Source organism: Semicossyphus pulcher, unplaced genomic scaffold (genome assembly GCF_022749685.1).
Source record: "Semicossyphus pulcher isolate SPU_LCO1_2020_fin unplaced genomic scaffold, fSemPul1.0.p SCAF_23, whole genome shotgun sequence".
Taxonomy (NCBI): domain Eukaryota; kingdom Metazoa; phylum Chordata; class Actinopteri; order Labriformes; family Labridae; genus Semicossyphus; species Semicossyphus pulcher.
Window position 1 is genome coordinate 12,646,778 of NW_027211697.1, and position 262,350 is coordinate 12,909,127.

A 262,350-nucleotide genomic window follows, 5' to 3' on the forward strand; every position below is an offset into this window, starting at 1 on the left:
AAAGAACAACATCATGATGCAGATTAGTAACAACATGAAGCTTTGTCAGGTCTGTCCTCAAGAGGAGAAGAAAACTACTTTAAGATGAGACGTTTGTTGAACAGAGGGCGGAGCCATCATTTCTGGTGCGTTAGAGGAAGTCAGGAAATCTAAACGCTGAACGGCTTTGGTGACACAGCGTCATGGGAATTTATGTCAAGTTGAATTTTTGATGTAGAACAGATTGTTAGCTGTTAGCATGCAGATGTCTGTTTATAGAGATTAATAAGAAGCTAAATCGTTGTCAGATGGTGCTGATGGGAGCTGGGATGTCGTTACGGTGGATTACGTTTCGCCTGCTTTTGCTCTCCACACGGACTGTTTTTCCTGCATACTCTGCAGCCTGCTGATACGTGATTGGTCGGTATTACTCGGACTACAAGCGTACTACAAACAGAAACCAGAACACTTCCTGTACTAAAAATCCACGTTGCCTACAGAGTCTACATTTCTAGAATCTGTAAATGGAGATTCGTTTCTTGACCTGTCCTCTACACCTGACTTGCGACATCCACTGACTGATACGCCAAGGAATGCATTAAAGTAAAAGTACTGAGCCTGTTTTAAGAATGAAAGTATATTAAGTACAGATATTTGTGTTTAAATGTAGGGGTAAAGTCAATACTGTACCTAAAATCGACCTTAAAATAAGAGTTTTCTGACAAACAATCTCATCCTGCTTTATTTTGAAAGTCTAACGTGCAAATCACCGTGAACCTCTGCGGTGGAAAACGTAAACAAAGGCTGTTTCGTGCTGTTAATCTCCTCGTCTGACACCGACCAGGTGGCAGCTGTAACAGGCATTAAAAATAACCACAGAGAAGATGTCGATCTTGTTGCTGATGGTCTTGTTTGTGTTTGTGTGTCACATAGAGGCGTCAGCGTTAACATCAGTGTAAGTCATAACCAGCTGAAAACTCCTCGCACAACTTAAAGTAGAGTTTGTGTGTTTGTGCTTCACCACCTCTGCTGTTGTCTGCTTCTCTTGCTCTCTTGATTGCAGAGTTAAGCCGGAGTTCAGCATCCTTACAAACACCCACACACGCGCACACACACACACACACACGTCTGTGAGGAGCACAGGTGTGCTCAGTGTGTGTCTCTCCCTCCCCGTGGAGTTAATGTTTGATCAGGGAGAGAATGAGCGAGCGAGCGATGAAGTCGTGATGACTTTCTGTCTGCAGGCGGAGCTCAGAACAAACCACAGCTCCTCTCTCAGGTTTCAGAGACTGCTCGGTGTTTTCCACACATTTCACAACTCACGGGGGAAATCGTCATCCCACACACTGACATTTCACCAAACTAACACAATCAACCATCAAACATCCGCTACCTGTCAGACACGGTGCTAAATGTGGGTTACTGGGGAAGCTGCTCTAGTTAGCATGCAGCCTGTGTCGAGCTGCAGAATGAAAAGGCAATTAACTGGCTGCCCACCCGGCCTCAGTACATCAGGGGTTAGACGGAGCACAGAGGATCATGGCAGCACTGATTGGAGGCTGAGTGGTGCAGCATACGCTCGGTAAATAGGTTTTGTTGATGGTGGCAGATATGAGGGAGGCTCATCGTGGGCAAGTCCTCAAATCCCTCTAACGATATGTCCCGCCTGCACGTCCTGTTTCACTCGGAAGTACGTCACGATAGGGAAGCTAGATACTCTCGAAATGCTGTTTCAGCTCGACTTCAATATCTCACAAAACAGCTGTGTGAGTGCGCTAAATGCTAACCTTAACATGCTAACCAGGGCTTAATAAAACATGCTGCTGTTAGGCAAGTAATTCACACCATGTTTACCTTAAGTTAGCGTGTTAGCATGCTAACATTTGGCAATTAAAGGAGCAGTTCGCCACTCAGTCAAAGCTGGTGTTCTCTGTAATCGATAGAAGCAATAATATTTGAACATGGTGGCATAGCTGTCGAGGAAGTTGTACAAACAACTTGTGGTTTCGCCCATTCTACATTCCTACAACACCCAGCATGCATTGCGCCCCTCCCTCTGACAGGAACAGCCCAGCGAGGGACGCTGGAGTGAAATACTACCGTTTTCTCTGCAGGGCTCAGAGCGGTACAGAATCTGAACTACGACGAGAATATACCGGTGGATCGTCTAAAAACTCTTCAGATCTGCAGTCGACATTTCAAACTTGATGATTCTGAACGAGACATGACATCAGAGGCGGGCGTCCTTGATTGAGGAAGTGTAGTTTAGCGAGCTCCCTGACCTCCGCCAGATGATGTGTTTTACATGGTCTGGCGGAGGTTTTCCAGGGCCCATTAGAGAAGTGTCCTCCAAAGGCACAGAGCGAAATTGCATTTTTTCCTACCATAATGGCTTTAGCTCCCCATGATAGCGGCAAACTGGCCCTTTAATGCTTGACATAAAACTCACCCGAGGCTGATGGTATTTCCTTTCAATTGGAAAACATCGACATTAACAAAAGTTTTGCTAATCAGATTGTTACCTCGTGTTTTGGAGATTTCAGCCTCTCAAATGTGTGCACAGAATAGCCTGACCTTCCATCGAATCCATCCGTCTAATGCTAGCATGGCTAAATAAATATGTAAATCAATCTGCAGCATATTAAAAAGCAATTAGCTCACAGTTACCAGCTTCCACCACGCTCACATACTTTTTATTTTAAGGACTAGCGAGCGCAGAGAGAATGCGACGAGAAGACGGATTCAGGGAGGGTTTTTGATGTAGAGGAAAAGTGAGAGGAAGAAACAGGAGTGGGGATGTTCTGTGTTGAAGACAGGCGGTGTGTTTCTCTCCCGCGAGAAGAGGTGAGATATAGATCTAAATCTCTCAGAAGAACTTATTCAATCACCTGAGAGAGCTGATTTAATAGAAAGACCTCAGCCTTCGATTCATCAACAGAATGAAGCGCTGTGCAGAGATGAAAATTAACACAAGCGCAGCGTGTGTGTGTGTGTGTGTGTGTGTGTGTGTGTGTGTGTGTTTCTGCATCCCCCTCGCACCCCGTAACACACAGACACACATGTACCCCCGCTGCAACGAGATTAAAACTGTAATGGTTATTGATCTGTGGTTTATAAATACCACCGCTGTTCATCATCCTCTTCTCACCGGCTCCACTTCTTCAGTCTGTAAAAATTAAAGCACTCTCTATAACTGCACACACACACAACGTACTGCAAAGTGTGTGTTTAAAAGCCACAAGAAGGTTTCACTCTTTAAGGGACGATTTGGCTTCACCGTGAGAATCGTGCAAAGATTCTACATTCCTACAACACCCAGCGTGCATTGCGCCACTCCCTCTGAAAGGAACGGCCCAGCGGCCAGCTCCGCTAAATGTGACCAACACTCGCGCAACACTAGGACAACTCCACGTCTGCACTGCTCATTTTTCTGACGAGGATTATGCAAAACCAACGCCGAATGATCGAGCTGGACTCTCGCTAAAGAGCGCTCCTGCACCCAACCATCAGGGAAGCTAGCGCTAAACGAATAAATGAATGAAACGACTCAAACAGCCAGAGAAGTCTCCCCCTCTCTCTCTGTCCCCCACAGCAAGCGAGAGAGGTTTACTTTACACCTCATTCCCATCCAAACACTGATGGCACAGGCTGCTGTGCTCGATGCCAGCCTGCCCATCGGGATCTAATCCAGCTCATTCACACACACACACACACACACACACACACACAACAGGGGGAGGTGCTCAAAGGTTGGCTGGCAGCCATTTTGGCTATCGATCAGCTGTTGTGAAGGTTATAAAGTCAGGGGTCGTGTCTGGGCTGCTCTGTCTGAGGCCCTCACCTCTGACCTCTGCAGCGACTCCCAGGGGAGTCTAGGATTGACGGAGAAGTGCCTCGTATTGACTCATCTACCCTCTGTTTAAATTTACTCTCTTAAAAGAAAAGTCAGACATGATGGAAAGCATGCTAACTCGCTAGCCTGCCAATAATTAGATGAGGAAAATGTATGGGAGTCTCATATCCATTTAATAATCATAAAGCTACAGCCAGCGGCATTTATTACTGCAGCTCCCTCCTGGCAGGCCTTCCTGCATGCACATTCAAACCTCTGCAGATGATCCAGAACGCAGCAGCTCGACTGGTCCTCAATCAACCCAAATCAGAATCAGAATCGGGGTTTATTGCCAAGTAGGTTTGCACATACAAGGAATTTTTCTTGGTGATTTTGGTGCCGAACAATTAACACAGAACTAGAATAAAAATAAGAAAATAGAACAAACCGGCTGACAGCAGAGGGGAAGAAACTGTTCTTGTGTCGGGAGGGTTTGGTCCTGATGGAGCGCAGCCTCTTGCCAGAGGGGAGGGTCTCAAAGAGACTGTGTCCAGGGTGAAAGGGGTCGGCCTCAATCTTACCTGCACGTGACAGGGTCCTGGAGGTGTACAGTTCCTAGAGAGAGCCAATCACCCTCTCTGCAGAGCGGATGATACGCTGCAGCCCGCGCTTGGCCTTGGCAGTAGCAGCAGCGTACCAGACGGTGACGTAGCAGGTCAAAACAGCACACGTGACTCCACTGTTCATGTCCCTCCACTGGCTCCCAGCTGGCTCGCATCAAATTCGAAACAGCAACAAAAACATCTCCTGCCTACCTGAACGCCCTCATCCAGGTCTACACTCCGTCCCGCCCCCTACGCTCTGCCAATGAAAGGCGCCTGGTGCTCCCATCACAACAGGGCCCTAAGTCTCTAACTAGACTCTTCTCCTCGGTCGTCCCCCGGTGGTGGAATGAGCGATCAAACTCCATTCTGTCCGCAGAGTCCCTTTCACCTTCAAGAAGAAGCTAAAGACCCTGCTCTTTATGAGCACCCGATATGCCCTGTGCATTGCCAGTGTGCGATCGCACCTGAAGCTGTTTGGCTCTTACTGACTTTGTTCCCTCCTGTCTCGGTCGCTAACTCTCAGATGTGCGTTGCTTTGGACAAAAGCGTTAAATGAAACATTGCACCAACCGTGCAAACATTAACAGTAAGCTAGCTTGCGACACGTGTGTGGTGCTGTAGCTGTCTTAATGTTTAGCTCAGTTTCTGACTGAACTCAGCATGAACTCTTTCTTTTATTTCCCCCCAGTCTCTTTCCAGTTGCTTCTCCACTCACAGACTAATAAAGCCTCAGAATAAAGGCGAGTTTTTTGCTTAAGTTGAAACATTTTCAGCCCTCACAGACTCGTCTTCAAGTTATTCCCTGCAGCCGCTTAACTCCCACTCACGTCTCGTCTTTGACTGTGTACGAAGATGCGCTTTGTGTGAAGAAAAAGTCATATTTACAAGACAGATTAGAACGAAATCTTCTCATCTTATTCTCCGTTACAAAAGGAGATAAACATTTCCCAAGAAGTGAAGGTATGCCTTCAAAATTGAGTCATGTGGATTTTATTGTCCTCCTGTGAGAGATTTAGCTGCAGCCCATTTGTTGGGTTTAAATACAGCGATTTGTGATGCAGCATATTTATTTCTTTGGCACATTTAAACTCCCCCACACACACCTTTATGTGTCCCTCCCACTGCAGGAGCGAGAGCGTCCTGGTAGAAGATGAAACACAAATCACCGAGCTGCTGGAACCTGGTGCTCATTGTCAATTCATGCTCCTACAACTTAAAGGTCACGTCATCAAATAAAGCTCCCTGAAGCAGATAACAGTGAAATAAGTAACGGCGGAGGAACAAAGAGCAGACCCGTCTCCCCCTCGCTCCTCTCTTTCTTCTCCTCCTCTGTCTCCTCCGCTCTTTATCTGTTAATGAAGCGCAATCCTCTCAAGAGCAGCAGCGCTGGGATTTGTCAAGTTATCACAGGCTTTGGTTCGTCTGCCCGGCTCAACACTGCTGCTCTTTAATAAGACAGCTTCTGTGTCTCGGTCTGTTGGAATATTCAGTCCTATTTTTATTCGTTTGTATATTTTTCTCTTCTTTAAAATACTTCTTGGTCTGTCTTTTGGTTCCAGCCTTCATGAACACTTCCTCTCCCTCCCTCTGTGTCCTCTTCCTCTCTTTCTGCTGCAGTTGCTCCTGCTGAGGATCAGAGTGGACGGACAGGAGGCCGCCATCAGGTCAAATTTCACTCTCTGTTTACGAGCTTCAGTCTTGTGCATTTTGTTTCCTCAGAACGCACAGAAAAACTGCACCGATCAGCCATAACATTATGACCACCTGCCTAATATTGTGTAGTTCCTTTTTGCCGCCAAATCAGCCCTGACCTGTCGAGGTGTGGACTCCACTCGACCTCGGAAGGTGTGCTGACGTTACAAGACGTGAGCAGCAGATCCTTTATGTCCTGTAAGTTGCGAGGTGGTGCTTCCATGGATCGGACTTGTTTGTCCAGCACATCCCACAGACGCTCGATCGGATTGAGATCTGGGGAATTTGGAGGCAAACACCTTGAACACGTTCCTCAAACCATTCCTGAACCATGTTCGCAGTGTGGCAGGGTGCATCGTCCTGCTGATGATGGCTGCTACCATTAGGGAATACTGTTTCCATGAAGGGGTGGACTTGGTCTAAGTAACATCCACATGAATGGCAGGACCCAAGAACATTGTCCAAAGCGTCACACGGCCTCCACCGGCTCGCCTTCTTCCCAGAGTGCATCCTGGTGCCATGTCTTCCCCAGGTAAGCGTCGCACACCCACCCGGCCATCCACCTGATGTAGAAGAAAACGTGATTCATCAAACCAGGCCGCCTTCTTCCATCGCTCCGTGGCTAACACCTTTCTATCAGAACCAGCTTTAACTTTTTCAGCAGTTTGAGCTTCAGTAGCTCTTCTGTTGGACCGGACCACACGTTCCAGCCTTTGCTGAGCCTTGGCCGCCCATGACCCTGTTGCTGGTTCACCAGTTTTCCTTCCTTGGACCACTCTTGGTAGGTCCTGACCCCTGCAGACCGGGAACACCCCGGAAGAGCTGCAGTTTTTTGAGATGCTCTGACCCAGTTGTGTAGCCGTCACATTTTGGCCCTTGTCAAAGTCGCTCACATCCTTACGCTTCCAACACATCAACTTCAAGGACAAGATGTTCACCTGCTGCCTAACATATCCCGCCCACGATGTTATTCACTCGACCTGTCAGTGGTCATAATGTTCTGGCCGATCGGCGTGTCCGCAGAAAAACACACAATGTGGGATTCCACATACAAGCGATGCATAATATTTGCTGCTTATTGTATTAACTCTGGCCTGGGAGATGTCTAATCACTGAAATGTGATTTTCATGGCCTCATTTCCATAAAAATAAAACCCTCTGCCACCGCACCTCATGAACGTGATTGAAGCTGGAGCCGTGTAATTTCCAACAGATATTAAAAGATGCAAAATTGCGTAATTGTGTTGCCCCGTGTTACAATAGTTTCGGCCAAGGATGACAATATTACGAGCGTCACAATGCACCTCGGGTCCCCCCCCACACCCGCTGCAATACAGTATGCTAATGATGCTACGCTAACAGCCACAATAAAAAGTAATGATGATTACCGAGGCGGTGGGGGTGGTAACAATAACAAACGCTGTGACGTACAGTGAATTATAAACATCCTCCCCGCTGTCAGCTCACAGTTAATTCATAGTTTCAGTCAGGGCGGAGAAAATTGGCTCTCTGTGGATCGTGTGTGTGTGTGTGTGTGTGTGTGTGTGTGGCTGAAATGAGCCTAATCAATATTGAGATGTTATTTTTTTATATTACAGCATGCATGACTTCATCTGTTAATTTATGTGTGCAAAGAACATGATCCCTTCTTTCCTTCTTCTGCTTGTTCGGTTTATAACCAACTCTCTCGACTGTTCCTGGGATGTTGTTTTGGTGCAAAAACTAGAGTGGGATATAAAATATATTTGTGTTCAATGAGCGACTTTCAGCCCAATCAGGGCCTCATATCCATTGTAAAAAATATCATCTTTAGAGATCATTTAAAACACTTAACGCTTTTTATGCAACACGCAGCGGGGGGGGCAGAGGGCGGAGGTCAAGGCCGGGGCCACTGTAGCCTCTACACATGGGACGCTGAGCTAAACCGGCACACGCACTGTTGATGCAAACATACAGAGCTGAAGTCTATTCATTCATCAGCACATGAGTACGCATTTTATGAGTAGGCTTTCTCGTCCATCCAGTAAGTATGTCTGCTCTTAAAGCTGCTGTGAGGCTCTTTTATTTTGCATGGTCTGTTTTACCTCACGGCTTTATATAAAGATGGACGACACGTCTCCATCTGCTCTCATTGTACATAACTGATGCCAAAATAGCCCCTGTGATAGGCGCTGCCATCTTGCGATGGTGACGTCATTTGGAGCCAGAGTCTGCGCAGTAGAGATCGGCGCATAGAGCGGTCGCAGCCACTTCCGCTAACCGAAACACACACTTAACTTACCGAGAAAACAGCAAGGATCTCTTTCACCGGCGTGTGTAGCGGCAGAACAGCTTCTCTGTGTCGGTCTGAGGTTAACATTTACAGGTATGGAAACTTCAATGACTGTAGTGATTGTTTTAGTTACGTCTCCTCCGATCCTTCTCTAATCAGCTAATCCAGAACAGATCGGCTGCAGAAGCCGGATTTGACAGCATCAAATAATTAATTAAAAGTAAACTTCAGACAGATAAAAACGTCGTAAAAACGTAAACGTCAGATAAATGAACACTTGGACGTAAGTCAGCATGATAAGAACTAACTATAATGACAGAAACCATGTTTGAGAAAAATGTATTTGACGTGTATTTAGATTTTATAGTTTGACTCATGTCCCATCTGTTAACATGGAGGAGGCGGGCTTTATGAGCTTTACTGCAGCCAGTCAGAAGGGGGCAATAGAGAGGGTTTGGCTTCACTGTTGGGGGCTGTCATGTTGTCCATCTTTTTATACAGCCTATGGTTTTACCTTATTGCTGATCCTGTCTAGTAGTTGCATGTTGCACCAAATATCTCCTCCTGCCTTGTTTTACCGTGAATGCACTCATGATTACATTCTGCCGGTGGCAGCAGTAACTGGAATTAAAAATAACATGTATAGATGAAGTCACTCTTCTCGCTGATATTAAATATAGAGGCTTTAGTATTTTTTCTGTTTCAATACTAGTAAGTAACTCTTCACAGTACATTTTCACTTTTTTTCAGGATGTTTAAGCAGAGGAGATTATGAAGAGTCAAACTGAAAAACAACATTTTCTTTATTAAAGTTGTAATCTCGAAGATCTCAGTTTCGTTCTCTTTGGCGCCACCTGTGGTGATAAACGGTAATTGCTGGAGCACACTCCCCAGATATCCAGACAGTGCTGCATGTGTGACGTCCACGGTTGGCTCCGGTTGTAACTCTTGATTTTCCTGGCTGACGGTCGCTTTCCTTTTCAGACTGTTTGCTTCATCTGAGCGTCGAGTTTGTTTCTTTTTCTTTGGATTTTCACTTCTTGTTGAAGTTGTATCTGTAGTCATCCATCTTTTCTTTGTTTGTTCAGCCATAGTAGATTACTGTTTACTCGCAACACTTGCAGAGAGCGGAAAAGCAGCCACTTAGCTCCGCCTACCCTCTCTGGCAGACCAACCACTGCTGGGTTAATGAAAAACACGTCACTAACTGGGCCAACGCCCAGTCTGTAATACTGCAAATGCAAAGGCTTTCACCAGTGGGCCATAGGCTCAATCAGCATTGTGTTACATCATGCAGCAATTGAGACTTAACAGACATTTATTTACATGAAAATCTTCAAGATTATCACTTCAAAAAAGCTGCTACCTCTCCTTTTAAAGTTAAAAAAGTGCATTATAACACAATTTAGATTCTTAATGTTACAGGTTAGACATTAGAAGTGTAAAATTTTGCCTCTTTGCGCTTTTACCAATCTGACCTTTAAAACACGTCATGAATATGCCTGTTATAGACCTCGTTACTCAATGTATGACTCACCTGTGGGAGGCAGTGTGCCTCACTGTGTTTGTATGTGTGTTTGTGTGTGTGACACTTTAAGTGTAAATGCATCTGTGATTCTGCTCTTAAGTATTCATGCACGGTGACACACACTGTGCGTGTGTGTTGGCAGGAGCCATGAAAGCGTATGCTGCAGTGGTACGTCTCTGTGTTTGGGTCCCCAGCGGCTGTCTGATCGTTTATGCAGCACACTGACTGTTTGTCATGTTGAGTGTCCAGACGCTCCCGAGAGGGAAGCTCGCATGACAGCCACCGAGGACTGTCCAGTCGACTGACACACACTCGCCTCGCACTGATGCTTCTGACACACAGGGAGATGTATGTGAACATGCACACGCATCTCGCCTGCAGGCCCGTCACGGCTCCCCAGAGAGGCTGCTGCTGGCTTTGGTGTTATTGCGTGTATTGATCGCGGCTCGGGCAAATACAGGGATCAATATGTGGATTATAGGGGGGAGTTAACTCCTCAGTGCTGCTTGAGGAACCCCCAAGTCTCCTCAGCAGCTGATCGCCCCTGTGTGACAGAAAAAGGACACATAATTCACTGACTGACTGTGTGTGTGTGTGTGTGTGTGTGTGTGTGTGTGTCCATGACAGAGGACAGAGATGAGGCAGAACTGTATTTAAATGAAGTGACACCAGCCTGTCCTCTCCCTGCCAGACCCCCACCCGGATACCCCCCACCCCCGCCCTGTTTCTACATCTCTACTGTAATAGACATTTTCCATTTGACAGCGTCTGTAACTCTTGTGCGCCAGCGGTGGGCGTCTTAGAGTGAGTAAGCTGCTCCCCTCGGGCAGAGGCGTCTGCTGCTCCTGAAAGAGAGCACAGGGTTTTTTTCTTACTGCCTGTTTAATCAGGTGAATAGTCAGACACTTTAACTTCACCCAAGTGCAATTAGAATCTGAGTTATGAGTCAGTAAATGTGGAATAAAATGCAGCTTTTAGCAACATTTGGTAATTTATTTGGGCTTTATTTTATTCTGACGGATTTTCCTACAAACCCTCCTCTCCTCTCCTCCTCTCCTCCTCTCCTGAACACAGTGAGAACAGGGTGAGGGTTCAGAGGGGCCGCTCCGGCAGCTCCGCTTGTAGTGCAGCAATTAGCAACTGGAGAGCTTGTCAAGATAACAGTGGAGCGAACGCACACACACATACACACACACATACACTCAGGGCCCTCAGACAAGACATTAAAGGCATTTGCGTGCGAGAGAGGGGAGGACAGGGGAGGACGGGGTGAGGTCTTGGTGAGTGGATGCATTAACAGAAAAACACTCTGGGTCCTTGAGAAGCTTTTGTATGTCGCAGAGGTGTGTGTGTGTGTGTGTGTGTGTGTGTGTGTGTGTCTCAGACACTGTCAGAGTGGATTCCACTTTTCCGTCACTGAAACACGCCACTGTCTCCCTCTGTGTGTTTAGCTTGTGAAGTTGTTTAATCAGAGTAAACGTGCTGTACGGCTCTTCACGTGCGACGAGGGCACGACAGAAGTGACCGTAAATACGGCTGAGTGATTGCTGGTCATCGTGCACACTCATGTCATCACACAATCTCATATGCATGCCGGGCCCTTTCTGTAGCAGTGACGGACTGGGCTCAAAACAGCTCCAACCCTGCACAAGTGTTAAAAAGGACAGAATGCAGGAATTATCAACACAGAGCAAACGCGATTCAGGGCCTGTGTCCACTAACGCCCTTTAGGCAGCGCCCACAACCTCAATTTCAGAGCGCTTCCTTACTGTTGCTAGGATACAAAAGTTGTCTGGCAGCACTTCCACTTCCCTCGGTAGTGACCGTTACATCTGTTTTAACTCGCTCTGTCTGCTTAATATTTGCTTTTATTCACGGAAATTTTACAAAGAAAACATAAAAGCAGTGTAAAGGAATCGTGTCCTGGCGTTAGCAGCAAATGATACTTAAAGCATTCTTGATTTTGATTGGTCGGTGAGGGAGAAGTGACATTCACGAGCGCTGCGGTGTTCCAAAAGTTGAACTGTTTTGAACTGAGAGCGCAGCAAGTGCAGTGACAACAAACAGCTGACGCAGAGGGCGTTTTTCTGCTAAGGACAAAAAGCGTCGTTAGTGGACACAGGCCCTCAACATATGCCGACGACAATTTAACACAATCTGACAGCGGCGGAGCGGTACGTCGTACAAAAGCTTGACCAAAACACGAACAGAGCTCAGCGCAGTCTATGTGCATATTACAATAACTTTACCAGTATAAAAATAAAACTTCATGAAGCCATTATGTTCATAATAATAAATAAATGTATCTTACCGTCATGTATTTACCAAGCTGCAGTTAGGGATAACATTAGCGGTACTAGCTGAAACAGCACTGTTGTTGATGCTAGAAGCTACACCTTCAGCGGTGGCATGTCACGGGATGTTATGTCTTATTTCAGAAGTGTTCTGGCTTCCTTTGCTTCCTTGATTTCTTGAGGCCCCAGATAATTATTTCTGCCGTGCTATGCTACCAGCTGGATTTCCTTCACCTCTTCACTTGCTCACGGTTCTACAATTGTTTTTTTTTAAGGTATGTCGAGATGTTTTTGTCTACATACCTGAAAATAAAAGAACTTTTTTAATCCAAACAATCAAAGACAACATTTTATTATGACTTCTAAAATCTATTTTAATCAATACAACAACGACATCTTTGAGCAGCAGCAGGCCCAGAGTCAGGGTCTTACATTTTCCTAGTTTCCAGATGGGCGATGCGTCACTGTACACATGAACGAGCGTGCTCACTGCGGCCTGCAAGGACAGAAAGACAAACAACTTGTTGCTTATTCTTTGTAACTCTTTGGTACTTTCCAGCGCTCATCCGTCTCCCCGTACCTGTCACACAGGCTGCTGGATTTTCCTCCTGATACAATGGCATGTTTCCACCAAAAGTACCTGGAACTTCTTCTCCCAGGAGTTCTTTTAGTACTCTTTATTTTGTGATCAATAAAAATGCTCACAGCTGCATGAATCTGTCGTAACTTACCACATTAGGCCTTTTCTTGATGTAACTTGTGCACTCTTCCTTGTTATATTCGTGAAATTGGCAACTAATACTTCCTCAGAGCGCTGTCAGTACTAAAGTCTGCAGCAGCATTATGCGTCTTTTAGTAGACGTGTGGGACGATTGTTTATTTATCTGCAAAAATCTCTACTTGTTTTATGCCACTGTGCCAGAGAGGGACGGCTTGTGACCCAGCAACACATCCAGGCGGTCACACCACTTCCTGCTCAGCCAGTCCTCAAAATGCTCAAAGAAGTTGACCAATCAGAAATGCTCCTCACTGCAAGACCTGCCCACAAAGTCCCTGTACTTTCCGAAAGTAGAACCACCAGAGCAGGAACTTTTTGGGGCTTCATTTAGAACCTGGTCCCTTGAAACGCTTCGAGTTCCTGCAGTGGGAAAGCATCGATTGCCTCCTTTTTAACACGCCTGCACATTCATGCAACAAATGCAGCACAGCCGTAATTCAGGCCGATATCTTTAGAGGACATTAAGAGATATATGATCTGCACGGCTGATGCCAGAACGGCTCTTAAAGGGTTCTTTTAATTTTGCCAATTTGGAGCTTTTGTGCTTCCTGAAATGGATCATCATCACAACCAAAGAGTATGCAGCTTTTCACTGCAACCAAACACTGCAGCAGCCGATTTCACTGATTAAATCCCCCCATGGGAAACGAGCAGGGGTGTTTGTAATGAATGTGCCAGCCACACAGACCGTTTTATTTTACAGATTTTAAAGGTAAGTAAGAGAAAGAGAGGAAAGGTGGAGAGTCTGTCTCTCAGCTCTGCCTGCTGATGAAATCACAGACACGAGGACGGATTAGCTCTCAAAAGAGAAATCGAGACCCCTCCCCTTTGACCGTGTGTTTGCTGCTGTGACTGAGTCTTTGTGTGCTGGTTCGATCCCCCCGCTGCTGCACATGCGGTGCTCTCAGGGGAAGATAAGTGTATTACAAGCTGTTTGATTTAGACGCCTGCTGACCACACGAATAGATATCCTTAAGCTGCGCTGAGCAGATGCTGCTGTACACACAGATGCTGCTGCACACAGGGCTGTCGGGTGCCTCAGAGGATTTGTCTATTCTTGTCATGTTTCCTTTTATTAATATGTATTATGTAGGCTTTTAAGAAATCGTTACACTCTAATATTTCATGCCGTTTATTTATTCATTAAGTAATTCAGTAGGTTTCAAAAGCATGATGTGTTTGGCCAATTTAATTTGGCAGTTGAAATTCACCATAAACAGTTTAATCTTTGGTTTTCTACAACAGTGACAACAAAGACGTCCATGGAAAGATTGCAGAGCAGCCCAAATAAAAAAGATGATATGAAAATGAAAATTAGGTAATAATGATAAAGGGTGAGGGCTGGTGGTGCAGTGGTGCAGTGGTTAGTGATGTCGCTAGAAGGTTCCTGGTTCAAATCCTGGTTTGGACGTAGTGGGTCTGTGTGCAGTCTGCATGTTCTCTGCGTGCATGCGTGGGTTCCATCCGGGTTCTTCCTCCCACAGTCCAAACACATGCTCGTTAGGTTCAATGGTGACTCTAAATTGCCTGTAGGTGAGTGTGATTGACAGGAGATCAGTCCAGGTGTAACCTGCCTCTCCCCCAATGACAGCTGGGATAGCCCCTCGCGACCCTGAACAGGATAAGCGAAATAAATAATGATAAAAGTTATAATCTCAAAGATCTCAGTGTTGTTCTCTTTGGCGGCACCTGTGGCGATAAACGGTAATTCCTGGAGCACACTTCCCAGATATCCAGACAGTGCTGCATGTGTGACGTCCACGGTCGGCTCCGGTTGTAACTCTTGATTTTCCTGGCTGACGGTCGCTTTCCTTTTCAGACTGTTTGCTTCATCTGAGCGTCGAGTTTGTTTCTTCTTCTTTGGATTTTCACTTATTTTTGAAGTTGTATCTGTAGTCATCCATCTTTTCTTTGTTTGTTCAGCCATAGTAGATTACTGTTTACTCGCAACACTTGCAGAGAGCGGAAAAGCAGCCACTTAGCTCCGCCTACCCTCTCTGGCAGACCAACCACTGCTGGCTGATGGAAAACGCGTCACTAACTGGGCGCCGCTTGGGATTTTTTTGCTCACCGGACCCCCAGTCTGTAATACTGCAAATGCAAAGGCTTTCATCAGTGGGCCATAGGCTCAATCACCATTGTGTTACCTCATTCGGCGATAGATAGAGACTTAACAGACATTTATTTAAATGAAAATCTTCGAGCAGCTTCCCCATAACATGTTTTATATCTATGTAATCCACTGCGCACTGAGATGTCTTGGATCTCCAGCCTCTGAATTACCCTTCTCCTCTCTCTCCTGTCTCTCTCTCTCGTCTCTCTCTGTCTCTGTCTCTCTCTCTCTCTCTCTCGTCTCTCTCTGTCTCTCTCTCTGGGGAGCGGGCTGAGGGCATTATGTGCTGCTATGAATGATTCATCGCCCTCTGTGGCGTTTATGTGCTCGGACTAGAAAACAAGGAGGGAAAAAGAGGGAGAGGGTGGATGGCTGGAGCGAGGGGAGATGAGGTGACGGGGGAGAGGAGATAGTCAGAGGTGGAGGAGCAATGAAAGACACGAAGACGGAGAAATAACGACTTTTAATTTGAAGTAATTTAGATTTAATTTGTATTATTGTGAGAGTAACCTACCTACGTGTGTGCTAAAGCGTACATGCATCTGTTGTGTTATGTCATTAACGTTGTGTTTATCTTGTGTTTGCCTTCAGGACAGTTTTTCCTCCATTGACAGAACATTTCTGAAATTAATGCTCTCATTACCACTGAGGAGTGCGCCGTCCTCAGGGTGCTAATTGTAATTCATCATCCTTGTAGAATCGCACCTCATTGTCCCATTAATCTAAACACTTCTCAGGGTTGTTTAGTTCTTTGTCTCATCCACTTTATCCCTCCTTTTAAACCTTTTTTTTTTTAAACTAATAATGGAAATAATCCTCCCAAAACACCTCTTACAGATTCATCAGAGAGAACGGACACTCGCTTTACGTCTTCGGGAAACAACGTTATCCTTCCTTATCTAATTTCCCACGACCTGGAATAGATTATCCGCCGCATGATTAAGACCTGCTGAATAATTAAGTGGACAATAATGCTAATTCATGAATAATATATGTGTTTATGATGGCGAGGCGGAGATAGTGCTGACAGGAAGATTGATGCTGTGGCCCGGATCAGATCTCTCCTGTGAGGGGAAGCTGCAGACACCTCGCTGCCCGTACTCATTAGGCCTCTGTGATTGGCTGCTGAGCGTAATGACATACTTATGTATAATTTACAGGCTCATCCCGAGGCAGAGGTGGCGAACGTGATGGAACTGATCAAATGGGATTTATGGCACGAGGCATATGGAGTTGTGCTTTTTAATCGTACAGTTTGTCCCGGAGGTTGTGACGGATCGATTCCTCACTTTATTGCATTTTTATTGTAATCTCTTCGTCTCTCTGAAGACTTACTGAGTTAATGTGTTCATCTTTGCATGTACATCGTTGGAGAGGAGTAGTTTAACTTCACTTTGCAGCTTTCTGGTAGTTTACCTACATACATATGAATGCTTCAAGAAGATGCATTTATGAGCAGTTAACTGCTGACACCACGAACGACAGCGTCATCATGGATACAACTAAGCAGGTGCTAGCTAAATACTTATTCTTTGCAGGTTTATTTTAACAGATAACACAAACTCCAGATTGGTTTACATAAAATATATTTCACTTCTTGCAGTTTTGTCCTTCTTAAAGTCCAGCAGCGATTGTTTTGTACACGGCAGGTTGAAGTTTCAGGTGTATTTGAGGAAGCTGGATCGTCGGCTCAAAATATATTTGCTGCAAGTTTGAAAATTCAAAATGCATGTGAAAGAATTGACCATTTCTATTCATTAACATTTGCTCAGAGAAGTTGTTACAAGCTGTTTTTGGAGTCATCTGGTGAACTGAATAAGGGACTCCCTTAAAACACGGTATTTCACCTGGCTGGACGAGGCCCTGCAGGACGTGACAGCGCACGCGTTGGCGAGAGCCGTGACCGTCAGCTGTCTCAGTGCTATAAAGAATGAAGTTAGCCGAGTCTGTTGTTAACGTGGGTTAAATGCTATGACGTGTATTTAGATTTTATAGTTTGACTCATGTCCCATCTGTTAACATGGAGGAGGCGGGCTTTATGAGCTATACTGCAGCCAGCCAGCAGGGGGCGACAGAGAGGGTTTGGCTTCACTTTTAGGGAGCTGTCAGGTCGTCCATCTTTTTATTCAGTCTATGGTGTCAACAGACAGGCAGAAGTCAGGTTGAAGGGAAGTCTAGTCACGGTTGTAGCTGTGCCAGCAGCACAATGAGCTGAATCTTAGTGTATCTTTGTAAATCAGTGATCACAAAGAAATAAAAAATCATCTGTTTGAAGTTACAATCAGGCGTGAGGTCTCCTGTAGGTTTAATCTTGGAGTTCAGGCAGAGATTTGGATAATAAACAACTTTTTAGGTTACGGTTTTGCAAGCGAGCCGACGAGAACACGCAACAGCCCACCTGTTTCCTTCTTTCTGGATGGCAGGTGTGTGACTGATGCACTCTACATATAAAACCAAAGCTGATTTCTCAGCACTTTTTGTCATGAAAAGTTGGGAATTTTATTCTGTTCTGTAAACATGTGGGTACTTAATTTAGGAGTGTTTGTTTTGTTGGATTGAGCCCGTCTTTTACACCTTATAGTTTCAACTTGTATTCCTCAGGTTCTTTAGGTAAACAAGCTTTCTTTAAAAGTATTTTTTTGTCCTCTTTGTGTTATTTGATAGGACAGTGGAGAGAGTCGGAAAGAGAGAGTGGGGACTCCTAAAACTTTCAGTGGCTGCAACCTTCGGTCACATGGACACGTCATGTTAGTCGTCCCTTGAACTCGATCTGTCTTTGGTACAAGTGCTTTTAACGTTTTTGCAACTTCATCTTGGTCTGAGCTGCTGGGTCACCTGCGATTTATTAGCTTTGAAGACTAGAAAAACAGAATTAAGTATCATTTGGTTCGTGAATGCGCCTGTGTTATTGCTGATTTTTCTGCTTGTTTGTTGTGACACTTTTGACGCTGCTGTCTTGGATAGGACTCCATGGTAAAAGAGGTGTTGTATCTCGACAATTAAACAAACAATTAAACAAATCCTCCTCTCAGCTCACTCCAGCCTGTCCTCGTCCGGCCGAGCGCTGCAGACCGTCCAGCCAGTTTCATTACATCTGTGATTAGAGCCACGGTGAAACACCTCCGAGCCGCTACCTCGCTGTAGCTGCCAGGGAAATGAGGCGGCTCGGCTGCATTTGCCCCACTGCAGCTGACCTCGGAGGTCACTCACAGGAAGGAGACATTCATCACTCTGACACGTGGACGCTGTGGGGAGAAGGAGATGGTGTGTGTGTGTGTGTATATCAGCTATAACAGTATTATTCCCCTTATAATACTGTGCTCCTGCTTGTGTTGAAGCCTAGCTGAAGATATGCAGTGAATACGTCCTCGCAGAGCTTAAAGATGCTGATGTGAAATTAGTTTATGATTCCTACATGTTCTTTGTCTGGGATGAAAGTCTCTCTCTCTCTCTCTCTCTCTCTCTCTCTCTCTCTGTGCATATAATCATGAGTGGCAGGCAAATATCGACCACAGCCATTGTTGGCCCAAGTGTCTATCTGCTCTCTAGAAAAGACTCATTATGTTACAGCAGATTGATATCTCTGCCCCCGAGGACTTTCATCTCATCTCAAATGAAAATAGAAACAATCATAGCTGTTGTTGGAGAGGGGGTGGAGGAGGAAGAGGGGGGCACTTTTGGCCAGGCAGCTCATTCGCCACTCTTCTACCCCCCCTCCACCCCAACCCCAAACACACAGTGACCTTGGCAGGTGCTGTCAGTTATGGGCTGTGCTGACTTTTAAAGATGACAAACACACACGCTTTCATAGCACATCACTCTGTCATCTCTTCTTCCTGATGTCCTCTCCCTGATGGATGTGCTTCTTATCTGTGTGTGTGTGTGTGTGTGTACAGAAGATGTGATGTTGGTCATGAGAAGAAAGAAACAGAATTAGAAAGAGTGAGGAGAGGTGTTGGTTTAGCTCAGCGGTTAAGTCCCGTGTTTTGAGGCTACAGTCCTCAGTGTGGCGGCCCTGAGCTCAGCCCTTTGCCGCGTGTCATCCCCTCTCTCTCCTCCAGTGTTTCTGACTCTGTCCTCTCTCTCTGAATAAAGGCCACAAAAAGAAAGTAAATGTATAAAGAGTGAAGACGAGAGCTTGAAAATATTTGCTGTAGCTTACTTGCTCAATTGAATCTATAAAGTAACACAACTGCAATGCAATTATGTTTATTCTTGTCATAAATCTCATTAGCGCTGAGTGCTAATGCTACACAGTCTGTCTGGGGGGTTAATGCCCACCCACACAGCTCACATCTGATTAGCTGCAAAGCACCATCACTTAGTGAGCGCTCTTTTTATTAGTGCACAATCTCTGAAGATGTATCATTCAAACTAATCGACAGTGTTTTCCTTTTTAGTGGCAACAGAAGCATTCGAATGGACGCAGTTACAGCAACACTTTCAGTTTATTAAAATGTGTTGTGTTTCTCTGGATGTGGTTTGGTGGAGGCCGTTCTGATGATGCTTGTTTGTTTGTGTTTTAATAATAAATAAATTACTTTAATATTTAAGAGAGCAAAGTTAAAACAGAGTCAAATTCCTTGTATGTGTACATACCCGGCCAATGAAGCTGATTCTGAAATTAATGATTCTGTGGAGTGCAATGCAATGCCCACTAGCTTGGTACGCCTGCTCAGCCACCACATCTCTGGAAGGGATTTATCCAGTGATCCTCACAGTGATTTATAAAATTCTTCCTTTTTTAAAACTATTTTCCTTTTCTCAGCACCCGACTCGTGTTTACGAAATCTGTTGCGCTCTCGTGCGGCCGACACTGTTTCCCCTTCTCCTTCGTCCTTGCAGTGAGCAGCGAGATGGAGCGCGCACTACTACAATATCGAAAATGAAAAACTGAAGAATTTGTTAGGTTAGATTTTTGAGCATGCATAATGGAATTGACAAAGAGGATTTCATTCCAGAAATGAAAATATTATATATAGTTTTAAAAAGAAATCCAGGATGCGAAGCCAGGGCTGCCAGGGCTGCGGACCCTGTGCGAGGCCCTTTAGAGGCGTGACGCCCTGTGCGGTTGCACACTTCGCACAGCCCATGCGGCGGTTCTGGCTGGCAGTGTTTCAGCAGTTTTTTGGGACATGCATAAAAACTGTCTGATGCTGCGTACGGGATAATGAGACACGACCCCTCCGCTTCATGTCAGGGTTCCATTCCGCGATAACAACCTGCTCACTGTACATGATATTTACTTCATGTGCCGTCTTCAGTTTTGTAGCTCTCTCTGTCGTAGCTTCAGTTTCTTCTTCGTTTAACCTTTATCGCTTTCTCTCCTCTGTTTTGTCTCTTTCTTCTTTCTTTCTCGACTTCTTTCAGCGGATTGATATGTTAGTCTTCCGGATTGTGAGATAAGAGCCGCATCCCTAGCAACGGTCTGTTCGTCATAGCAACAGTCTGCTATCCAGAAATAGCAGACCTCGGAATGCTGTAATTAACCAATCAGAATCAAATATTTAACACAGCCGTGTGATAGAAATAGATGATACTCAGTTACGTTGTTTAATCATGAATGTGTAAGCAGCATTGTACTGTTATATCTGTAACAGTGCTTTGTATTTCACAGACTAAAGTTATGTAATCATAATCGGTAAAGTAATACTGATACACCGGTACAAGTAATTATAGTTTTCTAATAAATGTCCAGGTGTAAAAGATGCAATAAAACCTTTAAATAGTAGATTAGTAAAAGTTTATAGTAGCATGAAAAGGACGTTCAGTAGAAATACCAGTTAATAATCAGTTCCCTGCGTATGATATTTGAGCATAGATAGTTCATTGTCCCCCCTTGCTTTTCCCACAGGGGCAGGTTGATGTTGTAACGATCTGACCTTTGAACTCTCACCTCTGCCAGACAGGTCAGCCGGCCGGGCCATGATTGAATTTCTCTGATTCACACTGAATGGCTGTGCGCCGATCAATGCTGCAAACGTTCACAGTGTAGAGAGCAAGGTCGGGTTTTCATGTCTGGAACAACCAGCCCAACAAACAGGAAGCTACCTCCACGTCTCAAAAGGTGCATCGCTTGTCACTTTTAAAAGTTATTAAATAGACCTGCTGCACCGAAAAAAACCCATAAATGCAACATATATTATATATTAAAACACACACGAAGCTGAATTTACAGTGAGGCAAATATCTAATTACAGATCAGCCTTTAAATGAATCTCACAGGAAGTCATTCTGGATAACAACCTCCGCTAAAATTACACATTTAAGATCAGAACCTTGCTGAATAAATCTTTAAATTGTTACCATGAACCAGAATTTTCTCAGGATTAAACTGTGGGAATATCACATGTAGACAACACACAACATTTGAAAAGGACTCAGGCGATAGATTATCTATATCTCCACCCTGACGCTGGAGATTCATCACCATGGTGCCTGATTAGTGCCTCCCCTCCTCTCCTCTCCTCTCCTCTCTCCTCTTGCACTCCGTCATCTCGTGGACTGAATAATTGTGTTTTGCCAGCGTCACCTTGATGCATATCTCTGCCGTTATCCATATGCTGGTGACACTATAATCCATATGCCTGCGACACCTCGAGTACAGATGGTTGTGTAATTGCGAGCACACGGCGCTGATCGTCCTGCTTTGTGACCAGATTCATGGTCGTCTTTTGTGTTTGTTCAGCAGTTGATGTTTCCTGGTTCATTTCCACATCAAATGCCACTGCAGCATCAGTTCGAGTGGACTTCAATGTGTGCTAATGAGATGCCGACCGGGGGATTTATCCAGCTCCAGATCTGGCTCATTGAGTGGTGACATATTGTCCTGGCAGGCTCTTCAGTCGTATTCGTTTCTCCTCAGTTTGATGGTGGAGATCAGGTGTCCGCTGAGAGATTTCTCACTCTGAAGTGAGAGAAATATTGACATGTGGAAGTTTCACCACCAGTGTATCAAAAAGAAACATCACAGGGGAGCCCCATGCAAAGGGGAACAGTCCTCGATGCAGTGGCGCCAGGTTGGACTCCGACACTCGGCAACAGTAGTTTGAAACTGCTGCATGACTACCGGTATTTGATGCATCTGTCCGTGCAAAAGCCTCCCAGTGGTTGCTTGAAATGCACCCATTATCTATATCTCTTATTCTGTTCAGGGCCGCGGGGGGCTGGAGCCTATCCCAGCTGTCGTTGGGCGAGAGGCGGGGTACACCCTGGACTGATCGCCAGTCAATCACAGGGCTGACACACAGAGACAGACAACCTTTCATGCTCACCCTCTTACGTACTTTATGCTACAAGCCCACACAGAACTAAACAAACAAATAATTGGGGCTGAGCTGAGCAGTCTCTCAGCCTGAGGAAAGAAGCTGCTCTGTAGTCTGGTGGCTCTACAGAGGATACTTCTGTATGGTTTGCCAGACAGCAGCAGGTTGAACAGACTGTAGCTGGGTGGGTATTGTCTTTTAGGCTCTGCAGGCACCTCCCCTACATCACTGATGTTCAGTAGGTTAATACAAACAAATATTAAACTTAAAATAATGTTCAAATCAGTTGGATGGGGAGGTCTGGCTGCTTTAAATCTTCTCTGATGTTGTCAGCAACATTGTAGCTCAGTAAATGTAGGCTACTTGGTCAAATTCCACCTCTTACAAAGTCAGAAAATAAATAAAAATGGCAACATAAACAGAACAGTGTGCAGTAAACAGAGTTGTGTTTAGTAGAAATAGTGCCCTCTGTTGGTCTAAAGATATAGCACCGGATCCATGTTGCACAAACTGCAGGCTGAAATACTCTTCATATTCATCCCCACAGGAGAACTCGCTTTTCACACGTAGTTTGTTGACTTGTGAACGTGCTCACTTTCTTCTTTTGCTTTGCATCGTAAGGACGGGGCAGGCGCGAGGCCACGCAGCTGCACGCTCGAGCGCAGCAGCAGCAGCAGCAGCAGCAGCGAGTTTTAAGGGAGAGGGGAGTGATGGAGGGTGAGGGTGCTGCAGTTGTCATGGAAACGCCTGAAGAGGAGGAGGAAGGGCATTGGGAAGTGGGACCAGTTTGTTTTGTTATTGAAGGTCACGTGGCAAGGTGAAGCTCCTCCCCCCTCCCCCCGTTGCCACCGATTCAACCGTCTCGAGCTGCTGCTCCGGTCAGTTACTACAAAATGGCTGCAGAGGCTCCGCCGCCAACGAGAACCTCCTGAACGCTTCACGGTAGGCTTTATTAATCCCTTTGGGCGCTTAGCACGACAGATTTGCACCTTGTCGCTTCCCGCTGTCGGAAATATTGCGGTATTTTGAAGTAAAATATGGCAGCTGTAACGGGAATGTACATATTTTCAGCTCAGCCCACTTTGACATCAATGTTTTCCTCGCTGCGAGTGCTTTTTTATGGCACTAAGCGTCCCTATTTTTACTCTGTGCGTTGGCTGCTAACGTTAGCACGGATTTTATGGGTTCTATTTGTGCTAACTTGGAGTAGTTAGCCTAACAAGCCTTACAGTGGCTTCACAGCTCTTATAATTCAAGGGCACCCTGTGTTGTTGCTAGTTGTCGTATTTCTAGTAGCCTAGCAGGCATTGGTTTGCAGTTGCATCGGTGTGTAGGAGAGTTGACATGGATATTTCTGCAGCTCAGTCCCACCAAACATGCTCCGAGCTGCAGACAGAGCTGCCTGGCTCCAACATGCATCACCTGATTGCTAAACGCATTAGCGAGCACAGTTTAATTACTGTTTTCCTGTCCAATCACACAGTTGTTTCCACTGCTTCATTTATTAAGTCTATTTGTTGCCTGTGCATAATTATCCTTCAGCTACTTATCGAACAGCCTGTAGTTTGGTAACTTATGGCCTTAACTTTAAAAGGAATGTCTGCTCCTTTTATACAGCAAATTAGGGATGCACGATATTGGATTTTTTGCAGATATTTTCCAACCCCTTTTTTTATTTCAACACCGATATATTACATGTTTTTTCCCACTTTATTGCAGAGAACATCAAGTCTCCCCTGCCTACTCTTATTGTAGTGGCCCACTGGCAGATGTGGAAATAACATAGTACAGTGCTTTTTAAAATGTACACATTCACTGGGCAATATAAGAAAACTACTTAAACTTAAGTTGTGTACAAAATGCATGTTCTTTCGTATTCAACAAGCTTTGTTTGGGAATTTCTTGTTGTTTTATCGGTGGAAAATATCATCAGAAAAATGACATCATTCACCAATAACGTGCCGTTAAAATCGTGCATCCCTTTTAAGACTATTCGTTGCCTGTGTATAATTTTCCTTCACCTACTTATTGAATAGCCTGAACTTATGGCCTTCACTTTAAAAGACATGTTTGCTCCTTTTTATACAGCAAATACAGATGCTAGAGGAGAGACCTGACGTACTCCTGGGAAATTTAAGCAGGACATCTTCATATTACTAGGCTACATTTGTTAAATGTCAAGCTTGTACACCTGGTTTGAGCAGGAGAGAGTTATGTAAACCTTGAGATAAGAGAGCAATGATTGCTTCCTGTATTTCCCTCACCATGGAGACAGCCATCGTTGCTCTCGGCTCCTGCTGCAGCTTGATACCCTGCAGTGACACACACTTGAAGGAGCAGGCAGTGTGTACAGACTGGGTAAGCATGTAGAGGGCAGGCTGACGTCAGCTTTGAGGCCCGCTGGTTTTACTAATGTGTAAATAGAGTCCCTAATTTGGGCCTGGGACTGGCAAGGGATGAAGAGATGGTGGCGGTGAAGGGAAGGGAAGAGGGGGGTCTTTTCTGTCCCTGCCGGGTCAGGGGCCCCAGTCAGCACCCAAGCCTCTGAAAGAGGCAGTGTGTGTTCACAGAGAGGCGCCAAAGGGGGCTTGATAACAAAAACAGGCCACTAAATACAGTGATTACTATAAGGCTTAGGTCATAGCCTCACGTTCAGTTTAAAACTCTTGGTGGCTCTCTGCTCAGCGCTGCACATGAGGGCCGGGGGGGGGCATTCTGCCAGATAGTGGCATTTGGTTTGGTGTCAGCGATCGGATGCTCAGCCGGAGTTCTCTGTTAAAATGATGAGCTTGTGTTCTGTAAACGGCGGTTTATTGCTGTCAAAGAAATACGTTTAGAAGCTGATTTATTCTTCTTGTTGCATTCATCGTGTGCTGGTCTTTGAGTGCTGGATACATTCAACAGATGAGCAGTGCAGATAACATTTTCAGTATTAAACAAATTCTAATTCTCTGTAACGAGCTGTCAGACCTCCACCATATTAAAGATGAATGCTACTTTAATCTATTTATCTTCCGCAGAAATAAAAATCACAGACGCACTATTTTAAATGTTGCTCAGTTAAGTGAAGTCAAGTTCAGGCCAGAACGTCACAAAGACGCTTAATTTCTTTGGATTTATGAAGACAAATGTGGAAACTGTGAGAGAGCTGCAGGACTGGAGTTTAATAAGACATTTCTCAGGGATGTTCTTTGATCTATTGCCCCAATAAATAGCCAACCTGGCTCGTGAAAAGTGTTCCCTACTTTTGGAGCAGAAAACTGACATTGGGACCGGAGGCAGTGCTTTCTGGAGCGTGTCCATGCAAGTTATTTTAGGGCCAGTTCAGAGTGCCAGGAGTGCAGCAGCATAAGTTTCTCTTTTCCTTGTCGTCAGGCCGGGTCAGAAAGCATTAACATGACCACACTGAGAATAGCCTCAAGTACTTTAGAGAGTGCAATCCTCTTTGCAGAGCACAAGGACTTTGTTAGTGCTTACCCAGCAGTTTTTAAACCCTCACACAATCGGAAAGGTAGCACTGACCAACTCGGTTCTTTTGTTTTTGCATTTGGAAACCTGCTGAACAATGTGGCATCTCCGATTTTTTTCTGTGTTGGCCTAAAGTGCGTCTGCGCAGGAGAGCAGAGGGGGGCTGCACACTCGGCCGTAGCTGTGGCGGCTGCTGCTGTGGTTGCTAGCGAGCGCTCTCCCAAGGGCTCGCCGTGCTCTTGTTTGGCTTGCAGCGATGGCATTCCTGGCTCTGTGCCCAGCGACTGCCGTCTAGCACCCCTTCCCCCATCTCTCGCACACACACACACACACAAGCCAGCCCCATCCATCGTAGCCCCCTCATCTTCACTGCTTCAATGTGGGGCAGCTCAGCATTTACATATCCACAGTTCACCTTGCACACTTTGACTCTCCTTCCTCTCATCGCCTCTCGATTTTCTACACATTTTACACCTGCTTTTATTAGCAGGTCCTTGGTCTCTTTCCAGTCCGGCTGTGTATTTTCTTTTATCCTTTTTTCTTCCTTTGTCGGCCGAGTGAGTGTCTGGTTTAAAGAGGGACACCGAGCTCTAATCCTGTTGTTCTGACAGGAGGGTGTAATTCCACAACAGAGCTGAGCTTATTGACCTACGTCCTTCATATCGACACAAGATGTGCTTCCCTGCTACACACGGCTGCTCGTGGTGGAGCGCCACGACTATGAATAAACAAACCTCAAATTAAAAATAGCAGTTTTGTAGCCTTGTTTTTTATCTTTGTGGTCGGCCTCTTGGAATTGGTTTTATTTTGAAGTATGTTTTTCTTTAAGGATTACAAGATGAGAATGATGTCTTATGCCTTTTCAAATAGAGCGATTATATTTGGTGCCACACCATCCAAACGGGTAAGGGGCACCATCACTCCTCCTCTCTCCATCAGTCAGCACTTTTGAGTCCAAGGGAAGCACATCTGTCCGAGCCAGGCAGATGTTTGGAAATGAACCGGCAGCCCTCATTGAGAGAGACTCTTTCTGTCCTGCTCGGGGACCGAATGTTTCTTAAACTGAAATCATTTTGACACTTTGCTCGCCCGCTCGCTCCCGTCATCCGCGTTGGAGGCCGACAGCAGCTCACATTAACTGGAGCATCTCTCTTATCCTCTGATCCTACATGACACAAGCCCCACTGATGCCTTTTGAAAGAGCAGCACCAGCTATATTTAGCATGGCAGCTGCACCGGCAGGTTTCCTTTCCAGCCTCTTGGAGGTGAAAATAAGTTAATGATGTGGATTCCGTAGCCATGAATATGGAGGCTGTGTGTTCTTGTGTTGAAGTGATTTCCTGCAGCCTAATCTCAGGCACGTAATCTGGACTAAGATCCGGTTGTAAAGACGCTCTGTTTATCGATGCAGCTCCCTCTCAACCACCAGGCCTGTCGGGCTGCAGGAATGGGGGGTTTCAGTCTTCAGCTCCTGCAAACATCGAAGGCTTTTAGGTCCAGTGTGCAAGTGTGCATACTTAATGAATGGGGATGCATAAGTCAGGTTTTTGGGTTGATTTAAGTTGCACTTTTATTGTCTTGTAAAGGCAGCCTCTCTGCTAACAGTGTAGCAAGCGCATGACAGTGCCCTGATTTAAAACCTAACTTACTAACTGAGGTATTTTTGTAATCATTTCTCTGCATGTGTAAGCAGTGAGGATAGAGAAGGCAGATATTGTGGCGTCTGATCTTTACAGTGAATGGGAGTCTTCCCCCCTGGTGACCCGTTAACACCTGTCTGCTAGCCGCTCAGTCTGAGAGCAGAGGTGGCCGTGGCCTCTGGGAGACGGGGGCAGCAGCTGCTGTCATCAAGTTCACAAAGCATCGCTGCACACTGTGAGATCAGACTGTAGAAAATCGTCTGCAGAGTCCACGGTGCAGGGGTGCTTGTGGTGCAGGCTGGCATCTTGTTTTTGGGGATGCACGATCATAATGCACCGCACTGATTCATGTTGACGACTTAAATATGGAACCTCTTCTCAGGTAGCCTATAAGACACAGTAGTGTATCTCACTGTGAAACTCAGATGGCAGTTTGTTTCAGCTGCTCAAAAGAATCAACTTTTCAGCGTTATCAGGATGTGATGATTAGCATTTAAACATTGCAAAAGACTGGGGCTTTTATCATCTTAATCAGGACCAGTAATGTCTTGTTGGTATCTCTCAGCCAACACAGCTAAAAAGTTGACCTGTGCTGCAGACAGGACTGACTTCTTGTTAACAACTTTAGAGGAAATAAGATATTTAAGACCCAACCAGGGTTGACGTTATCGTCTGTATCATGTGAAGTTGTCTGGCAGATAAAGATATCAAAGGCCAAAATGTCTGGAGGGGAAGTATGCGAAAGAAATAAACAGTGAGAAAATTAAAAATGGCGTATAGAGTAGGCTGTTGCCAAGAGAACTTAAATATAAACGTATGCAGCCTTTGCCTCCATTGTTAAAACATCGAGAGATGGACAGGCGGAGACGGACAACGCCGCAGTACGACCCATCTTTTGCATCTCGGTACTCGGCGAGATGCAGTGCCGATGATGACAGCGCTGTGTGGCTAAGGCGAGTAAAACTTCCACACAGCCTCTGAAACTATCATCGGGGATTTCGGGGAAATCAACTCCGACTGGGCAAAGCTGGCAAAGATTGTACTTCCCGTGTTGAGTTTGGACTGACGAGGCAATTTTTTTGTTCTTATTTTAGACCTATGTTGGCTTCTTCATGTAGCTTATTGTTAAGTTATTTTGTTCAACGTAAATGTAATGCTAAGACACACATTGAATATGATGTCTAACAATTAATTCATGTCAAAATGATGAATTAATTATGCATATTTGGCTGTTCAGAGCAAATGTCCACTAATTTTTCTATACGGCCGGAATATTAACAGCCTAGCGTAAACTCTGTTCCCGGCATATGTCCAGTAAAGTCCAAACAAAGCTTCTTCTTCTCGTCACTGAATTGAGATGATCAGTTTGAAGGTGTTTAGGTGGCAGCTTGTTGATTTCATTCAGCATCGAGTTCAAAAAGAACCCTCTGTGAACCCTCGCTCTCATGACGTGCTCCAAGCCCTCCAAGACTCAACTGATTAATTATTCACTCTCACTCGCGCCTGAGTTTTTGATGCTTGTCAAAGCTCCGTTTCTTCTTGTTTTCCGATGCTATTATTGAACCTCCACCGCCGAACTGATTTGAGCGCAGTGCTTTAGGGCGATGTCTGTCTCCACCTGACTGCTTACCAGGGCCTCGGGGAGAGCTTGTTGCCAGGCAATGGCACACACTGCTGTCGCCTGCAGCAGCACAGACATGGCATGGGAAAAGATGGTTTATGTGCAATTTCACACTTAAGGTTCAAGACACTTTATTCCAATTTCTGTATGTTTCCAGGCTACTTCCTCTTCCCTCGGTGCTTAAAAGCACCAGTCTGGCTTTAATGGTTTTGTTTTTCTGCGTGGACGATTGGGAAAGATGCAGAGTAGCGCTCAGCTGGATGCACTTGCACGTGAAACAATGGGGCATTGTCAGGTGGTTTTCAGCCAGAGTGTGTCTGCTGTGAATATTTTCCTCTCCAGACTGGTTAGAAAAGGTGCATAAAGTCATCTACAACCCAGAGCACTGGTTTCACTGGTTTTTCTGTGGTCCTCCTTCAAATTAGTTGCGTCGGGGTCTGTTTCCCTGGCTCGGTGAGTCGACTAAAGAGCGGGGGCCTCGTCACTAAATGACAGCAGCAAGGCCTCCTTAATAGCTTCCAGAGCCGACCCCAAAGACCACCAACCAAAAACACACTCGTGCACGGTTCACTCTGAAGCTGCACATGTCCCGATGATCTGTGATGTTTCGAAGTGCAAAAAAACCTGTCTGGTGGTTGTATTACTACTGCACATGTGCTGTTGTGTGTTACCACAGCCGCCATAGACTGATTTCACCTTGGACAGAAACAATTGAACACTACAGCCTCGTGAATGAAAAGAAATCACTTTTCTTTTGTATGGTTACCTGTTCAGGCACTTCAGCTTTCTCCTCATGGTTATATCTTTTCTGTCTCTTTTCTTTTTCTTTAAGCTGTAAGAAGAAGCAAAAAACACGAGAAGAGAACCATTTGATGGAAGATAAGAAAAAGAAAAAGCAAGACGAGAAGAAAAAGAAAGAAGCTGCTCAGAAAAAGGTGAGCTTCTGACGCACGCATACACTCATGTTTTAGCTTTCAACGCCTCTGGCTACCATTAAACTTTACCATGGTAAGCTCCTGTAAGCCCCAGTTCAAATGCGCTTCACGTGTGACCAACAAACCCCAGCACTGAAGAGAAATGACTCCTCCACTTCCTTTTCCCTCAGCCAATCTTAAGCTGTTTCCCACTGGTCAAAAAACCTGCTAACACCTGGCTTTTTTGCTTAGTGGGAAAGTCACAATCGACTCTGCAGTAGACCTGGGTAATTATCTCCTCGGCTCCGATCGGCGTTGATGGGAACACCAAACCCGGGTCGACACGCTAATCTCCGCCGCAATGCTATGCTCCGTTGGTAACTTCTCCGACTCCTCGTCATCTCAGCTACAAATTCAACCCGTCTCCGTCCGAGCAGCGCTCGAACACCGATCCAAATTTGTCGCCGCCGAGTTTGATAAACGGACTGAATGAGTAATAGATACAATAAAGACCTAACCACCGTAACATCTTCACTGTTTTCTAACCCTGTCTCCGGCGCGTTTGTGATGTTGTGACGCAACAGAAAAAGAGACTGACAGGAGGATGCTTCACTGGCAATGGGAAAAGAGACAATCGGCATCTATCAGCAGGTCTCCCCGGGTCTAAAAAACCCACTAAATTTAGGTGGGAGCCTTAAACATTTACCATGGTAAGCTCCTGTGAGCCCCAGTTCAGACCTGGTTCATGTGTGACCAACTAACCCCAGCAGTGAAGAGAACTGACGCTGAGTGCTACTGTAACTCCATCTGTACTATTTATAAAGTTAGGTGCTCTGCTCAGGTGTTTTATCTGCATCACATCAATCACATGCATGATGAGCACATGCAGTATGTCATGTGCATCCTGAGGAAGCATGAACAAGAACTTTATGTAGTTAAACATCCCCCTCCCCCCTACCTCTACTCCTCATTCTCACTGTTCCCTTCAGTTTGTCAGCTGTTGTCAGTGTTAACAGGTTAACCTGCTGCTGTCACTAACACACACGTATCCTTGACCCTCCTTTCCACTGCTGGTGAGAGTATTCTTCATGCCTGCGAGGAGCATTTGTTTTATCTATTTTCACCTCCAGCTACAGCCCAGTGAACCCTCTCACCCCGACGTGCAGTAGGAATGAACATGAACCTCTTAGCATTTCAATAGATGAGCAAAACCAGCCTCTGAACATTTTGTTCTGACTGCCCTGGCTAGTTGCTCCAGCACTGTTGTGCAGCTGGCGAGACAGCCAATGCGACTCAGATGTTGATAGAGCCTTAACATGTAGACGCACAGTTTAAACTTATATGTGGGAAAATGTTTATTACTTTATAAGTTTGTCTAAATCTTCTGCCTGTTGCTGACGTGTACTTGTCTCCCCTTTTTCAGGCCACAGAACAGATAACCAAAGGTGAGTTATTATTGTCTTAAACTTCTTTATTCTGTGTTTTCTGACACCAGTTTTAAATTTAATTTCTTTATTTAGTCGGTTTCTCTTTTCCTGCAAAAGTAAATCTTCCTCTGCCTTTTGTGAGAGCTTTGTTTCTTAGTTCAGGCAAACGTATCTGCTGTGAACCTCGCTATGAGTTAGTGATTTGAGGTTCTTAAACATTAGGGAGACTTATGCCTCACAGATTCGTGTGTAACTCATGTGTACGATTGCTTGTTTGCCTCCGAGCCTCAATTTGCCCTCTGTTCACCGCTGTGCAATTTGGATAGGAGGCATCAGCTTTTACTGTAGCGCAATGTCTTTTTCGCGGACGATATAAGCAGCAGCCAGGTGGTCCAATTTACCTGAGCCACAATGGAGGCCATATTGCTCATACAAGACTAATAAGGAGGATGGGGATGGTGCAGCTGCTCCTGAGGCCTCCCCACGGGCTCCTCGGGCTTACCTGGGAGGGTAGAGGTGAGGAGAAATCTCAGAAGAGAAGAACACAAAACAAACGTTACAGAAAGGCGACTCCTGTCCGAAAGATTGTGCTTGACTTGCAAGTTTTCAACTCACTCGCTGTGCCTCTTGAAGCCGGAGCTCTTAATGACGAGCGGGGAGGCAGTGTCAGACGGACAGTCAGCTCAGGAGCAGATTTCCCCCGGCCGAGATGAGCAGGCAGATGGGAGAGGGACTTAATGTCTCACACGGGATGGGCAGGGGCGAAATCTGATTAGAACTTCTGCTCGACTTTGGCAGCGAGAGTATACACACCTAATTACAGCGCCAGTGTCTTTGTGTTTTACCGCCCAAAGCTGAGTACAAACAAATGTGTCTGTGCGAGTTTGGCGGCTAATTTTTGTTTGGATCAGAGAAGTAAGCTGACGTGTGTTCTCCTCTTACTGTTGTGAGCGCTCGTATCATCGAGGGTCAGCGCCTTGACCTCCCACTCTCTCCCTGAAGGATGAGTTAATGAGACTGTAATGTCACAGAGGTGCCCCCTCCTGCTCCTTGCTCCTCTTGTCTGAGTCACCCTCAGCGCCTCGCAGTTTGCTGCACTAATGAATGTGATCTGGGTTAGCTGTGTTAGTATTCTCTTTGTCTCTTATCTCCTGCCTTGTGTTGTTTGCCAGCATCCACAAATTGACCTATATACTGTGGAACTGTTTTCTCCCTAACTTCAGGCTGTGGTCACACAGTGTGCACGAGTGTTTTCTTTGCTGCTGCTCATAACAGCAGTGTGGCATGACCCAATTTAGCTGTGATCTTCAACCTCTTAAATGTCACATTTGACTCTGTAGCAGAGCAAACTTACTTGGATGTCAACTCCTGTTTTTCTGTTCAACTTTTCAATCGGTACTTCTTTTTTAATGCTCGGATTTATTTGATTTAAAGGGCCAGTTCACCGATTTTCAACCTCATTCCTATCATGCTAATAAGGGGAGCTAACGCCGCTATGGTGGGAAAAAAATGCAACTTCGCTCTGTGCCTTTGGAGGACGCTATCCGCTTCTCCAATGGGCCCTGGAAAACCTCCGCCAGACTAAAACGCGTCATCTGGCGGAGGCCAGGGAGCTCGCTAAACTACACTTCCTCAATCGAGGACGCCCGCCTTCGATGTCATGTCTCGTTCAAAATCGTCAGGTGTGAAATGTAGACTGCAGACCCGAAGATGTTTTAGACGATCCACCGGTATATTCTCGTGGTATTTCAGATTCTGTTCCGCTCTGCAGAGAAACGGTAGTATTTCACTCCAGCGTCTCTCGATGGGCCGTTCCTTTCAGAGGGAGGGGCGCAGTGCATGCTGGGTGTTGTAGGAATATAGAATGGGCGAAACCATGAGCTGTTTGTACAACTTTCTCCACAGCTATGGCGCCAATTTAAAATATTATTGCTTCTATCGATTACAGCTTTGACTGACAGCGGCTTTTTGAACCGCTCCTTTAATTAAATAAATCTTGACTGTTTCATCGTAGCTACATTTCAGTCAGAGATGCAGATGAATGTCTTAAAATCTCATCACGTCAAGAAGATTTATAAATATTATTATGACGCTTGATATAAAGATTATTCTGTTTGTGTAGCGGCAGATTATTGGCTCATTCACCACAAAAAGATTAGAAAAACTCTTAATTGACAATTGACTAATCAAGACAGAGAAGCAGATTGTCCCTGATAATAATGCCGGGTACTTTGGGAACTAATTAGGAGAGCATGGCTAGCGCGGAGGCTGATAAAACACAGGAGATCTCCAGGAAGACCCCGAGCACCATAGTAACACTACACCACCTCCTGTCTGGTCTAGCAGAGAGGCCCACCCAGGGACCAGCAGGAGGGAAAAGGAAGGCTGTGAGGGAAGAGATGCAGTGAATTGTTTTGGTAACATTTGTGCAAAGTGCAGGGAGGCTGCTGCTAGAAAAGGTGCCTTTGGTTGTTCGAGAGGTTCAGAAAGAAACAGCATGAAAGCCGAGAGCAGAAGAAACAGACGGAGCCATGTGAAACTGTGAGAATGCACGGCAGTTTCCTGTTTGCCGGCACAGCTGAGGGGGCCCTTTGCAGGATAGTTCTCCTGGCTCGCTTCTCAGACACACACACACACACACACACACACTCACTCTAACAGTCCCCTTATGTGACATGCAAACACCAGCAGCATATGTACATTGTGTGCTTTGGCAAACGCACACATGGTTTTACTCATAGCTTTACGCTGCTACTCAAAAGTACTACACAGACCTCTCTGCCCCTCTCACAATGCTTTAAACGAGCAGATGTAGCACGTTCACAAGCGAGATAAGGGTGCGTTCTCACCAAACGTGTTATTCGGTTTAAACAATCACTGCTCTGCAAAACGATAACGAGGCTGAGCTTCCAAGCTAAGGCTGGTGCGTTTTGCTTTGTGGTTAGGAAGCAATATCAACCACAGGATTGCATGGATTTAGACTTGTGTTTTAGCTTGAATTTAAAAGCTAAACTAGCATTAATTCAATCTGATGATCGTCTACACTTCAGGACAAGAACTGAGTTATTATGTGTATCTTGATGCTATCATTTGGCAACCGTCTGGACACTCATCAGAGTGACCCTGCCCCATCTAACAGATCAGTTTTATGCCTCTGCCTCGGGGTCAGGCATTTGTTTTTATGTCCCCTTTTTGTGAACCCAATATTTTATAAGGGAATATCTTCAGTTTTGGCACAAATGTCGACTTTAACAGTAAGATTTTGGTGGTGAAAGGTCAAAGGTCACTGTTACCTCACATCCATCCCGTTCTCGTTAATATATCTCGGGAAATCTTTGAGGGAATTCTGTGCATTAACATGCATTTAGAAACAAGGATGAACTGATTGGATTTTTGGTGGTCAAAGGTCAAAGGTCACTGTCATTTTTGGCCACTACTTAAGAATTCATACACGTATTATGACACAAGTTCATGCATTTGTCTCACAGATTAAAATGATAGATGGATTACCCAAAAAGGTCAAAGGTCAGATTCACTCTGTGGCATCATGAGTTTCTGAAACTTTTCTCGCCATCAATCCCACCTGATTGTTGTGATCTCAGGAACACCTGCAGGGAATATCTTCAAATGTGCACATGGACTTAAAGTAATAATGTAGGAGGTTTTCATGTAAATAAATGTCTGTCGCCGAGGTAACACGATGGTGATTGAGCCTATGGTCCACTGATGAAAGCCTTTGCATTTGCAGTGTCATAGACTCGGTGTCTCGTGGAACAAATCACAAGCTGTGCCCAGTTAGTGACACGTTTTCCATCAGCCAGCAGTGGTTGGTCTGCCAGAGAGGGTAGGCGGAGCTAAGCGGCTGCTTTTCCGCTCTCTGCAAGTGTTGTGAGTAAACAGTAATCTACTATGGCTGAACAAACAAAGAAAAGATGGATGACTACAGATACAACTTCAACAATAAGTGAAAATCCAAAGAAGAAGAAACAAACTCGACGCTCAGATGAAGCAAACAGTCTGAAAAGGAAAGCGACCGTCAGCCAGGAAAATCAAGAGTACAACCGGAGCCGACCGTGGAGGGAATATTATTATATCTGGTTTATCCCGTTAATGCCTTTTGTGTGACCTTGTTTAATGTAGGTCTACTTTTTGTTTTGTTTTAAGGCTAACGTTTTCTTTTTAAACACCGTACGTGTCAGTTGTCACTTCACAAACTGGAACCATGTGTTGCCGTGTAGAGCCGCTGACCAGCAATCCTCAAGGAAGTACCAGAGAGGAGTGTGCACGAGTAAAGCACGAGGGCCAGACTGTAGCTTTTGTAGACCACAACAGAGGCCGTCAACCATCAACAGGCTTGACTAGTGTTAATTTCAAAGGGTTAATGAGCTTCCTGTTCGTGCTGTGCATATTTACCCCCTCACAGATAAGGCACAACATACGTACACATCAAGGCGCACATTTACATGGTGCAATAAATGATAACATTATTACATAGTAGTGTCGCGGCAGTAATTTCATAACACATTAATTTACCGTTTCACGTTCGCTTAATTACGCCCAGCGCTTTGTGTTGGAGAGTTATAAATTGCGGTGTGATCAGGGGGGAATTTATACCAGTGTGCTTCTTGTCATCGTCCCCGCCTCTTCTACATGTCGTATCCCAGAGAGCACCGCTCAGACGCGCGCAGCGGAGATGATGATAAACCACATTTTAAAGAGCCGCAGAGCCAGCGGCTGGATCCTGCTTTTGTGGAGCGTGAGACCATAAATTGTGCATACAAGCTTTGTGTTATACGTTCAGTGTCATGTTAATCATCTGAATAATAATTAACACGACTTCTGGGTTGGACTGTCTTTGAAATCATTTTAAGGGCGACACAGATATGAAAGACTGTTCTCTGTATGTGGAGGTTAGCGCAGTCACAGATGTGTGTTTCTGTTATGTTGAGTGGTTTTGAATTAAAGGGTGTTCTGGAGCTGGCTGTAAAAGGAGCTGTGTGAGGATGAATTTGGCTACGACAAAGCGGTTGCACACGGCAAATCTGGTCATACTAAAAGTGTCTTTAGCCGCTTTCCCACAGGCCAAAACACCCGCTAACACAAGGCTTTTTCACTTAATGGGAAAGGCTACAATCGGCATTCAGACCCGGGTCAAATGACTCTGCAGTAGACCCGGGTAACTATCACCTTGGCTCCGATCGGCAACACAAAAACCGTGTCGACACGCTAATCTCCGCCCCCTTTCCGGCGCGATGCTATGCTCCGCCGGTAACTTCTGTGACTCCTTGTCATCGTTCCAAATTTGTCGGCGCCAAGTTTGATAAACAGACAGAATGAGTAATACAATACTCGAGACCTAACCACCGTAACATCTTCACTGTTTACTAACCCTGTTTCCAGCACGTTTGTGACGTCAGACGGTGACGCAGCAGAAAAGAGAGTGAAAGGAGTATACTTCACTGGCAATGGGAAAAGAGACAATCGGCATTTATTAGCGGGTCTTCCCAGGTCTGAAAAACCAGCATCAACGTGCAAAAATAAGTTGGGGAAAGGGGTATTAAAGTGCACTTTCATCCCTTTTTAAAGAAACTTTTGCGTTGATTTTGTGCTGCTGGACACAGAGGTATGTCCTGAACATCCGTGTATAGTCCTCTTGTTCTGCTTCCTTTCTAACAGTATAAAATGTGTCTGACTGTGAAGCTTTGTTTGGGGGAGGGATGTAAACCGCGGCTCTTTTGAACTGCACGCTGTAAATCGCTTTGTATGAATCGAACCTGGTGACAGACATCAAAGATAACTATACGTTTTTGCTTTTGTAGGTCATATAGAGGCGGCAGTATTCAATTTAGTCTGGTTAGTAACCATATAAAAACAGTTGTGGGTGTCGGACGTTTACCCTAACGGTGCAGCGTCTCTATAAAGCTTATACTGCAGCCTCAGTGAATTGTGTCGGCCCAGCAGGCGCTGCCCGGCCCAGGTCAGGAGGACAGGACGTTCCTCTCTCTTTCACACATCACTTCCTCTAAATCATAACAGACAGTGGAATCTGGTCCGCCTGCAGCTGTTGGCACAAAAAGACCAGGGACGGGAGGAGCGATGAGTCCAGGAGAGCCGTCTCCCGCTCTCCTTCTCCGTCCTCCATGTGTCTTCTGAGAGCGGCGTGCACGCAGGAAACCCTCCTCTAATCTTCATCCAGCTCTGAAATGTTGATGGCTTGAAACACATTGCTGGTGAGAGTAACAGTATATTACACCTCTCAGGTGCGTGATTATGTCTCACCATTCAGATATCTAGTTTCAGATTAATAAATGTTCTGACCTATATAGCCCCGTGTTCTTCACACTGTGCTGTCAGACATTAAGTGCTTTGAAATTGCATTTTTGTCTGTGTTGAATGTGATGCAGCGAGGGAGGGTTTCCCCTCTTAACTACAGTGTCATATTTATTCACTTCTAATTAAGCCCTTTAATCTCCTCTCTTGTGAGACTCACGGCTCACATTTTAAAGCCCACAGGAGGAAAGAGACGGAGAACCCTAAAGACGCGCCGCGCTTCCTCGCTCAGGATTCGTTGATACTTTTTCCGCTTCTTCCTCTTTAACAGACGTCTGATTAGAATCTGGTCATTTCCACGTTTCCTTTTTTGCTTCGATTCGAGGAGAACTGTTAAACACACTTGGATGAAGGATATAGGATTTAATGAAGTGCATTAACTGAATCTGGACCTGTCTGACTTTTTTTAAAGCTGTTGCATTAGTGGGGGGATTCAAAGTATACTATCCAGCAGGGCTGCGCGATATATCGTTTAACAATTGCTCATCAATTGTGATGTGCGCATGTGCAATAGTCAAATTGCAGGAAATGCCACAGTGAAGCAAATTAAGTGAAACACTTCAAGCTGTCGCTGTATTGTTGCTCGTGCAAAAGAAGACTCATAACTAATCTGCAGGAAAAGTCTGATTGATATCAGAGTCAGAATCTGGGTTTATTGCCAAGTAGGTTCACACATACAAGGAATCTGTTTTGGTCTTTTAGTGCAGAACAATTATAACAGAACTAGAATAAAAATAAGCAAAAGACTTAAATAGAACAAGATAAGTGAGTGAAGTGACCGCTGTGCATGAGTCTGTGTGTCACCTGCCTGTTAACTGTAAACAAGCACACGACGCTGCTGCCGTCACAGATCATGTCGGTGGGATGATCTTGGCAGACGCTTCATTACACGACGTGGCTTATAAGTGAGTGTATTCCCGTTAACAACGGCCCCTCGTTCCGATGCCTGTTAACGCTGTGGCTACATAAACAGACCGTTCACGCAGAGTGTTTACTTTTAATGGCTACACCTGCAGCTCACACGAGGCGTGTGGTTGTGTGTGCCGACAGGAAGCAGGAGACGTGAGCATCGGTTTTAAAAGGTTACCGTCACCGGGCTGATCACGCTGATTAAACATCCAGGTAAACACTGTTAGAAATAGTAGATGGCGTACCTCATAAGTACTGCAGCCCACAAGTCTGTTTTTATTTCTTTAATAAAGAAACGTGTCGCTCCACCTGAGCTCTCTCTCCTTTTCGTGCGCGTGTCAGAAGTGTGGTAAACGTAGGAGGAGGTTTTTGTTTTGTTAGAAAGAAAAGACTTAAAAGTCCCAAATAATGAAAGGCATGTTTGTTAAAGGTTTATATGGACATGGAAACACTCTGCATTTATCTGGTTTCATTTCCTGCATTTTTAAAAATCGTAGTAAATATCACAGAACAAAATGTTGTATATATATCATGCAGCCCTCCTATCCAGTATCCGTTTTTTACCAAATAAATTATGTAGGTAGTATCTGTTGCTGAAGGGGCTGCGTACCTCAGTTTGTACATGTTGCATTGCTCAAAATACAGCTATCATACAGAAGTGTATCGACCTTTGCATTCAGTTGAGGTTGAACTATATAGACGGCAAAACTAGTTGAGTTTGTCGGCTGCGTGCATTATTTATGGCAGGTTTTTATGACTGTATTATTGGTCTGTGTGTCTGTTTGTCAATCCAACGTTGATGGAACCTAAATGATTGAAGGGAGATGAACAGACCTAAAAACTTTTTGCATACAGAGGATAACTGTTGGGACATTGTTTTAAAAGATAATAAATCACAAAGTATTTTTGCGATGCTCAGCATGCCTGTTATCGTTTCCTGACGATTTGAAGTATTGTCATATCATGTTGTCGGGCCTCTGGAAATCCCCACCCCCACTGTTTATCTTTGACTGTGCTGACATCACATCCATGTGTCAATAAAATGATATTGTTTTATAGATTAGCAGAAGCTGAAGCCAGCAAAGCAGCCTGTTAGAGCAGAGGCATGCATTCTGCAGAACAACAACGCTGTTTAAAGGAACACGAGGTTCTCTAGGTAGTTTGTACGACATTCATGTCGCCCTTAACGTGGCGATTAAAGGCTCAGCTATGGAAAGCTTGTAATCGCTCACAAACAGAACTTTTGCATGCAAAACAGAAGAACAAGGCGATCCACTGAGATGAATAGAAAGCAGAGTCAGCAGGTTGCTATTATTAAACCTCTAGGTAGAAGTGCACCAGTACAAAAGGTATTGGAAGCGCTATCACAACAACTTTACAGAGTCCGACATTTGAAGATGCTGTTAAAACGCTTTCTGCATCATTTTCCAAGCTAAAGGTTTATGCAGCTTGATTGAAAATGTTGTGGATTTCATTTTGAGCTGCACCTTTTGTTCATAAAAAATCTGTCACATTGTTAACTAACTAGGAGGTAGCTTTCTTGCTCTGCTGGAATCTAAGAATAAAGTACAATCAGGCGCGAGTATTATGAGGAAATTCATGTTTTTAACTCGTCCTGAACTGAGCGTTTAAACAGTACCTGCATGGTCCAGTTTACCTGTGAGAACATGCCATCTCTTGTAGGTACGAAGTGTCTATCAGTGGACTTCCACTTATAAAACTCGCCCACAGAAGGATCTTTTATCTTCAAGGTCATGCGGCCTGTTTTTCTGCTCTCACTCGGAAACTAGCATCACTGCCCTGCACCCCCTCCTTCTCCTCCACCTACCTTAAACTCGTATCTTCCCAGACAACCCCCCCCCACCCCAACCTTAGGGTCTTAAACAGTCAGGCAGGCGAGCTATCATCTCTTCTCTTGGAAAATTAAAACCCCTTTAAAGTGGAAAATGGGATGTCTTCCTCTTAGTGGAGCGCACACATCCCCAAGGCCTCGGTTTGATGTGCATCTTTGATGAACTGGGAAATCTCCGGTGCTCTCGCACAGCTGAGGACTCTGTTTTTGCAAATAGGCTGTCAGAGCAAGTGGCTCTGATCTTTTTTTACTCCATTTCACTTTTTACTTTAAAGCACTGCCTCGTTGTATTTAAGAAACCACACCTTGTTGCTGCCGGAGATGTGTTTGTTTTTGCCTCCTGATCTCCTTCCTAAGCCAGATTCAATCTCAGATTTTCATCAACAATTGGTGTTAATGCAGCCGTCACTTTGATGTTGCTAAGCGTGCAGGACATGTGTAATCTTGTGAAAAGTAGTGGCGTAGCGTACTATAGTCAAACGCTGCTCTAATTGTAAGTGGATTTGGATTTGAGCTGGTTTCAGGCAGCGAGACTTGAGCTCGCAGTGGAGCGCACGAGGGGGAGGAGACTGTCTTACACACACACACACACACCATTCTCTTTATCACTTACCCTCTCTGCTCTACCTCCTTCCCTTCCTCCTGTACGTCAGCTCTCCCTCCCTCTGCCTCCTCGTCTCTCCCCTCTCATTGGCGGACGGAGCAGCCAGCTTCCCCCTTCCCCCCGCTTCCATAAGAATCTACGTCACACATCAGAGAGTCCCAACTGTAACGATCGCCTCCATAACTATCATTATGCGTTGTAGCAGAACCACAAAGTCCTCTGTTTTTAAGAGGAAATCACCTTTTAAAGTCAGCGGGGAGAATTGGCCGGGAATTATTGTGTCCATCTGCCGCCCCTAATACAGTAATAATGACAAGGGGATAATAGTAGATCACAGCAAATGAAGGAGAAAGGGAGAGGAGATCACAGGAAGGTGGGGAGGGATGAAGCACAGGACCGGAGAGGAAATGGAGCAGATGTAGAGAAATCCGATGAGAGGCGAACTCAAGCTCTCGGGCTTCCTCCCTGAGCTCCGAGGCTGCAGGGAGAGGGAGACACACAGGCAGAAGCAGATGAAACTGGATCTCTGCAGGCGGTGGTCGTAGCCCCATAGAGGGGCTGCGGTCCTGGGGACAGAAATAACATAGGAACCCCCCACACACACATGCACGGCAGACATAAACATACACAGAAAGTGAGGAAGAGAAGCAGTCGGTTGTTGTATGTTAGCGAACATGTCTGTCAGCGGGCCGTGTGAGCGTATTTTCCCCGACACCATCCCGTCCTCTCCCCTCCGTGTGGGCCTCAGCATTACATAACTCTTTGTTTTTGTGTGTGTCGGGCTGGCCGCATGTGTGCGAGTTATTCACTGCTTCACTGCACACACTCGGGATGGCAGCCAATGGTGAAGCTGCGCTCTTTATAACTCATTTAGGCCACACAAAGATTTTCTTTTTCTTTTGCTTGATGCCTTTTACAAGCTTTTTTCTCCTCCCGTGTATTTTATTACAAATCTCAAACTGGCTGAGTGCACTTTATGTCTGATCAGCTGATGTTTGGGTTTGTGCTCGTACAGTGTGTGTACGCTTTACACACAATTTATGCCTCCTGTTTACATTCTCGTTTACCAGCTTATTCTATTATGTAATGAAATGTACTGAGGCGATTACCCAGTGTGCTCTGTGTCCCATAATGCATCGCACCCAGCAGCAGCGGCTCTGTGACCCGCGCTGGTCATCCTGTTCGACTTAACGGTGACCTCTAACCTTTCACTTCCACATTCAGCTGCAGCATATTAGCCTGCTGAAGACGTTTACTGCTTCGTCTTTGGCTTTTATCTTGGCATCGTTAAAAAGGAAATGCAGCGCGGTGTCTCGTTCACCGTGCACAAACTGAATATGGACGGCATTGTCTTTCAACGGGCTATAATTCATTATTTTTAATGTACAAATTGCTGTGTGTGTGTTCTCCAGTTTTTCAACTGTAATCGCACAAACCAGTCTCCGTCTCGGTTATTCGTGGGGCATGAAGGTCCATGGTGGACTGTATTGAGCTGAGGGATGTGTTGATTGGAGCCCGAGCTTTGTCAAGCAGAGCAGTGACGGTTGCAGCGAGGTCGAGCGGAGGTTTTCCAGGTCGGTCGGTAGCTTGGTAGCTGCGACGTTAGCTGCGGAGCTCGTCTCCACTGCTGGACAGTTTGCCGATGTGTGAGCCAGGTTCCTAGCCGGAGCTGAGAACAGCGTTTTCTCGGTCTTCCTGGTTTTCCCTGCCATTGCGAAGCGTAGGGATGTACTTTGTGTCTTTTTATCTATTATGCAAATCAAGAAATAGGATACAATTCCACGCTCAACTGGAAGTCTCCAAATTGCTCAAATATGACTGTGAAAGAGCCGTTGCTTGTGTTGTAGAGTCTACCCAAATCTGCTCCCAGTTTTACGGAGCTTTCCAGTGGGGTTCAGCACATTGTTCGGTGTTTTTTGGCATGCAACTTTCCTGTTTGGGTTCAACCTAAAAGAGAGATGGAAGGATTTAACTGTGCCATGCAGCAAAAAAATACTCCAGATAAGTTAATTTTCATTTATCTACATCATAAGAAGTTTCTCATCGTCTCATGCCGACCCTCAACTCTCTCACGGTGTTATTTTCAGTTGCAGTTGTAGCAAAAAGCTTTTAAATCCTGCAGCTGACGGACGCTGTTGGTAACAAGCTGGTGAACATAGTGGAGAATTTTTTGCACGTTTTTAGACACCAAAAGCAAAGCTTTAAGAGAGGCAATATCGGACTGATAAATGCCCTGTGGCGCGTTGGTATAGCTCGGCGGTTGGATCGGCGGCCCATGTGCGGGGGCTGTAGTCTTCGATGCGTTCGGCTCCCACCCTCGGACCTTTGCTGCACGTCGTCCCCCATTCTCTCTTCCCCTGTTTTCGACTCTCTCCACTGTCCTCTCTGTAAATGAAGCCAATGAAGGAAAACTTGACTCTAAATGAATGAAAATGGTTCTCTGTCGCTGCTGTTCATATTTTTTACTGTAAAAGTGATGATCTGTCAGTGTTTGCAACTAATTTCTGCTGCCCCCGGTGGCCAGAAAAATCAGTTATTACAGATAAAAGAAAGACGAGCTCTTAAACTGGCTGAACTCTAGCCAACCACAAACAATGGGAAACGGCTGATCAGGCTCAATGTGTGTGTGTGAATGAGGTGACACTCGCTCTGTTGCGACAATATCTTAAGCTAGTGGGACATGAGCACTTGGCTTCAGCAGCTGTAAGAGCTTCGATAGAGCGCTGAGAGCCGATCATTTCAGGGGCCATAACCTGCCAAAAGCCATGACGAGTGGACGTTGATGGAGCTGAGCGCTCTTAACAGCACTGTCCTGAAGGAGACGATAGCCCACAATAATGCAGCAGGCAGATCTGAGTCCATTATCTGCTACTTGACCTCCTCATTACTTCTAATCTGTCATCAGGCGGACTGTGAGAGTCGTGTGGCCGCCCCTGAAGGCATGACGGTTTATAACAGTACCACCCTGAGATTATTACAGTCCTCTGGCTCTCCAGAGAGCAGCCGTGTGTTTAGACTGACCTCTGCCTAGAGTCCGGCTTCAGGCAGCCGGGAGGAACGCGATCGTTTATAGACATCTCTTTTCTGAATGTAACATTGTAGTCCTCATCCATGAGAGACTTTGTGGCTTTGAAAAGAAGCAGAGCAGGAGCTGTGCTTGCAGTGTTTCCCTCAGGATGACCGGGGACCTTTAACTGTCTCTCTGGCCCTGTCTGTGTCGTCTTCATTAGCACTGTGTTTTATTATGTTGCCCAAAAATCTCAACTCGCTTGTTTTTACCCGTGATTCGGTTTTCACAAGCGAAGGTGGGCAGCGTGTGGAGGAGGCCTGTTGTCTTGTTAATAAAGCAGTCTTTTGACACGATTCAAAACCAGCATGGTAGCCCACTGAACGACCCGGGCACCACTAACAAGCTTTGAAGAAAGCGGCATAAGTAGGACTACATTAACCAGGAGAGTTTGAACCCCAATCATTACATTGACAGGAGGCGGGAGACGTGCCACGAGATCTCTCTCTCTTTGTCTTTGGCTGACCGCCGGGGTCAGCCCTACACACGGCTCTGTATCTGACTGAGTGAGTGAGTGACGGTACTTTCACAGCCGTAGAGAGAGAGAGTTGCGACATCGCAATGGCAGATCATGGAGCATATTGGACCTCCACTGACGCGACTCTCTGTCTACACGGCTCTGGATACTTTGTGTGGGGAGTAGGCGGGGCTGCTCCTCCGCTGCTCGTCCTGCTGTCCTCACCTACGTCCGCAGCACGCACGCTTTCAAACACGTTGTAATCGGCCTCATAAGGACAGTCCTTGTAACACATTGCCCACGAAGGCGCACATTGACCTGATGCGGTCAGCCACATACGAGGTTTTGAGCTTGTCTTGTTCTTCAGAGGATGTGTGGAGGCCCCTTACGTGAGACGCGACAGACTGGGTTAGAAAGCAGGCACATTGTCTGGGAATTAATCGATCATGGCTCTCAGGGACAGATTAACAAATATTTAAAAAAATCTTAAATTGGTCTGCAGATTTATTTACTGTGACGGTGAACACACCTGGTTTGGCAGAAGTGAAGTCTAGATGTGGTAAGAACTGGAATGTTTGAGGGCAGAAAGGATCTGTTTTTGATTTGCTCTCAAGAATGTGAAATCGATGATCATTTTATTGCATTTCTTATTAAAACTATTCAATTGTTTTAGCCCTAGTTTGCTAATGCTCCTCTACCTCCCTCACCCCTGCATCTCTCTTGTCACCTTTCCCTCACCCCTTCCTGCCTCCACAGTGCCAGACTCTGCCAAGCTCGACCCCGCCCCTCCTCTTCCCCCCGTGAACCCCAGTGCCGCCCCGTCTGTACCCCCAAGCAGTGGCAATGGCAAGCGTGCCCCCTCCGGAGGTCAGCCGCAGACAGCACAGCAGCCCCAGACTCCGCTCCAGCAGCGCTACCCGCCCAGAGAGGTGCCCCCACGCTTCCGCCAGCAGGAGCACAAGCAGCTGTTGAAGAGGGGCCAGCCTCTTCCCCCGGGGACCCTGCCTCTCACCAACACGGGACATCCCACCACTACTGAACCGGCAGCAGCAGTAGCCATACACTCCTCTCCCTCCTGCTCCTCTTCCTCCACAGCCAGCCTGCCTACAGGTCAGCCCAGACACTCTGTAGGAGTCACTACCTCTTACAGTATGTTGCACAAACCTTCAGTGTTCTTTTTACACGCTGCAGTCTGGATCGCTGCAGGAGAGGTGAAGGTTGCTATGATTCACTTTTTAAACATCTGGGTAATCTGACCCTGTGGGGTTTAGTTGCATTTTCTCTTTACTCAATCATTGAGTGAATGCAGCAGCAAATTAGTCTTAAAAGTTGGACATCGTGCTGGCTCAGAATACGAGAGCCAGCCTGTTCTGTACAGTTCAAATATAGTTGAATAAAAAGTGCATTCTCCACATTCTGGAGTGAAAAGCTGCGTTTCTTTCTGCAATTATACTTTTAATGGAAGAAAATCTGCAGTTTCACTTAAGTTTAACCCAGAAATATACTAAAACTAACTCACTTCCGCTCTTTGAAGTTGTAATCTTGCAATGTTCTCTTTGGCGGCACCGATAGCGATAAACGGTAACTGCGGGAGCACACTTCCCAGATATCCAGACAGTGTTGCATGTGTGACGTCCACGGTTGGCTCCGGTTGTAACTCTTGATTTTCCTGGCTGACGGTCGCTTTCCTTTTCAGACTGTTTGCTTCATCTGAGCGTCGAGTTTGTTTCTGTTTCTTCTGGTTTTCACTTATTTTTGAAGTTGTTTTTGTTGTTTGTTCAGCCATAGTAGATTACTGTTTACTCACAACACTTGAGCCACTTTCCCACAGTTCAAAAACACGCTTACACCTGGCTTTTTTGCTTAGTGGTAAAGGTTACAATCGGCAGTCAGACACAGGTCAAATGACTCTGCAGTAGACCCGGGTAATCGTCGCCTCGGCTGTGATTGGCAGTGATGGGAAGACAAAACCCGTGTTGACACGCTAATCTCCGCCCCCTTTCCAACGCGATGCTGCCACCCGTCTCCAGCCGAGCAGCGCACGAACATCGTTCCAAATTTGTCGCCGCAGAGTTTGATAAATAGACTGAATGTGTAATAGATACAATAAAGACCGAACCACCATAACATCTTCACTGGCCTCCATGCTGGTTAGCAAAGAGTAAGTTCTTTGTGTGTACTATTGTTTATTTACCCACGCTTGAGATTCGTTTGTGACGTCAGATGATGACGCAGCAGAAAAGAGACCGACAGGAGTATACTCCACTGGAAATGGGAAAAGAGACAATTGGCCTTTATTAGCGGGTCTTCCCGGGTCTGAAAAACCCACGTCAACACGCTAATTTAGATGGGAAAGCAGCCGCTTAGCTCCGCCTACCCTCTCTGGCAGACCAATCACTGCTGGCTGATGGAAAACGCGTCACTAACTGGGCGCCGCTTGGGATTTTTCCCGCCACAGTCGCCGCAGACACCCAGTCTGTGATACTGCAAATGCAAAGGCTTTCATCAGTGGGCCACAGGCTTGTGTTACCTCATTCTGCGATCGATTCTAGATAGAAAATCACTTTAAAGATGAATGCACAGATAGAACAGACTGCAAAACAGGCTGCAGTTTATATTTCTGATATGCTGGAGAGAATCGAGCTTTCTGCCCTGAAACTGCACGTCAGACAACAACAAACCATCTGGCGGAAACTCGGCTGATTCTAAAATTAGTTGGGGGCAAAAATCTGACTTAATCCGTACAGTGTCTGCCCAGCTTTAGACAGCGACGCTAAAAGATGATGTCCATACTCTCATTAATACATACGGGGCTCAGAAAAGGTCTCCGTTATTTCTATGTTTGCATATTTATTTACGGCTCCTCCTGAAAGCTGTTTGACTAATTTGCGCTGCGCCCGAGAGAGGTGGTGCTTTGCATAAACTGGCATTTGCATTCGTGAATGACATTTGTTGTATCTTCTCTCGTGTTGTGTATTATAGTGTGATTGTAACAGTGCGGTTTACCTGTAGAGCAGTGTGAATGCATCGCAGGTGTTGCTGACTGTTGTTTATTTTCCCTCTGCCTCTGCCTGGCTGGGGATTAGAAGTGGGGATAGAGGAATACACAGGGAGAGGATGGAGAGTAAACACAGCTGGCTATCTCCGTATGTGTGCGCTTTCTTTCCTGAGGCGCTGCACGTCGCAGTGAATCGGGTTCTTATGTTTCTCTCAAGTGGCGAAGGTCTATTCTTTCTTAATAAAAAATCATCTGCTCTTTGGAGACGAGGATGTTGAAGTCTTTTTAGGGCGATTGGCACTCGTCGTTGTCTGGGAAGGAAAACAAATTATACCAAAAGTGCATGTCTGAGCGTCGTCCAACCCCTCTGATGCTGTTTGATGCAGTTTCATCTCCATGTTGATGTGATGTTTATCCAGTCCTCTTCACTTTCTTCCCCTCCCTCTCATCATCTTCCTCCTACTCGTCATTGAGCGCTGCTGACCAGCCCCACAGTATTTCCTGTTTTGGGAAGGAGGAGCCATATGGAGCGAGCTAGTTGGCTGGGCGCCTCAGTGGGCCTGACCTGGCGCTGATAGAGAGACTGAGTGAGAGGGAAGGAAAGAAAGAAGGAGAGAGCGAGCATGGCAGAGGTCCAGTACTGTGGGCTGAAGTGACTCATGGCTTACGGTAAAAGCTGCTACTTCTCTCCACCCCTCTCTGGCAGCTCTGCTCTGCTCTGCTTTTTCTCCGTGCGTCTTTGAACTGACTGATTACATTTGGACCGACGGACAGGGGGACCTTCCAGGGGTCCAGTGGGATGTTTTTGAGTGTATCTACAAGCTGAATAATAACACTGAAAAGCTGAAAGGTTTGCACATGAGCGGACACCTCGCAGCTTTGTTTCAGGTGTGTAAATCAGTTAACACACATGCAGAGCTCCACAGGTAAACCCACCTCCATCAGTCTGTCTCTGCTGATTGTCTCCCAAACCGCTTTTCGTTTCTCGCCGAAAGCTAACAGTAGAAGGACACTAGCTGCATTCATTCCCTCCCCTCTCCCGCCTCTCTCTCTCCGTCCGCCGACTCCCCCTCGCCTCACCCCGTCTTTCATTACCCGGTCACATGTCCGCTCCGTTGCAAAGCAGGGCCGATAAACGTGGTCTGCGTGTCCGTTTGTATACATGTTCCTGAGAGTAAACACAAACTTTCTCTTCCTCTGCAGCCTTAGCTTTATTTGTCCCTGCACAACTTTACACAAACAGTTTTATTCTGAACTCTTGTTATGAACCTTGACCATTAAAACCAGCCGACAGTTGCTGCCGCTGCCTTTACAGCTGATTTTATTGAGAGTATTGAGTTAAAGGACACGGGGAAAGCCAAACGCAGTTGTTAACTCAAATTAAGTGCATTTATTTGTCTTTGTGTGGCAGTAATGCACTTAGCAGCCCTTGAATTGTTAGTTTAACTGTAAAATAATCAAAGAATTAGCTTGTTGTCCTGTAATGTGTTTGCTATGGCACTCAGGATTTACAGCTGCTCCCTTTTTCATTCGTCTAACACCCCTAGTTAAATCTAATAAAGCAATGATCAAGGTTTATATGCCAGTGGGTATTGTACTTGTAAAGCACAACAGCACTAACATCTTAATGTAAACAGGCCTTGTCAAGTGAGAGAACAGTGCAGCTAATGTGCTAATAGCTCGCCAAGTGCAGAACAGAGAGTGTGCATGCATGCTAGACTTGATGTGCTCTTTAAGTCTGCTGATGATGCTGTAAAAGAGCCTTGGGAATCCCCTGAAAGAGGGCTGGGACGTCTTGTGATGTGATTAAACATCAGCTCGCTGTTAACCACAAATGTTCAGCACTCGCTCTCTTTTTCCTGTTTTCTCTCTCTCTCTCTCTCTGTGCTCCTGCTCCTCTCTCGCTCTCTCTGCCATACTTGTTGTTCTCTGACGCATGTGTTCACCTCCTGCACCTCGGCTATACCAACACCGCAGCTCACACATACAATCTTTGCCCTCAGGGCAGCCAGGATTAGTCAGGCACACACACTATATGCATGTCTGTCAATCTTCCCGTTATAACAGCCTTCTCGTCGCTCTTGCTTGGCTAACAATCCGTATCCCAGGGCCCTTTTCATGTAGAGGAGGCGTGAGAGAGCAAGCTATTTTAAGACTGGCATGCTGGAGAAAGCCCTTGACCTGGTTTATCCTTAGGAGGGGGGAGGAGAAAGAGGATACTCAAAGGCAAACATGACGTCCAGATGTCTTAGATGTGTATTTTTGAAAGACATGTTTTGTCCTTCTGTTGGTCCTTTCTCTTGAGATAATAATAATTGCAAAGCAGCTGCTAAGAAAGCATCCATAAAACACAATTCTGGACGGTTCCTTTAATACGCTGCAGTTTTTGTTCCCCCACAAGTTCTTTAATCATAACATTAAAGATATAATCTCGAAGAAATAAACGTCTGTTAAGTCATATCGCCGAATAAGGTAACACTGGTGATTGAGCCGATGGCCCGCTGATGAAAGCCTTTGCATTTGCAGGGTGTCTGTGGGGACTTTCGTGGAAATAAACACAAGCGGCGCCCAGTTAGTGACGCGTCTTCGATCATGAAGCAGTGGTTGGTCTGCCAGAGAGGGTAGGCGGAGCTAAGCGGCTGCTTTGGCGCTCTCTGCAAGTGTTGCGAGTAAACAGTAATCTACTATGGCTGAAGAAAAAGAAACAAACTCGACGCTCAGATGAAGCAAACAGTCTGAAAAGGAAAGCGACCGTCAGCCAGGAAAATCAAGAGTTACAACCAGAGCCAACCGTGGACGTCTGGTTATCTAACCAGCTCCTTCAAAATAAGAGTCTGCATTAATGTAGAGCAACAACAGCTACACTATTATTTTGAGCCTAGACGGAAGTGTCAATTGTTGAATGTCACTATGCAAGATTATGGCGTTGAACTCTGATGTTCCCGATCAACCCACAGATTGAGTTGACCCTCTGTTGACCACTGACTGGTCGGAGACAATCATCACGTGCACCACACCACGCGGCTCTTTGTGCTGTTTTCATCGCAGCAGATCAAAAACAACCTGGATGTGTAGTTTGCGACTGTTAAACGTGGCGGTAGTACATTCCTGAGAGGTGTGTGTTCATGTGTGTGTGTGTGACTGCCGGAGAGGTCGTTCATCTGACTGGCAGCATGCGTTGTCAGCTCTGTACCATCCGGTCTCTCTGCCCCTCTGGGACTTCATTATCCAGGATCAGTCCAGCTGAGGCCCTTACAGTCCTCCTAGATTACTTCCTCCTTCCATCTCTCAAAATCCATCTCTGTCCTTCGTTCTCGCTCCTCTCTGTCTTTGTATTTCATTCCTCGTGATCCCTCTTTAACTGATCCTTGTATCGCCCGCCCCCTCTGTCAGGAGGCTGAAGGAAAGCATGAAAGGAGGGTGTGCGTGCTCATGTGAACGCTCAGGAAGTAGTGTGTGTTGTTTTTCTGTTTGCTAATGTGCGTATGCAGTGTCTGCACAGTGTCTATGTTGACACACAAAGGAGCAAGTGGCCATGCAGATGCACGTCGTGACCTCACCGCATGTTGGGTCCTCAGAGTGGAGAGGGACAGGGGACTGAACCGTCGCCATAAAGGGACTCTGTTCTCTACCAAACATTGACTTATTGTGTTGTTGCGTGGGCGCCGGGATCATTTGTAAACAATACCAGCCTTGATCCAGGGGTCTGCTGTCCTTTTTTTTCCCCTTTCACAGAGCTCGAAGCCCCTGTTATTCTCCTCCTTCCATGCTTCCCGACCATAGCTACAGTGCCGCGTTTTGGACGACTACACCAGTCTCTAATCATGCACCGCGATCGAGCTTGCCCTTGCCCTGTGCCCTGATAGCACCCCTATAAAGTGGCAGTGTGCTTCTGCTCGGCATTGCTGCTAACTGTATAATCAAGTCGTTCCCAGCCAGTAGTCAAAGATTTAGACAAACACATTTGTCATCATGTGTGGTCTTATGACATGCCTGTGCATACATAAACACGTGCATGTGTGAAAAAATTCCAGCACCGGGGTTGCAGCAGTCTTTTGTGGGTTTTCTTCTTTTCTCCCTCGTCTGCCACTGCTATTGAAAAGGCTTTCCATTGTGGGCCGGCGGTGCTAATTGCAGATGGAGTGGTCTTGGCTAAATATTTAGTGACAGTTTTGAAAGGTTGAAAGATGTGAGGGTGGGGGAGGTTTTGTTTTGTTTTTCCTCATGCCTCGTGAGTGCATAATGAAAGTCTCCCGGCTTTATCATTCAGCTGTTAACTGACTCCCCCCCAACCCCACCCACCCACCGGCCACCATCAATACTGCCCCCCTTCTCTCCAACGCTCCCGTCCCCTCCCCCAACCAGCCTTCTTTCAGTGCTTTTCCAGAGAGGGAGAATATCCTCCGTCAGGATAGGAATAGAGCACGATATAAATAAAGCCAGAGGGAGGCAATAGATAGAAGAGGAGAAACCCAGCCACAGCAGTGTTGGTGGGAGGGACTGTGCGTGAGGGGTGAGGAAGGAAGGGAGGGAGGGAGGGAGGGGGGAGTCTCATGCCGCGCAAGAGCTGTGCAACTTCTTGGCAGCATTTCAGAAACGAGCCTTAGAAGCTTGGCGAGCCGAGCAGACATATTGAGACAAGGATGGTTGCTGCGTCGCACAAAACCTAGCTCTTTACAGGATGGTCGGGAGGCACCTCTCCACAGGTATTTCACCACTATGTTTCACGTCTCCCCTTCTTTCCTGCTCGGTGTTTCCCTGTTTTTTTCTCTCTTCTCTGCCTCTTCTGCGTTGTTTTGGTGGCTTGTTTTTACACACTGTGGGGATGAGAAGTGAGGGCTTTTTAAGCATTAAAGCGACAGTGCAATCCGGGCATGCAGTGTTGAGTTCTTAACGCTTTGTGTGATATTTTGAGTGAGACGTGCATGCTCTTACAGCAGCAACGGAGGAGCTGCAGACGCTAGCTCAGAGCCTTTTTGGCTGTAGTTCAGGACTGAGAAAATGGCGGTCCTGCACTTCTCAGTAGAGTGACGCTACAGAACGACAGCACTGTGTGTGTTAGAAACACAGTGCCCTCTTTCCGCCCCGTACACTCTCACTGCTTCCACTCTCTCTTATAGTTGCAAGCACTGAACTAAGCTCCAAAGCAAGGGGTGGAACACAGTTGCTGTCATATCCCAAATGCAGTTGTGGCACAGTGTTTGCATACAAACTACGCACGCATGTGATGGCACATGTAAACAACAAGCCACTGCAGCATGAGGGGCAGCAGAAATGAGGCAATTAGCTGGCAGCAGGTTGATCAGTGCAGCAATCATGAACTGCAAAAGGGGTTGATTTTTACCATGACAATCCATATGCACAGTGGAACTCCGCTCCACACAGGGAGAATGCATTACTTCTGGTTGTCTGAGCAGTTTTGCCATCAGATGGAGGCTGACATGTTGTAGATGAAACAGGCTGTGTAGTGCCCGCTCAGAGTGTTTGTGCTTCATGACAAGAGGTCATTACTGCAGTGGTTAAGAGGTCAGAAGTCAAGGATGATTAAGCTGCAAGGTCCCTGTCGGTTATTATGTCCTTGTAAAGTGGTTCCCAAATATTCCGGTTCTTTTTGGAGTCTCTGTTATAGAGTTGCAGCACTTATGACAAAAGACTAATTTTAAGAGCTAAACAAGAACAGTTTGCACATTGTAAATTATTTTTGCATGCAACCACAGTGAAGTTTAAAGCTTCTTTATGAATTTGAGGTGCTCTGATATTTTCAAAAGCCTGAACAGCATACGCATTTTAAAAAGTATTTATTTCTGTGACAATAAAATAGCTTAATAGATGTCTGAGATCCCACTACCTTAATAAAAAAAGAAACATTCATAACACATTTTCATCAGTTTGACATCATTTGGTTCGGAGAAACGAGACTTTTGCCAATCAAGCAGGTTGGACATGTCATCTGAAGTTACATTGTGTTTATCCTCTCTTCTTATTTTAGCAGCATCATCGACAGCATTAAATGTATTCTATAATTGAAGCTCATTCTGCTTCGTATTCGTAATCTCCACTCAATGTTTGCATTTTTAGTGTGGGTGGTATTTATTTTCATTAATAAAGAATGTGTGGAAATCTCTGTATGCATAAGTAGACACCTTACATGTTGCCATGGTATTTCAACCTTACTAAGCTTGTGTGGGAGTGATGACGTACACAGTTTATACCTCTCTTTTCTGGTCCTCTGACTCGCCCTGTTTTTTTTTTTTTTCCTCCTATACAGAATTGCCCCCACAGAGCGGCCAGGGAGCCCAGTATGATAATCCCCTTTGGGGACACCTGCCAGCCAACAGGAGTGCCACAAGTGCTGCACCTTCCACCAATCATAGTGGCTGGGATCAACTGATCATTGACCAGAAGGACACAGAGGCTTGGCCTTCTATTACCCTCAGCCAAAGCCAGGCCCCTCCAGGAGGATGCCCTTTGGACACTGACCCTGGTCGCCTGACCAGCAGCAGCAGCAGCAGCAGCAGTAGTACTAGTAGTAGTTGTAGTACAGTGATTATGGCCACAGGGGCTAATAGCCAGACAGGCCACTTCCCTGCCAACCAACTTAGCAGCAAGGCCAACAGTGGGCCCAGCCCTGCCAATCATACTGGAACCAGCATGCTCTCTAGCCAGGTTGCAGCCAATCGCAGCTGGGGATCTGGGCCTGGACCCTCCCATTGCCCCCCTCAGTCCTCAGTGGGGAGTGAAGGGAAGAACGACAGCCCAGCAGGGGGAGGAGGAGGCAGCAGGGGCTGGGGCTCTTCGTCATCTTCCACCAACAACTTTAACTTGAACCTAAACCCTAATGCCAACCCTTCAGCCTGGCCCATGCTGGGGCATGATGGGGGTGGCACAGGGGGAGGCAGCTCAGGGGGAGCCAACACCATTTCAACTCCTCAACCTACACCCAACCTCTGTAATCAACCTGGCCCCCCACCAGCCCAGACCAGCACCTGTACTGGAGCCAACACTAACAGCAACTCCTCTGTGATTGGCAGCGCCTGGGGTAGCATGATGGCTTCTGACTCGTCAGAGCCACACCCCTCCCCGTCCACAAATGTGTCTTTCAGTTCAGAACCTCAGAACCTTAAAACTGATGGACCAAATCACACTAATAAACAGGAACCCCCCAGCCCCATCCGCAACTTGCCTAGCTGGGGTAGTGCACCTGTAGGCTTGGGTTCCATGGGCCAGCCCCCATCAGGGGGCCCACAGGTCAATGGAGAAGATGGTAGCTCAGTATGGGGCAACAGTGGAGACTCAAAGGCACCTTCATCTAAGGAGGCTTCTGGCTGGGACTCTGGCTGGGGCCATGGAGGAAGTGGAGCAGGAAACTCTGGAGGCTGGGGTGAGCAGTCTGGTAGAGGCTGGGGGAAGCAGCACACTGAAGAGACACAGGGAGGCTGGGATGCCCCCAGCTCTCCTCCCCAGGATCCACAGGCTAGTCCCTGGGGCAGAGCTGTGAGCACAGCTGGTGCGAGTGAAGGAAGCAGTGACAGCATGGAAGGAAATCCCCAGCAAAGAGATCGCTCAGCCAGAGATAATCCAGCACCTCTGATACCTGCTCAGGATCTGGACCCCAGGGTTTTGTGTAACACTGGCTGGGGACAGACCCCTGTTCGTCAGCATACCTCCTGGGACATGGAGGAAAGTAAACGCAAGAGTGAAGGCTCTGAATCATGGAGCTCTGGCCCAAGCACTCCAAGTGACGCTCAAGGACCCTCCAACACTAACATGGGCCCCCCACAGAGGGCTGACCCTGGAATCAAAAATGATGTGCCTGGTTCTCAGGGAGCTTCAGGTTGGGGTGGAAGCATAGCTGCTACCAACCAACCCAGCTCTGGTTGGGGAGAGCAACCAAACAACATTAAGCCCCAAAGTGGCCCCGGTGGCTGGGGGAACCCTCCATCAACTGGCCCCCCCACCAGTATACCCAAGAATGGGGGTCAGTCCTGGGGAGAAGAGAAGTCTTCTGGGTGGGAGGATTCTCACATCAAGACATCATCATCCCAAGGTTGGGGAGAGCAATCCAAAGCATCTCACAGCTGGGGCAATAGTGGAGGGAGCAATAATTCAGGGGACTGGAGAGAACCAGAAGAGAGCAAAAAGAGTCCCAACAACCCTGGTTGGGAAGGGGATGCAGGAGGCTTGAAGGAAAACCCCAGGGGTTGGGCAATGCCTTCTTCCGGACCTGGGATATCTGGAGCTGGAGGAAACGGGAGCTGGGGCGAGCCAGTGTGCCAACGACCCAGTGGTCCTCCCCAAGGTTGGACTGGCAAGCCTCAGGATGGGCCCAGTGGAAGTAGTGGAGGAGGGAGCATGGGCTCTTGGGGTGGTTCCGGCTCAGTGAAGCAGGGTGCAGGCTGGGTTGGTAGTAAGCAGGAATCCTCAGCTGAGCCCACAGGCTGGGAGGAGCCCTCCCCACCTTCAATCCGACGTAAGATGGAGATAGATGATGGGACCTCAGCTTGGGGTGACCCTGGAACCTACAGCAAGTCAGTCAACCTGTGGGACAGGAACAATCCAGGATTGTCCCAGGCCAAAGTCACCTCTGGAGGCAATAACCCCCCAGGCCCCAACAACAACCATCCACCTCCTCACAATCACACCTATCATGGGCCACCTGCACCTTTACAGAATCACACCCCAAACTCCCAAAACCCAGGGCCCACCAGTGGACCCATGGATTCTGTTGTCCAACACCAGTCTGGGCCATCTCACAACCGGGCTCCCCTGATAGCTCAAGGTAAGACAACATTTTGCAGCATATCATTTTGCCACATAGCCTAACCCTGTCATCATCTTATATCACAGATAAACCATATTATCAGCATTCAGATTTTAAAGGTGTTTAATTTCAGATTTGTAATTCAAAGTACATAATATACATTTAATGATTTACCTGGTTTCTTTATCACTGTTCAAAGCAAAGGTGTCAAACATGAAAGCTGGTTGGTTACTAAGCACCGCGCACTGTTAAGCTCCAATCTGTTGATCCACTTAAAGGTAAAACTTGACCTAGTTTGTCCTCTTTGGATTTACATCTAATTCACTATCCAAATGAGTTGAGCAGCGCTGCCCTGTCCTTCCATGAGGCTCCTCACATTTCACAACACTGGACCCTTCTGTGCGGGTAACCCTGGAAACCTCTCATGGGTACTCAAAGGAAGCACAAGAATGCTGTTTACAAAGTGCCTCGTGAAAATAGCGATTCACCACAAACTGTTTGAGATGGATCGGAAGTGTGTGATTATATGGGAGCCACCATCTGTCAGTAGTTGAAGGGAGGAGGTGGAGCAAACCCCTAGGAGCTGTGAGGGGTCAGACGCCCCCTGCTGCCCGTCACTTGACCCTACATGCTGTCTTCACGTTGGATTCATTTGCTTTCCAATAAAATTTGATTGCTGTCCCTTTAGCTAGCATAATTGCTGTTGAGTGCATAGTGTTAAAAAACAAATAGGGATGAATAATTAATATTATTCATAATGGAACATAAAGTGGTTAAAAACTGGATTTATTGAATTGATTTGTTTTGAATTAGAGAACTACTTTGGCCACTCATACTCGGAAGGTTAATATACTATAATTTTGGAGCTGCCTTTAGGGTTTGACCTCTCCCTGGGGAGAGAGCTAAGCTGAGCCTGGCACTGCCACTGGCCCAGAGACAGTCCTGTCTCTCTCATGCCAAGAGGGACCAGGCTGTGCCAAAACTTAAATGGGCATCTTCTCTGTGTGTCAACCACCCTGCTTAGCAGGCCCAGGTTTCTGCCTTCCTGCACGTGTGGCACTTCACACCCCAAAGCAGAAGGATAAATGGGATGATGGTGTTTATCCGAGGTTGATGGCCTGAAATGATACACACTTTGTGCTTTGTTTTTATTGGTCTATTGCTTAAAATGTGAATCTATAATTACTTAAATTATTACAGTTATTAAAATAAAAAATATGATATTTAAAACGTATTTTGAACCTGTTGATTTTGCTTCACACAAAGACAAACAAGCCTGCTACACTTTGATTTATGTAAACACAGCAGGCGCATTTAAAATTGTTGATAGCCAATTAAAGTTGATAGCCAATTAGCAAAGATTTAATAGAAGACAAAGAAATTAATAGAAGATTCTGGGGGAAAGTAAATAAAGGATGTTCAGTCTTAAATTCAGAGAGCGAAAGCGTCAATTTAGCTCAAGATTATGCAGCACAATTCAGCAGCAAATTGAATACACAAGTACAAAGCAACATATTTGTGAAATCCAACCTAATTTTTGACAGCTGTATTTCTGATATTTCTAGAAAATGACTCGATGTCGTTGGTTATTTTAATATGTTTAGGTTGTCATAATAGCTCTCTGCAGTGTTATGAGAAAATACAAAAAAACCCACGAGACAATATTGACATACTGATACTGATATTTTTCTTGTGTGTCCTCCAGGTTGGGGAGAGATTTCCAGCTCCCACACAAAATCAGAGAGCTCTTGGGGGGAACCTGCACCCCCTCCCGTCAGTGTGGACAACGGGACGTCTGCCTGGGGCAAAGCTACCGGCAGCTGTGGAGGCTGGGGAGACAATAACCCGGACAGCTACGGCAGGGGCAACCCGACGATGACACCTGCATCTTGCAAACCTGGTAAATGTTCTTCAACCCTGTATTGTTTTATGAATTAGTCTTTACAGAGTGTGTGTAATTTTTGACTGCTGGAAAGAGTTCAATAATTCTGCCCTGATTTATCGAGGACGTCAACATGGGGAAAAAGGAAGAGCATTGGAAATACGACCCAGAAATCCACACTGACCCCTAGTGGCCGTCTTATATTTGTGTTCAGATTACTTTCATGTAGTGCAACGTGTTATACTTTCAGTTTAGTTGACTAGTTCTTTGTTGTGTTCAGAGGCAGATATTGTCTTTTCTTTTTTAATTTTTAAAGGAATTGTCTTAGAAAAAAGCTCAAAAGCAAGAGGACAACCGACTGGATGCTTAACTTTAACTAGAACCAGTTAGATTGGGTTGAATTTTCCAAATAAAAACATCTCATACAGTCAAGGTTAAACTATTTAGGTGTTTAGATTTCATTTGAGAATTATCCAAGTGAACATGTTTGAGCCCTACCTTCATTTTGTGATTTTAAAGACTGTATTTTGTTTTTATTTAAGACTAATCTTTCGAGTTAGCACTTGTTTCCACAACACTGCTTTGTTTACATCTTCTCTTGCGATGTGTTTTCCAGCCCCCAAACCTATGCAAGATGGATGGGGAGGTGGAGGTGAAGAGCTGAACTTGTCAGGGGGTCAGTGGGATGCTGAGGAGGGAGACATGTGGAACAACACTGCCTCCCAGGAAAGCAACTCCTCCTGCAACTCTTGGGGCAATGCATCGAAAAAAGCCCCACAGAAGGTGTGAAGCAGGGTTTATTTTATACATCACAGTTCCCTAATGATAGTAATATCAAGCTTTTATAGTAAAATATTACAAAGTTAGTGCGGTAATTATAATGTTCCATTCTCATCCCTCTCAGGTAATAAAAGTCCCAGTGAAGCAGGAGGATGCCTGGATCATGAATCGTCTCATCAAACAGCTGACAGATATGGGCTTCCCTGTGAGTCTAATGATGCTAAACTGCTGCCAATTCTAGGAATAAACATTGTAATTATTGTGTTTTAACCTTTTTACAAATGATGCTTCTAACAACATACAATAATATTAAGCATTTCCTCTGTAAAGGTTGGGGAAATACACCGTCCAAACACACTTTATTAGGTCTGTTCTTTATACAAAATACTCTACAAGCTAAATTAATTTATTTTCATTATTTAATTTGAACCTTTCAGTGCTGCGATGAACGGCGTGATTGCACGAAAGCTGCAATAAACATAGTTTTGTTTATTAAGAGTTTTCTAGTTTACAAACTGTTTATTTTTTTAATATCTCTGTTGTTCAGACAAACAAGGCGTTTCATGAGGTCACCATAGGCTCTGATAACTTCAGATGAGCATTATCAATGATTTTATAAACGTGTTAATTTGGCAGCTTTTTTAGATTTAGTCTTTAGACAATGGTTACTAGTTTTAGGCACATTTGAGTCTTTTTTATCCTTCATAGTTTTAGTCAACAACTCAAAACATTTTAGTCCAGTTATAGTCAATAAAAGTCATCACATTTTAGTCAGTCTCTCTTTAATCTAATTCAGTGAGCCTAATACAGGTTCAATCTGTAGTAAAGCTCCGCCCTTTCATTAATTATTTCCTGACGATGTTCTCCATGAGACCAAACCTTTGGAACGTAACGTTACGCATGTAAAGCCACAGAGCGAAGCTGTGCATTTACAGCAGCACATGCTGTACTCTCCTTTCATGCCTTATTTGCAGCAGCAGTGTCGGTTTTTATGTTTTCATCATCGCTTCTCATTTAAACCGTCTGACTGAAGCAGACAGCCGCTCCTTTTTTTGTGAGCGCGCACAGAGCCTCAAGCAGTTCATAACCAGTTCGTAACCACCTTTCTGATACCTGTTCGTTTTGCGCTGTCAAGCTGCCAACCTGGGCAAACACGGTCACGTTGTCAAGCTGCTGCTTCGGGACATCATCACCTGTATGGCTGGGTTGGATTCAGGGGGATCTGCACGCCCCTCAACCAATTAAATCAGTTACAGGAATTAATTGCTTGTATTTTGACAGACAGCATATTTACATTTACACATATAATGATTATTCGAAAACTAATCGACAGTCGCTGTAGTCGCGGGCTCGATTGTAAATTGCAAAGTTGAAGCATAACTGCGAAGCCAGTAACCTATTGGACTGCATTTAAGCAAAATCACTGATGCTTCCCTGTTTGCTCTCCAGAGGGACCCAGCAGAGGAGGCTCTGAAGAGCAACAACATGAACCTGGACCAGGCCATGAGTGCCCTGCTGGAGAAGAAGACGGAGCTAGACAAGCGGGGGATGGGGATAACCGGCCACGACTACAACAACGGGCTCATCAACAAGCCCATGAGCTGCCCTCGGCCTCCGCTTCTTTCCAAAGACCCCTCGGCAGACCCCCGCTTGCCCTTCATGGATAAGGTAGTTCATTCATAGACATAAACATATACTGTTCATGAACTAGTTTTTAAAAATTAAGAGTCTACCTTTGTTTTATATAAAATCAAATGCAGCTTATATTTACAATTTGGTAAAAGGGTCTTAAAAGTTACTGCCTTACATTTTAATTTCTCTTCATCAACTAAGTTTTCAAGGGAGACCTTTTTAAGAACTCCAGTTAAATCTTTCCTAAAACGAATATGAAGCAGAATGGAGCGGAGGTTGACCGTCTCTCCTCTGACTCGCCCTTTGTCCCGCAGATGCAGAGTGGAATGTTTGGCGGTGGTGGAGCAGCACAAGCCCGGGCCATGCAGCAGCCTCAGCCGCCTCCTCAGCCGCCAGTGCCGCCTCTCAGTTCCTCTCAGCCTAGTCTACGTGCTCAAGTGCCTCAGTTTCTCTCCCCTCAGGTACGCACACACACACACTCACAAACACCGGCCCATCTCTCACGCATCAGTCTGCAATTTTAATGTATGCAAGATAAATATTTTACATTCAGTCTCGAGTATGAGTTTCTCATTTATTATGCATCAGTTCAGACCTATTTAAACTTATATGTGCATCAGTAAAGACATTATTTTTCTACTTAGGCCTTAATATTGCACGTCGCTTTGGGACTTCATGCTCACATACTGCACCAAATGCAAACACATGCGCTGTTTTGCATTTTAATGCGTTGATATTTTCCCCACAGGTTCAAGCACAGCTCTTACAGTTTGCAGCAAAAAACATTGGTCTGAATCCTGCACTTTTAACCTCACCAATAAACCCTCAACATATGACCCTTCTGAATCAACTTTACCAGCTGCAACTGGTGAGTCTCCTTCAGCCTCGTCTGCTCTCAGATACTTCAGATGTAATTCCTTAAGTAGAGTTTAATTGGACTGTAAATTTAAACTTTGATGTTGTCAGTAATGGTAGATTAAGCTATATATAAAATAATGTTTTTTAAATGTGGGGGTAGGATCGAGTTACATTAATGCTTTTACCTGACACACAGGCATACCAGCGTTTACAAATTCAGCAGCAGATGTTGCAGGCGCAACGCAATGTTTCTGGCCCCATTCGACAACAAGAGCAGCAAGTAAGTTTCCCTCTTATCCTTCAGTTTTCTCTTCTTCTTATTACTCTGATCACTGTTAAACCTAACACCTGAACATTATACATTTTAAATATGTTATCTTTGTGTTATCGTCCCAGGTTGCACGTACAATCAATAACATGCAGCAGCAGATCCAACAGCACCAGCGTCAGCTGGCCCAGGCCCTGCTGATGAAGCAGCAGCAACAGCAGCCGCCCCCCTCCCACTCGGGCCTGCATCCTGGTGGGGCTAAATCCAGCCTGGATTCATTTCCAGGTCACCCCCAGGCTCCAGGCCTCCCTGACCTGCAGACCAAAGAGCCGCAGTCATCTCCCAACACCTACAGCCCCTACTCTCTCTGTGAGTGGCATCACGCTCTCTCTTTGCATGGCAGACTGATAACGCTGCACTGTGTGTAAACATCTCTCTGTCTCCCCCAGCTGGACTGAATCAAAACATGAATGTAAACTGCATGGATGTGGGAGGTCTGTCTATGAAGGAACCCCCCCAGCCTCAATCGCGCCTGTCGCAGTGGACGCATCCAAACTCCATCGAAAGCCTCTCTGGAAGCTCCTCCCCTCTAGAGCCCAACCTGGGCAAACATGGTGAGGAACTGTGAATCCTTGGTCATTAAAAACAAACCATTAGAGCACATACAGAAGGTTTTTATTTATGATGACTGTTGATGTTTGGTTGGTTTGTAAAAAATCTTCAACAACCTCTAAAACACTTCTCCTTTAATTACGCTCCTCTCAGGTGCCAACCTGGGCCCCCCTGGCAAGCCTCATCAGCTGGAGGACTCTTACAGCCCCTACAACCTGATGTCCAGCTCTGAGTCTCCTACCAGCCCCCTCGTCCCCCCAGACAGCTGGGGGCAGGGCAAGAGCAGCAGTGACAAGATGGCCAATGGGACCAATATCAACTGGCCACCAGGTTTGGAGCTCTTATCATGATCACTTCTGGTGGTTCGTCAGTTTGCTGTGGAAGTTGAAATGACATGTTAGCTAGTTTGTCTCATGTTGGCAGCTACCAAAATTCTTCTTGTGCAGCATGTTTTCACTTTCCTGTAACTGAGTTCTACTGCACAGCACTAATCATCTATAAAGAACTGTAAACGTTTATATCTAATTTAATCTCTGTTTCCAGAGTTCTGCCCCGGTGTGCCCTGGAAGGGCCTCCAGAATATCGACCCTGAGAATGACCCCAACATGACACCCGGCAGTGTCCCCAGCGGGCCCACCATCAACACCAACATCCAAGATGTCAACCGCTACCTGCTGCGGGACAGGAGTGGAGGTGAGAGCCGGGGGGTTGAAGAGAATCAGAGGGAAGTGTCATAGTTACTACAAGTCCGGTTTCATTTCACAGCAGAGTGAAACACTTTGAGTCCAAGCAGAAGTTTTTTAAATATCTTTCCACCTCAATTTAAAAAGGGAATCAAAAGAACAAACATGTCCCGTCCAAAACTGTCTGACAGTAACATTCCACTGCTGCCACCAGAGAGCCTGCGTCTTATTCTTTTGTTCTTCATTTTCCTGCTTCAAACGGCCTCTACTGTCATTGTTTATTCTGTTTCATCTTAATGGTCTCACTGTCATCATTCTTTGTGCACTTTTCCTTTACTCCATTTCTCTTTCTGCTTTGTTTTCCTTATTTCTTTGTGTCTGTTTGTTTGTGTTGGTGGCCTCGGCTTAGGCTCCTCTCCCACTTCATCTCAGAACGAGGCTCTGCCTCCCTCCACTGATTGGCCAGTCAGTGCCTACACTAGCTCGTTCAGTCTGTCGTCCCCGGAGACGGACGATGCAGGTACATGGTTTGTCCATAACCTTCTCCCCCCACATTGCAGTGGCTGAATCACTGCAAATCAGCATTATCCTCTCCCTCCTGTTACCGTAACAACCAGAAACCCAACCTCTCACTGGAGAACATGATCTCTCCTGTGTATGCAAGTCCCTGTTCCTGATTAAATATGGCCTTCATTTGACTTCCCTCCATGTAAACTCGGCCTCTCATGTAGTGCATATTTCCCCTGCTGTGGTGTTAGTTTCTCTTTCTCCTTGTGTGTGGCATGGAAAGTGAACTTTTAAGTCCAATCGTGTTGCTCTTCAGGGCTCCTCTCTTGTCTTTCTTCGTCTTGGTTCTGCAGGCTCACCCTAACCTTGCTCTTTTCTGTGCAGGTAAACTGTCTGAGATGAAATCTACGTGGTCTCCGGGCCCCATTTCTCACAGCCAGGCCCCTCTGTCCCACGAGCTGTGGAAGGTCCCCCAGGGCCCCCGGGGCAGCAACGCAGCCCCGTCCCGCCCCCCGCCTGGTCTCACCAACACCAAGCCTTCGACCTGGGGGGGCAACTCCCTGGGCCTGGCTCAAGGCTGGAGCAGCTCTTACACCACAGGTAGTCTTAAGAGAGAGGCATGTTTATGTATGCAGTGTAGGACTGAGCTCACTTTGAAAACTTCTTCATCTCTGTCCAGATTCTTGCAATCCTGTTAGCTAATATTCTCGTCCTTAAAAACATGAAACTCGTTTATACGTCATAACTCAGACACAAAGCTCACTACATTTCTTATGTTGTTGTGAAATGTGAGTTGTCTAAAGGTCACATTAAGCAGTAGAGTTTGTAGTTTGTAAGGAACTGAAAGAGCAAGCAGCACTTTGACACGACCACAGACCAGTTCTGAAGGTACAGAGGAGGCAGGATTTAGAACGACTGTCTGTTGTGGTTGAACGACTATCAACCGTCACTGGGTGGAGGTGCACATCTCACAGCAGAAAACGACACCACCCATGAAGTAAAAGTGATTTTGGTTAACTTGATGTTTGTCTGTCTCTGTGACACTCAGCAGGCACCACGTGGAGTACAGACAGCTCCACCAGGACCAGCAGCTGGCTGGTTCTGAGGAACCTCACGCCACAGGTAACAGTTCACACAATGCTGCTCTCTCTCGGGTCTCACTGAGAGTTATTTGTATTTGACTCTTTGTGTTTGTGTGCTGCAGATTGACGGTTCGACTCTGCGTACACTGTGCATGCAGCACGGCCCCCTCATCACATTCCACCTCAACCTGACGCAGGGCAACGCTGTGGTGCGCTACAGCTCCAAGGACGAAGCTGCCAAGGCTCAGAAGTCCCTGCACATGTAAAAGACTTCATAATCTGCTTCAACGTGTTTGGCTCCTTCTGATTTATAGGATGTTTTTTAATCATCCATGTTTTCCCTCTCATCTTCCCTTCAGGTGTGTGCTCGGGAACACCACCATCCTGGCGGAGTTTGCCGGGGAAGAGGAGGTGAACCGCTTCTTTGCACAGGGCCAGTTGCTGGGAGGAACCACCAGCTGGCAGGCCACACCAGGCACCAATCAGACGAGGATGGGCGGGGCCGGCTCTGGAGCCGCCCATCCCATCGGTCACTCGCCCCACTGGAACAACAACAACGGCAGCAGCAGCAGCAGTAGCAGTGGCCTGGGAACAGGCGGAGCAAAGACAGGCGGAGAGTTGCTGTGGGGTGGCGTGCCGCAGTACTCCAGCCTGTGGGGACCCCCGAGCGGAGAGGAGGGGCGAGTCGTGGGGAGTCCCACCCCAATCAACACGCTGCTGCCTGGGGACCTGCTTAGTGGAGAGTCCATGTAGGAAAGGAACAAACACCAACAGGAGCGAAAACCTTGCAAATCATTGTGGAGATAATCAGTGTGGGTGTTACGTGAGAAGGAGACACGCGAGGAGGACGAGGCCACATCGTCGCTGCTCATCCTCGCCAACCTCCTCGACTCCTTTTTGTTTTTAATGACATTTCATTTGCAGTTTCTTTTGTGAATCTCGGTGAGAGATTTTGCTCACAGTGTTCAGCTCTCACTTTTGGAGACACAGGAAAAAGTCTTTCATTCAACAAAGAAAGAGAACTTTTTACAGACATGAACTTTGGAGAACTCGCTGTGTGAAACATGTACTTAAGTCAAACTGACACAATGACGAGCTGCCATCTTTGAACTTGCGTAATCCCTCTCTGCCTTTTGAGGCAATCATACTGCACCTCAGAGATCCATTAAAAGGCATCATTCCCAAAGTAAAAAAACCTTCAATCAGAGTGGTTGTCGAACTTTCAGCTGGTCCAGACTCAACATTTGTTTCTCTCAGCACTAATATTAGCCTTAACCTCTCTCCTGCCCTGCTATCCTCACTCACTCTGTACTTGGTGAAGAAGCATACGGACACTTGCACACCCTTATTTCTGAGCCAGTGAAACCTGAGTGGAGAGTACATGCTGCTGCGGCTTTACATAAGCAACCACAGCTCACAACTTCAGTGCATTTTTTTGCAAGCAGATTGAGTTCCCCCACACAACGCTCAAAGGGAATGATGCAACTCTGTTCGCCGTGTTCAAGCCATTTATTTTTGTAGTGGTTTTTGTTTTGTTTTTTCTTCTTAAACCATTGCAAACAAAGCTAAGACTGATATTCAAATGTGTCTGTCGATCTTACCTGGTGGGGTGAGAGTTTCGGGGGCTGTCGCATGTACATTGAAAGACGGGATGGATGACAAAAATGAACCACTGCTATTACTACGGAACTGTAAAGACAAATAACTTCGATGCACCTCAACTCATCTGCGGGCAACTCGCAGTTTGGTCTCAATCTCGGACCCTGTCACTGATTTTGTGAAAAACCTCAAGTCGTAAATGTTTCCCATCGGCCCCCCCCCCCCCTTTTCTCTCCCCGACTCCACCTGCAAAAACACCATTTCAAGTGACGTGCAATATAAGCCACAGACTCTACCGTCCAAGCAAACCTACCATGACCTCTCACAGAAACGAGAGGAGACTATAAGGAATGATTGAACTGCAAAAGCTCTATCTGCCCTGCACCCAACCCCCACCCTAAAACTGCCACTACTACCCCTCATCTCCCCCCTCCAAGAGTGTGTGAGCTCAGGAGAGTAGCAAGCTGGTCTTCAACCACCCTCTGTCCGAAATACAAGGACGTACACACAAAGCACTTCTTCAGCCGGGCTACTCTCCACACTTATGCCAGTGACTAGTTTTGGGGGAGACGGAGGGACGTGTGTGTGTGTGTGTGTGTGTGTGTTTCTCTGTATGTGTGTGTGTGTGTGTGTGTGTGCTTGGGGAGAAGGCATCAAACCAAAACGAGAGGAGCCTGTTTTCCCTTTTTACCCAGAAGACCAGATGACCTTTTTCTTTCTTTTTGCCCAAATTTGCGTACGTAGAAAAGTATGAAGCAAAGGTTTGTGAATAGGTGGTCGATCATAGCACTTAGCAAGAGCACCGCAGCTCGTTGTACCCTTAATGCCAACGACTAGAAGAAAGGAGAAGCAACACTGGCAAATAAAAACTGACAAAAACAAAGACAAAAAGCAATCTGCTCAGTGGCTTCTCTATATACTTATTTTTTAACTTAACATGGATGTGAAGATGTTTTTTTTTTTGTTTTTTTTAAATCCTTCTTCCCTCAAGTCGGTGGGACCAGGAAGGATGTCAAACATGGTAGCAAAGTGAAGGGAAATACAAAGAACGAACTTACTCACAAACTGATGATGGGTGCCGCAGGGAAAGACCCCGAAGCACCCGTCCTCACCCTCTTTATCAGAGTAAATATCACTGTTACATTGCATACTTTGAAATCTTTAGCCTTGGTGTCTGGAAACACTCAGCGTGTTTGTGTTCTACTGGGTCCAGCAGGGAGGATCGCCATCTTTTTCGTCCTTTTTTTGATTTCGTCTTCTTTCTGTTGGAGGCCCTGCCAACCTGTGTGAAAGTGTGGCCACTGAGTGCCTGCCTGCTGCGGAGCGCGGTGCTCTGCAGCAGCCCTCACCCCATCCTCCCGCCCGCTCGCTCGCTGCCTCCCTGCGGATCCCTACAAGACTGGCTTCCCTCCTCTTCCTCCCCCCACCCCCGGCCTCCAGGCCAAGAGCAGCTCTTTCAGAACTGGCCCACCTGTATTAAATTTACTACTACTGCTGCGCCAGAGTCTGTCCTCAGCAACCTCCAACTCCACTCTCTCTGTCTCTCTCCTGCAAGGATCACTTTAGCCAGAGATGGAGGCATTTGATGTGTTTTTTTTTCTTGGTTTTACTTATGGAATTGCCAGTGTGCGTTTTTATTTTATTGTTGTCATGAAGTTTGCTGATATTGTTGCTGTTATCATTGACGATATAGATGATTGTTTTCTGATGATGATGATTTCATGGCTTTTTAATATCGGTCTTTATGCAGTGTTCAGCTTCTCTCCTGCCCCTCCCACTACCTCCGAGGCAGAAGCAGTGTGTAGTATCAGAGGTACGCCTCAGCTCGGTCGCGCAGCAAGGCCATGCATGGTAGAGAAGGCTGGGGGAGGGAGGGGCGGGGTCTTTATGTTGGAGTCAGACGGGGGTTTAAAGAGTCAAATCAAGTGGGAAAGATTGTCAGTCAGAGGTTCTCCGCAATAGTGAGCCAGCTTCCTCCTGTCCGCCCTGCGGCGCCCGGCCTCTGCTCTCTGTCGTCTCATAATACACACATCCTTTAGTGTTGATGGGCCTCACTCACACTGGTGCTTTATGTTTAACTCTGGGAGCACTCAGTTACACTTAGAACCACCTCAACTGATAACAGCCTTCCATTTCTATGCAAAGACAAGGAGGTGTTCGTTCACAGCCATCTAGAAAAACACAGCCATCCGCCACATCTGCCAATCTTCACTTAGATCTCAACCTTTACGACCAGGCAGCTTTCCCTGAATCCCCCCCCACCCCCCTCCTTGATGACATGTCTGAAAGCGCCTCTCTTTAGTCTCCCACTGTGTGGACAGAGTTACACGATGACACTAAACGACCTGCTGGAGGCACTATTGGTTGGCAAACAGTCTTCAGTCTCGTGCCAACTGATGTACAAATATCTTCTTCCACTTTGCCATATCCTCATTTATGTTTAGCGTGATGAGACTTTAGTTGTTTCTGCTGCAGGGGCGCACACCACACGCTCCGGCTGCAGGAGGCTTGAGGGGTAGAAGGGCAGGACAGATGAATGGTGCTGGTGTTTAACAGAGGACTGGAAGTGTAGAGGAGAACGAGGCTGCAGGAGGAGGAGGAGGAGGAGGAGGGGCAGGGTGGTCCCTGTATGTGTCTGTGCACTGTTTATGGGTCACATCGGGTACATCTCTTTAAAAACCAAAAACATCTTTTTCTTTATCATCAAGGTTTTTTGCAAAAACTAGAAACTACAAAAAAAAAAAAAAGTCTGTTCCAGCTGTGCACTCCGAGGCTGTGACGCCTGTTTCTCTGCAAGCTGCCGCCTTCTCGACCCCCCGTCTGGGCTCGTTCACCGGGCCACATGTGGGGAAGCTGTATCCAGGTGGTTCATTTATGGACCTCCAAACTGAAGGTCGTGCAGGCGGATTTATTACAACAGGTCATTTCTGCACATCTGGCTTTAGGGTCAGGGTCCAAGCAGGGACCCAGAGTATCAGCAGAAATGGGGACACACCTCAAGTTTGGTACCAAGTCTTAAAACTTTTGCCCTCTTCCAGAGTCGCTCGAGACTCGCATCATTCAACAAAACAATCACTATTGCCTGTTGATGTCTGTCTGTGTGTTTGTTTGTTCCTGAAACCTGCATTTACTCCACACTGGACTTGAATCAAGGAACTGGCGTTGGAAGCAGGGAGTGGAGCAGAGTGGGAGGGCGGGTTAGAGGGACGGAGGTCGAGTCTCAGATGTGCCCTGGATTTCTTGGCGCAGCACCAGCACTGAGAGCCCCGGCCCCCTCCCACCCCGCCTCCTGCACTCTGATCTACCTGTCTAGTGTTGGAAATCAGATGCTCTCCCTTTTTTAACGTCAAACGGACTCAGAGGCAACTGGAGCTCAAGCGAAATCTGCTTCTCAATCATGGATGAGACGAGGGTGTGGGGCAGGGGCCCGGAAAGAGTTGAATTAGCAAATCTCTAAGGCCTGGGTTGAATATGCACATGCTAGTTCATATACAGAATACATAATGAGTGTATGTGTGTATATGGCTAGATCTCTCTGTTTTCCACTTAGCCCTTACCCTGTGTATCCTCCTCGACATTATATTTCCCAGAAGACAAGATCATAAACATATCAGAGTAATACAAAATAATGAAAACAAATACTTGAATCAAAAGAAGCGCCAATAATGTAATGTGAACACTTTTTGTAGTGGTTTTTTGTCTCATTCATACACTTCAGAGATTTTTGATAGCATCGGTTCAGAGTGAATCAAATTTGAAATACGAGTGTTGTTGAAAACAAAGATCGATATAACGGCAAATTTACATCTGTTGTATTTGAGTGTTTGCACAAGGCTGCTTGTACTGTATGTTGTACGAATGACTGTTTAGCGTGTGAGGTTGACAGCGCGCGCGCGTGTGTGTGTATGTGTTTGTGTGTGCGAGAGAGAGCTCGTGATTACAGCGGAGGAATTTCCGCCTTGTGATTCTTTTCAATTCAGTATACTTTTGTTGTTTTTTTTCTTTTTTTGCTTGTCAAAAATATATTCTGATGTTAATTGTTACTAGCCTCTAGCGTTGCACTGAGTGTCGGCCTCACCCCTCATCCAGCTAAATGAACAACATGATACAAGTACTGAGGGGAGACGGGGACAGTTCATGTGTAAATGTTTACTCAAGGACTAAAATAAGTGTGTTTTTAAAATGTAATGTTTATCTACCTTAGTGGCTTTCATTGTGGAATAATCCAAGAAAGTATGGATCATAATTGAGTATTGCACCATTTTTCAGACTGTAAACCTAAAAAAAAACAACAAGAAAACTGAAAAAAAAAATCACATATGTATAAAAAATGCAGCAAAAAAAGTATTTTGCAGACCTGTGGCCATAGATCGGGGTAGAAGGACTTCAGCTCTCCCAAATCTGAGCAACGGAGAGCGTGAAGGACGAGACATCAGACTGAGCCTTGGCTTCTAGGGCTCACTTCAGAGGTGCCTACCTTTTTGGTTTGTTAGCTTTCGTTCTGTTCTCACTTGTGTTCAGTTCACTCATGTTGTCTTTTTTTTTTTTTTTCCTGCAAGGCCACTGACAGTTTACAAACACTTTGTTTTTTTCTGGAGTTCAGAAAAAAGAAAAAATCAGCGACACAAAAGATTAAAACCATGGGAATGTTGGAAAAAGACAAAAAAAAAGACAAATGCTTCCATTTTTAAAGAAAACGTGCAACACAACACTTCACAGAATGAAGATGAATCGTGCTACTTTCAGAACTCTGGGATTGAACAGTGTTGTCTTGTTCTGTTTAACCTTCTTTGTTCTGTGTTGATGTTGATTTCATGGACTATCTGAAGCCTGTATGTTTTATGTTGATTATATATATTTTTCCTTTATATAAAAAAAAGAAAAGAAAAAAAGACATAATTGCTCACTATCTTGCACACACACGAAAAAGTGGATCTTGTCTCAGGAAGGCCAGGGTTCCAGAGTACCAACTCCACGCCATTTTAATGTACATTTTTATGATGAGTAAAAAAAAAAAAAAGGATGATTTAAAAGAAACAATTCTAAGCACTGAAAGTTATGGATTTCGGAAGAAGAGAAAATACCTTTGTTTCTAAATCCGTAGCAGTTACATAATAACCAAATAATGGACTTTAAATGAAAATGGAGTGCTTTATATATAAATCTATATATTAAAATTGCTTTACATTTAAAAACAAAAAAAAAGGTCAATGATTTTGATTGTTAAAAAAAGAAAGACAGTGAATAACATGCAAAATGCTGTATGTTGAATCTTTATTGTGTTTTCTTAATGAGGTCCCGTCCTGACTGAATCAGGAACATTGTGCATTACTCTTTCTTTCCTCTCGCTCTCTCTCTCTCTCATTCTCCCATAGCGGGTATTATTATTATTATTATTATTATTACTATGAATAGAGGTAAAAATCAGACTTTCGGAGGATGTTTGTAAAACATGAGCTGGTTGTAAAGGATCATGAAACTATGCACAAGTGTTGGGGGGGGTTGGAAGAGGGGGATTTTATGGCCTACTTCTAAGTGGCTGGTCTATCGCAGGGGTTTTTGGGATCCAATGTGTTTCTATTTTATTTTTTTAAGGGGGCGTAGAGGTGGCTCATGTCGAGCCCCCGCCTCCAGCTTCCTCCCCCTGATTCAGATTGACCTAGCGCTACATCGCCATGCTGTGTATTCCTAAAACCAATGAGCGTCTCACTCTTTAGCACTGTGGGATTCTAGCCTGTCACCCTCAAGGGTTTATTTTCTCAGTTGTTAAAGGTTTTCTTGGAGGGTGGGGTTCGGGGTGGGGGGCTTGGGTTTAGGGCTGCTTTTTTTTTTTGCCTTTTTTTTTTTTTTTTTTTTTTGAAATATTAAGTAAAAATGTCTGTACTGAGATTTAATGAAGAGTCAGTGGCTTGTAATGTTTTATTTTTTCTCTCTGTATATCTCTTTCTCCTCATAGAATGTGATTGTTCAATGACATGCACCGAAACAAATCTTTTCATGAACTATGGAGCTTCTTTCAAATATTAATAAAATAGCTTTTTTTTCTTGGCTGTTAAAAGAAAAGTGCCGTTTGGTTATTTGGTGTCTGTCTCTCTGACTTCCTGCCACCAAACTGAGATCATCATCTTGTCTCATATCGTTTCTGCGGTGGAGCGGGTGTCGCTTCCTGTTCACTCCAGGCGCTGAGGGCAAGCTGTCTCGGGCAGGCGTAGTAGTTCTCCTGCGGTTGTCGGATGTTAGGGTTGGCGTACACGGGGAAGTTGACTTCCTCCAGGTGTGAAGGGGCCTCTGGGTTATTTCGGGCGATTCCGGCGCTCTGCTGCTTCCTGGTCATTTCCTCGTAGATGGGAGCAGAAGGTTGTGCTGTTTCATGAGGTCGCGACTTCACCTGCAGCACAAAAACTTAGTTACTAACAAGCTTCTGTATTTAATATGAGTATTTTGCTAAGTGACAATTGATCCCTCGCTAAGCCCCGCCTTTGGACCGCCACTGTCCAATCCTACGTTAGCAACCGTAACTAGGCGCGGGAGGACCGTCAAGCTTTCATAACAAGAAATGCCGAAACGGTTTACAGAATGAATTTGCAAGTCTGACAGCAGATAAAGTTTAGTTTCCCGTCTTTAGAAGTCTTGTTTTGTCCGACCAACGCTCCAAAACCAAAACATTTTTAGTCACAATCCTTAATAAAAGTAAGTTTAACATTAAGGATTTATATTTAAGAAACAAGAGTCGGAGAATTTGTGTCACCTCCGCCTTATTTCCATTACAATAGCCTAGTGACTCATGAGCTTTCTGTGGATGTTTCTGCGTGTTTAAAAGAGTCATGCAACTTGAGATTTTATCCCTGCAGGGCACTTGAATTTAGCTGAACAAAAAAAGTACTAATTTGCTGTGATTATTAAATATAAAATATGCAGCACTTCAACAGCAAAGCAAAGGCTTGTTTGAAACTGATCGACCTTGCTTGTCATATTTGAGGCTTTAGTTTGTCTTCACATGTGATTACTGAGACTTTTTGCTTTTCCATATTTCTTTATCGATTAATTCAGAGAATTTAACTTTTATTATTTAACAAAATGTGACAGATTTTGTTGCCTGGAAGACTATATAGAATAGAATAGAATATCTTTACTGTCATTGCACCAGGTAGTCTGCAACAAAATCGAATGTGCAACCTCGCCATCATTTAAAGTTAAAACTAATTTAAACAGTTTGTCAGGCCTTTATTAAAGCTGACACACTAGTTGGTATTCAGCTTCAACAGACTTATACAGCTGTCTTACTAGTTTGATTTAGACAACATGCTGCAGTCAACACATGAAGATGGTATCAGCAACATTTCTCAATTCTCAGAAATAACCCACTGAGTTAAATCTTTATCTCTGCTCGGTTGTCAGTAAATTGAGGTATAAATACTCACACATTTGTCTACGAGCAGCCCGCAGAGTGCGAGCACAATGAGCCCCGCTGCTGTGAAGATGGTCAGCAGCAGAGGAGGGTAACTGGCAGAGCAGTGGCATGACCTCTCTGCAACACAAACACACACATTATAATGTGAGGTGTTTAACTGCAGCAGTGTGTGAGTCCTGTATAGTGACATGTTTGAGACACATACCTGTTTGTTTAACCAACAAGAGCACCTTCTGAGCAGCGAGGACGATCTGCTCTGAGCTGTTCCTCTTCCTGTAGCTCAGCTCCCACATGTACAGTCCCGTGTCAGCGGGCTGTAAATGTGTTATGGTGACATTGACCTGCAGGGAGTTCAGTCCTCCACTGAGCTGCAGACGCTCCCTGAGCGCCGGGTCGACCCTGAGCTCTCCGCCTTCAGCCATCGACAGCAGGGTGGTCTGACTGTGGGCGTTGCGGTGGTACAGGTGGAGGCCTGTCAGGCTGCCGTGATCCTGCTTAGGGGAGCAGGAGAGCTCCAGAGTCTGAGTCTCTGACAGGTTTCTAAAGATCAGCTCTGCATAGGCTGGAGGAGAGAGGAGTTCAACACCTGGTTAAAATACTTCATGAGTCAGCATCTATCATCACTTTGGTCCAAACTGACATTACAACAATTATTGATCTGATTGCAACTAGATTCAAAACATTCATGGTCCCCAGAGGAAGAGGCATAGTGACTTTGGTGATCCCTAACACTTCCAAAAACACTTCCAAATTCTGATAGTTTTGGAAATCTATCCAGGCACATGAAATAGTTGTGCTTGCAGATTTGCATATCTAGAAGACTCTTTATTTTGCCTCGGAGAAGGTTTCTGCTCCCCAAGTGCTCCTGCAATGTAAAGTGTTACTGAGGCACACAAAACACCTGTCAAAAAAGTGTCCAGCACACTTGAAGGGACAAAGTTACCAAGTACGGAAGGCATGTACAGAGACAAAGACTGCAGAAGGTAAAAACATTATGGCGACCAGAAGCAGCCCCTGACCGCGTTCATTCAACTGTTTCCAGCTTTGCAGCGATATTTCTCCCTTTAGTTTTCATTTGTTCCTCAAGCTGTTAAGTTTTTTAAAGAGTTAATTTATTGTAAAAGTGTGCGGTACAATATGCTTACAAGTATGTCTAGTGGTGAATGCCTTATATTTAGGATTATAGCAACTATGATGGTAAAGTGCCACAAAAAGTCCGGGTGCGTTAAACCGTTTATTAAAGGGGGGGTGTTATGCTAATTTCAAGCTTCATATTTCACTCTGTGATACCTGTGGAGTAGCTTAGCATAATTTACAGTTAAAAAAAACTCTGTGCAGGCCCTCATACCGCCTCTGCCTGAAACGACTCCGTCAGCTCCGTCCCTTTAAGAAACCCCGCCCCTACGAGCCCGCTTTCTTCACATTTGCCAGCTCTCCAAAGCCTGCTGAGGCTGCACGTTAAAGTGCAGCGTGTAGAAAAAACGGTGAGAAACCTGGCGTTCACAGCAGCCTGCAGACTGAGCTGAGACGCCTGGGGATTACGCCAACATACTTTTATCTACAGATTTGAAACTTCACCCACGTTTATTCTGGACATCCAACATTGTCACATTATGTATATGTCTTTTAATGTGAAACAGCATAACACCCCCTCTTTAAACTTAACTGAGAACAGAATTATAGCACAAAAAGCAAAATGGCGTGACGGTCAACAGAAAATGTCTGAGCCAGACTCAACACTCTCACCCTCTTCGTCTGAACTCCCACCTCACAACCAATCACAGGAAGTGATGAAACCATAAAAGGAGTGCAATAAAACAAATCCTAATCAAAGCTGGCATAAAGCAAATTATGGCTCCTACAGGGATTATTAATAACCAATTTAGCCAAGCTATGGTGTCCCTGAAGGTCAAAACACCATACGGCCACCATACCTCATGGAAAAATGAAGTACCTCTTCTATATATACTGAATATACACAGTTAGTACACACTTTAAGCACAAAAAACAGCCAAAAGATTAAAGGTGTGCTAACCTCTGCTCCATTTTACCAACACTTTGTCTCACGAGTGGATAACAGCAACATTTAAGGAACAAATTTAAATTAAATTAAATTTGTTTAAGTACAAGAATTGAAAGAGTTTGATTGTGAACATTTAACCTGTGAAACATTTTCCCTTTGTAAGCGTTTCTGTGAGTATTCAGAGCATTTATCTCAAAGCACAGAGCTGCTTGCACCACTGATACGCCTCACAGTGGAAACAAACAAATGTAACTAACATCAGGATAAAGAAGTTACTGTTATAATCACACATTAGTATAACAAAAGTCTCCTTTAGAGTCTGTTTGTGAGTAAAAATAAGAACGTTCTCACCTTCAAAGAGCTGAATGAAAATAAGAACACATGCAGCGCTCGTCTTCATGGCCTCCTCAGCTATGAAAGCTCTACAGCTCTGTCATACCATCCTCCCCCTGCTTCCTTCAGCATTGTGAGACTCTGTGGACGACCTCACTGTATTTATTGTTCTTCCCCTCGTGGCAGGAAGACGACTTCAAAGCGAGAACTGACGCTACAATATTGCGGTCGATCTCTTTCACACTCAGATTGTCTAACATGGGTTTTAAACATGCTCACACCTCTATTGCACAAGATTATGAGTTATAAAGAAAATATTATATTGTTGCTGATGGTAAATAGGTGGAAGTATTGCACATGATTATGCATTCTATATGAATACACATATAAGAATGCACAGCATAATGAACACAATACAGCCAAGAACAGAGATAGAGAGATGATCACTTGTATTCTGTATGATGGGACATGTCTGTTGTGTTATCAGTCTGTGCTCTTTGTCGGTAAAGGACGGTGGTTACCATCAGCAGACTGTTGTTTATATTCAGCGGTTTTATATAAACCACAGTGCCTGGCAGAGTCTCTGCAGCAGAAGTGGTTTGTTATAGTTTCCTGTGAACATGCACGTGTAAACTCTGCAGCCGCCTTTAACAGATCATAAACTAACACTGTGTCTTGTGATTATGAAAGTTGCTCCTTTTGAGTTGGTGGTGGCTTCTTCATGATAATAAAAATGCAAAGTAGATTTATCTGTCATTGCATCCGTTTCTAAGACGGAAAAACTTTGCACATCTGTTATAGGACAGGCGCGTAGGAGAGGACAAATCAGTCAGCATTGCAAGTGAACTCCAACTTGCAGAAATTACTTTTATTTGCTTGCAACGTTCCGGTGCTTGCAAACACTGCATGCATGATGACGGTGGAGCACCCAAACATTGCAAGCAATTAAATGTATTTTCTGCAGGTTGGACAGCGTGCAGGAGTTTACTTGCATTTCTGCCACTTTCACTTTTCCTCCTCTTAGTTCTCGTGCAGTGCCGTGCAATGCAAATGCATGTTTTGCAGGAAATGCAGAGAATAAACAAAGTGTCTTTTAATATGGAGTTTCTCTTTTCTTACATGACTGCATTTCCATGTTGCATTTTATATGATATTTAACACTTTGGTGCACTTTATGTTTACTGTGGTGGAAATCTGAAATAAAGAGTTTGAATCCCAGAGATTTCTTTATGATCATTTATTATGAAACCTTTGCAAAGTATCTCACAGAGTATGACCAATCACCAGCCCCCGCTGCATGAATTATTTCAGGCCTATAATATCAGTCTCGCTGACAGCTGAATGGTAGGTGTTAGGGGACTGAATGGACTTCAGGATAATCCTGAGGCCTCTGAGACCTGCACCCTAACCTTTTGGAAAACCTGTATTAAACCGAAGCACAAATTATTATCATTTGCTGATAACTCTAACATCACTTTGAATTCAAGCAACAAATGCAGCAATGAGACATCAGACAACTCAAACAATACCTATATCCATCCATCCATCCATTATCTACACACACTCATTGTGTTTAGGGTCGCGGGGGGGTCATTGGGTAAGAGGCGGGGTGAACCTAACGAGTCTTTGGACTGTGGGACGAAGCTCCACACAGAAAGGCTCACTTTATCCGAACCGGGATTCGAACAATAAACCTTCTCGCTGAGAGGCGACAGCGCTAACCACTGTCCCTTCCTGTGTGGAGTCTGCATGTTCTCCCCGTGCATGTGTGGGTTCCCTCCGGGTACTCCGGCTTCCTCCCACAGTCCAAAGACTCGTTAGGTTCATTGGTGACTCTAAATTGCTTCTCTTTGTGTCAGCCCTGTGATTGACAGCTGATCAGTCCAGGTGTAACCCCGCCTCTCGCCCAATGAAAACTGGGACAGGCTATAGCCCCCCACAACCCTGAACAGGATAAGTGGTGTAGATGAAGGATGGATCATTATTATTTGTGTTTTTGTATCCGTAGCCGTAAGTTCTAATCGGGGAGAGTTAGTTTTATATTTAAGGTGTTTTTATATATTTTAAACATAACTTGTTAAATGTATAAAATCAATAAACATGTTTACAAACAACTTTTACATCTTATCTGTGTCTTTAATTTTTGTATAAAAGGAGAAATCCCCCCTACTTCATATAAGTCATTCTTCTCTTCTCATGTCCGTGTGTGTGTGTGTGTGTGTGTGTTACACTGATGAGTACATAATTAGACTCAGGTGTGTGATGTTGCTCACATGCTCCTGATTGTGTGCCTTAAGAACCCTCCCTGCTCAGGTCAGTGAGCTTCCTTGTGGGTCAGACAGGAGCCTCCACGCTCTGAACCAGCTTCTGTTTTCAGTCATGGAGACCTCACAGCTTCGGTTTAACCTCCTTGTTGGACTCTTGTTGTCAGGCTTCTGTGTCAGATCGTCCTTTGCTTTCCCGCCGGCACAGCGCGCACAACATGCGTCAGCGCAAAGCCCTCAGAGCTCCAAACACACCGAACAAGAGCAGCAGAAGGCTCCGTCTGAGGAGCGGGAGCTGGTGAACACGGTCAGAGTGAGCTGCTATCCGGACTCTCTGGAGATCTTCATCCAGGCCGACATGTTTGCAGTGGGAGCTCCTGTTCGTGGAGCCGATCTACGCCTCGGAGTGGAGCACAATGATTACTGTACGGCTGCAGCGTCTTCAGCAGAGGAGTACAGGATCATTGTTGGGCTTCTGGACTGCGGCACCAAACACTGGGTAACACTCTATTGCACTTTAGACACTTTTTATACATTAAAAGTTCCTCTTGTAAAGCTCTCCTCTCTCCACAGATGACTGAGGACTCTCTGGTCTACACAAACCTCCTCGTATACTCTCCTGCAGCCTCTCCTGATGGGCTCATTCGCATGGATGAGGCTGTGATTCCCATTGAGTGTCATTATGAAAGGTCTGTCTGCATCACATTTAAGGTCTCTTTGCATTGCCTTCCTTTAAAACCTCTTCTCTTGCTCCTCAGGAAGTACAGTCTGTCCAGCTCTTCCCTCACACCGACCTGGATCCCCTTCATGTCCACCCAGGCTGCAGTGGAAACTCTGGAGTTCGACCTGAGAATCATGACGAGTGGGTTTCATTCACTTCACATGTTGCCCTTTTATCTCCATGAGTGCTTATTGTGTTATCCTTCTGTGCAGATGACTGGCTGTATGAAAGAAGCTCCAATGTGTTTTACCTCGGGGACCCAATCAGCATCGAGGCCTCGGTCAGAGTGGGACATCACATGGGGCTCCGGGTGTTTGTGAGCAGCTGTGTGGCCACGCTTGACCCCGACATCTACTCTGCTCCCAGATACATCTTCATTGAGAACGGGTAAGCTGCTGCAACCTGATGAAAAATTGAAGGGGGTAACATTGCTTTACAGGTACTTATAAATGTAAGGTTGTCTGAAGGCTTTTGTGTGTCTGCTAAAGACTAAGGTTTGAAAATGAAAATCTGGGGGTTAAGAAGGACGTCTGCTAATCAGATCTTTGTCATAATTCTCCACTCTTTTAAGGCTAGCAGTTTGAGGCCTTGTAATGTTACTTCCTTTCAAAGTTGGGGAACAGGAACTAACGTTTTGTTGGGCTGTTCTTGCCTTCATTGATCAGCTAGAGAGACGGGAAATATCGGGAGAGCAGAGTGGGGGGCCTCGGACTGTAGTCGAAAGTGCTGCTGGTACTTAGCCAAACTAACAGAAGCTGTGAAATCTCAATTTTACAACTTTTTAAGACTTATTATCAAACTTGCATAAAAGCAAGAGACCTTTCGATATGAGACCTCTTGGACTAGCTTTAGGGTGAAGGGTAAGTGCGTTCAAATGTGTGTTTGCTCACGTAGCAAATGAAATGTAGAGCTCAGTGTTAAAGTAATTTAACACCTCACGTTTGTGGTGGTTTGAAATGTTTACTGCAGCTTGTGTTTAGTCTCAGGCTCCGACCTCATCGCTCCTCGCTGATTTATTTAACATGCACAAATTTGATATAGTACGGCATTTCGAACAAAGCACATCGGGTGACTGTGGAGACTGATGCATGTTGAGTTGCCTGCCTGAACTGGCTCACAGGCGTCTTCATTTAAGGCAGCTAAACCTAAAATATGGCTTTCATGAGTCGGCGCCTGCAGACACTCGATAAGACTGGCTTAGGCTACTGCATGTTTGTGGTTTCTCACACTTCTGAATTACTAAAGGCAACAGTTTAATTTTAGTATGCGCTGTTTTATCTGACAACCATAAATGGCCAAAGTGCAGCTAATGCAGTGTTGCATCTACTCTGCATTCTGGGTAATGTAGGCACTGGTTTTGCATGGACTAAAAAATTGTTGCACTTACGACTGAATGCAAAAGTTTTATTGGGTGCAGCAGAACCAATGGACCGTCTCGGCACACATAGTAGTGTTACCTCTCTCTTCTCTCCCTTCATAGGTGCTTGGCCGACTCTCAGCTTCCAGGTTCAAAGTCTCACTTCTTACCCCGGACTCAGGATGACAAGCTCCACCTGGTCATGGACGCCTTCAGGTTTCATAATGAGGACAGAGGACAGGTGAGGTTGTGTTTACCTTTTAACATGTACAGTTTATTTTTCCCACACTTAAATGTCCTGTCTTCCAGCTCTACATCACGTGTCACCTGAATGCTGTGCCAGTAAATGATGCGGAGGCGCCAAATAAGGCGTGCACGTTTGTCAATGGAAGGTAAGTGTGATCCAGTCTGAAGCATGTTTCTGCACACGCTTCCTGTTTGCTCTGTAAGTTTACAATCCCTTTCAGGTGGAGGTCCGCTGATGGTAATGACTACTTATGTGGACACTGTCAAAACCAAAATGAAGTTGGTCAGGGTCACAGTAAACCCAGCAGCCCGGGCAAGTTCGGTCCTCGAGGATTCGGGAAGCCGGAAGAAGCCTTTAGGAAGAGCGCAGTGACGCCAAATATAGGTACAAACTTTACTCCAGAGGGACATGTCCTCAAATAAGACCAGTAGGTTTTTAAACGAGCAGTTCAGATAAAACATGTTTGTCTATTTGTTAGTGTGGGAAAAGGAAGCCAGAGTGGGTCCGATGCTCGTCCTGCCAGGCAAGTCGAAAAGCGGGCCCCTGCCTGAAGAGGAGCTCCCTCCTGTCCTCAGTAAGATCAGCAGACCGGCTCTGTACGGCAGCCAGTGGAGGAGTGGAGTGAGCGACAAGAAAGCTGGTAAGAGTTTAAACTCCAAGACACTAAAGGTAGATTATCTCTGCTAATTTAGAACCTGTGATGTTAAACTGCTTTTGTATCCTAGCTGCAGAGAAGGGACTGCTTCCAGAACCATCTGCAGCCGAGGAGGAGGAGACTGCTTCTGAACAGATTAATGACTTAAAAAGTGAAGCAGATATCGAAGGTAAACCTGTGAACAGACTTTGAAAATGTCACTTTGACATGTGATTTTAAACCTTGTTTTTCTCATGACCAGAAGGAGATGAAGAGAGCGAAGAGTCTGCAGCTGTAGAGAAGGTCGATCCTGCGCTCACTCTGAAATCAAAGGCAGCAGAGATCAGCACAGCGGCCCTCGGCGACGTCAGCCCCACAGCTTTAACGCTGAATGCGACGACACCGTCAACTACTACAGCAGAATCTGACCTTTCAAATACAGTCAACCCAAAGAGATAATAAACTATTAAAACCATTTTCTCTTTGTGTCCACTTACTGCTCCTTAATCTTATAGTGCTGTTAACTCATAATTTCCCACAATGCAACAGCTCAAAGAGTTGTTTACAATAAAGTTATAGGGGAACATGTTAAATCTTGAGGTTTAATTTGCACTCGTCTTCCACATTTGCAGTTTCCTGTTTTAAAATGGTCAAATTATTCACTGTTTTGTTGTAATGCCATAAATATGCAACAAAACCTCACAGACTCACGCACTGCACACCTGATGCCATTAAAGTCTGTGTTCAGTGCTTAGGCTTTAGGGCGGAGATTGGGATTTGGCCTTATTCTGTCTCTGGATGTACCTTTGACCCTAAGCCTGACCTCTGAGTCCATGCAGGCCTCAGTGGATGGCTGTGTTTGAATTTGCATACTATCCTAACAGTGCGTACTGATTTGGCCAAAATGAAGTATGCAGCATGCAAACCAACGCGAAATGTGCAGTACGCCAAAAATACCCGGATGTCGTACCGATTCGGAAAAAAATCTCCAGTATGCATCGGACCAGTCTGCCTCGCCGACTGTATCCCACAATGCAAAGTGCTGGAACGTCACAACGGCAGTTGAAATGGCAGCAGAAGAGCAGAAGGCTAAAGAATCAGGTTTATGCTATTGGCGGGCTGTTTACTTCCACCTGCCAAAACCGGTAACTGGCGCTTGGTGTTGCATGCTGCAAAATAAATGCTACTGCCAAACGCACTATGTAGTATCCGATTTTAGCCTCCTGAGACCCAAGCTTTTGTTTGGTCTGCATTTTTAATTTCTCCTACCTTTTGGGGATTAATAGGACCTAATAAGTATAAAACCTAATAATTGTCTTTGTGTTACATTGAAAAAGTCCCAATGTCCTCATGTGAGTACCTTGTAACGGTGTTGTAGCTTGTTGCTATTGATAAAATTAGTCAAATTTGTCTGCCATATCAAGCTACAACTGTTAATACGCATTGAATAAAATAAAGTTTCAATCATGAAATCTGAAGAGGTTTTGTACCTGGTTTAGTTTTCTGTAGAGACCAACTGTTACACTTTTTGGTCGGGATCACGGCCATCTTGAATGTACACTGATCAGTGTAATTTGCTTTTGTGATCACAGGGTGATGGACAACGTGTCCATGAATAAGACCAACGGGTCTAAGTTTTGCAGAATTAAATATTATGGTGCTGTGAAGCCAAAATGTAATGTCCCCGTATGAGGACGCAGGGTCTCAGGAGGTTAAACACAGCAGATGTGACACAGAAATCTTACCCGAGGAAGTGAGGAAATTTCCACCACGATTAGTGTAAAAAAAAAAAAACATATGGCGACCTTGAAGCGTATTTATCTCAGTACATAAAACATGTTTCTGCACTTGGCCTTGGTCATGGTCCTGTTTAGTCCAACATAATGCAGTCATATCACTCCAACTAATAATCATCTACAGCAGAGCTGCATCAATCGTCCTTTTTAATGTTAATCAGGCTTATTGTTTTATGTTCCAAAGAACTGCTCCTTAATCACACTAAGTAAGGTTTGATTCAGTGCAGGATGTGAAGGGGAAAATGGGGCCGTACATGGGTGAGATCATCCTGGTCACTCAGTTGGAATGATTACAGCTTTTAGAAATATTTAGAGACAACGGAGAAGAGGAAATGATTTCAAAGATCGGGCGAACGTAAATAAAGATGTTTTACTACGTGTTTGTGCTCAGTTAAAGGATGAGTGCCTGGTGAGGCTTCAATCATTCAGCCACAGACCTGAACCACATTTTCTTTCCATTTAACCTTTGACCTTTGTGTAACTTAAAAAATACTTATAATACAAGTTTTATTTTCCGTCACCACTGTAACCCTGAAAAGATATGTAGGTTTTGCACATGCATTTGCATCAACATCTATGTTTCAGTACTGATGCACACAGATGGAGCATCATGGCACCCTTATCATGTTTGGGGTGGACCAATCACATGCATGCATCTTTAACTCCATCAGTTAAGCAGTAATTGCTTCCAGCTGTCCTCTCTGTGTGTTTGATTGATCTGATCTGGGAGGTGTTGGAGATACTGCAGCGTTTCAGTCTCCTGCATCCTGTTTGAAACACCGAGTGAGGTCTTATTTCTCTGCTCAAACTGAGCGGGAGGCTTTGCTGTGTTTCCAGTTGTTCAGAGTAAAGAGCACCATGCGGCTCGCAGCTCTCTCAGCCTCCCTGCTGCTGCTGATATTTGCTGTTTCAGAGGCCATCAGACTTTTAAAAGAAGGACCCATGATCGACGCAGAAGGAAGGGAATACAAGACTTTGAGAGTTAATGCAGAAAGCCTCAGCGGACCACAGCTTAGCGATGTATCTCCTGTTCGTGTTCAGTGCACAGAGGCCACCATGATCGTTGTGGTGAAGGCCGACCTGTTTAAAACTGGACGTCTTGTGTCTGCAGAGGAGCTGTTTTTAGGAGAGGCTGAGACCTCTCAGAGCAGTCGCTGCAGAGCTGCAGCTGCCGGGGACTCTGAATACGTGATTGAAGCTGGACTGCAGGACTGTGGCTCCAGACTAAGCGTAAGTTACTGATGGTGAGGAGAAGCTCAGCTCACTCTGTCAGCTCCCAGAGGTCTGTTTTTATAATTCAGTGCAACTTAGCAATGCTTCACCTCTGATTAATGTGCACAACTCCAGCTAAATAAACAACTTAAATTCAATCAGGACAGACTTATATTGTAAGTGAAAATGTATTTATTTACGAGTTTGGAAAGATGAGAAATGTGCAAAGTCTTTGCCGATTAGACCCCATCGTGATGTCTTCATGTAGCCTACTTGAAGGGGTGGTGAGGCCAAGAGAAGGATAGAAAACCCTCTGATGGAATCTAGACACTGGTGGTTGTGGTGAAGAAAGGATGAGATGGGTTGGACATGAACGGGGGGGAGAGAGAGAGAGAGAGAGAGAGAGAAACTGACAGTGGAGAGAGGAGAACAGCTTTAACATTTGACAGCAGCAGGATGATTGGTCGACAGACGTCGAGGCTAACTCTGGTTGGTTTTGTACTTTGGAACGTGACATGAATAAATGGTGGCTGAATGAATGAATGAGTATGAAACAGTCTTCCTGCTTGAACTCAGGCTGAGCTTTATTTGTTTGATTTATTTATACTGAGCCTTATAACTTCCAGAATACCACAGATTTACATAATGTTTCATATCAAAGATTATTATTATCATGCAGGTTTATTGATGGATAACTTTATGTGCTCATTGATGATTAAAAAGATGGATATATGATAAGTTGTTTTTTGTTTGTCGACCTGCTCGGCTCGTGTTACTAAAGAGCCATTTTCCTGTGTTAAATTAAAGAAAGAAGATCGTCCGTTTTTAATAATAAAAAAGAAAATAAATCAGCTCGACTTGTTTGAGACGACGCATGAATAGTTTCTGATGCTTTATTTTATCTGCGTTAAACTGTTTTTATCTTCACCCACAGATCTCTGAGGACTCTGTGATTTACTCAAACAACCTGGTCGTCTCACCTGCTGCCACCTATCATGGCATCACAAGGACGGCCCACGCTGTAGTTCCTGTTTCCTGTCACTATCAAAGGTCAAACATTACAAACATTTCCCTGGACAGAGGAGAAGCTTTCAGTCTGCTTCATGTTCACTGACGTGTTTTATCTCTCTGTCAGGGAACACGTCGTGAGCAGCCACACTCAGCAGCCTCCTCTGACCCGCTCCTCCCCAACACAGCGCTCGGCTTTCTCTCTGAAGCTCATGACCGGTATGTGTGGACTCATGAAAATAACTTTTCTTTATGGAGCACAAATCAAAGCAGTGTTTGCAGCTTTTGCTAATTTTATATCTGAGATTAGCTTGAGGCCAACTGCAGTCATGTTTTAAGATGTGTTAAGGTATGTTTAATTACCTTGTAAAAATCCTCCCAAAGCATCTCCTCCTTCTTCCTTATTAAAAATTCCCCAATCTGCATAGGCCCCGCCCCCTCCGTCACGAAAACAAAACACGTCTCTGCCGTCGTTTCGTGGCGACTTGTTGAAACTCAGCTAGCTTAAAATGTAGTAATTAGTAGTTGCACAAATTACGATGTCGGTTACAGCTGGCTCGTGCATCGCCGAAGTGGTTGCCATAGGTTACACATAATGATACGCACAGCGTCGCCCCGTCCGTTAACGGGATTGGCTCCTTAGGTTTGTGACGACTCAAACCTGCCGATCTGAAAACGTGTTGTTCAGCCTGTCCTTGGTACACTGCAGTTTAAAAGCAGACAGGCCCAGCCATGGAGATGATGCTGATGTTGTCCCTGATATGTCTTGCAGCACATGAAGAACACCACATGGAGATGTTTGCAAGGTGAAACGCTGGATTTTCACTGGAGGGGGGCTTTAAGAAAAAACTTAAAACACCAGAATGAATAGAAAAATCATCATAAATAATCAAGAGCGTAAAAAAGAGCCTGCTAGAAACAGGCAGCTCAGGTAAAATCAGGAAAATCCTTCCAATAAAAGTAATTCAAAAGAAAGAAACTCATTCAAAGAGTTTTATTTCCTCAGGCAGGATGTACGAGGGCCTCTGGGCCCTGAAAGTCAAAACCTGTGACCCTTTAACTCTCAGCCTTCAGCCTCTGCTGCCCACACAAAGATTTACAGGGGATTAAAAGGGTCTGAAATATAATCTGGAGTCAGGTCGGGATGGACCTGTGGTGGAAATTGGAACATCAAATGAAGCGAGCTATAAGAGAGAGAGAGAGTTTGTCTTTGTGAGTGCATACAACAGAGTCAGAAGCAGAAGTAAAGAGTCTCTGTTTGAGAGTCATCATACATCTTGGTGGTGAGAAAAACAACTCTTTATATGGCATGGGAGAAAAATGTGAAGGTCACAAAAGCAAGACACTGGTGTCATTGGATGGAGAACAGTGTGCCCTGTGTGCAGCTGTCGGGTAAGAATATTCTTCTAGGGAGAAGTTACACATTAAAGACGTTTTATAGATAGTCAGTATGAGCTCCAAAAGTAAATCCTATAAGAGGAGCCAATGTAAAGATGCATCTGAAGGTTTGTGTGATTAAGACAAGAGAGGAGGCCTTGCATGAGTAAACAAGAGAAGAAGAAGAGAAGTAACAAGAGCAGAAATCTGTTGGATGCACACCACAAGGCAATGTGTGCTAGCTGTACTAGCTCCACCTCCAACACGTGGAATATTTACATATGACCCCAATAAAAGCTGTTTTTAATTTGCAGATGTATCATGACGACATCTGGAGAAGTTTAAGCGGGTTTAATACTGATGCAAAGCACTGTTACTATGGCTCTAAATGGCTCCTTCAGCTCTCAAACATTGTGTGCATGATGTCATGTTTGTTTGCCTGCAGATGACTGGACACGTGAGACGTTCTCCAGAGTCTTCCACCTCGGAGACGTTCTGCACCTGCAGGCGTCTTACTCTGCTCCTGACTCAGCACAAAGACGACTCTTCATCGACAGCTGTGTGGCCACTCTGTCACCTGACGTTACATCAGTCCCCAGATACTACTTCATTGAAAACAATGGGTAAATATGATTCTCAACAATCTACAGTGATCTAGATGCAGAGACGCACACCTGTACCTGAACCACTGGCTTTATCCCTGCATGAGAACATGATTTCAGGTGCCTCACTGATGCAAGAGACGGAGGATCAAACACGCGGTTCAGATCCAGAAGAAGAGCGGATTCCCTTCAGCTGCTGCTCGGTGTTTTCCTGTTTCACCAGGATGCAAGGAACTCAGTGAGACACTTTCAGTACAACCAGCTGTGTTTCAAATGTTTGGAGATATTTGTATTATGACACGTCCTTGGTCTCCTTCCTGTTTGCAGATATTCATCACCTGTCAGCTGAAAGCGACCGCTGACATGTGGAAGAGCAGCCCCGTTAACAAAGCCTGCAACTATGAGCAATCAAGGTGATTTATTTTGACTTTTTGTAGCGCTGCAGCACTGTTCTGGATCATCAGGTCTGTTGGTGTGAAAACCTGCAGAAATGAACTGCAAGAGAGAAAGTCTGTGCATAACAGCAGTTCTAAAGAATAACTGCAGCAAAGAAAGGTCTTAAAAAACCTCATCTTTATGCAACATGAGCATTTCAACATTTAATTGTTGGCTCTACTCCAGCATTTGGATTTCAAACATGACCGTGACAGGGAGGTTAATGAGCTTATTTTCAGCTTCAATGGTGTTTCAGGGTGTTAACATTCAATAGGAGGGTGTTTGTATTGTAACAGCTACAATGTCTGCTTTTGATTTGTGTGTAAATGACCTCAAATTAAAGCTTATTGTCGGCTTTAACCTTGGTCATTGTTTAATTTCAGATCTGATACAGTACAGCTTCGTCTGCGCTGAATCTATTTATCTGCTAGCTCTGGTTTTCTGCAGTTGAAAATGTCCCCAAAACAACTTCATACAAGCTGGTTATTTTTATTTATACATAATTTAGTCTCCATTTCTCTTAATAATAAAACAATGAGAGCAAACACAGAGACACTACAGTGAAACCAAAAAACCACAGGTTTGGGGGTGAAATATGTTGCAACATCACAGCTGCAGTGTAGTTTAAGAAGTCTAAATTAAATTCTAAAGCCTTAATAAATAATTCTGCATCCTTTGCACATCAGGTGGGAAAATGTGGACGGCAGTGATGATGTGTGTCGGTGTTGTGATGGTACCTGTTACAGAACGCCTTCTAGATGGAGCCGTGTGATGAGTCAGAGACGTCCCGTGTCTGAAGGTACGCTGCACATCCTCACCAGAGAGTCATAATTAATGCTTTTATTCTGAAAAGAGTCCAAACAAACATGCACTCATATTAACGTGTTTGATTGTTGTTCCAGATAACACGACTTGTGGCAGTGTAATGCTCGGCCCTTTGATGATTTTCCCCAGCAAGTAGACGAAGAAAATAAAGTCAGTATTTAAATCATGTCATGTTACGTTTCTTGGCATGGGGACGTTTAAATAAACCATCCTGAGTTAAGAGGCATTTTAAATTCTGAAAAAGTTTTGTGTAACCTTTTTAAAATTATTATAATTACATGAGAAATCTGTACAGTTTTTGTTTACGGAGGAAAACGGATACACGTGACACATACACCATAATTAGTTGTGCATAAAGATTATTTACAATTATATAACCTACTGATAAATGTACATGATAAAAGAAAACACAGCTCATCTGTGGTAACCTGTAGACACGGAGTGCAGGAGAATGTTTGGGTTGCTTGGCAACAACAGTTCAGTTGGTGGAACTAGTTGAGTTGGTGGAGCAAAAAATAATCTGTTGTACTTTTTACTACTATTTGCCGCTTGTATAACTGTTGTATAAAAGCAATATCAAACTCGAGGTCATACTGCGGCCTCGTGTCTACAACCGAAGCACAGCCGTGATGATATTCAGTACTTCACTCCCTCTCGTGTCGAAGTCCTTCATTTAACTTGTGCTGCAGTTCTCCGCTCTGACCACAGGAGGGCAGTAAATGTTCATAGTTCTTAGTTCAACTGTCAAGACGCTCACAACATAAAAAATACTTCCTGTAATAACTTCCAAAATAAGAGACGTCGCATTTATAATATGTGACGACCATGTAAGCACGTTTCTAACCATTATTCATCAATTCAGGTAAGACTGTAAATGTAAGCATTAAAACATTAATAGGATGACACTCCAGCCCCAAAGAATTTTTCCTTTTTGTGTTTTTGACTGCTTATAAATATGCAAATCTTTAAAATAAAGGTAAATACACAATAAATATAAATTATTTCTGTGAATGAAGAACAAGGATACAGCAAACATGTGACCCAATTCTACAATTTATTCAACTTTTGCCAAACAAGGAGTCCTACGAGCATCTCTATTGCCTCGTAGTTCATGATAGTTTCACCCTCATAGCGACAACAGTTCATGGTGGGGAATAAACACAAGCACACATCAGAGTTTGATTAACTAGTTTATTAGAGGTAAAACATTCAGACTTTTCTGATGTCGCAAATAAAATCCTGCTGTGGGAGACAGATCCTAAAACACATATTCAAGATTAAAGCGCAGATTTTGACTAAACTTAAGTGTCTCAAACATGAAAAAGGTAGAAGAAATAGTTTATTAAACTGAGCAGCAGGTAAAAGCTTTATAGACATTTTTGAGCCAAATTTAACCCATTGATCTTGTTTGTTTCTTGCACATTAAATATCAAAATGTTCATTATAAACTTGATAAGGATATTAGACAATTTAACAGGCCCATACTTACCTGTGAAGACTTTGCCTGTGTTATTTGCACCCAAAATATGTTGAGATGCAGAACTTGCATAAAAAATAATCAAAAACACACACTTGTATTAACTATGATTTATTGGACTGCTCTTCCTCGACCCCGACTAAAATGCTTAAGAACTGTTGTGGGACTTTTCATGTTAAGGTCACAGACATCAGTTGAATCGTGTGTGCACACAAACAGAAGGTAGAACGACAGCAGTGGTACTTACAGCTTTAACTAACCTGTCACTGGCAGAGACTCTCCTTCATGTAAGAAGTTAAACTCAAATGATCAAGTGAGGACAGCTGATGAAACAAACAGGGTTGAGCAGTAAAACCATTTTACAAGCAGATGAAAAGAAACGTTCATCACAACCTCCTGGAAACATGTCAGTGACTCTGTTTGTTGGGCTCCTACAAATGATTTAAGATTTGACCAAGCCTTCAACATTTTACTCTTTAAACATCAAAGGGAAGGAAAATAGTTTCATGTAATAACTGCATATTTTAGGTTATTAAATGAAACGGAGCTTCCTGATGCGTTCACCAATCATGAATGGAGGATACAGGTTCAATGGCACAGAGAAGCTTAAAGAATATAATTCACATGAGCTTACATGCCTGAAAAACAACGTGTCTAAACTTAACACAAACAAGGGCCTTCACCAAACTTGCTGCAAGTTTGGGGACATTAAGATCCAACAGCGTGATCGCTGTGAGGGCCCCTGGTAATGAATGAGAAAACAGAAAATGGTGAGACTTGCCTCAGGCTGAACAGGGCTACACTGAGACAGGGCCTCAGCCAGTCCCCCATGGCATCGCTACAGGGAGAAGAGAGATCTGGGTTTTAGCACTACAGCCATCAGCGACCCGGAAGTTAAGCAGCTGCACAGTAAACTGAGTCAAAGCCTAGTCTGCCAGTGCCATGTACAGAGTTTCAACATCGTGACAGAAGAAAACATGTACCAACATTTTTAATTACAATGAAACATTAAAAGCACATTCTGTCAATATTCATCTCTAAGACAACAAAAGCACAATCAGCGATGCGTTTATCTCTGGAGTACAAACCTGCCGTGACGTCTCTTTAACCACCAACGTCCCGCAAAGAAGAGTCTTATATTTTTGCCACATTTTATTACAATACAGTTTAACAACAGTACATTTACCGTTTCATTCAGCACTTCATCTGTTAGATTAAGGGAGTGTTTACTCATTAAAACTAAACATTAAATAAATATGAAGCCCTCACCAAACAAAGTTGGGGACACAAAGTCCAACAGCACTACGTGCTGTGAAGGCCTCACTGTTAATCTGAGAACAGAAATGTATTTACAGAAAACTTGCCTTGATAAAGGGTCGGTACTGCCCATGTAAGTCCAGCGCCTTCACAACACTACGAACCATATCTACTACACTTCTACACACCTAAATGAAACATGAGAAGGAAAAAAAGCCACAGAACAGAGATGGTTTGAAACAGTTCATAGTCTTAGTTAGGTACAGTGTAAATATTTCCCATGCGCTCTGTGATGCTTTTATAGCTCTTTTGTTTGCTGTTTATTCAGTGTCTCTTCCTCATAGCTCAGTAGTAAACAGTCATCGTGGTACTACAACACCAATAATGGTTTGTCTACTAGCAGCTGAGGACATTAGAAAAGGGTTGAGTGTCCAAACCTATTGAAGAGAAGAAGGTGGGCTTCAGAAGCGGCCTCCAGGAGACATGACGGGGGGCCTCATACCCACAGGTGGCCGTGGAGGGGCTCCCTGGTACCCGGGGGGAACCACAGGAGGAGCCTGTCCGTAAGGAGGCATCCCTCCGGGCATGAAGCCGGGCATTCCCTGGGGGGGACCACCGTACTGACCTGCAGGGACACAGGTTTGTTGGCTTTTAATCAAAATCAGTTGCGACATCACATGGCTTCTACTTTAGACCAAGACTAAGAGTCTGCAGAGACGACGAGCGGCAGCTCTGTGACGCTTAATGTTAAAGATCCCTATGTTCAAGACCTGCGAGCATTCATCTCATCAAGACGGTAGTAAGATTAAAGAGTTGGTCATCGGAGGATTTCAGCTGTGTGCTTTATCTATTAAACTTTGGTTTAATTACATCAATCAGAAACTCATATCACATGAACACAGCTGTAGGTACAAAGGTGCTCTACACTAAATGCTAATGGCAGCATGCTAACTTGCTGATGCTGGCTGAGCATTTTGTTTACCCTGTTAGCGTGCTAATATTTGTTAATATACACTTAAAGGAGCGAATATACCGGTGGATCGTCTCAAAAATCTTCAGGTCTGCAGTCTACATTTCAAACCTGAACGAGACATGACATCGGAGGCTGGTGTCCTAGATTGAGGAAGTGTAGTTTAGCGAGCTCCCTGACATAAAACGCGCCATCTGGAGGAGATTTTCCAAAGGCACTGAGCGAAATTTCATTTCCCATAATAGCATGATGGGACTGAGGCTGAAAATCGGCGAACTGGCCCTTTAACCAAAGGTCTATCTGAGGCGGCTAAAAGTCCAGTATTATTCCGTATTACACGTAGAGTCAAAGCCTTTAAAAGGAAAGCTGACATGAAGCTTTATATAACAATGACATTTGAACTACATGCAGGCCGTGTGTACCAGGTACAGGATGCCTCATGCCGGGCTGCTGAGGAGACATCAGGCCACCCACAGGACCCACTGACGCAGCGCTGGTCTGGCCTTGGCGGGGAATACTGCGCTGGTACCGGGGCAGCTGCGCCCGCAGCTCTTCCTACACGACACAGAGAGTCAAGAAGGGAGAATAATTTGAAAGTGAAATTGTGAATCACACTGTGCAGCTTACTGTAAAAACTGTCGCAGCTGGACTACTCACCAGTGAGATATCCTCATCAGGGTGGATCAACTTACTGGTTGCACTGGAGGTGGTGAGGGTGGCGGGCTTACTGGTCACAGTGGAGGGGGGTTTGGAGACCGTACTGCTGCCAGCGTTGGGGCTGGACACAGCTACGGTGGCCTGAGTGTAGGCCGGGAATGTGGGCTTTGAGGGATCAGAGGAGGTAGAGGGGGGAGGGTGGGGGGACCCTGACATTGTCTGCTGACTCTGAGGGGGGAGACAAGACAATACAGTAGTGAGATTCACAGTAGAAGAGGCATTTTTAGTCATACTTTAAGGTTACTGCTGTTATGAAAGTTTAGATTCAGTGGATTTAAAGCTCCAGTTAAGATCATTTGGTCTGTCTCTGAATTCCTCTTTATCTTTCTTCAGGACAAAAATTAAAACCACTCTTTGTCACGCTTCCTTCAGAGATTCTCAGATGTTTTGCTTTTATGTTCTGAGTGTTGCAATATGATACAGCAAGTCTCTTCAGCGTCTCTGCAGCCTGAAGAGTCTGCATTTCACTCACGGCTGCTCATAAAGGTCATTACTATTAATGCACAGTAATAATTGAACGTGCACCTACATGAACATTTTTAACATCTGTCTGTTCTCTCCTTGATTTTGGACAATATTAATTTAGCGTTTAGAGAGATTTTAGAAAAGAAATCAATCTAAAACAAAGTGAGTGAAAATTACGCCTTTGTCACAGTATCATCCTATAATTGTACCATGCCATGCTGTGCCAATTTGTATTTACACTGCAAAAATGATATGTTAACACCAAGTCTATAAAGGGGGTGTTGTAATCTCTGTTTATGTCAAAATAATAGAAGAGTAACCCTATAAAGTATGACTCAAGTACAAGCTATTAAGTCGAGCCTGCGAGATATAAATGCAAGCAGCATGCGGCGCTTCTTTGCCCCAAAGCAGCTCAGAAACAAGAAGCCCACTTTACAAACCTGCAAAGCTCTCAGGAGAATAAACAATGTTCTCTGCAGTATTTAAATAAATGCAGATTTGTAGAAAAAGAAAAAGCAAACAAAGGCATGTTGCTAGTAACAACACAACATTTCAGATTACTTTCTGCCCACATAAATTCTTTCTCTTGCTAAATCAGCGTAGGCAAATAAAATAGAAGTAATCTGCCAACGTAAACCGCAGCCAAACTCAACACAACTGAGTGCATGCCAGTTGAAAGCAGCAGGTTGGAAGAGAAGAGCAGGCAGACAGCTGCATACTTGTGATGTGATAGGAAACAGAGCTTTAGGAGAGGAAGACTGAGAGTCTGCACTTGATGAGCCTGCAATTGTACTTGCAACGCGACTGCCCATCTGAAGCACAGGAGAAGAGTGAAGAATAGGAAATGTAAATAAGATAATCCTTCAGGTAAAGGTATAGCTGGGTAAAGTCTCCTTTATATCCACCTGTGTGAGCACAGAGAGCTACTCAACACCCTTTGTTCAATCAGAGCGGTAACGATCAGCCCATCAGAGTGCTGAGGGAGTTAAACAGTGGTAACTGTTGTGGTAAAGATTTTACCTGTCCAGCAATGGGGAAAAGAGGCTTTGTGACATCAGGCTGGGCTGAGGGGGCAGTGGCAGCAGGAAGCACAGGTCTACTTAGCAAGTTTGCTACAGGGGCGACCTGAGCCATGTGTGTGAGGCCTGGACGGTGGGCCACAGGAGGAGGCATGCCTGACAGCAGCAGAAAAAGATGATTATATATAGAAACAAATACAGCTGATATAACAACAAATCTACTAACATAACATTTAAAAAATGTTGTTTTAATACTCATCAAGGTCATGATGCGTAAGTAAATGCTTTCTGGAAACAAACACTGCTAGGGCATTACCTGGCGGCACCCCTGGCATCATTGGAGGCATCCCTGGACCTGGAGGCATCATCCCACCCATAGGTATCATCCTTTATACATGAGGAACAAAAACAAAGTGAAAATACAAGGAGGGTATAAATATAAATTGACAGTCACACTTCTCGGCTTTTACCCTGGAGGCATTCCTGGCAGTACGGGGGGCATTCCTGGTATCATGGGTGGCACACCTGGCATCATCGGGGGAATTCCTACAACAAACACCGACAAAACAACAAAATTGTTTATGTAATTTGTTATGCTTCTATTGACATCAATATTTCTATTTGAACAGAACATTTACAATAGGTCTAGTTTTATGTTTCCCACCTGAGTAGCTGCCCGGTGGTATCCCCGGTGCCCCCGATCCAGGGGGCATGCCAGGCTGGGTCATAGGTGGGATGTAGCCTGCCTGCGGCTGAACTGCAGCAGGCTGCTGGAAGGAAGGACCAGGCTCGTCATCATCATCGTACTCATCAGAGTCATCAGGGTTCTGCTTTTTCTTTTGAGTCTCTGGAAATAGGGAAGAGCATAATAAGCCTCTAGGTGACACAATAACAAGACATGACATTTAAGGTAGTATGTAAAGGCAATACCTTGGTTCTTTTGTTCTAGCACTCTTCTTCTCTCCTCCATGTCTTTTTCTGGGATACCCTCCATGCCGTATATTTCCAGCTCTATATCTGTTCGTCCAGGTATTGCATTAGGAACGCCATCAATGGTTTCTTTATGAACCTGTGATAAGAAGAGGAAATTTTAGTATACAAACATGTGATATTGTTTAATTTTATGAAGATGGTTTGCTTCATTGCGTCCTCACCTGCATGCAGTGGATTGCAAGCCCAGGGCCAGTGTACAGTTTTTTATGACAGATGTGACACTTGAAATGTTTGGCCTTCTGATGTTGAATGAGAATCTTTTCGTCATCAAAGTCTCTGTTACAGTACCTAAGATTACGGTTTAGGAAGCTCATTGTAATACTGTCCTTATTTACAGATACGATGGACGTTTACTGATTTAGAATAACCTACTTGACGAGTAACTGCACACGTTATTATACTGTTAGCATAATAACGTTGTACAGCAAATGTACAGTTAACGTTAGCTTAGTAAACACAAAATAATGTCGCTAACATAGACCAAGAGCAAGATAATATTAAACCCGAAATATAATATGTGGAAAAGGATACCAGCACCAAGGCTTCATTTGCTTTTTCTTCTTTCTTCCCATGTTTTGGATTAGGGTTAGCTCACTGACAGATAATACAGTGAAACAGCTCACATATCAACCGGAAAAAGAACTGAACGAACGAGTGAAAAGATGGCGTCGTAACAGGAGTCTCCGGTCTCACAGCGCACTCTGGTGGTCAAAACGAATTGTTTCTTCTTTTCCTTTTTCGTCTTCGTTTTTCATTATTATTTCTTAATTTTAAGTTTTAATTATTATTATATATTATATATTTCTAATTTTTAGATAGCTGTTATTTGACAATTTATATTTCTAAGTTTAAATCAAAATATCATACTTTTGCCAGTTAAATCTATGAATTAAAACGTTTTATTTTCAAACTTAACCGCAAATGATATTTACACAGCACATTTAAATAAGTCTCAATTTGACGAGAATAGAACATAAATGTTTACAGTCGGCGATGAAACGTTTGATCCCGGAACTGACATAAAAATATTAATATGATAGTCGGACATTATTGTTGAGGTACACAGAGGCACTTTGAGCATGCGCACAAAGCTCATAAACGTAAGCTGCGATACCTGCGGCACCTTTGCATATACACCTTTGGTATTTTAATAGCAACCACAGATCACAGAGTCAACAATACCTATATACCAACATAGCACAGCGAAACAGAAGAAAACGTAATTGCTTTCAGTCAGTTTAGCCGGCTGCTAGCTAGCTCCGTGCAGCGATAGGATCATGTTTACCTCCCAAACCTCGTCCTTCCAAGACTCTATTGACGTGGAGGAGAGAGATGACTATGACAGCGAAGAGATAGCTGGATACAGCCAGAAAATTCAGCTGAACTGCTACTACACCATCTATCTTTATCAAGGCACAAGGTAATTTTAAATATTACGTGTCCAAGTTTCTGATTAAGGGAGCTGGTAAGATTACAGCTCTGCTATAAAAGGTATAAATTATGGTACTTTGCAGAGAGTTTGGCGTCCACGGTGTAATAATACATGTGTAGGACATCACACAATTACTGTTCTTTTTTTCCAGGATACAACCAGGTCCTGGCTGTTTTAAGAAGTGTTTTCTGTATTTCAGTTTTTATGGATTCTTAAATCACTCTTGAGTTTTGTTGTCCCTTGTTCTTGAAAAATGCTGACAGTGACACTCATGCAGGGAAAAACAGATTTATACTTTAAAAACTAACCAGGTGATAAGTAAACTGTCAATTGTCTTAGATCTGAGGCATCTGGGGAAAATGGGGCATGGAACCAGAGACGAGCAGACTCCACAACCAGTCAGGAGGACTTTAGGTAACAAAGGAGTCATCCGCCTACCATCTTCTTGCTTTCAGTGGTCGTTTCTCTTTGGCTTTCACTGTTGTGTATTGGTGTATCCACTGGCTGCCACGGGACATCCAATCAACATGGAATCAATGCTGTTTTCATTCGTGATTTTGCACTTGATTTGACATTGCTGAATGATGTGCTGCTGAGTTACATGGCCTGTCGGTCTCTCCCAATCTGAATGAGTCTCAACGTCTATGTGTAAAGTGGAGTGGGCGAAATGTGAATGAGATTCTTGTCAATGTTTGGTTACATTGTTGAAGCAAAATGACAAAATACACTCAGTGTCAGTGACTTTTTGACACCCTGGGGCAGGTGGTTCAATATCAGCTATGTGACTCAGTTGTGTGTCGTGTTGGTTGTGGCTAATGGTCATCAGCGTTCTCCATCTGTTCTCCATTGACTTGAGTGGCTTCCAAAATTCCTCATGACCTTCAAAGGCTGCACAAATCCATACTGACTTTCTGCCCCGCCCACAGCCTGACACTGATCGACAGCAGCCTGCCGTCAGAGGCCGAACCCGAGCTCCGGACCTACATTTCAAGGAGGCTGAGCAAAGGAGCTCTGCTGGGAGGCATGGGCAACATCGCCACCGTGGAACTCAGGTAAAACATTTTGCATATGCCCTCACAACGTAAATGCATGATCAACTTGCTTCATACTAATGAAAAGGGACAGAACAAACCATCTGATATGCTTCTTGATCATACTATTGATTGCATCATACTGGATGCAGCCTGTCTGTTTACATCAAAGTTAATTCAGCTGTAAATGAAGAGACAGAATAAGTTAGATTGTTTACACATATGTGTTCCCAGCATCCCGGAGCAGGCAGTCGGCTGCTACTGCTGTCTCCTGGAGCAGGAAAGGTCTCCTGAACAGCCTGATGCAGACGGAAATGGATACGTCATCTGCTTTATGGGCGGCTCTGAAAAAGGACTGAACCTATATCCTTTGTGCACAGTCTGCTGTATAGAGTCCTCATGCAGTAGGCATCATGCAAGCTCCTCCTGCAGTTACTGAATACATTATCTTTGCTCTTATAAAATGTTTTGTCCTGTATTGTTCTTTTGCATCCACCTCATACAGACAAAAAACATGCAATAGTTCCAACTCCTTAACCCTGTCCACGTTTAGATTAGAGCTCGATAAGTATGTCCAAGGCCTGCACAGCAGCCTGCAAACTCCAGAGGTATGAGAATATGATAACAGTGTCGGAAGCTTTATATTTGTTATGATTTTATTCATGCAACATTTATGTATTATTATCTGTGTGTGTGTCAGCTGCAGAACCTTGAGACGGAGGTGCGTCCCTATCTGAGCCGGTGGTACGAGGAGTCCGTGATGCACATTCATCGGGTGGTGCAGCTGGTCCAGGGCGACATCAGCTTCTTGCTGCATGCGGTGAGTCATTTTTCACCTCTGCAGTATGTGCAATAAAAACCAACTGCTCATCAAAAACAGCTTCTTTAAAGTACTCCACATTTCCTGATCTTTGTTAAGTTCCCTGCATAATGGCAGCAAATGATCATTGCAAAGACAAGAGTGTACAGATGATTTTCATATACTTTTACCTCAAGACTAGCAGCAGCAGCTCCTTTGAAAGATCCAGTTAATGAATTCTGCTGAAGAGTTTTGCTGAGTATAATATACTAGACTTTCAAAGAAAGCTAAACAATATAAGAAGCAGACAATTGCATTTAATGAACTTAGTTATCCAGATAGCTACAGCGTGATTTATCACTTAAACTACTAAAACAAATTACTAAAGATTTAACCCATAGAATGACCTCAAAACAATCTGGTTAAGGGAGAAAGAAATATTTCTGAGTGAACTGTTCTTAGAAAGCTCATTTAACCCATTCATTGTAAAACTGCATTTGATTTATTTTCTTAGCAATTAAATTCTACATGTGTTCCATGATTAAATTGTCCTCCAGAACAAAACATTTTGGCCTTTATATGTTTGTAAACAGGCTCTGAGTCACACACACGTGGAGGTCAATAATTCCGATGAGAAAACAAAGGCTGATGTGTCCAGGTGAGTTATAGTCTGAAACTAAACAAACATACACTTAAACCCTTAGCAGGTCTGCCTGTTTCTATGTAGTATTAACCTTCTACTTCTTAGCTGTTACATTTCTGTCGTTATTTCCTTCCAGGTTCATCAAAGCAGCCAGTTTGCAGGGCCTGTCCCAACAAGACACCACAACAGCGTCTCTGTGTAAGGCTATCTCAGAGGACACACACTCTGACCTGGTCGTAGACTGCTCCACCAGCCCACCCACACTCTCTAACACCGGTAAGCTCCAGGACATATTCTTCGTGGGATGAGTGACGTAGCATCATTGCACTAAGACAGGTCTCAAATAAAGACGTTTTCTTCCCCCAGTCAGTAATCGTTTCTGTGATGACTGGATTCAGGCATTCCTAAATGCTACAGAGCGCTGTAATCCTTTCCTGCTCAGACAGATTCTGGAGAACTTCAAACTTAAGGTGAGAAAACTGACATGTGGAAAGACCATGGTGTTGTCCAAGCTCTAGTTTCCAGTATACTTGTGACATGTATACTGGCTTTGTGGCTTTTTTGTTTATTCAATGAAAAATCGATACATTTCTACAAGCCGCAAATCTACATATTTCTGTCACAAACAAATATGTTGACATTAATATCCAATAAGTTCACAATATGATAGACTCAGTTCCTCTTGGCAGATGAACCATATAACTGATCTCTTCCCTTTTGCTACTTGTTTCTTCCTCTCTGTAACAACCCCCACTCTCTCTCTGCAGGCGATCCAGGACATGAACAGTCTGAAGCGTTACGTGCGGCAGGCAGAGATGAGTCACTACGCCCTGTTCCGCTGCTGCCAGTTCCTGCAGGGCTGTGGGAATGGGGATGTGTTGCTGCAGAATGCCAGGGCGGAGCACAGCGACCTGCCTGAAGCCTGCAGCATCATTTCTGTCCTGGAGGAGTTCCTCAGGGAACAATCCCAGGCCCAGGCCTGATTCCATTACTCCTGCACTGGGAAGCTCATCTGTTGCTGGTAAGACAGTCTGCTCTTCCAGCCACAGAGCAGATAACCTGGTAACATTTTAAACATAGTGCTACATATTAAACTAAACACCAGTTTGCCAGGGAAAAGTTTGATGGCAGATTTGTGATTTATATACAAGTAATAAAACATATGTTTCCTGTGCTGGCGTTACGGCTGCTTCTCAGTTAGGAGATTTAGTCAGATCTGGAATATGTACTGTAAAACACTGACAACTTATACTACAGCTTCCCTCGACAAAGTGTCTAAAGCCTGGCCCACACTAAAAGATTTTTCAAATCTTAACAGATGTTGAAAATGTAAGGGACGACACATGATGATATATAATCATAGATTTAACAGTTTTGCTCCTATAGTGTGGAGAGCAACGGTATGACCCAAACAGGACACCACACACTAACAGATTCATTCACCATCAACCAGAGTCCGACTCTCACAGCTGGAAATCTCACTAAATCTCTTGCGGTCAAACGAGACTTTAGAGTAAACAAACATGGCGGAGGACGGGCAGGAAAATAAAAACTGTGGATGAAGTGGTGGAGACGGCGTGAACATGGGCTGTACATGTTACTTTATGCTCCACGTTTGCTTTTGTTGCCATGGCTTCGGTTGCTGTGCTCCATTCTTCAGTCAGTTTGCTTCCCCATTGGCTGTTGTTTCGTTCCGCGTAAGAGTCCTAGACTGCATGCTAGGCTGTCACCTGGGTTCCCCCCGCACGACAGGATATCTGATCGTAAATGTGCGGCCATGACGGCCTTCCGAGCAGATCGGGGGAAGTAAAATCGCTCTTAACATCCCTCACACGGCAGGAACATCTGGAGAGATCATCTTTAGAACCGTCAAAATATAAAGACTTTTCTTACGATTGTCAGAAGGGGGAATCAGGCCCAACATCAGCCCGATAATCTTGTAGTGTTCACCCCGCTTAAGACTCTCTCTTTCATCACTTCTTCTCAACCAATAAGAATAGTTTTAAATTGAAATGTAGTTAAATAAATAGACGGGCAAAGGCTTCGGTGAGGCTGAAATAAAATAGAAAGATCAGTGTGTTTGTTGAGCGGCACTTTCCCCAACCTTTTCCTTCTGTAATCTAAGTGTTGCGTAAGTGTGTAAGAATAAAATGAACCAAATATTATAACTCATGTTTTGCTAACTGACAATGATCACAACAAATAACTGATCCAAACTAAAGCTACTACTCATTAGAGTGGATTTACCTATTACCTACTGTCCAAATATTCTTTATTATTGTTTTGTTTCATATTTAATTGTACTCTTTTTCTTTAGAGAAGGAACATATTATAATGCACAAATCACTTTTATGTATCGCTTGTTACATACGCCTTTGTTTTTGCTGTATTTCAACCTAATTCCTGCACTACTGTAATGTTTTTTTCTACTTCCTGCTGTATGACTGATGTTAGATGTTGGTTTAATCCTTTCCTGGGACTGCAGTGGTGTACATATTGTGTAATGTTTTGGGTTTAATTATCTTCCCGGCCTTCACCAGCTCGAGACTTCATGAGAACAAATTGGTCACTCAAACATTAAGACTTCATTTGTTTACTGTAAAAGCTTCTGACAACATTAATACAAACAAACGCCTAAAAAAGACGCTAAAATGTAGAACAAATTATGTTCGAGAGTGCTCACAGTGAATGTTAGCGTGCTGAAGTTGTATATTTCTTTCATTGTGTACGTCCGACCCGTAAAGGGTGTCAGGACCAGACTCAAAGCATTCCCATCCAAACCAGTCCAAAGTGTGTAAAACAGCAATATCAATGTTAGTGGTGTAAACTTTAAAGCTGTGAAGCAGGTGACATAAGAGTGAGTCATTTAACTATGTGAACATTGATGCGACTGACACAGTGTGTAGACATTTCTGTACAGAGCGTCTCTATAGCTATAAATGTCTGTGTTGTTCAGAAGCAGCTGAAATAAATACCAGAATTGAAGCTCTTTGTTGCGGTGGTGCTTGTTGTCTCGCATACAGAGGTGTGACATGTGTTATAAACTGTTGCTCTTTGTGTTCAAACCTGAGAGAGCATTAAGAATGAAGCTGCAGATATCTGACATCAAACATAAAGAAATGTGTCTGCTGACTTTATATCCTCCAGTAGATTCCGCCCACCGGCTCCTCCTCTGTGACAACAAACAAAAAGATGTGACAAGGTTGAAAGCTGTCTCTCTATGGATGCAGCAAATATATTTTACATGTCTGATTGTATCACAGTTTACCACTATAAACAAACGTATAAACATCTGGATTAAAAACATTGAGTACCATCACGGTGGGATACTGGAGAAGCATCTTCTTATCTTCTTAAGAGTTTTAGATACTTCTCAAATGTATGTCCGATTTTAAACCTCTTGGTTCCTCCTCCTTTCGCGCCTTTTTACTTTAGGGTAACTGAAAGGGATAGTTCGCACTAAGTTGTATGACATCCTTGCTAGTAGGGTAGTGGATGCAAAGCTATTAGCTCACTCACAGCGTCCCGTGGTCGGAGTTGTGTCCGGTTCTGAGCGTAGAATAAGTCGTTCCGGTGAGAAACGGAAACGTTTTACCCTACAAAAATAACACGCAGACAACGGTGATCCATTTCCAACACAAAATCATCGTCCTAGGATTTCATATACTGGGTCATTTTTTGGCACTAATTTCCCCCTTTTACAAATCCAGTATCACTACGCCTGCGGCAGGCCGCTTTCTCAGGTAAGCCGACCTAGTCGCTGTTTCACGTTAATTCTGACTGATTTGCGTCATCGTTTAAGATGTGGGACTATGAAAGTGATGAGGAAGATTTACCTTTCATAAAGGATCCAACGGGATATCTGTATGAACCTGACGCTGACCTTCAGCAGATGTATATAGAACGGGCAGAGAGAAAAGAGAGAGAAGCTTTGCAAGCCCCTGTGACAACAAACGTCATCGCAAGTTACCAAGTCCAGCGTGTTCTCTTAGAAACAGCTGATGGAGCACGTCACCTGAGAAACCGGCCTGCCGCAGGCATCGTGATACTGGATTTGTCAAGAGAGAAAATAGTGCCAATTGTGTTGGAAATGGTTTACCACTGACTGGTTTCATGACCCTGGCATCTCACCGGACCTTTATGAGAACATATGTTTGCAGTGGTCTCTTAATGTTTTCTGGAGCTGTATAATTCTGTGTAACTTGAAGCAACCGTGGCTTCTTACAAGAACAAGTGAGAGGATGAAGACACTTTTACAAGTGAAGCAGGATTTACCTGAAGAGTGATCAGACAGCCTCCTCAGTAGAGAGCTCGGAACATCATAGATGCTTTCTGTTTGCTCTGAAGTGGATGTTAAAAACACAAATATGTATTATTTTATTATAACAAAGGATGTAAATGTTAAACAAAAACATAATGTCATGTCACCTGTATGTTCAGCTGCCCTCCTGTGAGAGAGAGGATAGTCGTACACGCCCTCTTCCTGCTCAGTTGAGTCGTTGATCCTACATATGTCTGAAGAGACAAAGCACAACACCTGTTAGGGCTAGTTTGGATATTTAACCATCATCATACTGACTATAATGTTATAACAGATAATCAGCTGATTATAGATCATACTTTTTCTCATTGGTAAAACATCATAGTCATTTTCTGGTCTTCCCTCTGCATTGCTCGACTCACTGGACCTCTGAGGACTGTCGAGACTGTCACCTGAAAACAGAGCAGTCAGCACCATGACAGAACTAAAGTCAATTTGATTAGTAATATCGCAAATCAGTTTAAAGTTTACCATCATCATTCTGTGAGTTACAGGCGAGCAGTATGTTTTGGTCCGGTTCCTCTGGCAGGCAGACGGGGGAGGCGATGCTCCTGGTCTCATGGCCGATAGCGATGAGGCTCACGGGGGCAGAGAGGGGCCGAGCAGGCAGCGACTCCAGCACGCTGTCGCTCTGTGAGCAGACGGGAAGGGTGCTGTGTATTCTGTCTCGCTGCGATTCAAGGCTGAGAAGGAGAGACGGAGAAGAGTTCAAGTCCAGTTGAACACACGCGACTCTGTTTGTTTCAGTTCAGGTCTGTCATGAAGGGAAAGTCCTCCTCTAACTTACTGTGTGTTTCTGAAGTCAGACACCCCTGAGGTAGAAAGATTCATGGCTTGCCAGAGGTGTCCTACCCACTCCTCTCTGAGAGCTGCGGTCTCTGCTGCCTACACACACACACACACACACGCACGCACGCACACGCACCAGTAACCAGCCCTGCCACAGATTGACTTTTAAACTAGGACACTGAAACCACAGCGCTGACTCACCAACAGTTTTCTCTTTCCATTGGTCATGATGATCTCAAACATGAAGCGCTTACTGTCCGCTTTCTGGACCTCCCGCACTGACTGGACCTGGTCCAACAGGTGCACAGACACACACACACACACACACCTAGGTTAATTAATTATCAATAATCAGTGCTGTTTATTACTTGAGACAAAGCAGCAGTGGAGGACGTACTCAGATCACTTACTTTAATCAACCTAGCAACACCACAGGTAGATATTTCATGAGTCAGATTACATTGCTATTTTTCAGGTAACTGTACTTTAGTGGAGTATTTGTTTTCTGAAAACTTTTTACTTTCACTCTCTACATTTGAACACAAAAATCTTTACGTTCAACTCAGCTCATCTGGGACCTCAGTTCGGTTCAGTCTTTATTATTCTGTCTGAAATTTGTCTTGCAGCAAAACCAGACAGTGTCCAGTGATAATAAACGAAGAAAGCTATCCGAGTGTGCCGAGGACCTTTTTCGTTTTGCCCACTGCCCACAGGTGTCGTGTATTACTGAAGTTCAAAATTCTGGTGTTGTAACAACTCAAGAACAAAGTTAATGTTCGTTATTGGCAGTATAAATGTTTTATTTTAAGCTAGAATCTTTAATTTTAATCGTCTTTGAATTATTATCATTATTTTTGTGAGGTTTAGTTAGCTTTGCAGAGAAATGAGCTGTACTTTCTTACTTTCACTTGAGTAAAGGACTTGAATCAGTACTTCTTACTTAAGTCTTTTTTATACGAGTATCTGTACTTTTGCCACCTCTGCTATGAGCATCATATATATTTTATATACTTTTATTCTTATAGAAACTAAAGGACCCATGCACGGCCCATTTCACAACAATATACTGACTCTATATTTAACAACTGTCTGCAGCTACATGTAGCAGAGCATCTGAGCAGACACGAGTCTTTTGAGTCCTATTGGTGTAAAATCCTCATGGAGACTTATTTTCATTCCAGCTTAAAACACTTTATCAGCCCTCATATGAGCAGGTAATCAGTGTATTTTCACCTCTAAAATTAGTATCGGTATTCATCTCCATCTCAAAACATCGAGAGGACTTAAATAAGCATCGCTCGAGTCTTGTAGCTTGTAAATGTGAGGCTAATTCTAACTTTGTTTTTCAGCATTATCTATAAGAACGTTGTGTATTTGTTTACTTTGCTTTTCTGTCTGTAAGATAACAATGCTGCCAAATAAATGTAGCGGAGTAAAAAAGTACAACATTTTGCCTCCAAGATGTATTATAAGTTCTCTTTCAACTGTGAAACATAGAGAAGGACTTACTGTGTAAATGTAGTAATAACCTCTCAGATGAGACTGTGAAGAGAACCATGGAGACATTTTAGCTTTGACTTTACTCATGGAGATCATCTCCAGTGATGTCACCATCCTTCAAATGATTATTTTAGTCTTCAGAAGTAAGAGTTAGTGTGCGTTTCAGAGTGTATTCACAGCACAGCGAATGTCTACTTACAGCACTGCAGTTCTCCTTCGTATAGAAAAACAAGGTTGTGTTTTGAAGCCTGAACCAATAAGTCGCCCACCTTAATTTCTATAGAGAGAAAACGTAATGTGAAAGCTATGAAAGACACTTTTCTATAAACATAGACTCACATTGAATTCAGAGGTAGTTTGTAACTCACCATTGTATCTTTTCTTTTCTGCAGGAAGCCCTCAAACAATAACTTCGTCCCGTCTATCGACATGTTCACCCCGGTGTTTTCACACTGTGGCTGCCAGTTGTTTGAAGTCTGTATACCTGCGTGTGTGTGTGTGTGTGTGTGTGTGTGTGTGTGTGTGTGTGTGTGTGTGTGTGTGTGTGTGTGTGTGTGTGTGTGTGTGTGTGTGTGTGTGTGTGTGTGTGTGTGTGTGTGTGTGCATGACTTCCTCCTCACACAAGCTGAGAGCAGTATCGCTCACAGCCGCATCATTTACTCACTTCTCTATTTGGCTTCACAAAAACAGTTGCCTTCTCTTCACTCATTTCTCTTTTAAATGAGCACAAACACGACGACATCGGTGGGTGTAAATGTCATTTATTACAGATATTTAAAACCATTTTATTTTCCTTGTTCAATAGTCATTTCACCCACGCATACACGGCTGTGCCAGATCATACAGCTCTTTGTTGTAAATGCTGGAAAAGGAAAAATGAGAAGAAACACTTTCATAGTTTTAAGGTGGGAGAGGTGCGCTGAATGGCCGTCGTTAATAGCGTCATTTTTTTGCTCTATGGTGCCTCTAATGTCATAAAAATATAATATGAGGGACAAAAGCTCTATTTGAAAAGCAGAAAATTAAAAACAGAACGTTATGATACACCTCGAGGACAAGCTTTGATAACACTAAATACAAAAATACATGGAAATGTAAATCCCTCCATCTGTTTCATGCAGTGCACTCAAAACAGACAAAACACAAAGAAACGGGTTAATAAATTAACACACAAAATAAACAAGTGTCCATGACCTTTCTAGTGTTAGACGTATGAACCTCATGTAGGTGATGATTCTGGCTTGTGATGCTGTCTACGAGTCCAATCCTAAAACTCTTGAGGAATACATACATGATATATACTGCATATACACGTCTATGAACAGAATCGAGTCCCTTTGTGGTGCTTGTGTGTATGGCTGTCTCTCTGTGGTCTCCGTCTAATTAATAATACTGACCTGAGAAAATAAAAAACAAGGACTGGATCAGCTGAGAACATCCAGCGACTAGTAGTATCTGACCTGGACGAGGCTAGATCCCAGATCCCAGAATGTCAGCATTTACACTAATGGAGAAGTGAGATTTCAAACCTGCCCCTTTCTCCACAACATAAACAGAAAATCAAACCACTCTTCGTTTTTATGCATAAAAAATGTACCTAGGATTTGCTCATTTGTTTCTTGCCCGTGTTGCATTGTGGGAAGGGGATGAGGGGGAGTTGTAGGCCGAGGATAACGCCCTGGTTGGTATGCCAGTCTTGTGTTATTTGAGTCTTTCAGGTAGGAGAAGGAGGCAGAGTCACCAAGAGAGGGACCGGGGGGGGGAAGTTGCTGTCTCATGCTGTCTGATCACCGCTGTTTGAGAAGTGCTCTGTACATGGCGAAGCCCAGCACGGCACACACCGTGGCGCCGACGCTCGCTCTCAGCCAGAAGGTGGAGTTCTTCAGGTCCGCCTGAGCCATGTGCCTGCGAGAGGGAGAAAGACACAGAGAGCAGGTGAGGGGAAACATACAGAGGGCGCAGAATCCATTGTTACACCACAGTGGGATGACTTTCCAAATGACAAAACAAAGTCATGTGCTCTTTCTCCACTGCCAACTTCCTGATTCAAGACTGTAAATGTTGAATATCAGCGCCCTGGGATACGAGCTTGAAACAGGAACACATGCTTTCTCTTGACATTTGGTTTGGGGGGAAAGAGGACCAGAGTAAAGCAATCGTGTTGGGAAGAAAGCAGAGGTTGGAGTATAAGGAACAAAAAGCTCTGATTCTTACAGGGAGGCAGAAAAATACAACTAATGGTTATTAACATTTACGGTTAACTCCGCCCTACCAAACACAGGTGCAGCTGATCTGGCAAAAAGCACAAACGCCAGGGGACTATGCAGACTGCAGTAAAAGCAAGCAAAGACAAAAGGAAAAGAAAGAGACAGCAAAGTGTATGAAACGTATCCACCTATAAATCAAATCTTTTACCAGCAGCTGGTCGAGGCCTTTGTGGCGTACAGTTTAGCCAAGAACACACATAAAGATACAACAGCTCTAACATTTGCTTCTGGTGGAGATAATATGAGAAGATCGATAGAGTGATATCTGCTGGTTAAATATAAATAATGTGGAGAGTTAGCTTAGCTTAGCACAAAGACTCGAGACAGGAAGAACTTTGTATATGAGAATAAAGTGAATTCTTCTGTGCTTTTGCAAAATGCAAAAAAAACATCAAACTTTGACCCTCAGCCGTGGCCACACCCCTTGACGAAAACTCAAGCTTTTAATAACTTTTAATGTTCAATGTCTTGTCAATACGCTGACCACATTTGAAGAGCATCGGATGAAGTCCCTAGTAGGGGTTTGTTAAAGTATGGACCCTGTAAATCGCCTTATTTTGAAATTCTAACTAAAATAGATGACTTTCTGTTGGGTTTCAGGTATGGGTGCAAGAGGATTTTTTGTAACTCTTCACATGGTAAATATGCATACCAAATTTCATACATGTAGGTGAAAATAACCTCTATGAGGAGCCCTTTTTAAAATTTTCTAGGGGGTGCTATGGAGGCATTTTGCCAAACTCATGCCCGAGGCATATAAATTATAAAATGTTTTGCTAAAACAGCCTCCAAAAATGTTATTCTTTTGGACAAAAGAAGAAGAATACTTCCTTGCATTACAATAGGGTCACCCTCTGAGGAGTGGCAGGCCACCAGTGGAGCTTCAAAGAAGTTGAAGCCCCGATGAAGAAAAAGTCCAGCACACCGACCTGCTGCAAAATGGCAATTTGTTGTTTTACGCATAGTTTTTTGTGCATATTAAACAGAAAAGTTATTAGATGTTAAAATAAAGGTGTTGGTTGACAGCTTTTGGTCCCATTTGAAAGAGCCAGGGTAGCAGTTTTCCAACATTTCTAGTCTTATCTTCCAAAGTTCTTCTCCTTAAACTCTCCACCAGAAATGGAATAAGCGTCAATGTCAGGAGACTAAATAATAATCTCATCCCACACACGCACGCCCGTTCTTCCACATGTATTAAAACACAGCACCCTCCTCTCTATGGATGTCCTTCTGCCTTTACCTCTCAGGGGGAGTACGCTGCTCGGCAGAGGCCTCCATAAAGACGGACCGCTCCAGGTTGGAGACGGCTGAAACCTGCTGTGTCAGGCTGAAACCCTCCTCTGACAGCAGGCAGTCCCCCACAGCCTCCACCCAGCCCAGGAGCCTCCCACACACACACATACAAACACACAGCACCAGGTCACACAGTTACCTGGGTGTGTGCACACACTGATTGGTAGGTAAAGCTGGATGATGCAGAATAATATTAACCAGGGCTGCAAATAAAGAGCGTTTCATCAGCGATTCCACTTTCTTTATTAACCAATCATTGATTTAATCTCCCATGATCCCATCACAAGCTTTCAGAGCCTGAGGTGATGTCGTAATTTTGTCTGACCAACAGTGAAAACACCAAAGTATTTTGTTTGTCATCAACATGGAAAAGACTACACGAAAACCCGATATTTTCAATAAATGCTGTCCTAGTCTTTTACATTAAAATGCTGTGACTAACTTCCTTTTCCAGCTTTTGTACTACACTATATCTTTATGCTGTTTAACTTTTTAAAAATCCTAATGATTTATGTTTTTGATATTCAACCAGAACCATTGTGCTCCCAAGTTAAATATCATTGGGATTTCAGCTGAATGAAATTTACTTGATTCGGTGTCAAGAACACATTATGAATAATGTTTTTGTTCAGTTCCTACAACATCAGTTTAGTGCAAATCTTTAGTTTATATTCTATCTCTAGTTGTATTTTTGGTGCAACATTTGAGGAAAATGATTTTGATATTCAATTTCTTCCGTATCATCCAGCTCTACCTAACCCGAAGAAAAGAGAACTTCACTCAACACCAAAAACCATCAAAGCACAGCTCAACCATGTCTGCAAACCTGCTCAAATGTCACCGCAAACGTCAAACAATGCCACAAAAAAAGCCACAAATACAAAGTGTGCACACCACATGTCAGCCCGACTGGAAATGTTCACGAGTCAATTCAAGCTCGAACCTCGTTGTCACCAGGTAAAATAGATTACAAAAGGATATGATTATTCTCTGCTTTGACTGCGAGTTTCTTCAGAGACAAGTATTTGAAAAGGGGTGGGACAAAATATTGATACTGCAATATATCCTCGTTCTGATTTGTGTGATTCAATTATCGATGGCTGGTGCCAAATATTGATACTTTAATTTATTAAAATATGGTGCTCTAAACAGTAAAGAGATGTGCCAACCACTTTCAAATCCAAAGTCCTAAATTGTTTTGTTTTTTTATTGTTCTGTAAATTAAATTGAAAAACGTAAATTGTTTTATCTCTGACACTGACACCAAATTGCAGGGAATCAATATATTAACCCCTTCATCGCTGTTATCGTGATATAATCGTTATCGTGGGCCACGTATTGTGAATTACCCTGCGATTCCCACCACTATGTTTTTCCTGAATTTCCTGGGGATTAATAAAGTACTTCTGATTCTGAACCAACAAATGTTTGATATTTTTGATTGAAAATGACTTAAATGATTACTTAATTGATGAATGAATGAATCTCCTAATTGTTGCCGCTCACTCAAGTTTATCCTGATTGAGTTTTTTATTTTTAACTACTTTCTATAATGCTCTTACATGTTTTACAGACATTGCACTGCAGTTATATACGTGCCTTTTTTGATTAAGAATAACTTAAAGTTCAATGCGTGGGAATCGCAGGGTAACAATACGATATGTGGCCCCCGATAATATCACGATACAGCGATAATTGATATATCGCAGGACAATAATATCATGATACATCACGATATCTGATTAACTTCTTCTCAAAATCGCAAGGGAATTTGTTTAGAGCACCATATTGTAAATTACAATATCGATTTGGTGCCAGCCTATCAATAATGGTATTGCACGAGTCAGGACGAAGATATATTGCTGTATTGATATTTTGTCCCTCCCCTACTGATGAAAATTAAATACATTTAGGTTGATTTGATCCTAAAAGTGAATCCATAATTAGCACTTTGTAGGAGGACTTTGATTAAGCCGTCATACCACGTAAAATTAAAACAGCATAATCTGAACCAGTCAACCGCCCCACGTCTCAGAAAACACTGTGCATTCATGTCGGTGTGTCGGCCCCTTAAGCTGCCAGAGCTGGCTCATTAAAATGTCATGCTATTAATAGTGTCAACAACTCCAGGAGATTAAAAAGGCAGCAACACAAAGAGGTTAGTGCAGAGGCAACACTACAGCATGTAGCTCTGCCTGGGTCCAACAACGCCCAACAAGAAGTCTTGCATTTTTGTGCAAACAGACAAACTCATTTGCTAAATTAAAAAAACACAGACTCCAATATTTAACACCATAACCAGCCATTCAAACCCTGCATGTGCTTCAATAAACCTCCCAAATCTTCTCTGAACACCAAGCTCTCTTTACTGCAGAGGTGGATAGATCAGAAGGACCGAGGCATGCCTTTAGTTACACAGACAGGTAGAGAACAGGCGAGACATGCAACATGACAGCATGCAGATTAGCAGAGGGTGAAAACATGCAGGAGGAAGAGGAAGAGGGGCAGCCAAAAACACGAGTCTGAACACCTAAAGAGTGGAAAGAAAAACACAAAGACAGGAAATACAAGATGGGGGAAAAACAGGATGAAATGACACGGTGATCGGTGCAGAACAATACAATCAATTAAAACATCAAGGGAAACATATTGATCTTAAACATCTGCGGTTTCATTCATGAAGTCTCAACCTGCAGGAGAGCAGCAGTTTTTATCTTAGTACAAACGGATGTGTGCTTTTCAAAATAAAGCGTCTCCTGTAGGTGAAGACTTCAGGGTTAGGAATGTAAATAAAGACAAAACGACAAAACATCATTCATAGATCATCAATTATCAAAGAGTGCTAATTGATTAAGGTCGGTGAAGGACAGACATTAATATAAGGGAAAGATATTAAACACTTATTTGATCAAAACATGCAGACTTCAATGAGGTTTTCAGTTTGAATGAAGCACAAATCAAAGGAGAATAGTTGTTTGTGCAAGTTAAACGCTTGTTAGTCGAGATTTACGGCTTGCATATCCACTGCAGGGCAACACAAACTACTGAATTCAAAGCTTGAATCGTGATCCAGGTGATTCACTTTTACCAAACAATCCTAAGAGACAGCTTTAATTGCTTATGGCATTATTATAAGTTACATATCACAAATATAAACTTACGCAAGGCTAGTTAGAAAAGTCCTCTCTCTCATTTTACTACACGTCTGTGTAGTGTGTAGGAGTTAGTATTATGAGTAACGTTTGCACCGCACAAGCAAAATTAGATCATGCATTTTCCACACTTCATCCGACACACGGTCACCTTCCTGGCTAGCAGCCGGGGTGTTAGCTGGCACAGCAGGGTCACACTTCTCTTTGTCAAACTGAGCAGAGAGCGGGAGGGCTGGCTGGAGCTGCAGCAGAGACCAACACACCTCACATGACTGACGGGTTCGGACATGTTGATTCGGGTGTAGAGCAACATGTGCTGCTTTAAATAGACATTGTAATTTACAACAGAGAAAACAAAATCAAATTATAAGGGATGAGGTTCATTAGCCTTCAGCCTTTAACGATTACCTCACACTAATGCGTTTCTTTAAAGGGCCAGTCGCCGATTTTCAACCTCAGTCCTATCATGCTATAATGGGGAGCTAATGCCATTATGGTAGGAGCTATCCGCTTCTCCAATGGGCCCTGGAAAACCTCCGCCAGACTATGTAAAATGTGTCATCTGGCGGAGGCCAGGGAGCTCGCTAAACTACACTTCCTCAATCTAGGACGCCCGCCTCCGATGTCATGTCTCGTTCAAAATCGTCAGGTTTGAAATGTAGACTGCAGACCTGAAGATTCTCGTCGTATTTCAGATTCTGTACCGCTCTGTTGCCTGCAGCGAAAACGGTAGTATTTGACTCCAGCATCTCTCGCTGGGCCGTTCCTTTCAGAGGGAGGGGCGCAATGCATGCTGGGTGTTGTAGGAATGTAGAATGGGCGAAACCACGAGCTGTTTGTACAACTTTCTCCACAGCTATGGCGCCAATTTTAAATATTATTGCGTCTATCGATTACAGAGAACACCAGCTTTGACTGACAGTGGCTTTTTCCAGGAGCGAATTTCTCCTTTAAAGGCTAAAATACACAAGGACAGAAACTTGTCCTCCTTACTCACCTGTTTTTACATCCTTTATGATTTGATCTGGATTGTTTTGCAAGTTAGATTTAAGAACAAACAAAACACTAGAGACAATGACCTCGAGGACAGGAAGTTGATTGTTCTGTTAGAGAAGTATAAGACCCAATACCGCCGCTTGTAACCGATCACCACATTGCTGACGTACAGGTGAGCAGGACACTTAATCCCTGCAGGTGGCATACTGTATGCAGCAGCACAGCAGCAAGAGAAAGTTCCCATTAACATAAATCACTTGAACATGTAGACTTAAGTTGATCGTTAAAATGTAATCACAGTTTAGCTTCCCCTCTCCCTGCAGTGGATATGCAGCACAAATCTGACAGATGGAGCCGCTGAAGGAAAGCAGAGGAGCTGACACCATCACCAGAGTTAGAGAGCTTGGGTGAGGAAGGAGCCTCTCTGTGACCCCTCCCGGGGGAGACAGAGAGGAGGAAGGAGTCTATGTTATTACACACTAGAGCTTATTCTATGTATCAACCTGTTGTAAACGACCCTGCGGAGTTGGGCCTTAATATTGCGCAGCAGCTCCGACTTGAGGAGGTTCTGACACAGGCAATAGGTGCACCTGTTGCAGGCACACATGCAGCGGAGACGGGCGTGGCTGCGGAAAGACACACAAAAATGCGTGTGTTCACCACCATACATCAGACAACACACACAAAGGAGGAGGAGGAGGAGGTCAACACCAACCATTACGCTACATCAAAAGATAATACACACCTGAACTCTTTCCATTACATTTAACAACTCAAAGTAAACAAAAGTATTCACAATGAAACATCTACTATGAACTTTGAAGACGACATACAGGAGAGAAAAAACACAAAAAAAAGGAAGGAAACTGTCACGACAAACTACAAGGAAATCGGAGGATGGAAGAAAAACAATCAGTGGGATAATTGACTCTGAGGACTGGAACCTTTCTGTATCAGTTTGTATGATAGGAAGGTATCTGAAGACAAAACATCAAACCAGGAGGAACAAAAGAGCTCATCTGTTTGAGACTCAGGGCCAGATTCAAACAGAGATGTTAGTCTGTAGGCCAGTTAAAATGCCCTCAGATAAATGTAACTTAAGGTAGAACATAGAAAGACTTATTTTGAGCTACTCTCCTCATGGCCAGGTTTTTAATGGTGAAAATGAGTGATATCTGCCGACCAGTGGCACCAAAGGGCAGAGGGAAAAAAGCAAAACAAAGCACATCATTTGTGGTTTGCTACCTGACATGAAGAGTAAGTAAAGAGAAAGTAAAGACTCTTTAGTTATTGCAAAACCCTGTTGGAAATATAGAGCAGGTCGAGAACAGCGTCTAATTTCTGTCGCCGAATAAGATGATGTCATTGATTAATTTCTTCATGTTATAACCTTTGAAAACTACGGGCCAAATGTCACGGCCTGATACGAACATCCAGGAGAAAGTGGAGAAGGACTCACAGAAGATGGATTCACACAGGGTTAACTAAAGGAGACCACAGAGAGGTGCAGTACTCACGGATACATGGCCATGGTGGTGAGTCTAGTGTAGATGTCTTTGTTGAGTGCTTCGGTCGTGTTGCACGTGAACGGCTGAGGCGGGTGGAGCTTGTGCTTCCGGCAGAAGTCCTGCGGTGAGAGGCTGTAGTGCTGCCGTACTTCGTGCAGGTCCGACTTGGCGGCGATCACCACGCACGGCGTCTTGCTGTCGATGAAGTATTGCTGCCAAACACAGTTAAAAGTTAGACTCTGGGTGTATTTCATTACTATAACATGCCCTTGTTGACTTCCCCTCTGCACTTGCCAACATGTCGTCTATGTTCAAGTGCGTATTTCCATACATTTAACTCATTTGTCCTGTTTGTCCTCGTTACCCACAAAGTTTACATTTGAACGAATCATTAGCTGCCTGTGTTGGCTAAATTAATATTTCATATTCATGCTTTTAATATTAATGATTGTTTTCATATTTAAACAGATATGAAGAGGAGACAGAGGTCCTGATAAAGTAACAGAGTAGCTATAAGGTTCATGTTTACAGGGAAGAGCAATTTTTCAGGCCTTGGAGTGAGATTTATTTTAATGTATATTTAATTATTATAATTATTATGTAGGTCGTAGTGGAAGCCTTACATGCCTAAGCTTCTTCACCTTGTAAACAGATAGTCTTGCTGGAAAATGTCATCATTGCAGCAAATACCACCACAGATTCTTCTCTATATTTCTTTGTCTTATATTATCTGTACACACATCCAAAATGCATTACAAGACATCATAAAACCATAGCAATAATAATGCTGATCATGATAGTAGGTCTGCAATGTGCACACATGCAACAATAATAAAGCTGCTACTTTATTGCTGCTCGGTGCAAAACGAAAACTCGCCAGTTTCTAATTTTCCATCAGTAATCTACAGAAAAAGTCCGTCTGATATCACACTAGTGCAGCTCTTCTCCAGAGCACAGAGTGAACTGACCGCTGTGCTGCAGAGTCTGCGTGTCACCCGCCTGTAAACTGTAAACAAGCACACGACGCTGCCGCCGTCACACATCATGTCGGCAGGATGATTACGCGAGGTAGCTTAAGTGAGTGTATTCCCGTTATCGGCGGCACCTCGTCCTGGTGCTCAGTAACGTTGTGGCTACGTTCACGCAGCAGATATGCCGTGGAGTGTTTACTTTTAGCGGCTACACCTGCAGCACACACGGCGTGAGGTTGTGTGTGGACAGGAAGAGGAGATGGTGAGCTTTCATTTCAAGAAGTTACCGTCACCGGGCAGATCACGCTGATTAAACATGTATTTGAATATATATCATGAAACTTACCTTGTACACTTTGGCGCAGTATTCAAAAGAGCGTGGATTGTTGACGTCGTACACCAAGCAAACCACATCACAAGCTAGATCCGCCTCTGACAGGAAGTCAAAGTCTGGCATCACCTCGTGGAGCTTGTAGCCGTAGGGGGGGAGAGAGAGAGAGTGTGCAGATGGTGGGATTAACGTTTTGCAGAGTATTAATGCCGACACATTTCAGTGAAACGCACAGATTATGTAACAGTAATCCAAAAGCTGATGAGGGGAAAATGTTTCTCACCAGCAGGTACTTCTCCTGACCGTAAACATAGGTCGTGCTGATGGCATAGAGGGACTTGTGGTCTTCTCTCACCCGCCTCTGTCGCTGCAGGGAAAACAAACACACATGTTTATAAAGAGGTCACCTTGGACTCTTACTTGTTTCCTTTTCCCAACTCTAGAAGTTAACTTAATTACAAAGAGATAAAGTGCTGATTCGTGCACTTTGTTAATCTCCGTTGGTGTACTCAAAGGTTGATTGAGTTTAATTTGATTTAGTCTGAGCTGCACAGTTACGAGCAAAACAGGATTTTTAGAGCAAAGTTAGAAAAGGAGCATTTTCCCAAACATGGCCACCAACAAATACATTAAGTTATACATAAAAATCATATACAAACATTTTCTCCAAGTTCTGAAAACACAGTTGCACAATTATCCAAACAGAGCCATGTAATGATTCTGGTATATTTTGATCTTGGTTGTCCATCCACCCATCCACCCATCCATGTACCTATCTATCTATCCAAGTTTGCCGATTTGACCAGTTCACTTGAGACGTGATTCATAATGTTAAATGTTTCCCCATTGGAGGTAATCTCTCTGAAGCCAAAATCAGAGCTAACAAGCCTCGCTCAAAAAACCTAGCATGTGGCTGACCGCATCAGGTCAATGTGCTCTTTAGTGGGCAACACTGGAAGCGTGGCGTGTGCGTGACGGCTGCGGGGCGTGTTCATTTTCATTTGAAATGCATGAAAACAGATAAGAGTCTTAACAATGCTGGTGTGACACGTGCGTATCTCGTACGACTCATCCGCCAAAAAAGTAGAGAATAGGAGGCTCACCTATTATCATCTCTTCCTGTTGTAAAAGTCACGGGCATGGAGAGCAAAGTAGGTCAACACTTCAGTAAGCTTTTTCAAAGTAAAAGCCCGATGTGGAATTCTGACTCCCCTCGTTTGTACACAATGCTTTTATTTTGAAGTATTTCCTGGGCCGTTATTATTTTTTTAACTTTATTTGGCTCTGAAAGTTTCGTCACTCACTCGCTCAGTCAGTCAGTCACATACAGACACATGTGTAGGGCTGACCCCGGCGGTCAGCCAAAAACACAGACTTAAAAAGAGACTAAGATAAATTGCAGTTATGATTCCCACTGACCTGCAGGTCTTTGCCCAGGAAAGCTTGGAGGAAACCACTCTTCCCGCTTCCCCTGGAGCCCAAAACGTTGCAGCGAAAGACACTGCGCTGCGTCTGTTTCTTCTGCAGGTCGATGCGCTTGTTACGTGTCACTGAGAGAAAAGGGAATGCGTGTTTTTCTCAAGCAAAAATATTGTGAACAATGGCAACCTGCAATAAAATTCATGCATTTCCCTTTAAGCCATTTTAAAATATAGTAAACAAATGGATTATTTTCAGTCTACACAGTGCAGTTTAACTGAATGACCTTCCCTTACCTGTCATGGCAGCTGCTTGAGACTCCTGTTCATAGATGATGGAGTATCCCAGGTAACCTAAGTACTCCAAACTACGCTGAACATCTAAATATGTTGTTAACCTGCCGCAGAAAAGTGATGATGAGTTAGATCTAAAATTATCTGTGTACATTATATAATGATGTATGCGGTACAGTAGTGTGAATGTCCTGAGGTTGTATAAACCAGGACTGAGTCTGTGAATATTAATAGAAGTGTTCCACACTCACGTCCACTGGGAGAGGTATCCCTGGTATGTGATCCATCCCTGTTCGTTAGTGCACACTGTGTTGTTGACATCCGGACCCCACGGCATGTAGGGAAACACTTTGAACAAGTCCTTCACCTCGTCTGGCGACAGCGCACAATCTCTGTCCTGGATCGTGGCAAGCACACACATTCAGTGACGCACATTAAACAAAACACGGTGCACAGGATCTAATTGTGATATAAATAAAATGTCTTTCTATCCACTCACTTTATCATGTTTGTCAAAGACACTCTGGAGGAAGAGGTAAGCGTTGTGGTTGAGCTCTGTGGTGCAGTCAGGAGGGATCTTTATCCTGTGAAGGAGGGACAGAAACAATCATTTGACGTAAAGATCTGGAGCACTGACCTCGCAGCTAGTTGCAATTTTACTATTGAAAATAACAAAAAGAGACGCAAAGAGAGATAACCGGACCCATTCATGAGAGCATATTTTAGACTTCCGTCTTGAACAAGCAGGCATAAAAAAGGATTTTGTAAACGGTTTTATTCCACAACATTTCTGAGTTTCAAAGACTCAATCTGCAACTTTTACGATAATAAAGAAGTAGTTTGAGTCCTTTTGCATAAAGGACACTAAACACTTTCTTATTCTAACTTCTTAAATGTAATAAGTTGATCTCTTTCTCTTCAGGGTTTTGAGCGAATGTTCAAATCAACTAAGAAACGACTTTTCTGGGGGGGCTGGGAAAAAGCCTTCCAGGCATCTTTCACTCTCTTTTAACATTTAGACAAACCAGCAATTAACCAGAAAAATAACCTGCAAGTTATTCACTTTAGTAATGGTCAGTAGCAGCCCCGACAGATTTTATATCCAAAGTTTTCCAACGCTTTTAAACCTGTTTTGTTCATGTCAACTTGTAAACACTCTTCATCCTCACAGGACGTCTTACTCTTTATCCTGCAAATAAAATCAGCACTCACATGGGGAACAGGTACTCCTGTGTGAGCTCCAGGTCATCGTCGTAACCAAACCGCCTCAGCACAGTCCAGGTGGTCTCGTGTCGACCTCGCTGGATGAAGAGGGTGTGCAGGAACAGGAAGCCTGCAATAGATAGCCAGTGACAGGAGAACGGACGGGGTAAGTTAAAAGTGAATGGACTTAAAGACGAGCAGAAACGAGGGATTGTTGAGGGCACAAGAAGGAGGATAAATTATAAAGCGGGAGTATGTCTGACCTTTGAGTGAAAGTCCGTTGTCCTTGACTCCGTCCGTCATGTTCCTCCTGACCACATTTTTTACATCCTCTAAAGCCTGAGGCGCCAGGGGTGTATTAAAACACGTTCTCTGCAAACAAACATTGATGCATGCTTTGAGAACATTGCTGCAGTTTTTAAATCAGGTCCTGTTCATGTAAAAACCTGCTGTCCTAAACCAGCAGTGTGGCACGTATCCTCCACTACACAGGAGTTTCATTTTATCTCAATGAGAGAGTCCAGATCTGCTCAGTGTGTAGAAGAACACGCTGACGCAACAAAATCCCTCTGTAGCTCTGCAGCATTGCTTGAATGTGGACCAATTTTTGCAAGCCATTAGCTATAGTTTGCTAGCTTGCTGTATGTTAGTCAGACATGTAACATTGATCAGGTTCCCTAAGCTGATGCAGGTATAATATTTATTAGAAAGCAGGAAACATTACCTGGAAGAAGTTGAGCTCGTTGTCGTTAAGGATGCCGTCGTTGTCCAGGTCAGACACTTTAAAGATTCTAGTTAACGCCTTAATGCAAGAAGGTTTCAGCTGCAACACAAAGGAAGTGTAATCATTAAGGTGGCTTCATGTGCGTACACAGCACAGAAAGATTAACGTCAGCAGTAATCACTGTGGCACATCATGTTTTACGTAAGGTAATATGAGGTAAAGGGTTTCCGTGAGTCCAGTTGAGAAGTAGGTTTACTTAATGAATATTTTTTCCATAGTTTCGCTCGCTGGTAGGTGTAAAAGCTGCCCATGTGTAACAGTAAGGAAACTTCTGTTGGACTGAGAGAGAGCCTACAACTGTTTACTTACTGATAACTCTTTAGACAAACTATCTGTGTGTCCTTTTTAACTAACAACAACACTTGGCTCAAGAACGACACTGATAAACGCTTCCTGCTGGTCACTAGAGGGCCGTCTCTCTTGCTTCTAGTTAAAAGAGTGGTTGCAGAATAAACACTGATCACGAACCAATTCAGAGTCCTTCTTGTAACACTCTCAGTCTCAGTCTGTGCCTGCCTAATTTGAATGAATATTACTGGCAGCTTATTATGAAACTGAAAAAGAAACTGCACTTCAAAGGGGATCAGATCAGTGCATCCTTACTAACAAGCTGCATGCACAGAACCAGGCCCCTGTCTTTGACGACTGTGAAAGTGGCACCTGTTGTTTTCCTAAAACAAGTCAAATGGGGGGGCACTGTTAGAGCAGGTGCCTCACATACAGAGGCTGCACTCCTCGACACACTGATCGCAGGTTTGACTCCCAGCCTGCCGATCATTCGGTGCATGCCATCCCCCATTCGCTCCTCCTCACATTTACTGTCTCTCTTCTGCTGTCTTATATATAATAAAAGGCAAAAAGCCAAATGGCAGCTGTATCCACATCTAACATAAAGACCTCACCTCCTTCTCCTCTGGGCAGTACAGGGGTCCGGTCGGGTGGAGAACAGCCTTCTGGGCGTAGTAGAACAGCTCAGAGATGTTCTTAAGGTTTTTGGCAGAGCACTGAGGGAAAAAAAGAGGATGTATGTGTGAGTGAGAAATCCCCGAGCAAGTGTGCAAAAGTGTGTGGAAACATCAAACTCAGCTACACAGACTTAAACAGCTCACAGGTTGTTGTTTTTTTTATCATTTTAAATTCTATTAACTTAAGAAAACTAAAACAGCTTCTACCACAAGACAGTTTAGCCAACATGTTTTTACACATGTTGCTGTGCAGATCTGCAGACGATGTGCCAATGTGCCAATGTGTGGGAAACACTCATAAAACACAGGCAGAACCAAATTTGGGTGCACCTTTATTTGTTGTTTTTATTGCATTTTTCTACTCCTTACTTTACTGTTTATCTTATCAACATCGCTTCTCTTACCTAAGTAAAAGGTCTGAATACTTCTTTCACCGCTGACACACAGCGTTAAACAGAAATATAAGCAGCGTAAAGAATTGGGGCAACCGACCCCTGGGCCCACCAGCCAGCAGTTCAACATTAGTTCACATGTCTTTCATCCGAGTCCAACTCTCACCAGCTGACTGTGTATGTGCCGTCTCTCACGTCCGCCTCATCTCCCTCTTTTAACTTTGTAAACAATCCACCTGAGGAGGGCGCGACTGAGCCGTCTCACGGCACAGAGGGAAATTTGATTGAAGCAGTAAAGCAGAAGGAAAGGTTCCTGCATGACGGCTAAGCCTCTCAGCACACTCACACAGTCCATCAGTCAGCAGGAACGAGCTTGGAGCGGTGGGTTCAGTGATATAAATCTATTAATGACTCAGAGTGTAAGTGGAGTCAGGAGCTGGAGCGCAGCGCGCAGACAGCCTCGCTCTGACAGTCACTGCTGCGATCTGATTTTGCCTTTCACCTTTCATCGTGCTCAAGTGTTCATCAAAGCTTTCTTTGACACATGACAAAGTGAGCCCTTAAGACCGCCTGGTTTATTTATGCATGCATGCTTGTGTGTGTAGTGATGTGGTACCTCTACACAGGTCTCTATGTCCTGGTATTGATTCATGATTGGCAGGATGGTCTCCATGCTGCTGTGTTCCACCAGGTCGGACTTGTTCCCCACAAGGATCAACGGTACCCTGCAATAAAGCCAATGTGCATTATAGAGCTGGAACAAGTAGATAAAAACAGAAAATCAATTAGCAACTTTAGCCCCTTTTACACGGCCAGTTCAAGGCGGGATTATTACGCCTCCGATACGTTTCGTCTTCTATGTAAAACGCACGGAGGCTGAATGGTGGCGCGAAGTCGTTCCGCCTCTGAGCCATATCAGAGGTCGTAACAGAAGCCCTTTTTATGCTGCAGCTCGGCCTCAGCACCGCCGTCATGTAGTCTTTGCCATTTTACATTGGACTAAGCAAAACGTGTGCGAGGTATAAACAAACAGTGCGTGCTTCACCTACACACATGGCGCTGTTCCACCCCACCGGCTCCGCTGTTTACACTGATGGCGTTTCGCCTCTATTACTACCTCTGATGCCAGCACACAGGCGAACGATTTCGCCCCACCATTCAGCCTCCATGCGTTTCACATAGAAGACGAAATGTAACAGAGGCGTAATAATCCCGCCTTGAACTGGCCGTGTATAAGAGGCGAGAGGCGAAAAACACCTTCTGTGTGAACAGCGGAGTCAACACGGCAGAACAGCTACACTGGAGCAGCATTACACCGGTGTTGCTTGTTTCAATGTAAAATGGCGAAGGCTGCATGACGGACGAGTTGATTACGGCGCTGTGGCGGAGCCGCAGTGTAAAAAGGGCTTATGTTATGATGATAAATTCGTGTTTGAGCTACTTTTAAAGTGAAAAATGTTTGAATTTCTCTTGTTGCAGCCTTTACAGTTTGAGTATTTTGCTGGTTTTCTCAGTTTTATTTCTTTCTTTAACTGAATATCTTTAGATTTTGAACTCCAAGAGAGAGAAAGTTCTCCTTGTGATGGTATTGTTTTTCTCACAGAAGATTAGGACTGAGAAAGCAGTCTACCGAGGAGTACTCAGTTACAGACTCACTACATTATGTTCTCTAATCCCACAGATTAGCTTTAATCATCTTTAATCAGCAGTAAACACAATTTAATCTTAATGCAGCAAATAGAAATGATATTTATCCATCTAGTTTAAAGGAAGAACAATACTAATGACATATATATTGTAAACAGCGGGGCATGCAGGTCACTAAGTGTTAGCTTAACAATGTATTACCCTCTTTTAAATCACTCAAGCAGCTTAAACGTATCTCTAGCTCCCGATACTTCAGAACCTGCTAGCAACAAAAGGCTTCCTGATCCGCCGAGCCGCTGCTGAGAACAACTCAGAGCTGCATTTAAAAGTGATTGCTCATGCTGATCTCAGAAGATTAAAACAACCCAGAAGAATATGTGCACTTATTCCAGAAAGAAAATTATTTTTGTGGCCAGAAAAACAGCATTGTCAGCAAACCTTTTGGCTTGTATACCGCAAACAGTAGGAGTATAAATCAACCAATCAGAATTACAATCAGACAGCATGCTCTTTGGTGAGTGAGCCAAATATTCAAGTATGGCACATCTCAAGGAACAAGTGAAAGACAGCGGACACATTGCGCCTTTTCAGCTGACGTAAACTCCAGGAGAGACAGACACACTGAGCTATTAAAGTAACATGAACACACCTGCTATCCTTGTCCGTCCTGTCATTTATGAGGGGGATCCAGTGGCTTGTCACCTAGGGGAGTAACGCACAACGTCAAACGCTGCAGCCGAGCAAACGCAAGTTACAAACACAGATTCATTCTCTCAGGTTTAGCGGACATCGGCGGACGCAGCAACCTGCTTTCAATTCATGAAATACTGCCACGCTCACCTTTTCAATGGACTTCTTGTTGTTGACCGAGTAGACTATGCAGATAACGTTAGCCTGCGAAGACAAATATGAGCTTGTGACGTAAACAGGAAGTAAGTGGGGTACAGATGAGAGTAAAAATGAAGTCAAACCAACCTTTGATATTTCTTGGTACAGCTGCTCGTCGGACTGTTCAGCTTCTGAGGGAGTCAAAGAGGCGCATTGGAACAGTGTTTTACTTGTGATCAGGTCTTTCTTAATAATATGGAACAGGGATCATTAAGCATCACAGGGACGGGCCTCATACAGCGAATACTAGTCATTTAAAGTTGAGACGAAACAGGATAATCTGGCAGGAGATAACGTTGGCAGGAGGTTAATTTACACCCTTCATTTTTTGGTTTTAAGGACGAAGACATGATTGGATTTTTAAAGGATTTTTTTTGCATGTATCGTTACATACGTAGGTGCACAAAATGGGATCAGGGATGTGATCTAAAGAGTTAAAAATGCACTTTTATTTCATCCCAGTGTTGAGATTTTCCTCAAACACAACCATGAGATTATTCCTGTGCGTTTGTGCTGTAGGTGACTGTTTTACCTGAGTAGTCCACGATGTGTGTGGGAACCCTCTCTGGGGTGACATCAGCTGGGATGGTGATCTCCTCCGCCCGGAGGGGAACCTGGGAGGACAATGATACAATAGTCAGGCCTGAATAAACATCACACACTGCAAATGCTGTTTGCATGTTAACCAATGACTGTATATATAGATGGACGACGCGTCTCCATCTTCTCTCATTGTATGAAATTGAAGCCAAAATAGCCGCCTTGACAGGTGCTGTCACTTGGAGGCAGAGTTGCGCAGTAGAGATCAGCGGGTGGAGCCGCCGTAGCCACTTCCGCGAACCAAAACACACACTTAACTTACCATAAAAAATAGCAAATGACTGTAGTGATTGTTTTAGTTACGTCTCCTCTCGCCGATCATCCTCTACTCTGGATTTGTCAACAGAGCTGTCAATCATAATTTTTACAGCATCAAATAACTAATTAAAAGTAAGCTTGTCAGAAAAATGAACACTTGGACATAAATCAGCATGATAAGAAATAATTATAATGACAGAAACCATGTTTAAGAAAAATGTACTTGACATGTATTTTGATTTTATAGTTTGACTCATGTCCCATCTGTTAACATGGAGGAGGCGGGCTTTATGAGCTATACTGCAGCCAGTCAGCAGGGGGCGATAGAGAGGGTTTGGCTTCACTTTTAGGGAGCTGTCACGTTGTCCATCTTTTTATACAGTCTGTGATTTTAACCATCAAGATTCTGGCAACTCCATAAACAGTGAGCCATATGTAGTATTGACTGTCCAACCACAATACATAGGATGAGGATGAGTGTGCAATCTTAGCAGCATCCTTGATGATGAATGTCTTCTGATACATACCTCATCAGGAAACTCCTCGCTGACCAGAGACATTATCAGCGAGGTCTTCCCCACCTTGGCTGTAGAGAAAAGGAAAAGCTACTTAAATTACATGCTTCACTTGTTCACAATGAACCATTAACATGTGACCTCTCTATCTTTTATAAGTGAGCAGTCTGAGTAATGTATTAAGTGACAGGGAACAGATAAGAGCAGCTGAAGAGAGATGAGAGCTGCAGCAGAGTGCTACGATTCTCAAACGAGCGTTCAACAAATTCAAGCACAGATGAAGACAAACAAACAGATTAGTCTATCAACAAAAGAGTAATAAAACCCAAATGTTGTGATAAACCAATAATTGTTTAAGTCATTTAACATGCAGGCACGCCAAATATTCTGTTGGCATCTTATAAAATGTGTTTTATCTGTTTCATATTGTTTTTAACCAAATATGTATGGCTTTCGGACAAAACCTGTGATCCTTATACGTCTTAGTGTAATTTCATCCTGATTAATCGATAATGAAAATGTTATTTGCTGCACATCTGAAACTTCCATGTTTTGCAGGCTCTCTGTGCGACCCCACAAACGCAACTCTAATGAAGTTCACAACACTGAAGTTGGCACGTAGCATTTTGGCTGCATGTCTCTCCGGAACAGTCGTTACCAACTCTCCTAATGTGGCAATGTAGGCCATCCTGCATAGTCACAACTGAAATATAAATAGTACCAACAACACATAAGCTTTGAAGAGAACAAATAGACTAGGTCAAACAAAGTAAAGGGCGGATGGGACCTGTTGACTTTTGTCTTAAACCTGCCCTCACTATAGGGTCCTGGAAAAGGTCAATTGATCTTGAAATTACCAACTATTTACCGGTGACTCTGCTCAGTATGAAGCACATCTCTGTGCCAACTAGAGCTGCAATTACAAGTCAATCAAAAGGAAATTTAACTTAACTTTGAATATTTGGATAATATAGTAATCTTTTTAGTCCTTATTAATCAAAAATGTGAAATATTCTCTGCTTCAAGTCTCTCAATTTGCTGCTAACCTTTATCTATTTTAGAATTAAACTGCTTATTTGGGAGGTTTTGGACTGTTTGTGGGACTAAATTAGTGATCCAAAGACACCACCTAAGAATTTAGAAAAACATAATAAGGAGATATTATAATTTTTTCCCAATATTTCCTGACATTTTCAAGGCCAAACAATCATCAAGAAAACACTAGAAAGATTCATCAATAATCAAAAGTTTTCCGCTGTAGTCCCAATAAAGGTTTTATCAAATACTTTAAAATAAAATTAACTTTGCGGTTACCGCGGTAAGTAGAACATTTCAAGTTTATTATTGTGGTCGGTCTAACCAATTGCATAACAACAGGCCTACAATAGATGCCACCTTGATAATGCTTATTATATTTAGCGTTCTGGGACCAATCTAAATATTTATACCTAAGGGATTTGTTATGTTACATACCAGGGATGCGCGATATTATCGGCACGTTATCTGTATCTAAATCGGCAATCTGCAAAAAGGGTTGGAAAATATTGGCATATAGGATGTAGGCAAAAATCCAATATCGTGCATCCCTATTATTCAAACTACAGATTATGTCCTCGGGTTATGTGTGGTTATAAGAAGTAGTATATTGAGTTTAAGGAAGTATATTGAGGTTTTTTTGGGTACCAACATTTTCAAACCTTTTCTCCCACTTTAAGGAAGGAGCCTTCACATTTATGTTCCCACACGGGAACTCATTTTCCGATTATTCCGACTACACGTGAATGCAGGGTAATTGACTTAAAACGCCAAACAGAACTAAAACAGTCACTATGATTGGGTCTTTTGCACTGTGGAGTAACCCAACTTACCACTTACTGCACACACAATCACACTGAATTGCATCTGCTAACTTAGCTGTAGCATCCAGCTCCCGTCACTAGCATTTTAGCTAACACAGCATTCAACTGCCAGGGGGTAAAAGACATTCGCTACTTACGTTCCCCGACAAGTAGTATCCTCACGTCTTTCCTCATGTTTACGCTTGCTTCCCTCTACAGAAAGGACTGTCTTTATTTTTTCATTGAGTCCTCTTGATGCCGTCCTCCTCCGGCAGTTTACCTAACGTCAGGCCTGCGCAGTGAAGTCGCTGTCAAACTCTCCGCGCCTTTGTAGGACAAAACGGACGGACAGATTTCTGAGCTTCTTCGGGTTTTCTACGCGTTTCTTTTAAACTTGCGATTTATCAGCTCATCGGAGACGAAGTTTAAAAAGTTGTTTGTGGCACGTTTTATTGTAATTTCATTTATATCACAGTCTTTTCGGCGGTTGCATAGCATTTCGCAGAGCCTGTTTCATGAGCATGTCCGACCTCAAGTACCCGGCAACTACAGGAAGCAGTACAGGACAAACTTCATATGAAATTTGAAAAGCGCGTGACTCTGCCCTCTAGCGCGAAAGCGAGGTACTGCAGCCATTTCACGGCACCTCCCCAGTAAATGATCAAAACTGTTGCTTTTAATAAAAAATGTGAAAGTTTAAACAAAAGATTCATAATAGGATAAATCTTATCTGTGACATTGGTGGAATTTAATTCTGAAAATATATAAAGTTATTCACTTTTGGTATTCATGTGTAATCATGTGCTATGGTCAATGGACTGCACGTATACAGTATAACTCTTTTCTAGTCTTGTGACCACTCAAAGCTGCTTTTACACTACATGTCACATTCACCCATTCACACACACATTCACACACTGATGGCAGTGACCTAAGCGCCAATCCACCACTGGGAGCGGTTTGCGGTTCAGTGTCTTGCCCAAGGACACTTCGACATGTGATTGTAGCAGTCCGGGATCAAACCCTCAACCTTCCAATTGAGAGAGGACCGACTCTACCACTGAACCACAGCCCCATGAAACATTATTGATGTTTCAACATTTTTGGATAAAGCCATGAAATTTATAGAAAGCAATTTATTAAATAAAAACAACAAGTTCTTGCATTTTTAAGTTATTTACTTCTTGGAGAATATTGTCATGAAACGTGCTTGTACATAAGAAAGTTATGAAAGTATTAAAAAATAAATACACCATGATGATGTGCACCAATTGTAACTTTTACAGCATTACATTGTTGATCTAGTGGGTGTGTTTTGGTTCACAAGAGTGGATCATCCACAATGTGGCACAGAGCACTGTCAGAATCATTGTCCAACATAACACACAGATGAGTCAGTCCCTGGGTGCAACAGTCTTTGCAGTCTTTTCCCAATCATCCTGCTGAAACACGGCTCTGTAGTTCATCTTTTATACTTGATGTTGGCTTCAACTGGAAGAAACAAGAGTGCAGGGTCACACAGAGGCATAATGAAATGTTTTTTTAAACAGCAAAGTTGATTTATTGAACGTCAGATTGTAACAGTTTATTGTTACTTTCTAGGAGAACCATTGAGTCCCTCCAGGTGGCTGTTAAATATTGTCATATTGTAGATTAAGATGAGGCTTATAATGTAAACAACAGGAGATCTTATGTGTTGACAATTTCCATCACGCTTCCATCCTCTTATACTGTGCAGTAAAAATACATCAAGTGAGAGCATGTGCATGACTAATATATGCGTGTAAATATTAGAACGCATTAGCATTTATTTGGTTTGCAGTATATGTTCGCAGCATTTTCTAGCCTCGCTTACTGGTGTAATCCTGCGGTGCCATGGGCCGGGACAGGACCTGTTTGAGTGCATCCAGCCACTCTCTCTGCTCCCTCTCCTGCTCGCACGTGAAGACAAACTGTCGCTCAGGCGTCTCCACCAAAACGCCACAGTGCCACTTGTTCCCCCGAGCGTGCTTCGGGATGCACTCCTTCGCGGAGTATCCTTTGCTCTCTGTGCCGATGAAAATGACCCCTAACTCCTCTGCATCCTACGGTCACAATGATTAAAACACAATGAAGGTGAGAGCGCTTGAAATACATCATAACAGCAGTGATGAGCTTTGGTTTAAATGAAATGTGGGGTTTTTTCTCACCAGTTGGCCTTTGAAGTAGAACAACTTCCTGTTTTGAGAGTCTAAAATAAACCACCTCTTCTTGAATGGCTCCTTTTGCTGTTACACACACAGTCGTAAGACTTTCCATGAAAAGTGAACATTTAAACATTTTCTGCACAAGCTTCCTTGTTCCATACCAATCAATTCTTACAAACGTGTGTGTGTGTGTGTGTGTGTGTGTGTGTGGATGTTTGTTGTTTCTGTATGTAAGAGGAACAGAAACACACTCGAATGCAGCACTCTGACTGTAATAGTGAGGACTGCCTTTAGTGCTTTGTTCAATGCATGCTTAAATCAATGTAGCAGACAAATATAAGATATATAAATGTACAAATACATCTCATACCAGTGGTCCAGTCTTCTCCATGAATCCCTCTTTGAGGTAGTTTCTTGTTATCTTAGGTATCAGCTGACAAAAGATGTAAAAGTTAGGCTTTAAAACACACAAGATAAAAGTTTCTGTTCTCATTAACTCTGCTGAAAGTAAAAGTTCACTGCATTAGCTGTTAATAAACTGTTATTTGAAGTAGTGAATCAACAGGAAGGAGTTTCTGAAAGGCAGAGGTGGAAGAAGTGTTCTGAAACAAAAGATGTTGCTGAACGGTGACTTTGACGAAACACTTAAAGACGGTTTGATGCTCACTTCTTCATCGCTTCCAGTCGGGTACGCCGTCTTCAGGTACGCATAGCGAGCAGCACGTATGGCGTTGTACCATGTGACTATTTCCTAGAGCAGAAGAAGACACACTGAGCTTCTCCACAGCCTTTGAGATGCTGAATGACAATCAGTATTAAAACTGCTGCTGGTTACTGACGCAGTCCCACCTCAGCACTCTCGTGATAAACGTAGAGGTTCCTGGTGTGATCGTCGTACTGATAGGTGATCTGCAGCCCGTGAGGATGACCGATCTTCTCTGGTTTAAAGTTGGCGTTTAGGTCTTTGATGGAGATCACAGCTTTCGGGCCTTTGGACTCCTAGATCACACATGTGCACTTCAGGGTTAGTAGGAAGCATACAACTGGGTTTTGTTAGCATGCTGCTGTTGTAGCTCCCAGGATAGCAAAAAAATCAATAGCAATGATAATTGGTTCACATATTCATCCTCCCCAGAAGATGAATCCTACTTACTTTGGGGATCCCTTCACTCTCGTGCCACCAGAAGGTTGACATGTTTGCTAGTTATTAAAATATCTACACAACTATTTGATTAATTAATTTCTTCATTCAGTAGTCGCAGTCTTGTTTGTCTTAAATATGATGTTTTGTTTGTCGATTGTCTTTTCATTTTTATCATCAGCACCTTGTCAGTGAGAAACGACCTTTCGTTCAGCTGTATATTGTGTATGCGGATGAAGGACAATAAAGTTGACTTGACTTGTGACTTTGGTGACACTTTGATCTTTCCTTTAGAGCCGCCATCACACTTTGGTTTATGATCAAATAGCTGCAAAACAAAGTGTCGCTCTCATCAGCCTCAACTCTTGTTAATTAGCATATATTAGCATGCTTGTGCCGCACGCTGGTGTAGTGGTTAGCGCTGATGCCTCACAGCTAATAGGTCACTGGTTCAAACCCCAGTTTGGGCAAGGTGGGCCTTTCTGTGCGGAGTTGCCATGTTCTCCTCGTGCATGCATGGGTTCCTCCCGCAGTCCAAAGACATGCTTGTAAGGTTAAATGGTGACTCTAAATTGCCTGTGGGTGTGGGTGTGAAAGGTTGTGTGTCAGCCCTGTGATTGACTGGCAACCAGTCAACCCGCGACCCTGAACAGGATAAGCGGTATAGATAATGGATGGATAGCATGCTTGTATGGTAAACATTAGACCTGTTTGAAAGTGTGACATTATGAGCATGTTAGCATGCCGGTGTTAGCATTTAGCTCACAGCTGTGCCTCCTGGCTGAAGGTTCTTAGTCATGGTTTCTTAGCAAAAATCATTAAGCAATAAACTAACATTATCTTTATTATTTTAAAGATTATTTTGGGGTCTTTTTTGCCTTTATTTATAGGACAGCTGAAGAGAGACAGGAAATGTGGGGTGGGGAGTAGAGAGAGGAGGATGGCGAGTCGAGCCTGCGATCAGTGTGTCGAGGACTGCAGCTAAACTGTACATGTGGTGCCTGCTCTATCAACTGAGCTAAACCAGCGCCCACATTATATTTGTTTTAACATGAATTCAAATTAAAAGCTTATTACAGCTGCTGTTAGTTATGGATGAGCACATAGAACAAGTCAATACACATGCCCTTACATCACACATAAAAAATATTAATGTCAGTTCTACATCTTGTAGTTTTAAAGAAAAGTTTTAAGCATTGATGATAATGTTTGATGAGCAGAGATCTGTGTCAGAGCTGCAGGGAACTCACATTTTCCTTGTTGTAGTACGTCAGGGTGAATTCTCTCTCTGACAGAACAAACTTCCTCTTCAGAAACTGTGTGTTCTCTTTGCCTTTCTTCCACAGCATCCCTTCATAGAAACCTGGCATCAATAAATAAAGAGTCAGAGGGGCTACAACTCACGCTGATCTTTCACAAAAACAATGTTTGTTGCATCGCCAAAAGTTGCAATCTAGACGGATTTAGCCTCTTAGCTGGGTTGTGTGAAGAACAGGTTTTTCTTGCACAGTTCTGCATGTGAATGAGGAACTGCATTGATCATATTAGTCAGACACCGACAGACACAAAGATTTATGTTCTGCATGAGTGTTAGAAAGAGAGGGAGAACGTCACCTGTTGTGTATGAAATTGGAGGATATTTGGTTTCTCCTGTGAATTCCTTCCTTTCATATTTAGCCCGAATCCACTGCTCTCTTAGGACACTGCGGTTCAGGGGAAACATACTTTTCAGACAGGAAAAACCCGGATCTGCAGCATACAGTAAAAACATGATTCACTAGTGGTGAATCTTGCAGCAGAAGTTCATCCATTTTGAGCTTTTACAGTTGCACTTCTCTCTATTTTCCGTGGCACTGCCCTGTCAGCAGTCTGTGATTGCTCATAAACACAGGCACGCAGAAGCAAGTAGTCCGACATTTAGACATCCAAAAGTCTCAGAGGAATTTTTAGAAAGAATTTCTACATCCTGGAAAATTCTCAAGCAAAGTTTATTTATATCTCGCCTTTCACAGACGCCGGTCACAAGGGACGGCTTCACAGTCAAATAAAAATGTACTTACACACAGTCCTTTTCCTGTGGTCGATAGTAATATGCTGGAACTGCTTTCTCATACAAAGCTTGGGCGCTGCCGTTGCCAGTGGACTTCATGAACTTCCCAGATAACACAAATAAAGATTACACATAAATTAGTATAATAATAATAATAACACAAAAAATATATCAACAACAATCTGAGGAGAGAAGGCAGTTTCACACCTCCACCAGCTCGTCCTCCCAGAAGTCCAGCTTTATGGATTTGACCCGGCTGGACAGGCTGCGATGGATGCCGGAGCAGTTCAGACACACAAACACACCCAGCTTGTAGGAGGCCCATTCCGGATCTGAGAGGTGCACAGAGGAGGCGGGAGGTAAACACAACACCTTTCAGCTACCAGCACCCTCTGCCTTGCTCTCTTCCTGTATATTTCTATGCTTGTGTATCACGTATATAGGGACCTTCATCGAGACGTCATGATGAGGAAATAATGCAAAACTTACATTCAGACTTTAACTATGTTTTTTGACATTGTGCATAAGAGTACATCTTATTTTATTTAACCTCTATTTGATCAGGAATATATTTCCAATCCTCCGACCCTTTTCCTTTTTTCTTCATCCCTAGAATTCCCAAAGAAATTGGGCGTCGTGCGTTCATATTTAAAGCTCCATCTGATTGGAACAATCCGCCTAGTTCAGTGAGATCCATAACCTCTTTTCCTCTCTTCAGTCATCTTCAAACAACCTGCTCTTGATAAATTATACTCGAGAAGTTCAAATGATGTATCTCCGATGTGTCATCAGATGTTTACATGTAAATAGCTCTGTGTGTAAAAAACAATCTACTGTATGTATTTAGCTATGTCTTGGAGGTGGGGGGTGGCCTAGGAGAGCTTTTGTATACGTGTGAGTGTATTTGTGTTGTCTTGCCTCATGTCATGTGTTTATTTGTGTTTAGGATCCCCTTTGAAATCGAGATGGTTTATCCTTATAATAAACTTTATCAAAGATACAAAATCTCTCCATCACAGGGACTCCTGGCCAAGACAGCAGCATAAAAGTACAAACAAGAAACTCTAACAAACAGAATTCAATTAAACGATGAATAAGCAGCATTCAGCAAGATGGTTAGAACATCATTAATCCTGTTATCTTAAACTTCCATCAATCTACACCAGGATAAGGGAGCAAAAATACTGTTCTCTATTTAACAGTGAACCTGGGTTTTTGGGCAACTTCCCCTTGTTGTTAATCCAGTTTCGTTTGCACAGATACATTTTTAACCTAGCCAACTATTTGGGGGAAAAATATAAATATGAGACTATTCAGCCTTATAGATGAAAGCAAAACTGTAGCTACAGGTCCGATGAAAATGTCCAAAACTGTCCCCTTAGATGCCCCTATAATGAATGAAACATGATCAAATATACCCCAGCGTGTATCTCAAGTGAAGGAAGAATGATGCAAGGACACACAGGCTGCCATACATGCTAGAAAACCTCCGGAGCAGTAGTGCCCTTTTCATTCTTTTGCCCCCTCAGACAACTCGTGTCCGCCACTGAATCGATATATAGAATAATGTCATCAGTTTAAGAAGAGAGAGACAATCTGTTATCTTGATGATTTAAGTGACAAATCACACGTGGTTATGTATATCTACTATTTAACTGGTTTAACTAACAGACACTGACACAGTTTGCTTACCGCGCGCGCCGCAGTCCGCGCACTGGCTGTTCCCCGGCAGCTTCACAAGTTCTAGCAGGATCTTTTTGTTGCGTTCACGGTTTGCCATTGTAGCGTAAAGTCGGATTTTTTCCCCTCAAACGACGATGAATCCCGCTGGCTGTCGACGCTAAACATGGTGGTCACATCGTCTCACACGTGGCGAAATGTAACTGAGAGAAAAAGGAGTCTAACTAGAAAACTGGAACTTGCGACGGATGAGTTTTGGATGTCACAACACAAAGCGGACCTCCCTGCTCTGGAGCGCGTCCAGCTGCACTGACGGAAACAAAGAGCCGCTTCTGTCACTCAGGGTTGTTCCTGTTTAACAAACCACTATTGCGCTCTCCTTCCAAATATGAGCGCTGAAGAGGCATAGTCATACCTGAAACCAGTCCACCTAGTGCGTAAAGTATTCACAAAAGTTACGCACTCATTCATTTCATTTTCTGTCTGAAACCAAATTCAGGATGAAGATAGACGCAGATAAGTGAGACCAATATATTTATTTGGTTGTGATAAACCTTTATTTAGTCACAACAACCCCCCCCCCCCCTGTGAATAATGTGTACAAATAAAGGCTGAAAACAAAACAAATTAAAAATAAAAAACACTGTGATAAAGGTGAATTAAGAGCTGGCAAATATGGCAGAAGCAGTGTCCTGAGAGCATCGACAGTACTCTGTGTGGAGAATGACAATTTACACGCAGCCTTTACACATACACAAACTATTTTACATGTTAATCTCTTACAAATCAATAATGATACACACTCGCTCCTCAAAGCAGTTTCTACTTGATAAAAACACTTTGCAAAACGCAAAGGACGTTGATTATGATATAAAACACGACTATACAAAACAAACACTCCCTCACGTATCAGTACAAAAATCTTACAAAGTAGTAAATTTAGTGCATTCTTTAAAAGCACCAACTGATGTGCCTATTTAGACAACATTTGAGGTTATTTAGCAAGTGCGCCCTTCAGGTGAGAATACTTTTCTGTATTCAGCGATTCAGTCATTTTGATCTTAGAGGAAAGCTCCACCTTTGTGCACACACACCTCTACGGAAGCCCTAAGCGGACATGCATCCATACAGTGGATTCACTGTTAACGTCAGATGATCATAACTCGTATCCCCACAGCTGCAAAAGCACAACACAAACTCATTAGTGTGGGCAATGGCAGCATGGCATGTCCCCATCTGTAACATCACAGTGACCAGCCGGTTCTGGTTTTTAGATCGCCGGAAAATGATCCCGTTGTCAGGAGAAAACAAGCGTTGTTATCCCTGAAATTCACTCTTCATCACAGGAAAACGGAGTAAATACAAAGTATGGATGCATGTCCGCTTTGGGCTTCCCTTCACCTCCGATCAGGCACCTCGTCTCTCGCACGGTCAGGAACATAAAGAGACAGAAGGCACTGATTTTTGCTTCTGTCCGACTATCCATCCTTGTGACTTAAACACAACCTGTAAACGTGACCTTCATAAGGAGCCTAATTGTAAGGGAAATTCATCTTCCTCTCTTTAGGGGAAGTCTTCAGCGAGGTGCTGCAGTGTTCTCTTTTCAAGACCCAGGCTCATTGCGTCCAGGTAGTGCAGGAACCTGCAGGGGGCGGAAACAAAATGGATCAGGGTTAAGTTTCGAAAAAGTTCTACCTCTTAAAGAACAGTACGGTTATTGGGATGAGAAAAATCACAAGCGGCGCCCAGTTAGTGACGCGTTTCCACTCGCCAAGAAGTGGTTGGTCTGCCAGAGAGGGAAGGCGGAGCTAAGCGGCTGCTTTTCCGCTCTCTGCAGGTGTTGCAAGTAAACAGTAATCTACTATGGCTGAACAAACAAAGAAAAGATGGATGACTACAGATACAACTTCACCAAGAAGTGAAAATCCAAAGAAAAAGAAACAAACTCGACGCTCAGATGAAGCAAACAGTCTGAAAAGGAAAGCGACCGTCAGCCAGGAAAATCAAGAGTTACAACCGGAGCCGACCGTGGACGTCACACATGCAGCACTGTCTGGATATCTGGGAAGTGTGCTCCTGCAATTACCGTTTATCACCACAGGTGGCGCCAAAGAGAACGAAACTGAGATTACCACTTTAAAGTGTATTTTTTGCCTGTACCAAATAAAAAAAGGGACATGGCTGCATTTGTATGCGTTGCATGCATGCACCATTTCCAGCATACACTTATTTTTAACCTGTCAGTTATATGTGCTCGGTGTCAAAACAATAACAAACCCTACGTCATGATATGAGTCGAGAGATACTTAACCACATCCTGCGCACAGTTCAAACTAAGACCTGCTGCTGCTCACCTTCGTTTGACTTTGCCCTGCTCCTTCAGCTGCTCTGATCTGCAGATGGTGCGCAGGGCTGGCAGGTAGTCGAGAGCAGCTGCTGGTCTGTTAGCGAGCGTACCCAACACTCCTCTGGACATCAGAGTCTCCATCACTTCTCTCCTCCGCTGGACCAGCCTGGAACATATCAAGACATCAGCTACTTATCCGATAACTATCATGCTGACTATGTCACAGAGCAGGAAGCTGAGACTGCAAAAATGGATCAAATAAAGCTGTTTAGTAGCGGCTAGGCTCATTCTGTGCAACTGGAAGAGCCCACATCAGCCACATTACAGATTTTAGGGAAGTATCAAGTTTGATATAGACACTGGTAACAAATCAGAACAACTCAAATGACAAAAAAGTTTATGCAAAGAAAGATGAAGACTCACTGTGGTTGACACAAGCCGTCCTGAGAGAAGCTGTGACCTTCCCGATGAGCGGCCACAGGGAGGCTGAGTTCTGCTGCAGCCTCCTTTCCGACCTCTCCTTCCAGCTGTTGTGCTTTGTCCCACGCGTCTGCTACTGAAACCCGACACTTATGGAAGCTCAGAGCCTCCACAGCAGCCGGGATCTCCAAGACGAGCTCCCCTCTGACCCTGCTTTGTCTCTCAGTCTCAACTCTCGGCTCATCTGTCATCCCATCTTTCAACACTGCACCGACTTGGGACTTTCTCCGGTCACTGTCGACCACGTCTGATTGAGCAAACAGGGAGGAGTCCATGTAGGACATGTTGTCCAAGAACCCAGCTATCGATTCTAGACACAGGGAGACTGGGAGACTTTTTACCCGCTCCTCAGGAGTCATAGGCTTCCTCTTCACTGTCTCTGAGACTGAACTCCTTGTGACGTTCTCCTTTGCAGGAGGAGCATCCTTCGGCTTGCTGAGTGACAGAAACCCGTCTTCTGAGTCTGAGTCTGAGTGCAGTCCACCCTGCTCAGGTAGACAGTGCCTCCTCTTGTTCTTCCTCATTCTGCTGGACATTTTAACCGGACTGCCGTCGTCCGAGCAATCCGCAGACTCCGCCGTGTGCATCAACCTGGCATGTGATGGCAGCACATCAGGAGGAGGGTCCTGTGATGCAGAAACAGGCGGCTCCAGTTTGTAGGTAGAGGTAGCGAGCTGTGTGTGAGGTAGAGGTAAGAGTGTCTCCATGTTGGAATAGAGCAGGTCCACTCCTCGCCGTCTGCTGTTCTTCAGCAGCTCCCAGCACAACTCCTCCTCCACCGGGCTCCGGCTCTGTTGAAGACACAAACCGACTCTTAAATCAAGCACAATATACCCTCTGAAATGTTCTGTAAGCAGTGCATGTTGTATATAATGAGTTTACCCTGAGCAGCTCCCACATGTCTCTGTCCGGTTCAGAGTTCAGGAGGCCCAGCATGCTCTCAGTGCAGCCGCTGTCACAGGGAGGGAGAGCGTCTGCTGCAGCTTCATCCTCTTCTGGTTTCAGCTCAGCTTTAAATGAGAGAGACAGAGCACCTTTACCAGGTTACATGCAAGTTCATGTTTAAGACTTTATATTTGTACTGCACTCTCTTTTTCTACTGAGTGCAGAACAAGGAGAGTTACGGTAAACCAGGCAGAAAGGTGTGAATACGTTTCTCCAGGTCAACGGCAGACAGAAATAATGCAACTGATTAAAAAACTATATCAATGGAAAAAGCAAATCCATGTCTTCGCCTGTGTTTAATTCGTTAATGAAAATGATGATGATGATTGTTCGTAAACGACCTTTTCTCCGTGACAAAGACGAGACGTTGACGAGCTAAAAATAGATCTGTATGTTTTGTTTCCGGAAACGAGACGGGACTGAAATGTTAGTGATGGGCTGTCGGACATTTAAAATCCATGATATATTAAAGCCTAAAGCACCAACTAGAGATAACAGGTATGACAAAGGTGGTTATATGTCTCTGTTAACGAGGCTCCAGAGACTCCAGGCTCTGAGTGCTCATAGAAAAAGGGGCGTTTTATGCGTAATTTGAGGCTTCTTCTGCACCAAAAGGAGCGACCACCATCTGTCTGCTGAAGTCAGCGATGATGAAAAGTTAGGAGCGAGTATTAAATACGTCATCGTCCTTTTGCTGTATGGATGATCTGCTGAAATTTAAAGTGTTACCTGAAGCAAACGAGTAAAAACGAGAAGAGGGAGACCGGAGAGGGGTCATATTATCTCAGGTAAAGACTAAAATGTGACTTTTTTTTAACTAAAACTGGACTAAAATGTTTTGAGTTGTCGTCGACTAACACTATAGAGAGTAAAAATGACTAAAACTAGTCAGCATTTTCTTCTAAAGACTCAAACTAATCTAACACTGGTCTTCAACAACGTTAATGTCCACACATGTTTCGTCCAGCTCGTCTTACCATTCCCGTCTGTGTGTGTCAGTTGCTTGGTTACAGCGCGTCCTCCTCCTCCTCCTCCGCTGCGACTCCAGAACTGCAGCTGCAGTAAACTCTGCCTGATGTCGCAGCCGTTGAGTCTGAGCAGAGAGCTGACGTCCGACTGGTCGGTCCTCATGTCCTCCGTCAGACACAGCAGCCTCAGGAAGCTGCTCACATCCACCTGACGCAGAGAGAGGAGGACAAAAAGAACTGAGCAGAGCATTCAGCCACTGAGATCAAAGAGTTTCACATTTAAGTTAAGAAACTGTCCGCTCACCACTGACGGCGTTTTGAAAAGGATCTCTTCAAAGTAACCATCAAACATGGTGCTGAACGCCGGGTCTGCAAAGCAAACAAGATTCAATATCAACTCAAACACAGAGTTTCAATAGATGCGTTTCCTTCCACCGTCCTTCCTCTACTCACCGCTGGTCGTGAGGATAACCGGCCTCTTCGTAGTCGTCATGAATGTCTTGATGGCGGCGAGAAACCCCGAGTCGTCCTCAAAGATAACATCCACCTCTTCAAACAGGATGAGAGAGGTGGCCGTCTTCTTGCTCTGCTCTTCATTAGTCTTATCTTTTGGTGTTGGTGATTTGACTGCAGGGTCTTTCTGCTTATTGACACACTCATTTGCCTTTGTGACCTTTTTGGACGCAGCTGCATGAAGAGAAACAAAAGACTACTTGTTAGAGTCCAGATAAAAGCCTTTCATAATACAAGTAAAAATTTACATATTAAAGGCGTGTTTACCAGGTTGCTCATTCTTGTTAGTGTTTGTTGCCTCCTTGTTGGTGGGTCGACCCATTTTAAAGAAGTTAGCTAAAGAGGTGGGAGCTAGACCTCCTCTTTTAGCACCTCTTGGGGACTGGGGATGCTTCCTGGGAGAGGATACCACCCGTCGAGGAGAGTTTAACTTCCCTGGAGGATAAGAACATCAACAATAAACCTCCAAGGAAACAGCTGATTAGAAGGGGGATTATCAGTATCAGCTGTGTACTTACTCGGGGAGGATCCGGGCCTCAGGGTGCCCGCGCTGCTGCTTGTGCCATAGCTGTTGAAGTAGGTTGGTTTGTGAGCGTTGACCCCCTGACTGTCCACCTGGTGCGACTGTGTGGCTTCCTTCAGCTGGGACAGAATGAGACGGCCACTCCGCTGAGAAGAAGCATTCACCTCAAAAACCTTAAAAAGAAGGCCGAATGGAGGATTAGAAATGAGGCTAATTCCTACAGAAGAGTCACAGTTATTATGTCCCTGGAAGGTTTTGTACCTTGAAGCCCAGCTCCTGGGCACAAGCGTAGACTGCAGCGGTCTTTCCTACTCCGGTCGGTCCTGTGATGAGTATTGTGTTGCACAACATGTCCTCTGCATCCTGGGAGTCCTCTTCTCCACAGTCCCAGTCTGAATCTGGACACAAAGAGCCATCAGTGGTCAAAACAACCCTAATCTCTATCTAAATGTAGAATCTGTAGGCAGGGCATTTTTAATACGGGAAGTGTTCTGGTTTCCGTCTGTAGTACGCTTGTAGTCCCAGTCATATTGAGCAATTATGTATCAGCAGGCTGCAGCGAATGCAGGAAAAACAGTCCGTGTGGAGAGCAAAAGCAGGCGGAACGCAATCCACCGTAATGAAATCCCGGCTCCCATCAGACAACGATTTAGCTTCTTATTAATCTCTATAAACAAACATCTGCAGCAGGTTCAGCTAACATCTGTTCTAGATCAAAAATTCAACCTGAGGTAAATTCCCTTGAAGCTTTGTCACGAAATCCGTTCAGGGTTCAGATTTCCAGACTTCCTTGAATGCATCAGAAATGATGGATCCGACCTCCATTCAACAAACATGTTAAAGTAGTTTTCTTCTCCTCTTGAGGACAGACCTGACAAAGCTCCATGTTGACTTGTTCCTAATCTGCATCATGAAACTGAGACTCAGCACAAACAGATGAACGGGCGCTCCTCTGGGGGATTTCAGGAACCAAGAAATGACGGCGTTTATTTTGCAGACACATCAGGAGGGGAGAATTTGACTTTATTTTGATCTGAACACACAGTCGCTTCTCGAGCTGCTAACTGGACTGTGAACAATGCAGCGCACGGAGAAGGAAGTCTTTGCTGGAAGTCGTTAATCGACATGCCCGACGTGTTCACCGTTGTCCCCAGAGGCTATATCGTCGTTGTAAGAAATAAACAAACCCAATTAAGGACACAGAAGTAGTTATGAAGGGAATGAATACTTTACCATTGCTGCCTTCCTCTTGTTTCTTTTCCTTCAGCTTTTTTCTCTCCTCTCGGTCTGCACGGAGTTTCCATTCCTTCAGCCAGCTGTGCAAAAACAAAAACGTCACACGTTCACTTTCCTGATACAAAGTCGACGCTGATCCCAATGATGATGATCCTGTTGAGTTTCAGTTCCTCACCTGTGCAGCCTCCTCACTGAGGCTTTGTTCCCGATGACATCGCTGGAGTGCTGGGGCTGATATTTGTCCGTCCATAACACGTCCTCCTTCACCACATCTGTACAACAAAAAACAGAGACAGAGTTTGAGGCTTAAATGTTTGATAGGTGACAAAACTTACAAGAGTCAAATATGAAAACAATGAGGGCTTAAATGATCTCTAACTGGTGTACTAGTGAAGGAAAGTTGTCAAGCCTGTTTGGTAGGTGTGTTAACTTTTATACATAAATGCTGTGAGTCACTAAAAATAGAGCTGCAGTCACAACAAACCTCTTAAAGGTCGCCTTACTTGACTATCAGAGCCAATCAGTCATGGCTTCGTTGATTGATGCAAATGTTTTAATACCGACAAACATTTGTCCTCTCACCTTTTTTCTCAGCGTCCACTCCCAGAAGCACATCATCAAGCACCACCACAGAGTCGTCCTCAGGTGGGACAGGAGCAGGTTTGACTGAAGGCTTTTCCTCTTCCTGTTTGGATCTCCGCGTTCGCCTCGTACGGCCTCCCCTCGTCGTTGGCTCGGGCTCAAGTGTGGAGACGTTGTCCTCTGAAGCGTTGGCCCTCTGCTTCTTAGCCACCTTCGCTGTCGTTTCCCCTTCATCATCGGTCCTCTTCCTCTTCCCTCCAACTGGTTCAGGTGGCAGAGCGGCGATTGGGACTCTGGTTACAGCCTCTGGTTCTAGTGAGAAACATTCAGAGTATGTGGAAAATTATTAGTTTAATGCTCTAATTCAACTCTGTAATTGAGCTTTCAAAGACAACACATCTACTTTAGTTTTACTGTCAAAGCTGTGAGACTGACCTGAGGCGACGCTCTGCTGCTGCTGGTGGTCACTGCGTCTCTTCAGGAAGCGAGTGATGAACGTCTGAGCCGGGAAGGCGGGGTTAGAGGTTCGGACCTCCTCCAGGAGAAGCTGACGAACACTTTCGGAGATCTCAGGCCTCCAACCAGAACCCTTTAAAAACAGACAGCAAAAAAAGACACCGGTTAGTTTTTGTGTCTGTGCTCTGAAAGAAATGTCACATTTTTCCTTTTCCACATTTCTTTTGCACTATTAATAGCCAGCATTTTTTTAATCTAACAATTATGCTGCTTCCTATTTACCGGTGCGACCAATGTAACGGTATAAAATACAGAGAGAGGTATTTTATTGTGTTACAGTATTTTACCCGCTATAGACGATGGCGTCATAATCTAGCTAAAGCTTTGTCACAGACATGTACTGTCATGATCGCCAGTGCAGCCGGCATCCTCACAACAATCAACGTTACCGCAGGCTGAGCTCGACTACCGCACCGGCAGCTAGCTGGTCTGCAAACTCGACATGGTGAAAACAGATGGTAGGCTGTAACTTAAATTAAAATAATGTGAAACAGTGTTGAAATAACTTGTAGACACATTTTAATAAATAAATAGCTATAAAAAAACCTTTTTCCCTCCCTAAAACAAACTGCGACTTATATTCTGGATAGTTTACAGTACTTGAACTACACTGGCAGGCAGGTAGCAGCTTTAAACATGACAGGTGGTTTTCATGAGATATTGATCCTGTCTAAGTCCATATACCTTGGTCTGGATCTGACAAGGAACAGAATAAGCTAATGATAATGATGATTCAACATACTCGTTCACAAATGGCTCTGCAGGCGGGTTTGGTCTTCACACAGAGGGGGCCACGGACAAAGGGAGGCGGGCTGGACGTTTGGCACCAGAGCTCTTTCAGGCGACACAGTAATGAAGACACAGGCCACAGGAGACTCCAGAGACTGCAATCTGCTAAAATACAGAAAAAAATAGGCTCCCACTTGATTGATGTGCACCATACCTTCTTCTAATGCGGAGATATTTTTTAAGATTAAAGCAGAACACATCTAAATCTGCAAACTATTAACTTACAAATCAAAAGTTTTATTAAAAGTGGAGTACAGGAACCTTTAAACGAACACAACATGTGCTTACCGTTTGGCTGCTTTATGTGAATCACTGGCTGAAAGGAGGAACAGGAGAGCGAGTACGCCTCCTTGGTCGCAGCGGTCTTGGCGATCTGTTTCCTGAAGGACTCGGGCAGGCCACTCTTCAGGAAGTCTCTGCGGGCCCTGAACTGCTCGTCATCCTGCGTGCTTTCAGAGCCCTCGCGGCTGCTCTCGTCAAAAATGGAAATCACTGCAGACGCCTTGCGGGCAGGTTTCTCCAGCGCCAGAGAGGACACTTTGGAGCCTGTGAGAAAGAGAATACAACATGAGAGGAGATGATGAGGATTATGCTCAACAGGTGGTCAAATGGTGATTTAGAGCAGGAAAGCCCACCTGGGACGGCCTTGGTCTCTTTGCCAGCAGGTGCGGCTTTTCCCAGAACGTCATTTAGACTTCGTAAAGACTTTTGGGTTTTACTCTTTTCTGGAGCCGTCGGATCTTCCTCCAGGCAAATCACAGAATCCTGACAAAACACGGCAAAAACAGTGAGAGACATAATCAAAACGTGATTTGATATTTTTCAAGTTTTAATAAATACGGATTTTCTGTCAATCCCAAATCGTTAGAGTCGCGACCCCTCAGAGTAATCAAGTTAGAGATCTGCGGTGGGATTGCTGCAGCGGTTTTAACATCAATCCGTTCATCTACATACATCATACAGTGACCTGTGTGTGTTCTGCGTGTGTAGGGGCACAGTGGAAGCAAAGTTAGGCCCCGGCCCGACATAAGAACAAAGGCTGAAATCTGCCAAACAGCAACATGCTTGCATGCAGGCACACCTAAAGGGAATGAGAGCTGACACGCTGATCATGATACGCCAAAAACACTCCAATGAACAATCAAGAGACTCAAGCCAACCTCTTTGTGCCCTGTGCCTCACTTTCTGTCTGAGATTGTGCGCTCCATGTCAATCACTGCCATGCGCTTTAGACTGTGCACTGTGCGCTGCACATAGGGCCCACTGACTCTCACAAACACACTAAATAAAATCTATTCTAAGGCAAATTATATCACTGTCAGAGGTGATGTCATGTAAAGATAAAAACATACCCCAGTCTAAAATGTATTATTTTATATAAAATATATTTGGGGTTTTTTCTCCACAACCATCTGGGGACCCCCCGAAATTATCTCGGGGACCCCTCGGGGGTCGCGACCCCAAGGTTGAGAGCCACTGTTATATCATACTACATTAAAGCTGCTAAGCTTCAGGATGGTTTGATACACTTTTTTTCACAAGACAGACTGAGAACATAAATTTCCGCACGTTTTGATAATTATAAATGTGAATGTTGTAAGATAATAAAAGCATCTGAGCGTTAAAGTCACACTAAAGACGAGTCATCTTTCTCATTCTGTTCTATTCTTGTAATTTCATGTTTGTTTCAAATGTTTTGAGTCAATTTCTTGAGGTGAGCAAAACTCCCTTCTTATCTTTATAGAATCAACATATTTGCTTCTCAGAAGCTTTACCTATGATCCACCTATGATCCGTTTTGTTCGTACCTCGTCTTCACAGTAGCTCTTCTTGTTGGAGGCCTCGGCTCGTGAGGATCGCCTCAGAGAGCCCTTCTCCTTCACGGCTGCTTTTTTACTCTGCTGAATCACTTTGGCTTTTTCCACCAACTTCTTCGCCTGCTTCCTTTTTTTAGAGTCATTTGATGTCTGAAACAGATACAGAGACTATTTAATCATCCTGAGCACATAGCTGGGATCATGTTTAAATATGTTGTCCCTTATTAAGTCATTTCTTTACAGTCAGTTTGTTATGATTATACTTACTTTAGCAGCAGGTGAGTTAATGCAACTTCCATTTTCAGCCGTGGTCGTGGAAAGGTTTTTATTAACTCTAGTAAATTTTATCCTTAAGAAAACAGAACATTAAGTTAGAACATTAGACATAAAGGCAACAAGAAAACATACTTATACTCTCAGGTGCAAATGTATTAAGTCAATAAAGCTAAAGCAGTCTAAGACAAAAGTCCTGCAATGAGATTATAACTTTCACTTGATGTTTATTCAACTGCATGATCATTTTGGAAGCTGTAGTTGAACTGTACATACATCTCTGTTTATTGCAATACAGTATAACATCATATACTACTTAAAACAGTACAAAACTTTTGTATTCGACTGCATTTGGTTAAATTGCATGCACTTAATATTCTTGCAACTGAGACTGTAAATTAGGGATGAACGATATTATCTGCACGTTATCGATATCTGCAGATTATGGCTTGAAAATGACATATTGGTTGCTATTTTCCGCCGATAAATCAACGCTTTAATTAAACCTAAATGCTTGATTATTCCCTAAAAAAGCTTGGCGTAATGCTACGACATTAACTCGGCGTGAGAGTGTGCGTGCAAGATGTCTGCAGTATGGCAGTTTTTCAAAGTGTACGAAACGGACAGCGAGGTTGTGCTCAGCAACATCGGTCACGTGAGGAGTGGCCAAATCTCATTGATTCATCTCAAGAATCTGCCAGTGGGCCACGACAATAAGACTAGGCATGATTTCAGTTCCACTACAGGGGAGACTTGATGTTCTCTGCAATTAGGTGGGAAAAAATATGCGCCTAATATATCGGTATCGATATCTTCAATCGGCAAAAAGGGTTGGAAAATATCAGCAAAAAATCCAATATCGTGCATCCCTACTGTAAATGCATCTAAAATGCTTTCATAGTCTGTTTAAAAGTATTAAGTCAGCATGTCTCACCTGATTGGACTTTCTTTTAAGTCAGGTGGGCACAGCACCTCAGCCACAAAGACTCCGTGTTTGGACCTGCGTCTCTTTGGGGTGGTCATGTTTGCGGGGCTTTCGTCAGGTAAAGCAGCAGCCGCATCCTTTGACTCATTGTGTTTCCTGGTTTTCCTGATGGGAGTCGTTGGAGCGGCCTCAGGTGATTGTCTGACTACAGCCTCCCTTCTGGACCTCCTTACGGCCGGGATAGAGGGAGTGGATGTCATGGGAAGCTCCTCTTTTTTATCATCAACCTCAACGATCATGGCGACTGTTTCTTCCACAGGAGCAGGAGCATCAGGCAGAGGGTTGACTGCCTCCTTTTCCTCTTTAGCTTTCTTTCTGCCTCTTCTTGCTGGTTTCTTTTTAGCAGCTTTGTTGTCCGGAGAGGCAGCCGGATCTTTCTCCACAGAGGGTTGACTTTCACCGTCCTCTTCAGCCACTTTTTCTGCGTCCTCCACAACCTTCTCTCCAACTTGCTTCTGCTTGCCTTGGCTCTTAACAGGCTTGGTTTTGGACCCATCCAGACCGGGCTGTTTGAAGGCAGCCATGAACTGCTTCTTCTCTGCCTCGCTGCACTTGGGCGTAGATTCACTCTCAAGCACGGCCAGCTCGAGATCTTCCTCCTGAAGAACCACGTTGGATTTCCGTTTGACAGTCAGAGAGGTAGAAGGAAGTGGTTGTCCAGCCTCGGTGTGAGGAGGCGATGCGACATCTGCAGGACTCATGACGCCTTTTCTCCTGTTGAAGATAGAAGCTACCTTTCCACCAGCTTTAGCGGCTTCCTGTTTGGGTGAGACAGCATGCACTTCGGCTTGGAAGGTGAGGGTTCGAGGTGAGACCTGGAGGGGTGGCTCAGCAGAACTTACTTTTTCTTCAGCTTCAGCGATGTCCATCTGCTCAGTGTCCATTTCTTCTGCCTCTGTTGTGATCTTACCGTCATCTTCTTTTCCCTGTGCATCTCCTGTGTCCTCTTCACCCTCATCCTGGCTCCGCACAAAGTCCTCAAAGGAGATTGTGACTGTGTTGTTTAACTGAGAAGCCTCATCCACATTGACCTCCATACTAACATCACACAAGGAGTCATCTTTTTCTTTCTCCACTGGTTCTGCAGGCTTTGCCTCTTGTTGCTGCTTTTTTCTAGAATTTCTCACAACACTTTTGACCTGTTTTGCTTTTTCTTTTAAGGGTATAATAGGAGATAATTCAATAAAGTTAAGTTCTGGTTTAAGTTTGACACTTTCCCCACGTTTGGCACCACCTTCAGGATCATGTCCATCTTTTTCAGCTCGCTCTAAACTGACAGTCTTTGTGGCATTATTCTCTGATTTCCCTGCAGGGATACAAGCCTCTGTACTCAGCTGGACCAACAGGGCCGCTGTATCACTGCCAAGAACACCACAGCTACTTATTGCTTCTGCTGCCGAGTCTCTGCTTTCATGCTGCTCTTCAACAATCATGCAGCTCTCCTCCAGTGTGGAGCTAACAGTTTCCGCCTCCACAAGTTTCCTTGCAGCTTTGCTGGCCTTTCTTCTCCGTTTCTGAGGTGGCTGTTTCACAGTTGCCTCTCTCACTCCGTGTTTTTCTGGAAGTTGAGACATCTGACAGTTCTCTTTTGACTGCTCTGGTGAACTGCTCTTTTCCTTAGAGGATGGACCCTTCCGGCTAAAGTAATCCATGATGTTGTTGGAGCGAGGAGGGGAAAAGGGTTTCTCTGCAGGCTTGGGCACAGGTGAGAAATAGTTTGTGATTGTCTTGACGACAGGACTGCCTCCATCTTTGCAAGATTTCTTGCAAGGCTGCAAAAGGAGACACACAGAAAAATTAAGAAGGAAGAAAAACACTTTGCAACATATGCTATGCTTAAGCCCAAATCCATGCAATACCTGGGTGTCAAAGTCCTCAATGATAGATGCCATAGCCACAACACCAGCCATAGTTTGAGACCTAAAGCAGAAGAAAACATTGTTATGCATATGGAGAGAACATCCGAGATGCAGACTAAGAGTTTACTTGCTTTCCAGGTGGTCTTTCCTCAGCTTTACCATAAGAATTGACACATTTATGATCCTCTTGGTTGACAGAATTAAAGCAGCAATGATTTATTAATCGGAAGAAAATTAATCACCAAATGTTTTCATAATAAATAAAGACTTTTGTTATTTTTCAAACCAAATCTTCTCAAATGATCTGGTTCGAGCTTCTTAAATGTTAGAGTGTGCTGCTTTATGTCATTTTGGACGTGAATAGTTTTGGGCTTTTCACTGTTAATTTGACAAAAGAAGCAATTTGCAGACGTTATTTTGGACTCTGGGAAAATGTACACCATGTCACCCTTTAAAATCTCCTTCCCCTCAGTTGTATGGTTAGACTTCTTTGGACTTTCTTTAGACTGTGTGTGATTGCACTGTCACCTACTGTGCAGCATGTGAAGTCTGTGTGTGGTTCTGGGTTTCTGGGTTTTTATGTCCCACCCACGATGTCCTAAAATGTCATTGCCTAAATGATTTATCAATTAATCAAAGACGTAATCAGGAGATTTGTCAGACAAAAATGTGCGTGAAGTGGACAGCAGGCATACTGCCCTTTGACGTGTTCAAACTTAGAACTTTAAAGCCCCTGTGAGGAGTCACTGGTTATGAAACAGACTGAAATTATTTCTGATATCTATATGACCTACAAAAGCAACCCAGACCATCAGCGACAAGATTGATTATTTCTATATAGTTCTTTTTAATGCCTGAAACTGCTGGTGGGGGGTAGGTGTCAGATGAAGGGGTTAACTGCGCGCTGCCTTTGTTTACATTTTCCAGGGCAAACATTTTAAGTGAGTGATACATATGACTGTTAAAGAAAGCAGGATGAGATCTTTTGTTAAAAGTCACCACTTGTACTGGACAGCAAAGAGATAAAAGGTGCAGCTTTGTCCACAGGGGGTGCCAAAATCAACACAAACCAAAAGGTCCTCACAGGAGCTTTAACATAAATATACTCTGAAATAAGTATTAGTAAACTGTAATATCCTACTAGAGGCAACTTGCTGTACAGAGCAAAACATAAACACATTAAAAGCACATAAATTATATTACGAATAACAATAATCCAAAGCTACAGTAGACTTCATATATAGCATATTTAGCAGGGTATTCTGTTTAAATAAAAGTCCATACTTCAAACCACAACACTCAGTGGACCTTAACTTTAAATTAACTGCACAATTTGAATTGTATTACTTATATTTCTATGAAAGTAAACCAGGACTGTATCTGACACTGTTGACAAAGCAAACAGCCCTGTACAATACACAGTGTATTGTGAAATAGCCGCAATACCATAATAAGGTCTGGTGAAGCGAAGTCTGTACATAGATACTTATAAACAGCATGTTTATACTTTCATACAGGGGCCAAGTAACGTGAAAGTGTATATTATCCCTGACATGGCATACAGTAGCGTTAGCTCTTCCAGTTTTTGTACAATGTAACAGACGGGTAACCAGGAAAACAAAGGTCGAGGAAAACACTCACCGAAAACGCAGAACCGGTAACTTTATGCAGCTTTACAGACTGTCTTCTCGCCTCTTTGTATTCACTTCTCCGTATGTGTGTAAAAGAACAACATAGGCAAAGTTCATTGTGTGAGGTGTCCGACTGTTTGTTTTACCAGACATATAAGTTTCACTGTAAAACAACAAGCTAGCAGTCTCAGTCAGTTGCTTCTCTCAAAGCAGCTCCACTCCTTACAGCTCCCAAAAGCGGTCCGAACATGTTCCACATGTCAGCCACGGTCACATAAACCCGAAAGGAAAAACGTTACAAGCTTATTTCTCGATTAGCTCCGAGTAGGAATTCAAAATACATGTTTCTTGACGTGACTGCTTTCAAAAACGCGCCAGAGTGCTCAAGAATGGAGAGCGCCAAATATACGTGACCTTTGGCATGACCGAATTCCACCAATCACAGGACAGGAAACGCTTCCGGCATCACATGACGTAGTTTGCCCATAACAAAGATGGCGGTTGATGTCGTAATTTACCGAGAGGAAAAAGTGACAGCTACCTCTACTGGCTGCTCCTACTAGTACCTATCGATTTTGTATTGAAATTAAACGTTTTTAAACTATAAAATAGTTGCAAACAAAAAAAAGCTAATAATTTATATTCGAAAAATATATACGTAACAAAAGTAAAGAGGCTAATGTGAGCAATGTTTTGATTTTATACTATCTATGTCATGTTACAATGTTCATATATAAATATGATGAACTGAGATATATTTCAATATGCAATAATAAAGAAAAACTCTAATGGCTGCACCAATTCAAAATTAAGTAAACTGCTATAAATGCGATAAAATTATCTGAAACTCTCTTTTGTCATGTTTTACATAAAATTGGTTCCAGTTTATGCTTTAAACTTCATACTACAGTCTTTGAAATAGTTAAGTATTGAACATTATACATGATTTTTCACCAAATTTTAATTAGAATATACAGTCATTTATTAACACTTTTATTCTCAAAGTACTCTGTGTACTGTAATAGATATCTACTGAAGAGGACATGTTTTGTTAAGGTTTATACTATAAGTCAAAACTGGATCACACCTGAAACTTTAACCTGTAAAAGAAGCCAGATCGTTCTATAACATCAGCAGCTATTTTTAACATTAGCTTCTTCTATTACTGGAACTTATTTTACATTACATCGACCATACCATTGTTATTTTACAAACCCTGAAGTTAAATTGTTGTAAAAAAAAAATTCGGTGGACGTTTTATTGGCACGCGCAATGCATTAAACAGTCAGAATATCTCTGCATTTACAAGATAAAGATGTAGGCTTACAATTGTTCATAATATCACTTCAACATAAACAATAATTATGCTTATTAAATGATCCAGAAATTAATTGTTCAGACATCAGAAACCAATACCATTGGATACAGATCCATATTCTAGTGGCTATCTCACAGTACTTAGCTGTAGGCCTATTCTTTTTCATTGTAGGAACATTTCTCTTCCGCCTGCATTTGTCTGCTTTGCTTAAAAGGAGTGCCTGCGTTGGGTTCCTACAGTGTCTGTGGAGACAGCATCATGGAGAACACTGTCTAACTTGATTTTGTCTGTTTCTGGGAAAAAACATCCCGTCATGTAATGATCTGTCACTGAGCTTTGGTCCAAACTCATACAACTGCCTGAGGCACTCATGCAGCCAATCCCTGACGTGACATCAGAGTTCCCAACTCTAATGCGAAGCCATTCAGACACCCTGGCATGAGTTCCTTGAGTCCAAAACGTGCTCCCAACTTCTGAAGGAGCATCTCCACTCACTGAAAACAGAAGATGGATGGGGTGAGTCATAACAGCTACACATATCATCTTAGATGGATTATTAACAAACTAATTTCAAACTCACTGCTTGGAATGAAGGCTCCATCAATGCTAGCTGCCATCTTCACGGGTGGTTTTGTTGGTTCCTCAGGTTCTTGTGCTACAGCTTTCAACACCCGATCAATCAGCTCCTGCTCCCTCCTGTTCCACTCCTCCTCTGTCAGCTGGGGCTGCTTCACCCACCTGAACCGCAACGTTTTCTGCTTTTTTAAGTCATCTTCAGTTGTGAAGCAGCAGCCCTTGTTTCGAGTGATCATGGCGTTTATTTTCTGATATAGCTCTTTCAAAGGAAATGAAAAAGGGCGGAAGCAGAAAACGTGGTATCTGTTCCCACACTTTTCCACAAGCCACTTGAGGTTCTCGCCTTCTGCAGCGATGTACTCTTCGATGGACCTGTCCTTGAGCCAGTCTCCCCACATGAACAGCAACATGCAGTGTCTCCAGACTGACTCACCGAGTGGCATCAGGAGATCAACCACTGCCTTGGTGTCGCTCTCTGTAAAGGCTTTGGAAAGGGGAACAACCAAGAGAAAAGCGTGTGGGCCCGGAGCACACATGGAGACGCTGCGCAGAACTTCATTTTTGAGCCAGTCGGGTGTTTTCCCGTCTCTCAGCCAGCCCGGTGTCTCAACGACTGAGACATTTACTCCAGAGACATTTCTTTTATGTTTTACACACACCATGTTTCTTCTCCGATCTTGGAATTCCTATACCCAGAAATAACAAAGGAAACAATTACAAAATCAATACTGCAAGCATAGGGTTACCATATTTTCAAACTTCCAAATAGGGACACTTAATTCTACCGCAAACCCACAGGTACGAGCTCATGGTACAATTGGATTTTTGTGTGCAGTGCACCTTCCAACACCATAGAAACTGCCTGAGCAGATGAAAAATCACGTCTCCCAAGATCAACCACAACTTTATTTGAAAAATGTAATTATATAACACCTAAAGAAATATGAAAATATAAAAAACGGCATGACAGCTAGTCTACCTGACGTTACACAGCAGGTCCTGTCATTGGACATATTAGTATCTTATAGATATTTGTCGGGACTCGGGACACGGAGCTTGACAACGGAGCGTTCCTGGTCAAACCAGGAGGTATGGCCACCCTATGCAAGCGGTGTTGAACGGACCCTTAGTTTTTTGTGCACATTAAGGTGGGCCAACCAAAATAACTGAAAAATGGCTGACTCTCTGTTGGGTTTTGGGTGTGGCTCTAAAAGGCTTTTTTGTAGGTCTTGACATAATACCCATCAAATTTTGCACATGCAGGTAAAACATAATGCAGGGGCCGTATTTTGGAAAACTTGTAGTGGGCGCTATGGAGCATTTTTTGCCACTCAAATTTGCAAGACACACAAAATATCTTATCCTGATAATATGGTTTCAGGATCTAAATGTTAGCAGCAAAATACTTTTGTTGTACTGTATTAAGTTCAAGAATGCTGAGGAGACTTTGACGTTATCATTAGTTTCGTTAAAGTAACACAAAATATATATACAATGGGTTTAAAATCATCAGTGTATTCCTCGATACCAGGTTTGCTCATAACAATAAATGAACCCACGTTTTTTGTGGCTTTTTTGTGTGGGACTTTGAAGATGCTTTTAATATCAATTATAAGAGGGTTACTTGTACAAGTCCTCAGGGTTTTCCTTCATTCCACCTCTGCATTTTTTGTTACTGTTCATATCTGTGTTGTTTTTTTGCACAAATAAAGAACATTATTAATATTATTTAAATATATATTTAAATAGAGATCACATACTGGGTTACCTTCTTCATCATAAATGGGTCAAAAAGCTCTTCAGAAAGAATCCTGTTTCCTGCCATGCTCTTCCCCGACCCTTTGCTGCCAACAAGTACAATCCTCATGTCAGTGACTTGCCTCCACTCCCCTGGAAAATGTAAATTTTCATCATTGCATTTAATAATAACAATAATAAACAAATGAACTAATATGATATGAACATTTTTGTTTACCTCTGAACACCTCTGTGAGTATCCTTTCTTGTCTTTGGGTCATCTGCCACATCCTTTTCGCCATCCTGTCTCCCGCCTCTCTCCTGGCCGCTATCTGCTCAGCGCGGCCCGGGTCAGCTTCATAATGAGGCTCTTTGTTTCCGGCCCACATCTCCTCAATCTTCTCCAGGAGCTCCGTCACCTGCGCCCTATCGCGACCGTTGGTGTTGTCCAGGACGTGATACTTGTTCCCACACTTCTCCACCAGCCACCGCAGGCCTTCTTCGCTCTCTATTCGCTCTTCCACAGTCTTCACCCCCAGCCAGTCTCCTCTAGTGAACAGCACCACCGTGTGCTTCCAGACGTCATCCGTGAACAGGCTCATGTGCTCCTGGACCGCTCTCAGATATGATGCGTTGAATGCGGAGCTCAGACCGACCACGAGGAGCACTGCGTGGGGTCCCGGAGGGCACAGATGCACGCTGCTTTCTATTTCCAGTTTATCCCACTCGCAGGTGTCCTGAAGGGTGTGGTTGTAGAACCATCCGGGAGAGTCGACCACTGTGAGCTGCCTGTTTGCCACCATGTTGTGGCTGATTGCACACCTTTCCGTACTTCTTCTGTGAAGAACTGCAAATGCATTTTTTTTCAGGATGTTTTTGCCTGCTGAGCTCTTAGCTGACCACTGGGCTCCAACCATCACCATCCTTAAATGTGTTGGGGGCGTTTTGCCACCTATACAAAAAGTCGAACAGAGAAACGAATCATTATTGTTTGTTAAGTTAACCAACAAGATTTTGACAACACACACTAATAAGTGAAATGATCCAACTGTGCAATCGTCTTTTAAAGACATTCCAAATGTAAGAGTGCCCGGGCCCAATTTTGATCTCAGATTAAGTATTCTTAATATGTATATTGTGGAAAATGCAATGCAAATCAGTAATTGATCCGTTTATAGGAAGCTGGATGAGATTTTTCAGTAGAAAATAATACCTCTGCATGTGAAAGACGGGATCTAATTAAGATGAGTTACTTTGCTGCCAAAATGTCCACCAATAAAAGTTTGTCACAGAAGCTTTAAAGGGAACGAAACAACAAAAAGAAGATCAACTTCCACCGGTGAGGACGTGATTTCCTGTTAGCTGCAGCTGTGCCTCATGCAGAGGTCTGCTGTTTTGTCTGCAGCTACGTGCTCTTGGTCCAATTGGGGCCCACATGGGCCTTACCTGGGTTAGTTAGGCTTTAACTGGGCATGGGCTCAGAAAGAGCTTTTACATAGGTTGGTGTTGGGTCCCATCTGGGCAATGCAAAAGAATATACACAGGCTAGAAATGGGCTAACATTCTAGACATCAATCATCTGCAGTGGAAGTGTCCAAAGTTGGCTAAATGCATTCATTAAGCGTCCTGTATTGAGCCCAGAAGGGGCCCATAATCAACCCAACCGGGGTAGCTCATGTTGGGCCTCTGACTAAGGACAAAATATATTTTGGTTTTGCCCTGAAACATTAGCCAAGGTGCAACCAGTCTGACACAGACTTGGACGTGTTGGGTCACAAGTCCATGCAGGCAGGACGTGGTACAGCAAACCAGAAACTCTCTAACTGTGAGACGACCACTGCTCCACCGAGCAGCTCCATGATGCATCGTAAAAATGTAATTCAATCTTTCATCCGAATGAGTGGTTCTGTTTCAAGAGAAGAGAAGTTTCTGACTCACCCTCGATCAGTGCTTTGAGTTCTCGTCTCCTCCTCTGCACTTCAGCAACCCTCTTTGACGCTCCTTCAACAATCGCCTCCATTTTCTCCCTCAGAGCATTCCCATCAGCTCTGTCGACAGAAAAGTGACCACCAGCGTTTTCTGCAACCATTGCCTCTATTTTCTCAAGGAGCGTTTGGACCTGAGCGCTGTCATGCAGGTCATTGGTATTGAGAACATGCTTCCGGTTTCCACATTGTTCAAGAAGCCTCTCATAAGCAGGCCAGACACTGACTTCATTTTGTAAATATTGATAACCAAACTGATCTTCTACAGTTAACAGCACGATGGTGTGCTTTAACACATTTTCCTGGAAGAGTTGCAGGTGCTCCATTAGTGACAGTACGAAGACCTGAGGAAACATCATGCTGGCGGGAATGACTAGAAGAAAGGCGTGAGGCCCCGGGGGACACAGGTGGACGCTGTTCTTGATCTCCATCTGATCCAGCAGTGGCGTGTTTTCTCGTGGATAGTGCCACATCCAGTGTGGACTGTTAACCACAGTGACTCGTCTGCCATGTACCTCCTGCTGTCTCACAACACTCTGGCCAGTTCTTCTGCTGGTATCAAAGACACTTTGACCCAGTATGGTGTTGCCAGCTGCACGCTTAGTACTGGGCTGACCGTGTAATTCTCTCCCCCCTATCAACACGATCCTCAACTCTGGAGATTGCTGACCACTTCCTGTAAGAGACATGCAGAAATATTTACAAAGTTGTTTCATATAAAACTGGAAAAATGTTCTTATTGTGGAATCAACTCAGATGCAGATTTAATGACAGGTATATTTGGCCAATCGATTCATTCAACTCCCACATAAAACAAATTTCAAGAACAACATTCTTCCCACCAACGTAACATTGCAAAAAAATCTGGCACATCCTGTCCCAAAATGATGCAGAAAAACCAGTCCTGTTACTTCTAGGTTACCATACTACCAGGCTGCTCCTGCACGCCATAGGCCCAGTTTTCAAAAACTTGAACTTAATTATGTGTCTATTTATTTATGTATTTTAGTCTGTTTAACGTCTTGGTATATGTATTTATATATCTATATTTATTTTTTGTTTTCTTTTGTTTATTTGATGGGTTGCTTTTCTTTTAATACCCTACCTCTTATTTCTGGTTCTACTCATTTTCATACATCTCCTATTTACACATTATCTCTTTCAGTGTTTTATCATTTCATCATGTGCTCCTAACCTTTTATTCACTGCTGTTTCCTCACTGTGCATGATATCCTTAGTTCCTGTTTTTGCTTTATTCATTGTAGTAGTTACAGTCTTTGTGTTTGGATGGGTGGGAGTGGGGGTTGTTGCATAAAGCACTTTGTGCTACATTTTGCTCGTATGGATTTTTTACTTTATCTGCTATGTCACTGTATTCCAAGAGCAATTCATGTCAAATATAAACTACAAAGTGTAACATTTTTATTTTGTTTGACCAATTTCACAGTTTTATTTTGCACACTTTGCCCCTGGATCCACGCCTCTGCTGGGGTCAGGATAGTCCTGATTTTTGCAATCAGAGTTTTTCAAACCTTCTCAAAGTTTTGAACAACACAAACTGGAGGTTTCAGGATTTCCTTTTCAACAACCTATTCCCAACATCTGATCCAATCTGACTTCTGTAATACAATCAGATTAAAAAAAAATGTGGCCTTTATAGATCATGCATTATTCACTACTTCTAATCCTTGTGTTATCCTGACAAAGCAATTGCACAACACATTGCACGAGAGTATCGGGATTATGGACTTACCAGAGGTGGAAAGAGCAGGTTCATTAATCCTTGTTTCCATTGAGGTTGTCGACATTTTTACTTATTTTACTCTCCTTCTCAGGCAGAAGCTACAAAACAGGAACGACTTCTATTTCACATGCTTTGTCAACATCGTGAAAGGGGCGTGTCATGTTACTTTGGACTTACCTCTATCATAGTTTCCTTGAAAGCTGAGAATATATACAATTAAAGCAAAATGAAATTATTGTTATTTCTCATTTGACAGGAATAAATAAACATTAGAAACAAACAAAAGACAAAATTCACAGGCCATCTTGGGCTCCTTAAAAATCTTAAAGAAATTAGCATTATAGTTAACACACTCTCTACTCTCCAGGTTAATGTGTCACTTTGGTTTAAGGAGTATTAAACCTTTCCTGGTTACTGATGCTGACTGACCCTGTCTAGACAAAACAATCTTCTCCGGTCAAACCTGGAGTCGGACTGCACAAACGTTTAAAGACACAGTCCTTAATGTGTGGAAGAGGTGATTAATCAACAAACGTATATGTTGGTTGAGGCTGTAATTTTAGATGAACAGAAAAGTCACACTCAAGTTAGTTTCTAAGCAGAGGTTCATGCACCTGACTTCAGAGAAAACTGCTGTTGGGCTCAGTGGAGAATAGACTTAGGTTTTTTATGATCATTCTTATGGTTAATGGTATAAAAAACATTGTAACCAAATAGAGTACATGTTAAAATACTTTATATAGTTACTCTTAAACTAAGTTAACTTGCAATTAGATCCTTATTCTTTTGTCATTTGTTGGCTGTAGTTTGTAGTCCCATTAAGAGCACTGGTAATCCAGATTTGGTAACTGGTAAAGTACGTATCTGAATCAGGTATAGATTCCAATTTAATGTTGCTTTTAAAAAACAGGCACAATTAAGACGGAGTAACTGAGCCTGGATAGTAAAAATAGGATTTCCTTTTGGACAACTCGATGGTTTAAATTATTATTATTGTTTTTTGTAATGATACTACTTTGAGTTTTAAGACCGCGAATGAGCCTTCCCGGCCGCCGTCCTCTTTCCGGCGCTTTCCTTGCCCTGTCAGTTTCTTGACTTTCCTTCCCACTCCTGCGCAGCCCTGAGCCCGGTTTGTGCCACCTTCCCCTCGCCTGTCCTCCAGGGATCATGTCGGAGTACAACCCGGTGCCTCCGCCCGGTTCCGGAGCTCCTCTGGGCGGACAGGCAGCTCTCGGGAATGGAGCGGGAGGCATCAAGAAAGATGCGTTTGCGGACGCGGTGCAGCGGGCCCGGCAGGTGAGGGATGTGACAGGCACGAGCATGTTCGGAGGGAGGGCTAGCTAACTGTTAGCTAAAAGGCTAACATTGTTGACAGCTGGATATGTAATAAAGGATTACATTTTATAATCACTATATTTACAAATTAAAGGTCGCTTTATTTTCTTAAGCTTTATTTAACAAAGAAAATGCCCTTACTACGTCAGACTCAAGCAGCAAACAAGCACACAAAACAACACAGGGGAGATGATGACAAAAATGTTTATTATTTTCAAAATAAAAGAAACAAATAAGAAAAAAAATACAATTAAGGAATACATAGATATAATGTAAATATTCACAATACGGTGAAAATAATATAAAACTATAAAAATAAAATAAAAATCTTAAGTAAATACATAAGATCAGACATTAGAACTTAGCAATTCATTTGACATCATTGATTTTAATCAAATATGACTTTATTATTTAAAATTAGGGTTTTTTCAATGTTTGTAAGAGCAAAAGGGTTACACATGGAGTTAAATGCAATTAAATAAGAATACAGAAGGGATGTGAACCTACTGTTGTTGTCATATAACAAAGTATATCTTTAAAAGAAAACAGTTTTAAGTATTTGTAGAGCTATTTTAGATTTGCAGATGTAAAACATAAGATAAGATAAGCTTTATTGATGCCCACAGGGTAAATTTACTCATTAAAGCAGGTCACAAAACAGGCAAATTTAATAAAGTACTCAAGTTATAAAAATGTATGTAATGACAAACTGTAGGTAGAAATAAAAATATTTTTTTTTAAATGACAATATAAATAAAAAGAGTAACACAATTAATATTAATTTAAAAAATATTCTCACTATGTAGACATTTTTCCTTGTCGAAAGATATTGAGAGGTCATTTTTAAACATCAGAACACACATGGTGTGTAGTATTATGACTAAAAGCAGAATTATGTAGAAAAATATTGCTGTAATATTGCACAGTGTAGCAGAAATTATTGCACAGAATTATTTGCCAACAATTTGTTTATACTTATACAGTTAAGGTAGCTACGTCATGTCATTGCTTGTTGTGCAATCGCTAGAAAGATAATGTGAACAGATACGATAATAGTAGTAGAATAAAAAAGTAAAATTTACAAATTATCTAAGAAAACAGAAATGTGTTAAATAATTTATTTATAACCACTGTATAGTGACATCAACACACCATATGAAGCTAAAGTCTGTACAGTCTCTTGTTAGATCTTGTGTGTAGCTGTTACAGAAGGGTTTAGGGGCAGAGTAGCACAGTAAGTGTTTTTCATATCTTAATTGTCATGTTGAATTTTGCACCTGTACTTCAGATTGCAGCAAAGATCGGCGGTGATGCTGGACCTCCCCTGAGCAACAACACAGCATCAGATGGCTTCCCATTCACCGCACAGAAACGTCAGCTGGAGGACGCAGGTATCAGTGACCGCTCCACTCATAGCTGACGGAGGCACTGAGTCTCTTTGTTGTACTCTCGCCTAGAATAGACCTCATATGTACGTCACTCTGGACAAAAGTGTTAACTGCCTCTGTATTGCATCCTTGATGAAGGCTTTAGATCCAGAAGTAAATCTCCGTGTAGTTGTCGCAGACGATCACAGTGGAGATCTGTTGTTTCTTCACCCAACAGACGAACCTGAGAGCAAGAAGCTGGCTGCACAGAGCGACTTGGATTCAGCCAAAGCCCTCTGTGAGTTTTTTTTCTACTATTTCATCCCCTTTTACCATTTTGCTTTTTGTTGTTTATAACTCACATTAAGAGTTGATAAGTAAGTAAACACAAATGCTTCGCTACTTTACCTGAATGAAATGAGTTTTCAGGCATCTTTACCTAAGTACTTTATTTTTTCTATTCCTTACATTTTCAACTGCCACCTACCCAGCAATAAGACTGATTGCTACTAAATTGTACCTGATAATAACGCATATAAAATATTTTTTAGCAGTAACCTTCAGTGCATGAATGTGATGGCCTTGACTGACAGGGAGAACATGTAGCTACAATGATGAAAGACAACGTCAGAGCAGAGTCAGAGCAGCAAAGCATTCCCCATCCAGCTGATTTACACTTCAGGGCAAAGTTAATTTACATGTTTTTACTATATTGTTATAAGTCAGATTAAAGGAACAATATGCAACATTGACAGCTAGCGTCTAAAAAGTGTACTGCAGTCTAAATTCAAAATATTGGTGAGTGATGTCTCCCCGCCCCTCCTCCCAAGATTCGTATGTAAGCCTTTCCTGCTTCAGCGTTCCGACTGTGGTCGGAAATCACAGGGGAGACTTAAAGGTCTGCCCCGGGGCCGAAGCTGCCGCTAGCTTCGGGGCTAACTCCCGTCACTTTAGACACACAGCAGCAAACAGGAAGCGAGACACGGGAGCGCGGCTTCAGTCTTGAGGAGTACGTGGCTTTATTACACGCACAGCCTTACTGTACAGTCCTTCTGTAATTATTCGATCCCCGTTCACTCTCATAACTCATGCTCACACACTCACTTCCTGTCTCTCTCTCTCGCTCCACCACCCACACTCACGCACCCAGCTTTTCCCAAACAGAGCTACGCTTCTAGTACAACACGAAGCTCACGCGGGTTGCCAGGTTGAGGACACTGAAATCTGAAATCTACTCAAGCACAAGACGTGCGCTTTGACAATGATGAGCTGAAGCAACGAGTCCTGTGCGCCAATTTGTTTAATATCTGGCAACCTGGGGTGATGAAGTGGGCAGTGGGCGGGATCGCGTTGAATATTTCAGGATATCGGAGGAGGTTCAGCGGAAATGTCCATAAAGGGCTACTTTTTACCTTTATACTGTGATCTCAGAGCCTGCACCTTTTAACTTTTACCTAAGTAAAAAAGGTTAATTAATACTTTTACTAGCTTTCTTTTACACAACAATCTGTTCTTTTACTAGAGTAAAGATGTACTTTATACTTTTGCCACCTCTGCTCACAGTTGCCGTCATTAAATATAGACTGCACAGTGTTTCTGTATCGGTTTGCCTCTTTGCCCTTGTCCGTACTCCGTCCCCTCGCAGTCCATCTGTAATACAAAACCTCTCCCTTGCTCTGTTTGCCCTCAGCTATTGGTGCACAGCTGGCTGCTCTCGCTCAACAAAGGTGAGATCTCATAGCTTTCAGTTAATTGTGTATCATGTAGATGTTTAGCAACGGAGATTGTAGCAAAATGTAATTAAACATTTAATTCACAGATGATTTCTTGCATCTTTTTTTCCGTCTTTTTCATCCCCTCTCGATGATGTTTTCAGGCCCGCCTCCTCCACAGAGGAGTACGGTGTACCAGACAGCATGGTGGGACTCAGTGAGTGCAGCCTAACTTTGACTTAGCACCACTCTGTTTCTGTGATTTAAGACAAATAGATGCTTCTGTTGCGTGTGGACCAACAACAACACACTGTTTGCACTCTCTTCGTCTCCAGTTATCGGCCGTGGAGGTGAACAGATCAATAAGATTCAACAGGAGTCAGGTTGCAAGGTTCAGATAGCTCCAGGTACTGTCTGCACCCTGCCTCAAGAATTACGCACAGTTTAATATTTTATTACAGTTTCGGGTTGTATTTTTCTTTTGTTGTGAGTTTCTCTGAATGTGCTCTTTTGTGTCCAGACAGCGGAGGCCTTCCAGAAAGGAGCGTCTCTCTCACAGGTTCTCTTGACTCCATACAGTAAGTTTCAGACTTTATGCAAATGAGCTCATAGTTGTTTTGTGTGTAACCCCTCAGAAATGGTTTAATGCGGCTTTAAAGACTTTCTGAAATGAATGTGGAGTAACTGGTCAGCTCTTCCCCGGCTAGGAAAGCCAAGATGCTGTTGGATGAGATAGTGTCACGAGGGAGGGGTACGCCCCCTTCTTCTTATCACGAGTCCACCAACGGGCAGAACGGCACGGTGCACGAGATGATGATCCCAGCGGGCAAGGCCGGCCTCGTCATCGGCAAGGGAGGAGAGACCATCAAACAGCTGCAGGTACAATGCATGGCTGCTTTTGCATTTTTTGGACGATGCTGACTGTGATTCTTTAGCAACTGGTTGTGAATTTTATTTACCTTGTTTAGATATCTTTTAATCTATTATCTCTACAGTTTGTATTTATATTTGTATCCAGATTCAGACAACTGTATTTATCCCAAAGGATACTGTATCTGTCGTCCCACTCTTCTAAATTCTTGGACAACCCTAATGGGACCAACGGGGTGGCTTATTTGTGTTACTTAACATCCCAATTGTATTGTTAAATAAGAAAGCTATAAATAAAGTTTGTTGTAAAGTTTTTTTTAAACTCCAGTAGTGTCAACAATTTAGATTAAAGCTACAGTACAGTACAGGCATGATGATGTTGATTGCTGCTCTGTGACTGTGAGCGCCCGCCCCTTTGTGTTTAGTTAAAAATGTGTACAATCTGAATCAAACAACCAATCAGGGTTAGATTTCCATGTAAACTAGCCAATCACAGCGACTCTGTACAAACTAAAAAAACCACAAAGAGAGCCCTAAATAAAAAGAGGGATGAGACGAGTGGGAGTGTGAGGAGCTCAGGAGCAAAGCGACGCAGAGGCTGCCCCGTTCCTTCTTGACAGCTAACGGTAGCTCTTAAGCTAACAGCTAACGGTAGCACTAAGCTCCAACACCTGGAGGTTAAAAGGTGGTCCACACCAAGAATCATAACTATAACCATAACTTTAGTAGTATTTGAACATTTTGAACAGCATCTCTCTCTCTCTTTGCCTCGATGCTGCAAAAAGACACACCGCACAACGGCTATGCGGCACACACCAGTTGCAAAATAAGCGTGCATGTCTGGTGCGTCATTTGGTGGGAGGGGCTTAGCGGAATAATACAGAGAGGCGGAAGGTTTTTTTCCATTGGAATGTTCATGTTGCTTCCTGCCACTTTAATGCAATAATGTAAATGTGCTGTGTGACGTTTCAGGAGCGTGCAGGGGTGAAGATGATCCTGATCCAGGATGCCTCTCAGGGACCAAACGTTGACAAACCCCTGCGCATAATCGGAGATCCGTACAAAGTCCAGGTAAGCTCAAACACATTAAAGTGTGTTCCTGAAATACCATGTAATGCAATGGCTTCAGCCTTGTACTGCTTGAATAGCACATAATATTTTGAGCATTAAAAACATATTCTTCCTGACACGGATGATCGTATTTTAGAGGCTTTTTATTGTTTGTTTTCTCTTTCTTTTACTTTGTCTGCGTCTTAGCTGTATTGCTGTCACGTTTCAACCACAAAATACGTTAACTTAATAGTCCTCTATCATTTAATGTTATTAATGACTTCACATAGACGGTGAACAAACTCTTGTTTGTGATTGCGTTGGTTGTGACACTTGATAGCGCTACCCCCGTTTAAGAAACACTGATGTAATGTTATCCTCATGTTTTGGTTTGCAGCAAGCCCAGGAGATGGTGCAGGAGATCCTGAGGGACAGAGACCACGCTGGCTTCAGTGAAAGAAATGACTTCGACTCTCGGATGGGAGGGGGCATGGACGTGAGTTTAGTGGGTGGGAGAAAGATTTGAAGTGGGGTTCGTTGCCCCTCAACCAGATCAAAGTTTTTGTTTCTCCACTCAGATCCCAGTACCCAGGCACTCTGTAGGCGTGGTGATTGGGCGCAACGGAGAGATGATCAAGAAGATCCAGAATGATGCTGGAGTGAGGATACAGTTCAAGCAAGGTAGACAACGTGAAAGTTTGATGTTTGATGCCTCTAATTGACACAGTAAATAAATTACTAAAGAGGAATCCTCCTGGTTCCTCTTTTATACGCTTACATTTTTTGTCATATCTCAAAACACACACACTGGGACACACACAAAGATCCTGTAATCCTGCATGATGCTTAACGACCTTTGAATCAGGAAAACCTCTCACTAAGATGGGCATTCTCTAATCGTGTTACTGCCTTTCACATGAGCTTGAGAGCAAAGCAGGCTTTATCCTGCTCCATGTTGTGCCTTTCTGTTGACTGGACATTAATTATGAGTAAAGTATCAGAGGGGTGTTACAGGTACCAAAAGGGCATGACAAGAGCAAGTAACCTGTCTTTTTCAGTTAGATAGTTTGTGGGTCAGTACTTGCAGTAACCATTTATTCAAGTTAATGTGAAGAATTTTGCTTAATGCCGTTAAAAATCTCTTGGATAGATGACGGGACCGGTCCAGATAAGGTCGCCCACATCAGCGGTCCCCCTGAGCGCTGTGAGCACGCTGCCCAGATCATCAACGACCTGCTGCAGAGCATCAGGGTCCGGGAGGAGGGACAGGGGGTATGGACCACTCTTCCGTACTTTAAAACATGCTTTCATTCACTCGTAGATTAATAGACAAATATCGTCTTCAACAGTTATGGATAACAATTTATGAAGGCAGCAGGCTTGAAGATTTCTTTTTGGTTTTAAAGTGAGGAAGTGTAGTTTAGCGAGCTCCCTGGCTCGATGGCGCGTTTTACGTAGTCTGGTGGAGGTTTTCCAGGGCCCATTGGAGAAGCGGATAGCGTCCTCCAAAGGCACAGAGCCATTTCTTTTCTACCATTATGGCGTTAGCTTCCAATGATAGCATGATAGGACTGAGGCTAAAAAATCGGCAAACTGGCCCTTTAAGAGAAAAAATGTAAATATCTCCATTTTATATCTCAAAACATGAGCTGTGATAGGTATTCTTTCAAAATATATAAATGTAACTTAAAATGTATTTCACACCAAAAAAAGGTATAACGTTATGGCACTCTCTGCTCCACCCACAGGGTCCCCCGGGTCCTCCGGGCATGCCAGCAGGCAACAGGGGCCGAGGTGGGGGACAAGGGGGCTGGGGGCCCCCAGGAGGCGAAATGACCTTCTCTATTCCTGCTCACAAGTGTGGCCTCGTGATTGGCCGGGGAGGAGAGAACGTCAAGTCCATCAACCAGCAGACGGGGGCCTTTGTGGAAATCTCTCGACAGCCGCCCCCCAACGGAGACCCCAACTTCAAGCTGTTCATCATCCGGGGCTCCCCGCAGCAGATCGACCACGCCAAGCAGCTCATCGAAGAGAAGATAGAGGTACACTCATGGAGGAGCAAGTTTGAGTTCTGACTTACACACACGTCATCTGCAGTTTCTTTTCTTGAAGGAAATGTTGAATTATTGATGCTGGACAAGTTTACCTACCGGACACCCTGACAGTGTGATAAACTTTTGTGATGATGTGTTTTAGGGTCCTCTGTGTCCTGTGGGTCAGGGGCCAGGTGGACCAGGTCCTGCTGGTCCAATGGGTCCCTACAACCCTACCCCATTCAACCCTGGGCCACCAGGGGCACCCGGACCCCCTCAGTGAGTAGTCACAGCTTGGTGCAGCTGTTTGTGAAGCATTGCTGAATATTTTTCTCATCATTATTAGAGGTTTTTAATAAGAAATCATTTCTTCTCCTCTTAGCGGTGGTCCTCCAGGTCCTCACCAGTACACTCCTCAGGGCTGGAGCAACACCTACCAGCAGTGGACGCCCCAGGCACCCCACGACCCCAGTGAGTCACCTTTTAATGCACTGCCTTTGCTGGTTTGTAGCTCATTGGCTCTCTTTAAAAACAAATCTTCCTTACCGCAGTACTTTCACCCCAGGCCGTAGGTTTACTGTACCCAGTGTGTTCAGATGAGCAGTGATGCTTCCTAAAGCTGGGTAGTAGTACTGATGGAAATGTTGTGATGAGATGTCGTTACCTGAAGCAGCACTGGCTAACCCTGTCTCTGTTTCCCCCCTGGTCTCCAAGCCCGGCCTCCAGGCCAGTAGCAGGGGCTCACCCTCACCCTATGAGGACCTCACCCCCTCCACCCTGCATCTTTTCTAGGCAAGGCAGCAGCCAATGACCCCGGCGCAGCCTGGGCGGCCTACTACGCTCAGTACTACCAGCAGCCGTCAGGGGCTGTGCCGGCCCAGTTCCCCCCTAACCCCGCTGGAGGTTCCCAAGCTTCAGGGGAGCAGACCCAGGCCGCACAGACGCCGGGGGGCCAGCCAGACTACAGCAAGGCCTGGGAGGACTACTACAAGAAGATGGGTGAGTGAGACTGCCAGAGAACACCTTCTGTAACTTAACCTGCTATTAACAAGCAAATGTGTTCATTAGGACCAAAATTCTTTGCTGGTTTAAATAATGAATACATTTAAAAATCTGTTCCTTTATTTGTTCCCTGAGCCACAAAAACACATCATATAAATTACATTCTTCATTTCAAATGGAAAAAACATTTTGGTTTCCGTGTTGTGTGTCACCTCCAGGCCAGGCAGGTGGATCTGTCCCAGGTGCAGCAGCTGCAGCCCCGGGAGCAGCAGGAGGAGCAGCATCCACAGCGGGGGGGCAGCCGGACTACAGCGCAGCCTGGGCGGAGTACTACAGGCAGCAGGCGGCATACTACGGACAGTCAGGACCGGCCCCCGGACAGCCAGCTGCTCCCCAAGGACAGGTGAGAGGCTACAGAGAGGTTTCTGAATGTTAAATATTTACGATTTATAGTAAAAAGTTGAACCTGAATTGTGTTTTTTTATTTGCCTTCTTGTGTTTTAGACGCAGTGAGAGTTGATGGCAGAAGGTCTCTGGGGAGAATCAGGAAGACGGGATGAGAGAGGCGACTCTGGACTCGTGGCCAGAATCTAGTTACGTTTAGTTTTTTCATTTGTTGTTAGGGGACATGAAATCCTTCACTTACTTTTTCAGCTCTTTTTAAATTAAACTGTGAACTGAACAAACGTTCTATTGCTTTGCTGCTGAGGGGAGGGAGACGACTGACAATCCTGTCGTCAAAGGTATGACGTGTATCTTTAAATGCCGTTAAAAACATGAAGTGCTTACTTCCTCGGGGAGGAGTCTTATGTGCTAATAATCTCAACTTCTTTTTGTTAACCTCTTAAGACTTCAAGTTCCATTTTTAAGCACTTCCCCCCCAAACCCCTGTGTTATATATACAGATCTGCATCGAGCTATAAGGACTATATACATGCTGTGTGTCTGGTACAGGTGATACATCAGATAAATCCTTTTTAAAGCTCTTTTTATTTACTCAGTGTTTTCTCATTTCCCTCTGCTGAGGCCTGCATGGTTTTTAAACTTGTGTACTTTTGCATTTATTTCTGCTTATACGTGTGTTGAGAGTATTTTGTCAGATGAGCCAGCTCGACCGTGTACAAAAGGAACTAAACAGTGTTGATGTATGCATGTGGGATGAGTGATAGCTGCTGAGATCTGTTGAAATAGATGATAGAACACACAGTGCCATCCTCCACCTACAGAACAGTCTGTCTCAGTCAGTAACTTGTGATGTGCAAGTTCGATGTGGAAGTGTTCTTTATGATGCAAAGCCATGAGTTGTTTGAGAGGTGAAGTTTGATCGCTCACGCGTGCAGGATTATATGCACCTTACATCAGGTTATGCTTTCCTTTTGGCCTTTGATACAATAAACAGCTCTGCCATAAACACCCATCAGTGTGAGGACAGCTACATGAAGCGGTGTCCATCTGTTACTCGAGAGCCGCTTTCGCCTCTGAAATGCCCATTCAAGATATTTAGGTCCGTGTGTTAAACCCTGTCGGCTTACTGTGGATAAATTGTTTATCAGACCTTTAAAAACCGACGCACTTGTTCTGACTTCACTGCGGTCACCTTGTATTTCAAGCAGCTGCACACTTTGTTTCATCTCATGGTTGCATGTGATTGCTTTTTTTCTTTGTATACCTTTTGTTTTTATGGCTGCGCACAGCAATTGTATTAAAATAAGTCTTCCAATGTGTCCTACTTGAAGATATGTTGTGTATGTACATGTATCCAGCAATATAAGGCAGTTGGTTTTGACATGCAGAGATGTATCAGGTATGATTCTTGTATTCTGAACGGCAGCTGTTGGCCTGCCTTTGGCAGCAGTGTTGATATTGTTAATAGATGACCACCAGCAGCAATACTGTCAATTAAAAGAGGGGCAAATGTCAATAACTTTAAAAGGTGTGTTGGAAAATTCGTTGTCTTGTATTTTTTTACAGCATACCAAAAACCAGTTGAGATAGATCACCACTAGATGTTGCTAAAGGTCTACAAGTGTCCCTGTAAGTCAGAGACGGTTTAAAGAAAATATATTTTAAAGTCTTTTAAATGATTAACTGCAAATATTTCATCCACTCGTCTGTGTGTGATGTTCCAAACCTCATGAACTAGACTGCTCCGATGTCACTCTTTGTAAACTGCAGCAGAAGTAGTGTGTGTGCATGTGTGGGTATGGTACAGGAAGTCAGCGTCTGTTTATCAAAGCTGAGGTGTAACTTTCAGTGAGATTGCGGCTGCCAACCTGCGTATCTCTTTGCCACAAAGATTATAGACGTTGATGTACTGAGACTCATTGTACTTACTGTTAAAAACAGTAACGTTTCAGGGATATCAATGTAAGAGAGGGAATACAAGTGCAATTTTAAAAATTCTTTAATTTATATCTTTAAAATTAAAAACATCTGAATTGCATTCTACCACCTCCAAAGGCACAGTCATACTTACAGCAGACCAAATTCATAAAACACTGCCACTGAACATCTTTTTTTACCAACTTGTTTTGTACATAAGAAACAATGCACTATAAAAATGACTAAACATTTTTCTTACTGGGTAAACAATGGCCATTCTATATGCTGTAGATCATTACTGGGGTGATATGTACTCAGCCGTGGTAGCATTAGACTCCATATAAAGGATGATGTGCTGGTTTGAGGCTGCCGATGCGTGTTGAAAACATGCACACTGCAGCTATTTAAAGACATTGCATTTCAAAATCCCAAAATTGACATGTCTACAACAACCATCTTGACGAACAGTGTTTAAGAATATGGATGTTTGAAGCAAAACAAAGCCATTGGCAGGAGGGCGGAAACGCAGTGAGATGAAAGCACAGTGCAGGGAGATGAGTGTCGGTGGAGGACTGTGCAGAAATGAGCCATTACATCTCTCACGTCACCAATTCTCTGAACCACACAGAGTGGCACGAGATGTTCGCATGTAATCTGACACCTGCTCCCCACCGTTAAAATCACACCTAAGACTTCAAAGAAAATGAGACTGTTTCAGACACATCGGTCTGAGTTAAAGACAATAGTCAATATGTGCAAAGAGGCAGGGCCTTAGCCTGTTTGTGGAAAAGTCATCAGATATGAAATAGGATTGATAACTGAACGTACAATCACAAATCAAGTATGCACACAGAGGTTCCTTACAATGTGCGACAACACAGCACCATACACTGCACAAGAGGTTCACTTAGTGACAACAAAATTCAAAATAGTGGATAAATATACAGCAGAATATAAGTATATCACTGTTCCTACTCAGGCACAGTCCTCCTTAAAAACATAGAGAATTTAAAAACAACGCAGGGATCTGGGATAAAGCAAACAGGTTTGGCACACACGTGGGAAAAATAGATTTAAATAAGGCAAGAAAATTATGTCAAAGGAAAATGAGGCAACACAGGAACACATTTTTTAAGGGACAGGAATGAAGCACTTAAAAATATGACACACAGCACCTCCCTAATGGAACCAGATGTTCGGTAAAAGAGAGAGGATTTTTTGCAGCAACTAATGGGAGCCCCAGTTCCACAGCCGAAGCTTCATCTTTACAAGTGTGTGTAGCAGCTGCGACAGGCACTCCAAGAACACAACAACGTTTTCTTTTCAGGCGAATAAAATCAAACAAGAAATCTACGCACGTCTCCCAAAATCACAACCCGATCAATCGCCATATAAAATATCTACAGAGGAAACAGTCCACACTTTGCATGACTCACAATCACACACACATGTAAACACACACCATCAACACACACACAAAAAAGACAATCCCATAAAATCGCAACCATCTGCTGCCTTTAACATGTTTCATTCAAAGCTTCCAACAGCATTTAACAAATTATATTATAATTATTATAATTATATTAACAACCAAATTCTGTGACAATTTACTGTTGAAGGTCCACTTTGCACCCTCCTCCTGAAGAAGTTTACCTTTACACACACACACACACACACACACACACACACACACGCACATCACAGTATTTTCAAGACCATTTTGATACGGCAGTGACAGTTTTTGGAGGGTGGGGGTGAGGCTGTAGCAGGTATCGATGCAATGAGAGAAAGAAAAACATGCCTGTCTTTACTTCTTTTTTACATCATAAAAACTCAACTGATGCTCCGAGCTGCTCTTTGCATTGAGGGAGTCTGGTTTGAGAACTTCTAATGCCAGAGAGAATGTGTTGTATCAATGGGGCCAACGGGTGGTTGTGCCATCAAGGCAGCAGCAGTACTGACAGAGTGTGTGTGTGTGTGTGTGTGTGTGTGTTTTGATTGTGTGTGCGTAAACAAGTGGGACAGTTACAGTATGCAGCGAGACTTTACAGACACGTATACAAGATCTATATACATGTGTCGAGTGTATAAAGCAGTGTTCTTTGTACATCTGTGTGTGTGTATCATTAGTATAATAAACCCATGTCTAGTGTTACTCAGTGGTTAGTTGTCAGCTGATCCGGTCGTGAAGAGGACTCTCTGGTCAGTTCTGGCCAGCTTGGCGGGCGGCTCCAGAGACTCATCACCGAGCACGGCCCCGTCTGAGGGAAGGGACAGCTCCTGACCTTCATCGTCACTCTCCTCCTCCTCTTCCTCTTCCTCTTCTGGGTGAGACAAAGGTAAACGAGTTGCAGACAAAGCTTCACAGGGACTGTTTTTCCTGCATACACCGCAGCCTGCTGATACGTGATTGGTCAATATTACTCGGACTACAAGCGTAGTATAAACGGAAACCAGAACACTTGCCGTCCCGAAAATCCATGTCCCTCCTTACAGATTCTACATTTCTATGTAGAATCTGTAAATAGAGATTACATGTGAGCAAAACATAAACTGATAAAAAAAAGTTTGTTGCCATCAACATGTTTACTTTTTTCTGCCACTTTTTCCTGTTACATGACGTCAAGTTTGTCAACATATCGAGTCCAGAAAAAATCTTTTCTTATTTTCCAATTGTTGTTCTGACTCGAGGGAACGTTGCGTGAACTTTACCAGTCGGGAACTAATTTTTCAAGTTATTACTGATACCACATGAATGCAGGGTGAGTCTAAAATCAAACAGGAACACAGCGCAGTTACCTTTGTCAGGATCCAGCTGGCTGAGACCCCGGCCTAAACTGGCAAACTGATGGAAAGAGGAGAATGTGTTAGTGCTGTAAAGATGGTTGACAGTGTTTACTCGCTCAACGTGTTTGTGTACCTCTCCCATGACAGCGATGGGGGTCTCTCCTTTGGCCTGGGCCACTCTGTGCTCAATCAGGTAGTACATGTACTCATCATACAGCAGGCGGATCAGGTGAAAGGAGCCAAAACTGGCTGCACTCCTCAGAGTCAGGTCCCTGATCACCATGGAACTGGAGAGCAGAGATGGTGGTGAGAAGTTCAGTCATCGTTGCACAAACAATCACTCACTTCTCTAACCAAAAACAGGAAGTACTCCTCCGTGCTTTTCTTAACTCAATGCTGATTCCTCAACAATTACAGAGAAAGAGAGAAACTTTAGAGGCTGTTAATAGAAAGCTTGTTTTAGAAATTATGATGGTAAACTGAGGCTGGGATTCTCTTTACATCCCTATTTGTTCTCATGCAGTAATGTGATAGATATTCATGTATTCATTCACACAGCTGGTAAAGATTAAAATTTTAACTACTTTGAAAACAAGAGAGCAATTGGTCGGATTATTACTAATTTATAATAATAAATTGCTGGTAATTACTGTTAGTGATTCTCATGAATGATGTACTGTTAGTGACTCTGGGAGCACAGACTGAGCTCTTTTACTAGATGAAAAAAATGTGTGGCTAAGACTCAAGCATCAACGAAAACAAGAACGCATAATGGAAATGAAACCATCCAAACTTCTCCTTTCACACCTGTAAAAAGACCACTTCAGCAGGAAGAGCTTGGCAGCTTTCGGGAAGGCCGGGCTGTGCTGGTAGGGTTTCAGGACCTGGGAGACCACACCATCCAGCCACGCAGCCCACTGCTCCAGGGAGTTCTGCTGCTGGAGGGTCAGCTTAAAGTCCTGCTCCAGCCGCTGGACCACACGGTCTTCACACCGGCACACCCATGAAGCCTGCTCCTGTAGAAGGTGGGCCAGAAGAAGGGCAATGTGTCAGCAGGAGGCTGCCACACTTGATAGATACGTGTCATTGTGTGAGGAAATACATTGTTTGTCAAATTGTCTTTAAGCAAGACGCAATCAAATCAGGTTCCATCAGGTTCCATCAGGTTCCAACAGGTTCCATCAGGTTCCAACAGGTTCATGTTTCTGTATCTAATCACATGCTTTAAACTCACAGGAGGAGGGAGAAGTACAATGAGTTTCTGAGAAAAATCTGTGTGGGCTTGGTTTACATTTCCTGGCTTGGAGGGTTGCAGGTAAAACAGAATGATTGCCAAACTAAGTGACTAACTCACACGTGTAAGCTCAGTAAAACCACAAGCTGCAGCAGAAATTGTTGACATGATTGAACCACCAACACTGAAATTCATGTGAGCTGCCATCGCTCTGAAAGATTAGCCAACCTGAACGTTAGCAAAGTCGACGCGGTTGAGGTCGGAGAGCATCTGGTTGATCTGGGCCGTGTTCTGGAGCACAGCGCGGGCGGCCTGGGCGAGGTGGTTCAGACTGGTGTAGCGACGCAGTGTCTGGGCAAATGCATTGGCAGACGTTACCTGAGAGAGAGCAAGAGGAACAGAGTGAAAATATGTTTAGAAAATGAAGTGTGTACATAGAGATATATTTTTAAACAACATGTAACAGTGTTTCATGGGCTACTTAAGGTGAGTAATCTATGTTCAGCGCTGGCCTGGATCATGTGAGAGAGACATGCAATGATGAGAGTAACAGGCCTGTATATATCAACATAGTTACTTACACGTATTTACACTGTTAAAGAAAATCACAATAAGTTTCAATGAGAAATAATTCTTTAAAATGGGCTTCTTTTCTTCTCATAATGATTTGCACGATTGAGTTTTAAATATCTCTGCATTGGTTTTCACATATGTCCACCACAGAGCTGCAGATTACATGACTGGGTATGATGTGAGACTGGGTACGATGTGAAACCACAAGGGAAACTCCAGGACAGAAAGTTGGTTTTTAAATTATCACACCAACAAAATTTGCTCAACAACAGCAGTTTTGAAGAGGCTGGTTGTTTGTTAGGCTATTATTGCTGCTTTTTAAATGACAAAGATTATACAGCTTTAAAACAAATGAAATACTTTACTGTTGTTAAATGCAAAACACCGAAGGGCAATGAGGCGCAATGAGAACTCAAGGTAGGCTAAGGGCACAGTAACGCCTCCTTGCCCCCCGACCCCCCTGGGTGCAAAGGGTTAGGGTTAGCAGAGGGACAGCAAAGATGGGAACAACTATAAAAATGTTGATTTAAACCAGTAAGAATGTTTACCTTTATACAAAATTAGGCCATCGGCACGTCACTAATTTGATCGCTATCCGTGTGACAGCGCGTCTAAGTACTGGACTGAGAGAGAGAGGAAGAGAACCCTGTTTGAATAATGACTTAGGAGTGCTCTGCAGACATGTCGGTCTGTGAAGCTGTCGAAGCGTATCAGTGTATGCTTTGTTTGTTGTTTAATGCACACAGTACACCGTAAAAATGTCACGTGCTGATCGTTTACCATCTTCCCCCCACCGCTACGCATACCGGCCTTTTTACCGTCTTTCTCGGACATAGGTTCGATCTTACTATTTCTCTCACTTTATTGAAAAGTGTCTCACTGCAGCTTCTACTGATTTTTGTTCTGCAAACTAGAAACCTGCCAGCATTCAGGTCCGACTGTTTTCTCCGTGCCGCCACAGCGACCTGTAAATGTGACGTGTGGCGTTTGAGTGAAGGGAGAAAAAATGGTGCTTCACTGCCAACATTGGATTTAGTTAGTTAGTTTAGTAATTGGATCAAGTTTTCACATTTTATTTCATTTTCAGTTGATTTATTGAGGATGGGGTTTTAAGTAGGCGAGCTACGATATTAAAATAAATAATGCAGTGATGACGGTAAAGGAGTCCACCCAGCTGTTGGCATCTCATCACCGCGACAGCCCTACTCCATGGCTCAGTAAACGATTTTCCACCAACTGCAGGCTGGTGCGAGAACATACCTTGATGCGGACCATTTCCTCAGGGATGTTCATCATGGCATTGGTCAGCCAGCTCTCCAGGCTCTTGGCAAAGTTGCGGATGGCTTGAGTTAAGGCACCTGGGGGCAGCAAGAGAAGAGGGATAAGAACAGAAAGAAAGTATCGTGAACATAGCAAAGTTTCTGCTGGAGAAGCAGAGTTCTTGGACACGAGTCACTGTGATTCCAGTTAACACGAAAGACTCTCAGGACATAACCATGTTTATGTGGCTTCAGTGCAGCCCAATAACAGGAGGATCCTTACTGACGTCAGTGAGAAACATTACTGAAGTGAGTAAAGCTGAAACAGAAAGAACTATGTGTAATAGCAAAAAGTAAATTTCCACAGCAGAGCGGTTGGCACATCATTAGGAAAAACTGTGTTCTACTGAGGAGGGAACTGAGCCATCAGCTCGAATGTTTCAACCAAAGAGAGGAAATTATTAGGATGTACATTCTTTTCATGTCAGAGATGTTGGGTTGACCTTTGTTCTTTCATAGGTTCGTTCTTAATAGTTCAAGTTAAGGTTGAAGAATAGGTTCAGTTTATATGCTGACGGTGTGCTTTAAAGGAAACTAATCCTTTTTGATATTTCTTACAAGAGAGCAAAGAATATTGACCGTTTCATATGTAAAAAAAAAAAGGTCGGATTTGTTCTAGAACATTTTGTGCACATTGCTCTACTGTATGAGACAGAATGGTGTTTGACTACATAGGCATATTTCTTGTTGAGCCTTACTGGGGATGGGCCTGAGGACATCAGGGATGAGGATCTCCACCAGGCCCTGGTACAGGCTGTTGTCACAGTCACGACTCCAGCGTAGCACTGGCTCATACTTGCACAACAACACCAGGCAGGACTTTGGGAGACGCTTCTCTGACTCATCGTGACTGCCAACACACAAACACACACACACACACACACACACACACACACACACACACACAGAGTTATAATTACCTGCATTTGGTATAAAATGGTACTGGAATAGAAGAGGTGTCTTTCTGTGTGTAGGACCAAAACTGTATTTTGAATGTTTGCCCACAAGCCTTGAGCACTCACACAGCCAACGTAGCATCTCCAGCCTGACTCTGGCTGAACCTCCAGAAGGTCTTCCACAGAGTTTCCACCAGGGTGAACTGCAGGTTGACCATCACATCTAGTATGGCCTGTAAGGACATGAGCACATACAGACTGTCAGACACAATAGGGACCGAGGTTTTAATGTTGGTTTTAACTTGTCCGAGTAGTTTTTCTGCTGTCAACTAAAAGCAACATCATCAACACTCGATGGGTGTCCACCAGGTAACTAATGTACTTCCAGGCGGTTACCTCACAGTGTTCTCTGTACAGCAACTGAAAGCTCTTTATGTGCTCCAGTTCGATGCCCTCTGGCAGAGCCTTTCCCTGCAGGTCAATGTCTGGGAACTCTGGGAGAGCTCTGGATGCATCTAAAACACAGCACATAAAAAGAATGGATACTCAATTATCTGAGCAGAGGAACCACATTAAAGGCAGAGAGCTTATCAATATTAACTGTAAATGATTTATGAGACTGACATTATTGTTTTGAAAACACATTTGTAATGTATTTGTTGTAGATTTCCTATACTTAAAGGCCCATCTAGGGATGGGCATTGCAAATTAGCCAAGGCTATAAATGCTGTAGTGTGTGGCATCGGTTTACTTGCTTCATACTTGTCCTTATACAAATAAACATTCAATAAATCAATAAAATATTGGATAATATTTTCTTTGAAGGCAAATCCTTAACCACCACTTTGATACCTGTAGGTGTTCTCTAACTGTTTAATCAACTCACCTAGGAACTGTTGGTACTGCTGGACCTGGGTGCTGATGTCCACCTGCCCGGACCCCTGTTGCTGCTGCTGCTGCTGACCTGCTCCTGACGCAGTTCCATTGGTCATCCCCTCGACTTTGTGCACAGGCTTCAACCTGAGAGGAAAAAGCATAAAGCACATAAAATTATGTAGATGGAACATTCAGATCTTTAAAAAGATCATGGAAATGAAAGTAAAACTAAATTCTGTCTTATCAAAAAGTAGATGCCTGGAACTGTGAGAAAAGTAAAACACTGTATATCATGTGGATGACAGTGTCCCAGTTATATGAAGGATATAGATTACATTTTTCTTTGAAAAAGAATCAATAGAAATGATTACCGTGGTATACAGACAACGGATGTGTGTACCTCTGTTTCTGAGAGAAGGGCTGCTGCCTCATAGCCAGATGTTGCTGATCTTCCATTAGACGGAGAAGAGAAGAGCCGGCCTTGATCCTCAGCCCATAGTAGTGGTATTTAGAATTACCCCTGTCGAGAACAGTTCAAACATGTTGTTATGTAAAATTGGGCCTGTGTTGGCGAATTTGTCTCCCATAGTAAATACATGAAGGAGAAAACAAAGAGGATGTGAGAGGAGCTGGTTTATGTTGTCTGTGTAAACCTCTGGTTGCTCCCTCAAAGCTACATACATACACATACTGGTATTAACAAACATTTCCAAAAAGTCAACCTCACTTGCTCACCCTCCCCTCCTTTGTCAAACTCACCCACCCACACACATGCTGTCTGTCTTCATCTCTGCCCACACTGCTTCCCACACTGAGTGAATGTTTTGCAATGCTCCAAAGAGCTTTATGGATTTTCCTAGAAAAAAAATCTCAATGTGTCTCCTGCAGGGAACTTTGCAAGGGGGTCCACTCTTTAACATGTATATGCAAATGTATCTTACTGTGCATACTGTGTAAAGAGGGTGTGCTGCTGATGTGGATTGTGCAGTAGAGAGAGTGTTAGAAAGGATTTTCTTTGAGCTGCTCTCTCGCTCTCTCTCTCTGCCTGCTCTTTCTGTGGTGTCATGTTGATAACTCTCATTTTCATAATAATTTAAAAAAGAGGGTAAAATGGGAATGTGTGTATATCATCTATCATGTTTTGTATGACCTGTCTTACCGTGTTCCCAGGCGTCGCGTGCGTAGCCCCATGAACACAGACCTAATGAGCTTCCCGAAAGAGGCCGCATTAACAGGCTCCAGTTTCTGCTCCTGGCAGTGCAGCAGATAGTGACAGTAGAGGGTGGAACGTGGCAGACTAACTCCTTCAGCTGTCTCATAGTTGTCCAGCAACCACTGTACCTGGCACACAGGCAATAAAAAAAAAGAAAGAAGCTGGAGCAGTTAGCAAAGCCAGCACAAAGAAACAGCACAGAAAACACAAAAAAATCTATGTCGTATACAGTACATGCACACGCATCTAAAATAATTATAAGAAATCATAAAAACAGGCTAATCCAGTTGTAATTACATCATTCATCAAAAGATTAAGAATGAAAACACAAATACAATTGTTTGCGTGCCGTGGCATACAACTTTGGTATGCAATGAATCAATGACCTAGAATACTGATGGTTGGTTGCCATAATCATATGGGGTTCAATATGATGAATTTGGGATGAACAATATAGTGGTGGGGCATTTCAGGCATATTTAAAAATGCCCCTCATCACATGCACTTTAATGACATGAACATGAGGTCATGGTTTTGTTTTTCTATTGGGAGGAAATCACAGTTAAAAATACTGATAACAACAAATTTATTTTCACCAATAGACAAACAGCTCACCATTTCTAGTCCCAACATGAATCTAAACATTTTTAATTGTGCTTTCCACTAAACAAAACTATGACATCATCAGCGTGCGCAACCAAAGGGTTGTGTAGATGAGAACAAAACAAGAAGAAATTCTTGCGCTTGGCGCCTCTGCATACCTTCTTGTCTGCCGACGGCACGCTACTCTCCTCGCCCTCTGTAATACTCACAGTGGCTGGAGAGGCGCGGGCGGTGTGTGAGTAGTTCTGACTGTTACCAGCTGCCCCTCCGCTGCTGCTGCCCAGCATGTAACCCCCCTGGATCACATAGCTTCCTGCTGCGCCACCGTTGGTGCCTGCCCCTTCCCCTGCCCCATTCGTAGTGCCACCTGTGGTCACCACTGTGGCCCCTCCGCCCGCTGCACTGGTGGGCTGGGCCACGAACATGGACACACCCCCTGTTGTGCCAGCAGTCACAGAGACAGTTAGAGGTGTGCCAGGGGTGGAGGCCTGAGAGCCTGGGGTCGTCTGACCTTCATAATATTGGGCAGCTGTGGTCTGGGTGTACAGCGGGGTGTCAGTGTAAGGGAACGTGCCGGAACGACTGGATAAGAGACATGAAAAATATGTATTAGAAACAAAGTAAGAAATGAAAGAAAGACGTGCTAGAAAGTAATGAACATTATTATACTAACATGGTGCTGGTGGTGTAGTTGTTGTCTCCTCCTTCCACATACTGCACTTGATTGGTGTACACATGTTGCACTGGCACTGGTGTGAGTTGCTGCTGGACCTAAAGAGTGAGCACATACACAAATCATGTTAAAACTTTGCCCGCCGACTCCGAGTTATATCAACTGTATCATTGTTGAAAATTGTTATGTCGTTCATGTACTGTTTCTTTTGTAATTATGACCTACAGTATAAACATTTTTCTAGCTACAGACAGATTCTTTGTTCCCTTAACTAGCAGCAGTCTCCCTTGTGTCCCTGACCTACTTGGATAGTTGCATTTGTAGCCTGCAGAAGTAGCTGATCTGTGCTTGAGCCTGGGACTGCAGGGTGGTCTCCTATCTCTTTTTCCTCATTCACAAAAGGCAGGTACATTGATTGGTAATACTGAAGAAGGTCCATGGGGATGTTGAAGGGGATGTATAGCGCTTTGCCACAGCAGTTTTGAATGTGGTCTGCTGATACCCCGGCCTGGCACTCTAGCTGTCCTACCTCCTGATGCAACTGCCTTTCTTCTAGATTGTTATCCCTTACTAATGCTGCCACCTTGATGCTAGGGAGGAGCTGAAAGCCGGCACAGGCAGGTTTCAACAACAGATTTTACTTGTTGACAAATACTAATACTACTGTGTGTGTTTGACTTACCTCTGGGCTAATGTGAACAGGCTGTAGACTGGTGACACTGAGCTGGGTGCCTGGCTCAGTCTTAGCTATCTGAGAGGTCGCCTGTACCACCGACCTCTGCTGAGATAAAGACACTGTTAAGTTTTTGAGTTCAGAAAACATTAATTTCATGTTGTGCTTTTGTCTGCATGTACATTTTACCTGTTGAGCTGTCTGCACCTGCTGAACAACCTGCGTGGGAACTCCTGTCTGCACTGCTGGAGGGGGACTCGAGTCTGACACACTGTCATTTGAGTGAAGGGAGCCCTCTGAAGGGGAAAAGATCATAGAATTACATTAACAAGTTGGTAAAATGTTTTAGACATGCTGCTATTTTCTAAGAGTGTCACTTGTCCATTTTCAACCATCAGGCAAAGTCTCAAACTAGATCTTTTAAGTCACCTTTATAAGACACACGTTTGTAGGCTACGAATAATGATTAAATAAGGAAAGCATTGATAATTGCATTTACAACTACTTAACGTGCCTGGTCTACCTTCGTGCCAGTGGCATGTGGTGATATGTGATGTTCATCCCTTACCTGTGACTGTAACAACAATGTACTGAGGTGTGCTTTGAGCATTTCCAGACTCCGTGGGGGAGCCCTGGATCTCTGCAGTCACATACTGTGTCTGAGCTGGCTGAGTCTGTGCTGTGGACTGGGCTTGACTTCCAGCTGCGGGCTTCTGAGTGGTGATGGAGGCATCTTGATCTGTGTGAGAAGTTTGGCCGGTGGGTGTGACAATGGTGGGCGTGGCCACAGTGGTCTGAATCTCAGCCAAAAACTGAGAGGCAGCTGGAGGGGTGGAGCTGCCGTCAGTTTGCCCTGGTGTGATGGTAACAACAGCCCCCTGGGGTTGGGCTGCTGGCTGGATCTCACCTGCGTAGCCTGAGGTGGCCATTACAAGAGCTGGGAATCACCCTGGTAAAAGGAAACAAGTAAATAAAATGCATTTTTATAAAATATCAGGATTCTCTTACCTAAAGACTGTGATCTAGTCAGAGTTATGAATGATGTAGCAGAACTAAACATAATGAATCACAGCTTTGAAAATGTAACTTAAATTGTGCAACTGAAAGCACAAAGGAAGACTCATTTCTGTACAGAGAGCGCTTTTGTAAAATGACATGGGCAAAGGTCGAACATGAGTCAACTGATGTTTGTTGCGGTATTTCTCAAAAGTATAAGAGATCTGATCCCCTATTCCACACTATTATTTTCTTCTAACATTGATCTGTGGTCAACTGTTTATATCCTGGATTACAATTTTTTTCTACATTCTCATTTATTTGCCTAGTCACAAATTACTTATAGAGCTGATTCTGAAAGTACTACAGTGGCTGACCTGTTGGTGGTGTGTAGGGGAGGAGCATTGACGGGAACAAGCATTCTTATTACCTGTAATGTGATCACACATCCAATGGCCATTCACACAAGCACAAGTTGGGAAAACCCCTTACCACATAGAATTAATATTGCAATGCAGGCAGGTGTCATGCTTCATGTCACACACTTTTAGAAAGAGACTTAATGTACACCTGTCCTAAATTTGTGATATTTTAAATACAATGCTTGATCATCTTTGTTTAACAGAATGAAAAGATGGGACAGAGCGAAAGGGACGGGTATGAAGGTATCCATCATTACCTTCATGGTAAATTATCAACAAGATGCCTCATTACAGATCTATAAATTTGCTTGTTTATTTAATCATTGAACAAACACGTTAAACTGAACTTAGACCTCAACACCTGCAAAACGCCTTCCTTCGCCACGCCCATCTGATGTCAAATGTCCGACACCTGCCCCAGCAGCCTCTTCAACTTTCCATGATCGAGATCAATATATCGGTGTTATTGTTTTTGTTTCAACTTTTCTCCTGCCTCAACATCAACCCACAAAGTGTCTACGTATTTACTCTATAAACTTGCCAGCCCTAATTTGCTCTTCCTTTTAGGTAGTTCATGTTTTGTACTCAGGGACTAGGTTTCGTGTTAAGCCGGATGCTGAGGAGAACGGAATGTGTGAAACCGTTGGAGATTGAACGTTAAATGTCGTTAAAAAAGACAAGTAACCGTTACTGGTTACTCCTCGAACCGTTAACTGTAATAAGTAACGAGCACGCGCCTGTCGTGACAGCACTGATGCTAGCTGTCTAGCAAGGTAACACGGGCAGCAAGCTAACTGGTCTCTACAACAACCGCCATTTTGTACCTTTTGCATTTGACATCGCCATAACAACGGCCTGCTTGAGTATGCATCTGTGGCTGCGTCGTCATGGCAGGCACAATTCATTGCCACCGGAATGAGCAGAGGACACAAACTACCCCGTTCAAGACACGGAGTCGAGGCATAATCAGTACGACGGCTAGCCTGCAGGCTAACCTAAGCTAACACCGGAAGGCAGTGCATGTTATGGCTACTGAAACAACAGGGGAAAAGAGCAATAGCACGTTCCGTTGAAGCATAATTGGACATAAAATATTTCCTGTGTGTAAAAAGCTTCACCTCAAGTTCCACGTATGTGTTTCCTGCCGGTAAAATATCTTCTTTTAATTTTATGGCGGATTCAGTTGTTGTTGTTGTTGATTCTCGTTGCTGGGTTCTTGTCGCCAGGGCTACCGTGGCTATGGCGCTTCGTCCTCACCAGGGCAACTGTTGCTACCCACCCGCTCCCTTCCCTCCCCCTTCCTCGTTGTGATTGGCTGAATCCTGCCAAATTCTCTTAAAGACACAGGAACCGCAATTTCTTTACTACAAAGCCTTCCACGCCCATTTGTGGAACTCCCCTATCTATCAAAGACATACATTTTTTTACAAATAATTTATAAACATAATAGGTTCATCTTATAAGCTGAATAAAAAGATGGACGACGTGACAGCTCCCCAAAAGTGAAGCCAAAACATCTCCCCCTGTTGACTGGCTGCAGTATAGGTAATATAGCCCGCCCTCTCCATGTTAACAGACTGGACATGGGTCAAACCACAGAGTCATTGGGTCAAACTATAAAATGAAAAACACCTCAAAGACATTTTTTCTCAAAAATGCTTTCCGTCATTAAATTTAGTTCTTCTCATGCTGAATTATGTCCAAGTGTTTTTTGAGAAGTTTAGTTTCAATTAGTATTTTGATGCTATAAAAAGGGGGTGTAATGTCGTGATTGACAGCTCTGTTAGCAAATCCGGCTTTATATACACCTATTGGTTCTTCTTGGTGTTTGTCAAAATTCAGCAGTTAATAATTTGACACTTTTATGGTAATTTTAAATCAAAAAAGTGATTATAGTCAATACACTTTATACATGTACTCCATTTGTCCTTGGTGATGATAATTCTGTCTGGTAAATATGGACATATTGAATCCAAGCCCGTTGAGTGAATAGACTCAAGGTTCAGCAGTGTGGCTTATTGAATTATACAACAGTTAGTTCTGACCCAGTTATGTGATTGGGAAAAAAGTAATTCCATGAGTGCTGATATAAAGTACAACAGCACGCACTGGGACTTTTAACCATATGCATCACTGCACCTCAGGTATTGACAAATGACTTAAGACTAATAGGCAATAGGCAATATCATACTAATTATACAGTGTGTAGGACCGAATTATATAATTTGTTTTGCAGTGTGAATCATTGTATGCAACATATTTATAAAACTATTGTAGGCTATTGAAATTCCAGATTGCCTCTGCAACCTCCACAGGTCTGTGACCCTGTGTAAATGAATGTCAGCATAGACACCCTCCTAAAATGCCATTTTGTTTGCTTGTTATCGTCACACTAATTACAAATTCATCATCCCCATTGTAAGTCCCTAAACGAGTGACCTTTGACTATGTGGACACGCAGATAAAAATGTGTTTTATTTTTGTCTGACTCATAATAAGACTTCCATGTTATCTGAAATTTGAAAATGTCACTGGAACTGCCTCTATCCTCTTTTTCACCTTTTGGCAACGACATGACAGAACGGGCGATTCTGAAGAGAAAGGAGAAATTATACACATAAGTAATACAGGGTTTCCTGTGGATTACAAATGGCAAAACTTGTAAATAATCATGATAGCTGTCACATTGGCCTGAATATATCTCTATAGTGGTGTCAGCAAGAGTCAGGGGAAATTGGACAACATGCCTATTAGGCCCGAAAGTTTAATTTGTTCATGCAAAGTCAGTTGACCATGTTTTTTTTATTATCTTTATTCTTTTTTAAAAGGAAACTCCATGCATCTTGCACAACAGTGTGCAACCTTTAGTTCAACAATATAGCAAGGGCAAGGGGGGATCTCCAACGGGAAAACATAGATGGAGACAGTTGTAATTGGCATTAAATGTTTATGGCATATAGACTGTCAATATGCTTCTCTTATTCACGCTCACAACATGACCATTATTATGGAATGTTTTACATACTGAATTTTAAATGGGATTAGATGATGTCACAATGTTGAGAGACATTAAAAAGTGACAAAAGTGCCTCTCATGCTGAAACACAGTTATATCATCAGGGGCTGACATATTCATTAATTATGCCACCTTTGGTCCCCTATTTGTCTCCATAAAGGTCTCTGACTGTATCTCTGTTTCAAATCTGTTGCTCTCTCAGACGAGGCCTGCATGCGCAGTTTGCATGTCTCTCTTGCTGGGCTCGAACCCCTTTATAAACCACGCCTGGGTCACCTAGAAAGTCACAACTCTTGCAAACAGGGAGACAGAAAGCCAAGTGCTGCTCAAAGAAAAACATCTCCTGTCATTTTAACCGCTTTTTTTACCTTTGTGTAACATGTGGAAAGCTGTCGTACTGGCTGTGTGTCTGCTGGTGGCCGGGGTTCAGCCCATGGACGACCCAACGTATGGTGTGAAGCTCTGTGGCCGTGAGTTCATCCGGGCAGTCATCTTCACTTGCGGAGGCTCACGATGGAAACGGTCACTCAGGAGTGCAGGTGAGCGGATGAAGGTGCAACACCTTCCCCATTAATGACCTTGACTTCAACATAAGAGCTTCAGTTTGTCCGTTTCAGTTGTGATTAGTTTGTTATTTCTCTGGCTCTAAGTATTTAGAAAAGCCTTTGCTATTATAACTACAATCTACGGAGATGGAAAGATGAATGTATAGAGAATTCCACTAATTACATTTTTAATTAATGATATTTTTATTGTATAGTGGCAGTCAGTGTTTGCAGTTTAGCTAAAATCAGAGAGCTATGACTCTCAGTTAATGTCTTTATTTGGGGCTTTTAATAGAAAAACAATTCAAACAAAACAAGCCTTCGACCCTGAAATAACTAAGTATAATGTTACATCCTATTGCTCGTAAACAAAGTAAATTTGGTCAGAAATGCCCTATGTGACTCTTGAAAATCAGCAATTCTTTTGATAACAATACCGATAACGAACAAACTGTTTCCCTTCTGGGTGCATGAGAAAAGCCTGTTATTTTCTAATGCTTCTGATTTCACTGCAGCAGATGCTTCAGAGGACTCGTTCAGCTCCCGTCAGGAGGATTCCTCAGAGGGCATGACTCACAACTTCATGGTGGAGAGTCTCCTCCAAGGGAACAGAGATCTAAGCATCACGCCCAGAGACAACCAGGAGGGAGTGTTTAGCAGGCCGGCCCGTTCCTTCATCACCGAGGAGATCCTGGAGGCCCTTCGCAAGGCTGACCGCAAGGGCCGGGACGTGGTGGTGGGCCTGTCCAACGCCTGCTGCAAATGGGGCTGCAGCAAGAGCGAGATCAGCTCCCTGTGCTAAGAGACGAGCCATTTATCAATTTCCCACTCTTCATGAATGTTAGGTCATTTTCAATCCAGTATGTTTCAGTTAAACCACTGAATATGTGTTTGAATTGTTTTATTTTGAGTATCTATGAAGTGTATGGGAAGGGCTGCATTTGTAATTACCATTCAGTTGTTTTGTCATTCCTTATTTGCAGCTAATTTGTCTGCCTGAGAATTAAAGATGATCTTTCTTTGTAAAATACATTTGAAAACAGCACTGGGCTAAAGGGTTACAATGCTTAATCTTGTTTGTAAATCATCAGTAGACTATTGTTGGTAATTTGCATTTGTTTAACAGCACACAGAGCGCTTATTGTGCGAATAGTTCTGACCCAAAATAAAAAATTGTGTTAAAAAATTGCATCATTGGCCTTTTTATAGTTTACATGTTTCAATCTCGTCTCAATTGTCTGTCCTTAATTACCAAGTCTCATCAAATACCTGTCCTGTCAGGTATTCAGCTGGACAAATCACACTATTTTCATATTGTTTTCCCCCATAATTTAAAACAATGAATGTACAGATCGCTGATGCAGGTAAAAGCAACAATTTGTCATGGGATTTATTTTTTCATTGAGTCAAGACTTAACATCTGCGTAAAAATACCCACGTAAAAACTAATAAACACACATCATCATACATGACATCATAAGATTGTTATAGATAGATAAATAGATAGATAGATAGTAAACAAACACTTGGTCTACAGGTCTTAACAGTTGACATACAGTACTAAACCTAAAAACAAGGTTAGAAAAGGTAACAACTTACTAACAACTTAGACGCTAAAAACTAAAATTACAATATTATGAATCAACAAGACTGAAGAGATTAGAACAATATGTCCTTTCACAATGAGACATTTGACGTTTTTGTGCTTTCGAGTGCAGGAAGTGTAAAACAGTGTACACGTGAGGGTTTGCGTTTGTGAGTGTGGGCGCACGCGCCACTGGAAATTCCACAAATGGGCGGGGCTTGACGGTCAAGAGAACTAACCTCCTCATTTGAACCTCTTAGAACAAACTTTCTCTATTCAGTCGTGTTTTATCTTACTTCATGATGCGCGACAGGAATCTCAGAGTTTCTCATAATGAGGTAAATAACCCACAGTTAATTTTTATGATTAGTAAGCATGTATGAAAGAACAACACATCTTTCTGTAACTTCAGACAGAAGAATATTGACGATCTCCGGATGTGGCGTTATTTATCTTTAAACGGAATATTTGGACGGTTATCGCAGTGGTTTAATACTCTAGATATTCAAATTAGAATACATTTAAAGGGAATATGTGTCTGGCAGCTGTACAATAGGCATGTAGAATCAATATGCCAAATTGCAGCATTACTTGTATTTAGACTCAAATACACAAAATAATTTATTGTATTCGAGGAACGTGTCTGGGTTGATAATTGCAAACTACTTAAAATGAGTTCTTATCAGAATATAACATTCTGTACTTTAGGAAGAGATATTGTCCATTAAAATACGCTGCAAAAATAATACTAAAACTAATAATTCATGTATAAGGAAAATCCAGAGTAACACATTTTGTAAACCTGCATCACTTGTTTAGAATATTGGTTTACTTTTAGAGCCTGGAAGAAAACTTGTTATTGCCCAAGAAGTGTTTGCGTCAAATAAGCTGCAAGAAGTCATTTCAGGACATTTTTGCAGTGTTATCCAGTTTATTTTTGTAAAATATTATATATATAACTGCATCTTCTGTCACAACACAGATAAAATGTAATGTCAAAATCGTACCTTTATCTTTTTTATACAGACATTTTTCTTCCGGGTGTGACTTTCATATTAGCCATTTACAGTTTCCAACCCACCCACACACATGCTTCCATATTTGCTTTGTATTTTTTTATATTCTTTTGTGATACTAATACACTAAACTTAGCTATTCAACTCAAATTCTGATTTTTTAATATCTTTTGTTGTTTTATGATGAAATGTCTCTCAAGAAAACGTATGTTATTAATTTTATGTCTTTACCAGCAGAATATCAGATACATTTGCAACCTGTAACCTAACATTACGGTCTTCATATCCTACTTAAAAATCTACATGGGCACTAAAACACTGCACAAACTATAAAGCTGTGAACTAGCATCTTTTCATCTGTTATCTGTTTATCTATTCTGTGTGATGATTTGTGGACTACTTGAACTTACAGTGCCTTGTAGCTGTAGGCAAATGTTGTAACGTCCATGTATGTGTATGTGTGTTTTCCACAGATGTCAGAGGCCTGGGTCCAAATGTAATGGCCACACTTAAAACCAGGTGGCTTCTGTCCATCTGGGTGGTCAGCCTGTCAAAGTGTTTTGCTTCAGCAGGTAGGCTTGTAGAAGGCTTGGACACATGTTAAGCAAATGCTGCATGAATTCAACTCTTCTTTTTCCTTTTCGGTGTCTGTTATTGTTTCAATACGCTGTTACGTCATACTTTAACTCTTAAGTATACTTTAATTAAAGAATAAGCCATGCAGGGATAGATGAAGTATGTGAAATGACTAATGGCTATTTTTTTCTCATGCTGTTTACGCAGCCATACAGAGCTAAAACAAAAGATGTTGGGGTGCTGGTTTAGCTCAGTTGGTAGAGCAGGCGCCCCAAGTATGGAGGCTGCATCGGCACTGATCGCAAGTTCGCTGATCATTTGCTGCATGTCATCCCCCACTCTCTGCTCCTCACATGTCCTGTCTCTCTTCAGCTGTCCTATACAATAAGACAAAAGCCAAAAAAGTAAACAAAAGATGATAAATAGAACATTAACGTTATTATTAAAACATCTGTCCTCTCTTTCAAGGTTTAAAAGGTGTGTTGTTAGCACATTTACACTCTTAGTTTTACAGGTCAGGCAAAAGAAATGTAAAATATCCAGCCATGTGTTTCATTTTCAGCCCAGGCATAATATCAGGCTTAATATGTTTCTAATAAAAATCTATTTGTACTAAAATAGTACTTAAATGTTTTGATATCTGTATCCTGCCCCTGTATTTGGTAAACTTCTGTCTGTATTGAAGAGGAAGTTGGTGTCAGACATGGGTGCAGTCATTTTGAGCCAGACTGATTTCCTGTTACTGTCAGCCTGTTTCTCTGCAACGTGTTGTGCTGTGCAAGGCATCAAATTGATCATTGCTAAAAGTGTATAGGCTTATGAGAAACGGGCAAAGGTGACAGTCACGTGATGGATAGAAAAAAACAGGTGTGTGTGTGTGTGTTTGCACGCATGGGAGGAAGTGGAAATGCTCGAGAAGTACTCTTCATCTTGTGGTTAAGCTTCTTCTTTCTCATGCTTCGCTTGTTTTTTAATCCTCTTCCACATATACTTGCTGAATCTTTCTCTCTTTGCCTCTTTACTATCATGACATTAACATTCATCCATCTAAAAGGAATATAATTAAAATGTACATAAAACTATTGTAGTTGTAGAAGTATTAATAGTAAATCCGTACTGGGTGTTTTTTCGGTTTCCTGTTTAACTTGAAAGTATTTTTTGAAGATTTTAGAGTCCTTTATGATTTCTTTGAGTTACTTACATGTGTCTGCTTGTCTTTTTAGCTGCTTAATTCTTTTGGTAATTACCTTCTGTGACTCATCCTGGAAGTTTGCTACAATGGATCTGCATCTTTCCTTGTTGTGACTCATGGTGGAATTTTGGATGAGACATTTTAGCATGTTCTACTGTTCTTACCTTCACTGTGTTTTCCCCTCCCTAGATTATCTAATGGGTCTGCTTTATTGATGCTGACCGGGCAATAGTTAAATAGCACTTTATACAAAGTGTCAAGCTATGTGTTTTCAACAAAAACAAAAATCCTGTAAGCCTATATTGTCTTCAGATGTCATGGTTAAAGCGGTAATCTCGAAGGTGTCAGTCTCGTTCTCTTTGGCGCCACCTATGGTGATAAACGGTAATGCAGGAGCACACTTCCCAGATATCCAGACAGTGCTGCATGTGTGACGTCCACGGTTGGCTCCGGTTGTAACTCTTGATTTTCCTGGCTGACGGTCGCTTTCCTTTTCAGACTGTTTGCTTCATCTGAGCGTCGAGTTTCTTTTCTTTTCTTTGGATTTTCACTTCTTGTTGAAGTTGTATCTGTAGTCATCCATCTTTTCTTTGTTTGTTCAGCTATAGTAGATTACTGTTTACTCGCAACACTTGCAGAGAGCGGGAAAGCAGCTGCTTAGCTCTGCCTACCCTCTCTGGCAGACCAACCACTGCTGGGTGACTGAAAACATGTCACTAACTGGGCGCCGCTTGGGATTTTTCCCGTGAATGTTGCCACAGACACCCAGTCTGTAATACTGCTAATGCAAAGGCTTTCATCAGTGGGCCAAAGGCTCAGTCACCATTGTGTTACCTCATTCGGCGACAGATAGAGACTTAACAGACATTTATTTAAATGAAAATCTTCTCAATTTAATACTTTAAAGGGCAGAATACTACATTGACATTTAACATTTTTCCTTTGAGCTTCGTTGTAGTCTTAAGTTTTAATTCCTTCATCTTCTTGTCTCCCCAGGGCCTCCTGCTCCTCCCTCTCGCCCTGTTTGCTTTATCCCATGTGATGAGAAGTGTCAGGTGGATATCCACTGTACTTGGGAACTGGGGCAGGACCCTCAGACCATCACGGATTACACCTTGCACTGGGAGCCAGTACATAGCGAGTAAACACCACCAAAAGTGTTCCTTGTTTTAATCATGCTGACAATCATATGCAAACGTTTGAGGGAGATTCGGACTTACTTTCACTGCTCTTGTCTTGTCTTGTCTTCCAGGCATCCTCATGTGACTAATGGGACCAGTTTGAATGAGCTTATCCATCGTAAGCATTTTTCCAGCCATGATGATCTTCTTGTTTGGGTCGAGGCTAAAAACCAGCACGGTTCTGCCAAGTCTGAGAAGGCTAAGTTCAATACAGCAGAAATCTGTGAGTATATCGTACACATTCTCATTCATGACTACAGACATCAACATCAACAAAGATCATAATAACACAAGAAAGTTGCCACTGACTTGTAATCTATCTTATTGGGGTTTTGTTCTCTGTTGCTAGTCAAGCCGTCGCCTCCTGCAGTCAAAGAGATCCAGCAGGAGCCATTAGAGATTTGCTGGACTTCAACCTGTAATCAGCTGCACTTTTTTGTGGGACACTGTGATTTCCAATATCGGACTGAGACAGACAAAGACTGGGTTCAGGTGTCTGGTTTCATTTGTTTCTTCCACTATTTTCTTTTCCTCCTCTTAACACACTACACAATCAATAGCACACACTGTGTAATAGAGTAGGTTAACAGTGAGGGGACAGTGCATTTTCCTGTTTATTGTTTATTGGCTGTAACCTTTTCATCTGCATGCATGCTTTTTCTTTCTACACAGGTGACGAACTTACACAGCAGCTATACAATTGAACACCCCCAGCCCTGCACTGTCTATGAATTTCAAATTCGCTGTGCCTGCGACACGGGTTTGATGAGTGACTGGAACGCAGTCCACAGAATAGATAGCACAAAGAGCGGTGAGTGCTCAAAGTTTAGCATTTTCAAAGAACTTGAAAAAGTTGATGAGCTTTTTTAACTGGAAAAAAGCATTAAAGCCCAGCTCCAGCTCCAGTCATGTTTTAAGACTTATAAAATGCTCTGCTTGAAATAATAAATTACGTCTGATGTGTTTTTTCTGCAAAATATGTTTAATTACCTTGTAAAAATCCTTCCAAGGCCTCTCCTCCTTCTCCCTCATTAAAATTCACCAATCGGAATAGTTCCCGCCCACCATGCACATTTCCAACCGCCCCCTCCGTCACGAAACAAAACCTGTCTCTTAGTTAGCTTGAAATGTAGTTATCAGTAGTAGTAACATTAACGTTAGTAGTCAGTAGATTTACGATGACCATTACAGCTGGCTCGTACATTGCTGAAGTGGTTGCCATAGGTTACACATAATGATATGCATAGCGTCAGCCCGTCCATTAAGGGGGTTGGCTCCTTAGGATTGTGACGTCTGAAACCTGCCAATCAGAAAACGGGTTGTTCAGCCTGTCCTTGGTACACTGCAGTTTAAAAGCAGACAGGAGGTGACTGCTGATGTTGCCCCTGATATGTCTTGTAGCACATGAAGAACACCACATGGAGATATTCACAAGGTTAAACACTGGATTTTCACTGGAGGGGGTCTTTAAAGGAAAAGTTTGACATTTTTGGAAATATGCTTATTTGCTTTCTTGCAGAGAGTTAGATGAGTAGATCACTAATGCTAAGTATGAAGCTGAAGTCAGTTGCTGAGTAGCTTAGTGTAGCATAAGAATTGAAACAGGAAAACATCTAGACTGGCTATTTGCGACTCCAGGAAGCCCGCATAGGATTTAATACAGTTAAAGCTCCTGCGAGGAGTTTTTCGATGGTTATGAAACAGATTGAAATTAATTCTGATGACACTATATGACCTACAAAAGCAACCAGACCATCAGTGACAAGATTGATTATTTCTATATAGTTATTTTTAATGCTGAAACCGCTGGAAGGGAGAGGTGACAGATAAAGCGATTTACTGCACGCTGCCTTTGTTGATATTTTCCAGGGCAAAAATTGTTTGAGTTATACATGTGACTGTTAAAGAAAGCGGGATGAGATTTTTTGTTGAAAACCACCACTTAAGCATGTACAGGACAAAATCAGCAAAGAGATAAGAGGTACGACTTTGTCCACAGGGGGGCGCCAAAGTCAACACAAACTGAAAGTTCCTCACAGGAGCTTTAAACAAACAATATAGAATATGTATTTAGTAGCTAGCTGTTAATAGTTTCCGGTCTTTGTGCTAAGCTAACTGGCCGTTAGCTTATCATTTTTTAAAGACACAAGAGTGGTCACTCACTTTAAATTGCACAAAAACAAATAGAGGAATAATCTTGCGTACAAAAACAATGTCCTCTCCCCCACTAAACAAACTTGGTCTCTGTTAAAACTTTGAAACTTGAACATTGTTTTGATTTTTACATCTCCTATCCTGCTCTCTCTCACTCTCTTGTTCAGCCCCGGTCGGAGAAATGGATGTTTGGAGGGACTGTGGGATATTCCCCGAAAGCTCTGACTGTGTTCTCACCTGGAAGGTAGGTTGGAATGAGTGTTTGAGGTGTTTATTTGATGCTGGTTCCTGACTGGTCAGTAATAAAATATTTATAAGCTCATAGACAAATGTAGGGCTGCCAGTAAGGACAATTTTACTATTAATTAATCTATCGACTATTTTACCAATTAGCCGATTAATCTTAACGATACATTTTCCTCAATTAGTACACAATTATTCACGTCATGGTTTTTATAGCATTGCTAAGACAAAGAAATGTGCTCAACATAATGGCAGAAATGAAATAGCACACACACATGCACACACACTCAATCAACATAAAATAAGCCCAGATTGTAGCCCAACACTTGTTCAATGGACTTTCAGAGGAAGCAGGCAGAAGACTTTATGGCTTTATGAGCGTGTTAAACACTCACGGTGGTTTTGCGTTTTCTGGTGGTCCATCACTCAGAACAGCGCCGGTGTGTTTTCCCCTTTTGGTGCTAGTGCTGCTGCAGTACGCCAGTGAAACTTTGCACAGGGTACAAACCATGTTAAGTAGTACTTCCATGCTTTCGAAGCATCGGGAAACTTTCACTCTGAACCGAGTCGGACCCTGCTGCAACATCACAGTCGGACATTGAACTGGAGCTGCTCAGCTGACCAATGACAAACAATGAAAAACCTCGCGTCGATTAAAAATATTGATTGTTCACGTTTACTACTCGCGGCCGCCCTCGACAAAAGGTGATGCTATTCGTATTTCTGTAAGGTTAATTAATTTAATGTAGCTGAAAGTAGTAGTAATGATGACAAAACTAATGATGTTGGAAAGTTTCAAAACTGCATGGTTACATTTTGGTCTTCATTGATGACAACATTTTGGGCTCACTTCACTCAAGTTAATAAAAAAGCAGCTAAATGTAATTTATGTAATAGGTGATTGAGTTAAAAGTCAACAACTTCATTTAACTATGGAACTTTACACAAATCAAAAATGTCCCAAAACTAACCGTTTTTTTTAAGACTTCACGTATTGTGTTTACATTACACCAGCAGTTTAAAGCAGCAGCCTTTGTCACCAGATTAGTCACAAATTTACAGACATTACAGGCAATTTCCAAGTTGCATCTCATTGAAACTAATGATTTTATAAGTGAGCACATCACAGCCACCTCAAACAAAGGAAATGAAGGCGTCAGAGAGCCCACAATGTGAAGTTAATCAGTTATGAATCTGTGAGCATGGTGAAAGAGGCTGTTGTTAGGTGAATGAAACCACATTTGCGTCACACTGACATCCACGTCCATTTATCGCACGTCGTACTGTTGCTGAGCCGTGACTCACTGACCTGACTGACTGTAGTCGTTAAAAGAGGAAGCGTCTGTTTTAAGCACTCCTCCCATTGTCAACTTCAGTCAAGCACAACTGCATCTGCTGAATTGAAAATGATAGAAAGCAGGGCGGTATTTCCTCATTCTTTGTGTCATTGTCTATTTTTGCATCAAATTATGGAGAATATTTTCAAAAAGAGTATCCGTAAAGATTGGTTCCTAATTCCTAGTAACCATTTCTAAAGGAGGATAAACAAAGACCAGTGTCTGAGTTGGTATCTGCTTCCTCTCTTCATCCCATCCAGAAGCTTCCTCAATTCCAGGCTTGTGGTCTCATCCTGGGATATGAAGTCAGACTGTCTTACAATGACGGCACTGCGGTGTCAGTGAATACGTCCACAGCTGAGCCAAGTGACCTGTTGGTGTGTGAGGGGATGCAGTGCCACTTCAACTCTTCTCTAAAGGATGGATCATCAGTCAATGTATTGGCCTATAATCCTTATGGTGCCAGTGTGCCGTCTTACCTCTCTGTGCCAATAACAGGTATCAGGTGTCATAAAAGTTGAGCCTTTTTAGCGACCATTCTCTCTGCAATGATTATATATCTGCATGATCTACTTCTCTCATTCCTTTATTTGTAGTTTTCCTTTTCCTTTGGCTGAAGCAGAATTTACACTTAATGTGTCTCTTATTAAGGTAAAGGGAGGAATATGCAAGAGATTCACCTCAAGATGACCGAAGAGAACCTCACTGTGTCCTGGGAACGGCCCTCTGTGCTCTCTGACTACCTGAAGGAATACGTGGTGCAATACAAACAAGCAGGGTGTCCTTTGAGCCAAGGATTTGACTGGGTCAAAGTGAACAAAAATCAAACAACAGCAACTTTTGAAGGTCTGTTAGATTTTGATTCTTTCCTAGCAATACTCGAGGTAACTAAAAGAGGATAACGAAGATTAAAGGAAACGTGTTTTGGGCTGTTTTTCATACTCTGATGTTTGACTCCACCTACAGGTCGATTTCAAAAGTACACACCCTACCAAGTGTCACTGCTTAAGGTATTGCACAACAACCAAGTCCATCACCTGTCATCGGTTGTTGGATATTCTCTTCAAGGACGTAAGTATTCATGCATCTTTTATACTTCTTTAAGCTGGTACTAGTAGCTAGAAGAGTTTACTTCTCATCTCTTCTAATATTAAATGGAAAACAAACATGTCATCCTCATGTCCATTTCTCATCATCTTTCAGCCCCCTCCAAAGTGCCAAATGTGCACTTTAGCACTGACACTCATGAGACTCTGACTTGGGAGCCTATTCCCCTCCTCAAGCAGAATGGGACGATCCTCTACTACCAAATAGGAGTTGACGGACAAAATGGTACACAGCCATAATATCAAATACAGTTGAAGTAATGAGTAATGTTTAAGGATTGTGTCATAACCAAGGATAAGATATAAGGCTATATCTTTTGAATGGATGTTCTCATATTTTCATGGGTTTCACATTTTGGGGGTTCATTGTTCACAGTGAAAAAGTGAAAACTGCATAATTCCATGTTTTTCCAGAATGACATTTTTAAAAGGTCGCCTCTGAAATGGGGCGTTCAGAACAGCTGCAGGTTTCTACGTGGGACCTTGCTTTCGCTGAAATCGACCAATTGTCATTAACCTCAGGCTGCCTTCTCGCACTCACTTGTAGTCACGTTGTCGTCAAGATTTCAACTTACCATTTCGATACCTCCTGGCGATTCTGGCTCGTACATATAAGGCGTAATAACCGATCCGAGAGCAGCCATGTTTTCTACAACTTTGGAGTGACAGTGCAGTGCGGCCGCTCCCCGACGTGGGATGGCACACATAGAGGAGGGGCTATGCAGTCACTCCAAATGCTGTCAGCCAACTGTGGCTAATGTCTGACCTTTGAATGGAAAACGGCTTGTTTGTCTCAGGAGGAAGGAGAGGCTCCGAAAAATAATCAAATTAAAATATGTATACAATTTCTAAAACGAAACAAACTTTACCGACGTGATTCAACAACACATTACAATAATAGAAAATTGATTGCATTGCTAAAATATGAGCATATCCATTTAAAAGATATGGCCCTTTAATTCAATTTCATATTTTGTTGTCAATATTTTTGTGTAAAATTATAAAAAGAAAGAAATAAAGAAAAAAAAACACAACTAAAATATTTGTTTTTATTTTAATACTGTGTGGTGGTGTGAGGTCTTGTGCGTCTCTAATTCTGTTCTCTAATAACTTACCCTCTCTTTGTCTCTCTTAGTGTTCAGTGTGAGTGCATCCAAGACTTCTGAGGAGCTACCTCTCAGTCCAGGACGGGAGCACAAGGTGTGGATTCGAGCTGTGACTGCAGCCGGGCCTGGAGAAATTACAATCATAACGATTGAAACAAAGCCACATTCTGGTATTGCATCATATTAGCCTTCTGTTTTTGATTTATTAAGTTTAGAAGAGCTGTATGATAAAAATCTTTCTCTCTTATTCCAATTCTCTCTCTCTCTCTTTCAGGATATTTGAAATCAGTCTGGACTGGAATATCTGTGGTTGTGTTATGTGTTTCTGTCATTTTACTCTGGTGAGATCTTCTTAAAACAACTTGTCTTTGATGTTTGTTGAAGCTTTATTCTCCTATCACTAAGAATGGAGAAGTATTTTCCTTTTTGTTGGGAAATACTTTGACAACCACACACTAAAAAATTGGTCTATTCTATTCACATTCAATTTTGAAAATGCCAGGAGTATTTATGAGGGGTCTCATGATTTTTTACTCTTATGTGTCTGCCAGTGCTTGTTGTGCAGGAAAAAAGGTCTGCCTTCTGATGCCTCCGTGTTTCTACGAGAAAGTGCCAGATCCTCGCAACAGCCACATTTTCAGACAGGTGAAAAACCAGGTGAGAGGCTGACCTAAATGATATGAGTACTTTGTACTTTGTCTAAACTTCGAACTGATTACACTGATTGTTGATCTAGATAAATGCAGTCTTTTTTGCTATTTCACTGGTAACTGTTCATCCTGTTTACAACTACACTATATCTCCATGTAGATTAATGACTCCTTGGTTTGGACCTGCAGTCCTGTCTGTGAGCCACCTCCAAAGATCTCTTTGTTGGAGGTTGTGGAAATCCCGTCCTGGGCTTTTAAGTCCTCGACGAAGAAAACCTCCGACCCTGAAGGATTAACAAGGCCGATGGTCGGTGATAGTTGCTCACAGATGGACTGCATACATGAACAGAGGGAGGATGCTGTCACAGAGGAGTGTCATAGGACAGACCTTAAATATGGAAAACAAGCATACAGTAAAATAGTTGACTCAGATGAGGAGAAGGGTGTGGAGGAGGAGGAGGAGGAGAGGAAGGACTGTTGGAACTCATCAACGGAAGAAGTGTACGAATCAGGTTATGAGAAGCACTTCATGCCCACTGCTTTGGAAATACTGGAAGTCTCCTGATGTCTTGATTATAGCTCATGGATATATACCTAAGACGTGTGTTACATTTTTTTTAAAAGTGTTGAATTTTTTAAAATGTGGAATTAGGTTGACCCTCTGGAAGGGCTTCTGTTTCCTCACTCTGCAGGTTGTTCTCAGGCCATTGGGGAGGTTTGAGTACTAAAGCTGAAGCTCAGATAGCCGGCCCCTCTCTCCACGCTGGAATCCATCTTTTGCATTTGTTTGTGTTGTTATTCTGTTTTGCAGATTTTGTATTCCTTATTTCATCATTGGGTGTTCACTTTACCCATTTCAGTTACAACTTATGTGTACTCCCCAATTTTTGTCATATCTTATGAAGGTGTAGTTTTTTTTTACTAGAAACAGTGTTGAACTTCATTTATAAGTTACACTCTAAAAAAATACTTCCTACCAGTTAATAAATATGATAGGATCATTTTAATTCTTTCTAAGTTAGGAACTACATTTATAAAATGTACAATTCCAACAAAAATAAAAGAATTACAATAAAAAACAAATTGTTTTTATTCATATGGACTTTCAGGGCACATTTAATTTTATCTTTGTTTAAAAAAATTCAAAGCATTTTATGGTTCAACAGTAGTGCCAGAATATAACTAAAAAATGCATAAATAGCATTCATTACATGCCGACATGCACTCAACCACACTCGCATGCACATAATATTTATTAAAAAGACAAAAGGTTCAGTGCAGTCTTTAGTGTTATATAACCTTTAAGGATATAGTTGCATATTACAAATTTATGAGTACATATAAAATTTTATCACATTGAATATTTGTCCAAATTAGTTTATCTTAATATTGTTCAGTTGTCTGTTATGTTCAAGTGTTGTGATGATGTTCGTTGGTGGTGGCATGGGCAGGGTCCCTGTGGAGTTGGGGTAAAAGCTGTTGGCTTCAACCTTTAAAAGTTAGTGATGAACCCTGCATTTTTCAAATTCATTTATTTTGATCCACATTTCATAATCAAAACCCCACCCAAATGCCGTTGCCATTTCTATGATTTAAAATATATATAAACTTGCTGTAAACTAATTGAATCCTTACCATTTGAATGTATGTTTGTGGCCAACTTATTTTTTATTGTATGTTTATTTGGGTCTTAATTATTAACCTAAAGTAAAAAAAATGTGGCGAAAAAAACCATGAGGTTCCTGTAATCTCGCGAAGTTAACGAAATGTGTACTGAACGGAAGCCGCCATAGGTCAATTTCAATCGGCGTGCTCATTTGAACAAGAGGAACCGCTACGAAGCACGGGAGAAGAGCGGCCTTCTACCGATAATTCAACTTTCAAGTCAATATTGTACGTATAGTGTTTGTACGCTTGTACTTAAACATACAGTTGTGATTAATTACATCGATCAGACCGCCTCATCGGGTAAGGTGCTCTGAAAATATGAATATCAAAGATACTGTCCGTTAGTTAGCATTAGCCTGGCTAGTAGCATTAGCATTGTCAGTCAAACACTATGCTTAGGGGCTTAGCGGCTAACGCCAGCTTGCAAAACGTGCTCATCAAGTTTCTGCCTATTATTGATAATCAGCGTTGTGTTAACCGCGATGCCTTACATGTCCGTTCATATGTAAGCTTTTTCTGAAATGATACGTTGACAAAGGGCTTCACTTGGGAAACGGATAGCGGTAATTGCTTATTTTTATGCCGGGCACATTGTGACCACCCAGCCTGGAACTGCCCGGTCGACCAGGCCTTAGGAAGAAGGGCAACTTTGGCGAATTTGCTTAACGAATATCAGGTACACATCTCGACTGGTATGTAACCAATCGATCGTTTATAATCGACATTATTATGGCAGTAAACTAACCAGTGAGGTCAAACTAACTAGTTTAACCACAAGTACTGCTAGATAATATAGGCGGCCCTGCTAGCTACACGGCTAACTTGTTCCCTGACAACTTTTCTCATTCACATCAACCGCAGCGGAATACGAGCCCTCAGGTAAATCTCTAGTATGAGATAATGTGCAGTACGTTACAGCACAGGTTTTGATTTTGAAAGAGAAATATTAAGATACCACGCATTTCTTTAATTTGCTCTGCATTCACGTGGTGTCCAAAAAAATCGGTAAAATGAGTTTCCGACTGGGAAAATTCATGCGAAGGCTTCCACAAGGCGGAACAAAAACTCGGAAAGTCGTGGAAAATGTTGGTACACGAGTTCACAGATTTAGGGTTATATTGAGCCAGAACATGCTGATCGAAAGTTACATGCAACACATTTTTTTTGTAGCGTCCATGTTAGTTCTATTTTACGACTTAACGCTCGTGAACACACCGAAGTTAGAAAAACGACTTCCCAACTCTGTAAACGGGGCTATCCGAGGAGCACGTGAATGCAGCATTAGACCGACGGACCGGGTGGCGTGGGGGTAGGGGGAGGATTAACTTGGAGCGGTTAAGCCGGGTCACAGAGATTTTAGCTAGTCGTGTTGTCTAATGTCCCCATTTTTGTGTCACCAGCCGGTTCCCAAATTACAGTTTTAGGAACCGGCATTGAGGTATTCAGAGGACAGCCGCTGCTGCATGTTTCTTAGCCCATATCCACCTCTCGTGGGCCCATGTCTGCTTTGAAGTTGCACCATGTGCGCCTACAACTTCCTGCATACACTCTTGTCTAATTTACCTTCTTCCTTATCCATTTGTACATGGGTTGATAAGATAAACCTCTGCAGACACTTCTTAAGAGATGGCAAATATACACGCATTTTCTCAAGTAAATGTACAGAAACCTGTGTAGAAAAAGACAGGTAAAATTACACTTCCTTATACAACCTCTCCCCTGAAGTTAAAGTGCAACAGTACAGGCTCTGAAATATATTTGCAGTATAAAAGTTAAAAGTAGCTCTTTGAGGACTCCTGGCTGTTTCTGTGCAAAGCTAACTAACCTCATGTCATATACTATACTCAACATTATCTCGCTCCAATTTTGCCTGGGGAATGTCTTGTTGTGCTGATGTTTTCTGCATTGTTGTCTCGTGCATTTTCAGCAAGTCTCTTCCGTGACTTGCAAATAAAAGTCTAGTTGCAAATGGGTTAAAAACGTATTTGCATTAGGAATATTTATATTGTGAAAGCGCAAAGACTTTACAGAGCACCCGAGCACAATTCTCTGCTCTGTTTACACAAATCATAACCAAACATAAGCATGTGGACTTTGGAGATGATGCATTAAAAACATCTGACTTCCACTGATGGTGTTCGTATTCATACTGTCTGATCCAGAGACCACTTGCTGACATAGTTCTACTTAACTATCTAGCATATAAGAATGCACTTTAAAACATGTAAAGCACTAAATTAATATGTTGATACATTCTTGTATGCTTGTGTTTTTCAGGATGGAGTGGCAGCCAGATGAGCAGGGACTCCAGCAGGTCCTCCAGCTGCTCAAAGACTCTCAGTCGCCCAACACAGTCACACAAAGAGCTGTCCAACAAGTATCCTACTACAGTGCTAACGGAGGGCAGGCTTAATAAAGATAGACTCTGGTAGTTCACTACGTGCATGACTTTACAGTCGTGCCAGGTGCAAAAGGATTTTAAGCGTGTACCATCTGGAATTATTGTTTATACAGACATATTCTCAAGCTGGAAAGTGAGTGTTTTTTTCTGTAGTTGTTTAGAGTTTACAGAGTGGGCAGATGTTGTTCTGGTAAGCAAGCGTCAATGGCTGTGGCTTGGGTCGGCTGCAAAGCTGGGGAGACAATTTTTGTTCCTAGAGAATACAATTTCACCTAATTACTCATTTATTGCAGACTTTAAAATCTACTCACACCTTTAACTGTGTGTATGAGTTTTTTAAATAACAAACCATAAACATCCTTTTGATTGATGGAAAGGAAAGATTCCAATTTTTCTGTACCATTGCAGGGTTGTCAAACATATTTTGTAGAATAGAAATCAAAAGCGAGCTGCTTAATGTGAAAACTCTTAAGTGAAATGATCCTTAACTACTTTGCTAGAAACTCGAACAACTCAACCAGTTCCCCGACTTCAACAATTATCTTATCTTTGTCCTCACACGACTCAAAACTGAAGGTGAGTAGCCAGATCTTGTCTTTGGCGCAAGCCTTAAAATTGATGTTAAATCCACGTTTTCAGTTGTAGTTAGGAGGTTGTGCAGTTACATGCAAAGAGTTGTTTAGTTTATAAACTGAAAATGAAAGGAGCACTCCTGTGTTATTTTTTTGGTGTTATTAAATCTAAGAAATGCTATCCAGACAGGAAAAGGTTGGATTGATGCAATTAAACAGGCAACATGAAACGTGTAAAAACAACTCTGTAAACATGTAAATTCTGGGCCCATGTTCACCTCTGTCCAGAATCAACACAACGCTCCCAATAAAGATCATTTTGTGATTGGTTGTTTCTCTTTCTTTTCTCTCTTCATCCTCTCAGACGAGCCGACTCGCTCTCTGAGCGGTCTGATACTGAAGAACAATGTTAAAGCTCACTACCAGAACTTCCCCCCTACTGTTGCTGACTTCATCAAGCAGGAATGTCTCAACAACATCGGAGACCCCTCGCCTCTCATCCGAGCCACCATTGGTGAGTTTGTGTATTTGGGGTGTGTTGTATGGGTATGTGGCGTTGCTGCTGTTTTCCATCATGATATTCTTTTTTGGCGAGCTTCCATCCACACGCCCGGTACCTCCCTCCCCTCCCCCACTTTCCTCCTTCTACCCTCTGGAGATGATTAAACCCTAAAACCACCTGAGTGTCTGTGACGGGTTTTGTATTCATACTGTCTGATCCAGAGCTTCTGCAAAGTAAACTGCCCGCAGTCATATTAATTATGAATCACCACCTGATGTCTGTTATGTTCTGCTCATATCTTGCGCCGTTAGGCATCCTGATCACTACTATCGCCTCCAAGGGAGAGCTGCAGACATGGCCCGAGCTGCTGCCTCAGCTGTGCAACCTGCTCAACTCGGAGGACTACAACACCTGCGAGGTCTGCACTTCCCCTGCTCTCTCTCTCTTGTCTTTTTATACTTGAAAAACCACGTCTGTTACTTTTACACATACTCACAAACCTCAGGTGTTTTCAGTTATTGTGATTAAATGAATCTCAGCTCCAGGTTAAATTTGGGCACGTACCCATGCTGAGAATAACCTGAGGCCACCAAACTTTATGTACAGAGAAAAATAGAGATTTAATGGACTTTGAGGTGCATTCCCAGTAATTCCACAAGGGCTTAGCACTGTCCCACTGTAAAAAAACAATTTCATGAGGGCTCTGTCATCCTTTTTGAGTCCTCTATGCAAACCCTCCTTGACTCTGCATTGTCGCAGACTATGCCTGAGTTAATAACCCACAGATCATGGAGTTGTTGTTGGGTAAAAAACCCCCCACAGGAATCCAGGATGCGTTTAAAAGGGGAACAAACAAACCACAAGAAAAACATTTCTGCAAGTGTTTGATGCCAATTATTATAAGAATAGATTGATGGTAGTTACGTTAAGTAAAATCCTGTCCCATTTCTTTTTTATTTTGGGCCCTAAAGATTTCAAGGTCACGTCAGTTCAGTCAGTGAGGGTTACACTTATGCTTGTGGAGAACATTTACACGACTGGAGTTCTGGCAGAAACTGCAGCTTTGTTACTGGAGTCCCGTCCTGCATCTGGAAATGATGACACACCCAGCTCATTGAATTACAATGATACCTTAAGTTCCTATTGTTTCTGATCCAGACATGCAGAGGCTGTTCATAGTTAATATATATCCACTCAAATCACTGAATTCATAGAGAAGACACAGCTGTAAGTAGTAATATTTATAATTGGTCAGTCCCATTTAGATCAGTGGTTCTCAACTGGTGGGTCGGGACCGGAAATTGGGTCGCGGATGTGGGCTTGAAGAAAAAAAAAAGTCTATGCTACGTGTTTATTTTTAAGATCATTGGTTTCCTTTGACGTGCGTGCAGTAGTAGTGTGGTTTATTCACACCACAGATTCAGCTACATTTTAATTCTTTAAACTTGATGAGCCCTCATGTAGTTACATGTATGTTACAATTTTCTTGTTTACTTCTGTTGGAAAACGAATGAATTGTAGAGAGAATATTTTCTGGGTCCAAACTGCATCATTTTTCATTAAATACATTTGAGTGGTTGAAAAAAATGTCAAATCTGGGTCACGATTTGTCATCCAGGCGGCGGTGGTGGGTCCTGAGGCTAGACCATTTGAGAACCACTGATTAAGATTAGCTACTAACGATGATTTTCTTTAAACATTCAGCTGAGAAGCGAAGCTGCTCAGTGCCTTCAGTACCTGCGGTTTCTGATGCAGTCTCATTCTCTCCTCTGTGTCCCTGTATGTTTGCGTTTTTGATTTGACAGCCTCTCTGTGTATGTCCGTGTCTCAGGGCTCGTTTGGAGCACTGCAGAAGATCTGCGAGGACTCGTCCGAGCTGCTGGACAGCGACGCTCTGAACAGACCGCTCAACATCATGATACCTAAATTCCTTCAGTTCTTCAAGCACTGCAGCCCCAAGATTAGGTACAGGAGAGGAAGCTGCTTATTTCTGCTGGTTGTCTGTCATTATTACCTGGGCAGGATGCTTAAGAACATCTGACTGTTGGTATTCATGCAGATATTCCGATTTAACTGTCGCTTGAGACCTCTCACTGACGCATGATGTAATACTTGCTTATACGATTCAATTAGAAAGCATTGCACTAAAACAGCTTCTCACAGGGTGCACACTAAGATGCATTCTTGGCCCAGAAAGACGTTTGTGTTGTACCTCAGTTTTGTCATTGTTCCAAACGCATAAATCTATACAAGATATGTGCTCACACTTACATAAGCATTATGCAAGCTGTGGTATTAGCTTTTTAGATACATATTATTCATTAGTGTTAAAGAGGAGAAAGCAGGTTTTGCTCAGTTTCAGACCTACTTTTCCTGTTTTAGTTTTTTGTTTGTTTGGATAGTCCAAAAATGTTCTGTGTAAAAACATAAAGCAAATTAAGGTGGGAGCCGCTTCATTAAATGTTATACTGAGATATTCTACATTATATATGTACTAATCCACTAAACTGAGTACACCGTCTTGATCATGTCTGTGTGGTCTCTGCAGGTCTCACGCCATAGCCTGTGTGAACCAGTTCATCATCGGCAGAGCCCAGGCCCTAATGGACAACATTGACACCTTCATAGAGGTGAGCCGAGTGTCCATCATTCCCTCGTTATTGGAATGTGCTTGTTCATACCACTCCTCTTCTCTTTTTTTCCCTTGTTAAAGGCCAGCTCCAGTCATGTTTTAAGACATATAAAATGCTCTGCTTGAAATAATAAATTGTGCCTGATGTGTTTTTTGCAAAATATGTTTAACTACCTTGTAAAAATCCTCCTGAGACGTCAAGAATTCCCAATCTACATACTACTGTTAATTACTACATTTCAAGCTAGCTATGTTTCAACAAGTTGCAAACGTTGACGTTCGTAGTCAGTAGATTTACGATGACGGTTACAGCTGGCCCGCGCATCGCCGAAGTGGTTGCCATAGGTTACACATAATGATATGCATAGCGTCACCCCGTCCATTAACAGGATTGGCTCCTTAGGTTTGTGACGTCTCAAACCTGCCAATCTGTAAACGTGTTGTTCAGCCTGTCCTTGGTACACTGCAGTTTAAAAGCAGACAGGCCCAGCCGTGGAGATGACTGCTGATGTTGTCCCTGATATGTCTTGTAGCACATGAAGAACACCACATGGAGATGTTTACAAGGTTAAACACTGGATTTTACCTGGATGGGGTCTGTAATAGTTTCTTTCTTGTGTTCCTCCTCTTCTCCCCTGCAGAGCCTGTTTGCGCTGGCAGCAGACGAGGACTCTGAGGTCCGTAAGAACGTGTGTCGAGCCCTGGTCATGTTACTGGAGGTCCGCATTGACCGGCTCATCCCGCACATGCACAGCATCATCCAGGTAAGTGTTGGACCAGTTCCCAGTCTGCTATTAGAGCATTTTAGTCCACGTCATATTTCACTCTACACCGTTAAATGGACTTCTAAGTCCGTCCTGCATCTGGAAATGATGACACACCCAGCTCATTGATTTACAATGATACCTTAAGTTCCTATTGTTTCTGATCCAGATTTGCCAAGGCTCTGTGCTTCTGTTACATATCAGTCATATTTGTTTTCTAAATTCATGTGTTGGTTTACACTTCTCAGTCTCGAACACATTGTCTCATCTCCTGCAGTACATGCTGCAGAGGACCCAGGACCCCGACGAGAACGTGGCTCTGGAGGCCTGCGAGTTTTGGCTGACTTTAGCGGAGCAGCCCATCTGTAAGGAGATGCTGTCGGGACATCTGGTGCAGTGAGTAACCTGTTAATCACTCACTTATTTAATGTGCTCTGCATTGTTAATGCAGCGGGTTAAAATGACGATAAATCAGTCAACTCATCTACTTAAACGTCAGAGTTGTCGCCTGGTTTTTACAAGCAAATCTTCTCCTCTCTTTCCCTTACAGACTGATCCCTATCTTGGTGAATGGGATGAAATATTCAGAGATAGACATCATATTATTAAAGGTAAGCTCTCTTTGTTCTCCTTTTAATAATTTGCACCTTGACTGCAGGGCTGTTGCAACTAAAGTAAATCTTGTGTCTGTTCAGGGTGATGTGGAGGAGGACGAAGCTGTGCCAGATAGCGATCAGGACATCAAGCCCCGTTTCCACAAGTCGCGCACCGTCACCTTGCAGCACGAAGGAGGCGAGGGTGAGGAGGGCGAGGACATTGATGATGAGGATGACGACGATGATGACGACACGCTGTCTGACTGGAACCTGCGTACGTGTTTTGAAAAATGCAGCAGCATACTTGAAACTCCAGCTCTGATGTTCAGATTGTAACCTGCTTTTTTCTTTCTGATGTAGGAAAGTGTTCAGCCGCAGCGCTGGACGTGCTGGCCAACGTGTTCCGCGACGAGCTGCTGCCCCACCTCCTGCCGCTCCTGAAAGGCCTGCTTTTCCACCCCGACTGGGTCATCAAGGAGTCTGGCATCCTGGTGTTGGGGGCCATAGCTGAAGGTAAGACTTCAAGGACTTTGAGGTGTGTTCCCAGTATGTCCACAAGGGCTTAGCGCTGTCCCACTGTAAAAACAAGTTTAGGTCCCATTTCGGCAGACTTTGCTTGACGGAATAACCCACAGATCATAGAGTTATGAGGTTAAATAACTACGGGAATCAATGATGCGTTAAATGAAACAAACATGAAGGAAGAAACGACAAGTAAGAAGTGTTTGATTCTGTTTGGCAGGCAGTAGGTTCCTTAACTTTCTTTGCTGTGAAGAAAGTAAAACAAGAAGTCAAACTATTGCATGTAGCACTTTTTGGCATCTCTAAATTAATGTGTTACGCTGCAAAATTCAGTCCCTTCCTCTTTATAGTTTTGGGCCCTAAAGCCATCAAGGTAGCGTCAAGCTTAGGCCTGTGGGAGAACATTTACACGACTGGAGTTCTGGCAGAAACTGCAGCTTTGTTACTGGAGTCCCGTCCTGCATCTGGAAATGATGACACACCCAGCTCATTGAATTACAATGATACCTTAAGTTCCTATTGTTTCTGATCCAGACATGCAGAGGCTGTTCTCGTCTCCTGCTACATGCTGCAGTGAACCACGACCCTGCTGTAAATGTGGCACATAGGCTCTGTTTTGCAACTGGGGATCTTAAAGAGCCAGTTCGCAGATGTTCAACCTCAGTCCTCTCATGCTATTATGGGGGGATTATGCCATTATGGTAGAGAAAAACGTGAAATTTGGCTCTGTGCCTTTGGAGGACGATATCCGCTTCTCCAATGGGTCCTGGAAAACCTCCACCAGACTACGTAAAATGTATCATCTGGCAGAAACCAGCGATCTCGCTAAACTACACTTCCTCAATCTAGCACGCCCGCCTCCGATGTCATGTCTCGTTCTAAATTGTCAGGTTTAAAATGTAGACTACAGACCTGAAGATTTGTTAGACGATCCACCGGTATATTCTCGTCGTATAAGGGCTGTTCCTTTCAGAGGGAGGGGTGCAATGCATGCTGGGTGTTGTAGGAATGTAGAATGGGCGAAACCACGAGCTGTTTGTACAACTTTCTCCACAGCTATGGCGCCAATTTAAAATATTATTGCTTCTATCGATTACAGAGAACACAGGCTTTGACTGATGGTGGCTTTTTCCAGGGGCGAACTATGTATCCATCATTATTATACAATAAAAGTCAATTTAGTCCCATGACAGTTGAGACAAAGTGCAGCAGCTTAAAGTACACAAAGTCAGGTACACAATTTGTGAATGTAGTGTGTGCATATAACTGTAGATCTTTCAAAGCATCTCATTCGATCCTCTCTCAACGCCTCAGGCTGCATGCAGGGAATGGTGCCCTACCTGCCGGAGCTCATCCCCCACCTCATCCAGTGTCTATGCGACAAAAAGGCCCTGGTGCGCTCCATCGCCTGCTGGACCCTGAGTCGCTATGCACACTGGGTGGTCTCCCAGCCCCCTGACTCCTACCTCAAACCCCTCATGACGGAGCTTCTCAAACGCATCCTGGACGGCAACAAGAGGGTGCAGGAGGCCGCCTGCAGGTGAGCAGCTGCAGACCTCCTGTCCTTTTTGTTTGTGGACATGATGAAAATCCCAGCTCATTGATTAACAATGATACTCTTTGTTCCCATATTGTTCTCTGATCCACATCCTGCATTTAGCATTCCTAGACTGTAGGAACTATAAACGAAGATTAAATATTAATACGTGCTTCATGTTTGTCTCAGTGCGTTTGCCACTCTGGAGGAGGAGGCCTGCACGGAGCTGGTGCCGTACCTGAGCTTCATCCTGGACACTCTGGTGTTTGCCTTTGGGAAGTACCAGCACAAGAATCTCCTCATCCTGTACGATGCCATAGGAACTCTGGCAGACTCAGTGGGTCACCACCTCAATCAGCCTGTAAGTGCCGTTTTACTCCTCACTATATGAAGAATCGTACTGAGAGAGAAACTCACTTTGAATTAGTTTTTGCTCCATTGAAGTTCAGCTTTAGCTGCTTTCCCACTGGTCAAAAAAAACAGTTGCTGTTTTGCTGAATGGGAAAGGTTACAATCAGCATTCAGAGCGGATTAATGACTCTCTGGTATCTGGATATGATGAAACACCCAGCTCATTGATACAAAATGATACATTTTGTTCCTATAATTTCTGATCCAGATTTCTAAACTGAGAGCATTGCGGCGCAGATCAGCGTTAACTTCAGTGTTAGCCCATCCAGAGTAAAAGACACCTCACACAAAGTTCTCCAGTAATTTACTAAAGCTGCTTTCCCACTGGTCAAAACACCCGCTAACACCCGGCGTCTTTGCATCGTGGGAAAGGTTACAATCAGCTCAGACCCGGGTCCGCCATTGATGGGAACACCAAACCCGTGTTGACACGCTAATCTTTGCCCCCTTTCCGGCGCGATGCTATGCTCCGTCGGTAACTTCTGCGACTCCTCGTTATCTTAGCTACAAATTCCGCCCGACTCCGTCCGGGCAGCGCTCGAACGTTGTTCCAAATTTGTCAGTGCTGAGTTTGATAAACGGACTGAATTAGTAATAGATAGAATAAAGACCTAACCACCGTAACATCTTCACTGTTTACTAACCCTGTTTCCCAGTGCATTTATGATGTTGGACGCAGCAGAGAAGAGACTGACAGGAGTATACTTCACTGGCAACGGGAAAAGAGACAATCGGCCTTTATAAGCGGGTCTTCCCGGGTCGGAAAAACCTGCGTCAATTTGTTAATTTTGGTGGGAAAGGCGTATAACAGACTGATCTCTGCACACGTCGAGTTCAGATGAATAGTTGGAGTCTTTGAAAAATAAATGACTTTTGCATTTAACCAGCAAAATGTAATGTTAGCGTGTTTCAAAGGTGTATTTTGTCATTTTGTTAGACAGAGACAGACATCTCTTTCACCGTTACCTGTCTGCCGAGTCGTGCTTTGGCATCATTTGTGTTATGTGTTTACGTTTTTTCTTACATCTATAAATCAGCAGGTTGTTTTAAGTGTGCTATAGAAATAACTTTGACTCGACTCATTGAACAGACAGGTATGAGATCTGAGTCTCTACCTGACTGAGCTCTAAAAATGACATCATTTCTTGTCTCAGGAGTACATTCAGAAGTTGATGCCCCCTCTTATCGCCAAGTGGAACGAGCTGAAGGACGAAGACAAGGATCTCTTCCCACTTTTAGAGGTAAGAAGTTGATGATAAAAGCAATCCTTTGGCTGAAGGAAGTTTTTATTTGTCTGACACTGACCCGTGTTTGATAAAGACTTTGTCTGAGGTTTCTACTTAATGTCAGCTCTTTTATACGGACACAAAAGAACTGAGGATGCTTGCCAGAGTTTTTCACTACTTTTATGTCTTTTATTGGAAGTACAACCCATACAGCAAGTTGAGTCCTTCTTACGCGTAATGTTTATTTCCTACAGTGTCTGTCATCAGTAGCCACCGCCCTGCAGAGTGGGTTCCTGCCTTATTGTGAGCCTGTGTATCAGCGCTGTGTCACACTAGTCCAGAAGACACTAGCTCAGGCTATGGTGAGAACTCAAACACGCATGAACACACAGGAAATCATTTAGAAAAGTGGCTCTGACTCCCGTCTGTCCTGTCTGTACAGATGTACAACCAGCATCCAGACCAGTATGAGGCTCCTGACAAGGACTTTATGATCGTGGCCTTGGATCTGCTGAGCGGCCTGGCTGAGGGTTTGGGGGGTCACGTGGAGCAGCTTGTGGCCCGCTCTAACATCATGACTCTGCTCTTCCAGTGCATGCAGGTACGAGGAAGTGATGTGACGTTTCTATCGGTGTTTTTTTATGTGAAAATGGATGTACAGTAAATGTTTGTTTGTATTCCTCAAGTGTTTTGTTTATGTTTTTTTAGGATACGATGCCTGAAGTGAGGCAAAGCTCCTTCGCTCTGCTGGGTGATCTGACCAAGGCCTGCTTCCTCCACGTGAAGCCCTGCATCGGTGAGTGCTCTCTCAGATTACTGAGTCACTCTGTAACAGGACGATTGAATAACATCACCTGGAAGAGCCCAGCATTGAGTGACGGTGAAACCTGTTGTAGCCGTAGATAATACTGTTTGAAAGGGATTTTTATACGTAAGAGGGTGTGAAGTGATTGGATTTCACTTTGTATTCTAACCAGTGTCTCGCTCTTTCCTCCAGCTGAGTTCATGCCGATCCTGGGGCTCAATCTGAACCCGGAGTTCATCTCGGTGTGTAACAACGCCACCTGGGCCATCGGAGAGATCTCCATGCAAATGGGTGAGAAAGCATGTGCACTTATTGCTGATGATCCTTCTGTTTGTTATTTAACAAATGGTTTCCTTCACTAAAAACAAAACCAAGTGCTCAGTATCTGGATATGATGAAACACCCAGCTCATTGATATACAATGATACATTTTGTTCCTATAATTTCTGATCCAGATTTCTAAACTGAGAGCATCGAGGCGCAGATCAGCGTGAACTTCAGTGTTAGCGCATCAAAGTAAAAGACACCTCACCTGCTAACACTCAGCTTTTTGTCTTAGTAGGAAAGGTACATTGGCATTCAGACCTGGGTCATTAGCGCCTCGGCTCCGATGTTGACACGCTAATCTTCGCCCCATTTCCACCGCGATGCTATGCTCCGTCGGTAACTTCTGCGACTCCTCGTCATCTCAGCTACAAATTCCGCCCGTCCCCGTCCAAACAGCGCTCGAACATCCTTCCAAATTTGTCAACGCCGAGTTTGATATTCTATCACTGTCGATGGGAAAAGAGACAATCGGCATCTATAAACGGGTCTTCCAGGGTCTGAAAAACCTGCGTCAATGCGCTGATTTCGGTGGGAAAGGGGTATAAGAGGTCTTCGTCAGTCCTTCCTTCATCTGCTGTCTGATGGAGGCTAGATAAAAGTGTTCACTTGAACAAATACAAACTCTGCAGACCCATTTAAGCCAAAACTGCACTTTTCTGGAGTTTCTTGGATCTTCATAGAACTAATTTGCTTCTGGCAAAACACTATTTAACTGTAGACGTGCACAATCTCTTTCAGTCTGATATAAAGTTACATGAAGGACTTTGACAATCTTTGCCTGATTGTGCGAGTGGGTCATGCAGTGTGTTTCTCTTTTGCGTGTCATAACAATTAACCCATGAAAGCATATCCCCCAAAGCCAACCTCATAATGCTGCCTGTGTGTGTGTTTCTGACATAACCTACTTTTGTGGACACATTTCGGACAACAGAACAGTTAGTTGGGGACAACACTGTCCAATCTAAGATGAGAGAGAACTTTATTTATCCCGAGGGAAATTACAGGGCCCGATAGCTCCAAAAATAAAGTACAATTTGAGAAATACAAAAACAATATTACAATAGTTCTATAATAATCTAATAATCTAAGACAAAAGCACTGTCCCCGAATGGCCAAAAGGGATTAGTGAGTTGTTATGGTTACGATAAGTCTCCAGGAATTGAATGTGAGTCTATGTAATGTCCCCAAAAGTCCCCTGAGTTAAAGTTTGCGTGTGTGTTTGCACGCGTGCATGCCAGGCCTGCCCATGTGCACGATCCAGTCAGCCCAGTGACTCTGTGATATTCTTGCAGGCACAAGTGTCAAGCAGCAGACAGGGGACGGTCCTGGTGAGTGTAGAGACACGAGCTAACGGGTCGTCTCAGACCACAGACTGAATCTAATTAGGTTTTTCTTTTGTGGGATGTTGAGACTTCCCTCATTTTCTCAAAGCTAACTGCTAAAAGAATCACAAAAGGCTACAAAAATATCTCAATCGGGTGTTGATGGACTTTTATATGCAGACACCTTTTCTTTTTTTCTTTGCTGCCTGTGAAGTCTCGCGCTGTTTTTGTTAAAGTATCAGGAGCAGTTGGATGATGACTAGCTAAACTGCTGTCTGACGTTTGCCAACAGCAGTCAGCATAAATTCGTCAACAGTGAGCGACGCTTCAGCCGGTTTCGTTTTGTTTAAAGCGGTCGTAGTGCGGCAACATTTTCTTATGTTTTGAAAGGTCGGTGAGAATTGAATTCAGTGTTGTAAACAAGACAAACTTGTCTCTCTTGCAGTTTAGGTTTTGTGAAATTCAACACAAGCGGTCTGTGTTTTTGTTTTTGTTTTAAAGGCTTTTTACTGAAGTTGGAGTGAGTGAGCATTAACGGTATAAAAATGTGAGGTTGTGTTATAAATACAAAGGATGTTTTTTCTTTGCAAATAGACTAAGCGCGACCATTGCAACATTAAGTTTCCCTCTTTAGAAATCAAATTAAATATTGTCAATGAAAAAATTGTGTCTCTCCCCGAAAAGGTTTCACGTTTCCAGTTGTCTCTGGTCTCCATGGCGTTGTCACGTTGCCGTTGATGTCATGCTCGCTCTCTCCGCTGTGTGCCTGTAGGTGCAGAGATGCAGCCGTACGTGGGCATGGTTCTGCCACACCTGGTGGAGATCATCAACCGACCCAACACGCCCAAAACGCTGCTGGAAAACACAGGTACACACACAGTCTTACACACCGCTTAATATGAGGCTGTTCAGGTTCCTTAACGCGATACAATGCATTGTCACATGAGGACGTCATGGTTAATTGTTTTCCTTTGGTCTCCTTGTGTGCAGCCATTACGATTGGCAGACTTGGATATGTCTGTCCCCAGGAAGTGGCACCACAGCTGCAGCAGTTTATTAGACCATGGTGAGTCACATGCATGACCGTTATTATTCAGTTAGTATTAACTACCTTACTGACTTAAACAAGACCTTTTCTTTCTTTATTTTCTTGTCCAAATCCCCTCCTGCACTTTTGTAGAAATATACTTTTAATAATTTTTCACCTTGAACGACTCGATGAATGAATGCTCTCCACTTTTGTCCTCTCAGGTGCACATCGTTGAGGAATATCCGAGACAACGAGGAGAAGGACTCGGCCTTCCGGGGAATCTGCGTGATGATCGGGGTCAACCCTGCAGGAGTGGTGCAGGTGAGCACTTACACTTAGGAGCTTTTTTAATGCAAAAACAGACTGTGCACATGAGTCCTTAGCATAAAAACAAAATCAAAGCAAGGATGTTATCAAACCGTTTCATTATTAAACTCAAGATTAGATTATTCCCTACAAAGAAGTCCTTTGTCATACTTGTTGGCAAAAGATAAGGAACTTTTTGCTGCAAGCAAAGCTTCAGAGAGCGTCACTAACACGCAACCCCTCTCAGTTCTGGAAATGATGACACACCCAGCTCATTGAAACACAATGATACATTTTGTTCCCAAATTAATCTTCTGATCCAGAATTTAAATATTGTGGCCGCCTGAAGCATTCAACTCTTAACGAGTAGTAAAAGTACAGTTGCCTCACTGTGCAGCAAAGTAACGACTCCTCTCTGTCCAGGACTTTATTTTCTTCTGTGACGCTGTGGCCTCGTGGGTCAACCCGAAGGACGACCTGAGAGACATGTTTTATAAGGTGAGTGCCTCATCAGAAGGAATTCCATACCAATGATATTTAAGTTGTCGAGTGTTTTCATTCAAATGCTCCCTCCCGTGTGTAACGGCGGCTCACCACACTCTGTGATGATCACTCATCAGACATTCGAAATCTGATTATACGGTGCGGATGATTTTTGATTCTGAGTCTGTGGGCAGAGCTCGCTGTTTGGGGAGAGAGAGAGCAGCCGCTCCTTTTACATAACACTGGGGGATTTTCCAGATAAAAGCCAGCTTGTGTGGAGAGCTGTGATTCTTTTAGTTTTTGCTTTTAAATTAAAATGCATGCAAACAAAACCACAAGAAATTGATTAACAATTTAGCTGCTTTTACATAATGCAGTTGATGGCATTTCTGGCTATCCAGCTCACCACTGATCATTTCTCTCAAGTTATCTACAGTTGTGGAAGCAGTTTTCAGATCCATCATTTAAGTAAAAGTAGAAATACAATAGTCCTGATGACTCCATCACCAGAAGTCCTTCATCCATAATGGTAAATGCATAAATAAATGCAGTTTTATTAGGGATTTGATCTTAAATGATCAAAAGCAAAAGTGTTTTTTAACGCAGAAACAGTCCTCCTTTTCAGTCTTTCTTTATGATCATTATATGAAATATACTTTGGATACTTAATGCGATTAGCCAGGGTTTAATTAGTCAGTGTGTTGGCAAACTTGGGGCTTCATCATTAATTTCTGTTTATTTATTTTCCAAGATCCTGCACGGCTTCAAGGATCAGGTCGGGGAGGAGAACTGGCAGCAGTTCTCCGAGCAGTTTCCTCCTCTTTTGAAGGAGCGCCTGTCTGCCTGCTACGGCGTCTAACCCAAACACCCCCTGGTCCACACAGGACACCGACCTGTTAGGTACGACCTGCAAGCGTCTCAGCGTCTCAAACATGCACAAACATGCAACCTATCCACAGTTCTGGAAATGATGACACACCCAGCTCATTGAAAAACAATGATACATTTTGTTCCCAAATTAATTTTCTGATCCAGAATCACAATATTGTGACCGCCTGAAGCATTCACATCAGCTCTACTTTTACTAGTGATTAATCTGAAGTGATTTTAATGTCTTGTCCGTGTTCCTCTGCTTGTTCCCCCAGGTTCATATAGGGGAGGGTTACTGGGGAACTCATTGCACTGCCCAGATTGTGGGGAGAAACGAGAGCTGGAGGGATGTGACTGGCCTTGATCCTCCACTCAGCGGACGGCTCCCTTTCCCCCCGCGCCCTGTGTGTCTCTGTGAGGGAGGGTGGGATGAGGGTGGTGGGTGTGGGAGGGTAAACTGGGGATATACATATACCTCTCGGATTAAACACCTCACTAAATCCAACACGCTCAAAAGCGACTTTCGCCAACAGCACCGCAGGGATCCAAGGTAGGCGAGGACAAAACGGGCTGGCTACGACCTGTCCCCCTCCTCGATTTGATTATTCTGTTAAGATAGCTAACGGCTGGGAGGGGAGGGGGGGTGTCAGATAGGTACATAAAAAGGAATTATCTGAACCAGCATAGGGTGCCACAGTCCCAAATACCACAATGCACGCAGTCAGTAGAATGACTCACACATGTAGATGTGTTTAAACAGGCTTGTGCCAGAGGCTAAACATGCTTTTACTATGAAACAATGCAGGAAATGTGCACAATTCTTTTGCACCTTTTACGGCGAAAAATGCATAAACAGTTTGTTGTGCACATACATGGATCTTCTTCTCTTTTCACATGTACATTCAGCAGAATTTAAGTTCCTTCCTCTTCCCTTGGTTGCTTAATTCCTCTCGATTCATAGGTCTCTTCTTTCCCCCTCGTTCGAGGCAAAAAAAAGATGCAGTAGGTCTGTCCTCTAAGGTCTTACCACCGCAGTACCAGGAGTTATTGCATGGCGTATGATCACCTCATTAGTGACGCATGTTTGAGTGAATTTCTGTCTTGTTTTTTCACCTGATTTATTACATGAACTGTCGTCAGTATGAGGGAGGCTGCCATAATTTGAAGCCGTCAGCTGCTTGGTTCTTTCGTCCTCCCGTTCATACTACTGTCTGATCGATATCTCTTTAGTTTGGCAGAGGATTTATACGTGTGTGTGTGTGTGAGGAGAACATCTGTAGGGTAGACTAATAACCAGAATCGGCTCACGTCTGATTGTTCGGAGAATCCCTCACTGCAACAAGAGTTCAAATACTGTAGGCAAGCTGAGAATCCTTTTTGCTGCTGCTGCTTCGTTTTTAGAGTATTTACAAAAACAGGAGAGCGTTAAGACATCACCAAGAATGAATTGATTCTTACTGATATAAATGCACTTTTTTTGTAAGAAATTTAGAATTTCAACTGTAAGACATACAGTAATAATATACTGATCTTGATATACATAGGTTTTTTTTTTTTTGATAAGTGATTTTAGGACTGTTAAAGGCTTGCTAAGGTAAGCGTAATGATAATGTTGAGCAATGGTAAAATGAGTAGGGTAAGACTCAAGGCCTCTTAACATAGTTTTATAATGTAGCTCCTCAAGTGGGTTGAATAGGATTAAAGGGGAGGGAGACGTCCTCATCACAGTATTTTGGATCCATGTCCCAGTGCACCTGTAAATCCACATCTGTTTGTATTTTTTGAGCCATCCAGGTTTCTCCAGTGTCATGAACATTGCATGCTTTTCAGTGACTCCTTTTTCCTAGTCGTTTTGTAACAGGTCCGTTTGGAGGGACCTGCTGTTTAAGAGCTTTGTCAAAGGCAATGCAACTCTCAGCTGGACTAATAAGGTACTCCTCCAGCTTCTCATCAAACTAGTGATTGTTGCTGCCATATATTTGCCCGTTGATACTGTGTAGGATATGCCTGGGAATACACTGACTCGTAGTCCTGATAGTCCACCCCTAATAGACACTGGTTAGCTTGTTTGAGAGAGTGGTGGTCTTTATCCAGCTTCATCTTTTAGTCATTGTCCACAGTGGACGGTTGTAATGGAAGTGTGTGCGTGTGTGTGGCTCTTTGCCTGTTGGTGTTTTACTATAAAGGTGTGTACGTGAGTACTGCTTAGATGTAACTTTGCACCAGCCCTACAATAAAGTAACGTTCAGGGCGAAGTTAGAGTCATGCCTGAGGTGACGTGGCCACAGGGAGTGTCGGCGTCTGCCTGCCAGTTAACTCCAGTTTGATCTGTTCTCCTAAAATAGCGACAGATGCTAACGGAAAACACAATCTATCATTTCACAGCTGTATTTTATAAAATAAGCATTGATGTGTGGCTGAACCAATGCATTTTTTGTAGAACTAACATTTAAGCCTCTACCACTTTTTTAAAACACTGAGCATCTTCAGGTTTAACTGGTAGGCAGGCGTGGAGAAACAAGATGGCCGCTCACAGGCTGGACAGATGTTTTTGGAGCAGCAGCTGGTGAAGCACTCTCACAGGAGTGTTTCAGAAGGACGCAGCTCCTGTGCCACAAATAATCTGTAAAAAAGAATTCAAGGCTTTACCACTCCTCCATGATGTGATACACTAAACTATACGGAGGAGAAATTTAAATGCAAGTTGTCCACAGGTTGTTTTTTTAATTTTTTATTTTGATGCTCATGTGACAGTTCTGTTTTTATTTATTTATTTTGGTTTTTTTATTTCTTTGTGCACCTTTGCACAAATTTTCTTTGGACTTTAAAAGTTTTTTTTCCTTTTTTTTTTATTCTTTTCGTTTAAAGAATTTTGTTTTCGTTGTTTTATAGCGGACCATTTGATTATGTCAAATTTTAAGTTGTGGTTGGACTGAGGAGGAGTAGGTGCTTGGTGCAAACCTTCGGGAAAGATGTGGAAAACTAATTCATAACTTAGTTTCAATCTGATATCAAGGCTGGCAATTGAATTTGATGTAGTTCCTTTTTGCTCAACATGTGGTGCAGGTGGGATGTTATCCGATGTATCCCTTTTTATTTAATTTTTTGTGAATAGGGGTAAATAAATTTTTTTTCTATTAAGCATCGAGTTGACTTTTATTATGTGTCATAAAGTGAAACTGTTTGGGAACTTCATTTACACAATGCAACTCAAAGATTTTAAGGTTTCCTGCTGTGCAAATGGAATTTTGCTTATGAAAACAATTATTTTTTTTGAGGCTTTTAATAAAAAATAAATTAATTTCAATTTAGAGTTTTAGTGAAATATCTAACTTTCTGTTTTAATAAGATTAGGTTACACCAAAGGGTCTTGACTTGCAGTGCCAAGAAGGAGAGCTATCTTTCATCTGTGTGGTAACAGAAGGGATAATGCAGTTCATTACTTTACTTTACAACAACTGAATAAACTGGGTAACAGACATTCCAGACAGCTCTCGCACCTTTTTTGAAACATACTTCCAGAGCAAGTCTTCTTCCAGTATATACAAGTAAAAGTTATTAGATAATACTGTCTTAAATTTCTTGTGCAGTCACAGCAGCTCCATTTGCAACTTCAAAATTAAGGACAGGATACAAAAAAAACCATCTGAGATTTCATGACACAGAAGATTCAAGGCCCTTTAACGTTCTTTAGATCTGGGATTTAACTCTAATTTCAGAATTACAAGTATCAATACATTTTTATTTAAATATAAATATAATATATATTTAAATGGCATATAAATGTTAGTTTTAATCCCAAAATGATATGAAAGACGAAACAGCCTGCAGAGAAGAGGTAGCCTACCTATTGTTATAGTTACATGGATTAAAGTGAACTAGTCAACATTACTGATAACAAAGGCACAGGTTCAGAGCAGCACAACATTCCTCCATACAACTGATTTTTACATTAAAGCAAAGTTAATGCTCATTATTTTTGGTGTATTGTTTTTATTCAAAGTTAAAGGGGTTTAAGTTAGCTTTGCACAGAAACAGCTGGTAGAAATGTCCTTCAGAGAACTAATCTTTATCTTTATTCTGTAAGGAGTCGGTCCTTTTTCATTTTTACTTCAGTAAGCAAGTTGAATCAATACTTCTACTTTTACAAGTCTTACACAAGTATACCTCCAGCTGTCTAAAGAATGTGTGAACTTTGCACCTCTGACCATCTTTTGACCTCAAAGTTTGACTGACATTCAGCAGCTGTTACAACCAAGGTGGGCACTGCTTTCGCTCATTTGAGGAAACAATGAAAACTGGGACACAACTTTATTATATACAAGTGTCTCTGTTACACTACAAAGAAAATCATATTACTTTTAATGAAAATAAATTGGAGTTAAAATTGCAAAGCCTTTTTCAGTTTTGCCACATCGATGTGCAATAATCTTTTTTAGTGCACTCGTGTGTTGATTTGTCTCCTCTCAGAGGAATGGAGCGAACTATGTGGTGTATGTACACAGCTCAGGAGTATGACGCATGTGACCAGTCCTAATGAGGCTGTGTTCTGGGGAAAGATCTCAACAGATGCAAAACCAGTGAAGGTATTTCATATTAAAAAAAAGTTCTGAGTTTTTAAGAAGGGTTGTGTGAGGTACTTGTCAATGGTGGATGCCTGTCAATCCCACTTCAAAATATACAAACTATTCCTTTAAGAGTGTGCCCGATTACAGTTGTGTGTATGATTTAAAAAAATGCATTTGAAAGACCGGCAAAAAAAACAAGAAGTAAAAACATTTAATGTCTGCCATTCTGGATTGATCTCCCAATGCAAAATGTTAGTTGATGGCTTCAGCCTGGTCTCAGATTCCTAGCCTTCAACTTCAGATATCTTAAATAACCTAAACTTGTGAAAGCTTAACATATTCTTTATAATAAAAAAAATGATTTATTAATTAATTTTATCAAGTGTTACTTACCAAATAAGGCTCACAATAAAAATAAAGAAAAAACAGTAAAGGAAAATTAATATTAAATTGTAATTGTATTTTACTTGTGTCTAACGTTGTGTCTTTGTGCAAGAGCTTCTTAAATACTGGACATCAAAATATTTACATGGTAAATACAAAATTGAAAAAGAAAATACATTATAACACCCATCACCAAGGGTGTTTTAATTATTTTAATAATTAAAATTACAAAAATCTGAACAAGAGACGCGGCGCAGTTTGATGACGACACCTTTCAACACCGGAAGTTGTGTTTTGAGTTTTCTTTACTTCGCCCAGAGGCTTGCCCTGATAACAGTTGACAAATAACAGTTGGTAGTCCTGTGTTGCATTCGATTGCACGAGATTTCGTTTTTAATGTCTTTGTTGCAGTGACATTATTTACCTTTTTTTTTTTTTAAACTGACTTTGAGGGCGAGTTTTAACAGCGGCTAGCACGTTCGAAGGCTGAATTTGTTATAAATAAGAAAGCGATAAAGCAGTACTTGAGGCTAACGATAACCGTTTTTTTTAGTTGAGTTTTTCTTCAACTGTATGGAACCGATAGCTTTTACAGATACAGATAGCCGTGGGAGTCAAATAACATATTGATGTTATAGCAACCCATATTCAATATGGGTCGAGGGTAGCTTGTAACCGTACCAGTGTATCTGATGCTAAGCTACGCCCTTAAGAGCTAACATTTTGTCGAAGTGTCATTGTCAACATATTTTAGGTTCATGTATTAAACCAACAATTGAAAAAGAGGAATGTTAAGGTGATGCGGATTCACAGTATATGAGTTAGTAGTCACTTGTTAAGAGGAGAAGTGATGTCTGAGGTCGGGGTGAACTTGTATGACCCGAAGGCAGGGGCAGACTGTGACCAGGACGGACCACCTCCTGATCATGTGAAATCTCCAAGTAGTGAAGCTTCAAGACTTGACCTGGAGGGGTAAGACTTACTCACACCTTTAGTTAACTGGCTTTCTTGTCTCACAAGGATATGAGATAGTGACTTTGGACTTTGTTATTGACATTTCAGCCTGCTACCCCCTGGTCCCCCATCCTCAACCGACGTGAGCCCCTCACCTTCTGCTGAGGCCAGCGGCTTGTTGTCTTTACCATGGGAGATGTTAACCAACATTGCTTCACACCTTCCTGCTCAGTGTGTCATCGATGTGCTGCCAAAGGTTAGTTTTAAAGATTCTTTTAAGATGTCTTATTTGAGTTTCTAGATTATTTTAGTTGCCTCACTCACTATATCACTCGATCACTGGGGGAGATCTTTTGGATTGTAAACAGTGCTACTCATTCTTTGCTTTGCAAATTTGCTTTTTGTATCTTTGCATGGCAATGTAAACAAAAAGGCAAGGGTAGATGTGTCACATGTATTTCCTTTAGCATTAAACATTTACAAAAATGATTTATTCATATGTTTTACTCATTGCTGCATTTCTTTGTAAAACATTTAGCAGGCTTGGTATCAGCTTTGTGCACACTGGTCCTTGTGCACGAGCATGAAACACAGATACAGGGACCACAGATACGCATTACCACTGTATTAGAGTGCTTTATGGCGCTGCATTACTGGGAGCCTTACGGACTCTATAAGTCTGGCAGTTATTGGACATTATCCTTAATCCTTCTTTTTGTTTTTTTTCTTTTTTTCAGGTCTGTCATGCATTAGGGAATGTGGGTAAGGACAGCACAGCTTGGCAGCTCCGGGCAAACAGACTAATAGGATCCCGAGCTGGCTTTCCAGTGGGACCAAGGGAGGACTTTGACTGGCCTTCTGCTTGTGTGGAGATGGAGCAACTGATAACCTGCTGGACAGGCCAAGCGCACCTTGCAGCCAGACAAACCCAAGAAGATGACGCGGAAAAGGAACAAGTGAGGCAGCCGCAGGATGCGGCTCTTGATCACCAGGAGGAGGTGGCAGAGCAAAGGAACCTGGATAATGGAAGACCATTAGAGATGGAAGAACCTCAGCCACCCAGGAGTCCGAGCCCACCCCCAGCACTGGAGTGCATCACTTTACCTTCAGGCCACATCGCGCAGGTCAACTCAGTCCTCCTGATGGGGGGAGACGGGACAGTTCTGGCCACAGGCTCCAGAGACTGGAATGTTAAACTGTGGGATTTGCAGGAAGGCTCCGGTGCAAAGCTGCTGCACACATTAGGAGGGCAGGGTGACTTCAGCACCCACCGGGGCTGGGTCTGGTGCCTGTCCTCTCAGGGTCATCAGCTGGCCTCAGGGGGCTTCGACAGCACAGTGAGGCTGTGGGACCTGCAGGCAGGTGGAGCAAAGAGGGGCCTGATCACGGCGGGGGCTGCTGTCCTCTGCTTGTCCTGTCAGACAGATGTGCTGCTGGCTGGTACATTTGACAAGAGGGTCAACATGTATGACACCAGAGGTGAGGGGCTGTACAATATAACTTGTACTTCAAATAAAGGTCATATTAATGTGATCCAGCAGTGACACATGATATTAACATTAAATCAATATTATTCCACAGTTTTACTTATAGTTTTATATTTTGAGGTCTAAGTTGTTAGTGATCAAAGAAACTATAAAGAGAATCTCTTAGTGTGATTTATTATGTCATAATTTTGTCTACAGCCGCTCAACCTCTGGTGAAAAGCATCCGTCTCCATGGTAACGCTGTGATGTGCCTAGCTGCCGATGACAGGTACATCATCTCTGGGAGTAAAGACTGCACTGTGGCAGTCTATGACCGCAGGGCAGGCAAAGACTTGAAAAGACTTCAGGTAGATGCAAAAACACACAGACACCCATGTCGCTTTTAAGGTCTGTGTTTATGTGTTTATATGCTCTAATGAACCGATAAACAAATACTCACAACCTCTTTATGTGTAGCTGAGCTCCTACCTGCAGTCCATGAGCTACAGGGGCTGTGAAGTTTGGGCAGGAGACAACAGCGGCATGCTCCACTCCTTTTCCATGCAGACGGGGACTTTAAAAGCAGTCTCTAAGTTTGATGTGGGACACGTAGCTATGATTACGGGCATCCACAGGTCCACCGGAAGCCTCTACACCTGTTCCTCTGATCGTACTGTCAAGGTAGGATGATGCATGCTCCTTGTAACTTTGCTTACTCAGTAACTCTGCTACTGATCAATCTTGAGCTGTAATTTGTTGTTTGTGCTGCAGGTGCATGTCCCATGTAACCCTCCAAGGACGTTATGCACACAGAATCACCAAGCTGGAGTCAATGGGGTAAGTTCTTTTTACTACATGTAAGTGATTAAATAGTTCAGTTGTTTACCATTTGAACAAGATGTTTTCATAAAAATCAATTTTTATTTAACGAGACATGTACTTAAAGAGCATATTATTCTTCTTCTTATTATTCTTTCTCCCTCTCTCACCTATACTCCACCTGTCTCTTTCTTTAACTGTCAGCTGAGTGTGGAGGCTGGAGTCCTCGCTGTAGCCTCAGGAGACGTGTGTGTAGAGGTCTGGAGGCCCAGAAAATGAAAGAGTGAGACCTGTTAACTATGTGGTAAGACTTGGGGCCATGAGGGAACAAGACCTGAAGACCATCATCAACAGCATACTGGTTTTTCAGCGTACACACACACAGCACAAAACACCCTCGACTCCTTTTGATCCTCTGTTTGAGTCTGCTGAGAGATTTTCTTCTAAAAACAAATATGAACACGTTTTTTTACGGGTTTATTTTGTTTGTTCCCATACACGTTCTTGCCATTTTGTGCCAGTACTGTAGACTTTTAAAAACACTGAAGAAGTTTGTCTCTCCTCTTTTAGTTTTTGTACGTCCAAACAACGAGGAAACTAGTTAATACTATTTACATGCTCGCAAATACATCCATTACAATAACTGACATTGTACCAAAAGCGTTCGTTCCTTCTCATGTATAATGTAAACACTAAGCCCTCTGTGACACACTGATTGTATATGTAAAGCTATTTATTTAAACTCATGAATGCTAATCAATATATATTTTTTGTATGTGTGTCTGAGTCTGTGTTAGTTTAAGAAATATATAAATGTGTAATGGCTTTGATAAATCTAAGTACAAATAATTTGCACTATACTTGTCAGCTTCGTCCCTATAAATACATAGAAAGACTGTTAAATGGCAAAAAATCTGCTGTCTTGATACATTTACTGCGATGTTATTTAAGGTAAAAAGAAAACGGGAACTATTTCTCAATGTTAAATCATCACAGTTCCTCTTCACCTATGCTTTGTACTGTCTTTTATTTATGCAGTGTCTCAGAATAGATGCTTGAAGTGAAAAGGTAGCTGTAAACAAATCTAACTCATTAAATACTTCACTACAAAGGTTTCCTGTCCACATTTGACACTTGAAATCTTCAGTTGCACTCTCAAAAGGAAGTAGCCAATTTGTCGTTCTGTTATATGTCGGTCATCTTAAGACTTGGACCGTCAAAGCAGCACACAGGTCTTCTTATCTTTGAAAGGATTGGATGAGGCAGCGATGCCGGTGAGCAGGGGATCACTGCGCCTGTGCTCCTGACAGTACCGGACCAAGTCTGCTGCTGTCAGCGAGATCTGCTGGGATAAAGGTGGTCAGGATGAAGTTTCTGGAATAATGTATAAGAATATTTGACGTTGTACATGAAATGCTAATAATAAAGGCATAAAGCATGTCAGTAAACTCTGTATATTCTTAAGTATGGAGGTATTTTAGCAAAAAAAGGTCAGATAATTACAAACCTTGATTCTCTCCATGCCTGCCTCCACCCGAAGTTGATCCACAAGCTTTTGTGCCTGAACAACGCTGCTGCTGCTGCTGCACATCTTTCCTGACATTACCTTCCTACAAAAACTCCTTCCTGCAAAAACCCTACTGCGGGGACTACAGTATCCTTCTCCAACACCAAGCGGAGCAGAAGGAAAAAGATGTATTTCAGCTGATCCAAAGAGTCAGTGCAGGCTGTGAGTCAGAGAGGCTCCTGACATTCCTTTCTCACCTGTTGCCCCTTTTTATTTACTGTCGGGGTCAGTTCAAAGGCTCTGTGATGTGAAAGGTCACAAAACACACTGCTGGAAATGTCACAAACATCACACATCACTTCACAGCCACCAACGATGAAAAGATTATTGGCTTATGCTGTGCTTCAGGGGTGCTTCCTGCGTTTAAGCCACGTTGTGTGTATTTTCTTAGCCTTTTCATGTTTTATTGTCTTAATTATGTTCTCCATTTTTGCATTTTAATCGTACGTCCAGTGTTTCCTCGTTATACATTCTTGATAGCGTCATTTACTGTTTTTATTGCGCTCTCTGTTTGCATGTTTTTATTTAGCCTTGTGCATGAATCCGGGGGGGATGCTGATTTTTTTTAAATTTTTATTATTTTATTTTATTTTATTTATGTCTATGTAAAGGACTTTGTGCTACATTTTAGATGTATGAAAAGTGCTATACAAGTGTGATTGACTGATTAATTAACACACGATAATTTAAATGTTGAATTATCAGAATAACTGGATAAGGTATATGAAATACATAGAAATAAAACAAACTGTGTGGTCATAAAATAATGATCTGTTGACTTAAATGATTCCATAGAGGAGTTTTTAATTTTCTATGCGCAGAAATACACCACGATCATGTTTGTGCCTCGCCCCTTTCCGTAGTCGGTGCTTGCTTGCTGCAGGCGGCCCATGCGTTTCACACAGGAATGCAAATCATAAAAAGCTGTCTTTTCGTGTTTGGTGACATTACCCCTTGACTACCTTAAACATATAACATCCTTTCAAGAATAGGTATGTATTCATCCCTGTCTTTAAACGTTTCATTGTGATTAAAACGAGTCAATAGGACTACAGTGGCTCACAGTTGGCTAGCTGTCTACCGTTAGCCTCCCTGCTAACATCAGACACATTGATTGTTCGTGTTTAGTTTATGCTATCCTGGGACTAGTAAACATACACATAAAAAAGTCAAATAAACTAGATTGAATGTTAGACTTAAACAAGGGTGCGTAAAGTTGATTTTGCTCTTATTTGAATACGTTGGGTTAAAGTTTGTAATGTTAAAGCTGGATTTGTCTTTAGCTTTTCGTCGTATTAAAGTTAGTTTTGCTAGCTGGCCAGAGAGTTGTCAGTTACGTAAGCAATGTGTTCCACTTGTCCTTAAGGAGAGGTTACGCATGCAAAAAAAAAGATAACCAGCTAGCTGTAAAAACCAACATGTGGTCACAAATCGCAATTACATAACGTCGTAAACAGTGGTAGGCAAACAGTGGTCCGTGGACCAAGTGTGGACCTCAGGCCTGTGAACATTCCTGAGAAAAAGTTGCCCATGCTTGAAACTAATTACAGAGCCTTGTCAAATCCCTCAAGACTTGTTGGAAGCCTTCTAACTAATAGTTAAGCAAAAGCATGTTTAATTAGAGAAATGTTCTTAAAGTTTGTATCTTGTAAAAGCTAACTGATGAACAAAATACAACACACACAAGCATAAAACAGAAATAGTCATGTGAAATGTTTACTGAAGTAAAATGTAAATGCACCTCCTGACTGATGCTGATCAGGATGCCTGCAAGGCTGCAGCCAAGGCAAAGTTTAACTTTGGGTTGTAGAGGAATGTTCCTGTATTTCTTCTACTCCTAAATGCACATGTATTAATCTGTCTGATTGTACTACTATATGTACAGTCATGCAGCTTCTGAGCACTGTGTGACACTAATAGTGAAACACTGCAGGCGTTTTTTCCTTTGCTTGACTCCTCAGATGATTAAACTGTTAAACTGTTCAGCAGACCTAATCATCTCAGACTTTCTGTATTATTATGTTAATTATCCTGTGATCTGCCCGATGACGGGATCACACTGAGTTTTAAGGTTTGTGGACAATATTAATATTATCAGAAACGTTATGAACATGTTATGAGAACTTTTACAGTGCAATGTTTGTGACGGATAAGTGTCTCATATTTTCATTATTTTTATTATACTTTGAATAACTTGCAATCAACTTACTAGCTGCTGCATTCAGAACGGACCAGAGAAACAACTAACAAGCACAGACTGATCTTTGGAAACTGAATCCAGATGTGGCATTCACAAGCGGCTGAGTCGTTAAAACCGCATGCACCACGCTCTATGACTCATGTAATATGTGTCGCAGTATTTAGTTAAAAAACAGTCAATTAAGGAAGGAAAAAAGAACATTATCACGCTACATGTAGTTTCCTGATTTACAACTGTCACATGGCTTGAAAGTGTTGTTACATAAGCTACAAAAATCCCTTTATTGATTCCAGTTGTGTCTCTCTCTCTGTGTGTTATTAAACAACAGAGTTAAAAGGGTCCAGACTTAAACCAGCAAAGAACATGCAAACACTGCAGGAAACAAATGTTTTATTTGCTTTTTCCAACCTGCGTGTGCACAGCAAAATAAGTCAAAATAAGTAAGGCGGGTTTAACTGGATATTCATGGGCGTGTCGTTGTGTTCCATGGTGTAATTATTCTCATGAAATATGCCAACAACCTCAAAGAGAACCAGTGTTAGTAACACCACTCTTCTGGCTGCCTCCTGGAGGATGCTTTGAGGAAACTTTCAGTCATATTTGATTCTTTTTCAGCTGTTCACACATCAGACGCGTAGCACTGCAGCTCAGTTTTACATTTCAGAGCAAAGCTTCTAACTGTGAGAGAATACGCAGTTTTTACCCGATCAGGCCTCTACTTGGATTCTCCTTGATGATAACCACTCAGCTAACATCTTCTCTTTGTTTCTGCAGGATAAAATGGCAGACAAAGCCCCTTCTGTGGCCATGGAGGCCGTCCTCAAGCGTAGCTGCAAACTCCCCGATGACACCCCGGTGATTAAAGGCTACGACTTCAACCAGGGGGTCGATCTTCAGGCGGTGCTGAAGTCCTACCTCACCACTGGTTTCCAGGCCAGCAGGTTCGGCTTGGCCATCCAGGAGATCAACCGCATGGTGAGAGGAACGACTGTGTAAAAACCATGCATCGTTGCCGCTGTATACAGATGAGATACTTGTCTCTTAGATTTCTTCATTCTTTACAATAGAGGAGGTTGAGACTTTAATTGGCGGGTAGCAAAGCACACACAATGTACAGTTAAAAAAACTAACACGAAAGCAGGTGAAGCAGAATATTTGAGGGAATGCAGGCAAGTGACTTTGTTGTGCTGAATGTAGGCTGTGCCAAGTGGGGTCAACCACACACACACACACACACACACACACACACACACACACACACACACACACACACACACACACACACACACTTCTTTGCTATCTGTTCTTTAAATAAAGTAAAGAAGGGAAAGTGCCATTTTTTTTCTTGAATGTAAAATTTTCTTTATACGGAAATAGAACAAATAAGGGCACGGACATTACGGCACAATCTGTGAAGAAAAAACTCAGACATGTAATGTCAAATAAAACCGTTTTATTTGCCTCTTTGTGCTCATGTCCAACAGTGGGCAAATATTGGGCAATGTTTAATTTTCACGAGTGACCATATAACCTGACAAACCCATACCTCTCACTGAAATGATTCTTTCTGTCTTTTATTATTTATATTTTATGGTTACAACCTCATGACTTGCAACAAAGATCCCCTGTCTGTGAGTCCAGTCATTCATTCAGCCATCCAGCTACTCTGGCACCAATATTAACATTATTTTCTGTTTTAAGAAATGTATTGAAACTGTTGCAGCTTGCTCTGTGGATTAGACAGATTTATAGATGAACAGTTACTTGAGAGATTTAAAGATACTTTGTCAATATTGAAGCTCCTGTGAGGAACTTTCAGTTTGTGTTGATTTTGGCGCCCCCCTGTGGACAAAGCCTTACCTCTTATCTCTTTGCTGATTTTGTCCTGTACATGCCTAAGTGGTGTTTTTTAACAAATAATCTCATCCTGCTTTCTTTAACAGTCATACGTATCACTCACTTTAAATTTTTGCCCTGGAAAATGTAAACAAAGGCAGCGTGCAGTTACTCGCTTCGTCTGACACCTGCCCCCCGCCAGCAGTTTCAGGCATTAAAAATAACTGTATAGAAATAATCAATCTGGTTGCTGATGGTCTGGTTTGTAGCTCATATAGATATCAGAATTAATTTCAGTACGTTTAAAAAAAAATTTAAATCCTCACAGGTGCTTTAACTACAAACCAATTTCTATTCTGATCCAATTTTTCGGTCGGAGGCAGAACTCTCAGAGACGCGTATCTTTGAAACATTGGCAAAAATGTCTATAAGGCTAAATAAGTTACTTTCTTTAAATGTTCAGTGGTATGATGAGTCCGTTCTTGCCTAATTGTTGTCTAATGACTCCACACTAACAGATCGAGAAGCGCCTTGAGCCTCAGGAGGTCGAAGAAGACCAAAGTGATTACATCGGTGGGGTGGAACCCAAATTGGGCTGCACTATTTTCCTGGGTTACACCTCCAACCTCATCAGCTCCGGCATCCGAGAGAGCATCCGCTACCTGGCTCAGCACAAAATGGTACAAATTCATTACCTTGTCATAATGACCCAGGTCATAGAAACACAGCTACATTTAAACAACCGAGTCTGTTCCTCTGTGGATGTCAGGTGGATGTGATTGTGACCACAGCTGGAGGCATAGAGGAGGACATCATTAAGTGTCTGGCTACCGTGTACCTGGGAGACTTCAATCTGCCGGGGAAGGAGCTCCGCCAGAGAGGCATCAACCGGTGAGTAACGACTGATGTGATGCACCTTTCACATTCATTTCCTCATAATGATGCTGATAAGGATGCTGAACCTTAAAGATATGCTGTGACATTTTAAGAATTATGTTAATTCATCCTTTTTGATAAGCTGAAGATGAGTTCAGCACCGCTCTCATGTCTGTACAGTTAATATGTCTGCAGCCAGCTAGCTTTAGCGGAGACCAGTTATCTTTTATAATTTCTGTTTTTACACTTTTTCTATTGATGAAACTAGTCAAATAAATAAATAAATATGTTTTGAACTTAAGCGGTGTTGTATTTTTTTTTTTGGGACACAGCCGGGAAAGCTGTTCCCATGCTAAGCTAAGCTAACCAGCCGCTAAGGGTTAGGCTTTCCAGCCTCTTCTCTTTGCAGGAAACTGAATTTGTTTATATCTAATATTGTTAAACAATCCTTAAAAATGTGACTTTCTGTAGCAAAACCATGAATTTCTTTGAGCCCAACACTGCGTCGCTGTGTTGGTTATGTACTCGAATGAAACAGGACATGATCTGTTGGTTCGTCTTAAAAGTCCTGTAACAGACACCCTGACTTGTTTATTTTCTGTTTTTGTTGCTGGATGCAGAATAGGAAATATTCTGGTGCCCAATGACAACTACTGTAAATTTGAAGACTGGCTGATGCCCATCCTGGACCAGATGGTGTTGGAGCAGAACACAGAGGTTAGTTTGTCAAACGCATGCAGCACAGTGGACGTCTTTATTATGAACAGCAGTAGGTGTTGGTCTGATGTACTGTCAGGATGTTCCCAACCTTACTATGTTATATTTTCTCTACAGCATGTGATTTTTCACCCTTTGACCTTTCTTGTTTCAGGGCATCCGTTGGACTCCCTCCAAAATGATACATCGGCTTGGCAAGGAGATCAATAATCCTGAATCGGTTTACTACTGGGCGTACAAGGTTAGTCTTGGGCTGCGTCATACTATGAACTACTCTACTACTGTGTTTAACATACTGTCATGTGAATAAACAGTGTTCTTTTTGGCTGCACTGCTCTGCGCTTAATTTTCACGTCTCTTCCTGAGAGCCTCCTGACCGGTCGGGATACGATTGTTAAAAACATGTAGCAATACACAAATGAACAGAGCTATCTGGGTATGTCAGTTATGTCCCCCATCTGTCTCATTTATTTCATATAAAGTTACAAACTCTCGCCTGTTTATAAAGCTAGCTAGCTCCTTGTTTAACTCAGTTTACATTAGAACCACAACAGTGTGTCCTACATTTAGTGATGTGACTGTGAGTATCCAGGTGCATCCTTAAACTGCAGCGTTGTTGACTTTAATATAGAAATGCGTTTGTCTCTGTTTGACCCTTTTTTATGTTATGTTTATTACTCTTCCCGCTCTGAGCAGTCAGTAAAAGTGCTGTTTCAATCTGTTTCAGAACGATATTCCCGTGTTCAGTCCGGCCCTGACTGACGGCTCAATGGGCGACATGATCTACTTCCACTCCTACAGGAACCCCGGCTTGGTTTTGGACATCGTTGAAGGTAAAGGCAACATTACAGCCACAGAACAGGATCTCCACAGCTTTATTTGTTGGTGAAATCATGAATGCAATCTTTCTTTTTGCAGATATCCGCAGGTTGAACAGCCACTCAGTGTTTGCTAAGAGGACTGGAATGATCATCCTGGGAGGAGGGGTGGTCAAACATCACATATCCAATGCTAATCTGATGGTAACATACTTCATGTGATCTTTATACATTAGTGCATTACATTTGCAGAAAGTCTCTTATTTGCTGTGGACTTCCCTTACTTGTTTGTCATAGAGTTCAGCTACCGTTAAAACACCTAATGCAAAACGCCTTTATAAAAACGCAGTCAGCAGAGTGTTACTAAAACAACAACATGCATCATCACGTTTTTCCTCTTTCACACGCTGCCTCTCTCTCTCCTTCCAGAGGAACGGAGCTGACTACGCAGTGTTCGTCAACACGGGTAATGAGTTTGATGGCTCTGACTCCGGGGCCAGACCCGATGAGGCCGTATCCTGGGGAAAGATCAAAGGAGATGCCACTCCTGTTAAGGTATTTCACAGTATTACCGATATTTCAAATATCCTCTGATACGCTACAATTTCAAGTTGTCTCATTTAGTTACTTTACATTTTTCCACAGTTGTCTTTTGAAAGATAATGCATCAGAACTGTTTTCAGATATCCCTGCCCTTCTTCGCCTACCACTAACTATCGATCTGTCTTAATCTGATCTCATCGGGCATGCAGAGACTCTGACTTTATGTCCATGGCTGATATAAAATAACTTATATACGAGTTGCATAACAGTCAGGAGTAAGGGCATAAAAGATTTTATTGCTGGAGGGTAGCAAGAAAGCAAATGAGAAGACGCAGGTTACATGCACAGAAACATTACAAACAATATAAAGATACAAATATACAATACACAAGGAGAACCAAAACATTGTGCAACATTTCCAGTTGATCACAGTTCTGGTTTGCCTTAAGCAATTGTTCTGGATGGGTCTTAAATCGATGTCATGTGTTAGGACTCAGCAGCTGTACTTCCAGCACTGACCTCAAGGGGGCAGTGTCTGCACAGAGTTTAATCAAAGATGGCAGTGTGGCATCAAAGAACCAGAACATAAACATGAAAACTAAAGACTGCCTTCAGCTTAGTGTCGTAAGTGTGTGACTTATGTTGCTGAAAAGTGATACACCGCTCTGTTCTGTGATTCCAGATTTATGCGGACGCCTCTCTCGTCTTCCCTCTGCTCGTGGCAGAGACCTTCGCTCGCCAAGCTGACAAGCTGACTGCTGGCAAGAAAAAAGATTAAGCGGTTACCTCTTGAAACGCTCTTTTAGAAACACCAACCAGCTTGTTCCTGTGGTGGGTCTTCTTTCTGGGGATGACTAATTGCAGATATTAGTAGTGAAGGTACACAGTTAAGGCTGCAACTGAAAACCTTCCTTTATGAGATTCAGCGGTGAGGGTTTCTGGTCTTATTGCTTTCCATAACACTATTTACTTGTCTAAACAAGTACAGTTTCCCCTGCCTATTCAGATTATTGAAATAGCACGGGTCGCATGCTGTTGCATGTACCAAAGAGACGAATGCATCAGGGTTTAGCTGTGTGTGTGTGTGTGTGTGTGTCTGTCTGTGTGTGTGAGAGAGAGAGAGAGAGAGAGAGAGCGAGGGGAAAGGGAAGAGAGTTTGTAGATTCTTCTGAGGCATTGTTATTTATTCAGTTAAGTTGTGGCATGACAGACAGTCACATCACTTGAACCTTACCTTCTCATTCTTTGTTTTATTTAAACCTTTACCTGTTACAAGATGAAAGATGCGTCTGCACAACTTAGTAATAAATAAATAATTTCCAGCTGTAATAAATGGGGTTTTAGGGGCTTATTACAAAGACCTTCATATAGAAGGTCTGTTTGGGACGGGGTCCATCATGTGACTCTTAATTCACATGACTATGTTTTTGATCTGTGCTGTATAGAAAGAGATAAAAATGTTTTGCGCTCTGTTGAACGCATGACATTACTGCTGGTCTATGGTGAATAATGATACTTTGAATATTAAAGTTTGAAGCTCTGAGTTGCATTTGAATTATGTCTTGAAACACTGAGTGGGCACTTTATTAAGTATCTGCACAATATTTATTTCAGTTCAACACAATTCCACCTTCATAGCGTTTATATCGTACAGGTTTAACTCAGAAATATCTACATTTAAAGGTTGTGTTTTACTGCTATTATTGAGAGGTGTTTCTTTGTTTGTCCTTTATGTACACAATGGACATTAAAGAAATCCCTCTGAATATACTGCAGTCTTACACTAAATAAGACCTCAAAGATGCACAATTTAACAGCTCTATGACAGTGTCAATATACCTGAACATTATAGGCATCATTAAAGTCAACTTTATGGCAGAATCGTTGTATTGGATTGCATTAGACTGCACAGGTGTACCTATTAAAATGCCCACTTTGTGTATTTATCTATTTTATAAACCTTAAGTTTTACAACTTGTTTTTTTTTGTAATTGGGAGACTCAAACATCCTTCTGTAAACTCTGTGTCCAACCTTTTGACATTTCTGTTCTCAATAAACAAAAAGCAGAATCAGCACTGTGCTCTCCGAGTTGTGAAGGAAATACTGCTTCAGAGCTCGAATGATGTTTGGTGAGTGCCTCCAGATCTTCCAAGGGACACATCACAGCTTCACAATTTATGCACGTGTGGTCACTGCTTGCTCAGAAGGTGGGGCTCTCTGCTCCTTCCCTTTCTGCTGTCAGCAGAATCAACAACACAATGTAGTAACAATGATAAACACATTTCCCATCACAATACATCATTCTGCTTATTGTGGGAGTGGATATTTCCTCACTGACCCCTTCTTGTTTACACAGTCACTGTTACATTCACAGCCCTGTTATATTTGTAGACTTTGCAATGGAAATATGGGGAGTTTTTGCATCACATATTTGATTCACTGAAGCCTACATTTGTTTTTTTTCTAAGAGTTGTTTAAAGTGTCTTTTTTTTGTGGGGATGGTGACCTTTTCTTTTTTGGAAACACAGATGGAGAATTGGAACTGGAACTGGGATAAGGTCAACTTTCCCAAAACCTCAGCCCTATGTGACACACACACACACACACACACACACACACACACACACACACACACACACACACACACACGAGTTGGGCGTTCCTGTCTTTGTACAAACGGCTTTTCCATTCAGTCCATCTATCATTTCCTATTGGCGGTGAGACTGTGTGTGTGTTTACCCAGGGCTCGACAGCTTAAAGATTTTTTTTAAGGCAGTGCTGTATGGATTTCAGCCCTATAGAAACTTCTGTTTGCTCTGTGTAAAATGGAAAGATTACAGGGAGACTACAGAGGGCTGTAGAGAGGGAGATGTAGACAGTCAGAGTGTGTGTGAATGAGCTGTAGTCACGCTATGATAATATTGTGTGGCGTCTGCACAGAGCAGACAGTGTTTGCCCCCTCTTCCTCTGTGGAACAATCAGCACTCTGTGTGATGTGCGGGGCCGCAGCAGTCATAATGGCAATTATGTCTTCTCCTGGAGAGGTTGGCAGCTTTTTTAATGTTGAGAAACAAACAGGCAGACGGGGAGGAAGAGGAAGAGCTGACCTGTTGCACAGCTGCAGGGTGGGGTGGAGGGAAAATTAAGGAAATACACAGAGGACAGATTTGTGAACATTTGCATGTGGATATAAATACTTTTTTCCCCTTCTCACTTTTATTTTTTTAGGTATATTTCTATATTCTAAATAATGCCTTATGCTCACATCTCAACACGCAGCTTGTTTTCCCTGGGGTTTGCCTGTCAGGCTGCATACAGTCTGCTCTACCCCATATGTGAAGAAGTGTACAAACCCTATTTACTTCATAGTGTAAATGTAAATTTACCAATTATCTTTTTTGTGCCCACATAAATCCACTATGTAGGCTAAAGGTACTGTCTGTGACAATTCGACTGCTTTCCGCCAATTATCCCACAATGCTTTGCAGAAAATGCTAAATGATCATTAGTAACTGCCTGCGAACCTACTACTCGCTTTGGTTAAACTATGGACTGGCCTTTATAGAGGGAGTTGTGCATGAGAGCACAAGGGGGTGATTTGAGGCAGAGTTAATAATTTGTAGACGCAAGCAGCCTCGAGGAATACCCGCAGTTACTTCTTTTAGAAGAATAGTCTTTTTAAAAACTGTAATCTATATTTCTGTTTTCCATTATTATTCTTCCAAAGGACCAGTTTTGTTCCAGCAAGAAGCAGTAAAAACTGCCTTTTTGCAGTAGAAATATAATCGATTTTATATTATCAGGCGTAGAAAGGAAACAAAAAAAAATAGTTGCAGAGATTCAATTAATTTTTTTTAAAGTAGGCCTATAAAATACATTAATGCAGGAATTTAATGTAAATGATAACATTTCATGTTGCAAACCCCAACCCCCCTACAGACGCACGACATTGTCTGTATGGGCGAGTACTCTGTCCTGTTTTATCTTACCGGCACCTTATCTACACCTCTATTTACCTGTTATGTTACCATAGGAACTCCCTCCTCGGAATCCCATTGGCCAACCTGAAGAGGTAGCTGCAGGTGAGGTGAGTGCGTAGGAGTATGGCGAGACACGTTTACTGAGTAAGGAGGGGTTCACCGAGACAGAAACATAAACATACGATTCAGAGTGAAAACAAAAGAGGCATAAATGTACGTGAATCGGGTAAAGACGTTGTTAAATGGAAGAGAGGGGAAGTTTTCTTTTAGCTAATGCTACTTTCTCAGAAACCGGAAGTCGTCAGTTTAACCGCCGTCTCCTCTCATGACGCAGGCTGATGACGGCCACGTGTCAGTGTTTCTATAGAAACCACCAGGCGAGGACAAACATCCGGAACTCTGCTTGCAGCCTTGTCACCAATTTCATCAAATCTGTTATAAGCACTTTGCTGTTATCACCACGGCGACTGGAAAATAAAGAGGAAGTACGGTGACAGGTTTCTCTTTACCTCTGTGACGTGTAGATACTAAAAAAAAAGCAGCCTTAAAAACCCCTTTTCATTTGCACTTACAAAGGATAACCATTTTTTCATTATGTAGCTATGAGCTGAGGAAACCAGTTGAAAGTCCTTAAATATTAGTAAAGCAAATTATTTATACTTGGAGTGTTTAAACAGACACAAACAGTGAGTTCAGGTACCGTGGGACAAATGCATTGTAATTTAGTCTTTGCAAAATCAACATCCAATCACCAAACTGATCTGAGTTTGTTGCTACAACACTTTTTGGACTAAACAATGGTTTGGTTTGGTCTGGCCCCATCACAGTGGTTAGCAGTCTTTACAGGAAGTATGTACAGTGCAAACACATGGTACAGCAATATATAGGCTAATGATTTTTTTTCCCTCAATAATAAGGCTGTTAAATTATGTAAATTAATTAATAACATACTACTGGATAAAGTGACATTGTTGAAACACAGATTGAAACACTTCCAAAACACGTAAAGTGATGGTGTATTTTTTAATTTTTTAAACCTGTTATATTGGACAGCATTGTTCAGGTAAAGTGGGACAGTTTTATGATTTATTAATGGGACAAAACTATAATATAATCAATCGTTATCAGTTTATTATACAATACTCACTTAACCTGAATTGAGCTAAGGTCATTCCAGAGCAATGAGAGTGATAAAGATAGTGTCTAACTACTAACATACATTTTCCATTGTAATTAAAAGATTAACATATTAATAAGACTTAAAGTGTCAATAAAAAAAATCCTTGCCTGTTTATATTATGTTATTGTGAAATCCTATTACATTGATCAAAATAAAATGTCCTGTGTTGGCAAAACATTTTAAATATCTGGTTAATTGTTTCTTATTGACTGAAAGGTTTGGCATTTCCTGTGCTGACCCACATTACCTGAACCTGCTGCTCAAATGAGAGAGGGGAGTATGGTATGTTTAAAGATGATCAGCTCCTAGAAAAATTCAGTTTTCCAATTGAATTCCAACATAAATATATTAATAAGTTCTTAATGATTTGACGAAACCTCAGTTCAGTGAGTTAAAAGTTTATTTGTAAGACTAGTGTGTATTTAAAAGTGTCCCACATTACCTGAACTCACTTTCCCTGGGAAAGGTACAAAAATGGGGTGCAGTTTACATTTAATAAAGGCTACTGTAGTCTAATTTTACTTAAATTTATATTTAATTAATATTTTTTACAACAAAGACCAAAGGTTTTAGGGCCTTTTTTCTTTTCTTTTATGTTTCTTTTTTTACATTTCCCAAATGAGAAGTCTGACTCGTACCTGAGTTCAAAGATACCATGCATGGAGTACAGTTTAAAAGGTGCTAACACAGGCAGAGTTTCCACAGGGTGATAATACACTCCAATGTACAGAAAGAGTTGTGTAATATTAAGATGCCGCCAGAAGATAAAGCTCAGGTCAGATGAGGTGAAAGACTGACTGCAACTTTGTCATTATTCAATACTGGAAGTTGTTTTCTTGATTTGCAGACAAGTTGGCGTCATTTTAATTTCTATCATAGTTTCCAGTCAACTAAAAAAAGACGATCTTTATCAATGGTTGGAAGTTATGAGTGTGCCGCTTTCAATTCTTCTTTTATGTCTGCCTGTGAGTCAGCTCCTCGCTAAAATAAGTGTGAATAAGTGTTAACTTTTTATTTTAACATTTAAACGTTCATAATTAAGACAATTATCTCACTGTTTTGTTTTTTTACCTCTTCAGGTCAACATCTCAGAAAGACTTCCAGATGTGCAAATTAGTGGGAAATGTGTCGGACTGTGCAGCGTCCATAACAGGTATGATTTATTGTTACTACTGTGACCTCATTAAAGGAACATATTGTGAAAATTGCTTACCATCAAAGATTTGGATCAGTAACAGGAAACCATGTGCTATTAGATTACGCAGACTTTAATTCCAGCCTAAAACAAAAGTCAGCATGTGTGCATGTTATGAATTTAATATGTAGCAGTGAAATCTCTTGGTTTAATCTTATTTTGAAATGAAACAGCGTTTGATTTCCTGTTTCTGAACCTGAACCAGGAGACAAAGACAAACAGGTGATGGAGGTAGAGAAAGGTAAAAGCTAACGAGTATTTCCCCCCTCATGTTGTGTTTGTAATTTCAGATGTATTCCATAATTAAAGACATGGATTAAAAGAACACAAGACACATCTACGGCTGTTTTAAAATAATTTTAATGATGCTAAAACCACACATAGTATGAACTTTCCATCATAGTTATTTTACACATTTTGGCCTGAAAAACAACGTCACACAAACATTTTCTTTCTTGTATTTAGCATTTTTAAAACATGCAAACAATTACCAGAAATGACACAAAGTAAATCATCAAACAATAAATCAACACACACAAATGTGGACTTTATTAAAATACATTTTAACACAAGGTTTGCTTTTAAAATTTAATTGTGTTTTTACGTCTCCCATAGATTTTTGGTTAAAATAGGAAGTGGTTTAATCAAAGTTGTAGATTTTAAAAGCCTGTAATCAAAGAGAGAGCGCAGGAACGAACCCAGGAGAAGTGTTTCATTACAGGATCTGAGCGGAGCAAAAAACCTGCGGCTAAGAATTCAGTGATTTCAAAATAAATGTATTTAAACATGCACGTACACATCCTGGCTTTGAGATAAAATTACAGGCTACAGTCATTATAGTGGTATTAAAGTGTGTGCGTGTGTGTGTGTGTGGGTGTGGGTGTGTGTGTGTGGAAATGAGACCAGTCCCCTGTTCCTGCTGAACTGAGCCAGCCGACGTCACACACTGATTATCAGCACAGCAGGCACAGGAGACCGGCCCAGTTGGGGGCGAGGAGGGGAGGGGGCAGACAGAGGTGATTACACACACACACACACACACCCACGCGCATACACACACACACACACACACACACACACACACACACACACACACATAGAAAAGTCAGACAAACAGAGACTGATGCTCATGCAGAAATCAGCAGCTTAAAGCATGAACAAAATTAAATGCAAACACAGATTTGCACACGAGTTGCCCCTGAGAAACCCCCGGCAGCCAGCGTTCAAAATGACGACACGAGACGACACACAGCTCGCCCAACAGGAGCAGCAGCGGCCTTCAGCACTAATGAGGCGGCTGACATTTAGCAGACACACTGAGGCCGCACAATTCCAGCTCATTCGACAGATTACCAGTTATAACCAGAAGCTTATAGACAGCGATACCCGCTCCCGTGCTACCCTCCCGACCACAGAGGGCCAACCTTCACACTTTCATAACACAAATGTGAGTAATCTGAGAACCACACACACACACACACACACACACGCAAGCTCTACCTTCAGTATGCTGTCATGGCAGAAGTGGTTAGGTATGACTCTTACTTTTGGTCTAAGAATTGGTGAATCAGTAAATGAAAAACAGACGTTTTAAACTTCTTTTCAACAGTTTAGACAAGTTAACAAGTTCAATTATTCCTCAGTCAGGCTGATAGCACCTCAGATCGATGCCAAGAAGCATTTTGTGGGTTCTTTTATTTCCTCATTACGTTAGTTTATTACTGTAACAGTGTTTAACAGGTGTCAATCAGAAAGCCAGAAATAAACACCAAATTGTGCAAAATTCCCCTCCATGAATCTTAACACTTTTACCTTTTAAACTTTATTGTTTTTTAAGTTGTTCCTCTTTCATTACGCCTCCTGGTTCTATTCAAACATTTTATATTTTATTGTTGGGTTGTCACTGTTTTAAGCACTGTGTAACGCGGGTTTAATAAGTGTTGTACAAATTCCTTTATTGTTATAACTAACAATGAAGTTTTAATTCAAATGGACAGATACAATATACACAGACAAACTGAGAACAGGCATCCAATGCAAGTATCCTAGTGTTTATAGCGTCTGCTAGTCTGCAACACCCGTCACAAGAAGGGCTTTAAACTGAGAGGTTAGTAACAGAAAAGTAAGAAAGAAAATAATATATATATAATATAACAGGCACTGAGCCACGCTATAGTAATGCATATTAAGCTCTCAGTTTGATAGAAGTTTCCTAGAATTGGCAAAAAGAAAATGCAAATCAAATGTTATCTGTTACGCACATATTAGGACAAGCGCAGCAAGACAAACAGCTGCATTAAATAGTTGCATAAGACGAAGAAGGTGCAAACAAAATGATGTCAAACCTACAAGATGTTTATTTCATATATATTTTCATGGATTCATTTGAGGGTCACAGTCTCCTCGCTGAAGCTGAAAATGCTCATAAAAACAGGTGCGTGGAAACACACCTTATTTTACAGAGACTTACATTTTGCAGGCGTTGGAGGAGCGCACGTCTCTATAGCCGTGGATGATGTCGTGTTGGTCTGAAGTCTGCTGTTGATGTGAAGAGCAGTGTTTTGATGCAGAGCGGCCCCTCCCTGACCTTTCCTCTCCCCCCCTCCCGCAGGCTGCAGCCCTGTGGCGGCAGAACTTAACCACTGTGAACATGGCAGACACTCACTGCTCACATGTGGGTTAAGTCCTGCTGCCGCTTGGCCAGGTGAGCCCGGTATCTGTTCGTGACAGAGAGCGGTGCGTTCGTGTGCGGGTATGCAAATCAGAAACCTGGGTGTGACTGTGTGTGAGTTAACAAATGAGTGTGCGCGCCGGCGAGGAGGGACGTTGCTTTCCTCGTGTCAGCCATTGGAAATCCCTGGCAATGTGATTCAGTCCTGTAGTCTCAAAAATCACTCTGCCAGGAATTCCCCTGGCCAACAGAATCAACAAGACAGTTTGTGGTGAGACTTCAAAGAACACAAAAAACAAATAATGAATACCACCGTAGACCTCCGTCATCATTGTCCCTTGCAGCCATCTTGTTTGTGGACAGACTACCTCAATCCCACGTCTGTACCTCGGGGTGAAATGATGCTAGGTCTTTGTCGCTCACAGGTCAGAGTCTGTGTGTGTGCCTGCTTCTCCCAGACTTCCCAGGGCCTCTTATAAAAATAGCTTTTCAAAGACAGAATGGAGAATTAGGTTAGAAGGAAGTGGCCAGTCAAGTGGCACTCCCTTTAAAGACGTTTGCCCCCGCTCTGTTCTGCTTCTGCCCCTTTATCTGTGGCCCTCGAGTGTGTGTGTGTGTGTGTGTGTGCGTGTGTGCATGTCGGGCCGCCTGAGAGCGCTGAGTCGTGTTTCCTCTGCTGCTAAGCTACAGCAGCTTAATCTCTTCAGAAATGATCAGGAATTTTCATGTTGTGTAAAGAAAGAGATACAGTATTTGTATGTTATTGCTTCTCATTACTGCCCGTCAGATGATACCTGATAACATCACACACAGGCTGAGAAGGACAGGCACACACCTCTGCAGCAGAGGCCTGTTAGCCTGTTACAGTTATGGTGAGCTCAGTTTTATTTGGTTTGCTTGTCTGGACAGGAGATGTTATGATAATTGAACTAATCTTAAAAGCCACACTGACACATATTTTGCCGTCCTCCTCGAATCTCTTTATTTTCAGCCGTATGAGCATTCCTCATGTCCGAGGTATGACTCAGTGGGACGCTTTTGGGGAACTCCAGACTCTAAATAAGTTGTAGCCTGTCTGTTGTCATCGAGGGCCTGCTGAGAGCTTTGCCAGGGACACAGTGAACTCCCTAACGCTGTCTTATTGTTGTCTGCAGAGGTTAGAAACAGCGAGTTAAACATTTAAAAACAAAAGAAGCAGCTGATATCAAAGCCTTTAAGCAGCAACATCAAACTCTTTCATGTGCTGACGCTCTGTAATTTCCAACAGGCTGATGTTCTTTCTCTCAGTCTGTGGTCCAATCAACCAATAACACCCAATCATAAACCGCTCTAAACACAGTGGGATTTTGGTGCTACTGAGAAGCAATTAGGAAACCTCTCTCTTCTCTGTCTGCTCCCTCTTTATACTCCATGAACGTCTCTTTTTTACGCTCTTTCACAGCGCGTGAAGCCTGCTTCAGGCCCTTGCTAGATTTGCGTGATTCACTTACTTCATTAAAAACTGAACTCGAGACATAATGGCGACTTTTTACACGTTCTCTGTTGGATTTTTTCGTAAGCATCTCCTTAAATTCAGTTAATGTGCATCATGTCCTCAGGTCTGTCTATATGGTCTCAATAAAACAGGCCGTTTAAGGCTCCAGCACCCTTCAAAGATGGCGTGCTAACTCCTCTTTAACTCCTCTCCTCCATCAACCATCCCGCCATCCTTTCATCTGGCACTGGCTCGTCTTGTGTGTTATTTTCTCTGCCTTTTCATCTTTTCCATCGGTTTCTCTCTTCCCCTCCGCGTTCCCCCTTCTGTCGAACCCGCAGCCGTTAATGTCCATGAGCTCATTCCTTCCCTTCCCCTGTAATGACAGCGCTCTGGTTGACGCACGCCGTCCAACACCTCACCTCAAACGCTCGCTGCGAAGAGCTCAACATGTCTCACTTTTGGCCTGTCTTGTTGTTTGAGTCCTACGGTGGAGCCAGGCTATCCTGCTGTTACTCTCTACTCAAATTGGATGTTTATTATGGTGAGCAATAATCATAAGGTTCTGCCATGTGGGCCGCTACTTATCGGCAGCTCATGATTGTGCCAACGTGTTGCATCCTGACGGGAGGCGCAGAATAGGAAAACTAGTGTCACGTAGTTGCGATGGCCGGCAGATGTCCCCGCGTAGAGGCGAAAAGTTTTTCGAGAGTGTTTTCATGGCTCCTTGTGACGGCGCTTTGATGGAGTGTAAACTTAGTTTATATTGTGCACACGACGTATGGAGGTCCAAGTGCAGACGTGGCCTCTGGCTGTTTTTCTCCCCTTCAGACAGAGTTCAGAATTGACATTGGCGTTTACACAAGGGCACACAGTTAAGTGGAAAAGCCTCTGTTGAGACAGCTGGATCTCAACCTCTTGTTGTTTCAACACATATCTTCTCTCTCCATATGTCCTTCTGTGCGCACACACACACACACACACACACAGATGCTCATAAAGGCCGCCAACTGCCCCCCTTGCATTTAATATGCCTACTCTCAATAAACAAACACGTCCCTGTCAGCGGGCTGCCGGGCAAACGTGGCATGTGCATCAGCCGGCTTCTCACCCTGTCTCATAAACCAGGAATAGTGCAAATACATACCAATCTGACATCATTCACACCTGCAGGCTGTGAACGCTTCACAGAGCAGACAGGCAGCAGGGCGACCCGCGGGCGAGCTGTGTGCACTTCATTAATAATTCTGAATAAAACTGAGCCATGTGAAGTTTCTGTATCTTTCCATCGCAGGAGAATTTGTCTCCAGCAACGGCTTCAAGTGAAGTCAATATATCAGAGTCTATAGAGTCAGTATGTCAACACTGGAGCCCAATAACGTCTGAATCCCCTTCTGAAAGTGTACATTTGCTTGGTTGTGTACATTACACCTCCAGAACACACTCGACCTTACGAGTGCGACTCAAGCAGAAGGTAAAGTTAGAGTATTAAGAATCACCTGAGTCGAAATAAAGGTGAGGAGACGAGCGTGGCGAGTAAAGATGGCTGACACAGCAGAAACTGTTTCCTGTGCAACTTACAGAACATTTTCTAGACAGTGCTTGCAGGCTTTAATCTGAGCAATTTAAGACTCAATATAGGAGAAGCAACTACAATATGGTGGAAGGACACATTTTCAGTAAACTGTAAACTCTTTGAGCCCACACACCTGACGCAGCACCACACCCTGCCTCTCCTGCTAGCAGGCCGAGCGTGGGTCTGGGTATGTGCGAGCATGTGAGCAAGATTGTATTTGTTTCATGTTTCGTGTGAGGGCGTAATTATTGCCGAGGCCGTGACATTCAGTGACATTCAAACAAGGGCTTGCGCTCTACTACGGGCCTTCTCTGTCGCAGTTTTCCTGAATCAAAGGGGGACGTTCACTGGCTGGCCTGGAATCAATGGAACGCAGCACATGTGGGACATTATGACAATGAAAAAAGGATTTCCAGCTCCGTGTTTGAACAAAAAAAGAGAAAAGCTTGAAAGTCTCTTCGGGCTGTAAAGCTAGCCTCCGCAGTGAAGAGCCCAGCCCAAAGCCCGTGGTCCGCTCCCTGCAGCCCAGTGCGTGTAACCCTATCCTCAGGCTGATTCTTTGCCAAACACCCTCACCACCACCAGCCCTGTACTTAGTGTACAGCCGCCCTGCTGCCTCTCAACCACACAAGCACAAATGGATGCAGACACACACACTTTTATTCCACTACGCCACGGTTTCCTGAGCCTGGGCCCATTCCTACAGATGGCTGCCGGGCACACCCACCCAAACCCAAGGCTTCAGCCTTTCTTCTTCTACTCCCTCTTTCTTCCATCCATTCATCCATCCATCCTTCGCTGGCAAACTCATGATTCCTCACTATAAAAGCCAGCACACAAACACCTCTCTCCTCTTCCTGGTTCAGGTTATCTACAGACAAGCCGAGCAACAGACCTCCTCTCCTTGTTTGGTCTAAGTTAATTCAATCTCATCTCGTCTGGAGATTCCCAGAGGGGGACTACACAGGATGGCGGACAGGAAGACAGACACAACCGGCCCTGAACTGCAGCAGAATGTGGGTTAGCTACAGTAGCTGCTGGATTCCCTTCCTTTCATGGAGGTTTGCGAGCTCGCAGACTTACAGGGCCTCTGAACAATGAGAGGAATGTTTGAGCGGCTCCGGCCTCGCTTCACCACTACCATTACGTCTCTCGGCTGCATTTCGAGAACTTTTTATGACCTCTGTGCTGCCAGAAACACCACGCACACAGACTGATGGACGTGTAGACGGACACACAGACAGAAGACACACATGGGTAGATGTATGACGTACGCAGCGAGTTCAAAGGAAGGCAGACAAACAGGTAGAGGCAATTATGCAGCAAGACACTCCGACGGGTGGAGATCTCAAATCAAACATACACACAGACAAGCAGGCAGGAAGACAGACAGACAGAAAATTCAGCCATCCCATTCAAAGGAACTATTTACGTCTGACCTTTGTAATGGAGCCGGTCCACAGTGGCAGACCTCAGATCAGATCGGGGCAATATTACAGTGCCAATATTACAGTACATCTGAACAGCAGGCACACATTACAGCCGCTCCGTGTGAGAGTCTGTCCTGATCAACAGGTTGCAGGAGTGACTGTGAAGTGAGTGTGAAGTGGCTCTCTGCGGACGGCCGGAGGTTCAAGACGAGAAGAGAAAAGAAAGTCAGAGAGGAGCGTACGGTCATAAAGTCATAAAACAGTAAAAAGGCAACAATCAGACGCGATGCAGCACCTACCTGAGACAACAGCTCTTACTCCTTTTTCTGTCCCAATCCTGCTTTCCTCATGAACTCCAGTGTCACACACTCTGAGCTGAACTTCACAGTTGTCTTCCTCCTTCTGTCTGTGTTTGTCTCTCCAACTCTCCCTCTCTCTCTCTCTCTCTCTCTCTCTCTCTCTCTCTCTCTCGGGTCTGTTTCTCCTTCCACCGTGCAGACAGCAGTGAGTGTGTCTGGGAGCCAGACAGGGTGAGAGTAAGAGAGTGGGCGGGGTGGGGATTCCTTTATGACGATGTCAGGGGAGAGGAGCCCTCCCTCTTCTCTCCCTCCTTCCCCCTCGCTCTCCTCCCCCCCCCCTTGTGCATGGCCGTGCGAGGCTGCTGCTTGAACACAGGAAAGGGGGCAGGGAGATAATTGGCCGCACAGCTGCTAATAAATGAGCAGAGGCCGTTTGAGTCAACAGCAGGCAGGAAGAGGAGCGGGCTGAATGTTCGTTGTAGTGGACAAACATACTGAGAGTGTTTGTTGTTTGACGCTGAGGAGTTTTCAATCATCCGTCCCAGCAGAGAGCGATTATCTCCTTCTCTCATAACAAACAGGTGGATCCTGAAGACGCTGTTGTTTAAGAGTCCTTCTAACAGCAGTCAGTTAGATGTCAAGTTATTCTTTCAGTGCTGCAAACTTGCTTAGATATGGCGGGAAGTACAAACACTGTGTTACCGCACTGAAGAGTTTTCTAGTATCTCTACTTGACTTGAGTATTTATCCGTACTTTCCCGACATTTTACCACAAATATCTGTTCTATATATATATAAGAACTATATATATAAATATAATTAGTAACTTTCTTTAGCTTTTCTGCATCTGACTATTTTAAATTGCATAACTTCTCGCCGACTTCCTAACATACGATTTCAACCTGAATGGATGAGACAAAACCAGATTGTACATTATTTTTAGTTTATCTGAGTTTTTAATGATTTAGGTTAAAAGCTCCCCTCCAGGTAAAATCCAGTGTTTCACCTTGTAAACATCTCCATGTGGTGTTCTTCATGTGCTACAGCAGCCATCTCCATGGCTGGGCCTGTCTCCTTTTAAACTGCAGTGTACCAAGGACAGGCTGAACAACACGTGTTCAGATTGGCAGGTTTGAGACGTCACAAATCTAAGGAGCCAATCCCGTTAATGGACGGGGTGACGCCATGCGTATCATTATGTGTAACCTACGGCAACCGCTTCGGCGATGCGCGAGCCAGCTGTAACCGTCATCGTAATTTTTGCAAACTCACTACTGACTACTAACATTACTACTGCTAATTACAACATTTCAAGCTCGCTGAGTTTCACCAAGTCGCCACTAAACGATGGAAGAGACGTGTTTTGTTTCGTGACGGAGGGGGCGTTTGGAAATGTGCAAAGTGGGCCCGGACTATGCAGATTCTGGGTTTTTTAATGAGGCAGAAGGAGGAGATGCTTTGGGAGGATAATTAAACGTATTCTGCAGAAAAAAACATATCGTGCACAAGTTATTATTTCAAGCAGAGCATTTTATAAGTCTTAAAACAGGACTGGAGCAGGGCTTTAAAAGTCTCCACGAGGTTCATTTAGCTTAGCACAGAAACATCTTTTTACTTTATACTGTGAGAACAATTCAGATCCTTTAACTTCCATAAATCAGTCAATCTGTACTTTTACATTTATCTGTACTTCTACTTACATAAAGAGATACGACACGATCCACAGAAGCGCTTACACAAACGTAAGAGCGAATGGAGAAATTGCAGGAGAAAATGAAACCAAGGTAAATGTAATATCACAAATGTTGCTCCCTCTTTTAATTAAGCTGTAAGACATTTAAGTCCATTAAAAGCTGAGGGCCTTGATTATTAAATCTAAAGTTGTCTGCAGCCACTTAGAAGCTGATGATCTGACACTTTATCCATGCCAAACGAGCGTTTGTTACAGCCGTATCATTTCTCAGCGTTTAATGTTGAGATGTGGTCTTGCCTCTTGTTTGGGAGACGCTTCCCGCTGCTCTTTTATGCTGAGAGAGGGACTTTAAGTGGGGCAGGGGTGCACGGTTACAGTAATCTAAGCAAAAACAGACAAAGCATGACTGGTTTTTCCAGATCACTTCGTGCTTGATGTTTATTTCAATATGGAAATCACTTCAGAGAAAGAGATCTACAGGCCCGAGTCGGCGTGTGAATTTGAGCGCGCTACAGTTATTGTGGTGACATTATTGCACCTGTCATCGCGAGAGAAGCTGCCTCCTTTACTCACCTGATAAATAATATAAAGTAGTGATGTCATGTTTTCATCTTATTCGCATCACGTGAAACTTTACAACTTCAGACCTGCAGTGTTTGTACGTGTGCATGCAGTGTTTGTGTCCAAGCCTGGTTTGATCTGCACCTGTCAAGCAAAGGACCCCCACTCATCCCCAACACACACACACACACACACACACACACACACACACACATACACCCTCAAAGAGAGACAGTAACACAAGCTTCATAGCGGGGCTATTACAGGCTTTATGACTTCCCCTTCTTCCCCTGAAGCCTCTGGGTGTGTGTGTGAGCGGCGAAGTCCCGCACACAAAACCTCGCCCCTGTGAGCATGGACGTCACACATTCCACGCACACACACACATAAATACACACACACTCAGGCGTCTCTTAGCAACACATACACCCAAGCTTAGTGTAATGACTATGCCAGTAAGACACATGACTGCAACACGTCGTATATCTCACGATGGGATAATGTTTTGTTTATGGACCTCAGTTTCTATGTCCTCGTCGGAGGGGATTTACAACTTTGCTCAACAGCCTGAGATGAATGAAATGTAATGAATAGCTTCACTTTTTGTTTGTTTGTCAGCTATGATTACTTGTGGTATGACTTCACTTATGATAGAGTGGAAAAGAGCTCATCTTTTCCCCCACCTTGTCTTCTTCGGCTCTTTCCCCTCGTGTGTTAATCTGTATATTTCTGCATGACGGCTGTAAATCATCCAAAAGCTGGAGGCTCAGAACTACATCGTCTTAAAACCGGGCTAACTGGGTCGTCTAATAAACTCGTCTCTGGTGAGAAAACAAACAAAGCAAAAAGGAAACATTTCCATCTCCTCTCTGTGGTCTGAACCTCAATGCATGCCGTGCACACTCCCCTCTCATTTTGCGTCACAGAGACAACAATTAGCATAACCACATTCAACACCAGTACTGTAATAACTGAGCTGATGTGACAGACGCTACTCATCATGCAAAGACTAATACCAGCTCTTTCAGGCTGGGTAAAATATGAGTAAACTTGGTAAAAAAAAAAGAGGCCATATTTTGCAACTCTGTCCACCAATGCACGTTTATTTACTGCAAACGCTCTGCAGTCATTCCTACCGACAGTCAGGGTTGAGATATTTGGGAAAATGTGCAGAAAGTAGTGACGGGAATTGAGGTTCTCTTCAGTGAGTCAGATTGTTTCGCTCAGATCCTCAATTAAAGGCTCTTTTGGCTCTTAATTTAGAAGCACTTCTGGGTCTTAAATGAGTCATTTTTTTCCCTTTGATCGGTACGTGTGCACAAATATCACTTAACTTATCCAATGTGAATATTGTTGGCCTTCTTATTTCTGGAGCACCACCGTTTTGCAGTATGTGAGTATAAAAAACCTTAAACACGAATCTCAAACATTTTTATTTTTGTGTATTTCATTGATTAACTTCTTGTTTGTTAGAAATAAATGTGCAAGATTGTTATTGATGACTAAAAACATCAAGAATAAGTAGCTCAGCGTTGTCAAATGTACAGAGGCTAAAGTCCTCCCACCCTCGGCCCGTTGCTGCGTGTCGTCCCCACTCTCTCTTCCTGTTTTTCCGACACTATCCACTGTCCTCTCTTTTAAATAAACGCATAACAGGCCAAAACAATAATATTCTAATATGTAGAATAACTCTCCTAGCTGTGTTGCAAAAATAACACAATGTAACAAAAAGTAAGGAAACTTCATCTGTAAAAATGAGGTCGCGTCTTGCAATTCTTTCACCAATGCCAGTTTATTTCTTGCAAACTCTGTTGAGCAACGTTCTGCAATAATTCTTGCACTCTGGGAATTCTGGCTCTTTTCAGTGAGTCAGATCGTTTTGATCAGAGCCAAACAGCTCTATATTTAGAGCCACATCTGGGTCCTAAAAGTCACTCAAGTTTAGCACCTTTGTGTTGACCTTTGATGTCACTTCCATTCATCCATCCATCTGTTTCTATACTGCTTATCCTGTCCAGGGTCGCAGGGGGAGCTGGAGCCTATCCCAGCTATTATTGGGCGGTACACCCTGGACTGGTCACCGGTCAATCAGAGGGCTAACGCATGGAGAGAGATAACCTTTCACGCTTACACCCACAACTACGGGCAGCTAGAAGGTTCCTGTTTCGACTTCCGTTTCTGGCGTCGGCGGCCTTTCTGTGTGGAGTTTGCATGTTCTGCCCGTGCATGGTTCCCTCCAGGTACTCCGGCTTCCTCCCACAGTCCAAAGACTCGTTAGGTTCATTGGTGACTCTAAATTGCCCGTAGGTGTGAGTGTGAAATCTGTCTCTATGTGTCAGCCCCAGGTGTAACCCCGCCTCTCGACCAATGACAGCTGGGATAGACTCCAGCCCCTCGCGACCCAGAACGGGATAAGCGGTATAGATGATGGTTGGATGTTTGGCTTGAAAACCTTAAAGCTACTGTAAGGAACTTTTCTTTTGTGTTGATTTTGGCGCCCCCTGTGGACAAACTGGTGCCTCTTATCTCTTTGCTGATCCTCTCCTAAACATGCTTAAGTAGTTTTCTGCTTTAAAAAAAAGTCCCCCTGCTATCAAACATTTCGCTCACTGTGAATTTTCTCCAAAGAATATGTAATAACTGCGTGCTGTAAATCACCTCGTCTGACACCGACCCGCTGGCAGCGGTTACAGACATTCAAAATGACTAGATTCAGGGTGCTGGTTAAGCCCAGTGGTTAAATCGCGTGTCCCAGTCATTGATGCGGCAGCCTTGGGTTCAACTCCCACCCTCGGCCCCTGGTCGTGTGTCATCCCCACTTTCTCCTCCCCTGTTTCTGACACTATCCACTGTCCTCTCTTTCTCTCAATTAAGGCATAAAAGGTCAAAAAAGTCCTCCTCCTACTACCAAACACATCACTCACTGTGAATTTTACCATGGAAACTGATAATGCTGCGTGCTGTAAATCCCCTCGTCTCACACCAACCCCGTTGCAGCGGTTACGGGCGTTAAAAATGACTAGCTTCTCGCTGATGGTCTCGTTTGCTTCTGTAAGTCATACCAGTCATGCCATAACCAGCTAAAAACGTCTCACAGCAGCTTTAAATACAAATATCACACTCTATTACTTTGTTGTTTGTTGGTAGAAATAGATATGCTCTTTATCTTTAATTCACTGAAATATCCGGTCATTCTGGAGACTAAAAAGTGGGATATGTAAAGAATAACTATCCTAGTTGTGTTGCAAAAATAACACACCAAATAACATAGTAGCACAGCCACTTTTATGTCCTTTAATGTGTGTTATGTTCAGTGAAACCCAGCTTTGATCTTCTATCCAAAGCGAGACGTTGCGTCTGCGCTTCGTCTTCACCTGAGGTCGATCTCTGTTCTTTATGGTTCTTTATCAGCTCTATGGAAAATGTAGTGATATGTAAGCACGGTTATAAAAGATAACCGATGTTCCCAATAGCAGTGTATGTGTTCGCAACAGTTTGTGTACTGTATGTGTGTGTGTACGTGTGTAGTGAGGGAGTTGCAGCATTGACCTCTGGGGTCAGATCAGGAGCTCCTGTGGGTTTATTTGTGGAGTCATGGTGGAGTTTAGTCATCTTTACTTAATAGTTCATGAGAAATATGCTTCAGAGAACGAGGTCAGAGTACAGACCTGTGTGTGTGCGCGTCTGTAGATGTGAAAACAGACTTGTTTTGTTTGTCTAAATGCTGTACATGCTTATTTTGCATGTATTTTAATGCATACATGTCTTTATATAACGTGTGTACTGTATGCGTGCGTGTGTGTGTGTGTGTGTGTAGCTTTGTGTGCGTCAGCGGGTCACACGGGACATTCGGCTGAGTGACCATCTTAGACAGTGAGTCAGACGACAGTTAGTGACTGTAATCTAAGCCACAGGGTCTGGGAGAAAGAAAAAAAAAACCCCTCCTTTCGGTTGCCATGGTGAGTCAGATTATGCAACAAGCAGTGGAAAAATGGTTTTCGAGAAAGAACGAAAGAAATGAAGGAGAGTGAAAAGAGCTGCTGTCGGTGCCAGCTGATCTGAGAGGTGTCGGTGTTGATCTTATTGAACCTGACGTGTTGGCTATAAGAACACATTCCTGTTAACAGCAACAGTTTGTGCAGGACTCACAGTCAGACTGAAGTTATCACACGGAAAACGATGGGTATGTTTTAATGTCCAGTCCAAATATTGACCCTACTTCTGAATATGGCCATCAAGAGAATACAGGGTACAAAAGCTACAACTAGACTATTGATTTTTATATTATTGACTGGCTATCAGTCCAGGGTGTAACCCGCCTCTCGCCCAGTGACAGCTGGATTAGGCTCCAGCCCCCAGGATACGGACAGGATCAGAGGTAAAGATAATGGATGGATGGATCCTGTTAAAGATTTTCATTTTAATAAATGTCTGTTAAGCTGAATGAGGTAACATTATGGTGATTAAGCCTATGGCCCACTGATGAAAGCCTTTGCATTTGCAGTATTACAGACTGGGTGTCTGAGGTGACACAAGCGGCGCCCAGTTAGTGACGCGTTCTCCATCAGCCAGCAGTGGTTGGTCTGCCAGAGAGGGTAGGCAGAGCTAAGCGGCTGCTTTTCCGCTCTCTGCAAGTGTTGTGAGTAAACAGTAATCTACTATGGCTGAACAAACAAAGAAAAGATGGATGACTACAGATACAACTTCAGAAATAAGTAAAAATCCAAATAAAAAGAAACAAACTCGACACTCAGATGAAGCAAACTTTCTGAAAAGGAAAGCGACCGTCAGCCAGGAAAATCAAGAGTTACAACCGGAGCCAACCGCGGACGTCACACATGCAGCACTGTGTGGATATCTGGGAAGTGTGCTCCCACAGGTGCCGCCAAAGAGAACGAGACTGAGATCTTCAACATTAGCACTTTAAGGGCAGTAGTTAGCGCTGTTGCCTCACACCTAGAATGTTCCTGGTTCGAATCCTGTTTCAGACGTAGCGGGCCTTTCTGTGTGGAGTTTGTATGTTCTCCACATGCATGCGTGGGTTCCCTCCGGGTACTCTGGCTTCTTCCCACAGTCCAAAGACATGCTCGTTAGGTTCAATGGTGACTCTAAATTGCCCATTGTGTGAGCACGAAAGGTTGTCTGTCTCTGTGTGTCAGCCCTGATCAGTCCAGGGTGTAACCCCGCCTCTCGCCAATGACAGCTGGGATAGACTCCACCCCCCTGTGATCCTGAACAGATTAAGCGGGTTGGATAATGGATGGATGGATTCTGTTAATAGTTGTTTTTAACTTTCTTCATGCATCTCAATGTAACAGACTGGTCTATAGAGATACGAGATCCTGACATCCCCATCAGGTGATCAAGCCTCTGGGAGCGACGCCAACTCTTTCAAGCCTCCATGTGTAGCCGGCAGTTATTGGGATTGATCAATAAATGATCTCCAGGCCAAGACTTCCTTTTCCTGTTCACTCTTCATTGTTTACAGTCTGACAAACAAGGAGTACAGTCTGGACCTTTTGTTAGATTTAACACTCTATAAAAATTGATTGATTGCGAGGTGACTAAGTAAGTGGAGATCCAACGTCTACTACAAGCTTGTAAGCTGACTCATAGCTGTTGAAAGAGATAATAAAAAAGGTGACAGACAATGCATGATGGCCTCTTTAGCTCTCCACAGGGACAGCTTTCTATTCAATACTATTCAGAACGCAAAAGGAAACCAGAACGCTTCTGACACCAAGAAAGTTGTCCCTCGCCGACAGGTTCTGTATTCACCTGGAGAATCTGTTTTATAGAGACGGAATTGATTCAAGCTCTCGTTCAGCCATCACTAACAGGCTCCTGTGCTCTACTTTCCATTATATTACAACAAAACAGGATCTACTGCTGCATATCAGAAGTTTAAACCTTTGTAGGCTTGAATCGTTAAACAAGCATAGAGCATGCTAGCATATAAAACACCCTCAGGTCTCATGTAAACTTAAAATACTTTGGATTTTAAGTTTTCAAACTTCTTACCTGTAAACCGGCGTCTAAGAACGTACACCTTCCGCTCTGCGCCGCGGTTATTACAGACGCGACTTGTCCACGAATGAGCATCGTTTGTTGATCCCATGATGTTCAGCCTGCGATGGCATCGGGCTTCTGGGGAGCGTTGTTCTTTAAAGGCGACTGAAGACAAAAAAATATGGATTGAAAAAATAATGATCCTTCTCCAGACGTACGGATGCAGAGAGGCTCTGTTTCAGGGCTGGATTATTTGAGTTACAGAAATGTTAATGGGATTTTACTGGAAGTTTACCTTGGCTCACAAGATAATATTTACATTTGTTTTATTGATGTATAACATGCTGTAAAGTTCTGTGTTGTGGAGATTTGCTCTCCTAAATGTATTTGGCATTAAGTATCTTCAGTAGGGGAACCCGCCTTAGTTGCAGTATGGTTGCTGCAGAGGGCTAATCCAGCGACCTGTCAGCTCGTAGGCGACCTCCTTAATCAACCTGTCAACCTTCCTCCATCTCCTCCTCCTCATCTCCACCCTAAATTAGGAGCCTGGGCTGCTGTCCCCCCGTTCCCGGCCTCCTTTCCCCCATCCAACCCTGACCCAGTGCTGGGACGTTTGAGGTCATAACTTTTTCTATACCTCATCCCATGCTGGACCCTGTCACTGGAAACCAGTCCAGAACTCAGTCATAAAGTCCAGTTACAGAGCAGCACGTCTTAACCGAGCTCAGAAACCAGCCAGCTAAGAGGCTCCGAATGGATCCACTTGACTTTGACTGCTCTGTCCTTATTTTCTCTCTCTCTCTCTCTCTCTGGTATTTATGTGTTGGCAGTTGCTGTGGAGACAAGACACACAAACACTGTGGCGGTAGACAGGAAGTGCTGCGGAACCACAATGGCGTCACTGCGGCTCTGCACTCGCTCTCTCTCTCCTCTCTCTCTCTCTGTCTCTGTCTGCCTCAGCCAGCTCACATGCTATTATCCTTAGCTCGCTACACAGAGACCACAGTGCTCCCTCTTTCTCTCTGTTCTCTCCTTTCTCTCATTATTATTAGCATTGCTTTTTCAGCTGTGTCTCCCCCTCTCCCTTTCTCGTTCTCTCCTCAACTTTATACCACGTTAGCTGCTTTAGCGTTCGGAAAAATCGCTGTCTGATTTGCGGTGTCTAGAATGCCTGGTGTTAAGTTGATGTGCTGAAAAGCTGTTGGGCATCAACCGCTTTAAATGTCCGACCTGCGAACAGGGCGTTCACTTTCGAGAAGCTACTCCCCGCTCTCAAATCTGGGTCAAGAATGTGTGTGTGTGTACTGTATGTTTTGGAGTTTGCGAGAGGCCTGCGAGTTTGAGCTGAAGGGCAAAAAAGCAGCATAAGTTACATTTTTAATTGTGCAAAAAGAATGTGTAGAAGGTTTTAGATTACATGGTAGTGTATGATGAAGTGAGGGGCAGATACAGCGAGGGCAGCGCCGCACAGAGCACAAGGAATGTGTGTGGTCCTATTGCAGAGTCTTACATCAGACTGGCATTAGTGTACAGTGAACATCCCTCCTGTTCTCCCTCTGTCTTTTTTTTACACACTCCCGCTCTAAATATACACCTCTGGAAAAACCCCTTGAGAAGATACTGCCCTCTTCCACTCCACACGCTAAAAATATCCAGCCAAGACCACCTTTAAAACCCCCCACACCCGCCCACACTGTCGGTCTTTCTTTCTGTCCTCACTCCCCTCGTTGGCTTGTTTACGTCTGGCACTCAACGCCCGTTCATTATCTGACACAAACTCTTTAATGGGATGTGAGTTGTTTCTTTCCTTTGACTCCCTTTTCTGCTCCCTCTATCGCTCCTCTGACTGATAGCGGCGCCTCCTCCCAATCCCCCACTGCTGCTTGGCATTTCTGCTGACATAGACAGCCAGTCATCCATCCATCGAGACCGCCAATCAGACGCCCAGCCAACCTGTCTGTTGACCGACCAGCTGACCACCACGCCTGGCCAGCTAGCGAGATGAAGCCCGGTGATCGGATCACTTCTCTGGACACACAAAGAGGAGAAACAAGAGGTGGATTTTCCTTTAATTAAGCTCACAGAGACAAAGTGAAAAACCACGCCCGCCAATTTGAACCAAAATGCTAAAGGCTAACAACATTCCTGTAACTAGCTAAAAACACAAGATTTCAGACTGCACCCTATGACTAACAGAGAGGAAACATTGAGCCTCCCTTCTCCTTATCTTGTTCTACTTGGAGAATAATCAGGATGATCTTACCTACATATTAAAACCGGCCTTGCATAGCTTAGCTTCAACCTCTACAGATGTAAAGCTGTGAGGATCTTTCATTCTGTGTCGACCTTGGCGACCCCTGTGGACAAAGCGGTTCGTCTTATTCCTCTGCTGATCCTGTCCTGAGCGTGCAAAAGTCGTGTTTCTGATAAGAAATCACATCCTGCTGCCTTATAACTGTCGACGTATCAGCCACTCTGAAAACGTACACAAAGACAGTTTCTGCGTCATGCTGATTATCTCCTTGTCTAAAACCGATCCAGTGACAGCGGTAACAGACATTAAAAATATCTTTGGTAGAAAATCAACCTTCTTGCTGATGGTCTCATATGCTTTTGCAGGTCACATAGAAGCACCAGCTGAAACATCCTCACAGGAGCTTTAAAGGTTTAATCTCAAATGTCTCTGTTTTGTTCTCTTTGGCGGCACCTGTGGCGATATACAGTAACTGCGGGAGCACACTTCCCAGATATCCAGACAGTGCTGCATGTGTGACGTCCACGGTTGGCTCCGGTTGTAACTCTTGATTTTCCTGGCTGACGGTCGCTTTCCTTTTCAGACTGTTTGCTTCATCTGAGCGTCGAGTTTGTTTCTTTTTCTTTGGATTTTCACTTCTTGTTGAAGTTGTATCTGTAGTCATCCATCTTTTCTTTGTTTGTTCAGCCATAGTAGATTACTGTTTACTCTCAACACTTGCAGAGAGCGGAAAAGCAACCGCTTAGCTCCGCCTACCCTCTCTGGCAGACCAACCACTGCTGGCTGATGGAAAACGCGTCACACCCAGTCTGTAATACTGCAGATGCAAAGGCTTCCATCAGTGGGCCATTGGCTCAATCACCATTGTGTTGCCTCATTCAGTAATAGATAGTGACTTAACAGATGTTTATTTACATGAAAATCTTGGAACATATTACTTTAAATGTTCAGTCTTTGTATTCGGATGCTTCTAAAAACATTCTGGCATGTGCATGCTTACACACTGCAGCTTTTTCAGTCATTTGCGAGCAGAGGAAAATGACCAGGAGGTATATTGACACAATGCAAAGTCAAATAAGAGGCAGGAATAGTTTTTGCTTCAGGTGTGGGCGGGACTTTACTACGCTCTGTCTCTGTAACAAAAACAGCAAATCAAGGAGAGAAGGACATTAAAGTATCATCTCAGAGTCGTCAGTCGTTCTAAAGATAAAACAAGTTAAAAACAAGTGTATGAGCAATGATTTATTATTAATGAAATGCTGGTGGCGTTGTGGGCTGTGAAAAGAGGAAGAGGGACAAATCCGTTGCTGGTGAAAGAAGCGGTAAGAATGTAACTTCATCTCAGTTTGAGGAACTGATTGAAGTCGTGTACTGTACGTGTAAGACAAGCCATTTCTATGTTTGTTTGCTGGTAGACGAGAGAGGAAGCCTATCTGTGTCCATATGGTGTTTCTGTTCCTCCGCTCAACCGCTGACATCATCTGGAGTGACACACGGCCGGGCGACTTCCTGTGTCCCATTAATCACTTGTGTGTTAACAGGCGCACACACTCTCCCCAATTCCTGTACCCTTTACAGCTCGGCACCACATTCCGCCCTCTCTCATTAGCTCCCCGGCTCCAACATCAGCCGCGAGCGCTCCTTCCCAGCTGGCCTGACTACTCATTGCTGACCTTTGACCTCCCCCCATTTCAATAAAACCTCCGTGCCATGCTTTCTCCACCTGCTGCTCACCTGCTGGAGGGTTAAGCAGGGAGCCGGGTCTTTAAACACGCCTGTAAAAAATAAAAGGAGATTGAAAAAAGCGTTTTGTTTTTAACTGGAGCTTTGATCAGAGTCAGAGGGAGCGCTTTAGCTTTCCCGCACTTTTGTTGAAAAAAAAAACACAGCCGTTGGAGGACAGGTGATATTTCTAGTGTGTTATCTCTGCAGAGATAAGACTGACAAGAGGGATCATCTACAGCCGTTCTGATTGGCTGTTTTGAGGTGAACTTCAGCCACTTGTGAGGAACAGAGAGTTGAAAGTAGGGGAAAGTTGCACACAATGTCGTATTCATGAGTTGGGACATTGTTCTTTGGTTGGTGCGTTTAGGAGCTCGAAGTCGTCATGTGGAAACAACATGCAAGCAGTTAAAAGTACAAATATTATATTTAATTATTCAGAACTAAACTAGGTAACTGAAGAGGACAGGAACGTACGAATGAGCCAAAATGCTAATTTGCGGTATTTGAATTAAAGCAATGATCTTTTCATGTAAATAAATGTCTGTTAAGTCTCTATCTATCGCCGAATGAGGTAACACAATGGTGATTGAGCCTATGGCCCACTGATGAAAGCCTTTGCATTTGCAGTATTACAGACTGGGTGTCTGTGGCGACTTTCATGGAAAAAATCACAAGCGGCGCCCAGTTAGTGACGTGTTTTCCATCACCCAGCAGTGGTTGGTCTGCCAGAGAGGGTAGGCGGAGCTAAGCGGCTGCTTTTCCGCTCTCTGCAAGTGTTGCGAGTAAACAGTAATCTACTATGGCTGAACAAACAAAGAAAAGATGGATGACTACAGATACAACTTCAACAAGAAGTGAAAATCCAGAGAAGAAGAAACAAACTCGACGCTCAGATGAAGCAAACAGTCTGAAAAGGAAAGCGACCGTCAGCCAGGAAAATCAAGAGTTACAACCGGAGCCAACCGTGGACGTCACACATGCAGCACTGTCTGGATATCTGGGAAGTGTGCTCCCGCAATTACCGTTTATCGCCACAGGTGGCGCCAAGGAGAACGAAACTGAGATCTTCGAGGTTAGCACTTTAATAAAGAGTGTTCACTTTCAGGCCATCATAACTTTGGTCCGCCATGTTTCTGCGTAATATAACGTGAAGTCCGTCAACTCAGCAAGTCGGATTCCAACATTTTCTCGACTTTCCCAGTTCTTGCTCTGACTTTAGGAAGCCTTTACGTGAATTTTCCCAATCGGAAACTCATTTTTTCGGATTATTCCGACACCCTTTGAATGCGTGGAGTTTGTAACATTTTAAACATTGCTAAATTGGGTCATTATTTTCTGTATTACTTCCAAAGCTTTGGCAATAAATGATGCCATTAAGCTCGCTGCAATGAAATGAATACAAATGGCGAGAAAAAGATGTGTTTGAGAGCGCAGGAGTCATAAAGCTCGCTGAGTGGAAGTTAGTCATCATTGTTAAGTAGAGCAGTGAGAACCTGCAGTATATCAACTTTTATGATCCTGTAAAAACGCACTGATGCATCTTTGCAGGGAGAACGAGCTGATGGTCTTTCTTCTGCTGCTATTAAGAGATGTGGAAACTCTCTCTCACACACGCAGACAAAGAGACACGCTGACGGGGTCAACGGTAGCCAAAATACACATTTAGTGTGGGATGAGCCATAGTCTGTAGCTGTATGTAAATCTCAGCCTACTCGCACATCAACACGCAGACTCCTCAGTGTAAATACAGTCGGTTATCTCTGACTGCACCTACAGGAGCTTTCTGCTAAAACATCAGGCCGTGGGAAAATACACCAGAAAATCAGCCAGAGGGGACGAAGACAAACTGAAGAACAATCAAACACACACACAAAAACACTATGTGACCGCCTCAGAAACACACACACACACACACACACACACACACACACACACACACACACACACACACACACACGCGCGCCTCAGCCTTGTTGAACTTCTTTCTTTTTACTTTTTTCCAAAAACTTAATCAAATAAACGCAGCGTGTTGTTCACACCCAGGTGGCCTTTCTACATGTGTAGGCGTCTGACAATAAATGGGTGGTTAAGCAAGTTAAGCCAAGGTGTGCACAAACTGGGTGTGTCTGTGTGTGTGTTTCCGCTCCCCCCACCCATGTGAAGGGTGCTCTTGGGAGAGGGTATGTGCCCGCACTCGTGCCCTCTGGCTCTCGGCTTCCCTCCATTTTAGCGCATGCACTCTCCTCTCCTTTCATCTCTCTCTTTTGCAGCTCTTTCTTTTTGTGTGTTTGTTTCTTCTTTTCTCGGTTAGCCCAAATTATTGCACTCGTTCCCCTCTCGTCCTCTTTCCCTGCTCCTCTCTCTCTCTCTCTCTCTCTCTCTCTCTCTGTACATGTTGGTGTAGCTGTCCTTATTTGGCTTCCCTTTGACTGAGTGGGAGTGTGAGCATGAATGTGACTGTGTGTGTGTGTTTCCTCCTGACTGTGAGTCACTGGTTGCCTGACTCACGAGCGCTAACAAAAACACACGGTTGCCATGGGGACGCCCGCCCTCCCCCTTCTCCCTCTTCTCCCTCCCCCCTCGCTCCCTGTCAGTCTCTGGTTTCTCCTCCTTGCGGGCACCGCTGCATCCCGGGCAGCCCTGGCACGCTTACATGGGTGGCACCGTAACTTGGGTGGGATGGCGGCGGCGAGGTGGGAATCTGAACAGGGTTGGAGGAGAAAGTAAAAAAGATTTAGAGACACAAAAAGTGAATAAAAGTGAGGCTGAAAGAGCACAGGTGAAAGAATGGTTTATACAGAGAAGTAAAATTAAAGTCAGGCCGCCTGCAGGCGAACAGAGACCCCGGGTGCGGGACAACAATCATCTATCATCAGTAGAAAGTAGAAATGTGTGCATTGGCTGAGGCCGGATAAACAGAAAGTGCCCACCTGTGGCTCTATTCTCTGCCTCTGTTCTCGCTCTTTTTACTGCTCTGAAATTGCAGACTGCTTTGAAGCGGCCGTCCTTTGATGTGCTGCCGTCACTGCTCGGCCTTCTCATAACCTCCAGGGAGCCTGATAATGTGCCCACGTGTGGCGTTACATTTCCACACAGATCAGGTAGGGTACTGGGTGTACCAACAGCCGCACGCCACCACGTTTGTCTTACTTCCTGCATGCTAAATGCTGAAGGTGCGCCACCTAGTGTGCAAAAAGTATATACTTTTATTTTGGCATCTTTTATAAGTGGAAATGAGTGTGATTATCTCTGTTATACCAGAGGCTGCAAAATGAGTTTTAAAAAAAACTTTTGTAAACAGGCTTTTATGTAAATCATCTTTTATGCTTTGACTTCAACCCTCACAGTTAGAAGATCACAGGTTCAAACCCCAGTTTGGGCAAAAGCGGGCCTTTCTGTGTGGAGTTTGCATGTTCTCCCCGTGCATGTGTGGGTTCTCTCCGGGGTCTCCGGCTTCCTCCTTGGTGACTCTAAATTGCCCGTAGATGTGGGTGCGAGTGTGAAAGGTTGTCTGTCTCTGTGTGTCAGCCCTGTGATTGACTGGTGACCAGTCCAGGGTGTAACCCCGCCTTTCACCCAATGACAGGTGGGATAGACTCCAGCCCCCCGCGAGCCTGAACAGGATAAGCTGTATAGATAATAAATGGATGGACCTCAACCCTTTATAATATTTAAGCCAACACTAAGACACACTCTGTGTTGTCTTAGTTGCCTACGTCACATTTCACCCATCATTTCTATTATTATTTACTTTCTTTTCTTGTTGTTTTTTGTGTTGTTTAAAGAACTTGAAAAAGTGCCAAACAAATAACATTATTATATTATTATTTACCCACATGTGAACTATTGTCATACTCTGCTGATCGTAGAAACATTTGAGTTGTCTCCACCAAAGAGACAGGTTTGCCCTCTAAACCTCTCAGATGGACTCTCAGTTGTTTTAGATCCATAGAAGTTTAAATTCACATATATTTCTCAAATAAATATAAATAATAAATCACATTTTTATAACAGACTTTTGTTTTTATCCCTGTTTTTCTTTACCCCATTTAGGCCCCTCCGAATGATCGATTATTACACTTTGGAGGAGTCCTTCCCCTCGGACCCCTGGACTATAATTTAAGCTGCATGTAAAGCAGGTAAGACCGCTTCACCTCATCCAGTATTAAGGTAGAATAGTGCATACACATCATGCATCAGTATTAGTATTCTCTTATATGATTGGGATATGATTTCTCATTTTTACTTTTGAACTTTTGTTGAAATGTTCCCGATGAAACTTCTCAACTTTTCCTCTAGAAGGATTTAATTAAAGGACTTTTATTCCTAGACTTTTTATAACATCGTTGTATGAGTACTTTTACTTAATTCAAGCATCCTAGTGTTTTGTACTCAGGAATAAACACACACAGAGGGTGGATAAAAGTTGCAGACAAAAACACATCCATGTTGGGCGCTGGGTTAGCTCAGTGTGTCGAGCAGGCGCCCCACGTACAGAGGCCACAGTCCTCAACTGATCGCGGTCTGTGGTCGTTTGGTGCGCGTCACCACCCACTCTCTCGTCCCTACATTTCCTGTCTCTCTTCAGCTGTCCTGTATGATAAAGACAAAAGCCAAAACAAAACACATCCGTGTACTGTACAATTTAAGGCAGACAAAGAAGATGCATTTAAAAGCACAGATGCACACTTGTCTCCCTCACACGTACACACACACACACACACGAATGACCTCTGTGTGACCTTTGTG

General features: G+C 43.3%; 19 protein-coding genes and 1 non-coding gene across 34 annotated transcripts; 11 read left to right on the forward strand and 9 right to left on the reverse strand.

Annotated features, from left to right (window-relative positions):
* The first annotated feature begins 23,071 nt into the window (after positions 1 to 23,071).
* tnrc6c1 (trinucleotide repeat containing adaptor 6C1) lies at positions 23,072 to 72,101 on the forward strand. 4 transcript variants are annotated; one of them, XM_069674843.1, is made up of 20 exons: positions 23,072 to 23,300; positions 29,920 to 30,022; positions 31,425 to 31,446; positions 45,404 to 45,757; positions 53,914 to 56,424; positions 58,112 to 58,306; positions 58,905 to 59,071; positions 59,193 to 59,273; positions 60,518 to 60,736; positions 61,015 to 61,161; positions 61,449 to 61,568; positions 61,755 to 61,838; positions 61,955 to 62,195; positions 62,276 to 62,440; positions 62,592 to 62,768; positions 62,982 to 63,131; positions 64,013 to 64,228; positions 64,677 to 64,750; positions 64,833 to 64,972; positions 65,070 to 72,101. In XM_069674843.1, the coding sequence occupies exons 2-20, from the start codon at positions 29,960 to 29,962 to the stop codon at positions 65,461 to 65,463; spliced, it is 5,520 nt and encodes a 1,839-aa protein (XP_069530944.1). In that variant the 5' UTR covers positions 23,072 to 23,300; positions 29,920 to 29,959; the 3' UTR covers positions 65,464 to 72,101. The 4 variants fall into 4 exon arrangements, with proteins under 4 accessions (XP_069530944.1, XP_069530946.1, XP_069530945.1 ...); XM_069674844.1 differs by lacking the exon at positions 23,072 to 23,300 and adding an exon at positions 24,633 to 24,716; XM_069674845.1 differs by lacking the exon at positions 45,404 to 45,757.
* Positions 72,102 to 72,226: 125 nt separating this feature from the next.
* LOC138603153 (uncharacterized) lies at positions 72,227 to 76,194 on the reverse strand. The gene is made up of 4 exons (XM_069674847.1): positions 76,095 to 76,194; positions 73,926 to 74,282; positions 73,731 to 73,837; positions 72,227 to 72,697 (listed from the first exon to the last, which is right to left on the reverse strand). Exons 1-4 carry the CDS (start codon positions 76,141 to 76,143, stop codon positions 72,431 to 72,433), a joined length of 780 nt encoding a protein of 259 aa, XP_069530948.1. The 5' UTR covers positions 76,144 to 76,194; the 3' UTR covers positions 72,227 to 72,430.
* A 2,261-nt stretch (positions 76,195 to 78,455) lies between these two features.
* On the forward strand, positions 78,456 to 81,758 carry LOC138603242 (zona pellucida sperm-binding protein 3-like). The gene is made up of 10 exons (XM_069674937.1): positions 78,456 to 78,839; positions 78,914 to 79,029; positions 79,099 to 79,202; positions 79,274 to 79,448; positions 80,542 to 80,659; positions 80,728 to 80,810; positions 80,886 to 81,049; positions 81,144 to 81,305; positions 81,391 to 81,489; positions 81,562 to 81,758. Exons 1-10 carry the CDS (start codon positions 78,456 to 78,458, stop codon positions 81,756 to 81,758), a joined length of 1,602 nt encoding a protein of 533 aa, XP_069531038.1.
* Positions 81,759 to 83,953: 2,195 nt separating this feature from the next.
* On the forward strand, positions 83,954 to 88,690 carry LOC138603243 (zona pellucida sperm-binding protein 3-like). The gene is made up of 8 exons (XM_069674938.1): positions 83,954 to 84,325; positions 85,242 to 85,357; positions 85,443 to 85,534; positions 87,138 to 87,315; positions 87,415 to 87,532; positions 87,622 to 87,707; positions 88,416 to 88,528; positions 88,632 to 88,690. Exons 1-8 carry the CDS (start codon positions 83,954 to 83,956, stop codon positions 88,688 to 88,690), a joined length of 1,134 nt encoding a protein of 377 aa, XP_069531039.1.
* A 1,436-nt stretch (positions 88,691 to 90,126) lies between these two features.
* On the reverse strand, positions 90,127 to 96,067 carry LOC138602680 (BUB3-interacting and GLEBS motif-containing protein ZNF207-like). Of its 3 annotated transcripts, XM_069674209.1 has the most exons (12): positions 95,984 to 96,067; positions 95,614 to 95,740; positions 95,390 to 95,528; positions 95,124 to 95,306; positions 94,930 to 95,005; positions 94,776 to 94,846; positions 94,461 to 94,615; positions 94,160 to 94,252; positions 92,916 to 93,143; positions 92,681 to 92,813; positions 91,726 to 91,913; positions 90,127 to 91,476 (listed from the first exon to the last, which is right to left on the reverse strand). In XM_069674209.1, exons 1-11 carry the CDS (start codon positions 96,022 to 96,024, stop codon positions 91,750 to 91,752), a joined length of 1,410 nt encoding a protein of 469 aa, XP_069530310.1. In that variant the 5' UTR covers positions 96,025 to 96,067; the 3' UTR covers positions 90,127 to 91,476; positions 91,726 to 91,749. The 3 variants fall into 3 exon arrangements, with proteins under 3 accessions (XP_069530310.1, XP_069530309.1, XP_069530311.1); XM_069674208.1 differs by having other exon boundaries at positions 90,127 to 91,913; XM_069674210.1 differs by lacking the exon at positions 94,160 to 94,252 and having other exon boundaries at positions 90,127 to 91,913.
* A 495-nt stretch (positions 96,068 to 96,562) lies between these two features.
* cunh17orf75 (chromosome unknown C17orf75 homolog) lies at positions 96,563 to 102,380 on the forward strand. The gene is made up of 10 exons (XM_069674773.1): positions 96,563 to 96,872; positions 97,224 to 97,298; positions 97,811 to 97,936; positions 98,150 to 98,278; positions 98,463 to 98,523; positions 98,616 to 98,735; positions 99,308 to 99,372; positions 99,494 to 99,633; positions 99,724 to 99,827; positions 100,125 to 102,380. The coding sequence occupies exons 1-10, from the start codon at positions 96,730 to 96,732 to the stop codon at positions 100,338 to 100,340; spliced, it is 1,179 nt and encodes a 392-aa protein (XP_069530874.1). The 5' UTR covers positions 96,563 to 96,729; the 3' UTR covers positions 100,341 to 102,380.
* On the reverse strand, positions 101,748 to 106,503 carry LOC138603102 (uncharacterized). The gene is made up of 10 exons (XM_069674774.1): positions 106,336 to 106,503; positions 106,167 to 106,244; positions 105,977 to 106,009; positions 104,669 to 104,755; positions 104,466 to 104,563; positions 104,150 to 104,361; positions 103,978 to 104,070; positions 103,786 to 103,872; positions 103,633 to 103,698; positions 101,748 to 102,529 (listed from the first exon to the last, which is right to left on the reverse strand). Exons 1-10 carry the CDS (start codon positions 106,396 to 106,398, stop codon positions 102,492 to 102,494), a joined length of 855 nt encoding a protein of 284 aa, XP_069530875.1. The 5' UTR covers positions 106,399 to 106,503; the 3' UTR covers positions 101,748 to 102,491.
* A 214-nt stretch (positions 106,504 to 106,717) lies between these two features.
* On the reverse strand, positions 106,718 to 127,822 carry rhot1a (ras homolog family member T1a). Of its 3 annotated transcripts, XM_069674115.1 has the most exons (21): positions 127,446 to 127,822; positions 125,462 to 125,520; positions 124,609 to 124,690; positions 124,164 to 124,207; positions 124,029 to 124,082; positions 123,838 to 123,890; positions 122,158 to 122,266; positions 121,087 to 121,188; positions 120,125 to 120,223; positions 119,664 to 119,772; positions 119,410 to 119,530; positions 118,697 to 118,781; positions 118,449 to 118,594; positions 118,201 to 118,301; positions 117,905 to 118,035; positions 116,769 to 116,852; positions 116,501 to 116,623; positions 115,193 to 115,395; positions 114,179 to 114,301; positions 109,475 to 109,618; positions 106,718 to 107,872 (listed from the first exon to the last, which is right to left on the reverse strand). In XM_069674115.1, exons 1-21 carry the CDS (start codon positions 127,480 to 127,482, stop codon positions 107,755 to 107,757), a joined length of 2,127 nt encoding a protein of 708 aa, XP_069530216.1. In that variant the 5' UTR covers positions 127,483 to 127,822; the 3' UTR covers positions 106,718 to 107,754. The 3 variants fall into 3 exon arrangements, with proteins under 3 accessions (XP_069530216.1, XP_069530214.1, XP_069530215.1); XM_069674113.1 differs by lacking the exon at positions 109,475 to 109,618; XM_069674114.1 differs by lacking the exons at positions 109,475 to 109,618; positions 114,179 to 114,301.
* A 633-nt stretch (positions 127,823 to 128,455) lies between these two features.
* adap2 (ArfGAP with dual PH domains 2) lies at positions 128,456 to 134,621 on the reverse strand. Of its 2 annotated transcripts, XM_069674161.1 has the most exons (11): positions 134,357 to 134,621; positions 132,872 to 132,996; positions 132,675 to 132,766; positions 132,229 to 132,317; positions 131,865 to 131,977; positions 130,323 to 130,472; positions 130,141 to 130,224; positions 129,844 to 129,906; positions 129,477 to 129,554; positions 129,143 to 129,371; positions 128,456 to 128,778 (listed from the first exon to the last, which is right to left on the reverse strand). In XM_069674161.1, exons 1-11 carry the CDS (start codon positions 134,442 to 134,444, stop codon positions 128,750 to 128,752), a joined length of 1,140 nt encoding a protein of 379 aa, XP_069530262.1. In that variant the 5' UTR covers positions 134,445 to 134,621; the 3' UTR covers positions 128,456 to 128,749. The 2 variants fall into 2 exon arrangements, with proteins under 2 accessions (XP_069530262.1, XP_069530263.1); XM_069674162.1 differs by lacking the exon at positions 134,357 to 134,621 and having other exon boundaries at positions 132,229 to 132,363; positions 132,872 to 132,961.
* Positions 134,622 to 134,948: 327 nt separating this feature from the next.
* On the reverse strand, positions 134,949 to 149,879 carry atad5a (ATPase family AAA domain containing 5a). Its single transcript, XM_069674334.1, has 22 exons — positions 149,819 to 149,879; positions 148,178 to 148,238; positions 146,268 to 148,090; positions 145,328 to 145,409; positions 145,052 to 145,210; positions 143,879 to 144,008; positions 143,532 to 143,789; positions 143,197 to 143,348; positions 142,374 to 142,527; positions 141,939 to 142,250; positions 141,532 to 141,628; positions 141,354 to 141,436; positions 140,382 to 140,518; positions 140,116 to 140,293; positions 139,865 to 140,032; positions 139,538 to 139,771; positions 139,389 to 139,453; positions 139,094 to 139,292; positions 138,054 to 138,181; positions 137,115 to 137,962; positions 136,699 to 136,857; positions 134,949 to 135,986 (listed from the first exon to the last, which is right to left on the reverse strand). The coding sequence occupies exons 2-22, from the start codon at positions 148,226 to 148,228 to the stop codon at positions 135,908 to 135,910; spliced, it is 5,496 nt and encodes a 1,831-aa protein (XP_069530435.1). The 5' UTR covers positions 148,229 to 148,238; positions 149,819 to 149,879; the 3' UTR covers positions 134,949 to 135,907.
* A 932-nt stretch (positions 149,880 to 150,811) lies between these two features.
* On the reverse strand, positions 150,812 to 157,428 carry LOC138602922 (uncharacterized). 2 transcript variants are annotated; one of them, XM_069674550.1, is made up of 7 exons: positions 157,346 to 157,428; positions 157,178 to 157,266; positions 155,378 to 156,100; positions 153,678 to 154,391; positions 153,471 to 153,592; positions 151,707 to 152,388; positions 150,812 to 151,620 (listed from the first exon to the last, which is right to left on the reverse strand). In XM_069674550.1, the coding sequence occupies exons 2-7, from the start codon at positions 157,230 to 157,232 to the stop codon at positions 151,334 to 151,336; spliced, it is 2,583 nt and encodes an 860-aa protein (XP_069530651.1). In that variant the 5' UTR covers positions 157,233 to 157,266; positions 157,346 to 157,428; the 3' UTR covers positions 150,812 to 151,333. The 2 variants fall into 2 exon arrangements, with proteins under 2 accessions (XP_069530651.1, XP_069530652.1); XM_069674551.1 differs by lacking the exon at positions 157,346 to 157,428 and having other exon boundaries at positions 157,178 to 157,284.
* An 838-nt stretch (positions 157,429 to 158,266) lies between these two features.
* Positions 158,267 to 168,261, forward strand: LOC138602879 (far upstream element-binding protein 2-like). Of its 3 annotated transcripts, none has more exons than XM_069674496.1 (18): positions 158,267 to 158,464; positions 159,792 to 159,894; positions 160,109 to 160,168; positions 161,561 to 161,597; positions 161,747 to 161,799; positions 161,918 to 161,989; positions 162,103 to 162,160; positions 162,275 to 162,461; positions 163,425 to 163,523; positions 163,900 to 163,998; positions 164,081 to 164,183; positions 164,653 to 164,774; positions 165,251 to 165,544; positions 165,699 to 165,814; positions 165,918 to 166,006; positions 166,328 to 166,534; positions 166,756 to 166,940; positions 167,042 to 168,261. In XM_069674496.1, exons 1-18 carry the CDS (start codon positions 158,336 to 158,338, stop codon positions 167,048 to 167,050), a joined length of 2,022 nt encoding a protein of 673 aa, XP_069530597.1. In that variant the 5' UTR covers positions 158,267 to 158,335; the 3' UTR covers positions 167,051 to 168,261. The 3 variants fall into 3 exon arrangements, with proteins under 3 accessions (XP_069530597.1, XP_069530598.1, XP_069530599.1); XM_069674497.1 differs by having other exon boundaries at positions 162,290 to 162,461; XM_069674498.1 differs by lacking the exons at positions 166,756 to 166,940; positions 167,042 to 168,261 and having other exon boundaries at positions 166,250 to 166,419.
* Positions 168,262 to 168,925: 664 nt separating this feature from the next.
* Positions 168,926 to 182,376, reverse strand: rfx1a (regulatory factor X, 1a (influences HLA class II expression)). 3 transcript variants are annotated; one of them, XM_069674149.1, is made up of 18 exons: positions 182,243 to 182,376; positions 180,275 to 180,655; positions 179,896 to 180,002; positions 179,716 to 179,811; positions 179,034 to 179,131; positions 178,570 to 178,942; positions 177,704 to 177,885; positions 176,945 to 177,064; positions 176,555 to 176,688; positions 176,065 to 176,183; positions 175,795 to 175,901; positions 175,471 to 175,622; positions 174,714 to 174,811; positions 173,109 to 173,258; positions 172,454 to 172,662; positions 171,780 to 171,933; positions 171,659 to 171,704; positions 168,926 to 171,183 (listed from the first exon to the last, which is right to left on the reverse strand). In XM_069674149.1, exons 2-18 carry the CDS (start codon positions 180,633 to 180,635, stop codon positions 171,023 to 171,025), a joined length of 2,667 nt encoding a protein of 888 aa, XP_069530250.1. In that variant the 5' UTR covers positions 180,636 to 180,655; positions 182,243 to 182,376; the 3' UTR covers positions 168,926 to 171,022. The 3 variants fall into 3 exon arrangements, with proteins under 3 accessions (XP_069530250.1, XP_069530249.1, XP_069530248.1); XM_069674148.1 differs by having other exon boundaries at positions 177,704 to 177,879; positions 178,519 to 178,942; XM_069674147.1 differs by having other exon boundaries at positions 171,659 to 171,933.
* Positions 182,377 to 184,388: 2,012 nt separating this feature from the next.
* rln3a (relaxin 3a) lies at positions 184,389 to 185,839 on the forward strand. The gene is made up of 2 exons (XM_069674648.1): positions 184,389 to 184,679; positions 185,201 to 185,839. The coding sequence occupies exons 1-2, from the start codon at positions 184,520 to 184,522 to the stop codon at positions 185,485 to 185,487; spliced, it is 447 nt and encodes a 148-aa protein (XP_069530749.1). The 5' UTR covers positions 184,389 to 184,519; the 3' UTR covers positions 185,488 to 185,839.
* A 667-nt stretch (positions 185,840 to 186,506) lies between these two features.
* Positions 186,507 to 197,851, forward strand: il12rb2l (interleukin 12 receptor, beta 2a, like). Its single transcript, XM_069674848.1, has 15 exons — positions 186,507 to 186,608; positions 187,760 to 187,858; positions 190,051 to 190,195; positions 190,307 to 190,458; positions 190,585 to 190,727; positions 190,908 to 191,046; positions 192,557 to 192,633; positions 194,230 to 194,467; positions 194,621 to 194,815; positions 194,936 to 195,040; positions 195,173 to 195,301; positions 196,211 to 196,351; positions 196,456 to 196,522; positions 196,733 to 196,838; positions 196,992 to 197,851. Exons 2-15 carry the CDS (start codon positions 187,786 to 187,788, stop codon positions 197,394 to 197,396), a joined length of 2,115 nt encoding a protein of 704 aa, XP_069530949.1. The 5' UTR covers positions 186,507 to 186,608; positions 187,760 to 187,785; the 3' UTR covers positions 197,397 to 197,851.
* An 801-nt stretch (positions 197,852 to 198,652) lies between these two features.
* Positions 198,653 to 215,196, forward strand: LOC138602626 (transportin-2-like). Of its 2 annotated transcripts, XM_069674123.1 has the most exons (26): positions 198,653 to 198,724; positions 200,777 to 200,876; positions 201,401 to 201,476; positions 201,837 to 201,986; positions 202,286 to 202,392; positions 203,806 to 203,939; positions 204,523 to 204,604; positions 205,248 to 205,370; positions 205,648 to 205,766; positions 205,921 to 205,981; positions 206,066 to 206,240; positions 206,327 to 206,479; positions 207,803 to 208,028; positions 208,215 to 208,386; positions 209,591 to 209,677; positions 209,917 to 210,024; positions 210,105 to 210,263; positions 210,371 to 210,458; positions 210,660 to 210,758; positions 212,087 to 212,122; positions 212,889 to 212,984; positions 213,107 to 213,182; positions 213,368 to 213,467; positions 213,876 to 213,950; positions 214,687 to 214,835; positions 215,081 to 215,196. In XM_069674123.1, exons 2-25 carry the CDS (start codon positions 200,778 to 200,780, stop codon positions 214,792 to 214,794), a joined length of 2,709 nt encoding a protein of 902 aa, XP_069530224.1. In that variant the 5' UTR covers positions 198,653 to 198,724; position 200,777; the 3' UTR covers positions 214,795 to 214,835; positions 215,081 to 215,196. The 2 variants fall into 2 exon arrangements, with proteins under 2 accessions (XP_069530224.1, XP_069530223.1); XM_069674122.1 differs by lacking the exon at positions 212,087 to 212,122.
* LOC138603260 (small nucleolar RNA SNORD41) lies at positions 200,594 to 200,661 on the forward strand. The gene has a single exon (XR_011309235.1). It is a non-coding gene; the product is annotated as a small nucleolar RNA SNORD41 (small nucleolar RNA).
* A 4,924-nt stretch (positions 215,197 to 220,120) lies between the features above and the next one.
* Positions 220,121 to 224,380, forward strand: fbxw9 (F-box and WD repeat domain containing 9). The gene is made up of 7 exons (XM_069674202.1): positions 220,121 to 220,729; positions 220,820 to 220,967; positions 221,449 to 222,190; positions 222,397 to 222,545; positions 222,655 to 222,858; positions 222,949 to 223,014; positions 223,201 to 224,380. Exons 1-7 carry the CDS (start codon positions 220,608 to 220,610, stop codon positions 223,273 to 223,275), a joined length of 1,506 nt encoding a protein of 501 aa, XP_069530303.1. The 5' UTR covers positions 220,121 to 220,607; the 3' UTR covers positions 223,276 to 224,380.
* Positions 224,213 to 224,599, reverse strand: LOC138602676 (guanine nucleotide-binding protein G(I)/G(S)/G(O) subunit gamma-7-like). Its single transcript, XM_069674203.1, has 2 exons — positions 224,504 to 224,599; positions 224,213 to 224,338 (listed from the first exon to the last, which is right to left on the reverse strand). The coding sequence occupies exons 1-2, from the start codon at positions 224,597 to 224,599 to the stop codon at positions 224,213 to 224,215; spliced, it is 222 nt and encodes a 73-aa protein (XP_069530304.1).
* An 835-nt stretch (positions 224,600 to 225,434) lies between these two features.
* Positions 225,435 to 233,626, forward strand: dhps (deoxyhypusine synthase). Its single transcript, XM_069674231.1, has 10 exons — positions 225,435 to 225,555; positions 227,538 to 227,738; positions 229,118 to 229,279; positions 229,369 to 229,490; positions 230,096 to 230,192; positions 230,347 to 230,433; positions 230,920 to 231,025; positions 231,111 to 231,214; positions 231,440 to 231,565; positions 232,236 to 233,626. Exons 2-10 carry the CDS (start codon positions 227,544 to 227,546, stop codon positions 232,329 to 232,331), a joined length of 1,095 nt encoding a protein of 364 aa, XP_069530332.1. The 5' UTR covers positions 225,435 to 225,555; positions 227,538 to 227,543; the 3' UTR covers positions 232,332 to 233,626.
* Positions 233,627 to 262,350: the final 28,724 nt, after the last annotated feature.

Excerpts from the sequence above, each read along its gene's own strand:
- tnrc6c1 (XM_069674843.1), top strand. The coding sequence starts at position 29,960 with ATGGAAGATAAGAAAAAGAAAAAGCAAGACGAGAAGAAAAAGAAAGAA. Across the intron at positions 61,162-61,448 it reads CTCAGTTTCTCTCCCCTCAG|GTTCAAGCACAGCTCTTACA; the intron begins GTACGCACACAC and ends TTTTCCCCACAG. Across the intron at positions 64,973-65,069 it reads GCTCAGAAGTCCCTGCACAT|GTGTGTGCTCGGGAACACCA; the intron begins GTAAAAGACTTC and ends TCTTCCCTTCAG.
- LOC138603153 (XM_069674847.1), bottom strand. The coding sequence starts at position 76,143 with ATGAAGACGAGCGCTGCATGTGTTCTTATTTTCATTCAGCTCTTTGAA. Across the intron at positions 73,838-73,925 it reads CTTGTTGGTTAAACAAACAG|AGAGGTCATGCCACTGCTCT; the intron begins GTATGTGTCTCA and ends TTTGTGTTGCAG. Across the intron at positions 72,698-73,730 it reads GGCTGCTCGTAGACAAATGT|GTGAAGTCGCGACCTCATGA; the intron begins GTGAGTATTTAT and ends TTTGTGCTGCAG.
- LOC138603242 (XM_069674937.1), top strand. The coding sequence starts at position 78,456 with ATGGAGACCTCACAGCTTCGGTTTAACCTCCTTGTTGGACTCTTGTTG. Across the intron at positions 78,840-78,913 it reads ACTGCGGCACCAAACACTGG|ATGACTGAGGACTCTCTGGT; the intron begins GTAACACTCTAT and ends CTCTCTCCACAG. Across the intron at positions 81,490-81,561 it reads AAGTGAAGCAGATATCGAAG|AAGGAGATGAAGAGAGCGAA; the intron begins GTAAACCTGTGA and ends TCTCATGACCAG.
- LOC138603243 (XM_069674938.1), top strand. The coding sequence starts at position 83,954 with ATGCGGCTCGCAGCTCTCTCAGCCTCCCTGCTGCTGCTGATATTTGCT. Across the intron at positions 84,326-85,241 it reads ACTGTGGCTCCAGACTAAGC|ATCTCTGAGGACTCTGTGAT; the intron begins GTAAGTTACTGA and ends CTTCACCCACAG. Across the intron at positions 87,533-87,621 it reads ACCAGGATGCAAGGAACTCA|ATATTCATCACCTGTCAGCT; the intron begins GTGAGACACTTT and ends TCCTGTTTGCAG.
- LOC138602680 (XM_069674209.1), bottom strand. The coding sequence starts at position 96,024 with ATGGGAAGAAAGAAGAAAAAGCAAATGAAGCCTTGGTGCTG. Across the intron at positions 95,307-95,389 it reads GCTAGAACAAAAGAACCAAG|AGACTCAAAAGAAAAAGCAG; the intron begins GTATTGCCTTTA and ends CCCTATTTCCAG. Across the intron at positions 94,253-94,460 it reads TTTTCCCCATTGCTGGACAG|ATGGGCAGTCGCGTTGCAAG; the intron begins GTAAAATCTTTA and ends CCTGTGCTTCAG.
- cunh17orf75 (XM_069674773.1), top strand. The coding sequence starts at position 96,730 with ATGTTTACCTCCCAAACCTCGTCCTTCCAAGACTCTATTGACGTGGAG. Across the intron at positions 98,524-98,615 it reads GCAGCCTGCAAACTCCAGAG|CTGCAGAACCTTGAGACGGA; the intron begins GTATGAGAATAT and ends TGTGTGTGTCAG. Across the intron at positions 99,634-99,723 it reads ACCCACACTCTCTAACACCG|TCAGTAATCGTTTCTGTGAT; the intron begins GTAAGCTCCAGG and ends TTCTTCCCCCAG.
- LOC138603102 (XM_069674774.1), bottom strand. The coding sequence starts at position 106,398 with ATGTCGATAGACGGGACGAAGTTATTGTTTGAGGGCTTCCTGCAGAAA. Across the intron at positions 104,564-104,668 it reads ATGGAAAGAGAAAACTGTTG|GCAGCAGAGACCGCAGCTCT; the intron begins GTGAGTCAGCGC and ends GTGTGTGTGTAG. Across the intron at positions 102,530-103,632 it reads GCTGTCTGATCACTCTTCAG|AGGAGGAGCCGGTGGGCGGA; the intron begins GTAAATCCTGCT and ends TTGTTGTCACAG.
- rhot1a (XM_069674115.1), bottom strand. The coding sequence starts at position 127,482 with ATGAGGAAAGACGTGAGGATACTACTTGTCGGGGAAC. Across the intron at positions 119,773-120,124 it reads ACGAGCTCAACTTCTTCCAG|AGAACGTGTTTTAATACACC; the intron begins GTAATGTTTCCT and ends GTTTGTTTGCAG. Across the intron at positions 114,302-115,192 it reads ACCACCATGGCCATGTATCC|CCACGCCCGTCTCCGCTGCA; the intron begins GTGAGTACTGCA and ends GTCTTTCCGCAG.
- adap2 (XM_069674161.1), bottom strand. The coding sequence starts at position 134,444 with ATGGCAAACCGTGAACGCAACAAAAAGATCCTGCTAGAACTTGTGAAG. Across the intron at positions 130,473-131,864 it reads CGTACTACAACAAGGAAAAT|GAGTCCAAAGGCCCGAAAGC; the intron begins GTGAGTTCCCTG and ends TGTGTGATCTAG. Across the intron at positions 128,779-129,142 it reads GGCACCGCAGGATTACACCA|TTGAAGCCAACATCAAGTAT; the intron begins GTAAGCGAGGCT and ends TGTTTCTTCCAG.
- atad5a (XM_069674334.1), bottom strand. The coding sequence starts at position 148,228 with ATGGCTGGTGTTGTGGCTATGGCATCTATCATTGAGGACTTTGACACC. Across the intron at positions 140,294-140,381 it reads CCCAGGAGCTGGGCTTCAAG|GTTTTTGAGGTGAATGCTTC; the intron begins GTACAAAACCTT and ends CTTCTTTTTAAG. Across the intron at positions 139,772-139,864 it reads TAACAAGAATGAGCAACCTG|CTGCGTCCAAAAAGGTCACA; the intron begins GTAAACACGCCT and ends CTCTTCATGCAG.
- LOC138602922 (XM_069674550.1), bottom strand. The coding sequence starts at position 157,232 with ATGTCGACAACCTCAATGGAAACAAGGATTAATGAACCTGCTCTTTCC. Across the intron at positions 156,101-157,177 it reads ACCTGCTCTTTCCACCTCTG|GAAGTGGTCAGCAATCTCCA; the intron begins GTAAGTCCATAA and ends TGTCTCTTACAG. Across the intron at positions 152,389-153,470 it reads ACCCATTTATGATGAAGAAG|GAATTCCAAGATCGGAGAAG; the intron begins GTAACCCAGTAT and ends TTCTGGGTATAG.
- LOC138602879 (XM_069674496.1), top strand. The coding sequence starts at position 158,336 with ATGTCGGAGTACAACCCGGTGCCTCCGCCCGGTTCCGGAGCTCCTCTG. Across the intron at positions 159,895-160,108 it reads ACGTCAGCTGGAGGACGCAG|ACGAACCTGAGAGCAAGAAG; the intron begins GTATCAGTGACC and ends TTCACCCAACAG. Across the intron at positions 164,184-164,652 it reads GAGGATACAGTTCAAGCAAG|ATGACGGGACCGGTCCAGAT; the intron begins GTAGACAACGTG and ends TCTCTTGGATAG.
- rfx1a (XM_069674147.1), bottom strand. The coding sequence starts at position 180,635 with ATGGCCACCTCAGGCTACGCAGGTGAGATCCAGCCAGCAGCCCAACCC. Across the intron at positions 179,812-179,895 it reads AGGTGCAGACAGCTCAACAG|AGGTCGGTGGTACAGGCGAC; the intron begins GTAAAATGTACA and ends TTATCTCAGCAG. Across the intron at positions 171,934-172,453 it reads CTGAAGTGGTCTTTTTACAG|TTCCATGGTGATCAGGGACC; the intron begins GTGTGAAAGGAG and ends TCTGCTCTCCAG.
- rln3a (XM_069674648.1), top strand. The coding sequence starts at position 184,520 with ATGTGGAAAGCTGTCGTACTGGCTGTGTGTCTGCTGGTGGCCGGGGTT. Across the intron at positions 184,680-185,200 it reads ACGGTCACTCAGGAGTGCAG|CAGATGCTTCAGAGGACTCG; the intron begins GTGAGCGGATGA and ends ATTTCACTGCAG.
- il12rb2l (XM_069674848.1), top strand. The coding sequence starts at position 187,786 with ATGGCCACACTTAAAACCAGGTGGCTTCTGTCCATCTGGGTGGTCAGC. Across the intron at positions 195,302-196,210 it reads AGGAGTTGACGGACAAAATG|TGTTCAGTGTGAGTGCATCC; the intron begins GTACACAGCCAT and ends TGTCTCTCTTAG. Across the intron at positions 196,839-196,991 it reads TCAGACAGGTGAAAAACCAG|ATTAATGACTCCTTGGTTTG; the intron begins GTGAGAGGCTGA and ends ATCTCCATGTAG.
- LOC138602626 (XM_069674123.1), top strand. The coding sequence starts at position 200,778 with ATGGAGTGGCAGCCAGATGAGCAGGGACTCCAGCAGGTCCTCCAGCTG. Across the intron at positions 201,477-201,836 it reads CACACGACTCAAAACTGAAG|ACGAGCCGACTCGCTCTCTG; the intron begins GTGAGTAGCCAG and ends TCATCCTCTCAG. Across the intron at positions 212,123-212,888 it reads GCAGACAGGGGACGGTCCTG|GTGCAGAGATGCAGCCGTAC; the intron begins GTGAGTGTAGAG and ends GTGTGCCTGTAG.
- fbxw9 (XM_069674202.1), top strand. The coding sequence starts at position 220,608 with ATGTCTGAGGTCGGGGTGAACTTGTATGACCCGAAGGCAGGGGCAGAC. Across the intron at positions 220,730-220,819 it reads TCAAGACTTGACCTGGAGGG|CCTGCTACCCCCTGGTCCCC; the intron begins GTAAGACTTACT and ends TTGACATTTCAG. Across the intron at positions 222,859-222,948 it reads CCTCTGATCGTACTGTCAAG|GTGCATGTCCCATGTAACCC; the intron begins GTAGGATGATGC and ends TTTGTGCTGCAG.
- LOC138602676 (XM_069674203.1), bottom strand. The coding sequence starts at position 224,599 with ATGTCAGGAAAGATGTGCAGCAGCAGCAGCAGCGTTGTTCAGGCACAA. Across the intron at positions 224,339-224,503 it reads CAGGCATGGAGAGAATCAAG|ATCTCGCTGACAGCAGCAGA; the intron begins GTTTGTAATTAT and ends TTATCCCAGCAG.
- dhps (XM_069674231.1), top strand. The coding sequence starts at position 227,544 with ATGGCAGACAAAGCCCCTTCTGTGGCCATGGAGGCCGTCCTCAAGCGT. Across the intron at positions 227,739-229,117 it reads TCCAGGAGATCAACCGCATG|ATCGAGAAGCGCCTTGAGCC; the intron begins GTGAGAGGAACG and ends CCACACTAACAG. Across the intron at positions 229,491-230,095 it reads CGCCAGAGAGGCATCAACCG|AATAGGAAATATTCTGGTGC; the intron begins GTGAGTAACGAC and ends TGCTGGATGCAG.